The sequence below is a fragment of the Larus michahellis genome, chromosome W (genome assembly GCF_964199755.1).
Source record: "Larus michahellis chromosome W, bLarMic1.1, whole genome shotgun sequence".
Lineage (NCBI taxonomy): Eukaryota > Metazoa > Chordata > Aves > Charadriiformes > Laridae > Larus > Larus michahellis.
In genome coordinates, this window is record NC_133929.1 from 16,234,252 (window position 1) to 16,470,154 (window position 235,903).

The window sequence follows — 235,903 nt, forward strand, 5'->3', positions numbered from 1 at the left end:
TTGGGCCAAAGAACATGGCACTGAGGGGGTCTATCATATCCCCTACCATGCACCAGCTTCTAGGAAAGTTGAGCGATACAATGGACTATTAAAAACCACCCTGAAAGCAATGGGTGGTGAACTTTCAAAAGTTGGGCCAAGCATTTAGCATAAACTACCTAGTTAGTTAACACCAGGGGATCCATCAGTCAAGCTGGTCCTGCTCAGTCAGACCTTTTACATACAGTAGAAGGGGATAAAGTCCCTGTGGTGCATGAAAGGAATATGCTGGGGAAAACTGGGTTTTTCCTGCCTCAGGCAAAGGCAAACCCATTCGTGGGACTGTTTTTGCTCAAGGACGTGGACGTAGTTGGTGGGTGATGCTGAAGAATGGAGAAGCTCAATGTGTACCCCAAGGAAATTTGACCCTTGGCAAGAATACTTAATTCTGAGTTGTATGACATTAATTGTAATATGATACTAACAGTGTTCTATAAGTGTTTTTCAGGATAACATAGTGGTGATGAAACCTGAGCTATCTTCTTCAAGTGGCATCCAGCAAACTCTTCGAGATGGACATGCTACCCATGGGCACGAACCACAATGAATTTCATCCATCTTTCCTGCCCTGAGATCCTGCTATGAAAGATGAAATCCTGCAGTTATGAACTAAATGGACTTAGTGAACTTGTGTGTATTAAGATAAATCATGAGTGACCTGCATGTATCTATGTGTGTGTGTATATATATGTCTGTGTCTGTACTGATTTGATAAATAAAATACTAGTGATCTGAGCACAATGCAAATGGTATGGAATAAGGGGTGGAATGTCCTGGTTTGAGGTAAAACAGAACTAACTTTCTGTTCAGTAATTTTACTTCTTAGCTAGGCCTCTTCTAACTCTCTGAAATTAACAGCACATTGTACAGACAACTGTCCCTTCTCAGAGTGATAAGACCGGTGTTTACAGTTTGTGCCAAGGAATGGTATGCAGAGAGGCTCTTGCTTATACTTACTGCTCTAACAACCAAGGTCAGCTAACCTTGTCATATGCCCTGTTGGAGGGTCAGAAGCGGAAACGCATAGAGAGGTCACACCTGCGGGGAGGAGCGGACAGGACAGGTGACCCAAAACTGGCCAACAGGGTATTCCATCCCATCTGCCCCATGCTCAGTATAAAAGCTAAAGGATCAAAGGGTCATCCCTCTTTCTTCAGTGGCCAGGGTCCAAAGAGGACTCTCTCTGTTCCCTTGCCTTTGATCCCGATCTGTGCGTTCCTGACTCCATCTCTGGAATCCAGTTCCCCTCCATTGCTGAGTCTTCCCCAGTGCCTGCTGGTGACATGATCGTCATCCTGGGAGCTTTATATGGTTTTGTATCTATTGTATCTATTTCATTATTTTCATTTTATTTTATTATTATTTCATTAAAGTAGTTTAGTTCCTTCTAAACTCATAAATCTCTTTATCTCTACTCCTCCTCAGCCTGAAGGGAGAGGTGGGAGAGAGCATCTGTTGTCTCATCATTGGCCAATGCGGCCCAAACAACGTCACTCATTTTAACAGATTTTCAAAAAGATTTCAAAAGAATTCCAACCCTGGACTTCAGGAGAGCTGACTTTGGCCTCTTCAAGGACCTACTTGGAGGAATCCCATGGGCTAAGGCTCTAGAAGGAAGGGGGGTCCAAGAGAGATGGTTAATATCCAAGCACCACTTCCTCCAAGCTCAAGATTGGTGCATCCCTAGGAGTAAGAAATCAGGCAAAGGGGGCAGGAAACCTGCATGGATGAGCAAGGAGCTTCTGGGAAAACTCAGAAGGAAGAAGGAAGTTTACAGAACATGGAAAAAGGGACTGGACACTTGGGAGAAGTATAGGAGCGCTGTCAGAGTATGCAGGGATGCAACAAGGAAGGCTAGGGCTCACTTGGAATTAAACCTGGCAAGGGATGTCAAGGACAATAAAAAGGGCTTCTTCAAGTACAGTAGCAAAAGGAAGACTAGGGAAAATGTGGGCTCACTGTTGAATGAGGTAGTTGCCCTGGTGACGGAGGATGCAGAGAAGGCATGCCTTCTTTGCTTCAGTCTTTATTACTAAGGCCGGCCCCCAGGAATCCCAGACCCTGGAGGTAAGAGAGAGAGACTGAAGTAAGGCAGACTTTCCCTTGGTTGAGGAGGATTGGGTTAGAGATCATTTAGGCAAACTTGACACCCACAGGCCCTGATGGGATGCACCCATGAGTGCTGAGGGATCTGTCAGATGTTATTGCAAAGCCACTCTCTATCATCTTTGAAAGGTCATGGAGAACAGGAGAGGCGCCGGAGGACTGGAGGAAAGCTAATGTCACTCCAGTCCTCAAAAAGGGCAAGAATCATAGAATTGCCTAGGTTGGAAGGGACCTTTCAGATCATCTAGTCCAACCATCAACCTAACTCTGACAAAAACCATCACTAAATCATATCTCTAAGCACTATGTCTACCCATCTTTTAAATACCTCCAGGGATGGTGACTCAAAAACTTCCCTGGGCAGCCTGTTCCAATGCTTCATAACCCTTTCAGTGTAAAAAAAGTTTCCTAATATCCAATCTAAACCTCCCCTGGCGCAACTTGAGGCCATTTCCTCTTGTCCTATCACCTGTTACTTGGGAGAAGAGAACAACACCCACCTCTCTACGATCTCCTTTCAGGTAGTTGTAGAGAGCGATAAGGTCTCCCCTCAGCCTCCTTTTCTCCAGACTAAACAACCCCAGTTCCCTTAGCCACTCTTCATAAGACTTATTCTCCAGACCCCTCACCAGCTTCGTTGCCCTTCTCTGGACTCACTCCAGAATCTCAATGTCTTTTTTTAGTGAGGGGCTGTGTTAAGGATAATAGAGGATGGTCTGAGTGAGACACGATGGAAAATTACTAGTTGAACCAAACCCCATATACGTGCCGAGAAAAAGGGACTCAGTACTGTTGCTGCAAAAACTATGCGTGTATCCATGAGAACCCGACCTTCAAAGAAGAAGACAACAAGAAGGGAGTGCAACAATGTAGTCAGGTATCAGACAGCTGCTGTTAGCAAAGCTGGATCATGAGTCTGGTAAGGCTCGCTGCATGCACTAGCTACACGTGCAGCGACTCTAGCCTGTACTTTTCCACTCAGTCCGGTGCAGGATATAAGGAGGCTGTCTCGGGCCAGAGAGGGGGAGAGAGACATGAGCGCACTTTGAAGATACAGGGGATGCCCTGAACAAGCGCTGTGCCTGCCTTCCCTCTGCCATACCGATGTGGCTCCTTGTTATCCTGCTGCTCAGCGGTACTACTACGATCTATGGGGTGGTAAGACTCTCTTAAGTAACTTTTGGGACATTTGGGAACTGCTTAGCAAGGCTTCGCAATAAAGATGAATTCACTGCTTTTCTCTGTAGCAAGGCTTCACAATAAAGCAGAGTTAACCCTTTTTTTTTTTTTTTCCTTTGTGTGGGCTCTGGTTTGTACATTGGAATCTTTAAAAAAGAACCGGTTACAGGGGCCCAAAACTGGACACAGTACTCGAGGTGGGGCCTCACCAGTGCCGAGTACAGGGGGACAATCACTTCCCTAGTCCTACTCACCACACTGTTCCTGATACAGGCCAGGATGTGCCCTTGTGGACAAGAAGGCCAATGGAATCCTGGGGTGCATCAAGAGGAGGGTGGCCAGCAGGTCAAGGGAGGTCATCCTCCCCCTCTACTCTGCACTGGTGAGGCTGCATCTGGAGTACTGTGTCCAGTTTCTGGGCTCCCCAGTTCAAGAAGGACAGGGAACTGCTGGAGAGAGTCCAGTGGAGGGCTACAAAGATGATCAAGGGAATGGAGCATCTCTCTCATGAGGAAAGGCTGAGAGTCCTGGGTCTGTTTAGCCTGGAGAACAGAAGGCTGAGAGGGGATCCCATCAATGCTTATAAATATCTAAAGGGCGGATGTCAAGACTCTTTTCAGTGGTGCCCAGTGACAGGACAAGGGGCAAGGGGCACCAACTGGAACATAGGAAATTCCATCTCAACATGAGGAGGAACTTCTTTACTTTGAGGGTGACAGAGCACTGGAACAGGCTGCCCAGAGAGGTGGTGGAGTCTCTTTCTCTGGAGATATTCAAAACTCTCCTGGATGCATTCCTGTCCAACCTAGGTGAACCTGCTTTGGCAGGGGGGTTGGACTAGATGATCTCTGAAGGTCCCTTCCAACCCCTACGATTCCTTAATTCTGTGAAGATAGGACAGAACACTTTATAACAAATTATTGTGCAATAGCTGAAATAGAAATTCAAGTTTCAGTCTGCCCTCATGCTCTGAAACTGCTTTAAACCATTTTAGTTTTACCACAGTTAAAACCTGTTTCTGATGATACAGTTTTAAAGTTTTATATGTAAAGCTTGTGCAACAAAAACCTCTATTATGTCATTTTTATATATGGTACTAAATGCCCTTCTGCAAAATGGTACAATGAAAGAATGAGAGAAGAAAAGCAGACAGCGATGAAAAAGCCTAGTGTTAAAATGGAGTTTCGAGAAGTCAAAATCCTAAGATCCATGCTATTTTCAAAGACTAAGGTAGTTCTCCCATATTATAAATGCTTGTGACTAGTACTCCCTGCTCCCAACCCTTGGTAATATGGTTAGTGTAACTAACACTATTTTATGAGGCAAGCAGCCATTCTCTGTGACTGAGCAGGTCACGTATTTGTTCCCTTTCCCTCATTATCAGGCTCTGAAGGTCCTGTGAACCAAGTAGACAAACCAAACAGATTTCTTCTTCCCCTCCCTACCGGCCTCAAGATTCCTGGGTGTCAGGCTGATTACTCCCTTTCTTACCAGCCTTGAAGGTCCCAGGCACTCAGCCAACCAGGTGTTTTTGATGACCCTGCCACAGAACAGGGAAGTGTAACAGCACACAGAGCACTGTCTATAAAATCAAGCAGTTACAAGTCCTAAGTAGGGAACTTGGACCGGAGCTGCTGCTGGACAGTGAGACCCATGACCTCCCCCCCACAGCCAGGGATGCCTCCACCATCATCTGCTTGCTCCAAAGACTGAGGGAGTGATTCATATTCTTTTATATGATTGTTACATTGATACAAAAAAACACGTATTAAGATTTGACCTGATCTGCAGAGGATCCAGGTGATTAGAAATCATTAATTAAGTTGTATTATAAATTATGTATTATGCTACTTATAGATTGTACTATATTGATTCTGCTTGTAGAAATCCTGTGCCATTCTAATCATAAATTCTGAGCTATACTAATCATAATATCCTGTTAAAAAAAATAAAGCTTTAATTGTAACTGCAATTTAGCACCATCATCATTCTGCCAAGGATCCCTAAAAGAACCTGTTTGTCCCCTTAGTGTTGGGTGACAATGCCAATTTGAAAGCCACAGCCTGAGCTGTACCTTGCTCCAAGCCAAACCCATTTTTCCCTCTGTGAAAAACAGCGAAGGTATTGTTGGCTTTCGCCATAATAACAAGGCTATAAATCTTTGACTTATAAGGATAACTAACCTTTAGTAAATTAGGAAACATGAGAAACCTCAAAGATAACAACTAACAGCAACTATGAAGAAAAACATCCGAGAGAAACAAAAGAGAACTTCTCCAAAAGACTCCACAAGTGATTAACAGAAGGAAACAGATGCATAGGAGAAGGGAGTTGATGATAATCGATCCTACCAGAAGGAAACACATGCATGGGAAAAGGGAACTGAAGATCATCGATCCTCAGAAACAATTCACAGAATCACAGAAACTTCAGAGTTGGAAGGGACCTCTAGAGATCATCTAGTCCAACTCCCCTGCTAAAGCAGGATTGCCTAGAGCACATTACTCAGGACTGCATCCAGACGGGTCTTGAAAGTCTCCAGAGAAGGGGACTCCACAACCTCCCTGGGCAGCCTGTTCCAGTGCTCTGTCACCCTCACTGTAAAGAAGTTTTTCCGTGTATTTGAACGGAACTTCCTATGTTCTAACTTGTGCCCGTTGCCCCTCGTCCTGTCACTGGGAACCACTGAAAAGAGTCTGGCTCCGTCCTCCTTAAACCCACCCTTTAGATACTTGTATGCCATAATAAGGTCTCCCCTCAGCCTTCTCTTCTCCAGGCTAAAGAGTCCCAGCTCTCTCAGCCTTTCCTCATAAGGGACATGCTCCAGTCCCTCAATCATCTTAGTTGCCCTACGCTGGACTCTCTCCAGTAGTTCCCTGTCCCTCTTGAACTGGGGAGCCCAGAGCTGGACACAGTATTCCAGTTGTGGCCTCACCAGTGCAGAGTAGAGGGGGAGAATGACCTCCTGCGACCTACTGGCCACACTCTTCCCTATGCAGCCCAGGATTCCATTGGCCTTTTTGACAACAAGGGCACATTGTTGGCTCATGGATAATTTACTGTCTACCAGGACCCCCAGGTCCTTCTCCTCAGAACTACTTCCCAGCAGGTCCACCCCTAACCTATACTGGTGCTTAGCATTCTTCCTCCCCAGGTGCAGGACCTTGCACTTGCTTTTGTTGAACCTCATTAGGTTCTTCTCTGCCCAGCTCTCCAGCCTGTCCAGGTCACGCTGGATGGCAGCACGGCCCTCTGGAGTGTCAGCCACCCCTCCCAGTTTGGTATCATCAGCGAACTTGCTGAGGATACACACTGTCCCATCATCCAGGTCATTAATGAATATACTGAACAAAATTGGACCGAGTATTGACCCCTGGGGGACACCACTGGTTACAGGCCTCCAACTAGACTCTGTGCTGCTGATCACAACCCTCTGAGTTCTGTCACACAGCCAGCTCTCAATCCACCTCACCATCACCTCATCTAGTCCATACTTCCTCAGCTTCCTAATGAGGATGTTATGGGAGACAGTGTCAAAAGCCTTGCTAAAGTCAAGGTAGATGACATCTACGGCTCTCCCCTCATCCAGCCAACCAGTTATAACATCATAGAAAGCTATCAGATTGGTCAAGCATGATTTACCCTTGGTAAGTCCATGTTGACCACTTCCAATGACTTCCTGTTCCTCAACGTGTTTGGAGATGACATCCAGGATGAGTCGCTCCATTACCTTCCCAGGGACAGAGGTGAGACTAACCAATTGTCAGAAGGAAACACACAAATAGAAGAGAAAAGGGACTAATGATAATCAATCATCATAAACAATTACTCTGCCTAAAATAGTGAATACGTATGCAATATTGAATGTATATAAGACGTGGGTGAAGTGTTAGCTGGCGTGCCTCTGACTTGAGTCATGCACCCAGAGCTGTGCTTTTGCTTTATTGACTTTGTCCCTATAATAAAATAAGCGCCATTTCTGTTTAAGGGATCTGGCTGTTTATTACACCCTCCCTTTCCTTCTCCCCGGCCTACCGCCCGCCTACACGGCGCGGCGCCCGCCCGAACCCAGCAGCGACCGGCTCCGCGTCGCGCCGCCGCCCACTATGCCAAGGGACACGTCGCCCGCCCGCCACGCCAGGGCGGCAACTCGTAGCCGCCCAGTCCTGGGCCCGTACCGCCGCTACCCCCTCAGACCTAAAAGGGTGTCCCGCGATGGTAGGGAAGACCCCGGACGGCGGCAGCCCTGCGAGCACGGATCACCGTGGCGGCTGGCGGCACTGCACGCGGAGCAGGCCTAGCGCGCAGCCCCATCCGTTCCGAAGCTCGCACCACCACCACCATCACCAGCTGCTGCTGCTGCTGCTGCTGCTGCAACACCCCACGTCCCTCGGCGCGCCGTTATTAACGTCATCATCCAGCGACACGCGGACAGTTTTCCCCACAGTGCTTGTGGACGCTATCGGACGGCGGGGGTGGGGGGAATGACGTATCTTCTGGTGTGCGCTTCTCACTGCTGGAGGCGGACACTTGAGGTGGTGGTGATGGTGGGGTGCCTTGCGCGCGGCGCCCCCTAACGTCAGTGTCTTCGACGGATGGAAAGGTGGGGGAGGGATTCTTCATAAGGAGTGGTGGAGGCGCTACTGGCCCTGGTATCTCTTTATCTGCACCTGGTGTCTATCTCCGCCAGGGCCGTCCCTGCTATTGAGCCGTCCCGGAGGAGCGAGCTTAAACCTGTGGTACAGTGGGCTGGAGTTCACAGCCGCCGAATAACGGCCCATGGGGTACGCCGGTACCACTCGTCTCAGGTCCGCTAGGGGATGTTACTGGCGTGCGGCCTTCTCGCGGGGAAATGGCTTGCAAACCTGGGTTGCTGCCGCATCGCTTTGGTGCGGCGCGGCTTGTGAAACCGTGGCTGAATTAATTGCAATTCCCTGTTTTAAAATAATAGGAGTACTGGGCTTCCCTCACAACCGTTTGCTGCTTCATCAGTCAGGATAATGGCTTTCTCCTGGTGAGTTTGGTGTGTAAATGATTGAAAATAATTGAAGAAAAAATGTTGACAGTTTTAGTTATGTATTTTATGATTATTCTGAATGATGGGGAAGAACAGTGTGAAGGGGCTGTAGTGGACAGTATTTACATTCACATATAACTTTACACTGATTCATGTGTTTAATGTTTTGATTTTTGTTTGTTTATTTTGGGGAATACCAAATATTGAAAAAGTACCTGATGAAATCCATTGGCTGGACTCTCAGATATCCCTGAATAACTGGATAAAGAGTTACTATGTGCAAGCGTAGCCTCCCCAACTTAGTCTGTTTCCTCCTGTGTAACAGCACTTGGACTCCCTAACAGCAACAAAGAAGTGCCCACCCATACTGTGTACCAACAATAGAGGATTTTTTAAATTATAAATCACAGTTTCAGATTATAAACTGATGGACCATTTATGTCATATGGAGTTAGTGAGTTAAAGCATCTCGTTGCTTTATCACCAGGAACTGTCAGAATCACCTTTTAAATAATTTTTTTCAAGGTTGAAACATAAGGTTTGCATTAGATAGTAGGTACTGGAACAAGGGAGATCCCTCCAGGATTGATGAAATAAGAAATAATTCTAGCCGTTTATATACAACAGCATAACACTGAATATTACGACCCAGAGAAATTTAAAAAACATTTTTCTTTCCCCTTTTTATCTGTTCTTCCTCATGTTTTTTCTGCCTTCTACTCATCCACAGTTACCTGGAATAGGTATTATTCTGGGTTACTTACCTCTCTCAGTATCACCTCTCACGATATGGCAATAAAATGAAGCCTAAATAGCCAATGCAATTGACTTCCCACTTATTGTTTATTAAATAACATGTATTTAGCTAGGAAAATATACTGTTATTCTTTATGACATTAGGGCTGCATATATTTCCACATTTAGGTGCTCTTCCTAGTAACTCCTAAAGAGTCTATTCTCCAGACAACTTAGAATAAAAGAGATCTCATGCTATGTTTGTAGCCCTGCAGCTGAGCATTTTTTTAACTGAATGGGGTAACACTGCTGCAAAGCACACTTGCAGCTTCAGCGGAAGCTTCTTTTGGGCGCAGAGGCCTTGCTTTTGTAGGGAAGATCATGCTCTGCTCATAAAAACAGCGATTCTTAAGCTAGATTTACCAGCAGAACCCGAAGCAGCAGCGAGAGAGCCCGGCGCAGCTGCCGCGCGGTCTCGCCGTGAGCGACCTGCCTGGGGGGGGAGGGAGGAACTTAACCGCAGCTAGGAGCGGCGGAGGCAGCCCCGACACCCCTCCGGACCGGGTGGGCGATGTTCTCCGCGGCGCCCCACCCGCCTTCCGTGATGCGCACCGGTGCAGCCGCGGTGCTCGGCGTTACTTGTAGTCTCCGCGCGGCGCCAAGCTGTGCCGAATGCCACCACGCCCAAAGTGCGGGTGGGAAAGCGGCTGCAGCAGGAGTGCAGGGAGGGCTACATTTATCGGTGAGCGTGGGCTGGGCTGGGCTGAGCAGTGACGGGGCCGGGGCCTACTGCCCGGGCGTGGTCTGCGCTCTTCCCCCTCCTCCAGCTGCCGCCCTTGGTCAGGAGGCGCCTCGGTGCTGGAAGCGGCCCTGTAGGAGGCTCAGTGGAGGGGTGCTCTCGGCAGGGAATGTGGTTTGATCTGAAAGAAGTGTGAATGCCTGCTGCAGATAAAGGCCTTCTTAGGTAAAGGTTTTTTGTCGTGTTTCTACGGGATACATTTTCATTTTGAGTAACTTTGTTGCTCTGGCTGCACTGTACTGTAGGCATCCTGTTCAACACTGGAGCTAGCTAATACATCTTGAAAAAACTTGTTGTCAATAGCATCATCGAGAAGGTGGGTGATGGTTGCCCAATGGACTGTGGCCACAGAGCAGGATGGTTCTGCACTTCGGTTTTAAACACTCCTCTGTGGTCTCAACTGTGACTTAAAGCTTTAGGAACAGCTCATTTCATATACTTGCTAGGTGGGTTTACAGTAAAGTGTCCAGCATTTGTGCTGAAGAACCCAAACAGTCTTTTCAGTCTGTGTTGTCTGATAGCAGACTTTGGATGCCGTGAAATGCCGAAGTTAAGACTCAATAGCCTTGGTGACTATTAAGCAGGTATTCTTTATTGCAGCACTGGGTGCACAGGGGATGTTAAAATTTATTTATTTTTTAAATTATAATTTCCCAGAAGTTATACTAATGTTATTATTCTTTTCCTCAGATTACCTGATAGAAAAAAAATAGTTTAAAAAATATTCCCAAATACTTTTTTTTTTTTTTTTTTAGTTCTTAAAATATCAGTTTGGTGGATCAGAGCTACACCAACATTTTTTTATAATATGAAAACTGTCAGTGCCTGGAAATTAGTTTATGTCCACGTATTAAGTATAAGGAGAAAATTTAGTTTTGGCATCAGTGATTGTCCAGCTGATAAAAACAGGAGTTGTACCTGTTTGCAGTAGTATTGTAGCTAATTGTTATTCCAAAGATAAGCAGGGCATCGTAACATTTCAAATGCCTTTCTACCTTAGGAAGGAAGAGTGGTAAGGGTAGGACTGAAGCCAAGCCATTTCCTGTTGTCTGGCCTAAAAATATAACTGCCTTAGGTACTTCTGTGTGTCATTCAATATGTCAGCGGTTTTTGATTCCTCTCACCAAAGCGCTAATGTTGGTGACATTACTGGTCAATTTTTGGAGATAGAGAATTTGGGTTTGTTACAGTCATGCACAAAACTCTGAGACTAGCCCCAGCCTCTCTGATCTTGATCCATTTAGCAGTATACAGACTCAAATTCTATTGTAGCTTTAAGGAGATTTAGATGGTTTCACCAAGTTTTGTGGTGTTTTTTTAGCGCACTCTGAGATAATTAAGGCAGAGTGTGTTTATGACAGACTTCTATTGTTTCTAAGTGCTGAGGGAAAGCCTGTGTTTTCCAAGTCTGTTAGTTGGCTTTTGACTTAAAAGGTGATTAGACTTCAAATTCCTTTTCTCATTTCTGTTATTCTCCCGTGTGCAATACTTACGTTTCAAAGGGAATTTACACTTCGTTTGGTTGCAAAACCGGGAACTAAACTATACTGTAGACTATTAATACTCAGTTATTAGTTCAAGTGGACCTTCTGATGCAGGTATGTCATTCTGTGTTAGCAAACAAAGCTATCAAAGAGAGAAGAACGTTTCTAGGAATGTGAGGATTTGATGCTTATTCATACAGCTGCCTGACTTCTGACTAACAGGTCAGAAAGAACAACTTCAGGCCTCCTCCCAAAGTTGAATCCAGTGTTGTCAGAATAGAGCCAAAGAAACCACCACCACCTATCAACTTCCATGTGAGCGTCCTATACTCTAATAACAATGAAACATACTAGTCATAATACTTAATTTCATTTTTCTTTTCACTTGTTACTCAGTTATATATGCTGTTTTCACTACTAAGTACCAGCTATTCATTGGCATTTACAGAATTCCAAAAATGCATATTCCTCTATTGATCAGGGTTGCATTAGGACACTACCTGAACGTGCTATCATCAATTTGGGTGCTGCTTTGTTTACAGTATTTCTGACAAGACTGAAGTACCATCTCCATTCTAGTTGGAGATTTGCTAGTAATAATGTCCCTTTCACAGTACTTCATATCTCCCAGAGACCTTTCTGGCTGATCACTTTGATGCCTATGATCAAAGGAGTATCTATGAGAACTCCTATCTTCAGATGAGTGTGTATAATCTCAGAAGACACGTTACAGGATAGGATTCTTAAAGTTATTTTTTAAAATGCTTTGATCTTCAAGACCATTTCAGCCTTGCCCAAGGTTAGCTGGATTTTTCTTCAGGTATCTGCCTTCTCAGTACATAAGATCTGTCCAATAGTGTCTGGGCACAAAAAAGAACAATTCAAACATTTTTGTGGGTGAAGTATTTTCTCTTCTGTTTGTATTACTTTGTCCAAGACAGAACTGGTTTTGTATTGTTTAGAAAGACATTTTCCTGAAAGATTTTTTTTTTTGTGTGTTCAGTATTGTGAAATTGACAATAGTATTTGTTCTTGTTTGTAGCAACTGTATGTTCCTCTCTGTAAATACTGTACAATTTTTAGTTTCAGGAGTGGGATGGTCTGGTAAGGATAGCCTTTGTTAGGAAAAACAACACACTCTGCAGCATTTAAGTAAGTAACTTCTATAGGAGGAAATATTTTCAAAGTTTGAAAGTCCATCCAGTTAACCATTTCTTTTGTGCAAATGCATAGCAGTGTTATATGCATGCCAGCACAGTCTGGGTTAAACCATGATGGAGAATTGATGCTGAGGTCACAAGCTCTTCTGAAGTGAAACTTTTTAGAAGAAAACTAGGCAGCTGTTTAAAAAGAACAGCTCCGTGTAGTCATTACAGGTTGGGGGGGGTGTTCTTTGTTTTTTTTAGTAAAGATTAACAGCCACTTGAGTAAAACAAAACAAAACTAAAACTAGTTAAAGCTCAATTTTCATTCTAAACTTTTTTTTTTCTTTGGGTCAAGTGCTGTAGAGCAGTTGCTGGATCATAATTACTGAATTCACTGTTCCTTACATAATATAGTAAGTTCCTTTTTAATATATTACATTCTTCTTCTGTGTACTGTGATCTAAATACTAACGTTTATAAGAGTAAAAAATTAGCGTTAAAAAGCTTAACATGTCAAAGTTTTTCCAAGAGAGTTTGAGGGAGGAGGAACTGAACTCTTTTCTTAAAGAAAAATACAAAAGGGTCACTAAATTACAGTGAAAAAAAATGAAAACTGAATATATTGTTAATATACTGGCTGTACATGTCTCAAGGACTGGCTTTTACCAAAATCTAGTAAGAAAACTTTTTGTGTCTGCTTAGCAATACCGTTGGTGATTCATTTCTACTGAATGAGCTGAGGTATAAAAATTCAGACACAAGAATACAATAATCCATACAAGAAAAAAATACAACTTGCTTACATCACTTGAAACAAGAATCATTCTAAAAGCAGGAAAAGAATATATTATTTAAATGAACCTTTTTTCTGTGCTATGAATAGAAAGCAAATTTTTATCCTATTTTCCATTGACATGAAATACCCAAAAACTTCAAAATTGCAGACAATATACAGACAGTCCTAAAAAAATACAGGTTACTTGGAAAAACAAGCCCGTTCAATGGACATAAATTATTTTATTAGGTATTTTTTTTCTCTATATGCCTTCCTTTTAAGCTTCTTCAAATTCTATCTGCGTCTGTACCTATGTAGCACAGATTAGTATTGGGTTACGTAGGAATGGTACTAACCCTGTTTTCCTTTCAGTACCAGACACTCCATGCTTCCAGTCATGAACGTGATGAAATGCTTAAACCCTATATATATTTTAACTGCTGCTTACAGTATTGAGAATTGTAGAATTGTCTAGGTTGGAAGGGACCTTTCAGATCAAGTCCAACCATCGACCTAACACTGACAAAAACCATCACTAAACCATATCTCTAAGCACTACCTCTACCCGTCTTTTAAATGCCTCCAGGGATGATGATTCTACCACTTCCCTGGGCAACTAGCTAAAGATCCCTACTTCTGGTATTTGTGTACTAGATCTTTCTATGTCTCCTCTAAAAATGTCTCTAATAACATAATTGGATATTATAATTTCCCTGGAGACTTACACAGCCCTTCCCTGTCTGTCTGTCTTGAGGATTAGGTCTTAATCTTAGGCATAATTTGGAAATTTTAGTAATTAACTTCTATATTCTGCTCTTCTGGTCAGTTAATTTAAGTGGCAAGAGGAATCCTCTCCTAATTTAAGATAAAATTTCCTAGCTGCTTCTCAGAGTAACAATTGACACAGCTACTGCTCTTTAAAGAAACGTAGTAAACCTCGTTGGATGCAATATAAATAACTGCACTGGAAATATACCTGCGTCTCTATACCAGCAAATTTGCTAATAACTTCTAGTGTAAAATTTGTAACAATTCTTTATGGCAGTTGAACAATGATGGCTGCTTTCATGCTATTTTCATATGTTCTTTGACAGCCAGCATGTCTTGGAAATTACTTAATCTGAAATATAAATTAGTAGAAATTGTAACATGAATATTTCACTTTTTCAGACTGGTGCATGGCTTCAATTCAGAAGGCATCCATTTCTCATAGACTCTACTGGAAGAACGAAAGTTGTTCTGTATTTTGTCACCGAAGTCCTACCTAAGCCAGAGTGACTGCAATGGGACAAGCTCTTCTCACAAAAGCAATGAATGGAATACAGCGTACACACTCTGGTTCTTATGGAGAACAAGCAATTTTATCACAGATAATAGGTAAGAAGCTGCTGCTCTGTATTTTAAAAGCATTAATTTTTGGGGGGACTGAAGTGAGGTGCTGGACTTTCATATGACAGCATATTTTTAAAAATACCAAATGACATATGGATTGATGCTGCCATAATTGAAATCTGTATTCTCTGATCGTGGACTTCATCTCAGTATATTCTTGCATAATACTCAACAGTACAACCCATAAGTCTGGTCTGGGCAACAGAAACAGATGTGTAGTCATTCCATTTGTTTGGGGTGGGTTTTTTCTTTGTTTATTTTAAAGTATATTTAAACACTTTTTTGTTGTTGTTGTTTTTTTGGGGAGTTTTGTTTTTTGCCAACTGTAAATTCAGGAAGCTATTTTTATAAGAAAACTACTTTGCCCTTCCAGGCAACAAGGAGTTTTAGCATAGATCGAGGCTTTCAGGTGAGTCTTAGAGCAATTCATGCCTGTGTCCTGACATAAAGATGGTGTCATTTAACCCCAGACAGCGATTACGACCATACAGCTGTTCGCTCACTTCCCTCCCCCCCCCCCCCCAGGATAGAAAAAAAAAAAATAAAAGCAACCCTCATGGTTTGAGATACAGACAGTTTAACAGAACACTAATGATGTACTTTAAAAAGGTAGAATGTATTTTAGAAGGTAGAATCTCTCACTGAGCAAGAGCAAAGAGCTGTAGAAAGGTTACAAGGCCTTGTGAAACTAGATACTCTGTATAAACAATAAATGCCTTGCTAATGAATATACCCTTCAGGAACAGAAGGCTGATAACAGGGGAACATCCCTCTGCAGGAGGCGCCTGCAGACAGCTGATGGGTAAAGTATAAAGTCAACAAAGATTTGCAGTAATTGAGGGAAAGGTAAAGGCGGTAGTGGGAGATTGCGACCACCAACTCAATTAGAGACTAAACAGGACTACTCCCCCATGGTACTGGAGCACGCACACATCAATTAAAGGACCTTGTAACTTTAAATGAAAGTAAGAGACTGTACTAACCAATAGAAATTGTTAAGATAAGGTACTAACCAATAATTATAATTAAGGGTGTGTATTTCTGGTTTTGAACTGTATAAATATTCTGAAGAGTTTGTAGGCCGGTGTGCTAGCTTTGTGGATTACCACCTAGCACCCATCTCTGCAGAAATGAAATAAACAAATAATACCTCTACTCTGTGTGTATATTGGCATCTTGCACACCAGGTAAATGACCCTGCTTTGGGACAACAACAGACAAGAGAAAATAATAAATAAGAAAATAAATAAACAAGAGAAAATAGTAATAACAGTAAAAGAATATACATAAAAAGTGATGCAATGCAATTGCTCACCACCCGATGATCGATTGCCCAGCCCCTCCCAAGCGGCAATCATGGATTCCTGCCCCCTGGACAACCCTCATTTATATACTGAGCATGATGTCTATGGTATGGAATATTCCTTTGGCCAACTTGTCCTGTCTACGCTCCCTCTCAGCTTCTATGGGAAGCTGAAAAAGTCCTTGACTTAAGATAAGCATTACTTAGCAACAACTAAAACAACATGTGTTATCAACATTATTCTCATACTAAATCCAAAACACAGCAGAAGAAGAGCAGAGGAAGAAAATTAATTCTATCCCAGCTGAAACCAGAACAAAAGACTTACTGAAGTGTCTTAATATAGTTTGGATTATATATATTTGTTATTAAGGACAAGGCAGAGTTTTTTCTCAAGTTTGCATTAACTCTGCATAGCAGCTGTCAAAAGAAAAATCCATTTTGGTCTGTCTTATGATTCAGGAAAACAGTAACTGTTAACTCTGTAGCATAGTGTAGGGGTGAAGGAAGGCCTGACTCTATGTATTAACTACCATAAGTCATTTTTTCATGTATAGCATGCCTCTTTCCATCAGACCACAGTAAGTGAAGAAGAGGCAAATTAGTAAAAACTCCTCTAAGATATAACTTAATTTTATACACGTCCAATGTCAATATTTGAAAAGTCATTGGAAAAAAACCCCAAAAATGTACAGAAACATGTACTTGAATTTGCAGGCATCCTGAGAAATTGTCTTGGAAAACTGAATTGCTCATTTATTTTAAAATTTAATGATTCTAGGGCTGCTTCACTGCATATAGAACCAATTTATGAGTGAGTATAAGTAGCAACAGCAATATGCACAGAACAATACTGAAGGAACAAGAGTTGGAGATTTGTATCACACATCTTAAATGCTTTTGTTTTACAGAACAGGAATCAAGATAAGCTTGTCTGAGTCCTATTCAAGTAATTCCAGTCCATCATAGCAATGGGTTACAGGAATTCAAGCGCTGTAACCAGCTGTATCAGTTTTTTTAATCTCGATTCTCACTGATTCAGTATCAGTGTAGATCTGATCTTTACAGCAGGGTCTATCGCGAAGGCTGTTTCTTAACATTCTCTCACACACACACACACAATTGATGAAATTTCAACTTGCATCTGCTACCTGACAGGACACATAATTTACAAGGCTTATTAAAAGGTGCTGAAATCTGCCTCTGTCTTTCCTGTCCTGTTTGGTACCCCTATAAACCCCATCCTGCTTGTGGCTCTAGGCTTGCATGGAGAAATAGTAGGGAAGCCACTGTTTCTCATGTAGGATGTCTCAATATTCAGAGGCTTTTTAGAAAGTAAGATTTCTGTAGAGCAACTTCAAAGAAACCCTCTGGTATTATACAAGAACCTGTACTATTGGCTACTAACAAAAGCCGCTGCCTTCTATTTCATTGTTGTTTTTTTTTTTCTTTTAACTGTGATCAAAGACATTCTTAAATATTCAGAAAGACATGTGATGTTTCTTTTAAGACCTGTTGCAAAACTTGTCAGGACAGTCCTCTAGGGAACTTCTTCCTATATGACAAATTTGTACAGAATAGTCAGTTCCAGAAGTAAATATTCATTCTGAAATCAGAGGCCTTTTGAAAAGTGTAACTCAGACGTGTTTACAAAATGAAACCCGTCCCAAAGCAGAACAGACCCTTCATAGAAGTAAATTCTCATCTGTAATTTATTTAATAGCTTAATTTATTAAACACAGTATGTAAAATCTATATTATTGTTTCAGTTTTCATGTTTACACACAGGAGGATTTTTTTATTTTTTAACCATGATGTGACAAGAGCTTCCCATAGCCTACCTTCCTATGAGAGATACAAATATTAAACACTATGAGAATTCCTGGCTCATTTAACTCTCTTTTCGTTGCCTTCCCTTTATTTCCCTCCAGGCCTGGCACAAACAAACAAGCTTGTATTACAAAAGTAATTTTAAAACAGTTCCAAGGGAAAGGCTGCTGATATGAACTCCTGGAAACAGGGAGAACTCCTGGAGAGGTCTACAGTTCTTCATTTGACAAGAAGTTCTTGCATGAAAGGTCAATCTTTTTTGGATACCAACTTGCAAAAATAACTTAAGTGCCACCACCTAAAAAATGCTGATATACATGGTGCCATCTGTGAGAATTCAGGTACTTGTGGGATTTCTATTAGCGCTAGGTAGAGGTATTGTGCAAATCCTCAAATGATGCAATTTCACCTCACTTCAGCTGCTGGCACTACACAAAGGGAAAAATAGGTATTAGCTACTTTTTTGAAAGCATCAGAGTTATTTAAACTATCTGCAAAGTACAGTTAATGAACATGTAAGCTTGTCATGCATCAAAAGCCAAATTTTAACAATATGTGAAAGGCCAATATGTATTTCTTTAGCTGGATCCCTGAATTTTGACAGTTAGCCTATCCATATGCAGAGGTTGGATTGTACCTTTATTCTGACACTGTACCACATACTGTATATCTGCATTATCCTAAGATACAACTCTCCTCAGTACTTAAACGTTACCCTTTATTATACATCAACTACTTTATATTTTTTGGGGTTTGGTTGTGGTTTTTTTATTACAGAGAAAGTGATAGAATTATATAACTATTCTTTATGGTATTCAAATAAACCTAGATTCCAGATTTCTTACAAGGAGGATGGAATGTCCAGCTGTTTGTCCACTCTAACAGCTCTTGCAGTTCCTGTTCAAAGGATATGGCATATGCTGTGAAATACACTAGCTACCAAAAAAAACCAAAGTCTCAAAATGCATTAAAAACGTACACACACTAAAAGTAATTTATATTGACAAATAAGGAATGTTGTTTATTAAGGCTGTGCTTCAGAAAGAGGATGTTAAGAGGGTTAAGTAGCCTTCATCAAGGCACAGAATGAGAAGAGGTAAGCACAGCTGTCTGTAGAAGATAAGTTATGTAAAGCCACTAGTGAGGTATGCATGCAAGCAAACAATTTAAAACTGCACAGCTGGTCTTTGTAACAAAACTGAACATAGTTAAAAGGAAATACTGTGACTTTTTAATGGCAATAGTTTTACTTCATTATTTAAAACATGGCAAATATTTCCAAACATAACATTCACAATTTGAATAAATGAAATATTTTAAACAAAGTGCTTCACAGATCTGAACCCTGCATGGTCGTGCTGTCTGTTCTAGAAGCATTTAGTAGACATCATAGGAGCATTTCACACAAAACTGAAAATGTCATTCAGGTGAATAAGAAACAGGACATTTCCACAGACATTTCTAATGTTTTTACACTTTCAGGTAGTTGAGTTCTTACGGCCACTGGGTTTTGTAACAAATGTGTGCTATGGCAGTATGGGTACATGGATTCCTTTAGCAGCAGAGGCCCATTTCAAAGGGCACGTGGTCTTTTCGAGTTGATCTGTTTACTGGCTTGTTCCTCCTCTTGTAGAGCTGCCCGGAAAGATTTCACTTTATCTTTAATGAAAAAGAGAGAATGAGTACTGATATGCCTGTGCTCAACACAGATCTTGAAACTAATCCCTGATGCTCCACATCCTGGCCCTAATGCACAACAAAGAACATTCCTCCACAAAAATAGCTGATGCTACAAACTACAAGAGGATGGAGATAAGCTTAAATTCAATACTCACCATACAAACAAGTTGCTTAGCAACTTAGTCTCTTCTTAGATGCTACCCCTGTCTCTAGGCAGGATAGGTTAGGAAACTGCACAATTGCATTGTGCAGCTCAAGAGGAAAAAGAAATTGTATGATCTCTGGAGGTGAGGTCAAGCTTCGCAGAAAGATTACAGAGCTGTGGTTCGTATATGCAGGGAGAAGACACGAAAGACCAAAGCTCAGAGTTGAAACTGGCCGGTGTTGTGTCAGATAACAAGAAGGGCTTTTTTAAGTTAATAGCAAGAGGAGGTCTAAGGAAAACATTAGACCGATACTTGTTGAAGATGGTCATCTGACTAATAGGGATGAAGGAAAAAGTAGAGGCATTCAATGTGGTTTTTGCCTCACTCTTTAATAATACTGATAGACCTCAGGCTGCCTGGTCCCCTGAGTTGGAGGACCATGGGTGTGGGAACAGTGACTTTCTATTTGTGGACAGTGAAATTGTAAGGGACCAGCTGTATCAGCTGAATGTTCACAAATCCATTGGGCCTGATGGGATTCATCCCAAAGTACTGAAGGAGCTACCGGATGTTATGGCAGGACCCCTCTCGATCATCTACCAAAGGTCTTGGGAGTCTGGGGAGGTGGCTGCTGACTGGAAGCTAGCCAATGTTACTCCAGTCTACAAGAAGGGTGTGAGGGAAGACCCAGGAAACTACAGACCTGTTAGTCTAACCTCAGTTCCTGGAAAAATTATGGGGAAGATTATACTGGGTGCTATTGAAAGGCATTTAAAGAATAATGCAATCATCAGGCACAGTCAACATGGGTTCACAAAGGGAAAGTCCTTTTTAATGAATTTGATATCCTTCTCTGATAAGGTCAGCCACCTAATGGATGAAGGGAAGGTGGTGGATGTAGTTTTTCTGGATTTTAGTAAGGCTTTTGATACTGTCTCTCACAGCATCCTTCTGGACAAGTTGTCCAACTGTGAGATCACAGAACAGAATCATAGAATCATTAAGGTTGGAAAAGACATTTAAGATCAAGTCCAACCATTAACCTAACACTGCCAAAACCACCACTAAACCATGTCCCTAAGTGCCATGCCTACGCTTCTTTTAAATACTTCCAGGGATGGTGACTCAAAAACTTCCCTGGGCAGCCTGTTCCAATGCTTGACAACCCTTTCGGTGAAGAAATTTTTCCTAATACCCAATCTAAACCTCCCCTGGTGCAACTTGAGGCCATTTCCTCTTTTTCTATCACATCATACTTGGGAAAAGAGAGCGACACCCACCTCTCTACACCCTCCTTTCAGGTAGTTGTAGAGAGCAATAAGGTCTCCCCTCAGCCTCCTTTTCTCCAGGCTAAACAACCCCAGTTCCCTCAGCCGCTCTTCATAAGACTTGTTCTCCAGACCCCTCATCAGCTTCGTTGCTCTTCTCTGGACCCGCTCCAGCATCTCAATGTCTTTCTTGTAGTGAGGGGCCCAAAACTGGACACAGTACTCGAGGTGGGGCCTCACCAGTGCCAAGTACAGGGGGACAATCACTTCTCTAGTCCTACTCACCACACTGTTCCTGATACAGGCCAGGATGCTGTTGGCCTTCTTGGCCACCTGGGCACACTGCTGGCTCATATTCAGATGGCAGTCAACCAACACCCCCAGGTCCTTTTCTGCCAGGCAGCTCTCTAGCCACTCTTCCCCAAGCTTGTAATGCTGCATGGGGTTGTTGTGACCCAAGTGCAGGACCCAGCACTTGGCCTTGTGGAACCTCATACCATTGGCCTCTCCACGAGAATGCTGTGGGAAACTGTATCCAAGGCCTTACTAAAATCCAGGTAAACAACATCCACAGCCTTTTCCTCATCCACCAAGCGGGTCGCCTTGTCATAGAAGGAGATCAGGTTTGTCAAGGAGGACCTGCCTTTCATGAACCCGTGCTGACTGGGCCTGATCACCTGGTTGTCCTTCATGTGCCACATAATGGCACTCAGGATGATCTGTTCCATGACCTTCCCAAGCACCGAGGTCAGGCTGACAGGCCTGTAGTTCCCTGGATCCTCCTTCCTGCCCTTCTTGTGGATGGGCATCACATTTGCTAGATGCCAGTCAACTGGGTCCTCCCCGGTTTGCCAGGACTGCTGGTAAATGATGGAAAGTGGCTCGGTGAGCACTTCCGCCAGCTCCCTCAGTACCCTTGGGTGCATCCCATCCAGCCCCATAGACTTGTGTACATCCAGGTGTTGGAGAAGTTCCCTCACTATCTCCCTTTGGATTACAGAGGCTTCATTCTGCTCCCTGCCCCTATCTGCTAGCTCAGGGGTCTGGGTACTCAGGGAACAACCAACTCTACTATTAAAGACTGAGGCAAAGGCGGCATTAAGTACCTCAGCCTTCTTTCATCCTTCACCACTATATTACCGCCTTCAACTGATAAAGGATGGAGATTCTCTTTAACCCTCCTTTTGTTACTAATGTATTTAGAATCATAGATTCTAATTTATAGAAACTTTTCTTATTGTTCTTAACATCCAAAGCCAGGTTAAGTTCTAGTTGGGCTTTGGCCTTTCTAATTTTCTCTGTACATAGCCTCACAACATCTTTGTAGCCTTTCTGAGTGGCCTGCCCCTTCTTCCAAAGGCCATAAACTCTCCTTTTTTTTCCCCTGAGTTGCAACTATATCTCTCTATTCAGCCAGGCCAGTCTTTTTCCCCCAACAGCTCATTTTTCAGCACATGGGGATGGCCTGCTCCTGTGCCTTTAAGACTTCCTTCTTGAAAAACATCCAGCCTTCCTGGACTCCTTTGCCCTTCAGGACTGCCTCCCAAGGGACTCTGTCAACCAGGCTCCTGAAAAGACCAAAGTCTGCCCTCCAGAAGACCATGGTGTCAGTTCTGCTGACCCCCCTCCTTGCTTCTCTGAGAATCAAAAACTCTGTCCTTTCATGATCACTATGCCCAAGATGGCCTCCAACTGTCACATCCCCCACAAGTCCTTCTCTGTTTACAAACAACAGGTCCAGCAGGGCTCCTTCCCTAGTTGGCTCTCTCACCAGCTGTGTCAGGAAGTTATCCCCAACACACTCCAGGAACCTCTTAGACTTTTCCCTCTCAGCTGTGTTGTGTTCCCAGCTGATATCTGGTAGGTTGAAGTCTCCCACCAGGACAAGGGCTAGTGATCTTGAGACTTCTCCCAGCTGCTTGTAGAATATTTCATCTGCCTCTGCATCCTGGTTGGGTGGTCTATAACAGACTCCCACCATGAGATCTGCCTTGTTGGCCCTCCCCCTGATTCTTACCCATAAACACTCAACCCTATTGTCACCATCATTAAGTTCTTGACATTCATAACACTCCCTAACATACAGAGCCACCCCACCTCCTCTCCTTCCTTGCCTGTCCCTCCTGGAGAGTTTGTAGCCATCTAATGCAGCACTCCAGTCGTGCAAGTCATCCCACCATGTTTCCATGATGGCAACTACATCATAGTTTTCCTGCTGCACAATGGCTTCCAGCTCCTCTTGTTTGTTGTCCATGCTGCATGCATTAGTGTAAAAGCACTTCAGCTGGGCTACTGGTCCTGCCACCTTTTTGTCAGAAGGTGGCTTAACTTCTACCTGACCATTCCCAGGCACAGCCATAGTTTGTAACCCGTCAACGACCCTTGCATCTCTGCTGCTGGATTCATCCCCTTCCCCCTTCAAATCTAATTTAAAGACCGTTTGATGAAGCCTGCAACTCCTTTTCCCCTTTGGAGACAGGTGTACCCCATCTGTCTCCAGTAGGCCTGGTGTCATGTAAACCATCCTGTGATCAAAAAAAACCAAAGTCCTGCCGCTGAAAGCAGGCTCAGAGCCAGGTATTGATCTACTGGCTCTTCTTGTTGCTTCCCTCATCCTTCCCTGTGACTGGAATGACAGAGGAGAACACTACTTGCGCTCCTGACCCCTTAACCAGTCATCCCGAGGCCTGTAAATCTCTCTTGATCACCCTTGGGTTTCTTTTTAACAGATCATCTCTGCCTGTCTGAAAAAGTAGTAGTGGGTAATAATCTGAGAGGCTTACCAGGGAGGGAAGTTTTCTTTTTATACCTTTAACCTGGGCCCCAGGGAGGCAGCAGACTTCCCTGAGAAGTAGGTCTGGTCTGCATATCGGGCCTTATGCTCCCTTCAGGATGGAGTCACCTACAACAATGACCCATCTTTTTTTCTTAACTGAAGATGTTTTGATGCAGGGGTGTAGTTTGACTTAACCTTGGCAACACCTCCGTGAACATTGAATCATCTTTCTTGTCATGATTGGGTTCCCCTTGCAGAGCCTCATACCTATTTTCTAAGGGTACCTGGGAAGGTGGGGGAGTTACTGGGGAGACACACCTGCTTCGCTGGGCAGGAACATGTTCCCACAGCCCCCTATCCTCTAACTTACCTTGTTTGGCTAGGCAGAGAGAGGACAGGGAATCCTCTGTATCATGTGGCCTTTCTGCCTGTTGGGCCTGGTTCAGGGGAGATAGATAGGCTGTGACTCCAGCAGACTGTTCCTCTCTCACACTTCCTGATGGTTCTCAATCTACTTACCTCCTCCCAGAGCTCCATCTCTAAGCAGAGGAGTTCCTCTACCTGCGCACACCTCCTACAGACATGCTCACTGCTGCCATCTGATACTGGCATAAGGGTAGGGCACACCCTGCAGCCCGACACTTGGGTAGCAACGTGCTCCCATGAGAGCTCTGTCTGGGAAGCTGCCTCAGTCACTTTTGTACATTCTAAAATCCAGCAGAGTAAATTCTACTCCCCTGCAATTTTTCATAGAATCATAGACTGGTTCGGGTTGGAAGGGACATTAAAGATCATCTAGTTCCAACACCCTGCCATGGGCAGGGACACCTCCCACTAGACCAGGTTGCTCAAAGCCCCATCCAACCTGGTCTTGAACAATTCCAAGGATGGGGCATATGCAACTTATCTGGGAAACCTGTTCAAGTGTCTCACCACCCTCACAGTAAAGAATTTCTTCCTAATATGTAATCTAAATTTCCCGTCTTTCAGTTTGAAACCGTTACCCCTCGTCCCATCATTACACTCCCTCACAAAGAGTCCCTCCCCATCTCTCCTATAGGCCCCCTTTAGGTACTGGAAGGCTGCTATAAGGTCTCCCTGGAGCCTTCTCTTCTCCAGGCTGAATGACCCCAACTCTCTCAGCCTGTCCTCATAGCACAGGTGCTCCAGCCCTCTCATCATCTTCATGGCTCTCCTCTGGACTCACTCCAACAGGTCCATGTCCTTCTTATGTTGGGGGCTCCAGAGCTGGACTCAGTACTCCAGGTGGGGTCTCACGAGAGCAGAGTAGAGGGGCAGAATCACCTCCCTCGACCCGCTGGCCATGCTTCTTTTGATGCAGCCCAGGATGCAGTTGGCTTTCTGGGCTGTGAGCACACATTGCTGACTCATATTCAGTTTTTCATCTGCCAATACCCCCAAGTCTTTCTCTGCAGGACTGCTCTCAACCACTCATCGCCCAGCAGCCTGTATCCCCATGTATGGGATTGCCCCAACCCAGGTGCAGGACCTTGCACTTGGCCTTGTTGAACTTCATGAACTTCATTAACTTCTCTCTAGCCTGTCAAGGTCCCTCTGGATGGTATTCCTTCCCTCTAGAGTATCAACCACACCACTCAGCTTGGTTTTATCTGCAAACTTGCTGAGGGTGCCCTCAATCCCACTGTCCATGTCCCCGACAAAGATGTTAAATAATACTGATCCCAGTATGGACCCCTGAGGGGCACCACTCATCACTGGTCTCCACCTGGACATCGAGCTGTTGATCACAACTCTCTGAGTGCGACCATCGACCCTATTCTTTATCCACTGAGAGGTCCACCCGTCAAATCCATGTCTCTCCATTTTAGAGGCAAGGATGTTGTGCAGGACAACTTTTCTATGAATATGAAAAGTCTTTGTGATTAAATTTTGTAAGTATATAGCTAAATGCATCATCCATTTGTTTCATCATAACTAGCACAAGAATGAGAGAAACCTGAGAAAGGAAGTATGGCATTCTTTCATATTTCTATTCCTCCCCCCTCCTCCCCGTTCCCCAGTAATATGCCCAAGAATGGGAAGAAGGAAACCAAAATGGCAGCCTAAAAATGTCAGTCCTAAAGTGACAGGAATAAAAGCTGAAATATTCAGTGACCATTATGTGTCATAAGCATAACACAGAAGTTACTGGGAGAAAGAATCTTTGACTTAACAGTTCTTCCCTCCTGTAAAGCTGTAAATGTATCATTCTGCCTTGTAAAGATGCAAGGATCTCTTAGATATCCTTTACCTCCAGTATCTTGTTTCAAAAGCAGTATCTAATAAGTTTTGGAAGAACAGGGAGTCACCGAAACTGTTTTTTCACTGCTGGTGTCTCAAATTGTCTTTTTCTGAAGAGGAAGCCATCATCCATAAGAAGCAAAGGAATGTATATCTAATTCTTTGCAAAAGTATATTGGTGCCAATACATGCTTACAAGGCAAGCAGGCCACATCCGATTTGCTTGATGTATTCTTCTAACTTACAGCAGATACTCAGACTGAGTAAAAAGTAAGATTTTATCTTATAAGGAGTTTTCTAACACAGATTAAAAAAAAAACAACCCACCTTTGAATTTTTACCAGTATAGCATGTCTGCTGTAATACAAATAGATACAGAAACTGAAATGAAAAATTCATCTCCATGAATTTTTCATTCAATATATATATTGAATGAATATATATATATATTCAATATATATATTGAATACCAAGCTGACATGCTGATTTTAGAAGACAAGTGGAAGAGTCAATTTTGGGAATTAAGAATTATCTGCAGTTTGTTTTTCAAAAAAGAGAGGCTGACAAAATTACAACAGAAAGGCCGCTGAGGAAAAAAGTAGGCTAACAGCCAAGCTATTCAGAGCTTGATGCTACTCTTAAGCACAGACTGAAAAACAGCAGAAGGCTCCCTGCTACGCTACAGAGTGTAATAGAGCAGGAACTGGGAGTTCCTACTACTTTTTCCTCATTGCATTACCTTATTTTTTCGTACAGTTCTTTTGGATTTTCTTTTTCCTTCCTTTATTGTTTTGGAACAAATTAAAAAAAAACGAACAAAGTTGCAGGATGAAATTTATACCTTCTGGAGGTAAAGCAGAGACTCTTCCTTTAAACTAGGATGAGCTGAACACAGATGTTATCTTGTTCTTAGGCAACAGAATAAACGTTCCTTCCACAGAACATTACAGGACAGCATAAGGTGAAAAAAGACCCTAAACATAACCACACACTTTTTTTTCTCCTCATTATTACTGCAAGTCTCCATGGCATATGAAAATGCACACAAAAGTGATTAAAAGCAATCTACCTCTAAGTTCGGTCAGAATATCAATTTTTTGCTCTAGAATTGCTTCAAGTTGGGTAGCGTAAGAATCCACATCATAGTCTACTTCTTCTGTCATCTCAAGAAGAGCTTTTTCATCTTCCAGCCATCTAATAGATTCCTAGATAAAAGTTAAAAAAACCCCAACAATTAAATACATTAGCAAAGTTTCAAGACAAAGAGCTGAATTACTCCTTTTCTCAAGATGACCACACTTTTACTGTCTAGTCACCTCACTATAACAGATTTCAATCCTAAAATGAATCCTTATTCCAAATTCAGCAAAATTGTGTGTTTTCTACATAGTTTCTTAACTCCGATGGTCATACCAGCAACAGATAAACCCCAGCAACCCCAGTTTTCTTCAAATTCAGAACATTAGGTGGTTGTAAAGCTAAGAAACTCGTAACTTTACGTCATGGTTATGTCCCCTTAGGCAGGTATCAAACTTTGAAGCCAGGCTTCAATTTTAAGTATGGGCTGGTTGGCACTGACTATAATCACAGTGTCATTACTACAGTCAAGGAGCCAAGATAATTTTGTCCATACTCAAAACCAGTTTTGAGAGAAGCTGTATAAAAGAAGAGTTATTTTAAGCTCTCTATTGCATGAGCTAACTCCCCAGACAGATAAGAGTACTGTAAAAGTTGGTTAAAGTGGTTAAAGCAGCTCTTGGGCATCTTTGCACTCCAAATATTACCAAAAAAAAAGAGGGGGGGGGAGGAAGAAAAAAGTCTTGCAGCAAAGAAGAATGCAACTAGGAGCTTAAAGCTTACAGAACCATGCAAAGCTGTGATCAGGAGAACTGATCCCATTGAAAATGCTTTGATTTAAAAAAAAAAAATGCAAGCAGCTGACAGTTCTAGGCGTGCTGTGCCTGAAATACTAAAATTAAATCTTTTCCTCTGTGCTCAGTAGTCCAAATAATATTGAAAGCATAGTCCAAACCCCATGTATGTTTTGTTGGCTTTCAGGACAGATGGAGCTCACATTGGGATAGGATTCATCTCATCTAATGTAAACTCATATATCCAAGAAATAAAGGAAGACCAACACCTCTAGAGCATGATTCCTCAGTTGATCTATTTTAGACGTTTTTGTTAGGATAGAATGTTTTGTATCCCAGAATCAACAGCTTCCAGGAGAAAGCTGACAGAAGACAACTTCTGCATGTTACAGCTTGTAGATTTTGTATTGGTGCAGCCCATCTCCACCCATGGCATAAACTAACAAGCCATGCTGCGAACAAAGGGAGCTGAGGCTTGGACACATTTCCTTCTAATGACTGCTGTAAGGAGCAGTAATCTCCAGCATAAGGCCAGATGGACACACAGAGGCAGTAACATCTTAAACTAATGCAGCTTGTCTCTCCAGAAGTCGCAAGCATTAGGACACAGCTATGGCATATGGCATAAGACTTTCACACTTCTGCATGTTTTCCTTCAGGGCTAATGTTTCATAACAACTAAATCTCTACATCTGTTGTAAAATGTGTTATTTAGCATCCTATTGTATTACATGAACACACATTAATGTTCCACTAAGTTAGCCTGCCTAAAGGCTCTAAGGTTATGAACAGAAGCAACTCATATTTCCTTCTGAAAACTAGTAACTCATACTTATTATTACAATTTATTTTGTGAATGTAAAAGGCTCTGTGGCGCTGTTCCAGCATTACAATGTGTGGGCAGTATTCCTCCCAAAGACCCTGACTAATAGCAAGTGAAAATCTTTATGTATCTGTAAAAAGGAAGCAAACAGGCAGTTAGAAATATATTTGTTTCTTCTGGATCTCAGTATCTCAGATGAAGATGTCACAGAAGGATATTTAGAGGAGATACTTGAGCGAAGTATCACAGTATCTTAGAGGGAGATGACCAAACAGAAATGGTGCTGATAGAGACATAATTATATAGAGACATTACTATTAATTGCCAGCTTTGTCATAGGAATATTGGCATAGATTAGACAGTGAAATTGAAAATTTCAAGACCAATCCGAGTAAGCTCCCTGCAACTAGAAAAAAGCCACTAATGCTGTAAAAGGACTAACACAGAAAATATAGTAAATAGTTAAAACAGTAAAAAGAAAATAGCAATTTTTCTTACAATGAACACAGTCTATTTGTTGGGAAGAAAAGTAAAATTTTGCTAAATTTCTGGGAAATTTCTAGAAAAATATGCTTCTCTCATCATGGGGACAAAGATTAATGGTTATGGGATCTAAACATCTGTTCCTACTTGTTTGCTACAATGGGCTTAGCATAATAAAACAATTTAGAAATCTCTGACAGCAGCAGAATGACTAGATGACATCCTACATCTTCCAAGAGTATGCACTTTCATTGAGAAAACCTAAATTCCTGGATTAGGATAAAACAAAGTAGAGCTCCATCTTTTACCTGGAAGACAGCCCTGTGGTCTTCTACTACTTGCTCTTCCATTTCTACCATTTGTGACACAGCTTCATGGAAAGTAAACAACTGTGGAGAAACTTCCTCTTCCTAGAAACAATAGTTAAGCTTGTTAGTCTGGAAAGAACTGTGGCTACAGGAAATATATTGAATGTGATCCATCCCATCACAGAATATGAAAAGAAATATGCAGAAAGCAGAACCTATCAAAAATAGAACTTAATACTTCTAACAAGGAAAATCTCCAAAAATGAGCGGAGAGGGCAATAAATTAAAAATGTTCACAGAGTTAAATTTAATTCATATTCATTAAAAATTTCCAGCCACTAATCCTAGTGAATACTGGAAACCAGAATATTCTGCATGAAAAAAAAAGGAAGTTAAAATAGTGGGAGGAGTAAGTCACGAGGGAAGAATGCTAATTTCTAGTAGGTTTTAACACCTACAGAAAGCTCATTTTCCATCAGGGCTTTTTGTTGTGCATACTGCAATAGACAGACAACAATTTTCAAAAAAGAGAACAGCAATTACATTCAATACATCTCAGGAAATCAAAATTAATACTTTGGAAAAAAAAGTGGAAGAAATGTAAAGTGAAAAATCTAAAAAGTATGTAGTGATTAATACATTACAAGAATGCACAACATGGATTTACAAACTGGGACAAACAGGAATTCTTCAGACATAAATAGTTAACAATCAAAGGAGAAAGCGCTAGGTAGTCTGCAATTAATGTTTTAGCAAAACAGTATGGTTCCTTATACCATGCCTTTAAAATCTTTTTAAAAACACATTGTAAAACTTAATTGAATTCCACATGAACATTGAAAAAGTATGATATGAAAGGATATCTGGCTGGAAGGACTGGTCAGTGGGAAGCTCTAGGAATCACTAGAATGTTCTTATAAAATAGAGTCCTGGAAGAAGAGTCAGTTATTAAAATGAGAAATACAGCAAATACCATGAAGAGGTGTTTGAGAAGGCAGAGTCTTGAGAAAAATAAGTTAGGGTAGTAAGGATTTTTCTTTTCTATCTTTCATCAGCATTTTCACAAACCAAGTTTTAATCCCTGTTGAACATTTAAAGAACCAGAACTAGAACTGATAATCAGCAATGAGGGAAAAATGCCCTTTAGATGCCTCTCAGTCCTAGCTCTCCACTCATGCAGCCCAGGGAGACATCCTGGGAACATGATGTGGCGCTCTCCGAAACATTGCTCTGGGGTTTCACTCCATGAAAATCAAGATGTTGGGAAGAGGAATGATGGGTAGCCAGATTTCTAAACACAGAGAAAGGCAAACTCGCTTGAAACAGGTGTTGCATGCAGGGAAAGTAATGGTCAAAAACAGAGGAGTGTTAAATAAAATGGATGCATTTCCCAGGCTAGTAAGAGATGAAGCTATACTGGAAAAAATGCATACTAAAAACCATGAGAGCCTAGAGCAGACCCTGCCTAGACATTAAAAGCCCTAATCAGCAAGGAACCTTTTTTTGTGTGTATGGGAATGAACATAATACCATAAAGTGAAAAGGTGAAGGGGCATGCTCTATCTACTTAATGATATTGCTAATAGGCTATAAATACACATTACTCTGTATTTGTTCTGCCACTGTATTTATCATCATCTCTTTCCATGTAATGCTGTAAACCACTCACGTTTTGTTCACAAAGCAGTTTGAGATCATCTCTCTGAGGAGAGCTCCCCACACCCCACTGTGTCTCTAAGTCATCAATCTGATTAGGAGCATGGTGTATAATGGGACGGATACCTCCTGCAGCGCTAGGATCAACCGTCAGCTCCTTCACCCTACAGTCAGAAAATATTTAATTTGTAAATTAGTAACTTCCTGTGCAAAAGAGTCACAACCAAAAATAAAGCTCTATGGGTTTATGCACAATTTAATTACTTTAATAAGGATGATGATGTCAGCTTCACAAATTTAATGTACTTTCAGTGACAAAAAGATGTTAGTCCAACTCCTAAAAAGCATGAACCATTGAATTTCAACTACTTGCAGGTGGATTACAGTCCATCTTCAAGCAAGAGGCAATTTTTGATTGAAATATTACTACTCATTAACTGTTAAGAGGGCAAAAATCTCCAAACCCTCAATATTAACTCCTTAACAATGAATAATATTTGAAAGAAAGCTCATTCAGCACTCTAAACCTGACCATCTTTCTTTTTCTGTGCACACAATTGTGCTTTAAAAAAATTAGTTAATCAGTACCCCACTAGCTGTTATAAGCAAATCCACCAAGAATTCTGAAGAAAATAATAATATGCAACCAAGTATCCCAGAGAATTAATAGATACTTTAATTAAAATAATTTCAAAGGTGAAAATATCTTATTAAAATGTTAGGCTCTTGCAGCATGTAAATAGTTTAAAAGACTGATAATGATTCTGTCCAAAAAAAGCCCATTTAAAAGAACATTTATGAAACAGACACATTGAAGTCTGCAACTATGCAAGTTTTAGAACAAATTTTTCATTTTTTAAAGGGAATTTTTTTTTCAAGTAGCACATATTTACTACAATGGAAACTATTTCATTCATCTTCAGAGTGATTAAAAGTTTTAAAAAAGATATATGTATTAAAATTGTTTTCTTTTTTAATCAGACATATTCAAATTATCCTAAACACAAACTTGTCAGATTTGGTCCACTAAGTGTACAAAGGTGACATCACCATTTTTTTAAAAATGTATGAAGGAAACTAGCAAGCCTGGATACAGTGTGGAGTGTGGATGTTTAAGGAGGGTGAACAAAATAGTGGCAAGATGATTGCAGATCATGCAGAACCATCACCTGCCAAACAAAATAAAAACAAAGTATGCGTGACTCAAGGCAAGGGGACTAATGAAAAGTTGGTCTGTAAAATTACATTGCCAAAAAGAAAACTTAAAAGTAAAGATTCCATGTATAGAATGAAGTAGACCTGGTCACTGAAGGAGAAAAGTTGTCATACTCATAGGAAGGAGAGAGATCAGAGCGACTGCCACTACCCTGTGAGAAGGGAATGTCTGAAGGACTAATTCCAAATTCCTTTACTCTGCAGCAGCAAAATACAGCAGCAAATTAAAAGAAAATGTTTTCGTAAACACAGTTAAAACGACAACTCTTTGTTTAGCATTCTTCTTTAATAGTTTAACAATAAAATTACTTTTATATTAAAAGACAAGTAAGAGTGTTGATATATTTAAACCTTCTGCAAATAGAGTTACAGATCACTAACAAAATTGAACAAAATCAGTGCTGCTAATTTGCAGGAGACTATAATAGCAATGTTTTCAGAAGAGTAATTCCAGATTTCAGTTTGCGCAGTTAATAAAATTTGCTCTACGTTCAATATTCCATTAAACTGCTCCTTTTAACTTATCAAACCACTACAATACTTTAAATTCTATACTGCCCCCGTCTTACGCTGCACAGACACTGGTATTCAGCACCTAAAAACTAATCGTACTATGAAAATGATATATTGCTAGAAAAAATTAAAACACTACACAAAACACATGAAGCTACTTTACAGTGATAGTCATTTACTCCATAACAACATACAAATTTAACACCAAGGGGAAGAAACAGTTTCAGCACAATAATTTAGTATAGTAGAAATAGGTATTTAATTTGTTTTGCAGTGTCTTTTTCTGGAGTCACTTCAGCAATGCATATTCTATAAGGGATAGAAAGATCCAATGAGTCTTGATCCAATGAGTGTAACATCCTTCATTATGTTACTGTAAGCAGGGGAGCAGATGGGGAATAGTAGGGGACCAGGAAGGAAATCACATAGACTGGTCCAAGCCAGGCAGATTTGCTACTAACTCCCTTGATCCAAACACAAAGACATTCCTATACCAATCGGTAAGCTTCCCTAGCAGCCCTTTGTGCCCAATTAGCGACTGGCCGGGGGGAGGTGCCCAGCCAAGCAGGAGAAACGTGGTTCTGCCCTATCTTTCACTGGGGCAAGCAGGCCACTAGGTGGTAGCCTCTTCTGGCAAAACCAGGATTTCTGATGGCACAGAAGCTTGTTTGTTCTTTGGAGCAAAGCCGGGGGGAGGGCGGGGCGGGTGTCTGGGTCGCAGGTCTGACTACAGACACATGCAGGACGCCATCTCCACAGACATTAAACTAAGGAGAACTGCAGCTGGGGAAGGCTCCTTTCTCACTCACTGAAGAGACGAACACTTTTAGAGCAGTACAAGTCTCAGAGGTGCTGCATCAACCTCTGGAGGCACTAATTTCTCTACGCTGATTATAACGTCACTGTTGGATTAACTGACTCTTTACTTAGGGGTCTCAGATATTTGCCTGAAGTTGGGAAGTATAAAATTTGGGCCAGAGCAACCGCAGAATTTTCATAAGAATAAACCAGTTGAGATAGATCTATATATGATACGATATGCTTTATCATATATATAAAAGAAACAGGCTGGCAACTGAATGCAATTCCACCAAGGTGATGAAAAATCCCATTGCAGAAAGGTATTTAAGCTAACACTCCAGGGAATCATCATGAAAACCGACTACCCCTAATGCAAGAGGTGATGCCTCCAGAGCAGGGACAAAACTAATAGGGGCATCTCCCAGATTCCTTGCAATCCACACTATATCCATCTCTGGATAATGTCTTAAATGCAGTTTCTATTGATTCTCTCGTAATGGTTTTAAAAAGTAACAAGTTAAATTAAATGTGAGCCTGAATCAGTAATCAGTATTTTAGTTTTAATCTTATTAAGAAATGCAAGTATGCTAAAATTATTCAAGTAGTTAAAATAATTATACATCATGGAACAACAGTATTCCAAACATCAGTGATCAAAAGCCAGTATAGCTATAAGCAATAACATTTTCCATACCTATTTGCATATCTCAATGTATTTAGACTGTTTTCACATGATGCCATCCCTGGAGAAATTGTAGCGATCTGGAGAAAACAAGCCATGCATTAATAAATCACTTTGTACAGATGAAAGGGTAGATGAATTCAAATTAACTTTATTTCTTTTTATCTCCACTTTAATTTGAGATGTTCTACAAAAACTGTCTACTATGTACAGCTGTCCTAATACAGTGACATCTCAAGAAGAGAGATGTCAAGTCAAAGCTTCAATTTAATTTTTTCAACCATACCTGAAACATTAAGAATTCATAGAAATTTCAATTTCCTCCATCTCACACTCTTCATAACATAATATGTAAATACAAAACTCTAATTGAAAAAATAAGACTCCTCAAAAAGGGAAATATGCAACTCAGTAGAAAGTAAAGTCTAATGTATCCTGCAAACAATTATCAGATTATTTTTATATATATACATATCTTTGTAGGCTGTTCTCCATTCAAGCAGACTGTATAATTATTTGAGAGATCTATTTTGGCCACAGCCCAAAACTGTACTTTTTATTAAAGATAAGCATGTGTTTAACTATTTTCCTAAGTAAAGATTTATATTTTTTTTCTGAACTGGACGTTATCTGTAAATACTGCTTGATAGCTAACTTATTATCAAACATATCTGGAATCTATAAATGTTTCCTTTTCCAGTTAAATAAAATACCCTGAAGATCTCACCTTCTTTTCAGCACTCAGCAAAAATAATAACTGTGATTGGGCAACAGTGGCATCATTATTTGTCCTAGCTTCTCTCAGTAGTCCAATTTTTTCATTTGTGCTCCTTTCAGGAGAGCCATAAAGGCACTACCCAGGACAAACACCTCTATGATCCTAACAAACACATTTTTTCTGGCAGCACAGCATCAGGAGACTGAAACTGATGAAGATTAGATAATTCTGGTCTTCTCTTTCATCCTGCTGATGACATTACTGCACGAAAGCACAGGTAGTCATCCTGAGAGGAATTTCTCCTACTGGGAAGAAAGGAAAAATATGCAGTGGGAGGGGGTTAGAAAGTCTAAAGAGCCTGCTACCACATAGACTTAAATTTAAACCTCTAATACTGGTACGCATCAGTTACTAATGGAAACAAGCGTAGATTTTAAAAGATTGTATGATTCCATGTCTCTCTATAAAGCATTCTGGGTGCTAATTAACAAAAAACTACAAGTTCCTAAAATCCGGCCAGTCATTTAACGTGAAAGATGCATGTATCTCTTTCATCAGTTTAATGTTCAGAGTACACCACACACGACACATGTCATAATGCCAGAGGACTGCTCTAACTTTTTGAAGCATATAGGGAAGTGCCACTGTAGGTGCTGTCAGCCGTGCCGATGCCCCCTTCAGGGCACAAGAACCCATGCATAAGACTCAGTCTGTTGAATAGAAACGTGCACTACATCATATGCCCTCGTGCCTCAACAAGTCCAGTCCAGGCAGGACAGGAGGACTCCGACCTCTCTGTCATTCACTTCCTCATTCGTAATTCTAAATGAGGATGGAAAAAGCAGCACTATTTATGGATAGGAATATCCTTAAGGCCTGTAATTATCATTCTTCCTATTTTGAACGTGTCTACATCACTTATAAGCCATCACAGTGGGATCAATGTCCCTTTTGGGACATTGAAGTCACCAAATTCCTACTCCCTCCCTGGAGAGCTGAGGGGTCTGGCACTTCAGCTATGACTGCAGCATGTCAAAGATGCAGCATGTCAAAGATACAGTACTGGTTAAAAAATTAGACTATTCTATGTAGCTACTTTGCAAATTTCAAATTATGATATGTTATCCTACTATGTAACTTTTCAAAAACAACTTGAAATACTGTGTTCAGTTTTGGGCCCCTCACTACAAGAAAGACATTGAGATGCTGGAGCAGGTCCAGAGAAGGGCAACAAAGCTGGTGAGGGGTCTGGAGAACAAGTCTTATGAGGAGTGGTTGAGGGAACTGGGGTTGTTCAGTCTGGAGAAAAGGAGTCTGAGGGGAGACCTTATTGCTCTCTACAACTACCTGAAAGGAGGTCGTAGAGAGGTGGGGGTCAGTGATAGGACAAGAGGAAATGGCCTCAAGTTGCACAAGGGGAGGTTTAGATTGGATGTTAGGAAAAATTTATTCACTGAAAGGGTTGTCAAGCATTGAAACAGGCTGCCCAGGGAAGTGGTTGTCACCATCCCTGGAGGTATTTAAAAGATGTGTAGATGTGGTGCTTAGGGACATGGTTTAGTGGTGGTTTTGGCAGTGTTAGGTTGATGATTAGACTTGATGCTTTTAAGGGTCTTTTCCAACATAAATGATTCTATGAAATGGTTTTGGAAACTATTTAAGGACAAGAACTTCATTAAAATTGAAACAACTAATAAAGTTTAGAAAAAAATTTATGCTAATTGCACATCTCTGGATTTCTTTAGAATGACACAGATCCTAGTCATAACTGTCCACGGGAAAGTTATTTTCAAAATATTTTTTTGAAATTTGACAAGAATAAGTTTCTGAAACATATTTTAAACATATATACAGATGAGGTGCTCCATCCCTAAAGACGTAACTTTTAAAATTGTAACAAGAAATTCCATAAATTATAAAAGGCAAAGTCAAATAAAAATTAAGTACAGAAATTTCCAAAAATATTTGACTCAAACATACCATTTAAAGGAAGTGGAAAAAGCCCAGTAGGTATTTTATATCAGGACATTTCACAAAACTCTCAGAAAGTTAAAATCACAAATTTTTAATACATTTTATATGTTTTCCATATTAAAAAATATCACGTATTTGCAAAATGTCTTATTCTCTAATAGCACATTAGAACATTGGATCAAATCTTTGTATTGTTGAGGAATCCTTTTGCAATAAATGCCTCCTCACTGACAAGTAAAACTAGCATCTTAAGAGGTTGAATTTTGATGAATTATCTTACATGTTCAAGAAAAAATATTCTCAAAATGAATAATACTTCTATGTTGCAATCTCTTTAATTTATTCTGTCTGTAACAGAATAAAATATTTTGTAGGAAATGCTATAATCATCTACATGTTAACTTGTTATAACAGTATTGTACAGCTGTATTGGGTTTGCGTGGCAAGGTTTTGGTAGTGGGGGGGCTACAGGGGTGGCTTCTGTGAGAAGCTGCTAGAAGCTTCCCCCATGTCCATAAGAGCCAAGGCCAGATGGCTCCAAGACGGACCTGTCGCTGGCCAAGGCTGAGCCGATCAGCGACAGTGGTAGTGCCTCTGTGATAACATATTTAAGAAGGGGGAAAAAACAAAATGGGGAACCAACATAAGCGGAGAGAGGAGTGAGAATATGTGAGAGAAACAACCCTGCAGACATCAAGGTCAGTGAAGAAGGAGGGGGATGAGGTGCTCCAGGCACTGGAGCAGAGATTCCCCTGCAGCCCACGGTGAAGACAATGGTGAGGCAGGCTGTGCCCCTGCAGCCCATGGAGGTCCACGGTGGAGCAGATATCCACATGCAGCCCATGGAGGACCCCACGCTGGAGCAGATATCCACATGCAGCCCATGGAGGACCCCACGCTGGAGAAGATATCCACATGCAGCCCATGGAGGACCCCACGCTGGAGCAGATATCCACATGCAGCCCATGGAGGACCCCACGCTGGAGCAGATATCCACATGCAGCCCATGGAGGACCCCACGCTGGAGCAGGTGGATACACCCAAAGGATGCTGTGACCCCGTGAGAAGCCCGTGCTGGCAGGACCTTTGGCTCTGCGGAGAGGAACCCAAGCTGGAGCAGGTTTGCTGACAGGACCTGTGACCCCATGGGTGACCCACACTGGAGCAGTCTGTTCATGAAGGACTGCACCCTGTGGAAAGGACCCATGCTGGAGCAGTTCGTGAAGAACTGCAGTGCATGGGAAGGACTCACTTTGGAGAAGTTCGTGGAGGACTGTCTCCCGTGGGAGGGACCCTATGCTGGAGCAGGGGAAGAGTGTGAGGAGTCCTCCCCCTGAGGAGGAAGGAGTGGCAGAAACGATGAGCGATGAACTGACCACAACCCCCATTCCTGTCCCCCTGTGCCGCTCGGGTGGAGGAGGTAGAGAATGTAGGAGTGAAGTTGAGCCCGGGAAAAAAGGAGGGGTGGGGGGAAGTTGTTTTAAGATTTGGTTTTTATTTTCTCATTACCCTACTCTCATTTGATTGGTAATAAATTAATTTCCCCAAGTCGAGTCTGTTTTGCCCATAGCGTTAATTGCTGAGTGATCTCCCTGTCCTTATCTCGACCCACGAGCCTTTCGTCATATTTTCTCTCTCCTGTCCAGCTGAGGAGGGGAGTGATAGAGCAGCTTGGTGGGCACCTGGCGTTCAGCCAGGGTCAACCCACCACAACAGTATATAACAGTATTGAACATAAAAATTTCTTCTATGGTTTAATTTACTTCGCATAAAGTAGACACTCTTCTAGAGAACATAGCAGTGATCTCTGCAGTCAGCTGCAGAAATCTGAAATGAAAGTACCCATTATTAAACTATTTTTGCATTAATTTTTAGAAGTTCAAAGCACCACAGTTAATTACATGGCTCTGCTGCAAACAAGCAGTCAGTGTACCTGGAGAATAAGTACTCTTTTAATTTAATAAAATACTGTTCAACTTGAGTTATTATAAAACCATAATGACTTGCCCTTCTCTTTCCCTGTATATTTCCAGTGCAGGTAAGTCCGCACTGGGGAAGGGAATCGCAGCAAAAAAGGGTCGGCTAGGGGCTCGTTTTCGAGGGTTTTCGAAGCTAGGAAAAGCGGCAAGTACGGGCCGGTACCCGGCACTTCCAAGGGGCGGAGGCAGCTGAGGAGCCAAGGGCAGAGCCAGCACTCCCGGCGGCAGATCTAAACGAGGCGGGGGTGGGACCACTCCCCCCCCCACTCATAAAAGAAGCCCTTCGGGAGAACAGTGACTAGGTCGCTGCGCACTGAGCAAGCAAATAGCAAGTGGGCGTTGCCTGGGTGTCACCCAGGGAATCACCCAGGAGCCCCACGACAAGGGTGTATGTCCTGGGCTGGCAAAGAGGGCAGCCAAACAGGGAGTGACACACCAGTCTGGTCACAGCAGTTTGCACGGCAGTTCGTGCGGGACAGGGCTGAGAGACTGCTAACCCAGCTAGGAAGCAATGGTATCTACTTGTAAGAAGACCATGGCATCCATGAGCTCCACAACCACCAGCTCTGATGCAGCCTCTCAGAGGGAGCTCCTGTGGGAACATGCTGCCACACAGACATCAGGCTGCAGGGTGTGCCCTGCTCTTCTGCAGGTGTCAGATGGCAGTGGTGGGCACACCTGTGGGAGATGTGCTCAGGTAGAGGATCTCCCCTGCTTAGTGATGGAGCTCAGGGAGGAGGTAAGCATGTTGAGGAGCATCAGAGAATGCGAGAGGGAAATAGATGCTTGGAGTAGAATCCTGCATCCCACAACAGAAACCCAGCAGTCAGACAGAACCCCTGCAACAGAGAACTCCCTATCCTCTCTCACCTCAACTGAAGGCGGTAACCTGGAGGACAGGGGGCAATGTCAGGAAGCTTCTGCCTGGCGCAACAGGCGCTGCACTCAGGACTGCCTGGCAACTACCCCATCTTCCCAGGTGCCATTATTTAACAGGTACAGTGCTCTGCAAGGGAACCTGGATGATGACAAGCGTGATAGTTCTCCTACCTTGGAGGTGTCAGCGAGGTCTAGTCAGACCTCCCCTTGCATCAAAACCTCTGTGGTAAAGAAGAAAAGATGGGTCATTGTCATAGGTGACTCCCTACTGAAGGGAGCGGAAGGCCCAATATGCAGGCTGGACCTGGTACATAGGGAGGTCTGCTGCCTCCCTGGGGCCTGGGTCAAGGACGTGAAGAGGATGCTTCCTTCCCTGGTATGGCCCTCAGACTATTACCCCCTTTCGATCTTTCCGGTAGGCAGCAACGAGGTAGCGAAAAAAAGGGGACTTCAAATCAAAGGGGACTTCAGGGCCTTGGGAAGGTTGGTAAAGGAGTCTGGGGCGCGGGTTATTTTCTCCTCACTCCTGACACAGCACTGGGCTTATTGGCATCTGATGGGAGACACCTTTCTCAAAGGGGGAAGAGGGTCTTTGCCCAAGAGATTGCGGGGCTGATTGACAGGGCTTTAAACTAGATGTGAAGGGGGAGGGGGATGATAATATCAGGCTTGTCTGTGACAAGCTGTAGGACACCACATCAGGGTTAGAGGGATGGGGCACTAGTAAAGACCTTCGCCCTGTTGCCCCGAGGCATGCTGGGGATGCTACTTCACAGCCAAAGTCTTACGGAGACGAGACAGGGGCTCCTGAGGTAGTCAGAGTCAGCACGGAAATACCCCAAGGGGTGCTTCTCTAAGAAGGCATCACAGCCAACAGCCAGGCTGAAGTGCCTCTACAAGAACATACACAGCACGGGCAACAAACAGGAGGAGTTGGAAGCTACTGTGCTGCTGGAAAGATACAACATAGTGGCCATTACTGAATCCTGGTGGGACGAATCCTATGACCGGAACGCGGCTATCGATGGCTACGGGCTGTTCAGAAGGGACAGGCGAGGAAGGAGGGGCGGAGGTGTTGCCCTCTTTGTTGCTTAACAAAGCAAGGGATAGAGTGTGAAGAGATGTCCCTAAAGAAAAGCCAAGAGGAAGTCAAAAGCTTATGGGTAGGCATTAGAGACCAAGGCAACATGGGGAACCTTGTGGTTGGTGTCTACTACAGGCCGCCTGATCAAGGGGAGCCTACTGATGAAGCCTTCTTCCTCCAGCTTCAGGAGGCATTGCACTCGAAGGCTCTCGCCCTGCTGGGGGATTTCAACCACCCCGACATCTGCTGGAAAAGTAACATGGCGAGCTGTAGACAATCCAGGAGGTTCCTGGAGTGCCTCGACGATAACTTCCTAAGACAGGAAATAGACAGCCCTACCCGAGGGGATGCCATACTGGACCTCATAGTCACCAATGCCAGTGAGCTCATTGGGGATGTCAAGACTGGAGGCAGCCTGGGCTGCAGTGACCACACGTTGGTGGAGTTCACAGTCCTGAGGGATATGTGTCAGACGAGGAGCGTAGTCAGGACTCTGAATTTTAGGAAAGCAAACCTCCAGCTCTTCAAGGAGTTAGTCAACAGGACCCCCTGGGAAACAGTCCTCAGGGACGAGGGGGCAGAACAGAGCTGGCAGCTCTTCAAGGATGCTTTCCATAGAGCACAAGAGCTCTCGATCCCCAGGTGTAAGAAATCAAGCAAGAAAGGGAGGAGACCAGCATGGCTGAGCTGGGACCTGCTGGTCAAACTAAAAGGCAAGAAGGAACTGCACAGGCAGTTCAAGCAGCATCAGGTGTCCTGGGAAGAGCATAGGGATGCTGCCCGGTTATGTAGGGATGAGGTCAGGAAGGCCAAGGTGTGGCTGGAGCTGAACTTGGCAAGGGATGCTAAGAATAACAAGAAGGGCTTCTACAAGTACGTCAACCAGAAAAGGAAGGTCAAAGAAAGCATACCCTCCCTGATGACCAAGAATGGCAAACTGGTAACAACAGACGAGGAGAAGGCTGAGGTTCTCAACAATTTTTTGCCTCGGTCTTTACTGCCAGCCTCTCCCCTCTCACCTCCCGGGTTGAAGGACCGCAAGAGGGGGACCTGGGGGACAAAGTCCCTCCCACTGTAAGTGAAGACAAGGTTCGTGACCACCTGAGGAACCTGAATGTATACAAGTCCATGGGACCTGATGAGATGCACCCCAGAGTCCTGAGGGAAATGGCTGATGCAGTTGCCAAGACACTCTCCGTGATATTTGAAAAGTCATGGCAGTCAGGTGAAGTCCCTGGTGACTGGAAAAAGGGAAACATCGCACCCATTTTTTAAAAAGGGGAGAAAGGAGGACCCTGGGAACTACCGCCCTGTCAGCCTCACCTCTGTGCCTGGGAAGATCGTGGAACAGATCCTCCTAGAAGCTATGCTAAGGCACATGGAGGACAGGGAGGTGATTCAGGACAGACAGCGTGGCTTTACTAAGGACAAGCCCTGCCTGACCAACCTGGTGGCTTTCTGCGATGGAGTGACTGCATCAGTGGACAAGGGGAGAGCAAGGGATATCATCTATCTGGACTTCTGCAAGGCCTTTGACATGGTCCCCCACAACATCCTTCTCTCTAAGTTGGAGAGATATGGATTTGATGGGTGGACTGTTCGGTGGATAAGGAACTGGCTGAATGGTCACATCCAGAGGGTGGTGGTCAATGGCTCGATGTCCAGATGGAGAGGGGTGACAAGTGGTGGCCCTCAGGGATCCATACTGGGACCGGTGCTGTTCAACATCTTCGTCAATGACACAGACAGTGGGATCAAGTGCACCCTCAGCAAGTTTGCCGATGACACCTAGCAGAGTGGTGCGGTCAACGTGCCAGAGGGACGGGATGTCATCCAGAGGGACCTGGATGAGCTAGAGAGGTGGGCCCCTGCAAACCTCGTGAAGTTCAACCAGGCCAAGTGCAAGGTCCTGCACTTGGGTCAGGACAATCCTCATTATCAATTCAGGCTGGGGCATGAATGGATTGAGAGCAGCCCTGTGGAAAAGGACTTGGGGGTACTGGTGGATGAAAAGCTGGACATGAGCCAACAATGTGCACTTGCAGCCCAGAAGGCCGATTGCATCCTGGGCTGCATCAAAAGAAGCATGGCCAGCAGATCCAGAGAGGTGATTCTGCCCCTCTACTCTGCTCTGGTGAGACCCCACCTGGAGTACTGAGTCCAGCTCTGGAACCCTCAGCACAAGAAGGACATGGACCTGTTGGAGTGGGTCCAGAGGAGAGCCATGAAGATGATCAGAGGGCTGGAGCACCTCTCCTATGAAGACAGGCTGAGAGAGCTGGGGTTGTTCAGCCTGGAGAAGAGAAGGATCCGGGGAGACCTTATAGCAGCCTTCCGGTACCTGAAGGGGGCCTACAGGAAAGCTGGGGAGGGGCTGCTTGCAAGGCCATGTAGTGATAGGACAAGGGACAATGGTTTTAAACTAGAGCAGGGTAGGTTTAGATGAGACATTAGGAAGACGTTCTTTACAATGAGGGTGGTGAGACACTGGAACAGGTTGCCCAGAGAGGTGGTGGAGGCCCCATCCCTGGAGACATTCAAGGCCAGGCTTGATGAGGCTCTGTGCAACCTGATCTAATTGTAGTCCCTGCTTACTGCAGGGGGGTTGGACTAGGTGACTTTCAAAAGTCCCTTCCAACCTAACAGATTCTATGATATTTATTGAGTAAAACTTTGCCAGTGTATGATATAAAACCTAAACATGAACATGCTTGCAAACCAGGCACACCCTGCCAAAGAGTAACATGTAAATTCCACACTGGAAGTCTGATTACATTTTCTTGATAAAAGTAGCAAAGGAAGACCCAGAAGAGTGGTTAAGTTGCAGATCATTATCCACTCTTCTCACTACTTGGCCACCAGAGTGGAAATCATTTCTTTCCAGGGAATCGGGGAGAACTGGAGGTAATGTATCTCCTACACCTCCCTCAATTCAATATATGCTGTTCAGAAACCTGTCGGATCTCTAGACAGGCACCTTTTTTCTGCATCCAGCTAGTTCTCACAGTAACAAGCACTGCAAATGTGAGAGCTCAATTCAAACAATCATAAACATGCACTCTAGGTTTCTTTTCTTTCCCTCCTTCCTTTCATCTAATGCAGAGTAAGTCATAACCACCCAAGCACTCTTCTTCCCACATCAGTATCTTAAGAAAAAACATTGCTGATTAAATTATTGATAAAAATTACATGCAAACAAACACTAGAGTGTCACAAATGGTCCTAGTACTGAGAGACTGTGAAAAAGTATCAGGAAGAACGAGTTTGAAAGCAGTATCTCATCATGAAAGGGTTTTCTTATTCTTAATTATAAAGTGACTGTAGTTATGTGAATATGAAAATAAAAAATAATTCAAGCATATTTCCACTCACTTTCAGAGGGGATTTTTTCCTTAATTTAGAACTATATTGAATAGAAAAGGAAGGAATGCAAGCTTTATCAGAAATTAAACAAATTAAACACCTATAGATCACGGATTATTCTTGATGGCATTCTCACACGTTTAAACAGGAAAAAATGTTACATCAACTCTATGAGAAGAGTAATAATTAAATAAAAAAGCTTCACCAAAATGAAGACAGCTTGTTAGCACTTTATGGAGTGGTAAGGGTGATGGTGGGAACTTCATGAAACGTTCACAAATGATAATCCTTCTATGTACAGAGAGCAATTCCCAACAGGCTAACTTTCCAAGCCTTCTTCAGTAGTATGGATACGTTGGCTAGAGATGCACAGTTTAGCTTTCTGATCCTGAATAGGATTTATGAAGTTATGTCTCAGTGGAAAAAACCAATCCTATGTTTTCATTAGAAAACTGAAGAAGAATAAAAGATTAATAAAAAATGCTATTTTACCACCATTTTCAAATTAGAACCATACCTAACATCTAAAGAGAAGACTAGGCTGCCCTAACACCATGGTTTTCATGTTGTGGTCTGCAGACTTCTGTGGCCTCTAGACTTAATTCCAAGGAGCCATTGAAAAGTAACCAAAGCAAATGTATTTGGTCTGTCTGGGATGGAGTTAATTTTCCCCATAGCAGCCCTCATAGTGCTATGCTTAGTATTGGTAGCTAGAAAGGTGTTGATATTTATAGGCTGCCGAGAGGTTGTGGAGTCTCCTCCTCTGGAGATATTCAAAACCTGCCTGGATGCATTCCTGTCCAACCTGCTCTAGGTGAACCTGCTTTGGCAGGGGGGTTGGACTAGATGATTTCCAAAGGTCCCTTCCAAACCCTACCATTCTGTGATAACACACCAGTGTTTTGGCTACTGCTGAGCAGCACTCCCACAGCATCAAGGCTGTCTCTCCAGCATTCCCTCCATCACTAGGAGGCTAGGAGTGGGCAAGACCTTGGGAAGGGACATAGCCAAGACAGCTGACCCAAATTGACCAAAAGGATATTCCATACCATATGACATCTGCTCAGCAATAAAAGCTAAGAGAAAGGCAGGGGGCAAGCATTCGTTTTTATGACATTTGTCTTCCGGAACAACTGCTACACGTACTGAAGCCCTACTTCCTGGGAAGTGGCTAGACATCGCCTACTGATGGGAAGTAGAGAATAAATCTTTTGTTTTCCTTTGCTTCCACGTGTGCCTTTGCTTTTGCTTTATTAAGCTGCCTTTATCTTGACCCATGAGTTCTTTTCCATCTTATTTTCTCCTCCCCCCGTCCTGCTGAGGAGGGGAGTGATAGAGTGGCTTGGTGGGCACCTGGCATCCAGCCAAGGTCAACCCACCACAGCAAACAAGCCTAACAGTCGGTGTCCACTGCAGAGAGTTTGCATTTCCATAAGGAGAAACATTAAGGATGCACAAATAAAACCACTGGACATCCATACTTTTATCTGTCCTTTCCACCATTTGCCAGAAGAATTCTGTTTTTCAGGTTGATGCAAATGCACATTTATACAGTACACAACTATTCATCCCATCTATCCCAACTACTTCTCCCCTCAACAGCCTAGAGCATATCCTGATGCCTTTGATACCAATTCTAAATTTGCCTTTGTCATTTAAAGATCATAACTCACCACTATACTTCCAGTCTACACCACCTTTTCCAAAATTCTGATTCAACAAACAATACTCTCATACTGGGCAGTGTGCCCAGGTGGCCAAGAAGGCCAACAGCATCCTAGCCTGTATCAGGAATAGTGTGGTGAGCCGGACTAGGGAAGTGATCATCCCCCTGTACTCGGCACTGGTGAGGCCCCACCTCGAGTACTGCGTTCAGTTTTGGGCCCCTCGCTACAAGAGGGACATTGAGGTGTTGGAGCGTGTCCAGAGAAGGGCTACAAAGCTGGTGAGGGGTCTGGAGGACAAACCTTATGAAGAATGACTGAGGGAGCTGGGGTTATTTAGCCTGGAGAAGAGGAGGCTGAGGGGAGACCTTATCACCCTCTACAACTACCTGAAAGGAGGTTGTAGAGAGATGGGGGCTGACCTCTTCTCCCTGGTGACAAGTGATAGGACGAGGGGAAACGGGTTCAAGTTACGTCAGGGGAGGTTTAGATTAGATATTAGGAAACATTTTTTCACTGAAAGGGTTATTAAACATTGGAATAGGCTGCCCAGGGAGGTGGTGGATTCACCATCCCTGGAGGTGTTTAAAAAAAGGGTAGATGGGGCACTTAGGGACATGGTTTAGAAGTGGCTCTTGTCAGGGTAGGCTAAAGGTTGGACTCGATGATCTTAAAGGTCCCTTCCAACCTCAACAATTCTATGATTCTATGATTCTATAATTAAACATTATTAAAAACAAACAATCAAACAAAAAAACCCCTCAAGCTAGAAGCGCTTCTGGCTATGAGCCTAGCTAGAAAACTAGAACAAGCAATAAAAAAGGCCAATAAAAAGTGAGAAGGGAGCAAGTTATATGAAATGTCTCTGCTGAAAGACTCACTCCAAATATAGTGTCATTTAATGTATAAACTTAAGGCTAACACATTGACAGTAGCAAGTGACTAGTTCTAAACATCCTAAATTTCCAGCTTCTTTTCTCTTTGTAATTGTTAAAACATACAGTTAACTAAACAAACTTACCATACAGGTACGGGAGTTTTCTCCTATGAATGAATCTCTTAGCACTTGAGTAAGTTTACTTGCTCTGAATGGTGTATGAGGTTGATTTCGGCCTAAGGCTCTAATGCACTCCTGAAAGAACAAACAGGTTTATATTTATTCAATCCATGTTAAAGAAAAATACATAATAGAAGTACAATTCAAAATCAGAAAATATATGCCTTAGTTATGTTGCTGTCCTCTAATTTACTATTAAAACCTGAATTCAAGAAGTGTTAGGCTTTTACCTCTCATTAAGTTCAGCAGAGAGGTAGGAACTTAAAAAAGACTTAGGAGCCTAAAAACTTTCTGAATCTTATCCAAAATGTTTACATATATTGTATCCAACAACAGCAACAAAAAATTCAATGTTGATGTTAAATCTCCAGACTATTTCTGATTATGAGCTGCAAAAGCCTGAATGATCTACAGCCTCTGCCAGCAGAAGCGTGGACAGTGACTTGCATTAACTCTATCAGTTAAAAGCAGTAGCTTTGATTCTGGCTTAACCACTGACTTTCTTTACAGCTCAAAAGAAAACACTGGTGCCCAAACTTTCTGAAAGCTTCCACAGGTCACAAACCTAGTAACTATAGCTCTGTACTGATGTACTCAATATTGGAAGACACTTAAAAATGTAAGTCATTCCCTGTTTTAAAATATTCTTCATGTGAAAAAACAGGGATAACGTCTCCCCTTTCACTCACAAGAAGCGTATGGGTCTAAACTAATATTCACAATTGGTTGGAGAATTCCAGAGAAAAATACTGTACAGAAATAAATATTAAGAAATTACTATAGAAGTTACAGCAGCAACTAAGTACAACAGTGCAAACCAAGATCGCACTAATATAAACATCACTTCTGCCCACTTAGAGTTCAAACATCAGCTAATAAATTACTTCTTACAGAAAGAAATTTAAAATTTAAATTTCTGGTTTGTTGTTGTTGTCATATTTTGATCATTAATTCCAGTTTCTGGCTTTGCCTTAATACTTTGTGTACAGACATCTCTTCAGATTCAGGGCTTCCTTGGTACAGTTTTAACATGTTTACACACAGAACTTCTTCAAACAACCACACATCAAAATCTTTTCATCTTATAGCTTTACTTTTAGCAGGACTAACAGATGGAATGGCCTTTGTGTTACATGAACTACTACAGTAGTTCAGCTAATCCTCTAGCTGCAGCCATATCCTCGTGGTCTTTTGAAATTTCCTAGAAACAGCTTCTTCCAAAAGCCAGGCTAGAAACTGCAGGATGATAATCCAAGAAAGCATTGCAACTATGAAACAGCACAAAACAGAACTAAACGGGCTCAGAATAAAACTGCCATGATACAGAACAGAACAAACACAAGGGCAAGTTGGCTTTAACTGAAGTGATTTAAAACTTACCAGCTGAATTTTATAGAATGGACACAGTTCAGATAAACAGAAAGACTGAAGCTTGTTGAATGTGAAATTCACGTGCAAATGCTAAAAAGGACTCAATACTTATAGGTGAGTAAGGCAGTGCATTCCTTGAAATTTTTTTAATTTGTTTGTACATTAACAAAAAGAGAAAAGCAGATTAGACAGAAAGAAGAGCAACAGATTTTAAACAAGTGACATAACAGGGTCACAAGTGGTGTCCCTCAGGGATCCGTACTGGGACCAGTGCTGTTCAACATCTTCATCAATGACATAGACAGTGGGATCAAGTGCACCCTCAGCAAGTTTGACAACGACACCAAGCTGAGTGGTGCGGTCAATGTGCCAGAGGGATGAGATGTCATCCAGAAGGACCTGGACGAGCTAGAGAGGTAGGCCCGAGCAAACCTTATGAAGTTCAACAAGGCCAAGTGCAAGGTCCCACACCTGGGTTGGGGCAACCCTCAGTATCAATACAGTCTGGGGCATGAAGGAATTGAGAGCAGCCTTGCTGAGAAGGACTTGGGGGTGCTGGTGGATGAAAAACTGGACATGAGCTGACATTGTGCGCTCACAGCCCAGAAGGCCAATCACATCCTGGGCTGCATCAAAAGAACTGTGGCCAGCAGGTTGAGGGAGGTGATTCTCCCCCTCTACTCTGCTCTCATGAGACCCCACCTGGAGTATTGTGTCCAGCTCTGGAGCCCTCAGCACAGGAAAGACATGGACCTGTTGGAACGGGTCCAGCAGAGGGCCACAAAAATGATCAGAGGGCTGGATCACCTCTCCTATGAGGAAAGGCTGAGAGAGTTGGGGTTGTTCAGCCTGGAGAAGAGAAGGCCTTATTGCGGCCTTCCAGTACTTAAAGGGGGCCTACAGGAAAGATGGAGACAAACTTTTTAGCAGGGCCTGTGGTGATAGGACAAGGGGTAATGGCTTTAAACTAAAAGAGGGAAGATTTAGACTAGATACAAGGAAGAAATTCTTTACTCTAAGGGTGGTGAAACACTGGCACAGGTTGCCCAGAGAGGTTGTAGATGCACCATCCCTGGAAACATTCAAGGCCAGGTTGGACGGGGCTCTGAGCAACCTGATCTAGTGAAAGATGTCCCTGCTCATTGCAGGGGGGTTGGACTAGATGACCTTTAAAGGTCCCTTCTAACCCAACACATTCTATGATTCTATGATTTTAATTTACTATAATGATTTTTAGTTTGCTCACTCTTGAAACATTAGAATTGGATTGTCTCCTTAATAGTAAAAGGATTATAGGACGACACTGCCAGCTTCTAAATTAATGGAGTTTTTAACTACTTTTGCTTTTCACCAAAAATCTGAACAGGTTAAGACAGGACAAATTGCAAGTCTTGGATTAGCACCAAAAACCACTTCTCAGAACATACTAGTTTAATTCGAACTTGACAATAACTTCAAGGGTCTTGAATACAAATGGAAAAAGCTGTGTGATGTTATTTGGGATAGATGAAAAATGGAAAACTAACATATCATTGAGAAACATTTATATCTTCTTGTACCACTGTTTAGACCTCTCAAGACCACTTATTTTTATTTCCCATTTCCCATATAATTTAGATCACAACCACCAGTACAGCAGCAGCAGAGCCTTTCACTATAATTAAAAAAGCAAGCTGTATGAAAATGAACTAAGTATGTTGTATGGGTATTGCACTGAAGGCACTAATCAGCATAAAATCAGCAAGTAAACTAAAAAAATAAAACCAGAACAGCTTTATACGATTGCATTTGGAAATAAGTGATAACGTTAACACAATGTTGTTTGCATTATTTATTTTGATACTAAATCAAAACAGGTCACAGTTTTGGAACTGCTGCTTCCAATTTTTCAACATGGCATACAATTTTGTAATAACATAACATGTTACAATTTCGTGGTGTTTTGTGAGATCTGCTTAGAGTCTGATACAAGTCTTCTCCCAAGTTTATACTGGGCTAAAAAAGTAAACACAGTGATTTTGGGGTTTAGATTCTTTATATAAAACCACGGTGCTGGTGCAGAGAGTAGTAAATGTAAGCAAAGCTAACCAACAACAGAGATAAGTTCTGGGCTGTTCAAAACTACTGTTTCCCCAACTGAGACCAAAAAAATTACTTTCCCTATTTAGGCTGAACCTCTTTCAGGCATTATAAAACAAACAAAAAAAGCATTTGAATATTTAAATAATATTTCTTAACTCTCTTGATGTATTCTGGATTAATGGATGAAAATGTGAAAATTAATTGTATCAGACGATTTGCTATAAAGTCATCAAAAATGGATTCCAACTTTCAAGGGTTATTTTAATTGATTTGTTAATTCTTTCTGGGTATAGTGCTGTTGTGTTGTTTTCTTCTTTAGTTAATTAATTAACAGTGGTAAACAAATCTGCCATAAAGGTAACTTAATTTTTTATCTTTTCTTAAAAAAAATATATATATACTGAGATCAGTAAGAATATTTCCAGTTAGTATTTCAGACCTTGAGTACCAAAGTATGTCATCTCTCCTCCCATTTTAGGTGTATATCAGAAAAGTGTTCAAATTCAACTACTGGGAATTTTGGGTTTGTTTTTTTTTAACTACAAGAAAGTTGATAGCACGATGTTTCTGCAATGTTTCTACTTGGTAATTACCAAGTGTTTCTTCAGGCATTTAAAGGAAAAATCAATACGTTATTTTACCTGTCACAGCAGTAGACAATGTAGACAAGCAAAGCCTGCAAAAACACTCATTTTAATAGTCATTGCTATTATATGTAGAAGGCTTCCATCTACTCAAAGGCAATGGAAACATTTCAGTTACCTTGAGTGCTAAAAGGCTCTTGTTAATTTCCGCACCTTCCAGTCGAGTCTGCCTATCTGCACTGGAAGTATCTGCTCCTCTTTCATTGCCAGCCAAATCAATCAGAGAAAATTTACCATGCAATTTCCCTTTCCTTCTGAGAATAATCTGAAACACTGCATGGCTTCGAGATGAGTGTGCATTTGCAGATGTCTGACCAGATGTCCTTTAACAAAAGGAAAGAAAGGAAGGACATATGAACAGGCAAAGGACCATACATGTTAAACACACTACCGTCAGAATTTTAATTTTTTCAGGGCAGAGTCCTGTATTTATCCTAATAATTTGATATATATAGTATAATTATACCTATTTTTCCAATTCTTCAAACAAAAATGGAAGATTAGTAACATTTTACTTCCCTCTTAAAAGCAAGAATAATCAGATCTCCAAAGATTTCAGACTATCAGAGAGCTTACATGTAAAATGCCGCATGTGGCATTTTTATCTGATCAGGCAACAGTCTATTCACAAGGCTAATTTTAAAAACAATAAAGCTGGATCTTAACAAAAAATAAAAATTTTATCCTTAAATTCTGTCACTACATATCAAGGCCTTTTAGAACTGAAGAATCTGGCAGTATTCCAGATTATAAATTATGCAAATTTAAGTCAGTAAACTGGTTATATAATACATGCAATTCACGTCCTGTAGAAAAATCAGTTTGTATTTCTCCCTAGGAGAGAAACTCTAAACTATCTTTATTCAAAAGATAGGCAGATTCCTTGCTTGCAGCCAACATTATCAAAAATACCACTGCATATTAAAAAGCCATTACTATGAAGAGACACACAAAAAATCTTGTTCCAATTCTTTAATTTACAATGAAAAATTGGTGGAAGCCATGGGAGATACCTGCAGCTGTTGCCTATTTCAATAAGCTTAAGAACATCTTCAACACATTTGACTTCCCGTTCCTGTAATCCCACCACCTGGACTTGCTGTTTACCATCTTCTAACACTCTTAATTTTGTCTTCCTGTTCAACAAGTCAAAAACCTGGGTGGGGGTGGGGGAACAGAACAGTTAAAGAGGAGATTTAAAAGACATTTTTGCTTAAAATCTCATATCAAAATATGCAAAGCATTCCACGCACAAACATGATTGAAAGGGAAGTGTAAAGAATTAATTGAAATAAAGCTTTCAGTACAAAAAGGAAAAAAATCTTTTATGTGACAAGCTCACAGTCTTGTTTTTGAAAGAGAAATTCCACCTTCCTCAGAAAAAGATCAGGTACTTACCTTACCACTGTAGATCTCAAAAAATGTTGCATATACTTGAAGTTCTAACTTCTTATAGTTTGGCTTCTTTAGCATTAAAAAGACATCTCGAGCTGTAAGTACATTTCCAAAATAAAAAGAAATCAAGTTATGTATTTTAATTTAGTCAAGACTCATTAATGCATAACAGTCTATTTTACAGCATTTCTCATATTTTGCAAGTGTAACGGATAGGGTCAGTCAATCAAGTAAAAAACACTGCAGTTTAAACTGCCACATTAAATTGGACGATGCAGAAGACCTCAAAATTGTAAACTCAAGTAATCATCAGTTATATTTATTACGTTTTTGAAGTTATCTATATGTATATATATATTTACTTTACTGTGTAAAGACTACACACCTAGGAACTATTTTTTATGTTACCAAAGATCCACTGTAATCCAAAATATGTAGACCCTTATGTTTGTATGACAGGGAGTAGAAATGTATTGACCTCAACTAATTTGCAAAAAGCCAACAGAACAATAAAGTCTCACCTGTAAGTGCATATATTCCTTTAGAACAATCTTGGTTCTTTCCTGAAAAGTCACCACCCATAGTCTAAATTAATAAAAAAAACCAAAAAAGACCAAAAATACACTATAAAGATCACAGAACTGTAACTTACATATTTGTTACTTATTAGAATTTATTGAAGTGTATCGTACATAAAAAGAAGTGTATTGCTGACATGTAGAAGAAACACTTACATGGGTTTTTCCACTGCCTGTTTGTCCATATGCAAAACAAGTGGCCATTCCCCTTTCAAATATGGTCTCCACTAATGGTCGAGCTGTAAACCTTAAATGCAAAAAACAACAGTACTTAAGAAACATAATTACTTTAAGATGTCACACTACCACAAGGACACTATAAATTTTAAGGCCAGAAGTAACAAAACTGGTTCTGTACTTTGAGAGGCCAAAGGACATCTCCACGTTAATTCCTGAAATAAAGAGGCTACCAGTTCTAGGCATTAAAATATCCTAAACAATTAAACAAAAGCTACAAGGTGTCTCCCATATACTTTACAACAATATTATCCTCCTTCAAACACTGAGAAAAAAAAAATTCCTTGTTTTAATGATGCAACACAGCACAGCTTACTACACGGAGTTTGGAGCTCCCTAAAGAAGACAGCATTAGAAGATACGGAAGTAGGATAGTGCAGCAGATAAACACTTAGATTTTGCCAATACAAAAATTCCGCTACAGTTTTGGTTTTGGGTTTTTTTTCCCCTAAATCATTTTCCAAGATTAAGTTTAGAAGACAGGTGACCAAAACAACATTGCACGTCTTAATATTTTGAGAACATAGTTACACTGAGAAAAGGCTCAAGAAAACACGTACCCAAGCTCATCAGAATGGAAAAATCCAGTTATTCCTTTAAGTATTATTCGGTGCATCAAAATTATTTTCCAAAGTATCATTTTTTCTATTTTAGAGAATTAATTTTTACTTTAAAAAATGTAGTTATTGCTCCTACTTCAGCTACTTATCACCATTACTTCATTAAAAGCTCCAAAAGCAAAGGGTAACTTTACGAAGGGTTGCCTCCACTAGGTGATGGAGATAAGAGTCTCTCTGCAACAGTCTCTCTCTCTAAACTTTTACCAGGTGTTTACACATAAGATATGTTTAGTGATAGAAACAAGAACAATTGTTTACAGAAACACTGAGGTGTTACAACCTCCTTTCATTCCACTTTGGAACAAATACAAGATCACTTACGAAAATATGGGTAAGACTGAGCCATTCAGCAACCAAGGGTTATGCAAAAATCTAAGTTTAACTGTATCATCAATTTTTATCAAAAATATACCAGATGATTCCTGATCAGCCTTAGTCTTTCTTTTTTGCTTTCTCCAAACATATAATTCTTTTATCCTCAAGAAGATATTCACATATTTCGATGCTTGTTCTTTTTATATTTAAAATACAAATTTCAAGAAACCTATCCACCTAAGAAGCACGTTCCATTATCTCTGTTTAGTTGCATTTGAGATTATTTATTTGGCTGATTTATAAAAAAGGGACTTAATTATATGTTTTTTAAAATAAGGCAAAATACAAACATATCTAGAAAAGTTTTTGTAAAGCATTATACAACTCCAAATGGTACCATGCCAAAACAGTCCAACTTTCCTTCTAGTAGAACCTTTATTTGCAATCTTGATCCTTCAGAAATATAAAGTGATTCTCCTTTAAAATTCAAAAAGCATACCCATTCACACTAGTGTATGTTTTTTAATACAAAAGAAAACTTGCAACTCAGTGTCTCATGGACTCAAAAATACTTAAAATATAGCTTAAGCAAAATAATAATAAAAGAAATGAGTCATATATTTGTCAAGAATGTTTTTCAATATAGAAATATAGTGAGCAATTTTAGCATACTGAAGAAAACTGGAGTAACTTGTCATACTTTTTTTTTCACCACTGTGACCCTGATAGTTCTGGTGAGAGCAGACAATGATACCTATCTTCCTCTTAATTGTGCTATTACAGGAGGCCTTGAAGCAGATTATCCTTCACGTAATAATCATTATTGTGCCATATGAGGGAGAAGGAAAAAGCCTGTACTGCTACACAGACTAGAGATTTACTATTTCAGTATGAATACAAGCATCTTTCAGTATTTTCCCATATTACTATTAATTTATTGTGTAACTAATAAAAATTGTCCAGAAGAAACTCAGACCAAAATCAATAACATTCTATGTCCAAACCAGTCCTCACATTTAAACACTATGCTCACAAATACAAATAACAGGAAGGAGGGAGATTAAAAGAAATTGTTGTTAAGCAGGAGGAAAACTATTCCAAGAGGCACATCTCACTATCTAGATCACTCTCCCACAGCTCTTCAGTATCAAGAAAAAAAAGATATTACCAGTAGACTATCATTACAGACAGAAATTTCCAAGGGCACAGCTTTGCTGTTTAGAAGTATTTCATTAGCGTAAACTAACAGACCAAAAGATTTTACTTTTGCTACCCTTCTCCTCTTACTTATATGAAGCATAAGACATAAGTTTTCATTTTCAAGGCCTTTTAATAATTCTTTTACTATGAATTTTCTCTTATCCACCGAGAGGATGTTAGCATCTAACATCAATCAGGATACAATGCCAATTTTCACTTCCTAGTTGTTTGATTAAAAACAAGAATTAAGATATTTCTCCGTCACTACTCCTTAAGGCTATGTGAAGCACTTTCTAAGCATAAGGAAAATTATCTTCATCAAATTCCTTTCTAATATCACAGAATCACAGAATGGTTTGGGTTGGAAGGGACCTTAAAGATCATCTAGTTCCAACCCTCCCTGCCCTGGGCAGGGACACCTCCCACTAGACCAGGTTGCTCAAAGCCCCATCCAGCCTGGCCTTGAACACCTCCAGGGATGGGGCATTGACAACTTCCCTGAGCAACCTGTTCCAGTGCCTCACTACCCTTACAGTGAAGAATTCTTTCCTGATGCGATATATCAATATTCCTTGCAAAAATCTTCACAATATTTAGACTGCATACCAAAATTATGACCTGTCATAGTGTCTAACTTTGCCTGCTACTGTATCTAATCCATTTAGCGATTCGTACAAGGTAAACAGCTACTTCTAAACAAGTTTTTAAAAGCGCTGTGTGCATTATTCTGTTCTAACTGTGGAAATGAAACAGAAAAATAAAGGAGAAAATGGAGATCCAAATACCTTGGGACTGAGGGTGTGTGTCCTTGTTGCTGTTGCTTTTTAAATCAGAAAGATTCAGCATTTTGAGCAAGATAAATTATCTCTATGTACTTCCATGTTACATCAGCTAGATTGCTTCCAACAGCCAAACTTGCTTAGGTATTTCAGCAATAGAGCGAATATAACCTCAGCCGCTCCACCCCCCTGCCCCCCTCTTTGTACTCTTTCCCCACTCTCTCCTGATTTGTTTGCCTCCTGAGGAGGCAATACACACTAGAGCCTGGAAAGGCAGGGCTTGGAGGAGGACTGAGAGCAGGACTGAGGTAAACAGAAGTGGAAATATTGCAGATGAAAAATTCAGGATAAACAGAGCTAAAACACAAGTAAACAGGCAAAAGAATGGAGGTAGCAATATACATATATGATACCACAGAGAAAAGAAGTAAAGTCCATGATCAAGGTAAGCTCACAGTTATTGACATGGGAGATACATGAGAAAAAAGATTCACAAAAAAAGAGCATATACACATACCTGTAAACCATTTCATTAGGAGCCATGTCATCAAAGGCATAATCAAAACGAAAAGTTTGGTTTTCTAGGTACTTTGTTAAATCCACCTTTTGTTTTGGTTCATGTACCATCACAACATCTTTACTAGGAATTGTTATTACATCAAGGTCTTTCATTAAAGTTTCTATAAAATAAATGAAATATATATTTAAGTAGCAACGCATCACTATTTTTTACATTCTTTCATTGTTTACACTCTTATAACATCTCAGATAACACAGCTCCTCCAAGTAACAACACTGGGCTTGGGCTTCTGATACTTAGATAGTAATCTGCTAAGTAAGAGATTTCATTTTGGAAGTCTAGTCATCCTATCCTACCAAGTGCTAGAAAGTGAAGAGTAGTTGTACAAAGTTGATTAGAAAAACTAAGCTCATTAATGATAGCCCTATCTTTATAACTTCATTTTAAAATTTTGTCTTTTTATGTTCCCTGAATCCTTAAAGTTATAGTCATATGTTCACAGCTTTCAAGAAGAAAAAAAAATATTTTCATTCTACACAGACATTTTCATTTGTGTATTCCTCCTGGAATCTAAAGTATACATCTTTAATATAGAATTTCTCTAAAGTAAAATCCTTTCTAAAATTATCTTGTAAGCAGAAAAAGCTGAAAATGCTAATGATGCTTCCTATCCCTGGGAATGAACAAAAGCCATCTAGGTGCGATTTCAATAGTGAGTTCCCAGGTTATAATTACTACACAGCACTACGATTTATTGTTAATTGTTGTATGAAATATGACTTGGCAAAACAGAGAACCCAGTGATCCATGAAATGCACAAAAATAAAGATCATTTCTGTGTACAGTCAGGATCACTAATGTGTCCTACTTCCATTTCTATGTAAAATATCTTAAGGCATGCAGTTCAAGAATTTGATGTGGCTTTATACAAACAGATAGAAATCTTTTCATCAGTTAACATACTGATCAAACAGTACAATGGTTACCATTGCATGACATTACACACCAACAGAAATATGCATTCAAGTCACTACATAATGAATTTTTCAACTGCACTGCAATACAATAAAATGCAATTATTCTGCAGTAATCACAGAGAAGAAATAAGGAATAGTGGTGAAAAGATATATATAAAGGTAAATTCTTTGCAGCAAAAGCTTTTTAGTTAAAGCAGTCAAAAGCTGTTTTTTCTTGAAGGATTGTTTGGAGTAAGACATTTACCTGTTCCCAGCTATTTGTTATGACATTCTGTATTCCTTGCTGATAAAAATTTGAAATAGTGTCTGTGAAACCCACCACACAATTATATATATATAATTTCTCAATTATAAATATATGCCACTGAAATAAAATCTTAAAATGTCAATCTGAAGACCTACTTCCTGCAAAGTCAATACGCAGAACGATTGGTGCTGAGAACACCTAAAGACTTTAGTGAAAATTGTGTTTGAGACTGACAGAAATTGATTTGTACACTTGATTTCTATTAAATTATTTGAACATCTTACAGAATTTCAAAACACAGAGCATGAAAGGGAAAGTAATATTTTTGACGTATTGTTATTGCAATAATAAAGGAAAAACTATTTATATTTTTTCTCTTCAGGGTATTACACACTAATATCTTTGATTTCTTTATACTTTATATAATTTTATATAATTTTAAAATGTGGCATGAGAAATACTGTTTCTTATGAACTTCCAAAATTGAAGTGCATGTTTTCAGAAGACTGTATATATCTCTATGGTTCCTCCCAAGCATAGATTATTTCATTAATACCTTTTTATTATAGCTTATTCTTAAAATTGCAAAATAACTTTTGTGCCAACCTCATTTTTACTTAGACACTCATCTTCCTACCAACACCTCAGAACTACTTTTTAATCACTCCAAACCACTAATACCCAAGATATGCAACTTGCACAGAAACAAATCCCACTTCTGAATCCCAACTCATGCCTCATGACAACTTGCTGTCATTTACTGTAATTTCACTTTGTCCACCTTCAGTGCAGGTAGAATGTAACATTCCCCCCAAATGTATCACATTTCTAAGTTATATTTTATTAAAGATAACCTCCAATGCTAAAACAGAAACTGAACTGCTACCAGACTTGTATATTGAATGCCCTTATTACATAGGTTGTGCAAAATAGTTTCAATCAACCATTTTTGAGATTATGCATTCCTTTACGATCAATAAAAGAAAAAAATACAGGGAATGAGAAAATAGTAAAAGTAAAAATAAAGAAAGAAAAAGGTAGGGGAAGCAGCAACATGGAGGGAAAAAATAAAAGAAAACTAACTATATACTGACATCAACATATGTTTTCCCTTTCCCTTTCCCATACAATTCTCCCATTTTCCTCTGTATATGCTCCAGATAGTCCTCAACATGTAGTTCTGATAGTACAAAAATAATAAATGCATCCCATGTTGTTTCAGAGTCAGAGCGATGTTCTTTGAGTCCTTTAGCTAAACAAGATATAACAAAAAGAGAAGGAAAGAAACATCTTTCAAAATGAAAGTCAGCTTTAGTACTGGATTCAGACAGGCCGCAATCAAGAAGCATTTGCGGTTCTTAATTTCCTGCAGAAAGTAAAGAACTACATAGAAAGACTGGGATTTAACTGGAGCTGAAAACCTAAATGGGTTTTTTTTGGAATACGGACTCCAGTCTGATCAGCAGGCAGTAAGAAAAAAAGTTGTAATACTAATCGTACATAAAAAGAAGTCACTAGGGAGTGATTCCAGTACCTAAAAATAGTTGTTTAGTGACATTTCATATGCCCTAGGGTATCCTGGCCGGCCCTGAGCAGCAACTCCAGGAGATAGAAGTCTCCAATTTGTCTGTAACCCACTAGCCCTGCGAGGATGTCTTGGACACCCTTGGGCACCTTACATGTCATAAGACACCAACATTCAGGCACCTGAATTGTTCCCTTGATGTCTGATTCAAGACCACTTGAAAGTATAAATATACATGTATTTAAAAAAAGTGTAGAAAAGTTTTCATTGGGTAGCTCACTGATCAGGAGATCACTTAAAGGATAGTTTAAAAGAATGGTGATCCTAACACAATGTAAGAATACTGAAGAAATTACAGTAGAAATAATTCCCAGATCAACTAAATACATCCTGGATGACCTTGGGAAAAAAATTACAGTCTCTCTGTGCCTCAGCTCCCAGTCCATAAAATGGTGACAGTTAAACTACTTTCCTCCCCATCTTTACCCAGGTTATGATAAGTTTATGAATTTTCTGGGTCCCTCACACATATTGTCTAGTACAACAGTTTCACCTTTGATCAGTATTTCTAGATCTCTTTAATACAAATAATATTACTATCATAAGCAGCTTTTCAGAGAAAAAATTCTGCAAAATCTTAAATGGCCATACCTTTTTTATTGAGTGGTCGTTTTCGTACACAAACACATATCCTGTGCTCATCAATCTACAAAGGAAACAATCTTTCAGTGAACTATACCCCAATTCCAGTTATATATTTTACTTCTATTCTTGACTTAATTAACCAATCATTCAAAGACAACTTTCCAAGACAGTGAGTCATCTGAACGTGTAAATGCCCCTTGTGTCTGTACAATAACCAAGAACCCAAAAGGGAGAACCATACATTAATAAAACTCCCTGCAGACAGTGATCTGATCCTGCAGAGTACCAGGTACATCTTGGAACGCTGCAAGCAAATTCAGCTGTAACAGGGTAGATACACTATTGACAGAAATTGTCACAATCTCTTTGATCATGTCATGGTAGAATTCTCAATCTTGAGGGGTACAGGATGGATAAAAACTAGAGTGAGGATCCTAAACCTCAGAAAGGCAAACTTTCAGCTGTTTAGGGCACTAGTGCATGGGATCCCTTGGGAAACTGCCCTCAGAGATAAAGGTGCGAATGAGAGGTGGAAGATATTTAAAATACATTTTTCTTAGGGAGCAAGAGCTCTCGATCCCGATGTGCAAGAAGTCAGGCAGGGGAGGCAGGAGGCCAGCTTGGCTAAATCAAGATTACTTAGCTAAACTAAAACACAAAACCAAAATGCATAGGCAGTGGAGGCAGGAATACACATCCTGGGGAGATTATAGGGACATGTCCCAGGAATGCAGGGAGGGGATCAGGAAAGCCAAGGTACAGCTGGAGCTGAACTTTGTTAGAGATGTGAAAAATAACAAGAAGAGTTTCTTCAGGTACATAGGACAACAAAGGAAGATGAAAGAAACTGTATTCCCACCCCTCAATGAGCAAAACAGGAAACACTGTTACAACCAACATGGAGAAGGCTGAGGTACTCAACAAGTCCTTGGGACCTGATGAGATTCATCCGAGAGTCTTGAGGGAACTGGCGGATGAAGTTGCCAAGCTACTATCCATCATATTTGAGAAGCTGTCACAATCTGGTGAAGTTCCTGCTGACTGGAAAAGGGGAAACATAACCCCCATTTTCAAAAAGGGAAAAATGGAAACCTGGGGAACTACAGGCTAGACAGTCTCACCTCTGTGCCCAGCAAGATCATGGAGCAGATCCTCCTGGAAACCATGCTAAGGCATATGGAAAATAAGGAGGTCATTGGTGACAGCCAACATGGCTTCACTAAGGGCAAATCATGCCTGACACACTTGGTGGCCTTCTATGGTGGGGTTACAGTACTGGTGGATAAGGGAAGAGCAACTGATGTCATCTACCTGGACTTGTGCAGAGCGTTTGATACTGTCCCACACAACATCCTTGTCTCTAAAATGGAGAGACGTGGATTTGACAGGTAGACCACTCGGTGGATAAGGAATTGTCTGGATGGTCACACTCAAAGAGTTGCGGTCAACAGCTCGAGGTCCAGGTGGAGACCAGTGATGAGTGGTGCCCCTCAGGGGTCCATACTGGGATCAGTATTATTTAACATCTTTGTCAGAGACATGGACAGTGGGATTGAGTGCACCCTCAGCAAGTTTGTGGATGAAACCAAGCTGAGTAGTGCGGTTGATACTCTAGAGGGAAGAGATGCCATCCAGAGGGACCTTGACAGGCTAGAGAGGTGGGCCCGTGTGAACTTCATGAAGTTCAACAAGGCCAAGTGCAAGGTCCTGCACCTGGGTTGGGGCAATCCCATACACAGGGATACAGGCTGGGCAATGAATGGATTGAGAGCAGTCCTGCAGAGAAGGACTTGGGGGTGCTGGTGGATGAAAAACTGAATATGAGCCAGCAATGTGTGCTCACAGCCCAGAAAGCCAACTGCATCCTGGGATGCATCAAAAGAAGCATGGCCAGCAGGTTGAGGGAGGTGATTCTGCCCCTCTACTCTGCTCTCGTGAGACCCCACCTGGAGTACTGTGTCCAGCTCTGGAGCCCCCAACATAAGAAGGACATGGACCTGTTGGAGCGAGTCCAAATGAGGGCCATGAAGATGATGAGAGGGCTGGAGCACCTGTGCTATGAGGACAGGCTGAGAGAGTTGGGGCTGTTCAGCCTGGAGAAGAGAAGGCTCCAGGGAGACCTCATAGCAGCCTTCCAGTACCTAAAGGGGGCCTATAGGAGAGATGGGGAGGGACTCTTTGTGAGGGAGTGTAATGATGGGACGAGGGGTAACGGTTTTAAACTGAAAGAGGGGAAATTTAGATTGGATATTAGGAGGAAATTCTTTACTGTGAGGGTGGTGAGGCACTGGAGCAGGTTGCCCAGGGAGGTTGTCAATGCCCCATCCCTGGAGGTGTTCAAGGCCAGGTTGGATGGGGCTTTGAACAGCCTGGTCTAGTGGGTGGTGTCCCTGCCCGTGTCACAGGGGTTGGAACAAGATGATCTTTAAGGTTTCTTCCAACCAAAACCATTCTATGATTCTATGATTTCCACAGAGATCTGATAACCTTTATCATTTAAGGATTCTGCTCCTCTGTCTTCTCTTCAAATCAAAAGCCCTCATCACCTCCAAAGATCAAATATTAATCTTTATACTCAACAGGGTTTTTCAGAGAAGCTTACTGGTTTTGTTTGCACATCCCTTAGCATCCCAGGAAAATATACAATATAGAGGCTGACTGACTACTTAGTACATGTTGTTATTATTTTATAGTCAAAAGATATTTAAATGATGTAAAAAATTGACCGAAAAAAATCTCATGTTATAAAGAATAGTAATATATATTAAATTACTTAATTTTGGTGTTTACAGACAGAAGTATATTCATACACTGAAAAAATTGGAAACAGAGCAAAATTCAGAAGGATAAAAAATTTCCACATCACTGGGGTACTTACAGGATCTGCAGTTGTCAGTGGTCTATAATCCAAACTTCCCCTGAAATCTCTGATCATACACATAATTTCATAATTTGGGTTTGTAGCATCAACATCCTAGGGAAGTAAGCAACAGAGTTTCTAATATGCTTTTTTTTTTCCTGAAATGAACTAATTTCAATATCTTCTAAATTTTCTTGTAAAAAAAATACATATTAACTGCAATGTTATTTTTTTCCAAATTACCATACATGTCTTGACTGCAAGTTTAATGCCATTTTCCGTTCTGATGTAGCTAATTTACTGATTATAAAGTAAAACAATTATATGCCTTCTATTTTATATTTTTGGTTGGCATGTAATAGAAAATACTTTTTAGTTGAGAACTCATTAAAAGTCTCAATAAAGAAATGACTCCTGCCTTTTGCCAGAATTGTCGCATTAAAGAAACACATCTGAACAATTGCACAACAGATAACACATACAGTCAACGCTTCTTAATCTGAGATAAATCAGTCCAACAGACAAATGGATACACTCTATTATACAGGTACAAAACACGCTGCAGAGGACAGTGCAGGTGCCCCAGCTGCTCTAAACACAACCCTGCTGGATCTGAGTTGGTTAAAGGAGGTTGATCCTACTTTCCGGTCCTGAGTTAACTCCTAGTTACTTGTATGCATTGGAAACTCTTCTAACACTCCTAGACCCCCCAAAAAGCAGAGGCAATCCCAATGATACACAATAGGCTACATCCAGGCTCACAAGATCTCCTGTCCCTAAACCTGGAACCATCAGTATGAGAGTGAATGGACATGTAAGAGGCCATGAACAGAGCCCCTCTAAACCCCATGAAGCCTGAGCTACTGAACCTACTGTGAGCTGAGTTGGTTCTCTGCAGAATTGCTCAAATGTCCTTCCTGTCTTCCTGTGACTGTCAGTTTTTACCCCATTTCAGGACATGCTGCTGATGCCATGCATAGCCAGCTCTGGTGCTCAGACCTTATTAAGCTTTTGGCTTCCCACAAATGAGCTAAAACTCCTTCTGGATCACATCTGGCTGTGGAAATAGCATAGGCACTTTCAGAAATCACTGCATTGGAGTTAATAAGCTGAAATGGAGCCAGCTCATGTTTACACCTGTGACACAGCTGATCCACACCTCAGACAAAACTGTGCCCTGGTAATCAGAAGTTGACTGTACCTTTAAGTTAAGTTGCTCACCCTGACTACAGTGAATTAAAACCTACTTACAAGTCCATACAAAATGTATTCCTGCTGAAACATTCAGAAAGGGGTATTGCTTATTATGGAAAAGGCATTTGCCTAATATTCTTCAAACCCTGTTTAAAGGTCTTGCTCACCAGAAGCCAGTGCTTGGCTAATTATTGCTGCATTTCACAACAACAGAATACACAAAGCAACACAAAGGATAGATACATACAAGCCACCAAGAAAAACAGAAATTTCTCATAAGTTTAATACTTGGATGCAAAGGGAATTGTCACAAAAGTGATAAGAAAATTTTAGGAGTACCACCACATCAAAGAATTTTAATATATAAACCAAAAATTATTTGCTCCTCCCACATAAAGCCATAGAAATGTTTTGCATTTGTTTAAGTGGATGGAAATTAGAGAACATGAATTCAACATAAGTGTTTTTAGGTCAATTTAGAAACATCATTAAACCATAAAGTAAATTGCCTGAATTATTTACTTGGTGGTGGTACTTTTCATGTCCGTAGCAGATTGGTAGTATCTCTTTAGAGAGACTAACACACACAGGCCTGCCAACAAGATTACGCTACTAGTTTTGCTAAAGCTTTTACACTACTGTGACAGAAAGTCATTTGATATTAAGAGATTTTCTCAAAGGATTAACAACTTCATTTCTTTCACACAAGTTTCTAACAACTTGCTGCCAAGCTGTTTGCATGATGCAAAGCTAAATTATAAATGCATAGACAGGTGTAAAGGAAAAAAAATCACTGTTCAAACTTGAGCCTCAAATAGATCTCCTACGAAACATCAAAGATCATAAAGAACAATTTATCATAATGTTGTAATACCTCCTGTAGAATAACAGCCCTATCTAAAAGCCAAAGATTTAATTATTTTCATCAATATATTTTCCCTAAGAAATAGCTATCATCAGTACTTGATTTTTAAATAACACACAGAAAGATAAGCAATTGTAAGCAATTATTTCTGTAGGAAGAAAAAGAGGGGGAAAACTGTCTAAAGAAATAGTTATCAGAGCAATGCAACCATGCACCATTTATCAAATTATCAAAACAGAGGATGAAAACATTTAATTTCAAAACTATTACAGTTCATAAAAATTATTGAAGACTGAAAAAAGCATGATAATTTTGCAAACATCTTTTCTTCCTGACATACATTTTCCATCTGAGCTAAAAATACTAACCTGAGCTCTTTTTTCTCTAAGTTCCTGCTGCTGTAACCTTCTTTTTTCACGTTTCTCTTGCAATTTTTCAACCTCTTTTACACAATTAGATTTTCTACGTGCTTAAAGAAAATGATATAATTTTAAAATATTTTGTGTTGCATGCATTTAGTATTTACACTATAACATTTCAATTCTACTATTTTATGAATAATTAGAATGCATTTATTTATATCAACTATCCTTTCAAGCAAATCAGTATTAGTACAGAATAATTACAGCAATTTAATTTCTAAAATTTCTAGAACAAATGAATTAGAAAAAATCATGGGAATGGGACAATAACTACACAACTGAAAATATAAGGACAATGACCCTCAAAAAATATTTGGACATGTGATGATATTTGGATACATGTGATCTCTTGGTTTGAATTAAAAGAAAGCCCAGGCAAATTTAAAAAAAAAACACCATCATGGTTAAAAAAAAGATAAAGGAAAAACAAATTCCAACTATGACAAAAGTGAACATTTGTTTAGCCACAGCACACTAAAAAAGCTTCTTGAGGAAGCCTACAGGCAACTGCATATATAGACCATTTGTCATTTATGGACAACAACATAATCCAAGAGAATGTACATGTAATGACCAGAATTAATGAATCCTTGATACATGGTTTACATACAAGGGGGTCCAAATTCCTTTTTTGCAGCTTGAACTGGAGATATATCTGAAACACTACCATTCTGTTGTGAGGAGGAAGACTGTTCAGGAAGCTGAGTAGGCCGTGTGCGTGCAGAACCAACCACTGCAAAAGAAAAGCACAAAGCTCATCTAGATACAGAAGAGTAACGTTTCTATCTGATTCTGAAATACTTTATTATAACAAGATAAAACAAGTCCCCTTTCAAGACACAACAATTTAATTGGGGCAGGGGGGAGCCATACATGTAGAAAGTCTATTAATATAGACATTCGGTATGCAGCTTTTTTTATTCCTAGTGTTATACACCAACACAGCACAATTATTAAGTACCAATGCTGCACGTGCATATTTTTAAATACTCCACTACAGAATTAGTAGAACTTATTATGTGCATAGAATGAAGTATGTACATGGAGATATGCGGTTTTGAAGTTTAAAGTGTTGACATTTTATTTATATTGTAATTATACCGAAAACCCCAGTAAGAAAAAAGGACCATATTGTAATTATACTGAAAACCCCAGTAAGAAAAAAGGACCCACTGTTTCACATTCTCTAGGTGTTACGAAATGGTCCCACCCCATTGAACCTACAATCTGTGGACAAGTAGAGGGATACAAACGAAAGGCAGCAAAGTGCAGCTCAACCTGAGAGTGGAAGAAACAAACCTTTTTGACACTATACTGAAAGGGCTACGGATACAATCAATATGTCTACCTAAACTTATTGATTCGATATGTGATAAGAATGCCAATTTCTGAAGATGCAGAGTGATGTCTGTTCCCAGTGAATGTAGTGGGAGTGGCATGCACGCAAGCCTCTTTGGTAGCGCTGAGTGTTTTAAGTTGTTTTTCAAAGAGTTGCTTCAAGCAGCTCTGCTTCAGCTGGCCAGTTTCCTGTACATGTTCCTAACAAGGTCTGCCAGAAGAGTACAAAAGTGAAGGTAACAACTTTCATTAGTAGCCTAGAGGTGACATTCCAAATGAAGGCCAGCGCGCTTTGCAACATGGAGACAACTATGGAAATAGGTATCAAATGGGACAGACAAGACAAATCCTCAGACCATTCCAAATAGGATAGGAGATCTAGTTTATAGCATGAATTAACTACACTAAACAACACGGTGTGCTGAGAAAAGTTTAGTTACAAGGCCAACAAAGAACAAATATTTAGGCCGACTGAATAGTAAGATGCACAGGACCTATTAAAATACAAGCTATAGGGTTATTCCATACGAAACAGACCATTTACTACAAATGGCAATGTGTATGGATGTGAGGAGAGCCCATCAATAAGATGTCTCAAATTTAAACCATATTAGCTTGAAAAAAATTATCCCCTCCTCATGAGATTTCTGATTTAACACCCCCAGAGGCAAATGGCAGAAGGGAGAAAGTGATCCCAGTTGTCCAGCAGAAGAGTCTGAACACTTGCAAAGATATGCAAGCCCACTTGTTTTTCAAGTTTAAACAGATGGAATGGAATCTAGTCTGAATTAATGACAGTAGATTAATGTTTGGAAGAAGAATATTCACCATCATCAGTACAAGTTAACTTTAATGCAGGAGAGAAAATGAAAACAATAAGCAATAACTATTCTTTCTCATGTTATTAGATGCATTACATCTGTATTCATCCAATACACACTTTTCACCTATCCTCCTCTGATATTTCAGCACTTCTATATATTTTTTGCTCTTAACCATAGAGTGAGAAATAACCCGTAGCATTTAAGTACTCTTTGAATGAATGTTTACACACAGACTGTTAGAAAACTAAGCTAAAAAATTGAAAGTGTAAGAATTTTAAGCACACTACTTAATATATTTTGAAACACTCAATTAAGCTGAAGCAAACTGAGGATGCTGTAACTTGGAAAAGTCCACACATGATTTAATATAGCATAATTAATTAACTTCAAATTTTTGCACCTTCAGTTCATTCAGCTTAACTTTCCTAATGCTATATCGCTTAAACTTGCATATAAATAGTATTCATACAGCATGCATTCCTAAATATACATAGGAGTAATTCTAGGAATGATGTACCATCTCTTTTACATGTCCCATGCATACATACTGAATTAGAAATGCAGAAATATTAAGGAACATTAGATGAGCAGGAGATTAAAATGTTACCATATTTTTTACTTCCTTGAAATGGAAAGAGATAACATTTACCTCTGTTATCTCTGGCAGGAATGTCATTCTTAATAGGTGCCACAGTTCGTCGACTCTATAAAGAAAGAAATCTCTGGGTTTTGATCACCTTATTATTGAAAACGTAAACTGCAGCCCCACCTCTGCTTCTTTCCAATAAATAAAAATAACACAACATCAGCAAAACAGAGAGCTGATTGCTGCCAAATCCTTCCCTGAAGAGACTAGGGTGAAGACTGCTTGAACTATACATACTGTTTCAAAACAATCTCCAAAACCTTTTACATTTTTTTCCTTGAGATACATTGAGTTATATAAATATTAGTCCCCAACTCCCTCTCTGCCAAACCTGTTCTTAGAAAATTTTTAGAAACCCCTATTCACCATAGGAAAAAGAAAGGAACACGGTTATCAAGTAGCTCCACAGACACAAAAGTTAGATTTAAAAATTCAAACACAACAACATGTATAGGAGTACTGTAAGTTTAATATGAACATGTTGCACCAACCTTCACGATTTTGTTTACTTTGGCTGCTGGAGTAGGTGGTGGTGGTGTCTCTGGACTAGGTTCAATATCTTCATCAGGCGCAAGATCAGGATTGAGTGAAAATATGCTCTCCAAGTCAATCTGTGTAAAAGAATATAAAACACATTTATGAGTCTTAGAACAACTCTAATTTCTCCTGTTATGTTTGAGAATAAACAATAAATATATTTAGTGTTTTTAACCCCACAATTTGTTCATTTTATAACCTAAATTATCTTATTTTATGTTCACTAAAACCAATGTAAGCTTTGGTCTTCATATTAGTTGAAAACACACCCTTCAGAAAAGGGATTAATTAAAAATGACCAATAGATACTCATAATTTTGTAAAGTAATTAAATTAAAACAGAAGTAGCTAGTGTTACTGTGGTAATTTGACAATTACTGCAGAATATGAAAGACATTCTGTAACATAAAAAGAAAGAGATCTTAATTATTTGAAATTTCCCAGAGAGTGCAAAAGAAAAAGATTAATTACAACCACTCAAAAAATAAAAGCGCAGCTGAAACCATGTTTAAATTTATCATGCTATTTTTTTTCCTTGTAAGTGTTTCTCATTCAAAATTATGTAAAATGTAGAGGGAGAGGGGCAGGATCTTAAAAATAGCTGGCTTCAGATCTATTGAAAGTTGGTTTCCTAAAAATCCTCTGGCTGGGCCTTTCAAACTCCTCACTACTGTACAGATTCTGTGTGTCCAGAGGGATGAGCTCAGCTGATGAGACCACCAGGATAGTCTCACAACTTTTTCCTGTGTTTTCACAAAACTGATGAAGTGTAATTATTTCTGAGATGCTTCGCCAAATCTTAGCTGAAACTGGCTAATGTGGTCCAAAATTTACAAAAAGAGGGGATAGCAAAGCATAACTGGGACACACACAGACAGAGCTTCTTAAGGAAAGCAAGTCTGGAAAATTATTGCCAAAACCAAACAAAAAACCAAACAAATTAGCAGTTCAATCCCTCAATAATACAAACACAAAAAGATTTCTAATCCAGCTCTCCCACTTGTTTCCTGTCTGAAATGCAAGTGATTCTCCCTCTCAAAAATTTGATTTTCCTACTTTTAAAAAAGGGGTAACAAGGTCAGCCTTTGTAATCTAATTCAAAATCAAAAGATGAAAAGCACTATTTAAAAGCTATGGCACAGAGCTCAGGAAGTCAAATTTAATACAACAGAAACCAGCGTTTGCCCAATAATTACCATTCAAAACAGCCTGTAACCAAAGAATCATCAATCACATTAAGATTTATAGAATCATAGAATAGTTTTGATTGGAAGGGACCTTAAAGATCATCTAGTTCCAACCCTCCCTGCCCTGGGCAGGGACACCTCCCACTAGACCAGGCTGCTCAAAGCCCCATCCAACCTGGCCTTGAACACTTCCAGGGATGGGGCCTCCACCACCTCTCTGGGCAACCTGTTCCTGTGCCTCACCACCCTCACAGTAAAGAATTTCTTCCTAATATCTGTAATAAATAGCCAGATCCCTTAAACAGAAATGGCACTTATTTTATTATAGGGACAAAGTCAATAAAGCAAAAGCACAGTGCTGGGTGCATGACTCAAGTCAGAGGCACACTAGCTAACACTTCAACCATGTCTTATATACATTCAATATTGCATACATATTCACTATTTTAGGCAGAGTAATTGTTGATAATGATTGATTATTATTAGTCCCTTTTCTCTTCTATTTGTGTGTTTCCTTCTGAATTGTTTCTGAGGATCGATGATCTTCAGTTCCCTTTTCCCATGCATCTGTTTCCTTCTGGTAGGATCAGCTCCCTTTTCCCATGCATGTGTTTCCTTCTGGTAGGATCGATTATCATCAACTCCCTTCTCCTATGCATCTGTTTCCTTCTGTTAATCACTTGTGGAGTCTTTTGGAGAAGTTCTCTTTTATTTCTCTCGGATGTTTTTCTTCATAGTTGCTGTTAGTTGTTATCTTTGAGGTTTCTCATGTTTCCTAATTTACTAAAGGTTAGTTATCCTTATAAGTCAAAGATTTATAGCCTTGTTATTATGGCGAAAGCCAACAATACCTTCACTATTTTTCACATATCTAATATAAATCTCCCCTTGTCCTGGTTCTGGCAGGGATAGGGTTAATTTTCACCAGGATCTGTCAGAGGACACAGGTATTTCATAACACGTGAGCCATGCCCAGTCTATAGCTGGGAGCTGGCCGGGGCGGGGGGGGAGCAGGAAGTCACAGCTTGGAGCGGGCTGGGGCTTCCGGGGTCTGGTCGGTGAGCGGTGGTACCGTAAATCATGTTTCTACATTCCTCTATTAGTATTGTTGTTGTTCTTGTTTTCCTGTTCCCTTTGCTGTTTTGTTAAACTGCCTTTGTCTCAACCAACGAGGTTTGCATTTTTCTTCCGATTCTCCCCCACCGGTGGGGGGGGAGCAAGAGAATGGCCTCGTGGTTCTGTGTTGCCAGATAAACCACTGACACCCCTCTTTCAGATTAAAACCATTACCCCTGTGAAATGTGCTTAACTGATTCGTGTCAGTGTGGAACAGTGTTAGGGCCACAGGGTGAAGTGTGACCTTTGATTGTTTTGTCTGTCTGGCCGCAGACGAGATGGTGTGTCTATCATGTCTGTGTTTTGCAGGAGCCACCTGGCGAACATTCTAGAATACCAACTTAAACCAGTCCTGTTGTTATCTGCATAGTGACCTGTAAGAGGGGGGATACACCCATTTTTGGCAAGGGCCAACCATTTTAGAGGCAGTTATGAATATGTATTAGTATAGGAGATATAAACCAAAAATGGGGTCTGTAAGGTGTGTGTCTTGGTTGGGCAGAGACTCCCGGCACACCCAGCGCTGTTTGCTTGCCTTTATTCCTTTAATAAATTATAAATTCTAATTGGAATCCTGTTTGCGATTAAATCATTTATCACAATTTGGGGGCTCGTCTGGGATGGTCTTAGTTCCTGAATTCTGACTTGATCTAGGAGGGGCGCCCCACCATTAGGTGGCTCCTGATCAGGCCAGGTCGGGACTAACGCCATCCTGAACCTGAGCAAAGGCAAGCAAAGAAAAGATTTTGATTTTTATTTTTATGAGCTCCCTTGCCGGCTGCAGCAGTTTATTTTACCCGTAATTCTGCGCGCGAAGATCCGAACGAAGACGACGGAGTCGTAAGTATTTAAAGTGTATACCGTTCGGTTGGGTGGGATTCGGTTGCCTGTGTGTAAGAGTGTGATTGAGACGGAACCTGGTTCCGAAGTGATTGTGGAGGTCTTCTAACCGCGGTTCCAATCTCCTGCGAGGGACTTGGCCGGTGAAGGACCGAAGCGATTCCTATAGGATTCGTGGGTGGGTGATAGGTCCTAAACCCCCTGCAAGACACTCTTACTGGTAACCAAGGGCTGTAGGAATTGCCACAGTAAAATTCCTAGATGGGTCAGACAAAATCGAAGACCCAGGACCAGAGGAAAGGGAGCAAATTACCAGATATACCATTGGAAAGTCCATTAGGAATAATGATTAGGAATTGGAATGAAAGGGGCCCCAGAAAAGGAAAAAGTAAATTAAAATTAGTTCACTATTGTATGATTGAATGGCCGAAGAAACCTTTAAAACCACATGTCTTTTGGCCTGGTTTTGGATCCTTAGAAGACTGGATTTGCCAGGCCTTAAATCTATATGTTAATTCAAAGGAACCTTTTAGTCAGGAGGAAAGTGATTATGCAGGATTATGGATCAGGACTTCACGTCCTTTTCCGGCTTCAATACTTACATTAAAAACGGATGAAAAGTCTGAGAAAGAAGAAGGAAACAAAGACGAAAAAGGGAAGGAAAAAGATGATAAAGGGGAACCACTGGATAACTTACCATCTCCATATCCTAACAATCCTCCTCCAACGGCGGCTCTCCCTCCAGGGGCCGTAGTACCCCCACCAGTGCCACCGTTACCCCTGCCTCCACCACCGACAGCACCGGAATTAGATCGACCTCCGGCTGCATGTACGAGAAGTAGAACTGCCACATTTGGGGGAGCTTCTCTATATCCCTTAGGAGAAGTACCCCTCGGAGGCAATCAGGGAGGCATCGGGTTTGTGGCAGTTCCATTAAATACCACAGATGTAAGGAATTTCAAGAAAGGAATGGGGACCCTATTAGATGATCCCCTTGGAGTAGCAGAAAAACTAGACCAATTTTTAGGACCTAATACTTATACCTAGGAAGAAATACAATCCATTTTAGGGATCTTATTTACTGCTGAGGAAAAGGGACAAAAATTTTTGTAGCAGCAGTAAAAGAAAGTCAGAAAAATCAGAATCCGTTTAGAGAGAAAAGGGAAAAAAGAATAGAGCAGACACCCAGAGGACAGCCTCATAGGGAGAGATTCACAATTCCTGTCTGTTACTACTGTAACAAGAGGGGACATGTTCAGAGGAACTGTCGTAAGCGAGAACAAGATGAGAAAATGTTCAAAGAAGAATAGGGGTGTCAGGGGCTATATCTTTTGGGGACTTAAACATCAACAGAGCCCTTGATAAAATTATTAATAGGTCCCCATAAGGAGGAGGTTTTATTTTTAGTGGATACAGAAGCTGAAAAATCAACCATTCAGAAACTTCCAAAAGGAATAGAGATAGGGAAGAATTACATGTCAGTAGTCGGGGCAAAAGGAGAACCTTTTAAAGTCCCTATCTTGAAAGATGTAGAAGTAGAAACAGAAAAGAAAATTTGTCTTAATGATTTACTTTTGCTCCCTGAAGCGGAATACAAATCACTAGGAAGGGATCTGATTTTGAAGTTAAACTTGAGCATTCAGAGTCAGGGGAACAAACTGCAGATCAAATTATATACTTTAACACAGGAGGATGAAGAAGCTATTAACCCCTCGGTGTGGTATAAAGAAGGGGAAACTGGAAAAATAAAAATGGACCCCATAAGCGTTCAAATAATAGACCCACATCGTTCGATTAGAATCAAGCAATACCCTATACCCATGGAGGGTCGAAAAGGATTAAAACCTGTAGTTGACAGACTTTTGGAAAAAGGAACCTTGGAACCATGTATGTCACCTCATAATACACCCATCCTCCCTGTAAAGAAACCGGACGGGTCATACAGAATGGTACAGGATTTAAGAGCTGTAAATCAGCGAACGATTACTAAATTCCCTGTAGTGGCAAATCCCTATACTTTATTAAGTCATATTTCTCCCAGACATATTTGGTATAGTGTGATAGATTTGAAAGATGCTTTTTGGGCCTGTCCTCTGGACGAGGGATCTAGAGATTATTTTGCTTTCGAGTGGGAGGACCCCGAAACGGGACGGAAACAGCAATTAAGATGGACGGTATTACCACAGGGGTTTACGGAGTCACCAAATTTATTTGGGCAAACTTTAGAGAAAATCTCGCAGGATTTTACATTACCCCAGGAGATAAAATTATTGCAATATGTAGATGATTTATTAGTAGCAGGAGAAACTGAAGAGGGGACCCGAGAAGCTACTATTAAATTGTTAAATTTTGTAGGGGAGAAGGGATTGAAAGTGTCCCGATCAAAACTACAGTTTGTAGAACAGGAAGTAAAATACTTAGGACATTGGCTAAGTAAGGGAAAGAAGAAACTAGATTCTGATAGGATATCTGGGATTCTATCTTTAAGACCCCCACAAACTAAAAAGGAGGTTCGGCAAATATCCTAATAATGGATATTGTAGATCATGGCTTGAAAATTATAGTGACAAGGTAAAATTTCTATATGAAAAATTAACTAGTAACCAACTTAAGTGGTTTACAGAAGATGACCAGAAATTCGAGGAAATAAAAAAAAGGCATTAATACAAGCACCTGTATTGAGCCTCCCAGATTTAGAAAAACCTTTCCATCTTTTTGTGAATACATCAAATCAGACAGCATATGGAGTTCTTACTCAAGACTGGGCAGGAATAAAAAAACCTGTGGGGTACTGTTCTAAATTACTTGATCCAGTAAGTAGAGGATGGCCTGCTTGTCTCCAAGCTTTGGTAGCTACCGCATTATTAATAGAGGAAGTTCGGAAAATTACCTTTAGTGCTCCTTTAAAAGTGTATACCCCACACAATGTCAGGAGTGTTTTACAACAAAAGGCAGAAAAATGGTTAACGGACAGCCGGATCTTGAAATATGAAGCAATATTAATAGACTCCCCCGATTTAGAACCGAGGGTGACTTCTGCTCAGAGTCCAGCACAGTTTTTGTTTGGAGAGCCATCAAAGGAAGTACAACATAATTGTTTAGAGGTAATTGAGACCCAGACTAAGGTGAGGCCAGACTTAAGAGATACTGAGTTAGAAAATGCAGAAGTGTTATTTGTAGATGGCTCCCCCCCGTGTGGTGGAAGGGAGGAGAAAATCAGGATATGCCATAATTAATAAAAATTTAGAACTTATAGAATCAGGACCTCTGAGTCCATCATGGTCAGCTCAAGCTTGTGAGCTGTATGCCCTTTGTAGAGCCCTGGAATTATTAAAAGGAAAAAGCAGGACCATATTTACGGATTCTAAATATGCGTATGGAGTAGTCCACACTTTTGGAAAAATTTGGGAGGAAAGAGGTTTAATTAATACCCAAGGAAGGAATCTAATACATCAAGAATTAGAGGAGAAAGAAAAGAAATTTACCCCTGAGGAACAGGCAAAATTAGAGAAAATAGGAGCTAAGTTAGAACAGGGAAAATGGATGCTGCCCGACGGGCGAGAGATGTTGCGAAAAGCTTATGCCAGGGAAATATTAGAACGATTACACACACAAACACATTGGGGTACAAAGGCGATAAGTGATCATTTCCTTAAACAATTTGGCTGTATTGGGATTTTTTGAAATAGCAAAGCAAATCACGCGAGGATGTTTAACTTGTCAAAAATAAACAAGGAAGTGTTTCGACAAGCAGCCACGGGAGGAAGGAAAACAGCTTATAGACCTTTTGAAAGAATACAAGTCGATTTTACTGAATTGCCTAAGGTAGGGAGAATAAAATATTTACTAGTAATACTAGATCATTTAACACAATGGGTAGAAGCTTACCCTGTAGCACGAGCTACGGCACAGATGGTAGTAAAAATCTTATTAGAACACCTAATACCTAGATATGGGATAATCCAGTATATTGATTCTGATCAGGGCACACATTTTACTTCTAAAATAATAAAATTATTATGTCAATCATTAGGTATTCAATGGGAATACCACACTCCGTGGCACCCACAAAGCTCAGGGAAAGTAGAAAGAATGAATCAAACAATAAAACAGCAATTGGCTAAATTAATGATTGAGACATAGATGTCCTGGACGAAATGCCTACCATTGGCACTATTAAACATAAGAACTAAGCCACACAGTGAGACTGGATTATCGCCATATGAAATGTTATATGGAATGCCTTACTCCCAAGGGATGCCCCTGGGGAATAATGTAGTTGAAGATTATAGTATCCAAAAATATATAATATCCATTGGAAAAAGGTTAAAAGAACTACGAGAGATTGGGATGATGGCTCAAACACCACCATTAGGATTTGACACATGTGTCGCGAGTGAAAGGTCCATTGAAGGAGTGGAGAGTCACATCTGAGCCCGGAGAAGCCAAGCTAACCATCAGACGAACTTAAAGAGACCTTCATCAAGAAGCATAAGCTAAGTTGCTGTGGGAATTTCATTGTAACTACTCCTGTAGAATTAGTGGACAGGGATAAATACCTATTAGGAAAGGTAATTTAGTCCATTGTGTAAACGGTGTTGTTTATTTTTAAGGGCAAAGTGTTCTACATGTTTTAAAATATATCATTTTCCAAAAAAGAAGTCAAGGATCTAGGAAACAGTTTAGAATTTTTGTGCATTCGCTGTGGGGCCACCACTCCCCTATATAACCTACCATGGGTTAGGCTTTATTGTTGTCAATTTAATCAAAGAGTGTTTCTTGATTGAAGGTTACCCCTTAAAAGATTAAGGAAGAGGGCAAGACCGGAGGGGAACGAGTGGTGCGGCTTGAAAGGTCTGCCAAGGGCTGCAACCCCTTCGGGCTGTGACCGCCGATCACTATGGCCCTGACCGGACCTCTTCTGGTCCTATTTGGGGTTTGCAGATAGCAGATAGCTACAGTACCTGTTGATTCAGAACCAGGGAAAGAGAAAACTCTTTCCCTGATGATACTAAAGACAAAAGAAGATTCAAAACTAATACCCATTCGGCAAGTATTAACTCGGTTGGAAACAAAAACACGAATCAATTCCAATAGAAAAAGAAAATGGGGGATTGTGAAATGCGCTTAACTGATTCGTGTCAGTGTGGACAGTGTTAAGGCCACAGGGTGAAGTGTGACCTTTGATTGTTTTGTCTGTCTGGCCGCAGACGAGACGGTGTGTCTATCATGTCTGTGTTTTGCAGGAGCCACCTGGCGAACATTCTAGAATACCAACTTAAACCAGTCCTGTTGTTATCTGCATAGTGACCTGTAAGAGGGGGGATACACCCATTTTTGGCAAGGGCCAACCATTTTAGAGGCAGTTATGAATATGTATTAGTATAGGAGATATAAACCAAAAATGGGGTCTGTAAGGTGTGTGTCTTGGTTGGGCAGAGACTCCCGGCGCACCCAGCGCTGTTTGCTTGCCTTTATTCCTTTAATAAATTATAAATTCTAATTGGAATCCTGTTTCCGATTAAATCATTTATCACATGAATCAACAGGTACTGTAGCTATCTGCATTCCTTGTATAACTGAGTGTATTAGTCTAATAAAACAAGGTATAAAACATGGAATTATTAACAATCCTGCAAATGCCCCCAATATAACAATCCCGATTTTAGTAAGCCAATCACCTCCCGTAAAGTTTTCCCAGAATCCTTCTAGGTCGACTCCAGTCCAAGTCTGAACTGGGACATGTCCAATTTTCTTCATTTCTTTTACAAGTTCATTTACAGCTTCCCCTTCATCATCAATTTCTAAACAACAATTACTAAGGTTAAACTTCCCACAAACACCTCCCTCTTGTGCTAGCAAATAATCCAAGGCTAAGCGATTTTGTTACAAAGCAGTTCTCATCTTGGTATTTTGTCTCGCAATTCGTCCAAGGGCATCTCCAGTTGTATTTACAATTATTTCTAATACAGCTTGTAATCTAATTATTCTATTTAGCATATATATTGGAGTTCTATAGCCCCAGGATCCATCTTCTGCCCATGTGGCTGGACCATAGTAGGCAATGACTGTTTTGGGAGGCCAATCTTTATCTTTCCAATGTCCAATTTGTAGACTCTGTTTATAGTGCCTTTTTCTTAATTCACCAGCTTCAGCATACACTTGGACTCCCAATCGCTCTCCTTAATTTATAGGTAACAGGAAAAAACTGGGCCTTATAATTCCCAATACACAGGATCCCGTCCAATTTTGTGGCAAAAACACATAAGCTAGTTTACCACAAATCCAATAATGTCCTTCAGGAGTGGGCCATCCATTTGGTATGTTTGTTCCATTGGTCCAATTTTTAAATTGATCACTCATTTCCCATGGACTCCCCCACTTATCCCATTTATTCTGAGTTTCGTTCCATAGGTAACCTCCTTCACACTCTAGATTACCTACTTGTTTTCCATTCTCTCTTAAATTTTGCCAACAACTCCTTCCAATTATACTCGTTTGAAGTACCCACTGTTGTTTCCTGTTACCCTTTCCCATTGTTTTCCATATTTGAGGATTACTAATGTTGCTCTCCATAGCCTCCCATGGCCATCGATCACCTTGGTTTGTTCCACCACAAACATAACAATTAGTTACATTTAATGACTTAGCAATGTTTTCAGCAAGATTTACAAATAGATTTTTAGCAACTGTGGGAATTTCATATTCCACTCCTGTTTCTATTTCATGATAAAATGAGTTAAATAGTAGTCTGTGCTGTACCGATTCCCTTATTCTTTCTTTTATTTCGATATTATAAACCAAAGTCTGGGAACTTACCCGTCCCCTCCTAGTAGTTACTATGCACTGGCTGCAGTTGTTTGCCATAACCAGAGTCAAGGAGCTTACCCCAAATAGGACCAGAAGAGGTCCGGTCAGGGCCATAGTGATCGGCAGTCACAGCCCGAAGGGGTTGCAGCCCTTGGCAGACCTTTCAAGCCGCACCACTCGTTCCCCTCCGGTCTTGCCCTCTTCCTTAATCTTTTAAGGGGTAACCTTCAATCAAGAAACACTCTTTGATTAAATTGACAACAATAAAGCCTAACCCATGGTAGGTTATATAGGGGAGTGGTGGCCCCACAGCGAATGCACAAAAATTCTAAACTGTTTCCTAGATCCTTGACTTCTTTTTTGGAAAATGATATATTTTAAAACATGTAGAACACTTTGCCCTTAAAAATAAACAACACCGTTTACACAATGGACTAAATTACCTTTCCTAATAGGTATTTATCCCTGTCCACTAATTCTACAGGAGTAGTTACAATGAAATTCCCACAGCAACTTAGCTTATGCTTCTTGATGAAGGTCTCTTTAAGTTCGTCTGATGGTTAGCTTGGCTTCTCCGGGCTCAGATGTGACTCTCCACTCCTTCAATGGACCTTTCACTCGCGACACATGTGTCAAATCCTAATGGTGGTGTTTGAGCCATCATCCCAATCTCTCGTAGTTCTTTTAACCTTTTTCCAATGGATATTATATATTTTTGGATACTATAATCTTCAACTACATTATTCCCCAGGGGCATCCCTTGGGAGTAAGGCATTCCATATAACATTTCATATGGCGATAATCCAGTCTCACTGTGTGGCTTAGTTCTTATGTTTAATAGTGCCAATGGTAGGCATTTCGTCCAGGACATCTATGTCTCAATCATTAATTTAGCCAATTGCTGTTTTATTGTTTGATTCATTCTTTCTACTTTCCCTGAGCTTTGTGGGTGCCACGGAGTGTGGTATTCCCATTGAATACCTAATGATTGACATAATAATTTTATTATTTTAGAAGTAAAATGTGTGCCCTGATCAGAATCAATATACTGGATTATCCCATATCTAGGTATTAGGTGTTCTAATAAGATTTTTACTACCATCTGTGCCGTAGCTCGTGCTACAGGGTAAGCTTCTACCCATTGTGTTAAATGATCTAGTATTACTAGTAAATATTTTATTCTCCCTACCTTAGGCAATTCAGTAAAATTGACTTGTATTCTTTCAAAAGGTCTATAAGCTGTTTTCCTTCCTCCCGTGGCTGCTTGTCGAAACACTTCCTTGTTTACTTTTTGACAAGTTAAACATCCTCGCGTGATTTGCTTTGCTATTTCAAAAAATCCCAATACAGCCAAATTGTTTAAGGAAATGATCACTTATCGCCTTTGTACCCCAATGTGTTTGTGTGTGTAATCGTTCTAATATTTCCCTGGCATAAGCTTTTCGCAACATCTCTCGCCCGTCGGGCAGCATCCATTTTCCCTGTTCTAACTTAGCTCCTATTTTCTCTAATTTTGCCTGTTCCTCAGGGGTAAATTTCTTTTCTTTCTCCTCTAATTCTTGATGTATTAGATTCCTTCCTTGGGTATTAATTAAACCTCTTTCCTCCCAAATTTTTCCAAAAGTGTGGACTACTCCATACGCATATTTAGAATCCGTAAATATGGTCCTGCTTTTTCCTTTTAATAATTCCAGGGCTCTACAAAGGGCATACAGCTCACAAGCTTGAGCTGACCATGATGGACTCAGAGGTCCTGATTCTATAAGTTCTAAATTTTTATTAATTATGGCATATCCTGATTTTCTCCTCCCTTCCACCACACGGGGGGGAGCCATCTACAAATAACACTTCTGCATTTTCTAACTCAGTATCTCTTAAGTCTGGCCTCACCTTAGTCTGGGTCTCAATTACCTCTAAACAATTATGTTGTACTTCCTTTGATGGCTCTCCAAACAAAAACTGTGCTGGACTCTGAGCAGAAGTCACCCTTGGTTCTAAATCGGGGGAGTCTATTAATATTGCTTCATATTTCAAGATCCGGCTGTCCGTTAACCATTTTTCTGCCTTTTGTTGTAAAACACTCCTGACATTGTGTGGGGTATACACTTTTAAAGGAGCACTAAAGGTAATTTTCCGAACTTCCTCTATTAATAATGCGGTAGCTACCAAAGCTTGGAGACAAGCAGGCCATCCTCTACTTACTGGATCAAGTAATTTAGAACAGTACCCCACAGGTTTTTTTATTCCTGCCCAGTCTTGAGTAAGAACTCCATATGCTGTCTGATTTGATGTATTCACAAAAAGATGGAAAGGTTTTTCTAAATCTGGGAGGCTCAATACAGGTGCTTGTATTAATGCCTTTTTTTTATTTCCTCGAATTTCTGGTCATCTTCTGTAAACCACTTAAGTTGGTTACTAGTTAATTTTTCATATAGAAATTTTACCTTGTCACTATAATTTTCAAGCCATGATCTACAATATCCATTATTAGGATATTTGCCGAACCTCCTTTTTAGTTTGTGGGGGTCTTAAAGATAGAATCCCAGATATCCTATCAGAATCTAGTTTCTTCTTTCCCTTACTTAGCCAATGTCCTAAGTATTTTACTTCCTGTTCTACAAACTGTAGTTTTGATCGGGACACTTTCAATCCCTTCTCCCCTACAAAATTTAACAATTTAATAGTAGCTTCTCGGGTCCCCTCTTCAGTTTCTCCTGCTACTAATAAATCATCTACATATTGCAATAATTTTATCTCCTGGGGTAATGTAAAATCCTGCGAGATTTTCTCTAAAGTTTGCCCAAATAAATTTGGTGACTCCGTAAACCCCTGTGGTAATACCGTCCATCTTAATTGCTGTTTCCGTCCCGTTTCGGGGTCCTCCCACTCGAAAGCAAAATAATCTCTAGATCCCTCGTCCAGAGGACAGGCCCAAAAAGCATCTTTCAAATCTATCACACTATACCAAATATGTCTGGGAGAAATATGACTTAATAAAGTATAGGGATTTGCCACTACAGGGAATTTAGTAATCGTTCGCTGATTTACAGCTCTTAAATCCTGTACCATTCTGTATGACCCGTCCGGTTTCTTTACAGGGAGGATGGGTGTATTATGAGGTGACATACATGGTTCCAAGGTTCCTTTTTCCAAAAGTCTGTCAACTACAGGTTTTAATCCTTTTCGACCCTCCATGGGTATAGGGTATTGCTTGATTCTAATCGAACGATGTGGGTCTATTATTTGAACGCTTATGGGGTCCATTTTTATTTTTCCAGTTTCCCCTTCTTTATACCACACCGAGGGGTTAATAGCTTCTTCATCCTCCTGTGTTAAAGTATATAATTTGATCTGCAGTTTGTTCCCCTGACTCTGAATGCTCAAGTTTAACTTCAAAATCAGATCCCTTCCTAGTGATTTGTATTCCGCTTCAGGGAGCAAAAGTAAATCATTAAGACAAATTTTCTTTTCTGTTTCTACTTCTACATCTTTCAAGATAGGGACTTTAAAAGGTTCTCCTTTTGCCCCGACTACTGACATGTAATTCTTCCCTATCTCTATTCCTTTTGGAAGTTTCTGAATGGTTGATTTTTCAGCTTCTGTATCCACTAAAAATAAAACCTCCTCCTTATGGGGACCTATTAATAATTTTATCAAGGGCTCTGTTGATGTTTAAGTCCCCAAAAGATATAGCCCCTGACACCCCTATTCTTCTTTGAACATTTTCTCATCTTGTTCTCGCTTACGACAGTTCCTCTGAACATGTCCCCTCTTGTTACAGTAGTAACAGACAGGAATTGTGAATCTCTCCCTATGAGGCTGTCCTCTGGGTGTCTGCTCTATTCTTTTTTCCCTTTTCTCTCTAAACGGATTCTGATTTTTCTGACTTTCTTTTACTGCTGCTACAAAAATTTTTGTCCCTTTTCCTCAGCAGTAAATAAGATCCCTAAAATGGATTGTATTTCTTCCTAGGTATAAGTATTAGGTCCTAAAAATTGGTCTAGTTTTTCTGCTACTCCAAGGGGATCATCTAATAGGGTCCCCATTCCTTTCTTGAAATTCCTTACATCTGTGGTATTTAATGGAACTGCCACAAACCCGATGCCTCCCTGATTGCCTCCGAGGGGTACTTCTCCTAAGGGATATAGAGAAGCTCCCCCAAATGTGGCAGTTCTACTTCTCGTACATGCAGCCGGAGGTCGATCTAATTCCGGTGCTGTCGGTGGTGGAGGCAGGGGTAACGGTGGCACTGGTGGGGGTACTACGGCCCCTGGAGGGAGAGCCGCCGTTGGAGGAGGATTGTTAGGATATGGAGATGGTAAGTTATCCAGTGGTTCCCCTTTATCATCTTTTTCCTTCCCTTTTTCGTCTTTGTTTCCTTCTTCTTTCTCAGACTTTTCATCCGTTTTTAATGTAAGTATTGAAGCCGGAAAAGGACGTGAAGTCCTGATCCATAATCCTGCATAATCACTTTTCTCCTGACTAAAAGGTTCCTTTGAATTTCACAATTCAGAACCAGGGAAAGAGAAAACTCTTTCTCTGATGATACTAAAGACAAAAGAAGATTCAAAACTAATACCCATTCGGCAAGTATTCGGTTGGAAACAAAAACACGAATCAATGCCATAGAAAAAGAAAATGGGGGTTTGTGAAATGTGCTTAAATGATTCGTGTCAGTGTGGACAGTGTTAAGGCCACAGGGTGAAGTGTGACCTTTGATTGTTTTGTCTGTCTGGCCGCAGACGAGACGGTGTGTCTGTCGTGTCTGTGTTTTGCAGGAGCCACCTGGCGAACATTCTAGAATACCAACTTAAACCGGTCCTGTTGTTATCTGCATAGTGACCTGTAAGAGGGGGGATACACCCATTTTTGGCAAGGGCCAACCATTTTAGAGGCAGTTATGAATATGTATTAGTATAGGAGATATAAACCAAAAATGGGGTCTGTAAGGTGTGTGTCTTGGTTGGGCAGAGACTCCCGGCACACCCAGCGCTGTTTGCTTGCCTTTATTCCTTTAATAAATTAATAAATTCTAATTGGAATCCTGTTTGCGATTAAATCATTTATCACACCCCTCATCCTATCACTACACTCCCTCACAAAGAGTCCCTCCCCATCTCTCCTATAGGCCCCCTTTAGGTACTGGAAGGCTGCTATGAGGTCTCCCTGGAGCCTTCTCTTCTCCAGGCTGAACAGCCCCAACTCTCTCAGCCTGTCCTCATAGCATAGGTGCTCCAGCCCTCTCATCATCTTCATGGCCCTCATTTGGACTCGCTCCAACAGGTCCATGTCCTTCTTATGTTGGGGGCTCCAGAGCTGGACACAGTACTCCAGGTGGGGTCTCACGAGAGCAGAGTAGAGGGGCAGAATCACCTCCCTCAACCTGCTGGCCATGCTTCTTTTGATGCAGCCCAGGATGCAGTTGGCTTTCTGGGCTGCGAGCGCACATTGCCTGCTCACGTTGAGCTTCTCATCCACCAACACCCCCAAGTCCTTCTCCTCAGGGCTGTTCTCAAGCCATTCTCTGCGCAGCCTGTATTTGTGCCTGGGATTGCCGTGACCCAGGTGCAGGACCTTGCACTTGGCCTTGTTGAACTTCATGAGGTTGGCACAGGCCCACCTCTCAAGCCTGTCCAGGTCCCTCTGGATGGCATCCCTTCCCTCCAGTGTGTTGACTGTGCCACACAGCTTGGTGTCATCGGCAAACTTGCTGAGAGTGCGCTCAGTCCTGCTGTCCATGTCACCGACAAAGATGTTAAACAGCACTGGTCCCAGTACTGACCCCTGAGGAATGCCACTCGTCACTGGTTTCCACTTGGACCAGGATGAGACCAGGATGTCATGCAGGACAGTGTCAAACACTTTGCATAAGTCCAAGTAAATGACCTCTGTTGCTCTTCCCTTATCCACCAACACTGTAACACCATTGTAGAAGGGCACCAGGTTTGTCAGGCATGACTTGCCCTTAGTGAAGCCATGTTGGCTGTCACTGATCACCTCCTTATTTTCCATGTGCCTTAGCAGAGTTTCTAGTAGGATCTGCTCCATGATCTTGCTGGGCATAGAGATGAGACTGAGCAGTCTGTAGTTCCCCGGGTCTTACTTTTTTCCCTTTTTGAAACTGGGGGTTATCTTTCACCTTTTACAGTCAGTGGGAACTTCACTGGACTGCCACGACTTTTCAAATATAATAGAAAGTGGCTTAGCAACTTCATCTGCCAGTTCCCTCAGGACCCGTGGATGGATTTCATCAGGTCCCATGGGACCTGATATTTTCTCTTTGTTTCCAGTGCAAATTCCAAAGTAGTATTAATGTGGAATACACATTTTTTAAAAGAGAAAAGTTCTAAAATAACTAGGTTTACCTCTTTTCCTTTAGTATCTCCATTTTCAATCCATTCAACGGTTACGCTTTCATTATCTGCATTTTGGGATGTTACCATAGCTTGGTGAATTCGGCCTAGAAAGGAAACACAAGTGACCCATTAGCAGATGGAAAAATTTTCCAGAAGTTATTTTAATCCCTGCATGGAGAAATGCAGATAGAGGTAGGAAGAAGAGGGTTTAAAAAAAAAAGTGATAAATAGAAGATGATTCCTGACCACATACTGTAAACTGTCTCAGGTTTGATACACTAGCAGATGCTATAACGGGACAGTCAGTGTACAAGTGAAAAACTCAATGAACAGAAAACTGAGTGGTGAGTAAATAAAATACCATGTGAAAGCCACACTACTTAGACTCTTCTGAGAGTCTCCCATGGGTGGGAATGTTTCCTGAGGTGCATTCCACAAAGGCTTGTCTGTCTCCCTTCTAGGCTGATACAACATTAAATGTCCCGACATAGGAGGGAAGAACCCTGAAATTGTATTCTGATATCCATTTATTGTGGGCATTCAATAAGTTGGTAATTCAACTAAAATTAAATGGCCTGCAATTTAACACAAATCATCATTTTACAGGCCACCTGATCAGGAAGAAGTCATCAGTGAGGCCTTCTACAGAGAGATGGAAATAGCCTCACGATCACAGGCCCTGGTTCTCATGGGGACTTCAACCACCCTGACATTTGCTGGAAAGGCAACACAGTCAGGCACACACAGTCCCAGAGGTTTCTGCAGAGCATTGACAATAACTTTTTGACACAGGTGGTAGAAGAACCAATGAGGAGAGGTACACTGCTGGACCTCGTACTAACAAACAAAGAAGGACTAGTTGGGGATGTGAAGGTTGGGGGCAACCTCAGTTGCAGTGACCACGAGATGGTGGAGTTCAGGATCCTGCGTGGAAGAAGCAGGGCAAAAAGTAGAATTCCAACCCTGGACTTCAGGAGAGCTGACTTTGGCCTCTTCAAGGGCCTACTTGGAGGAATCCCATGGGCTAAGGCTCTAGAAGGAAGGGGGGTCCAAGAGAGATGGTTAATATTCAAGCATCACTTCCTCCAAGCTCAAGATCGGTGCATCCCTAGGAGTAAGAAATCAGGCAAAGGGGGCAGGAAACCTGCATGGATGAGCAAGGAGCTTCTGGGAAAACTCAGAAGGAAGAAGGAAGTTTATAGAATGTGGAAAAAGGGACTGGCCACTTGGGAGAAGTATAAGAATGTTGTCTGAGTATGCAGGGATGCAATGAGGAAGGCTAGGGCTCACTTGGAATTAAACCTGGCAAGGGATGTCAAGGACAATAAGAAGGGCTTCTTCAAGTACATCAGCAGTGAAAGGAAGACTAGGGAAAATGTGGGCCCACTGCTGAATGAGGTGGGTGCCCTGGTGACGGAGGATGCAGAAAAGGCAGAGTTACTGAATGCCTTCTTTGCTTCAGTCTTTACTGCTAAGGCCGGCCCTCAGGAATCCCAGACCCTGGAGGTAAGAGAGAGAGCGCCTGGAGAAAGGAAGACTTTTCCTCGATTGAGGAGGATTGGGTTAGAGATCATTTAGGCAAACTCAACACCCTCAAATCCATGGGCCCTGATGGGATGCACCCATGAGTGCTGAGGGAACTGGCAGATGTTATTGAGAAGCTGCTCTCCATCATCTCTGAAAGGTCATGGAGAACAGGAGAGGTGCCTGAGGACTGGAGGAAAGCCAACGTCACTCCAGTCTTCAAAAAAGGCAAGGAGGACCCGGGAAAACTGCAGCCCAGTCAGCCTCACCTCCATCCCTGGAAAGGTGATGGAACAGCTCATTCTGGATGTCATCTCTAAGCATGTGGAGGAAAAGAAGGTTATCTGGAGTGGCCAACATGGATTGACCAAGGGGAAATCATGCTTGACCAATCTGATAGCCTTCTACGATGGAACAACTGGCTGGGTGGATGAGGGGAGAGCAGTGGGCGTTGTCTACCTCGACTTCAGCAAGGCTTTTGACACGGTCTCCCGCAGCATCCTCATAGGGAAGCTTCGGAAGAGTGGGTTAGATGAATGGACAGTCGGGTGGATTGAGAACTGGATGAATGGCAGAGCTCAGAGGGTTGTGATCAGCAGCACAGAGTCTAGTTGGAGGCCTGTAACTAGCAGTGATCCCCAGGGGGTCAGTACTGGGCCCAGTCTTGTTCAATATATTCATCAATGACCTGGAGGAAGGGATAGAGTGCACCCTCAGTATGTTTGCTGATGATACAAAACTAGGAGGAGTGGCTGACACACCAGAAGGCTGTGCCGCCATTCAGTGAGACCTGGACAGGCTGGAAAGTTGGGCGGAGAGGAACCTAATGAAATTCAACAAGGGCAAGCGTAGGGTCCTGCACCTGGGGAGGAATAACCCCATGCACCAGTACAGGTTAGGGGCTGACCTGCTGGAAAGCATCTCTGCAGAAGAGGGACCTGGGAGTCCTGGTGGACAACAAGTTGACCATGAGCCAGCAATGTGCCCTTGTGGACAAGAAGGCCAACAGTATCCTGGGATGCATTAAAAACAATGTAGCCAGCAAGTCGAGGGAGGTCATCTTCCCCCTCTACTCTGCCCTGGTGAGGCTGCATCTGGAGTACTGTGTCCAGTTCTGGGCTCCCCAGTTCAAGAAAGACAGGGAACTGCTGGAGAGAGTCCAGCAGAAGGCTACAAAGATGATCAAGGGACTGGAACACCTCTCTTATGAGGAAAGGCTGAGAGTCCTGGGTCTGTTTAGCCTGGAGAAGAGAAGACTGAGAGGGGATCTCATCAGTTTATAATAATATCTAAAGGGTGGATGTCAAGAGGATGGAGCCAGACTCTTTTCAGTGGTGCACAGCAACAGAACAAGGGGCAATGGGTACAAACTGCAACACAGGAAGTTCCATCTGAACATGAGGAAAAACTTCTTTACTTTGAGTGTGACAGAGCACTGGAACAGGCTGCCCAGAGAGGTTGAGTCTCCTTCTCTGGCGATATTCAAAAGCCGCCTGGATGCATTCCTGTCCAACCTAGGTGACCCTGCTCTGGCAGTGGGGTTGGACTAGATGATCTCTAGAGGTCCCTTCCAACCCCTAACATTCTGTGATTCTGTTATTTTAAAAACAATTGCTAACACAGACTGTTGAGCTGGAGTTAAGGTGCCATTGCTATGACTTCTTCAGCAAAAGATCCAAAGCCAGCAAGCCCTCATAAAGTATAATACAACCAGTAAACTTTCAGTAGGAATAAGGATTTTCCTTCTGAAATATGTAGCGTACTACATTTTTTAATGTAATCTGTCATACTTTATCCTATTTCCTACACGTGGTAGTGAGGAGCAATTGGAAGAGCAGAGCAGCCATACACTGACACAAAAGTGCATGTCACATTGATTTCACATCTGTGCTTTGCCCTAAGAGTACCAAGAATTGAGGTTTCTAAAGAACACGAGTCCGATGTGACTGATCTAACACCCTCCTTTAATGAGCTATAGCATGAACAAGCAACCCCTTACTCCATTGCATTTGAGAGGGAAACACAAGCGATACAGTATAAAAGGAAACCTAAATAATGTTTTGTTAACTCCCCAAAGGAAAAAATGGAAATTTAAAGCTTTATACACCCAGCAAGAAGCATTTTCATTGCAACTGTACTTAATCCTTCCATGAACTCCCTGAAAAACCACACAATTTTAACTTGTTTGTAGCTTGCAGCCTGCAGCCCACGCAGACCGACAGCGGCCCCCGCAGGTGTCTCTACCAGGCCACCCTCAGTCCCGCCAAGCTCACCTGGGCGCACGCCCATGCACCAACACAGCTTCTCAGCAGCTCTGCAGGACGAGTGCAGTCTGGTAATTCTCACATCCACACACCTCAGTGTGCACCTCCTCCCGCAGCACCATCAGACAAATCCACTCCTCCAATGCCAGCATGTCCCATGTTCCACCTGCCTGCTGCCCCTGAGACCACACTTCAGCACCTACCCTGAGCCACCGCTCAGGAGCCCAAGGGCCATGTGCAGCTCCAAAAGCACAAGCCAATTGCCCTGGAGCAGTCCGTGCATACACTGCTGCTGTTGGGCACCTGCTTAGGGGCGAAACACATATATAACATGCAGAGGAAGAGACTAACTGAAACTCAGGCACAGCATAGCACATGGGGGAACTCGCAGAGCTGTTGACACCCCTGGGCAGCACTGCTTTCGCATCTGTGGTTTTTACCTCACCGGCAACAGTACATTACATACACATTTCTAACCTCCACACTTCTCCTTGCCTAAAGCATAAGATTCAGTCCACCACTAAAGTCTTTTTACTTAAAAAAAAAAAACCAACCAACCAACCAACCAAAAAAACCCCAAAAAAACAAAACCAAACTTCCCCCTTTGCTTCATTTGGTTCCTTTCTTCTAGCATTTGCTAGTTTTTATTTCCCCATTCTGTATTTTGTCTGAATAAACCCTTCCATTTGTGCCTCCTGAACATCATTCTCAGACGCCCCAGCTGTGTGTACTGCAGGGACAGCCTAGATTCCTCACTGAGGCACTGCCAAGCAGGAGATGTAAAGGCAGGGATCACAGCCATGTCCTCCCCTCTGCACACAAGCGTTCCTCCATTTCCCCTCATACAAACAACATTGTGCAGGCATACATCCTGCCCTTGGGACCATGCCCAAATTCTGCTGGTGGCTGGGCTGAAGCAGACTGAGCATGATGTTCCCACATCTAATTTCCTTGGACAAGCATTTTTGTGTAAGTTTTCTTTGTGCAAGGTCCTCAATACACCTCTCCATTAATTTTTCTGCATTCAATAACCTCTAGTGATGTAATTTGGTGCAAGAACACTCTGTCGTAGAACTGTTTCATTTAGCTATCTGGTCTGTTAGCAAAGTAGCAACAGAAGCCACTTTCTTCCTATAGCAGTGCCACTTCTGCCACTTCTACAAACAGCATGCTGGGATGCAAGGATACAAGCTTTTCAGCACTGTGGGAAGTGGAAGACTCTTCAAGCTTACATTGGTATAATCTTCTCCTACTGTTTTGAGACTTGGTCCAGCTGTCAATCCGGAATCAAGAGAAAATTGATATATGAAAAATGTAACTTTAGAGAAACATGCGTTATACAATACTATAATAATCTTTTGCATGTTAACAGATTTTATAAATTTTGAAGAAAAGCACTATTCACAGCCTGTGACACTGTATTAGTCGCAGAGCCAATCATTTAAGTCCTATTACCTGCTGCTGTGCTCTATTACTTTTGACAGAGAATGAATAATTTAAAAAAGGTTTAATCTTTGCCATAACAAGTGAAAGGAGATCAAAACAGGCTGATGAATGAATAGAAAATACTGAATCCTCTCACAAACACAGTAAGCCAGCATGCTGTAACAAAAGAATCACAATAAACCTTCCATCTCTGTGCCAGACCTTTATCCACTCCCTGGCCAAGAAAGTCAGGATTGAATAAAAACAACACTAACAAAAATAAAAGTTATGTCCATCTTCCAAATATTCCCAGTTTAAATAGAAAATTTATACTATGTTTAAACTGGCAATATACTCATGCTATTTGTTCCTCAAAATTCTTTATGTGTTACTAAAAGTTTACATGTTATTGAACTGCCAGAAAGCACATATACATCTTTATAATTGCCTCTTGCTCTCCACAAACAGTATCCCATTATATTTTTCTAGTACATAGCTGTACAGCAGTTGTGAAATTCAGGAATGCCAGTGACCAATTAGGCTGGCGTAAACCTTGTCTAGCATATAAAGCAAGACCAAGCTGCAAATGCTAAAGCATAAGAGCCAAATCAATCTGCAGAGAGTGGTTGAAGGCAATGTCCCTGATTTTCGGTGCGTTTTCTGGAGTTGGTATCAAAATCTGAAATATAAACATGTTCATGTAAACATAAACATGCATTATGACAAACTGAAAAGGACCAAGTGATTCGAGAAAGACTATCTTCACACACATCTCAAAAACAAAAGAAGAAAACAGAGTCATAATGCTGATACACTAATTCTTCACTTGGCATTTCCTTAATTTTTATTGCCTCTCCTCACATGATTAGAATTCACACCACAGGCAAAACTTTTTCTGGGAAGTTGGTCCGTTGCTATAGAACTCAAAACTAATGGAGAAGTTTGAAAAGGCTATTATTTGTGTAAATAAGTTCTGTCAAACAGTGCATGGCATCTGGCTTATTTCCTACTGACTAGAGCATGCAGGAAACATTGCTGCAAATACAGCAGTAAGACAACACAAACGTATGTGAAGCCATCACTTTACAATTACCTTAAATACACATACATTATGATATTCTCACCCCTATCAATACAAATGAAGAACAGAAACTCTCCACTCCCTCTCTTCCTAGTCATCTTATGAAAATTTGACAAACAGAAGAAAGCAAGCATAAATATCTGCAGAAATAGCAGATAAATCCCCTCTATTGTAAAAATTCCTAAGCCAGCTATTGGTACAGAAAAAATGTTTAGGAAGCAGTAGCAAAAGCAAATAACCAGGGCTAAATCAAACATTTTGACTAACCCTCAACCTAGGTAGCAATGACAACTGATAGAAATACCAAGCTGTACTTAGATCCTTGCCTCTAAGCAAACTGAACGTTTTCTACCTGCAAAACTTCTCAAAACTACCACAATTTTGTAGCAGTGATCAATGACAGTACTAAAACCATGGCCTTTTCATCTTCCTAATACTTTTCAGTGGTAAATATGGGTTGGTGGTTTTTAAATTACAGACTACATTAGCTTACATGATTAAAACCACTTTTCACTCTCCTAAGTGAAAAGGCTGGAAAAAGACCACAACCTTCCCTGCCCTTCCAAATAATTAAAGTGCACTAGCCCCAAAAGACACTGTACTCGCACTTCTCATGCAAAAGTTTTGTGAAGTCTTAGAAATATCTTTGAGCCATAATAATTCAAAATTTACACACAGGCTCTGGATCAGGCTATAGAAAATAAAGGTTCATAATTTCTACTACGACACTCTCATTCCTCCCCAAAAAACAGCAGCAGGACTCTGCCCGGCAGTGTTAACCTATCACCATCATACAGTTGATGGTGATCAACTCATCATATAGTTGAATCTTGTCAGCTCAAACCCAGGCAATTATTTTTAGCAGGACCAGGCTATGGCAATGTTAATGGACCCAACATTCAGTAAAGGAAACTCATAGCTTAGGATAAATCCTCTGAACTTGCCACTTCTTTACGAGCACAAATGTGTTATATAAGCTCAGGCAGTGGTCTGGTCAGCCGAGCACTTAGTTTTTCTAAGTGCATCAACAGTAGATGTTTCACAGATGAATACAAAAATATAGTACAAGTTAACATCTGCTACAGAGCCTCACCAAGGATGACCACTGCAACAGAAGCTACCCATCCCTTAAAGGATTATAATGGGCATTTGTGAAATAGCCATGATTTTCCTAATCACATTCATGAGGAACTAACATAAATGTTATCTCATCTAGAGACACCTGGACATGCTTGACCTTCACGCTCTGCCACTTGATATTAAAAAAATTGAAATTGCAAAAAGTAGAAATTTCTTCACTCTCTTTTAAACAGAATACAAACCCCCCCAAAAAAACCCCCAAAAAACCCCAAACAACTATGTTTAGGAGAGACGTGAGAAGAAGCAGCATTTACCAGAATTACCATGGTCCAGAAAATCATCTCCTGAGCCACAGGCTCCAATCCTGGCAATTCTGGTGGAAGGACTTTCCTGCTCTCACAGAGCTCAGGGAGGCAAAAAATAAACCTTTACTCACCAAAAAATGTCTAGAGCAAACTTTCAGGAAAAAATCCCAAGGAAAAAAGAATTCTAGGCTCCGTGTCTCCAACAATGTTACCTGTTGTGACATCCCTATTCAAACAATCAGCGCTTGTTACGGTTCTCCCTGAACTAATGTCCTGGTTTGAGGTAAAACAGAACCAATTTTCTTTTCAGTAATTTTACTTTTCACCTAAGCCTCTTCTAACTAACTAACTCTCTGAAATTAATGGCATATTTTTCAGACAGTGTCGGCTTCTAGCAGATAAGGTCTGATGTTTAAAGTGAATACCAAGGAATGGTATGCAGAGAGGCTCCTGCTTATACTTATTGCTATAACAACCAAGGTCAGCTAACACTGTTGTGTGCCCCCTTGGAGGATCAGAAGTGGAAAAGTGTAAAGGGGTTGCATCTGTAGGGAGAAGCAGGCAGGACAGGTGACCCAAAACGGACCAATGGGGTATTCCATCCCATCTGCATCATGCTCAGTATAAAAGCTGAGGGATCAAAGGGGTCAGTCTCTTTCTTCAATGGCCAGCATCCAAGGAGGACTCTTTCTGTTCATCTGCCTTTGATCTGGATCCATGCGTTCCTGAATCCAGTTCCAGAATCTAGTTCCCATCCATCGTTGAGTCCAGTCTGGGACTTTCCAAGTGCTTGCCGGTAACGTGATCATCATCCTGGGAGCTAAATATGGGTTGTATATATTTCATTATTTTCTTATAAATATTACTATCTTTTCTTCGACTCGTTCTGGATGTCATATCCAAGCACGTTCAGGAGCAGGAAGTTATTGGAAGTGGTCAACATGGATTTACCAAGGGTAAATCATGCTTGACCAATCTCATAGCCTTCTATGATGTTATAACTGGTTGGCTGGATGAGGGCAGAGCAGCAGATGTCATCTACCTTGACTTCAGCAAGGCTTTTGACACTGTCTCTCATAACATCCTCCTTAGGAAACTGAGGATGTGTGGACTAGACGAGGGGACAGTGAGGTGGACTGAGAGCTGGCTGTGTGACAGGACTCAGAGGGTTGTGATTAATGGAGCAGGGTCGAGTTGGAGGCCTGTAACCAGTGGTGTCCCCCAGGGGTCAATACTTGTACCAGTATTGTTTAACATATTCATCAATGACGTGGACGAGGGGACAGAGTGTATCCTCAGCAAGTTCGCTGATGATACCAAACTGGGAGGGGTGGCTGACACTCCAGAGGGCCGTGCTGCCATCCAGCGTGACCTGGACAGGCTGGAGAGCTGGGCAGGGAAGAACCTAATGAGGTTCAACAAGGACAAGTGTAGGGTCCTGCACCTGGGGAGGAAGAATGTCAGGCACCAGTATAGGTTAGGGGTGGACCTGCTGGGAAGCAGTTCTGAAGAAAAGGATCTGGGGGTCTTGGTAGACAGTAAATTATCCATGAGCCAACAATGTGCCCTTGTCGCCAAGAAGGCCAACGGAATCCTGGGCTGCATAGGGAAGAGTGTGGCCAGCAGGTCGAAGGAGGTCATTTTCCCCCTCTACTCTGCGCTGGTGAGGCCACGACTGGAATACTGTGTCCAGTTCTGGGCTCCCCAGTTCAAGAGAGACAGGGAACTACTGGAGAGAGTCCAGCGTAGGGCAACTAAGATGATTGAGGGACTGGAGCATGTCCCTTGTGAGGAAAGGCTGAGAGAGCTGGGACTCTTTAGCCTGGAGAAGAGAAGGCTGAGGGGAGACCTTATTAACGTTTACAAGTATCTCAAGGGTGGGTTTAAGGAGGATGGAGCCAGACTCTTTTCAGTGGTTCCCAGTAACAGGACGAGGGGTAACGGGCACAAGCCGGAACATAGGAAGTTCCGATCAAATATGAGATAAAACTTCTTTACGGTGAGGGTGACAGAGCACTGGAACAGGCTGCCCAGGGAGGTTGTGGAGTCCCCTTCTGTGGAGACTTTCAAGACCCGTCTGGATGCAGTCCTGAGTAATGTGCTCCAGGCAATCCTGCTTTAGCAGGGGAGTTGGACTAGATGATCTCTAGAGGTCCCTTCCAACTCTGAAATTCCGTGATTACGTGATTCTTTTTATTATTTTATTAATAATATCTCATTAGTTTAGTTTATTTTTCAATCCATAAGTCTCTTTCTCTCTCATTCTTCTCTCCCTGAAGGGAAAGGTTGGGGAGAGCATCTGTCGTTCGTTCAGTGGCCAGTCCAGCCCAAACCAAACCACAACAACAATACAGACAGTCCTGCTGCTAATCCCCCAAGGAAAAACTGTAAGTTACTAGTGACTGATGTTTCTTTCTCCACAACACTAAAGATGCTTAATTTTCTTTTGTTTCAAAGTTTCTTTTATTCATAAACAACTAGACTTTTATTTTCTCTGTATCTACCACAGTTATGCTTTAGTTTTGTTTTACTTTATCATACAGATTTGTTTCTTTATTTCATTTTTGCCATGCCACCCTTCCTTATTGTCTTGTCTCTTGCCTTAGTTATTGTGTTATCACACTGTCAAATGGGTCATTAAACATACACAGTACCTGCCATATTTCTAAAGCAAGTTCTTAAATATTTTTTTAAATTCCATATAATTTTAATTAAAGATATATTTTAATATTTATTTTTGTGAATGATCCCTAGCTACCAACTCATTTTGTCTTATTCTCTAAATTATCACAGCAACACCCAAGTCCTTCAAAGGACAAGCTTGTTACAACTGCATTTTATGATCTCCATAAACCTCTACAATGTAACAGACAGGAATTTTGAGAACAGAAACTAACATTAACCAAATCGAGTTTCCCATATCTGCCTGTATATTTCAGTTTTGAACTAAAATCCAACTTAATCTACTCTTGCCCCCATCTAGAAAGCTACCAAACTCAGAACACTCCCCATCCAAGATATGTATCTAACTTCTGTGCAAAAACCAATCAAATATAGTGCTTTAGAAAAACAAAGTTCACAGATCTTACTGACAATCCACTAACAAATTGGGGCAGGGGGGAAGCTCACACATGCCACTGAACTGTGTATAATATTTAGCTTCAAAATACAAAGAGAATGTTTAATGTCCTTCATACAGCAAACAGGACGCAAGCAATTTTTTGGTCCTCCTTGCATTCAACACCAATAACATCCTCCACCTCCCGCCCCAAACCACTAAATTATAATTCAACATGCTCAGCCTAGCTGAACTTGTTAGCTGTCTATACTGATGCACCGTCTCTGAAGAAGTTACCTAGAGATGCATCCCAGTGCTGCTGTCAGTATTTGCTTCTCTAATAATTGTTAAATCTCCAATATTTTCACATTTCAATTCACTGGTTTTTTTTCTGTTGACCTTTCATTTTCCAAGCTGATCTCTAAAATTTCCCTTTATATTCAAAACAAGTTTCCTGTGGTTTCACCAGTCAGAAAAACACTTTTTTTAATTCCCTTCAAGGTAGGTCCAGTTTCTTTTGGTGGTAGGGAGATAATACTCTTTTAAGCGCATTTCAAAGTGCATTATTTCATATTAGTGAGTTCCTCCTAAAACATCTTCCCTTTATTTGGTTTCAGAAGCTTCAATTGCCAGTGAAATCAATGGCAATCACTGGCTTCACAAAACGTTAAGAGTATCTCACCGCTGTAGCATTCGGAAGCTACAGCTACATATTGCTTCTGTAGGTGTCAGTGTCAGAGCGAGAGAGGAGACTTGTTTCTAAAGCAGCTCAATTCATAAAGAAGTATCACATTACAACGGCCAACAGATGCACTGATATTTAGATATTTATCAGCAAGTTATTTCATCTGTACCATGCCAGTGAACCTATCATTTTTAAGAGCAGAGAAGTTCTCCACATATAATTTAGCCACAGAAAAAGATATTTGGAAGGAAGCACCTGTCCAGTCATATCTAATACATACTACCATAAGTCCCCTATAAACTGAACACATTTCACCTTTTTGTTATTAAGTGGTCTGCCTCTGCTATTCACCCCAAAAAGTTGCACTAGCACCTCACTGTCAACATATACAAACTTTTTTCCAGATTACATGTGTTCACAGTCATTTAGTACTCTGTGCTTTCTTTTATGGCTTATATAAAGACACCTGTACAAGAACGGTGAGCCTATCTGTACCTGTTTCAGTCAGAGTATCTTGTTTTCCAACACTGGCAATGAGGATGAGGTGCAATATCCCACATGGGCTCCAGACTGCTTTCCACAGGAACACTCACTGCCAAATTACAGTAATTCTAAAATTGTACTCACTTCACCCTGGTAGTCCACACTTATTTTGTGGTTAACTAGAATATCAAGAATTTTCTCCTGTCATTTACAGTTTATGATCTCCCAATTTATAGCAAAAGCACATTTACTTTGTGCCATGTTTTATCCCAGTTGTTTCATTCCATATTTCCTAATCTTCCTGCATGATATAAATCTCCACAGAGATGATACTTCCACTCTGGCATAGTAATGAAGTTTCCTGAGAACAACGTTACCTTCTGTGTTATGACCAGGAATGAATAACTATAATGGATGGAAAAAGACAGCCAACCAGCCAGTCCCAAAACTGATCCCAGAAGGCACACTATTAGGTAGAAATTATTAGGTACACTATCATCACCTGTCTTAAATACATTACCGTTCTTGTATTAAACTTCATCTGAATAATTTTTAATGCTCTACAAAACATTTTACTGAAATTCAGAGAAACTTATGACTGACCTTCATAATGGGTTGATATCAGTAATGCTGCGCAAAGCCTCTCCCATATTGATGCACTGGCGGGGCTAAGCTCAGGTTATGTCATTCTGCACTCAGTTCCAGGATTCAGCACTACATTTACCCGTTCCACCTCTAGGACGCTAGTTTGGGACACAGAGACTAGAAGCACTTTAGCATCTGTCCTCCACTTTGCTACTACTTTTAGTTGAGGCACTTAAGTTCCTAGAATGCTTCAATTAGATTTGTTATTTCCCCCACCCCCCCGTTTTACTGCAAAATCAAGCAGGATGAACTAAAATTACCAAACCAAAAGTGATGTTAATGTGATGGCTGATTGCTCCATTACCTAAAATTCTTTTATTCAGTTATGTTGGTTTTGTCATTGGGGTACCGCAACAGTCTTTTTTTATTTTTGATGGGGAGGGGAGGCAACTCATACGAGGATCTATCATTTGCTGTCAAGTTAGATTGTGTCATGCTCTTACTGAAACGTGGCATAACTCACGACCAACCTTCTCATTCTCAAGCAGCAGGCAGTACTAGGTTGTAATAGAAAAACTCAAGTACTGGAGATCACGTCTGTGCCTTTTTTCCAGACCATACCAGGGACAGAACCCCTAGGACAACTGGTACAGGCTGTCTCATGTCCCCAACACCCCTAGGACAGCACCTTTCACGACACATTGCTCACAACTACAGCAACTTGGTGCTCACAGACCAGGTCCCTCAGCTGTGCCTACGGTAGCAAGTAGCATACTGCAACAGGAGCAGATTTGCAGAGCAAAGCAGGTGGTGCTGAGGATCCGACATTCATACTGCATGTTTTGGAGGGGACTGGGGGGATCTAGTGCCACAAACTGAACACCCCTTGTTGGAGTGCATCACATAGATTTCTGGAGTGCACCCTCCAGCTAAATTTCATCCAAAAGGAATTTAGCATGCTCCGAAGCCACTTTCAAAGCGAACTAAAGCATAACATGAGGACGTAAGGGATGATCAGAAGACACATGTCCAAAGCCCATTCTTGATCTGAACTGAAATGCTTGTACAGGTGCACCCCTGTGGTCCCAAGAAGCATGCTTAGAGCAGTAAGACCTATGCAAAAGTGAGAAAACTACATATGCAGCCTATGATGCTTTTAGAGCACAAACACGAGCATGTGCTGCACGTCCTGGGATGTGCAAGAGAATTTGAAAGCGCGATGCCTACTAAAATGCAGGACCGTCCAAGAAGCGATAGCCAAAACAATGCAGTTCAGGTCTCTTCTCATCAACCAGTCAAGGAAGTTTAGGTTTCCTATAGAAGGTAGGTCATCTGGTTCACTCTAGATGGGAGCCTGGAAGTGAACTAGCACGTGTGCGATGAGAATGATCATGATACCAGGACGCTAGACTAAAATGAGGTACAAGATAAATTCACAATCAGAACAGTCCAAACCATGAAATACTTGAATTCTCTCTAACAAGAGATTACATGCAAACAAGTGCTAATGAAGGAGGGGATTGGGAAAGTGAAACACTGTTTTCTTTTATGATGTAGGCCTTTCAAAACATTAGCTAGAAACTTATGCATCATCTTCCAGCCTGATGTTCAGTTATACTCTGAATAACACCAGGTTTGGGGGCTGATCCTTTGGCAAGACAGCTTTTTGGGTAGTCAGATGCCATGACAATTGTGAAGAACTTCAAAAGGGCCTCTTAAAAATAAGGGAGTACACAAAAAGGTGGCAGATGAGCTTCAACATAGACAAAAGAAAGATAAGGCAACCAGAGAAAAATAATCTAATTTATGGGTACACAATGCTGAAACTGGAACTAGAAGTTACAACTCAAGTAACAGATCCTTAAGTTAATGCTTACAGTTCTCTAGAATCACCGACTCAATATGCAGCTACAACAAAACAAGAGCCAATGAAACACTGGCCATCATCAGGAACCTAGAGAATAAAAGCGTCATTTTTAAACTATAAATAAAACTTTGGTGCCCTCACATTTCAAGTACTGTGTGCACTAGTCTTCACACCTCAAAAAAGATGTAGCAGAATTAGAGGAGGTAAAGAGAAGGACAATGAAGAAGACAAAGAGAATGAAGCAAGTAGAGATTAAGGCGGGTGAAATTACTCACTTTTGAAGAAAAGGCTGCAGATGGATTTGGTTGAGCTTTACAACCATAAAAGACAAAATGAGTGAAAACTGTTATTCACCAAATCCTGGAGATATTCAAGGTCAGGCTTGATGAGGCTCTGAGCAACCTGATCTAGTTAAATATGTCCCTGCTTACTGCAGGGGGGTTGGACTGGATGACCTTTAAAGGTCCCTTCCAACCCAACACATTCTATGATTCTATGAAATCCTGCAACACTAAAACTAGGAGCAGTGTTTTAAGGCAGACTGGTTTCAGGCAGATAAAAGTAGTAATGTACTTCTCTATGCAGCAAGCAGGGAACTTCCTGATCTTGCTTCCACAAGAGGTTTTGGAGGCAGACAGTGTAAGTTGGGTCAGTGTGTGAGCCAGCATAGGCAGGATTCAGGAACAACCACAAAACCATGGATGAAATGCAAAGAGTAAATTTAATCTCAGTACCTCACGAACCGGGGGATCCTTGAAGCAGCACTCAGGCAGAGGCACACAAGTGGGGATGCAGGCACCACAGAACTTGGTCCATGCTAGAGGATCACTGAACCTGCTGTTTTCACCTGTATGTCAGGGATTCACACAGGCGTATTTTACCACTGTGCTCTGATCTTTCCAACAGCAGGGCAGGAATCTCAAGCATGTTTGATAGGGTGCCTCTAAGTCTATCACAGGCCTATGTTATCTAAACACAGATGTTCTACTTGTCAAACACACTACATGTACTTGACTAAACAACAAATAGTGTGATATACGTTTTTGACACCCCAGCTGCAAATCATTTGATTGTGTTCACAATCCTCACGAATCTTCCGTTATTTTACCACAGTCAGAAAGGTATTCAATAAACTCACAGACAACAGGTCTATAAATGAATATTTCATAGGACTAGGCAGTTATACTTCTAAAATCCCAAATATAATTCTGGATACCAGAGGAAGACAAAGGCATGAGACTGCAGACACTGACAAGGCTGACCTGCTTTCCCTAAAAAGCCTCTCCTACTGCCGTTGGGCTAGATGAATGGTCTGATCCACTGAGGCACTTCTAATGGTAGGGTGAGCATACTTTAAGGAGAGGGAGGAACCTCCAAAAAGGCAGAAACACTTCAAAAGCTTTATAAAAAATTTCACATTCTCCATTTTCAGTAAAAGTCTTACAGAGAGAAAAACAAAAGTTTTCATTCACTTTTCATAAAGTAATCTTCATTTTGTCATATATTCACAAGGCAATCTCCCTTCCAAAGTGTAAAGAAAGCCCAAACAAAAAAAAAAAAAAAAACAAAAATCTGCCCATTTTCAACATTCCCAAAAGGTTTTCCAACACCCACAGGTCCCTTTCATGGCCTATATGAACCCCTGCAGTTCTCAGGTTTGATGCAAACCCATTTGAATAAGGTTTGCATCTCTAATTGCTTAATCTTCACAGAATCACAGAATGGTTCTGTGAAGAAATGGTTCTGTGATTCTGTGAAGATTAAGCAATTAGAGATGCAAACCTTATTCAAATGAGAATAAGATGTTAATGTATGCCATGATAGTATTTTCTATCCTCTATCACATTTTTCTTTTACTGCTGCTGCATAAGTGAAGGTTTTCATTCAGTTGCTGGTACTGACATTCACATCTTTCCTATGGGTTGACAGCTTGTAAACAAGTTATAAGAACAGTTCAATGTCTTCTTATACATATTTTTTAATTTCATAAAACCGAACATAATTTGACATCTTGCAAATTTAGTCAGCAGTTCCTTGGAGTCCTTTGAAATAATTTTGTAGGCAGCTTCTTTAAAATCTTTTAAATCTGTTTCTGAAAGTTCCTCTCCAGAATCCTTTGTTATATATTTTTACAGCTCAAAGTCCTCTGTGTTCAGTATAAATTTCAATACAGTTATGGTATGTAGGAGCAAAGGGAGATTCAGTCAACTGTCTCTTTCAAAGAGCACTGGGGTTTAGTGGTTGTTGAAATATTTTTAACTTTTCTACAACGTGATTTAAGATTGTGGTGGATTCTCTGCTAAAAGACTGAGATGATTTGGCCTGTCTTCTCCCTCCCTTCCCCCTTTCTCATTTTGTTTGTTGCTTGAATAAATGTCAGAGACCTCCTTTTCATGATTTTCTCTGCTTTCTCTGAAACTGACGGTAGCTGTCTAGAAACTGTCTTGCATCACATACATAGAAAATTTCTACTATCCCCTTTTAAAGATGTTTTCGACTGGTACCTTTTGTATTTTATGACCCATCCTGTCAAAGATGGGGGTTTTTTTGTTTGGTTGCTTTTTAGATTTCCCTTACTTTACAATATTACATTTAGTAAGAATATTTACTATTACTTACTTTATTACAGAGCTGCCAGATGTTGTTCCTGGTTAAAAGTCATAAGCCTTTAGTTTCATACAAGTTTAAAGCCAGTATTTTTCCCTAATCTTAAAAAGGTTCTAAAAGCTCAAGCTCAAATGAATAAGTAAACTTTGAGTAATATTTTAGTTAGAATCAAAGAATATCTCGAGTTGGAAGGGACCCATAAGGATCATTGAGTCCAACTCCCTGATCCTTGCAAGACTACCTAAAACTAAACCATATGACTAAGAGCGTCATCCAGATGCTCCTTGAACTCGACAGGCTTGGTGCCGTGATCATTTCCCTGGGGAGCCTGTTGAGTAACCAACCACCTTCTCAGTGAAAAACCTTCTTCTAATGTCCAATCTGAACTTCCCCTGATGCAGCTTCATACCATTTCCTCGTGTCCTATGGTTGGTCACCAGAAAGAGGAGATCAGAACTTGACCCTCCACTGCCCCCCTTGAGGAAGTTGTAGACTGCGATGAGGGCACCCCTCAGCCTTCTCTTCTCCAAGCTGAACAAGCCAAGTGATTTCAGCTGCTCCTCATAAAGTCTTGCCCTCAAGACCTTTCACCATCTGTGTCACCCTCCTCTGGACACACTCTAATAGTTTGATGTCCTTCTTATACTGAGGTGCCCAAAACTGCACACACTACTCAAGGTGGGGCTGCACCAGTGCAGTGCAGAGTGGGACAATCACCTTCCTCGACTGGCCGGCTATGCTGTGCTTGATGCACCCCAGAACCCGGTTGGCTCTTTTGGCTGCCAGGTCATACTGTTGACTCACATTCAACTTGCCATCAACCCAAACCCCTAGATCTCTTTCCGCAGGGCTGCTCTCCAGCCTCTCGTCTCCCATTTTGTATGCATAACCAGGATCTAGTTCCAAACCCCCCTGCCATGGGCAGGGACACCTCCCACTAGACCAGGCTGCTCAAAATCCAATCCAGCCTGGCCTTGAACACTTCCACTGAGGGGGCATTGACAACTTCCCTGGGCAACCTGTTTCAGTGCCTCACCACCCTCACAGTAAAGAATTTCTTCCTAATATCCAATCTAAATCTCCCCTCTTTCAGTTTGAAACCATTACCCCTCATCCTATCACTACACTCCCTCACAAAGAGTCCCTCCCCATCTCTCCTATAGGCCCCCTTTAGGTACTGGAAGGCTGCTATGAGGTCTCCCTGGAGCCTTCTTTTCTCCAGGCTGAACAACCCCAACTCTCTCAGCCTGTCCTCATAGCACAGGTGCTCCAGCCCTCTCATCATCTTCATGACCCTCATTTGGACTCGCTCCAAAAGGTCCATGTCCTTCTTATGTTGGGGGCTCCAGAGCTGGACTCAGTACTCCAGGTGGGGTCTCACCAGAGCAGAGGGGCAGAATCACCTCCCTCGACCTGCTGGCCATGCTTCTTTTGATGCAGCCCAGGATATGGTTGGCTTTCTGGGCTGCGAGCGCACATTGCCTGCTCATGTTGAGCTTCTCGTCCACCAGCACCCCCAAGTCCTTCTCCTCAGGGCTGCTCTCAAGCCATTCTCTGCCCAGTCTGTATTTGTGCCTGGGATTGCCATGACCCAGGTGCAGGACCCTGTACTTGGCCTGGTTGACCTTCATGAGGTTTGCACAGGCCCACCTCTCAAGCCTGTCCAGGTCCCTCTGGATGGCATCCCTTCCCTCCAGTGTGTTGACTGTGCCACACAGCTTGGTGTCATCGGCAAACTTGCTGAGGGTGCACTCAGTCCCACTGTCCATGTCTCTGACAAAGATGTTAAACAGCACTGGTCCCAGTACTGACCCCTGAGGAACGCCACTCGTCACTGGTTTCCACTTGGACATTGAGCCATTGACTGCAACCATTTTGAGTGCGGCCATCTAGCCAGTTCCTTATCCACCAAGTGGTCCATCCATCAAATCCATGCTTTTCCAATTTAGAGACCAGGATGTCATGCAGGACAGTGTCAAGTGCTTTGCATAGGTCCAGGTAGATGATGTCGGTTGCTCTCCCCTTATCTACCAATGCTGTGGCACCATCATAGAAGGCCACGAGATTTGTCAGGCATGACTTGCCTTTGGTGGAGCCATGTTGGCTGTCACCAATCACCTCCTTATTTTCCATGTGCCTTAGCAGAGTTTCTAGTAGGATCTGCTCCATGATCTTGCTGGGCACAGAGGTGAGACTGACCGGCCTGTAGTTCCCCTGGGTCTTCCTTTTTTCCCTTTTTGAAAATGCGGGTTATGTTTCCCCTTTTCCAATCAGCGGGAACTTCACCAGACTGCCACGACTTCTCAAATATAATGGAAAGCATCTTAGCAACTTCATCTGCCAGTTCCCTCAGGACCCATGGATGGATTTCATCTTGTCCCATGGACTTAGAATTGTTAGGGTCGGAAGGGACCTTAAAGATCATCTAGTTCCAACCCCCCTGCCATGGGCAGGGACACCTCCCACTAGACCAGGTTGCTCAGAGCCCCATCCAGCCTGGCCTTGAACACTTCCAGGGATGGGGCATCCACCACCTCTCTAGGCAACCTGTTCCAGTGTCTCACCACCCTCATGGTGAAGAACTGCTTCCTAACGTCCAGTCTGAATCGACCCATCTCTAGTTTTAATCCATTCCCTCTAGTCCTACCACTACCCGACATCCTAAAAAGTCCCTCACCAGCTTTCTTGTAGGCCCCCTTAAGATACTGGTAGGCCACTATAAGGTCTCCTCAGAGCCTTCTTTTCTCCAGGCTGAACAACCCCAGCTCTCTCAGTCTGTCCTCATAGGAGGGGTGCTCTAGCCCTCTGATCATCCTCGTGGCCCTTCTCTGGACACGTTCCAGCACGTCCATATCTCTCTTGTAGTAGGGACTCCAGAATTGGATGCAGTACTCCAGATGGGGTCTTACGAGAGTGGAGTAGAGGGGGAGAATCACCTCCCTCAACCTGCTGGCCACGCTCCTCCCGATGCGGCCCAGGATACAATTGGCTTTCTGGGCTGCTAGTGCACACTGACAGCTCATGTTGAGCTTCTCGTCCACCAGCACCCCCAAGCCCTTTTCTTCACGGCTGCTCTCAAGCCAGTCGCTGCCCAGCCTATATCGGTGCTTGGGATTGCCCCGACCCAGATGGAGGACCTTGCACTTGGCCTTGTTGAACTTCATGAGGTTTGCACAGGCCCACCTCTCCAGCCTGCCAAGGTCCCTCTGGATGGCATCCCTTCCCTCCAGCGTGTCAGCTGCCCCACACAGCTTGGTGTTGTTGGCAAACTTGCTGAGGGTGCACTCTATGCCACTGTCCATGTCGCTGACGAAGATGTTAAACAAGACTGGTCCCAGTGCTGATCCTTGAGGGACTCCACTCGTCACTGGCCTCCACTTGGACATGGACCCATTGACAGCCACTCTTTGGGTGCGGCCGTCAAGCCAGTTCTTTATCCACTAAATTGTCAGTCCATCAAAGCCATATTTTATCAGCTTGGAGACCAGGATGTCATGCGGGACAGTGTCAAAGGCTTTGCTCAGGTCCAGGTAAATGACGTCAGTTGCTCTCCCCTTGTCTATTGATGCTGTGACCTTCTCATAGAAGGCCACCGGGTTTGTCAGGCATGATTTGCCCTTGGTGAAGCCGTGCTGATTGTACCCAATCACCTCTTTGTTATTCTTCTGCCTCAGCAGTGCCTCCAGGAGGATCTGCTCCATAATCTTACCAGGCACGGAGGTGAGACTGACTGGCCTATAGTTCCCTGGTTCCTCCTTCTTTCCCTTTTTGAAAATGGGGATTATGTTTCCCCTTTCCCAGTCAGTGGGGACCTCACCAGACTGCCAGGACTTTTGGAATATAATAGAGAGCGGTTTAGCAACCTCATCCACCAGTTCCTTCAGTACCCGTGGGTGTATCTCATCGGGTCCCATGGACTTGTTCACTTTCAGGTTCATCAGATGGTCACGAACCTGATCTTCACTTACAATGGACAGTTCTTTCCAACCCCTGCCATTGTCTTCTGTGACTCCGGGAGTGTGGCTGGAGCCCTTGCCAGTGAAGACTGAGGAAAAGAAGTCGTTGAGAACCTCAGCCTTCTCCATATCACTTGTCACCAGCTCCCCCGTTTCCTTTCTGAGAGGGCCCGCGCCCTCCCTAGTCGTCTTCTTACCATTAATGTACCTATAGAAATTTTTGCTGTTTCCCTTGATCTCCTTGGCTAGATTTAATTCTAACTGAGCTTTAGCTTTTCTCACCAGGTCTCTTGCTGTTCAGACAGCTTCCTTATATGCCCCCCATTCTAGCTGTCCTTTCTTCCACTCCTTATAAAGTTTCTTTTTGTGTGACAGTGTGTCCAGGAGCTCCCTGTTCATCCAGGCAGGTCTCCTAGCATTCTTTCCTGCCTTCCTCTTTGTCGGTATACTTTGCTCCTGGACACGGAGAAGGTGATCCTTGAATACTGACCAGCTGTCCTGGGCCCCCCTTCCCTCTAGAGCTTTGTCCCACAGCACTTTGGCCAGCAGATCCCTGAAGCGATCAAAGTCTGCGTGCCTAATGTCCAGGGTCGTAAGCTTGGAATATATCCTCCTAGTTGCCCTGAGGATCTTAAATTCTATTGCTTCGTGGTCACTGCAGCCAAGGTTATCCCTGAGCCTCGTGTCGGTCACCAGCCCTTCCCTGTTGGTGAGAACGAGGTCCAGCATAGCACCTTTTCTTGTTGGTTCCTCTACCATTTGGAGGAGGAAGTTGTCATCTATGCATTCCAGGAACATCCTGGATTGCTGGTGCCTTGCTGTGTTGTCCCTCCAGCAGATGTCAGGGTGGTTGAAATCCCCCACGAGGACCAGGGCCTGTGAATGTAAAGCCACTTCTATCTGCCTATGGAGGGCCTCATCTGCTTGGCTCTGCTGGTCAGGTGGCCTGTAGCAGACCCCTACTGTGACATTGCCTTCCCCTATCTTCCCTTTAATCTTAACCCATACACTCTCAACCAGCTCCTCGTCCTTCCCCATGTGGAGCTCCATCGATTCTAGCTGGTCACTGATGTAGAGGGCAACACCTCTTCCCCTCCTACCCTGCCTGTCCTTCCTAAAGAGCTTGTATCCATCTATCCCTATATTCCAGTCATGGGAATCATCCCACCAAGTTTCAGTAATAGCCACTATGTCATGGCTTTCCGGCAGCACAGTGGCCCTTAACTCATCCTGTTTATTGCCCAAGCTGCATGCATTCGCGTAGAGGCATCCCCCTTGATTCCCTTGGGGTGTCCCGGTGCATTGTCTTCGGCTTGCCTTAGGGCAACAAGTTCAGAGCCCTTACTAGGACTCCATCCCTCTGCCCCTGATGTGCTGCCCCACTGTTTGTCACAGACAAGCATGAAATTATTGACCCCTTCCCCCTTCAAATCTAGTTTAAAGCCCTGTCAATGAGCCCTGCCAACTCCTGCCCCAGAATCCTTTTCCCCCTCTGGGATAAGTGCATCCCATTAGCTGCTCGCAGCTCTGGTGCCTCATATACCAAGCTGTGATCGTAAAACCCAAAGCCCTGTCTACAACACCAATCCCGGAGCCATGAATTGACCTGTTGACTCCTCCTATGTATTCCCTCATCCATCGTTGATGTCAGAGGGATGGAGGAAAACACAACCTGAGCTCCTGATCCCTTTACCAGTTGCCCTAAGGCCCTGAAATCTCTTTTAAATGATTGTGAGCCTCTCATTGCTACCTCATCACTTCCCACCTGAAAGACCAGAAGTGGGTAATAATCTGAAGGGCTCACAAGGGTGGGGAGTTTACCTATGATGTCCTTTACCCGGGCACCAGGGAGACAGCAGACCTCTCTATGAAGCGGGTTCGGTCTGCATATTGGGCCCTCCGCTCCCCTCAGCGGGGAGTCACCTACAACAATGACCCTTAGATTTTTCTTTTCGGCCTCAGTTTTGATGGCCGGCCTGAGGCAAGTTGGCCTTGGTGGCTTTTCAGGCCTTCAAGAGCCCTCTTCCTTGCTTGCAACCAGTTCCTCCTGCAGAGCCCCATACCTGTTCTGCAAGGGCACTATAGGTGGTGCACTTCTTAAAGGAACCCGATTGCTCCATTTGTTTCTTTTGTTCCATCGGACAGAGACCTGTTCCCATTGACCCTGCTCATGCGGGTTACTACGGGAGGGCTGGGGGGCTTGCTGGTGAAAGGATACGGAATCCTCTGGTCCACTAAGAGTTACCTCCCGTTCCATTTTTGTAGAGAGCCATTTGTGGAAATGGTCAATTTCCCTCTCACTCTCTCTGATGTTCCTCAATCTACTCACCTCTTATCTGAGCTCCATCACTTCATCCTGGAGCTGTGCCACCCAGCTGAGCAGGTCATCAACCTGCTCACACCGCATGCAGCCATGGTCACAGCACTGTCACCTGCTGCCAGTGAAAGGCTGTGGCATTGATCACAGCTTCTGGCCTGGATACCAATATCCATTCGGGTGGGTGCTGAGAACACAGTCTTCCTCCTCCGAGTGGCCACCATCACTCCTTGAGTGAAGTGCAGCACCTCCTCCCCTCCCCTCCCCTCCCCTCCCCTGCAAACAGCTCCAGCACCCCACCCAAGGCACCCACAATCAGTTGACTTGCCCTGTGCCCCATAGGCAGCAACTAGCCTCCTGGAGGCTTCTTATAGTCTGATAAATGGTGGGTGTTGCTGGGTCCGCCCACACTAGCTCAGCAGGTCCGCCCACAAGCTGCCAGCCCCCAGCACAGGCACACCGCTTTTCCCGGCTTCTAAGAAGCCCCAAACAGAGCTTTTTGCTGGCCCTTTTGGCTTCAGATCACTTCCCCACAGCAGACTTACCCGCCCTGAAGCTCGTCTCCGCAGAAAAAAAAACCACCAAAAATAAACCCAAAAAACCGTATGCACCTTCAAGTTCCTCAGATGGTCTCGAACCTGACCTTCTCCTACAGTGGGTGGTTCTTCATTCTCATAGCCCCTGTTTTTGCCCTCTGCCACAAAAATTCATTCAGCACCTCAGCCTTCTCCATATCCTAGGTGAGCAGGTCGCCTGTCTCCTTCCTGAGAGGGCCCACATCTTCCCTAGTCTTGCCTTTATCCCCGACCTACTTACAGAAGTTTTTCTTGTTGTCCTAGATGTCCCTGGCCACATTTAATTCTATCTAGGCTTTAGCTCGCCTAATCTGGTTCCTGGCCACTCGGACAGTTTGTCTGTATTTCACCCGGTCAACCCGTCCTTGCTTCCACCCTCTGTAGGCCTCCTTTTTGCTTTTGAGCTTGTCCAGGAGCTCTTTGTTAATCCACGCAGGCCTCCTGGCTTTTTAGCCTGACTTCCTCTTTGTTGGGATGGACTGTTCCTGAGCTTGGAGGAGGTGATCCTTGAATACTAACCAGCTTCCTTGGGCCCCTCTCCCCTCCAGTGCTTTATCCCATGTTACCCTGCCAAGCAGGTCCCTCAAGAGGCCAAAGTCTGCTCTCTTGAAGTCCAGGGTAGTGAGCTTGCTGTGCACCCTCCTCGCTGCCTGAAGCATCTTGAATTCTACCATTTCATGACTACTGCAAGCAAGGCTCCCCTTGAGCTTGACATTCCCCACCAGCCCCTCCTTGTTGGTAAGGGCAAGGTCCAGCAAGGCTCCTCTCCTCATTGCCTCTTCTACCATTTGAAGAGGAAAGTTGTCATCAATGCATTCCAAGAACTTCCTGGACTTCTTGTGCCCCGCTGTGTTGTCCTTCCAACAGATATAGGGTAGCCTCAAGGGCAGCCTCGGGGTGGATGACACAGGGAACTACAGACTGGTCAGCCTCACCTCTGTGCCCAGCAAGATCATGGAGCAGATCCTACTAGAAACTCTGCTAAGGCACATGGAAAATAAGGAGGTGATTGGTGACAGCCAACATGGCTTCACCAAAGGCAAGTCATGCCTGACAAATCTCGTGGCCTTCTATGATGGTGCCACAGCATTGGTAGATAAGGGGAGAGCAACCGACATCATCTACCTGGACCTATGCAAAGCACTTGACACTGTCCTGCATGACATCCTGGTCTCTAAATTGGAAAAGCATGGATTTGATGGATGGACCACTTGGTGGATAAGGAACTGGCTGGATGGCCGCACTCAAAATGGTTGCAGTCAATGGCTCAATGTCCAAGTGGAAACCAGTGACGAGTGGCGTTCCTCAGGGGTCAGTACTGGGACCAGTGCTGTTTAACATCTTTGTCAGAGACATGGACAGTGGGACTGAGTGCACCCTCAGCAAGTTTGCCAATGACACCAAGCTGTGTGTTGCGGTCGACACGCTGGAGGGAAGGGATGCCATCCAGAGGGACCTGGACAGGCTTGAGAGGTGGGCCTGTGCAAACCTCATGAAGTTCAACCAGGCCAAGTGCAAGGCTCTGCACCTGGGTCATGGCAATCCCAGGCACAAATACAGGCTGGGCGGAGAATGGCTTGAGAGCAGCCCTGAGGAGAAGGACTTGGGGGTGCTGGTGGACGAGAAGCTCAACATGAGCAGGCAATGCGTGCTCGCAGCCCAGAAAGCCAACTGCATCCTGGGCTGCATCAAAAGAAGCATGGCCAGCGGGTCGAGGGAGGTGACTCTGCCCCTCTGCTCTGCTCTGGTGAGACCCCACCTGGAGTACTGAGTCCAGCTCTGGAGCCCTCAGCACAAGAAGGACATGGACCTGTTGGAGCGAGTCCAAATGAGGGCCATGAAGATGATGAGAGGGCTGGAGCACCTGTGCTATGAGGACAGGCTGAGAGAGCTGGGGCTGTTCAGCCTGGAGAAGAGAAGGCTCCAGGGAGACCTTATAGCAGCCTTCCAGTACCTGAAGGGGGCCTACAGGAAGGACGGGGAAGGACTCTTTATCAGGGAGTGTAATGATAGGACACGGGGCAACGGTTTCAAACTGAAAGAGGGGAGATTTAGATTGGATATTAGGAAGAAATTCTTTACTGTGAGGGTGGTGAGGCACTGGAACAGGTTGCCCAGGGAGGTTGTCAATGCCCCATCCCTGGAAGTGTTCAAGGCCAGGCTGGATGAGGCTTTGAGCAGCCTGGTCTAGTGGGAGGTGTCCCCGCCCATGGCAGGGGGGTTGGAACTAGATGATCTTTAAGGTCCCTTCCAACCCAAACCATTCTATGATTCTATATTGTGGTGGTTGAAGTCCCCCATGAGGACCAGGGTCTGTGAATGCAATGCTGCTCCTATCTGTCTATGGAGGGCCTCATCCGCTCTGTCTTCCTGGTCAGGTGGCCTGTAGGAGACCCCCACCGTAATGTCACCTGCCCCTGCATTCCCTTTAATCTTGACCCATAAGCTCTCTGTTGGCTCTTCATCCATCCCCAGCTGGAGCTCCATGCACTCCAGCTGGTCATTGACATGGAGGGCAACACCCCTCCTCTTCTCCCCAGCCTGTCCTTCCTGAAGAGTCTGTATCCCTCCATTCCAACACTCCAGTCATAGGACTCGTCCCACCACATCTCCATGATGCCAATGAGATCACAGTCCTGGAGGCATGCGCACGTTTCTAACTCCTCTTGCTTGTTTCCCATGCTACCTGTGTTTGCATAGAGGCACTTCAGCTGGGCGCCCGATGAAGCTGACTTACTGGCTGGAATGGCTGCATTTCCTTCATGCTGCTTTTCAGGTGGTCTTCCCTTGAGGTGTTTTATCTGTGATCCTCCAGTTCCTATTGCCTCAGGAGCCCCTGACTTGTCTCCATGAGACTTCGAATGTGCTGCAGCATACCCAGCACATCTCGGAGCAACAGGTTGAGGGCCTTCTCTGGCGACCCATTCCTCAGACCTTGGAGTGTCATCCACTGGCTTGTCACGAGCAAGCCTGATAATATCCCCCTCCCCCAACAAGTCTAGTTTAAAGCTCGGTCAATGAGCCCCACTAGCTCATGAGCGAACACCCTCTTCCCCCTTGCAGAAAGATGAACCCCATCTGACGCCAGCAAGCCTGGTGCTGTATAGGCCATCCCATTGTCAAAAAACCCAAAGTTGTTGCGGTGACACCAGCCACGGAGCCATGTATTGACAGAATGAGCCCATCTGTTTCTTTCAGAGTCCCTGCCTATAACTGGGAGAAGAGAAGAAAAAATAACCTGCACCCCAGATTCTCTTATTAACCTTCCCAAGGCCCTGAAGTCTCTTTTGATTACCCTTGGGCTATGTGTTGTCACTTCATCACCACCCACATGAAAGAGCAACAGTGGGTAATAGTCTGAGGGCCAAACGGGCTAGGAAGTTTCCTAGTGATGTCCCTGACCCGAGCCCCAGGGAGGCAGCATACTTCCCTAAGAAGAGGGTCTGCCCAGCATATCGGGCCTCCTGCTCCTCTCAGAATGGAGTCACCTACAACTACTACCCACCTCTTCTTCCTCATGGAGGTGGTTGTCAAACAGGGGGTAGGCCTTTCCGGTCCTGGCAACTCTTCTGGTGTGGTTGGACCATCTTCCACATCATCCATGGGTTGGCCTACCTCCTTGAGAGCCTCATACCTATTGTACAGAGGCACCCGGTATGGGGAGGTGGGCAAGGAGGGGATTCGTTTGCCACCCATAGCACGGACTAGTCTCCATTCACAGCTCTCATTATGGCCACTGCCTTCAGCCTGTCAGGGGGAGGGTACTGGATCTCCTTTAGCTTGGGGTTTTGTCAGTGGCTGTTCTGGTTTCTCTCTCAGGGAAGTCAGAGCCTGATTCCACCAATCAATTTCTTTCTCACGCTCCCTGATGCTCCATAGCCTTTCTACTTTCTCTTTTAGCTCTGCCACCAGGCTGAGTAGATCATCCACCTGGTCGTACCTCACACAGCATCATCCCTTCTACCATCCATTAGCTGTGAGAGGTTAAAGCACTCCATGCAGCCTGAGACCTGGGTGGCTGCATGCTTTCACAGGAGCTCTGTCTGTGTGGCTACATCCGCTCTGCCTAGTGCAGAGGATGCAGCTTTCTGCCAGGTAGAGATCATGGCTGAACTCCCCTCTTGAGCTTTCCACACCCTTCTCGTGAACTGCTGTGCCACACCCTGACTGACGTGCCACGCCCTGTTTGCCCATCCTGGTCATCTCACTCCCTGGGGCCACCTTTTAAGGGGGTGGGGCTGGCCGCTGCTGCTGCTGGCCGTACCACTGCCTCGTCAGCCACCCTTGCGCGAACTGCCGGGTCCCTGCAGTTCCCTGTGGTGCCCTGGCCTTTCCCCACCTCAGAAAAGATCGAGAAAAGCCCCTTTTCGCCACGATCGCCCAACTTCGCTGCAGACATGTCAGCACCGGAGCTGTTTGTCTCAGTGAGTCTCTTTCGAGATCTCTCTGTAAGACCTCTCTACCCTTGAGGGAGTCCACAGCTCCTCCTAGTTTAGTATCGTTGGCAAACTTACTTAGTGTACATTCAACTCCTGCATCCAGATCATTTATAAAAACATTAAAGGGCACTGGCCCTAAAATTGAGCCCTGCGGAACCCCACTGGTGACTGGCCGCCAGCCTGATGTAACCCCATTTGCTATCACTGAGCCTGACCCATCAGCCAATTGCTAACCCAACGTATTATGGACTTGTCTAGCTGTATGCTGGACATTTTGTCCCGAAGGATACTGTGAGAGACAGTGTCAAAAGCTTTGCTAAAATAAAAAAAACCAACCACATCTACTGGCTTCCCTTGGTCAAGTAGATGGGTGACCTTGTCATAAAAGGAAATTAAGGTGGTTAAGCAGGACTTTCCCCTTGTGAACCCATGCTGGTTATGACCAATGGCTGCATTGTCTCTCAAGTGTTTTTCAATAACTCTCAGAATAACCTTCTCCATAATTTTACCAGGCACTAAAGCGAGACTGACAGGCCTGTAATTACCAGGGTTTTCCTTCTTACCCTGCTTGAAAATTGGGATAACATTTGCCAGCTTCCAGTCAACTGGGACCTCTCCAGACTCCCAAGATCATTGAAAAATAATGGAGAGAGGTCCCATTGGCCAGCTCTTTCAGTACCCTGGGATGAATCCCATTGGGCCCCATAGACTTATGTGCATCCAGCTGGAGCAGCAAGTCTCAAAGAAGTTCAGAGTCATATGGGAGTTTATCATCCCCTCAGTCATGGTCTTCTAACACAGCGCTCTAGGGGTCCCAGGGCCCATCACCGCTGTTAAAGACAGAGGTGAAGAAGGGATTAAATGTCTCTGCTTTGCCTACATCCCTATTTGAGAGGTGACCGACCTCAACAAGTAACAGTTCAATGTTATCTTTGATCCTGCTTTTGCTGTTAACATATTTTTAAAAGCCCTTTTTGTTGTCCTTCACAGTGCTGGCCAGCTTGAACTCTAATCAAGCTTTGGCCATACAAATTTTTTGCCTAAAATGGTGAACAGCATCTCTCTAGTCCTCCCGTGGTGACTGTCCTTGCTTCCAATGTCCATATACCTTCCTTTTCCACCTAACTCCTAGAAGAAGATCCCTGCTCAGTCAAGCTGGCCTTCTGCCCTGTTTGCTTGACTGCTGATACTTTGGAATTGCATGCTCCTGCAGTCTTAAAAAGTGACCCAGGGGACCTTACTAACTAGAATCATAGAATTATAGAATCATTTAGGTTGGAAAAGACCCTTAAGATCATCGAGTACAACCATTAACCTAACACTGCCAAAACCACCACTAAGCCATGTCCCTATACGTCACCTATACGTCTTTTAAATACCTCCAGGGATGGTGACTCAACCACTTCCCTGGGCACCCTGTTCCAATGCTTGATTGTAGGAATGTGTCTGAGAGAAAATGGCCATGTGAGCCAGCCTCCCTACTATGAGAGATTAGATTAAGGGCAAAACAGGTGGTAGAAGATGGAATTAGTACATGGGAAAAATAAGAACTGAGAAGGTAGAAAACATGTTGTGCTAATGACTAAGCAATTTACTATGTGAATTCTTGTAACCAATCTGATGTGTGAACGAACTGCACGCACAGCGCGTGGACAGTGTAACTAGCTAATCAGAAATAAGCAAGTGGCATGTACGGCTACAACACGGGGTATAAAAGATGATGATCTGTGCTTAATAAACGGCTTCTGTTGATTCACATTGGGCCGTCTGGAGTCCAGTTATTTCTCCTCACTTGATAACCCTTTCGGTGACGAAATTGTTTCCTAATATCCAATCTAAACCTCCCCTGGTGCATTTAATATGGCAGGTTACTTCACCATCTTCTATTAAATCAATGGTTTATGGATGTTCTAAGCCACAACATACCTGTTTATCATTATATTTTCTGGGGATATGCACAAAACGCATTTCCAGGGTATCGGACACAGTCGGTACTGTCTCATAGCTAAACACTTACTACAGAATTCCAAGTGTCCCTTTACAGAGGTCAAAGTTGTAGGAAAATCATGTCAACCACCCATCTATCTCTCTATTGGGAACATTATAGAGAGCTATAGGCTTTTAAATTCTTCAAGTGGAAATAGAAAATAGTACTCAAACAGCAGTATAACAACTGTGAACATTTTAAGGAGAGAAATGAGGACAGAAAAAGAAGAAACAGTGCGTGTGCCTGTACATATACAATGTGAACAGCTTCATGGATATAACTAATAGCAGTTTAAGACAATCTACATCTGGATAACCATAGTTTTAGTTCCCTACCCTCCCTCCCTCCCTTACCTCCAACATATTTAACTAAAAACTAACACTGATGCAGTGGACAGACAAAAGCAGCCCAGAGTCAGACATCTTAAACAGATGTAGAATCACAACAATATTTAAATTAACTTTAGCTAACTTAATTACGATGAGTTTCTAACAGTCTTAAGAAAGTATCAAAATCTCTACCAAAACCCAGGAAAAACTGGTCCAAACACTGTAGCTAGGAACATTTTTTTAGTGTCTGTGTTCAGTTCAGTATTGAGAATAATTTAAATAAAACCCCAAATACCATGTGTCCTGGTTCCAATGGGGATAGGGTTAATTTCACCAGGATCTGGCACAGGACACAGGTATTCCATACCACCATGCCCAGTCTATAGCCTGGGAGCTGGCGAGGCAGGGGGGGTGGGGGTGGTGGTGGGAATAGAGGGAGCAGGAAGTCCCCACTTGGAGCGGGCTAGGGCTTCCTAGGTCCAGGTCAGTGAGCGATGGTACCATAATCGTGTTTATACATTCCTCTATCAGTATTATTGTTGTTGTTTTACTCTTCTCTTTGCCGTTCTGTTAAACTGCCGTTGTCTCAACCCACGAGTTTTGGCTTTTTCTTCCAATTCTCCCCCACCGGTGGGGGGGTGTGAGAGAGCGGCCACGTGGTTCTTCGTTGCCGGCTGAGGCTAAACCACAACACCATGTCACAATAAAACCCGAAGGTGTGGAATTGTCCTGGTTTGAGCGACACAGGACTAACTTCTCTTCTAATGCTGGGAAAAACTGTACTTTTAGAAGACTCTAGTGTCTGAATTTGTGAAAATATTTACTTTATAGCCAGACAGGCTATGTGGCATTCAAGGTCTCAGTGTTTTCAAGCCTTGCCAGGCGCAGGAATGAGGAGAAGCGAGGCCTGGGCGTTTGACCCAGGCTGGCCAACAGGATTATTTCATACCATGAATGTCACATTCAATATAAATTAGAAAGTTTGCCGTGTAGCGCTCTCTCTCCTTTGATGGCGGGGGTCCAGAGAACTTCTTGGCCTGGTGCCGGACCCCTGAGACCTTCCCTTCCTCCCGAAGCCATTGCACTCATAGTGTCTGACATTTACTGTCCACTGCTGGGAGTGCACAGCTTCCTACTGATATAATTGGCTGAGTGTAATTCTTGTATATTTTATATTAGTATCGGGATCAATACTGGTTCTTCAGTATTATCCCAGCGGTGCCTCCTGGGCAACAAACAGGAGGAGTTGGAAGCTACTGTGCTGCTGGAAAGATACAACATAGTGGCCATTACTGAATCCTGGTGGGATGACTCCTATCACTAGAACGTGGCTATCGATGGCTACAGGCTGTTCAGAAGGGACAGGCAAGGAAGGAGGGGCGGAGGTGTTGCCCTCTATGTTAAGCAAGGGATAGAGTGTGAAGAGATGTCCCTAAAGAATAGCCAAGAGGAAGTCGAAAGCTTATGGGTAGGAATTAGAGGCCGAGGCAACATGGGGAACCTTGTGGTTGGTGTCTACTACAGGCCGCCTGATCAAGGGGAAACCTACTGATGAAGCCTTCTTCCTCCAGCTACAGGAAGCATCGCGCTCGAAGGCTCTCGCCCTGCTGGGGGATTTCAACCACCCCGACATCTGCTGGAAAAGTAACATGGCGAGCTGTAGACAATCCAGGAGGTTCCTGGAGTGCCTCGACGATAACTTCCTAAGACAGGAAATAGACAGCCCTACCCGAGGGGATGCCATACTGGACCTCATAGTCACCAATGCCAGTGAGCTCATTGGGGATGTCAAGACTGGAGGCAGCCTGGGCTGCAGTGACCACACGTTGGTGGAGTTCACAGTCCTGAGGGATATGTGTCAGACGAGGAGCGTAGTCAGGACTCTGAATTTTAGGAAAGCAAACCTCCAGCTCTTCAAGGAGTTAGTCAACAGGACCCCCTGGGAAACAGTCCTCAGGGACGAGGGGGCAGAACACAGCTGGCAGCTCTTCAAGGATGCTTTCCATAGAGCACAAGAGCTCTCGATCCCCAGGTGTAAGAAATCAAGCAAGAAAGGGAGGAGACCAGCATGGCTGAGCTGGGACCTGCTGGTCAAACTAAAAGGCAAGAAGGAACTGCACAGGCAGTTCAAGCAGCATCAGGTGTCCTGGGAAGAGCATAGGGATGCTGCCCGGTTATGTAGGGATGAGGTCAGGAAGGCCAAGGTGTGGCTGGAGCTGAACTTGGCAAGGGATGCTAAGAATAACAAGAAGGGCTTCTACAGGTACATCAACCAGAAAAGGAAGGTCAAAGAAAGCGTACCCTCCCTGATGACCAAGAATGGCAAACTGGTAACAACAGACGAGGAGAAGGCTGAGGTTCTCAACAACATTTTGCCTCGGTCTTTACTGCCAGCCTCTCTCCTCATGCCTCCCAAGCTGAAGGACCGCAAGAGGGGGACCTGGGGGACAAAGTCCCTCCCACTGTAAGTGAAGACAAGGTTCGTGACCACCTGAGGAACTTGAATGTATACAAGTCCATGGGACCTGATGAGATGCACCCCAGAGTCCTGAGGGAAATGGCTGATGCAGTTGCCAAGACACTCTCCGTGATATTTGAAAAGTCATGGCAGTCAGGTGAAGTCCCTGGTGACTGGAAAAAGGGAAACATCGCACCCATTTTTTAAAAAGGGGAGAAAGGAGGACCCTGGGAACTACCGCCCTGTCAGCCTCACCTCTGTGCCTGGGAAGATCGTGGAACAGATCCTCCTAGAAGCTATGCTAAGGCACATGGAGGACAGGGAGGTGATTCAGGACAGACAGCGTGGCTTTACTAAGGACAAGCCCTGCCTGACCAACCTGGTGGCTTTCTGCGATGGAGTGACTGCATCAGTGGACAAGGGGAGAGCAAGGGATATCATCTATCTGGACTTCTGCAAGGCCTTTGACATGGTCCCCCACAACATCCTTCTCTCTAAGTTGGAGAGATATGGATTTGATGGGTGGACTGTTCGGTGGATAAGGAACTGGCTGAATGGTCACATCCAGAGGGTGGTGGTCAATGGCTCGATGTCCAGATGGAGAGGGGTGACAAGTGGTGGCCCTCAGGGATCCGTACTGGGACCGGTGCTGTTCAACACCTTCATCAATGACATAGACAGTGGGATCGAGTGCACCCTCAGCAAGTTTGCAGGTGACACCTAGCAGAGTGGTGCGGTCGACGTGCCAGAGGGACGGGATGTCATCCAGAGGGACCTGGACGAGCTAGAGAGGTGGGCCCGAGCAAACCTCATGAAGTTCAACCAGGCCAAGTGCAAGGTCCTGCACTTGGGTCGGGAGAATCCTCGTTATCAATACAGGCTGGGGGATGATGTGATAGAGAGCAGCCCTGTGGAAAAGGACTTGGGGGTACTGGTGGATGAAAAGCTGGACGTGAGCCAACAATGTGCGCTTGCAGCCCAGAAGGCCAATCACATCCTGGGCTGCATCAAAAGAACCGTGGCCAGCAGATCCAGAGAGGTGATTCTCCCCCTCTACTCTGCTCTCGTGAGCAATCAAAACTTCCACATACCGTAGAAGGGGATAAAGTCCCCATAGTGCACATGAAGAATATGCTAGGGAAGACAGTCTGGGTTCGTCCTGCCTCCGGCAAAGGCAAACCCATCCGTGGGATTGCTTTTGCTCAAGGACCTGGGTGCACTTGGTGGGTGATGCGGAAGGATGGGGAAGTCCGATGTGTACCTCATGGGGATCTGATTTTGGGTGAGAATAGCCAATGAATCAAATTGTGTGTTGTTGATTGCTAAGTAACCCTGTCACTGTATGTCCTCGTTACTATAATTGCTATCAGTTGTACTACGAGTAAGGCACAGGGGTGACGGGATCAGAACTGACCTCAGCAGCTGGCGCCCAGCAACTTCCTCAAGATCTACATCTTCAGCCCACGGACTGTGTGCATGAGCCACACCGGGTGCACCAGTCACAAGCTCCGAAAATACAGCATGGAACAGGCCAGCACCACCCAGCATCTCACCTGCCCTGAGAGACTGTTCTAACAGATGGAGCCCAAAGCCATGGATTACAAGAACTCAACGGACACTTTGGAGGGATGGCCCATAGACAAAGGGCATTATATCTGCATGAATATATATGTATATATATATACATGACAGGGGAAAGTGGTGGCAATTCATTGGAACCTGTAAGATCTGGGCATGGCATAGATGGTATGGAATAAGGGGTGGATAATGTCCTGGTTCCGTCGGGGATAGGGTTAATTTTTCCTGGTATTCCATGCCATGTGAGCCATGCCCACCCTGAGCTGCTGGGGGAGGGGGCAGGAAGTCGGGGGAGGGGGCAGGAAGTCTCCGCTGGGGCTTGGAGCGGGCTGGGGTGTTCCGTAATAGTGTTTGTATATTCCTCTATCCGTGTTATTGTTGTTGTTTGCCTGTTCCCTTTGCTGTTCTGTTAAACTGCCTTTGTCTCAACCCAAGAGTCTTGCCTTTTTTTTCTTCTGATTCTTCCTGTATTGGGAAGGCCCGAGCGAGCGGCACATGGTTCTTTGTTGCTGTCTGAGGCTAAACCACGACAGGGACTCCAGAGCTGGATGCAGTACTCCAGGTGGGGTCTCATGAGAGCAGAGTAGAGGGGCAGAATCACCTCCCTCAACCTGCTGGCCATGCTTCTCTTAATGCAGCCCAGGATGCAGTTGGCTTTCTGGGCTGCGAGCGCACATTGCCTGCTCATGTTGAGCTTCTCATCCACCAACACCCCCAAGTCCTTCTCCTCAGGGCTGCTCTCAATCCATTCTCCGCCCAGCCTGTATTTGTGCTTGGGATTGCTGTGACCCAGATGCAGGTCCTTGCACTTGACCTTGTTGAACTTCATGAGTTTCTTGTTTATTTTGCAATCTTTGTTTAAATCAAAAGGCAAATGAATTCAGGATTTTTAGACAGCAGCAGCCACCACTATAGGTGCCATCAAAACACCTTAAAAAGCAACAGAGAATAACAGGGATGACAGCTGTATTAACAGCTCGGTGAAATTATTAATGTTTCCTTCTGAGAAGGAATACAAACCGGGTAAGAGAATTGGTTATTTCTTGGAAGTACGCTTGTCCAAAAAACGGTAGCCTGAATGTATCACTGAAAACAGAAACTGCTACTGGAGTGATGGTCTCCTTCACCAAGCTAATTTTACAGAAGTGACTATCAGTTTGAACTAACCGAGCTACCTATACCTGGACCCAAGAAGAGCAGAAGGTCTTAGGTTCTAGATTTTGCTGGTTTTAAATCCTTCAGATCAGTGATTTCCAATCTCTCTCAAGCTGTGGAGCACTGCCAAAACTCTACATTTCTCAGAGAGCTTCAAGATAGTCACAGGAGTCTGCTGAACTTGAAAAACTGAACTTTTAAACATGATTTAAGAGATCATTTGTAGACCATTTTCTATGGCCTCCTGCCTGTCACCCTGTAGCCACCACTCTGAACTCCTGATATCTGTTATAAAAGTGGCAGAGAACTGTTGGTTTTCTGTCATGCTAGCCAAGATGACATCTATCTTTATAAGGGTTCACAAATGAACAAAGCATGAAGCTAAACAATAAAAAGGTCTTCTCACAGATGTATGAAAGGATAATGTATGCTGGCTGAGACTGAAGTCCTGAGTCCAATCTGGGACTCATATTGGCAAGATGTAGCAGAAAATTTAATTCATTTAAAAAAATGAGTTTAATTACAAAAAAGAATGATATGGATCTATATTTGCCCCAGTGAGTGCATGAGAAAAATGATGGGCATGTTTAAAAGCAATGAAGAGGAAACCAATCCCATGATGTTTCCAGGTGTTTGTCTGAGTTGTTTGCTTGGTCATACAGATGCCTAACTTATGTCAAGCAACCTGATTATTCCATTTCACAGGTGGCAAACTTTCTTCTTCCGAAGAATACCTGTTAAGTTTTTATCAAGGGACCAGACCCCTCTCAAAGGAATGGACAATCTCTGAAGTACACAGCACACCAGAAAGGCTAGGGCCTGACATCAGTACAGAGGAGTAAAAGGAGACTGATTCCTGTTGCTGGCTCCTCAAGCCTTACATCTTACAGTATGACAATTTACCACTTGCAAAATAACAGAGGACCTCATTATGGCTTTTCATATGGAGTCAACATCGGGGAGTGATGTAGGGGAACAGCCTTCTCACTCAGCCAGTCTTTCTCCACTGATGACAATTCAAGGAAAGCATGTGTGGTCTATCCTACAGCTACTGAACTCCAGTGATGACCAGTAGTGATAAAGTATGGCCCTCCTCTTGCATCTTTCTTTATTAGGAAGTAGACAGGAGCACTAATAGGCAATGCTGTCCTGCTGTTTCATGTAACTGTTTTTGGACCCTCGCAAGAAGGCATAACCAAACAGGCAGAGCTTTCCTCCCCAGATCCCCCTGACCCAAAGACCGCTTCAGTTAGGGAAAAGACTTAAACTGACTACAGTGAGTGTTGAATCACAGGCAGGTGTGCTCAGACCCTAGAATTTCATCTATTCTGGTTAGGGCTGAGGGGAAGGGATGAATCTGGGAAAGGTAAGCTGGAAGTCAGCCTTTCTTAATGACTGATTCTCTCCCAACTGACTTACAGAATGACCTAGCACCCTTACACTGTTACTGCCAACAGAGGGAATACAACAATAAATTGGGGAGGAATTAATTGAATCTTTTTTCCACATAGGACTAAAAAGCCAAGCGGTAAACTCTTAGCTTAATCCTCTCTCTACCACAAAACTAGTCTGTCAGCCACTGTTTTGGAGTCCTTTTACCTTTGTGATTAAATGGCAGTTGCTTTTATTGCCTTTTGCCTTTGCCAAAAAGATATTGCTATCCTCTACCCCCTCTTCAGAAATGAAGTCTTCATTTACAGCAAAAAGACTCTGACTATGCTTGTGGTAATTAAATGGGGTTTTCTGTGTCACGGCATCACGTAATCACGGAATTTCAGAGTTGGAAGGGACCTCTAGAGATCATCTAGTCCAACTCCCCTGCTAAAGCAGGATTGCCTGGAGCACATTACTCAGGACTGCATCCAGACGGGTCTTGAAAGTCTCCACAGAAGGGGACTCCACAACCTCCCTGGGCAGCCTGTTCCAGTGCTCTGTCACCCTCACCGTAAAGAAGTTTTATCTCATATTTGATCGGAACTTCCTATGTTCCGGCTTGTGCCCGTTACCCCTCGTCCTGTTACTGGGAACCACTGAAAAGAGTCTGGCTCCATCCTCCTTAAACCCACCCTTGAGATACTTGTAAACGTTAATAAGGTCTCCCCTCAGCCTTCTCTTCTCCAGGCTAAAGAGTCCCAGCTCTCTCAGCCTTTCCTCATAAGGGACATGCTCCAGTCCCTCAATCATCTTAGTTGCCCTACGCTGGACTCTCTCCAGTAGTTCCCTGTCTCTCTTGAACTGGGGAGCCCAGAACTGGACACAGTATTCCAGTCGTGGCCTCACCAGTGCAGAGTAGAGGGGGAGAATGACCTCCTTCGACCTGCTGGCCACACTCTTCCCTATGCAGCCCAGGATTCCGTTGGCCTTCTTGGCGACAAGGGCACATTGTTGGCTCGTGGATAATTTACTGTCTACCAAGACCCCCAGATCCTTTTCTTCAGAACTGCTTCCCAGCAGGTCCACCCCTAACCTATACTGGTGCCTGACATTCTTCCTCCCCAGGTGCAGGACCCTACACTTGTCCTTGTTGAACCTCATTAGGTTCTTCCCTGCCCAGCTCTCCAGCCTGTCCAGGTCACGCTGGATGGCAGCACGGCCCTCTGGAGTGTCAGCCACCCCTCCCAGTTTGGTATCATCAGCGAACTTGCTGAGGATACACTCTGTCCCCTCGTCCACGTCATTGATGAATATGTTAAACAATACTGGTACAAGTATTGACCCCTGGGGGACACCACTGGTTACAGGCCTCCAACTCGACCCTGCTCCATTAATCACAACCCTCTGAGTCCTGTCACACAGCCAGCTCTCAGTCCACCTCACTGTCCCCTCGTCTAGTCCACACATCCTCAGTTTCCTAAGGAGGATGTTATGAGAGACAGTGTCAAAAGCCTTGCTGAAGTCAAGGTAGATGACATCTGCTGCTCTGCCCTCATCCAGCCAACCAGTTATAACATCATAGAAGGCTATGAGATTGGTCAAGCATGATTTACCCTTGGTAAATCCATGTTGACCACTTCCAATAACTTCCTGCTCCTGAACGTGCTTGGATATGACATCCAGAACGAGTCACTCCATTATTAAAAGATACGTGGTCAACAAAGATCCACTGAGATATGGATGGTGGGTGAAAAGCTGGACATGAGCTGACATTGTGCGCTCACAGCCCAGAAGGCCAATCACATCCTGGGCTGCACCAAAAGAACTGTGGCCAGCAGATCCAGAGAGGTGATTCTGCCCCTCTACTCTGCTCTCGTGAGACCCCACCTGGAGTACTGTGTCCAGCTCTGGAGCCCTCAGCACAAGAAGGACATGGACCTGTTGGAGGGGGTCCAGAGGAGGGCCACAAAGATGATGAGAGGGCTGGAGCACCTCTCCTATGAAGACAGGCTGAGAGAGCTGGGGTTGTTCAGCCTGGAGAAGAGAAGGATCCGGGGAGACCTTATAGCGGCCTTCCAGTACCTGAAGGGGGCCTACAAGAAAGCTGGGGAGGGGCTGTTTGCAAGGGCATGTAGTGATAGGACGAGGGGCAATGGGGTTTTAAACTAGAGCAGGGTAAGTTTAGATTAGACATTAGGAAGAAGTTCTTTACAATGAGGGTGGTGAGGCACTGGCACAGGTCGCCCAGAGAGGTGGTGGAGGCCCCATCCCTGGAGACATTCAAGGCCAGGCTTGATGAGGCTCTGAGCAACCTGATCTAGTGAAAGATGTCCCTGCTTACTGCAGGGGGGTTGGACTAGATGACCTTTAAAGGTCCCTTCCGACCCAACACATCCTATGATTCTATGATCTCGATACCTTTAATATCGTAATTCCAGCATGACCATATTAAGGAATGCCTTCATGAATAATGTGATTCAGACATAAATTTCTCATGTAAAAAATGAAGCTGGGCAAGGATAAGAGAGTAAGACCCAGTTTTTAAAGCTAAAAAAGTGTTAACCTTTCATTCTTCTTTTAATTTTTCCTACATCTGGAAATACACACTGAAAGCATCTAGCCTTCCAAATAACTCTAACTATGATATAGAAGCATTATGAGAAATTGATTATTAAAAGCCAATGTCTTCTTAAAAACTCTTTAATTTTAAATTACAAACACCATCATACTTAACCATTATTTTTTTTTACTGTACATTCTCACTACTGGACAAAGTTAAGACTGCTTGTAAGTCCTTACTGTGGACTTACATATCTTACATTTTGCATTACGTTAGAAATTTAACTTAACTCAACTCTGAAAAGTTAACATAAACCTTTAATTTATCATAAATCATAGAATTCTTTTCCTCTATGAATAAACACATTGTGAATACTTATAGTGAACACCATATTTTAGTGTTCCCAATGGGTTGACCACAGCATTCTCTTCCTGATCCCAAGAGTCCAGCCATACAGTATGGTAAGGAAGACAAGATAACCCAACAAACAATAAGATGGAAAAAAAACCTTTAGAAAGAAAAATCAAACTTTATAAGCAGTAAATGTTTACAAAGGAAGAGCTTAAACAAGAACAGTGTAATGAAGCAAATTTACTCATGTTACTTATTTCTCAAGCACAAAAAAACATCACAGTGGCGCATTCCACAGGTCAAGCTAACAAAAATGCTACAGAGTTTGTGCTCCAGGAAAGGAGCTCACCTGCTAAATACTTCATACTGTTCACTCATATCTCTACATTGTCCTACACTAAGTGGATGTATTAAAAGAACTCAAAAGGCTAATTTATCTTCTAGAGCACATAGAAAGAGATACTTTTGCAATGACATTACTCTTCAGTCAGGCATGACATCTTCCCAATGATTTATTGGCTCTTCCCACCTCAGCAAGGTGGGAAGCCATGCTTGGTGCCATAAGAAGAAAACACGAGTAAAACTGAGCCTAGGCAACAGGCCATTATAGAGAGTGGGTGGAAAGAGCAATAACTTTACCTACCGAACAGAAATAAAGGATAGATTTCCCCATAACATGATGAGAGAGGAAAAAACATGCAATAAAAGCTGTGTAATCCTAGTAGCCATATGCAGCTCTAAAGACATTATTGCCAGTATGTAATGCTGTATTAAACAAGCTTATGGAACAAAGATGAGAAGATTCTCTGAAGATCAGGACTTCAACTCTTTTCATTCAAAAGCTATTTATACAAAATACAGAAGGCCTACATAAATATCTGAGAATCTGCAAGTTACAGTGAAAATACACTTACTGTATAACAAAAGCTGAACACTTAAAAAGTGATTTGAAAAAGGACACAGAAAATTTAACACATCCTCCTGGTCAACACTTCTGCTTTGACCAACAATCCCCAGAAACTCTGTATGTAACAATATGAGAACTTACACTGGATAAGTAAACCTAAATGTTGGACCCATTAGCTTGACCAGCAATAGCAGACTTGAAACCCTGCTGTGATCTGGCCACTATGGAAGGACAAAGACACATTGTGTTTGTATGGCTTACATAGTAATTGACTCAAATAATTTAAATGTGGTAACAAAAAAAAGTCTTAATCACAGGGAAGGAATAGATGTATGTCACAAAAGGAAAGAGTAAAAGCACATTACCATTTAAATCTACCCTCAAGAGCTTATAAAATAGGGTGACTACCCAAACCAGAACAGAATTTTTATAGTGTCATTATACCTTCTACCTTGCTATAAAATCATTGTTGCTATTGGGAGTTGTACATAAAGATCATCATCATACAGGATTACCCAGAAGACAGAAGATGGTACAGACCTCTCAACTCTGAGAAACACCAATTTCACGGAAGTTGGGCTTTAAAGAAAAAAATTACAGCCCTTATCTTTACAAAAATTTAGTCTCGTTTGTGTTTGAAGGCGAAACAGTTATAATGATGTTTTGGCAAGCCTAAGGAGAGAGGAGTTGCCAGTAGGTTTTTGGACTAGATGGATTATCTTTAACCTTGACCGGTTCCAGCTGCTTCAGAGACAAATGAAGAAAATTCTGTAAGAAAGGCAGGTATTGCTTTTGCAGAGGATAAAAGCCGTTTCCATCAGAGGTGGCATGATAAGGGAATGACTAAGACAAAGAGGCTCCAGCAAAGGCTTGTAGAACATCTCTTATCACACAGACAAAAGGACAAACTGATTCCTACTGGATTAGTGTCTAGAAGGGTAGTCAAACATTTAACCAGGGCTAATGACATTGAGCAATCTTTTACCAAAAAGGAAAGAAATAAACTAGTCAGATAATCCCTTTAGGTGTAGCATAAAGAGAAGTAAACAGAGGCAGGACATGTGGGAAGAATTTTAGGCACCTCGGACAGACTGTGAACCCTGGAGTACCTAACCAATGGGAAACAGGGGAGGGAAAAATTCGGCCGGGATTAGGGAATAAAAAGGTGTGTTTCAAGAACTGGAGGGGTGCCTACTTGCTAGGTCACCTGCTCTTGCAAGAACGTGAATAAAAATGTGCTTCACAGAGGATTCTGCCTGAGCCTATTTCATTCGGACCGGAACTTATTTCTCACAGTTCTTAAGTAGGCAGTTACAAAATAACACAGACACAGGCAAGATTTCTTCCTACCTCCCGTCAATTAGAGGTTATTTAAACTACACACTCAGGTAGAACAGAAAGTATCTTTTACAGTTGCTGATGTATTTTTTTAGTTTTTAGTGTAAAATTGGATATTCCCACCATCCACATCAACATCCTTCTTAAAATTCTGCTATGCTTCTAGCCTCCATCTCCTCTGGTAACAAGCTCCACGTGATAACTGTACCTAGTTTATTCTCCTTTATCAGCTTTAAGTTTTCTCTTTCAAACGCTGACAGCTATCCTGTTCTTGTATTATGAAAAAAATAAATGGGCACAATCTTTCTTTTTTTACACTATTTGATCATTAATCCCTAAAAATTCACCATTTTTCCCTTCCTGGAAGTTCTGTCAAATCTTCAGTCACTCTTCCAATTACAAGAACATCCCTTCTCCTCATGCCTGTTACATTATTTCTGACACAGTGAGACCAGAACTGTATTCCCTGCCCCACTTTCCAAATGAGCAAATATATAATTAATTTCTGTCCTTCTAGGTAGTATTTCAGATCTGCAAAGACAGAGAGAATAAGAACAGCCTGAGGGCTGAAAAAGTAAAGGAAAAACACTAATCACCCTACTAAAGGGCTGCAGGGCATAAGAGATTTATCCTATTTCAGAAAAAAAAAAAAAAAAAAAAAAACAACCTACAATCTCTGCCCTTCAGAGCATGCCCTGAAGTGCCAAATCTACATGTTTCTTAAATACCTCTAGGGATGGTGACTCAACCACCGCCCTGGGCAGGCCGTTCCAGTGCCTGACCACTCTTTCAGTAAAGTAATTCTTCCTAATATCTAACCTAAACCTCCCCTGTCGCAGCTTCAGACCATTTCCTCTGGTCCTGTCATTATTCACCTGGGAGAAGAGGCCAACACCCACCTCTCTCCAACCTCCTTTCAGGTAGTTGTAGAGGGCAATGAGGTCTCCCCTCAGCCTCCTCTTCTCCAAGCTAAACATGCCCAGCTCCCTCAGCCTCTCCTCATAAGACTTATTCTCCAGACCCCTCACCAGCCTGGTAGCTCTCCTCTGGACCTGCTCCAGCACTTCAATGTCCCTCCTGTACAGAGGGGCCCAGAAGTGAACACAGTACTCGAGGTGAGGCCTCACCAGTGCCGAGTACAGAGGCACGATCACTTCCCTACTCCTGCTGGCCACGTTATTCCTGATACAAGCCAGAATGCTGTTGGCCTTCTTGGCCACCTGGGCACACTGCTGGCTCATGTTAAGCTGGCCATCCACCAGCACCCCCAGGTCCTTTTCTGCTGGGCAGCTCTCCAGCCACTCTTCCCCAAGCCTGTAGCGTTGCTTGGGATTGTTGGGACCGAAATGCAGGACCCGGCACTTGGCCTTATTAAACCTCATACAGTTGGCCTTGGTCCATCGATCCAGCCTGTCCAGGTCCCTCTGTAGAGCCTCCCTACCCTCAAGCAGATCAACACTCCCACCTAGCTTGGTGTCCTCTGCAAACTTACTGAGGGTGCACTCAATCCCCTCATCCAGATCATTGATAAAGATATTAAACAAAACCGGCCCCAAAACCGAGCCCTGAGGGACACCACTGGTGACCGGCCACCAAGAGGATTTCACCCCATTAATCACAACTCTCTGGGCACAGCCATCCAGCCAGTTTTTAACATAGGTCTTTGTTATCATTAGTTAGTGATTAGTTATCATAGTTACATAGGTCTTTGTCATCATTAAATGGATAATGCACAAGAAGCGGAGATACAGGTGTAAATTCACTCGTAAAGCAGTGGGCTATTATTATTTGAGTAAAGGGAATTCATCAAGAGACAAATGCCCATATTTAGATCTCAACAAGGAGCATCTTCTGGACAGGAGGAAACACCATTACAGCAGGTCTCGCAGGTACCTTCTGGACACCTCTCTACTTCCCTAAGCTTCCATGTGATAAGGCACATTTTTTAAGACTGGACTTAGCAATTCACAACCTAAAATGAACAAGTTCTTTCCCATTTCCAAGATAGATTACCAAGACATATTTCAAGCAACATACATAAATTATACTGAAATAAGTAGTAAATGTCAGTATCAGAAATGATTATAAAAAGCCAAACTATCTGACTTAATATGCTCTTACATTACATGAACATAACTAGTTATTCCAATTATAACTGGAAATATTATCACAGAATCACAGAATCGTATTATCTGCAACTCTAGACAACATTTATACCAATGTTTACCCACTGAGAAAAAACAGATACACAGCAAGCAACTCTGCAGCATCAGTCTTTGAAAATGCTGGGTTTTATCCAAACACTGGTTTTCGTGTGGTTTTGGCCATGAGTTCTAATAATACCTTTCATTTGTACAATGTCTATTTTCTATTTAGTCCTATAAGAAATCTCTCATGAAACACTTAATCCTAATTAGAACTTGTAAAATGTAACTTCTTTCCAGAATGTTCTGGTCACATTCTCACATTTATTGTGTTCTACATATCTTTGCAATTTTGTTGTAATGAACAAGTATGACTGATGTTTCACCAAAAAAAAATGCTATTCTGTTAGTTTTTCTTTTTATTTAAAGAAAAATAGAGTTACCTGTGATTAATAAAGCTCCATTTTCAGAAAAGTGTTTAACATAACTGGTGGACAGATGGGAAAAAATGCATAATTTTTCAAATGACCTGATTAACAAACTAAAACTTTATTCTTCTCTGGATTCAGCAAATAAGCAGATAAATAAGGAAATTTTAAAGAATTATTATACTTACCTCTCAAAACAATATTTAGTTTTAAAAAAGGACTTACTACAGACAAGACAACATGTGAAAAAAGCCCAGACCAACACACCACTTTCTCCAAAAGTTTCTTAAACAGTTTTAATCATGCTTTCCAGCCTAGGGTAGCTGGTATGATACACAGACGATTCTACCTAGGATATAGTTCTGGGTAGAGCAGATCCAGGTAGCTCACTGTTACTGAACCAGAAGATCATACTTCTCACCTCCACTTCATCCTGGCCATGCATTTCCTATACACTGATACTGTTGGGGTCACAGACCCCTCTGAGTCATTTGAACTCACTAATCCTGCAGAAAACTAGCACATCCAAAAGTTTTCTACTGTGATTAGTGAATCAATTAATGTATTAAATCAACAGAGAAAAAAAAATCATTGGCCACACTGGATGGGAGAGATTTCGTAGGAACAACACAGCTGACGGACACAGGCAGCAAGACCTCCCCTTGTTAGATAGAAGCAGCTAGATCAATCTCGATTGCCTGTGCAACCACAGCTCAGGTTGGAAACCTACCTTCTGAAAGGCAACGCAATCTAAATGCAATCTAGCACTGGCTGTCCTTCCATATCTTTCTCAAAATGCTGCCTTCCACATACCTAGGACAGTTCCCTCTACAGTTTACTGGGAAGAGAATGACAGAACACTGCAGTAGCCTGAGCCATAATGGGGTATCTCCTCCTCCAGTCACAATGAAAAACAAGCAAACCTCACAATAATCAGGACCCACTAACTCTGGTATGACACTGCAGTGTGGTTGCTCACACAAGGATCAAGCTAATACAAATTCTCAAAACCCTATAGCTTGAGCAACTGCTGTGAAGGCATCCCCCTAGTATATTACTGATGTGCAATATATTTAATGTGCTGCATCACATATGTAAGTGACACAGAAAAATATGTAAACCATTAACAGTAATGAAAATAAGTATTGTTATGTTCAAGAGTTACTGTCCTCACTTCTGAAATTAGAAGTGAACAGAACCCGGGGGAGGGGAAGAAGCAAAGCATTCTCATGCCTTATTTTCCAAAGACATACAAAACAAACAGTAACATTTATTAGAAGTTCACACAGGCCTCAGAAAAAACAGTTTTACAAGCTGCTACGGTGAGGTTTTCTGAAACCTCAGAGATCTGCAGGAGTTATACAAATAATTGCCAGACCTATCAGATTCTTCACGTGACACACAAGCTATTAAGCACAAATTGAGGTGTTAGGTTTAATAAAGTGTCCAGTCAACACCCACCATTATTTTATTGTAGGGTTGAACTGCAGTATGGGACATGAGAAGACAAGCTCCATAAAGCTTGTTGGCCACTTGTTTCCTGCCTCATGATAAAACCAAGCTAACTTCAGTGCCTTTGACCTCCAGGTCTTTCTTCCCTTAAAAACATCTGCTTATTCTTTAGCAAGCTCCTGAACCCTGGAGAAAAAACAAATAAAAGACTTTCCAAAAAATCACAGCAGAACCCCACCCCTGTTTAGTAGGCTTCATAGATCATAGAATCATAGAATTGCCTAGGTTGGAAGGGACCTTTCTGATCATCTAGTCCGACCATCAACCTAACTGACAAAAACCATCACTAAACTATATCTCTAAGCACTATGTCTACCCGTCTTTTAAAAACCTCTATGCTGAGAAGAGATGACATATTCCCACTTCAATCATGAAGTCATGAGTGACTTGCCATTGATTCAGTCAGTGAACTTCCCATTTCAGTTCTCTCCTTCCAGACAAATATGAAGAGTTAGTACCCTAAACCTAACACACACGCTTCCTTTATTCATGTGTATTTCTAGACAGCACCATACATCCTCGCATCAAGAGATGCTGGGCAAGATGAGAAACACTAGACCCCCAATGGAGAAATAACAACTCATGGGCATAAATAGCAAGTACTCTTCTTATATTTTAATCATAAGGAACATCTGAAATAATAACATCAAGCTTTTTTGTCAAATGATGGAAGTGTCCAAAGGCACTTCTGTCAGAGCATACTGTTGTGTCATTTTTTCAGAACATGGCTCATACGCCAGAGCAAACAAGAAGTTATTACTTTGCATTGAAGGCTTTTCCTCCTTCCATCACCTCATCCCCTCCCCTAAGGCCCTCCCACCTCCCCGCCAAAACCTCCACAGGCTTTCCTCCCCACCCATGCCCCTCTCCCCCATATCACCTCATCAACCCCATCCACAGCCACCCCGCACGTCTCATTGCTCACCCCACACTTGTCCCGTTTTCCCCTCCCCCATGAACCCATCCCATCCTTGCTTTATCCACCTCGCACCCACCTCGTCCTTCTCCCCCCATTTCAGCCCTCCACCCCGCCGCCGCCCCTCCCCTCCGCCTCACCGCCCTGCCGCAGCCTCCCCGTCCCCAGCGGCGGCCGCCACCGCCGCCTCCGCACGCACCCCGCGCAACCGCCCTCCGCCGCCAAGCGCGAGCGCTCCCCTGACAACCGCAGTGCGCGCCAGGCCCGGCCACTCCCAGACCCCGCGCACACAATGGGCCCCGCGCACACAATGGGCCCCGCGCGCAGCCCCCTCCCCGCTCCCCCGCGCCGCGCACCGGGGAGGCGGCGGCGCCCGGCCAGGGGCTGCGGCCGCTTCGCCGGGCCGGGCCCTCCCGCCGCCTCTGCTCCACTGACCATCGCTGCGCTCGATCTCCACGTAGATCCCTATCTGGATCTTGCCGAAGTTGGCTACTGCCATCGCTTCATGGGGCAGCCGGGGAGATCGGAGGCGCTGCCGGCTGGGCGCACAGGGGGCAAGGAGGGCGGGCGCAGCAGCAGCTAAGGAAGGAAGGAAGGAAGGAAGGAAGGAAGGAAGGAAGGAAGGAAGGAAGGAAGGAAGGAAGGAAGGAAGGAAGGAAGGAAGGACAGACAGGGAGAGGAAGGAGGGAGGAAGAGAAAAAAGGCGCCGGCCGGATACTACAGGCGCTGGGAGCTGCTGCGCCTGTGCGGCTCGCCGCGGCGTGACGGCAGGACTGGCTCACGGGGGAGGCGGGGGCAGAAGCGCTGCCGCGGGCGTCCTCGTCCTCCGCCCACCTCCGCGGCACCTCGGCGGGGCTGGCACAAGATGGTACCCTGGGGCCGCCTCCCCGCTCGCTCGGGCCTGGGCTCGGGAGAGGCTCATCCCAGCTGTGGGCCGCCTGTGCGAGCCTCTCCTCTTGGCCCTGTCCCCGAGTTACAAAAAAACACATGCGCCTATTTGGCACCAGATGGTGACTGAGCTGCCTTGAAATTTTAATGTAATAGCTTTATCTCCCTAATATCTGCTCATAAGGCTCCTGTGTGCCAAGTAGAGCAGCTTAGAAGCAAGCATGCTTTGTACTCGCTCCCCAACCTGGCAGCATCTCTCTCCAAGTAAGGCCACACTGTCAACAGCATCCATCCATCCATCCTCACCTCATGACTGCTTTTATACAACTTAAATAAAAACTAAAACACACTTCATGTTCCTCATTTCCCTATAATGATACCTGTACCTCAGGCAAGCCACTTAGTTAAAAATTGTCCCTTGGGTTTCTCCTTTGAGGACAGTTCCTGACATGATGAAGCCACCACAGGTTTAAAATTGTCCTTCCTGTACAGTTTCCTAGTCATCTTGAGCAGCATCACAATACACCTAAACACACAACCTCTTCTTACCCAGCAAAGCCAGTCTTATTAAAAATATTCCCCCAATCCACGCTTCAACAGGTAATACATAATGACAATTGACACTGCGCCACCATCCCTAAGAGCTGCACGCTCCCACCCACCCTGTCACTCTCCTTACCTCACATCTCCTTGCCTCCATTTTCAGTTTCATACTGAAATCAGTGTCATACACAGCAAGTCAGAGTCAAGAAATTACAGCTCCCAATTCCTACAGGCTTTCTCTATCTATATATATGGAGAGAGAGAGCAGCCCTGCAGAAAAGGACTTGGGGATACTGGTGGATTAAAACTTTGGACATGAGCTGGCAATGTCCACTTGCAGCCCAGAAAGCCAACTGCATCCTGGGCTGCATCAAAAGAAGCGGGTCGAGGCAGGTGATTCTGCCTGCCCCTCTACTCCGCTCTGGTGAGACACCACAGAGAGTATTGCGTCCAGCTGTGGGGCCCCCAGCATAAGAAGGACATGGACCTGCTCAAGCAGGTCCACAGGAGGGCCACAAAGATCATCAATCAGGGGGCTGGAACACCTCTCCTATGAGGACAGGCTGAGAGAGTTGGGGTTGTTCAGCCTGGAGAAGGGAAGGCTCCAGGGAGACCTTATAGCAGCCTTCCAGTACCTAAAGGGGGCCTACAGGAAGGATGGGGAGGGACTCTTTATCAGGGAGTGTAATGATAGGACACGGGGTAATAGTTTTAAACTGAAAGAGGGGAGATTTAGATTGGATATTGCGAAGAAATTGTTTACTCTGAGGGTGGTTAAACACTGGCACAGGTTGCCCAGAGGATGCCCCATTCCCTGGAAGTGTTGAAGGCCAGGCTGCATGAGGCTTTGAGCAGCCTGGTCTAGTGGGAGGTGTCCCTGCTCAGGGCAGGTGAGTTGGAACTAGATGATCTTTAAGGTCCCCTCCAACCCAAACCATTCTATAATTCTGTACACACGCATGCACAAAAGAGCCGGAAGAGGAACTGACAAAAAGTTAAAACAAACAGTAACAACTATCTTCCACAACTTGGTTGGTACTTATATTAGCGCAAAGTGATGTAAATCAACCTTTTGATGAACTGCTAAGAGAAAATTAAAAGAAGAATGAAAGGTTAACACTTTTTTAGCTTTAAAAACTGGGTCTTACTCTCTTATCCTTGCCCAGCTTCATTTTTTACATGAGAAATTTATGTCTGAATCACATTATTCATGAAGGCATTCCTTAATATGGTCATGCTGGAATTACGATATTAAAGGTATCGAGATCATAGAATCATAGGATGTGTTGGGTCGGAAGGGACCTTTAAAGGTCATCTAGTCCAACCCCCCTGCAGTAAGCAGGGACATCTTTCACTAGATCAGGTTGCTCAGAGCCTCATCAAGCCTGGCCTTGAATGTCTCCAGGGATGGGGCCTCCACCACCTCTCTGGGCGACCTGTGCCAGTGCCTCACCACCCTCATTGTAAAGAACTTCTTCCTAATGTCTAATCTAAACTTACCCTGCTCTAGTTTAAAACCCCATTGCCCCTCGTCCTATCACTACATGCCCTTGCAAACAGCCCCTCCCCAGCTTTCTTGTAGGCCCCCTTCAGGTACTGGAAGGCCGCTATAAGGTCTCCCCGGATCCTTCTCTTCTCCAGGCTGAACAACCCCAGCTCTCTCAGCCTGTCTTCATAGGAGAGGTGCTCCAGCCCTCTCATCATCTTTGTGGCCCTCCTCTGGACCCCCTCCAACAGGTCCATGTCCTTGTGCTGAGGGCTCCAGAGCTGGACACAGTACTCCAGGTGGGGTCTCACGAGAGCAGAGTAGAGGGGGAGAATCACCTCTCTGGATCTGCTGGCCACAGTTCTTTTGGTGCAGCCCAGGATGTGATTGGCCTTCTGGGCTGTGAGCGCACAATGTCAGCTCATGTCCAGCTTTTCACCCACCATCCATATCTCAGTGGATCTTTGTTGACCACGTATCTTTTAATAATGGAGTGACTCGTTCTGGATGTCATATCCAAGCACGTTCAGGAGCAGGAAGTTATTGGAAGTGGTCAACATGGATTTACCAAGGGTAAATCATGCTTGACCAATCTCATAGCCTTCTATGATGTTATAACTGGTTGGCTGGATGAGGGCAGAGCAGCAGATGTCATCTACCTTGACTTCAGCAAGGCTTTTGACACTGTCTCTCATAACATCCTCCTTAGGAAACTGAGGATGTGTGGACTAGACGAGGGGACAGTGAGGTGGACTGAGAGCTGGCTGTGTGACAGGACTCAGAGGGTTGTGATTAATGGAGCAGGGTCGAGTTGGAGGCCTGTAACCAGTGGTGTCCCCCAGGGGTCAATACTTGTACCAGTATTGTTTAACATATTCATCAATGACGTGGACGAGGGGACAGAGTGTATCCTCAGCAAGTTCGCTGATGATACCAAACTGGGAGGGGTGGCTGACACTCCAGAGGGCCGTGCTGCCATCCAGCGTGACCTGGACAGGCTGGAGAGCTGGGCAGGGAAGAACCTAATGAGGTTCAACAAGGACAAGTGTAGGGTCCTGCACCTGGGGAGGAAGAATGTCAGGCACCAGTATAGGTTAGGGGTGGACCTGCTGGGAAGCAGTTCTGAAGAAAAGGATCTGGGGGTCTTGGTAGACAGTAAATTATCCACGAGCCAACAATGTGCCCTTGTCGCCAAGAAGGCCAACGGAATCCTGGGCTGCATAGGGAAGAGTGTGGCCAGCAGGTCGAAGGAGGTCATTCTCCCCCTCTACTCTGCACTGGTGAGGCCACGACTGGAATACTGTGTCCAGTTCTGGGCTCCCCAGTTCAAGAGAGACAGGGAACTACTGGAGAGAGTCCAGCGTAGGGCAACTAAGATGATTGAGGGACTGGAGCATGTCCCTTATGAGGAAAGGCTGAGAGAGCTGGGACTCTTTAGCCTGGAGAAGAGAAGGCTGAGGGGAGACCTTATTAACGTTTACAAGTATCTCAAGGGTGGGTTTAAGGAGGATGGAGCCAGACTCTTTTCAGTGGTTCCCAGTAACAGGACGAGGGGTAACGGGCACAAGCCGGAACATAGGAAGTTCCGATCAAATATGAGATAAAACTTCTTTACGGTGAGGGTGACAGAGCACTGGAACAGGCTGCCCAGGGAGGTTGTGGAGTCCCCTTCTGTGGAGACTTTCAAGACCCGTCTGGATGCAGTCCTGAGTAATGTGCTCCAGGCAATCCTGCTTTAGCAGGGGAGTTGGACTAGATGATCTCTAGAGGTCCCTTCCAACTCTGAAATTCCGTGATTACGTGATGCCGTGACACAGAAAACCCCATTTAATTACCACAAGCATAGTCAGAGTCTTTTTGCTGTAAATGAAGACTTCATTTCTGAAGAGGGGGTAGAGGATAGCAATATCTTTTTGGCAAAGGCAAAAGGCAATAAAAGCAACTGCCATTTAATCACAAAGGTAAAAGGACTCCAAAACAGTGGCTGACAGACTAGTTTTGTGGTAGAGAGAGGATTAAGCTAAGAGTTTACCGCTTGGCTTTTTAGTCCTATGTGGAAAAAAGATTCAATTAATTCCTCCCCAATTTATTGTTGTATTCCCTCTGTTGGCAGTAACAGTGTAAGGGTGCTAGGTCATTCTGTAAGTCAGTTGGGAGAGAATCAGTCATTAAGAAAGGCTGACTTCCAGCTTACCTTTCCCAGATTCATCCCTTCCCCTCAGCCCTAACCAGAATAGATGAAATTCTAGGGTCTGAGCACACCTGCCTGTGATTCAACACTCACTGTAGTCAGTTTAAGTCTTTTCCCTAACTGAAGCGGTCTTTGGGTCAGGGGGATCTGGGGAGGAAAGCTCTGCCTGTTTGGTTATGCCTTCTTGCGAGGGTCCAAAAACAGTTACATGAAACAGCAGGACAGCATTGCCTATTAGTGCTCCTGTCTACTTCCTAATAAAGAAAGATGCAAGAGGAGGGCCATACTTTATCACTACTGGTCATCACTGGAGTTCAGTAGCTGTAGGATAGACCACACATGCTTTCCTTGAATTGTCATCAGTGGAGAAAGACTGGCTGAGTGAGAAGGCTGTTCCCCTACATCACTCCCCGATGTTGACTCCATATGAAAAGCCATAATGAGGTCCTCTGTTATTTTGCAAGTGGTAAATTGTCATACTGTAAGATGTAAGGCTTGAGGAGCCAGCAACAGGAATCAGTCTCCTTTTACTCCTCTGTACTGATGTCAGGCCCTAGCCTTTCTGGTGTGCTGTGTACTTCAGAGATTGTCCATTCCTTTGAGAGGGGTCTGGTCCCTTGATAAAAACTTAACAGGTATTCTTCGGAAGAAGAAAGTTTGCCACCTGTGAAATGGAATAATCAGGTTGCTTGACATAAGTTAGGCATCTGTATGACCAAGCAAACAACTCAGACAAACACCTGGAAACATCATGGGATTGGTTTCCTCTTCATTGCTTTTAAACATGCCCATCATTTTTCTCATGCACTCACTGGGGCAAATATAGATCCATATCATTCTTTTTTGTAATTAAACTCATTTTTTTAAATGAATTAAATTTTCTGCTACATCTTGCCAATATGAGTCCCAGATTGGACTCAGGACTTCAGTCTCAGCCAGCATACATTATCCTTTCATACATCTGTGAGAAGACCTTTTTATTGTTTAGCTTCATGCTTTGTTCATTTGTGAACCCTTATAAAGATAGATGTCATCTTGGCTAGCATGACAGAAAACCAACAGTTCTCTGCCACTTTTATAACAGATATCAGGAGTTCAGAGTGGTGGCTACAGGGTGACAGGCAGGAGGCCATAGAAAATGGTCTACAAATGATCTCTTAAATCATGTTTAAAAGTTCAGTTTTTCAAGTTCAGCAGACTCCTGTGACTATCTTGAAGCTCTCTGAGAAATGTAGAGTTTTGGCAGTGCTCCACAGCTTGAGAGAGATTGGAAATCACTGATCTGAAGGATTTAAAACCAGCAAAATCTAGAACCTAAGACCTTCTGCTCTTCTTGGGTCCAGGTATAGGTAGCTCGGTTAGTTCAAACTGATAGTCACTTCTGTAAAATTAGCTTGGTGAAGGAGACCATCACTCCAGTAGCAGTTTCTGTTTTCAGTGATACATTCAGGCTACCGTTTTTTGGACAAGCGTACTTCCAAGAAATAACCAATTCTCTTACCCGGTTTGTATTCCTTCTCAGAAGGAAACATTAATAATTTCACCGAGCTGTTAATACAGCTGTCATCCCTGTTATTCTCTGTTGCTTTTTAAGGTGTTTTGATGGCACCTATAGTGGTGGCTGCTGCTGTCTAAAAATCCTGAATTCATTTGCCTTTTGATTTAAACAAAGATTGCAAAATAAACAAGAAACTCATGAAGTTCAACAAGGTCAAGTGCAAGGACCTGCATCTGGGTCACAGCAATCCCAAGCACAAATACAGGCTGGGCGGAGAATGGATTGAGAGCAGCCCTGAGGAGAAGGACTTGGGGGTGTTGGTGGATGAGAAGCTCAACATGAGCAGGCAATGTGCGCTCGCAGCCCAGAAAGCCAACTGCATCCTGGGCTGCATTAAGAGAAGCATGGCCAGCAGGTTGAGGGAGGTGATTCTGCCCCTCTACTCTGCTCTCATGAGACCCCACCTGGAGTACTGCATCCAGCTCTGGAGTCCCTGTCGTGGTTTAGCCTCAGACAGCAACAAAGAACCATGTGCCGCTCGCTCGGGCCTTCCCAATACAGGAAGAATCAGAAGAAAAAAAAGGCAAGACTCTTGGGTTGAGACAAAGGCAGTTTAACAGAACAGCAAAGGGAACAGGCAAACAACAACAATAACACGGATAGAGGAATATACAAACACTATTACGGAACACCCCAGCCCGCTCCAAGCCCCAGCGGAGACTTCCTGCCCCCTCCCCCGACTTCCTGCCCCCTCCCCCAGCAGCTCAGGGTGGGCATGGCTCACATGGCATGGAATACCAGGAAAAATTAACCCTATCCCCGACGGAACCAGGACATTATCCACCCCTTATTCCATACCATCTATGCCATGCCCAGATCTTACAGGTTCCAATGAATTGCCACCACTTTCCCCTGTCATGTATATATATATACATATATATTCATGCAGATATAATGCCCTTTGTCTATGGGCCATCCCTCCAAAGTGTCCGTTGAGTTCTTGTAATCCATGGCTTTGGGCTCCATCTGTTAGAACAGTCTCTCAGGGCAGGTGAGATGCTGGGTGGTGCTGGCCTGTTCCATGCTGTATTTTCGGAGCTTGTGACTGGTGCACCCGGTGTGGCTCATGCACACAGTCCGTGGGCTGAAGATGTAGATCTTGAGGAAGTTGCTGGGCGCCAGCTGCTGAGGTCAGTTCTGATCCCGTCACCCCTGTGCCTTACTCGTAGTACAACTGATAGCAATTATAGTAACGAGGACATACAGTGACAGGGTTACTTAGCAATCAACAACACACAATTTGATTCATTGGCTATTCTCACCCAAAATCAGATCCCCATGAGGTACACATCGGACTTCCCCATCCTTCCGCATCACCCACCAAGTGCACCCAGGTCCTTGAGCAAAAGCAATCCCACGGATGGGTTTGCCTTTGCCTGAGGCAGGACGAACCCAGACTGTCTTCCCTAGCATATTCTTCATGTGCACTATGGGGACTTTATCCCCTTCTACGGTATGTGGAAGTTTTGATTGCTCACGAGAGCAGAGTAGAGGGGGAGAATCACCTCTCTGGATCTGCTGGCCACGGTTCTTTTGATGCAGCCCAGGATGTGATTGGCCTTCTGGGCTGCAAGCGCACATTGTTGGCTCACGTCCAGCTTTTCATCCACCAGTACCCCCAAGTCCTTTTCCACAGGGCTGCTCTCTATCACATCATCCCCCAGCCTGTATTGATAACGAGGATTCTCCCGACCCAAGTGCAGGACCTTGCACTTGGCCTGGTTGAACTTCATGAGGTTTGCTCGGGCCCACCTCTCTAGCTCGTCCAGGTCCCTCTGGATGACATCCCGTCCCTCTGGCACGTCGACCGCACCACTCTGCTAGGTGTCACCTGCAAACTTGCTGAGGGTGCACTCGATCCCACTGTCTATGTCATTGATGAAGGTGTTGAACAGCACCGGTCCCAGTACGGATCCCTGAGGGCCACCACTTGTCACCCCTCTCCATCTGGACATCGAGCCATTGACCACCACCCTCTGGATGTGACCATTCAGCCAGTTCCTTATCCACCGAACAGTCCACCCATCAAATCCATATCTCTCCAACTTAGAGAGAAGGATGTTGTGGGGGACCATGTCAAAGGCCTTGCAGAAGTCCAGATAGATGATATCCCTTGCTCTCCCCTTGTCCACTGATGCAGTCACTCCATCGCAGAAAGCCACCAGGTTGGTCAGGCAGGGCTTGTCCTTAGTAAAGCCACGCTGTCTGTCCTGAATCACCTCCCTGTCCTCCATGTGCCTTAGCATAGCTTCTAGGAGGATCTGTTCCACGATCTTCCCAGGCACAGAGGTGAGGCTGACAGGGCGGTAGTTCCCAGGGTCCTCCTTTCTCCCCTTTTTAAAAAATGGGTGCGATGTTTCCCTTTTTCCAGTCACCAGGGACTTCACCTGACTGCCATGACTTTTCAAATATCACGGAGAGTGTCTTGGCAACTGCATCAGCCATTTCCCTCAGGACTCTGGGGTGCATCTCATCAGGTCCCATGGACTTGTATACATTCAGGTTCCTCAGGTGGTCACGAACCTTGTCTTCACTTACAGTGGGAGGGACTTTGTCCCCCAGGTCCCCCTCTTGCGGTCCTTCAGCTTGGGAGGCATGAGGAGAGAGGCTGGCAGTAAAGACCGAGGCAAAATGTTGTTGAGAACCTCAGCCTTCTCCTCGTCTGTTGTTACCAGTTTGCCATTCTTGGTCATCAGGGAGGGTACGCTTTCTTTGACCTTCCTTTTCTGGTTGATGTACCTGTAGAAGCCCTTCTTGTTATTCTTAGCATCCCTTGCCAAGTTCAGCTCCAGCCACACCTTGGCCTTCCTGACCTCATCCCTACATAACCGGGCAGCATCCCTATGCTCTTCCCAGGACACCTGATGCTGCTTGAACTGCCTGTGCAGTTCCTTCTTGCCTTTTAGTTTGACCAGCAGGTCCCAGCTCAGCCATGCTGGTCTCCTCCCTTTCTTGCTTGATTTCTTACACCTGGGGATCGAGAGCTCTTGTGCTCTATGGAAAGCATCCTTGAAGAGCTGCCAGCTGTGTTCTGCCCCCTCGTCCCTGAGGACTGTTTCCCAGGGGGTCCTGTTGACTAACTCCTTGAAGAGCTGGAGGTTTGCTTTCCTAAAATTCAGAGTCCTGACTACGCTCCTCGTCTGACACATATCCCTCAGGACTGTGAACTCCACCAACGTGTGGTCACTGCAGCCCAGGCTGCCTCCAGTCTTGACATCCCCAATGAGCTCACTGGCATTGGTGACTATGAGGTCCAGTATGGCATCCCCTCGGGTAGGGCTGTCTATTTCCTGTCTTAGGAAGTTATCGTCGAGGCACTCCAGGAACCTCCTGGATTGTCTACAGCTCGCCATGTTACTTTTCCAGCAGATGTCGGGGTGGTTGAAATCCCCCAGCAGGGCGAGAGCCTTCGAGCGCGATGCTTCCTGTAGCTGGAGGAAGAAGGCTTCATCAGTAGGTTTCCCCTTGATCAGGCGGCCTGTAGTAGACACCAACCACAAGGTTCCCCATGTTGCCTCGGCCTCTAATTCCTACCCATAAGCTTTCGACTTCCTCTTGGCTATTCTTTAGGGACATCTCTTCACACTCTATCCCTTGCTTAACATAGAGGGCAACACCTCCGCCCCTCCTTCCTTGCCTGTCCCTTCTGAACAGCCTGTAGCCATCGATAGCCACGTTCTAGTGATAGGAGTCATCCCACCAGGATTCAGTAATGGCCACTATGTTGTATCTTTCCAGCAGCACAGTAGCTTCCAACTCCTCCTGTTTGTTGCCCAGGAGGCACCGCTGGGATAATACTGAAGAACCAGTATTGATCCCGATACTAATATAAAATATACAAGAATTACACTCAGCCAATTATATCAGTAGGAAGCTGTGCACTCCCAGCAGTGGACAGTAAATGTCAGACACTATGAGTGCAATGGCTTCGGGAGGAAGGGAAGGTCTCAGGGGTCCGGCACCAGGCCAAGAAGTTCTCTGGACCCCCGCCATCAAAGGAGAGAGAGCGCTACACGGCAAACTTTCTAATTTATATTGAATGTGACATTCATGGTATGAAATAATCCTGTTGGCCAGCCTGGGTCAAACGCCCAGGCCTCGCTTCTCCTCATTCCTGCGCCTGGCAAGGCTTGAAAACACTGAGACCTTGAATGCCACATAGCCTGTCTGGCTATAAAGTAAATATTTTCACAAATTCAGACACTAGAGTCTTCTAAAAGTACAGTTTTTCCCAGCATTAGAAGAGAAGTTAGTCCTGTGTCGCTCAAACCAGGACAATTCCACACCTTCGGGTTTTATTGTGACATGGTGTTGTGGTTTAGCCTCAGCCGGCAACGAAGAACCACGTGGCCGCTCTCTCACACCCCCCCACCGGTGGGGGAGAATTGGAAGAAAAAGCCAAAACTCGTGGGTTGAGACAACGGCAGTTTAACAGAACGGCAAAGAGAAGAGTAAAACAACAACAATAATACTGATAGAGGAATGTATAAACACGATTATGGTACCATCGCTCACTGACCTGGACCTAGGAAGCCCTAGCCCGCTCCAAGTGGGGACTTCCTGCTCCCTCTATTCCCACCACCACCCCCACCCCCCCTGCCTCGCCAGCTCCCAGGCTATAGACTGGGCATGGTGGTATGGAATACCTGTGTCCTGTGCCAGATCCTGGTGAAATTAACCCTATCCCCATTGGAACCAGGACACATGGTATTTGGGGTTTTATTTAAATTATTCTCAATACTGAACTGAACACAGACACTAAAAAAATGTTCCTAGCTACAGTGTTTGGACCAGTTTTTCCTGGGTTTTGGTAGAGATTTTGATACTTTCTTAAGACTGTTAGAAACTCATCGTAATTAAGTTAGCTAAAGTTAATTTAAATATTGTTGTGATTCTACATCTGTTTAAGATGTCTGACTCTGGGCTGCTTTTGTCTGTCCACTGCATCAGTGTTAGTTTTTAGTTAAATATGTTGGAGGTAAGGGAGGGAGGGAGGGTAGGGAACTAAAACTATGGTTATCCAGATGTAGATTGTCTTAAACTGCTATTAGTTATATCCATGAAGCTGTTCACATTGTATATGTACAGGCACACGCACTGTTTCTTCTTTTTCTGTCCTCATTTCTCTCCTTAAAATGTTCACAGTTGTTATACTGCTGTTTGAGTACTATTTTCTATTTCCACTTGAAGAATTTAAAAGCCTATAGCTCTCTATAATGTTCCCAATAGAGAGATAGATGGGTGGTTGACATGATTTTCCTACAACTTTGACCTCTGTAAAGGGACACTTGGAATTCTGTAGTAAGTGTTTAGCTATGAGACAGTACCGACTGTGTCCGATACCCTGGAAATGCGTTTTGTGCATATCCCCAGAAAATATAATGATAAACAGGTATGTTGTGGCTTAGAACATCCATAAACCATTGATTTAATAGAAGATGGTGAAGTAACCTGCCATATTAAATGCACCAGGGGAGGTTTAGATTGGATATTAGGAAACAATTTCGTCACCGAAAGGGTTATCAAGTGAGGAGAAATAACTGGACTCCAGACGGCCCAATGTGAATCAACAGAAGCCGTTTATTAAGCACAGATCATCATCTTTTATACACCGTGTTGTAGCCGTACATGCCACTTGCTTATTTCTGATTAGCTAGTTACACTGTCCACGCGCTGTGCGTGCAGTTCGTTCACACATCAGATTGGTTACAAGAATTCACATAGTAAATTGCTTAGTCATTAGCACAACATGTTTTCTACCTTCTCAGTTCTTATTTTTCCCATGTACTAATTCCATCTTCTACCACCTGTTTTGCCCTTAATCTAATCTCTCATAGTAGGGAGGCTGGCTCACATGGCCATTTTCTCTCAGACACATTCCTACAATACCCCCTTTTTCTTCTTGAGCCAGCCAGACCTTATGCATGGCATTTTCTATCATGTCAGTCACTTTGCGGAGAACACACAAGGCTACCATAATCAATAATAATATAACCAACAATAGCATGAGCCCTTGCTTTAGGAAGTCTGATAACCATCCCGTTATACCCCATGAGTTTAACCAACCATCGAAACCATTTTTGACCACTTTTAATTTGGACATGTTATCCTTCAGATCCCGTAACTGCTTATGAATGGATGATGAGTGGTCAGAAAGGTTCATACAACACATACCTTCAAAATCTTCACATCCATGACCCTGAGCTAACAGCAAAAAGTCAATAGCCGCTCAATTTTGCAATGTGGCATGCTGAATGCTGTCAACATCAGTAAGCAAGCTAGATATGATTTCAGTTGTGAGGTTTATCTGTTTACTTGCCCAACACCCTATCTTATTCAACATATTTAATGCTGTTGCTGTTCCTAGCGAAGGAAGAATACTTAGCCCTATTCTTTGTCCGAGATTCGAAAATGTTATATGGTCGTCACAGGATGAAGGTATGAACTGTCCTCTTGGCTCTGTGTTTCCTGTGTGCTCTGCTCACTGTGTCTTTGGCTGTATGCAGGCCTCTGCTCGTAGATCTGCCACATCTCCCTCTTTTTTGTTTAACACCAGACCATTTATTAACAAGGTCACCATGACTTGTGCTTCTACTCGTCGTGACGCTCTTAGCGGGTTATATACTAAACACAATTAAAAACAGAATCAAAAAGAACCCTGCTAAGGCAATAAATACCCAGATTCCTAAATTTAGCCCAGAAAGCCAATTTCTTTGGATTTACCCACGAGAAATCCTTTTGTAATATTTCAAATCCATTGTGGTTCATTAAGTCTTGAATCTTTAGTATTTGAGCTTTTAGCTGATCATGTAAAGGACGAATATTTTGTTGCAACGACATGTCAAATTGTGATAACCAAGGGTCAAGGTCATCCTTTTTGATGGGGACATGTATGTGGCTTGGATCCATTCCAGAAAGCTGGTGACAGCACAAACGACCCTGGAAAAACAATCGCGGTAACATTTCAATCATCATAGTTCCTGGTTTCGAAAAGGTATGTGGCAAAAATACCCACTCTAATGCAGTCAGGCTCTTTGCGAGTGCATCATCCCACTGTCCTATCAGGGCATAAAGTTGAAATTCTTGTAGGAAGGTGTTCAATGCGTCTTGCAGCAGTAGTAGACTATATCTTATCTTGCAACATGCTGTGATGCCTTCTGAGCTGTTGGGGTTAATGAACATAGAACTTATGGGGGGGGTGGGCGGGGGGCAGACACAGTGCTTCAGGGCATCCCCTGTATCTTCAAAGTGTGCTCATGTCTCTCTCCCCCTCTCTGACCCGAGACAGCCCCCTTATATCCTGCACTGGATTGACTGGAGAAGTACAGGCTAGAGTCGCTGCATGCATGGCCAGTGCACGCAGCGAGTCCCACCAGACTCTCCTGCACTGGATCGAGTAGAAAAGTACAGGCTAGAGTCGCTGCACATGTGGCCAGCGTATGCAGCGAGTCTCACCAAACTCATGATCCAGCTTTGCTAACAGCGGCTGTCTGATACGTGACTACGTTGTTGTAATCCCTTCTTGTTATCTTCTTCTGTGAAGGTCAGGTTCTCATGGATACACACATAGTTTTTAGAGCAACATATTCTACAACTCGTACAAGGGTACGATGCAAAGCGGCATCTACAACTGATCGTATAATGCTTATTAAACACGGCAAACAGCATACTCAACATAACAGACAAATTCCTTCCACACAGGCGATGAGTATAATTTGCTTCAACCAACTCCACCCCCAAGTCCATCCAGCAAAGAGATTTTCAAAAGTGGTCTCCACAAGTTGCTGGTTCGGTCGGTGCAGTTCCTGCAACTGGGCGTGGATGGATTTGGAGTGGTCACTTAGATTCATACAGTACAGTCCTTTAAAATCTTGACAACCATGTCCGTGAGCTGAAAGCAAAAAATCAGTAGCAGCTCTGTTTTGCAACATCGCATATCGAATACTATCTACATCTAGCAATAACTCAGAAATAGCTGTACTAGTAGCATTGTTAAACTTATCCTTGGCAGCAAGAGAGTCCTTGTTATCAAGAATCCTTGGCAGCAAAAGAGTCCTTGTTAGCAAGAGCGCATGCGGACTCCCTGTTCTTGCTGGTGCTGTGCTTTGATCTTCTTCCACAACAGGCCAAGATTCTCAAGCAGCTGGATAAGGTGTCTGTGAGTCCATTACAGGCTTATGTCATCCAAATGTTTTTCTTGCCAGCACCCGAGACTGAATAACAATTGGTGTGATATATGTGTTTTCCAGCACCCAGGTGCGAGTCCCTTGCGTGTATTTACAGTCCTCCTCGCCGATCTTCCGTTGCTTTCCCATATTCCACCCCCTTGCTCAAGAGACCGCTTCTGCTGGGTTCATTTTAGTCTCGCAGGGTATAACACAGAGCAATCTACTAAGGCATGCAATAACATAGACACATATAGGAAAAAAACCAAAACCATATCTCTATGGTACTGCTTTGAATCAGGTGTCCTATTTCTCTTTTTCTGATGCTTTCTCATAATGCTTATGGCATACTTTTGTGCGAACGTGGCACATTTCCCATCTAATTGTTCCGGTTTGGTTTCTCTTTTCTTTTTTTTCTTTTTTTTTTCTTTTTTCTTTTTTTTTCTTCCATCACTTACGACTGACATAAAAGTCTGCCTTTGCAACAAGAGCTCAGTTTCTCATTTTTCCTTAAGTTTCTCATTTTCCTACAGAGCATCCTATAGATTTTGGCTCAACTCCTTTTCCCAATCAACCATGACCTTATAGACAAACAACAAACAACCAGCGATATGCCCTGCACGGACGAGCCGTTCCCGAGACCATAAACGTGTTGACTGGTGAAAACTCCACCAATATTTCAGGACTTCCATCGGTTCTACAGCCCATCCTGGTGTATCTACCTGGGGCGCGCTCGCCTTATGTCTAAACACTGTGTATATACAAACTTGTTCACTTGACGGAGTGTCAGCCCTAGTTGCATACGAGAACAGTACCACACCGGGCAGAACACCTGCTCAAGTGGAGTCACCTAACGACACTGGAGTCACCTAACGACACTGCACACAACAAAAAGCAAACAGTAGCACACATGCTGATCAGCAGGTATAAGCTGGCGCCCACACACACTTACACAGCAGACGTACAAAAACCAGCACTTTTGTCTCAGGGAGACGACTGGGGAGGGGAGGGGGTGAGGCGGGCAATGGCAGGAGCAAACAGCTCCGGCTCTGTCCTTCTCTGCTGACATTCTGCCTCCTCCCTCGGCCTCAGGTGGAGCAGAGGGGATCAGCAGGGGATCGTCCCAGACCTTCGGACCTGGCCTGTTCAATCCCCCTCCCATGGGTTGTAATGCTGCAAAAGCCCCGGCCGCCGTGGCTCGCTCCGCCTTCATGTCTTATAAGGTCGATAACACCAACCACCATGTCGTCGCTAACGGTGATGCCTCTTTGTCTCCTTTACTTATCACTTCCCACAGTTTTTCCCCAACAGCCTCCCATATTTCTGGTTTAAAAGCTGTCTGGGGCTCTGGTGCGAATCCGTTCTCTCTGCACCAGGTTAACAACCTTCGGAGCATACGCTCATCGTATTTCACCCCTCTCTTAGAGAGGATATGCAGGAGAAGTTTTAATACAGCCCCTTCTTCTTTTGTTACTTGTTGCCCCATCTCCTGCCCCGGCTGCTCACCTCTCTCTGGGTGTCCGTGACCACGTCGTCTGTTTCCTCTATTCCGGATTGCCGCCCAATCCGCCCGGTCTCAGTCCAGCTGAGCCGTCCTCCAGCCGGTGGGTCTCCTTCTGGGTCTTCCGCCCCTCGCGTTCCATTGCTCAAGCCAAGCACCGATCGGTATCACGTCGGGGTCACCATCTGAGGAGAAACAACTGGACTCCAGACGGTCCAATGTGTCTCAGTTCTTATTTTTCCCATGTACTAATTCCATCTTCTACCACCTGTTTTGCCCTTAATCTAATCTCTCATAGTAGGGAGGCTGGCTCACATGGCCGTTTTCTCTCAGATACATTCCTACAATCAAGCATTGGAACAGGGTGCCCAGGGAAGTGGTTGAGTCACCATCCCTGGAGGTATTTAAAAGACGTATAGGTGACGTATAGGGACATGGCTTAGTGGTGGTTTTGGCAGTGTTAGGTTAATGGTTGTACTCGATGATCTTAAGGGTCTTTTCCAACCTAAATGATTCTATAATTCTATGATTCTAGTTAGTAAGGTCCCCTGGGTCACTTTTTAAGACTGCAGGAGCATGCAATTCCAAAGTATCAGCAGTCAAGCAAACAGGGCAGAAGGCCAGCTTGACTGAGCAGGGATCTTCTTCTAGGAGTTAGGTGGAAAAGGAAGGTATATGGACATTGGAAGCAAGGACAGTCACCACGGGAGGACTAGAGAGATGCTGTTCACCATTTTAGGCAAAAAATTTGTATGGCCAAAGCTTGATTAGAGTTCAAGCTGGCCAGCACTGTGAAGGACAACAAAAAGGGCTTTTAAAAATATGTTAACAGCAAAAGCAGGATCAAAGATAACATTGAACTGTTACTTGTTGAGGTCGGTCACCTCTCAAATAGGGATGTAGGCAAAGCAGAGACATTTAATCCCTTCTTCACCTCTGTCTTTAACAGCGGTGATGGGCCCTGGGACCCCTAGAGCGCTGTGTTAGAAGACCATGACTGAGGGGATGATAAACTCCCATATGACTCTGAACTTCTTTGAGACTTGCTGCTCCAGCTGGATGCACATAAGTCTATGGGGCCCAATGGGATTCATCCCAGGGTACTGAAAGAGCTGGCCAATGGGACCTCTCTCCATTATTTTTCAATGATCTTGGGAGTCTGGAGAGGTCCCAGTTGACTGGAAGCTGGCAAATGTTATCCCAATTTTCAAGCAGGGTAAGAAGGAAAACCCTGGTAATTACAGGCCTGTCAGTCTCGCTTTAGTGCCTGGTAAAATTATGGAGAAGGTTATTCTGAGAGTTATTGAAAAACACTTGAGAGACAATGCAGCCATTGGTCATAACCAGCATGGGTTCACAAGGGGAAAGTCCTGCTTAACCACCTTAATTTCCTTTTATGACAAGGTCACCCATCTACTTGACCAAGGGAAGCCAGTAGATGTGGTTGGTTTTTTTTATTTTAGCAAAGCTTTTGACACTGTCTCTCACAGTATCCTTCGGGACAAAATGTCCAGCATACAGCTAGACAAGTCCATAATACGTTGGGTTAGCAATTGGCTGATGGGTCAGGCTCAGTGATAGCAAATGGGGTTACATCAGGCTGGCGGCCAGTCACCAGTGGGGTTCCGCAGGGCTCAATTTTAGGGCCAGTGCCCTTTAATGTTTTTATAAATGATCTGGATGCAGGAGTTGAATGTACACTAAGTAAGTTTGCCAACGATACTAAACTAGGAGGAGCTGTGGACTCCCTCAAGGGTAGAGAGGTCTTACAGAGAGATCTCGAAAGAGACTCACTGAGACAAACAGCTCCGGTGCTGACATGTCTGCAGCGAAGTTGGGCGATCGTGGCGAAAAGGGGCTTTTCTCGATCTTTTCTGAGGTGGGGAAAGGCCAGGGCACCACAGGGAACTGCAGGGACCCGGCAGTTCGCGCAAGGGTGGCTGACGAGGCAGTGGTACGGCCAGCAGCAGCAGCGGCCAGCCCCACCCCCTTAAAAGGTGGCCCCAGGGAGTGAGATGACCAGGATGGGCAAACAGGGCGTGGCACGTCAGTCAGGGTGTGGCACAGCAGTTCACGAGAAGGGTGTGGAAAGCTCAAGAGGGGAGTTCAGCCATGATCTCTACCTGGCAGAAAGCTGCATCCTCTGCACTAGGCAGAGCGGATGTAGCCACACAGACAGAGCTCCTGTGAAAGCATGCAGCCACCCAGGTCTCAGGCTGCATGGAGTGCTTTAACCTCTCACAGCTAATGGATGGTAGAAGGGATGATGCTGTGTGAGGTACGACCAGGTGGATGATCTACTCAGCCTGGTGGCAGAGCTAAAAGAGAAAGTAGAAAGGCTATGGAGCATCAGGGAGCGTGAGAAAGAAATTGATTGGTGGAATCAGGCTCTGACTTCCCTGAGAGAGAAACCAGAACAGCCACTGACAAAACCCCAAGCTAAAGGAGATCCAGTACCCTCCCCCTGACAGGCTGAAGGCAGTGGCCATAATGAGAGCTGTGAATGGAGACTAGTCCGTGCTATGGGTGGCAAACGAATCCCCTCCTTGCCCACCTCCCCATACCGGGTGCCTCTGTACAATAGGTATGAGGCTCTCAAGGAGGTAGGCCAACCCATGGATGATGTGGAAGATGGTCCAACCACACCAGAAGAGTTGCCAGGACCGGAAAGGCCTACCCCCTGTTTGACAACCACCTCCATGAGGAAGAAGAGGTGGGTAGTAGTTGTAGGTGACTCCATTCTGAGAGGAGCAGGAGGCCCGATATGCTGGGCAGACCCTCTTCTTAGGGAAGTATGCTGCCTCCCTGGGGCTCGGGTCAGGGACATCACTAGGAAACTTCCTAGCCCGTTTGGCCCTCAGACTATTACCCACTGTTGCTCTTTCATGTGGGTGGTGATGAAGTGACAACACATAGCCCAAGGGTAATCAAAAGAGACTTCAGGGCCTTGGGAAGGTTAATAAGAGAATCTGGGGTGCAGGTTATTTTTTCTTCTCTTCTCCCAGTTATAGGCAGGGACTCTGAAAGAAACAGATGGGCTCATTCTGTCAATACATGGCTCCGTGGCTGGTGTCACCGCAACAACTTTGGGTTTTTTGACAATGGGATGGCCTATACAGCACCAGGCTTGCTGGCGTCAGATGGGGTTCATCTTTCTGCAAGGGGGAAGAGGGTGTTCGCTCATGAGCTAGTGGGGCTCATTGACCGAGCTTTAAACTAGACTTGTTGGGGGAGGGGGATATTATCAGGCTTGCTCGTGACAAGCCAGTGGATGACACTCCAAGGTCTGAGGAATGGGTCGCCAGAGAAGGCCCTCAACCTGTTGCTCCGAGATGTGCTGGGTATGCTGCAGCACATTCGAAGTCTCATGGAGACAAGTCAGGGGCTCCTGAGGCAATAGGAACTGGAGGATCACAGATAAAACACCTCAAGGGAAGACCACCTGAAAAGCAGCATGAAGGAAATGCAGCCATTCCAGCCAGTAAGTCAGCTTCATCGGGCGCCCAGCTGAAGTGCCTCTATGCAAACACAGGTAGCATGGGAAACAAGCAAGAGGAGTTAGAAACGTGCGCATGCCTCCAGGACTGTGATCTCATTGGCATCATGGAGATGTGGTGGGACGAGTCCTATGACTGGAGTGTTGGAATGGAGGGATACAGACTCTTCAGGAAGGACAGGCTGGGGAGAAGAGGAGGGGTGTTGCCCTCCATGTCAATGACCAGCTGGAGTGCATGGAGCTCCAGCTGGGGATGGATGAAGAGCCAACAGAGAGCTTATGGGTCAAGATTAAAGGGAATGCAGGGGCAGGTGACATTACGGTGGGGGTCTCCTACAGGCCACCTGACCAGGAAGACAGAGCGGATGAGGCCCTCCATAGACAGATAGGAGCAGCATTGCATTCACAGACCCTGGTCCTCATGGGGGACTTCAACCACCACAATATAGAATCATAGAATGGTTTGGGTTGGAAGGGACCTTAAAGATCATCTAGTTCCAACCCCCCTGCCATGGGCGGGGACACCTCCCACTAGACCAGGCTGCTCAAAGCCTCATCCAGCCTGGCCTTGAACACTTCCAGGGATGGGGCATTGACAACCTCCCTGGGCAACCTGTTCCAGTGCCTCACCACCCTCACAGTAAAGAATTTCTTCCTAATATCCAATCTAAATCTCCCCTCTTTCAGTTTGAAACCGTTGCCCCGTGTCCTATCATTACACTCCCTGATAAAGAGTCCTTCCCCGTCCTTCCTGTAGGCCCCCTTCAGGTACTGGAAGGCTGCTATAAGGTCTCCCTGGAGCCTTCTCTTCTCCAGGCTGAACAGCCCCAGCTCTCTCAGCCTGTCCTCATAGCACAGGTGCTCCAGCCCTCTCATCATCTTCATGGCCCTCATTTGGACTCGCTCCAACAGGTCCATGTCCTTCTTGTGCTGAGGGCTCCAGAGCTGGACTCAGTACTCCAGGTGGGGTCTCACCAGAGCAGAGCAGAGGGGCAGAGTCACCTCCCTCGACCCGCTGGCCATGCTTCTTTTGATGCAGCCCAGGATGCAGTTGGCTTTCTGGGCTGCGAGCACGCATTGCCTGCTCATGTTGAGCTTCTCGTCCACCAGCACCCCCAAGTCCTTCTCCTCAGGGCTGCTCTCAAGCCATTCTCCGCCCAGCCTGTATTTGTGCCTGGGATTGCCATGACCCAGGTGCAGAGCCTTGCACTTGGCCTGGTTGAACTTCATGAGGTTTGCACAGGCCCACCTCTCAAGCCTGTCCAGGTCCCTCTGGATGGCATCCCTTCCCTCCAGCGTGTCGACCGCAACACACAGCTTGGTGTCATTGGCAAACTTGCTGAGGGTGCACTCAGTCCCACTGTCCATGTCTCTGACAAAGATGTTAAACAGCACTGGTCCCAGTACTGACCCCTGAGGAACGCCACTCGTCACTGGTTTCCACTTGGACATTGAGCCATTGACTGCAACCATTTTGAGTGCGGCCATCCAGCCAGTTCCTTATCCACCAAGTGGTCCATCCATCAAATCCATGCTTTTCCAATTTAGAGACCAGGATGTCATGCAGGACAGTGTCAAGTGCTTTGCATAGGTCCAGGTAGATGATGTCGGTTGCTCTCCCCTTATCTACCAATGCTGTGGCACCATCATAGAAGGCCACGAGATTTGTCAGGCATGACTTGCCTTTGGTGAAGCCATGTTGGCTGTCACCAATCACCTCCTTATTTTCCATGTGCCTTAGCAGAGTTTCTAGTAGGATCTGCTCCATGATCTTGCTGGGCACAGAGGTGAGGCTGACCAGTCTGTAGTTCCCTGTGTCATCCACCCCGAGGCTGCCCTTGAGGCTACCCTATATCTGTTGGAAGGACAACACAGCGGGGCACAAGAAGTCCAGGAAGTTCTTGGAATGCATTGATGACAACTTTCCTCTTCAAATGGTAGAAGAGGCAATGAGGAGAGGAGCCTTGCTGGACCTTGCCCTTACCAACAAGGAGGGGCTGGTGGGGAATGTCAAGCTCAAGGGGAGCCTTGCTTGCAGTAGTCATGAAATGGTAGAATTCAAGATGCTTCAGGCAGCGAGGAGGGTGCACAGCAAGCTCACTACCCTGGACTTCAAGAGAGCAGACTTTGGCCTCTTGAGGGACCTGCTTGGCAGGGTAACATGGGATAAAGCACTGGAGGGGAGAGGGGCCCAAGGAAGCTGGTTAGTATTCAAGGATCACCTCCTCCAAGCTCAGGAACAGTCCATCCCAACAAAGAGGAAGTCAGGCTAAAAAGCCAGGAGGCCTGCGTGGATTAACAAAGAGCTCCTGGACAAGCTCAAAAGCAAAAAGGAGGCCTACAGAGGGTGGAAGCAAGGACGGGTTGACCGGGTGAAATACAGACAAACTGTCCGAGTGGCCAGGAACCAGATTAGGCGAGCTAAAGCCTAGATAGAATTAAATGTGGCCAGGGACATCTAGGACAACAAGAAAAACTTCTGTAAGTAGGTCGGGGATAAAGGCAAGACTAGGGAAGATGTGGGCCCTCTCAGGAAGGAGACAGGCGACCTGCTCACCTAGGATATGGAGAAGGCTGAGGTGCTGAATGAATTTTTGTGGCAGAGGGCAAAAACAGGGGCTATGAGAATGAAGAACCACCCACTGTAGGAGAAGGTCAGGTTCGAGACCATCTGAGGAACTTGAAGGTGCATACGGTTTTTTGGGTTTATTTTTGGTGGTTTTTTTTTCTGCGGAGACGAGCTTCAGGGCGGGTAAGTCTGCTGTGGGGAAGCGATCTGAAGCCAAAAGGGCCAGCAAAAAGCTCTGTTTGGGGCTTCTTAGAAGCCGGGAAAAGCGGTGTGCCTGTGCTGGGGGCTGGCAGCTTGTGGGCGGACCCAGCAACACCCACCATTTATCAGACTATAAGAAGCCTCCAGGAGGCTAGTTGCTGCCTATGGGGCACAGGGCAAGTCAACTGATTGTGGGTGCCTTGGGTGGGGTGCTGGAGCTGTTTGCAGCGGGCAGGGCAGGGCAGGGCAGGGCAGGGCAGGGCAGGAGAGGAGAGGAGAGGAGAGGAGAGGAGAGGAGAGGAGAGGAGAGGAGAGGAGAGGAGAGGAGAGGAGAGGAGAGGAGAGGAGGTGCTGCACTTCACTCAAGGAGTGATGGTGGCCACTCGGAGGAGGAAGACTGTGTTCTCAGCACCCACCCGAATGGATATTGGTATCCAGGCCAGAAGCTGTGAGCAATGCCACAGCCTTTCACTGGCAGCAGGTGACAGTGCTGTGACCATGGCTGCATGCGGTGTGAGCAGGTTGATGACCTGCTCAGCTGGGTGGCACAGCTCCAGGATGAAGTGATGGAGCTCAGATAAGAGGTGAGTAGATTGAGGAACATCAGAGAGAGTGAGAGGGAAATTGACCATTTCCACAAATGGCTCTACAAAAATGGAACGGGAGGTAACTCTTAGTGGACCAGAGGATTCCGTATCCTTTCACCAGCAAGCCCCCCAGCCCTCCCGTAGTAACCCGCATGAGCAGGGTCAATGGGAACAGGTCTCTGTCCGATGGAACAAAACCAAATGGAGCAATCGGGTTCCTTTAAGAAGTGCACCACCTATAGTGCCCTTGCAGAACAGGTATGGGGCTCTGCAGGAGGAACTGGTTGCAAGCAAGGAAGAGGGCTCTTGAAGGCCTGAAAAGCCACCAAGGCCAACTCGCCTCAGGCCAGCCATCAAAACTGAGGCCGAAAAGAAAAATCTAAGGGTCATTGTTGTAGGTGACTCCCCGCTGAGGGGAGCGGAGGGCCCAATATGCAGACCGAACCCGCTTCATAGAGAGGTCTGCTGTCTCCCTGGTGATCCACCTGAGCCACTTCAATCCTAGCAGCCCGATCCACCTGCTGGTTGTTCTGATGTTCCTCTGTGGCCAGATTCTTCGGTACATGGGCATCTACATGGTGTACTTTCACAACCACATTCTCTATCCGGGCAGCAATATCTTGCCATAGGTCAGCAGCCCAGATGGGTTTGCCTCTGCGCTGCCAGTTGCCCTGCTTCCACTGCTGTAGCCACCCCCACAGAGCATTTGCCACCATCCATGAGTCAGTGTAGAGATAAAGTACTGGCCATTTTTCTCATTCAGCAATGTCCAAAGCCAGCTGAATGGCTTTCACCTCTGCAAACTGGCTCGATTCACCTTGTCCTTCAGCAGCTTCTGCAACTTGTCCTGTAGGACTCCACACAGCAGCCTTCCACTTTGAATGCTTTCCCGCAATCCGGCAGGACCCATCAGTGAACAGGGCATATTTCTTCTCATTTTCTGACAGTTTATTATATGGTGGGGCCTCTTCTGCACGCGTCACCACCTCTTCTGGTGACATTCCGAAATCCTTGCCTTCTGGCCAGTCCATGATCACTTCCAGAATTCCTGGGCGACTGGGGTTTCCTATTCGAGTTCGCTGCGTGATCAGTGCAATCCACTTACTCCATGTGGCATCAGTTGCATGATGTGTGGTGGGGACCCTTTCTTTGAACATCCAGCCCAGCACCGGCAGTCGAGGTGCTAAGAGGAGCTGTGCTTCTGTGCCAACCACTTCCGAAGCAGCTCGAACCCCTTCATATGCTGCCAATATCTCTTTCTCTGTTGGAGTGTAGCGGGCTTCGGATCCTCTGTATCCCCGACTCCAAAACCCTAGGGGTCGGCCTCGGGTCTCCCCTGGTGCTTTCTGCCAGAAGCTCCAGGTGGGACCGTTCTCCCCGGCTGCGGTGTAGAGCACATTTTTAACATCTTGTCCTGCCCGGACTGGCCCCAGGGCCACTGCATGGACTATTTCCTGTTTGATTTGTTCAAAAGCTTGTCGTTGCTCAGGACCCCATTTAGAGTCATTCTTCTTCCATGTTCCTTGATACAGAGGGCTCGCAATTTGACTGTAATCTGGGATATGCATCCTCCAAAAACCCACAATACCTAAGAAAGCCTGTGTTTCCTTTTTACTAGTTGGTGGAGACATAGCTGCTATTTTGTTGATCACATCCATTGGAATCTAATGGCGTCCATCTTGCCATTTTATTCCTAAAAACTGGATCTCCTGTGCAGGTCCCTTGACCTTACTCGGTTTTATGGCAAAACCGGCTTTCAGAAGGATTCTGACTATTTTACTCCCTTTCTCAAAAACAACTTCTGCTGTGTTGCCCCATACGATGATGTCATCAATGTATTGCAGATGTTCTGGAGCTTCACCCTGTTCCAGTGCAGTCTGGATCAGTCCATGGCAAATGGTGGGGCTGTGTTTCCACCCCTGGGGCAGTCGATTCCAGGTGTATTGGATGCCCCTCCAAGTGAAAGCAAACTGTGGCCTGCACTCTGCTGCCAAAGGGATTGAGAAGAATGCATTCGCTATATCAATCGTGGCATACCACTTGGCTGCCTTGGACTCCAGTTCATACTGGAGTTCTAGCATGTCCAGCACAGCAGCACTCAGGGGTGGCGTGACTTCATTGAGGCCACGATAGTCTACAGTTAGCCTCCACTCTCCATTAGATTTTCGCACCGGCCATATGGGACCGTTAAAGGGTGAGCGAGTCTTGCTGATCACTCCTTGGGTCTCTGGTTGACGAATCAGCTTATGGATGGGAACCAAGAGAGTCTCGGTTAGTGCGATATTGCTGCCGATGCACCATTGTGGTAGCAATTGGCACCTGCTGTTCTTCGACCCTCAACAACCCCACAACAGAAGGGTCCTCTGAGAGACCAGGCAAGGTAGACAACTGCTTAACTTCCTCCGTCTCCAAGGCAGCTATGCCAAAGGCCCAACGGTACCCTTTTGGGTCCTTAAAATACCCTCTCCTGAGGTAGTCTATGCCAAGGATGCATGGAGCCTCTGGGCCAGTCACAATGGGATGCTTTTGCCACTTGTTCCCAGTTAGGCTCACTTCCGCCTCCAGTACAGTCAACTCTTGGGATCCCCCTGTCACCCCAGAAATACAAATGGGTTCTGCCCCTCTATAGCTTGATGGTATTAGGGTGCACTGTGCACCCGTGTCCACTAGAGCCTTATACTCCTGTGGGTCTGATGTGCCAGGCCATCGAATCCACACCATCCAATAAACCCGGTTGTCCCTTTCCTCCACCTGGCTGGAGGCAGGGCCCCTCTAATACCGGTCATAGTATCCATTACTCACTTCTTGCAGAAATGACTTGGAAGTTCCTTCAAGAGGATCAGAAGCAAGATCAGGCCTTCTGCTCTGTCTGGGGAACTGCCTGCTGGAAACTGGGGCAGCACTTTTCCTGGAGGGATCCCCTTTTGTGGTTGTCCTTCCTTGCAACTCCTGTACCCGTGTCCGCAGGATCCAAGTAGGTTGTCCATCCCACTTCCTCATGTCCTCCCCGTGGTCACGCAGGCAGAACCACAGGGTGCCTCGTGGTGTGTACCCTCTGTACTCTCTCTCTTGAGTGGGGAAATGCCTGCTCCTAATAGCTGAGATGCTGGCCCATACAGGTGGGGAGTAGGACATTTTCTCCTCAAGTTGCTGGACCTTCCGGGACAGTTTCTCCACAGCTGAGACAAGGGGGGAAGAGAGACTTTCTTCATATTGCCGGAGCCGGTCAACCACCTCATCCACCGTTGGTCCCTCTTCACCTTTCCATTCCATTACTGCCAGGGAGTTGGCATATGACGATGGTGCGCTCCATACAAACTTCCGCCACATGGGCCTTGTGCATTGGACCTCATCGGGGTCTGTGGGTAAGTCTGCATTGTCCAAGTCATAATAAATCATCTCCCGCACGGCTAATTCTCTCAGGTACTGGATACCTCTTTCCATGGTAGTCCACTTGCTTGGGTGACATACAACATCCTCACTGAAGGGGTACCTCTCCCTCACGCCTGACAGGAGTCGTTTCCAGAGGCTGAGGGCTTGGGTCTTCTTCCCAGTTGCAGTGTCAATGCCGCCTTCCCTAGACAGGGATCCCAGCTGCCTGGCTTCCCTACGCTCTAATTCCAGGCTACTGGCCCCATTATCCCAGCACCGGAGCAGCCAGATGACAATGTGCTCGCCTGAAAGTCAGCTAAGATCTTTTCGCATATCCTGCAACTCGCTCAAGGATAGGGATCGAGTAATTATCTCTGGTTCTGCCTCTTCCTCCTGCTCTCATGATGGCCCTGGTTCATCATCATCCCTTACTAAGCAAACTGATTTCTTCGTGTACTTCTTCTTCTGTATGGGGGCAATTGATACTGGCATGGGTTGGTTCCCTGGTTCAGCGGCAGTGGCTGCCACTGGGGTGTGAGTAGCTGCAGTGGCTGGTGCAAGGGCTGGAGTAGCTGCAGTGGCTGCCGCGGGCGTTGCAGTAGCTGCAGTGGCTGCCGCAGGGGTTGGAGTAGTTGCAGTGTCTGTCACAGGGGTTGCATTAGCCGCAGTGGCTGTCACAGGGGTTGGAGTAGCTGCAGTGGCTGCCGCAGGGGTTGCAGTAGCCGCATTGTCCGTCACAGGGGTTGCAGCAGCCGCAGTGGCTGCCGGTCTGGTTTCCATCTCTTCCCCCTGAGGGTGCTGCATAATACTGAGCAGTGCCTGGTAGATACTGGCCAGGGCCCAGCACAGTGTGGTGAGTTGTGCCTCTCTAGAATAGCCACAGCATTTTCCCTTCAAATATTCTACCACTTTATCAGGGTCCTGTAATTGTTCAGGGGTGAAGTCCCAGACCATTGGAGGTGAGAAGTTCTCTAGGTACCTGCCCATGTTCTCCCACATGCCATGCCACCCCTGACTATCCAGCCTCGGGGCAGATCTCTGGGTGGTAGTCTTAAATATTTGTTTAACCCTAAACAAGACCTGGAGCATATTCAGGAGACATAACACTAGGAACATGCTGGTCTGAGTATCCCAAGGATATTCAAAATTCTCAAAAGCTGTCATACCTGACCCGAAGGAGAAAAGGGAGGCAAAAGAGCTGGGGAAAGTATCCCCCTGTTTCCCCCACAGACTGGGTGTAATTATTAATAAATTCTGAGAGACGGTGCCCAAGGTACGGACAGGACAGCAATACCACATAAACACCCCAAAAATAGCTGTCTGAACAGTGATGTTATCCTATCATAAACAGATATCACACAGGTCAGCAAAATGATAATCCTCATCCCTCTCCCAGAGGTGATAAACAGCATTGCAGGGAGTACATAAGCCATATAGGAATTCACATAACACAGCCATGAGAACAAACCAAGCAACACGGTGAACAGGGCCTATTTGCCTAATACAATAAATGCATACAACAAATTCATTTTTCCAAGCTCTAGTTGGATTCTGTCGTTATCTCAACCCTTCGAGCCCCACGTTGGGTGCCAAAAAGCACTGTCGTGGTTTAGCCTCAGACAGCAACAAGGAACCACGTGCGGCTCGCTCGGGCCTTCCCAATACAGGAAGAATCAGAAGAAAAAAAAGGCAAGACTCTTGGGTTGAGACAAAGGCAGTTTAACAGAACAGCAAAGGGAACAAGCAAACAACAACAATAACACGGATAGAGGAATATACAAACATGATTATGGAACCGCTGCTCCCCGACCAGACCCGGGATGCCCCAGCTCCAAGCGGCGACTTCCTGCCCCCTCCCCCGGCAGCTCAGGGTGGGCATGGCTCACATGGCATGGAATACCAGCAAAAATTAACCCTATCCCCGCCGGAACCAGGACAGTCCCCAACATAAGAAGGAAATGGACCTGTTGGAGTGGGTCCAGATGAGGGCCATGAAGATGATGAGAGGGCTGGAGCACCTGTGCTATGAGGACAGGCTGAGTTGGGGTTGTTCAGCCTGGAGAGGAGAAGGCTCCCGGGAGACCTTATAGCAGCTTTCCAGTACCTAAAGGGGGCCTACGGGAAAGATGGGGAGGGACTTTTCATCAGGGAGTGTGGTGATAGGACGAGGGTTTTAAACAGAAAGAGGGGAGATGTAGATTGGATATTGCGAAGAAATTTTTTACTCTGAGGGTGGTTAAACACTGGCACAGGTTGCCCAGGGAAGCTGTGGATGCCCCATCCCTGGAGGTGTTCAAGGCCAGGTTGGATGGGGCTTTGAGCAGCCTGGTCTAGTGGGAGGTGTCCCTGCCCATGGCAGGGGGGTTGGAACTAGATGATCTTTAAGGTCCCTTCCAACCCGAACCATTCTATGATTCTACTTTAATTAAATATTAATAATAAAATAACAAGGAAATAATGAAATAGATACAGTATATACAAAACCGTATCAAGCTCACAGGACGACGTCATTGGCAGGTATTGGGGAAGTCCCAGACTGGAGTCAGCAATGGGTGGGAACTGGATTCCACAGATGGAGTCAGGAACACACGGATCGGGATCAAAGGCAGATGAACAGACAGGGTCCTCCTCAGATGTCAGCCATTGAAGAAAGAGGGATGACCCTTTGATCCCTCAGCTTTTATACTGAGCATGGGTCAGATGGTATGGAATACCCCTGTTGGTCAATTTTGGGTCACCTGTCCTGTCCGCTCCTCCCTGCAGGTGCGACCCCTCTACACTTTTCCATTTCTGACCCTCCAATGGGGCAAATAACGAAATTATCTGACCTTGGTTGTTATAGCAATAAGTATAAGCAAGAGCTTCTCTGCATACCATTCCTTGGCATTCACTATAAACATTGGTCTTTTCACTCTGAGAATGAACAGTTTCTGCACAATATGCTGTTAATTTCAGAGGGTTAGGAGAGGCTTAGCTAAGTAAAATTACTGAACAGAAAGTTGGTTCTGTTTTACCTCAAACCAGGACACAGAAACAGATACTTGACTTAACTCTTTTCTTACTGAAGCTGAGGTTTCCACGCTCCAAAGTCCCCATTAGGAATTTTACTGTTTAAAATTTTATTTGGAAGGCACTGGGAGACAATAGCGATGGGTGACAATGTAAAGCCTTCAGGCAGCTAAACACATGCATACCAAGGAGAAGAGCTGAGTGAATGTCCAGTGCTTTTGAAAATTCACTTGAATGCTTCCTATGCCTTCTACAGAAAAAGGATTTTTCCCTTCCTCACAGCATGACATAATATCTTAGTAGCAGAAAAATAAATGGTTATTTGTGAGCATGGTATGATTTTGATATTGCATGAAAGCTTGGACGTTAGGCATTTTCTTTCTTTTAAAATACTCGTGTTTTGAAATGAAGTGCACGTTACTATAGAAGAGAATCGTGTTAATAAGTTATGGTGTTTGCAAGCATGTTTCAAAATATGATCAAGAAGTCAGCAAAACACAGCATTGTGCTTCGAGTGACCTTTAGTCAGTGGCAAAAATGGTAGACACTGCTACATAACCATGTTGGGCAATGGAGGACCCGTCAGGTGATGAGGGCTCTGGACAACAGTTCTGACAGCAGGAACAAGAACATGGAAAGTAGAGGTAGCAGATACATCTAGAAATGCATTTATAAAGGTACTTTGAAAGTACAAATACATCACCCGTGTACAGTACTTTATGCTTAAAATGGAGAAGCATAAAGGGTAGGACTTGAGCAGAAGGCTAGCTCTAGAAAGTGCTCATTTAGTACTCAGTCTCCCTGCCACTGGCTGCCACCTCACTGAAGATGCGATTTCTGCTGGGGTTGTGAAGTTTTCTCCTCCAGATGCCTTAGATTCTCCTTGAACCCTCATTCTGCCCTTCCTGCCTCTGACTGAGGTCTGTAACGACCACATCACAGAGATAAACACCTCGTCCCCTACCTGTATCTCTTTGTTCCTTTTGATGTTGAATATGCTCCACATCTGAAGTTCTCGCTGACCCTCCTTTCTGTGGTGCTGTCTTCTCTTGTGTCTATTCCTCTTCCCTAGCACGACATTAAGATTTCTTTTAGGTATTCCCTCTTTTCCCCTCTGGGGGATGGTCCTTGGCCCCCAACTGCTCTTACTCTATGACCTTTCTTTGGATGATATCATCTGCCTAATATGCTTCAACTGCTTTATTTAACGTGAAACCCCCATTCTTTTAAACTGTTCTGTTCCCAACGAATAGTCTCCATTGATCAAATATTTCTGACTTATCTTCTTTGGATATCTGATCATCAGCTTAAACTTAACTTGGCCAAAACTGAGCTCCTTTCAATCCCTCACCAACTCCTTTGCTTTTCTCAGTCACTGATGTTTGTCCCCTAATTGGGGTTTCAGGTTTGTGCCCGGTGTACAGGAGCCAATGAGCACACAGAATCAAGATCCACCTTCTAACCTCTAATGCAGTTCTGTACAGAAAGGGGTGCCAGGCAACAGTTCGCAAAGCTAGCACACTCCTTCAGAGGGGTTCGCAGGTTTTTATACAGTTTAGCAAAGCACTTGATGATACTATTTATCATGACATCTGCACCGAAGTGTGTTCCTTCATGCAGATCTCTCATCAGTCATCATTCAGTCATTGATTTTGTTATTAGAATTTGTTCGTTGGGTGTTTTCCACCATCTGTCTTCCTGCTTTTTACACTTTAACTTTTCTGCCAGTTGGACTTCCTTTGCAGTATAACTTGTCGACTCAAGTGGAACTGTTGCTTGGGGAATTAATGCTCCCTGAAAGTTCTTCAGTGTTCTCTTTGCTGCTTCTTTTGCTGTCAAATCTGCTCTTCTGTTGCCTTTAGCTATATCTTGGTCACCACTTTGGTGGGCCTTGCATTGCCTTACGGCTGCAGCTTTAGGCTTCTGTACCACCTCCAACAATCGTAAGATTTCCAGGCCATGTTTGATTTGACCCCCACTTGTTGTCGACAGTCCTTGCTCTTTCCAGGTAGTTCCATGAGCATGTAGGACTCCGAAGGCATACTTAGAGTCTGTATAGACATTAAGCATTTTTCCTTCCGCCAGTTCTAGGGCTCTGGTTAATGCAATAAATTCAGCTTTCTGTGCCAAGGTATTGGGGGACAATGGTTTTGCTTCCACTCTCCCCTGAAGTGTTACCACAGCACATCTGGCCCTGCGCTGTCCATTATCCATAAAGATGCTGCCATCAGTGAAATATTCAAGGTCTGCATTAGATATTGGCTCGTCCTTTAAATCGGCTCAGCTGGCATATCATAGAATCTGTCCTAGTTTGAGGTAAACAGAACCAACTTTCTGTCCAGTAATTTTACATCTTAGCTAGGCCTCTTCTAACTCTCTGAAATTAACAGCATATTGTGCAGAAAACTGTTCGTTCTCAGAGTGATAAGACCAATGTTTACAATTAGTGCCAAGGAATGGTATGCAGAGAGGCTCTTGCTTATACTTATTGCTATAACAACAAAGGTCACCTAATTTCATTTTTTGCCCTGTTGGAGCATCAGAAATGGAAAAGCATAGAGGGGTCTCTCTGTGGCCAATGTCGATGAGTTGTACCAGGCAAGGCTTTTTGTGTGTCCCATCTGGGGTGCCAGAAATTGTTGTCCCCTAATCGGGGTTTCAGATTCATGCCCAGTGCACAGGAGCCAATGAGCACACAGAATCAAGATCCACCTTCTAACCTTTAATGCAGTTCTGTACAGAAAGAGGTGCCAGGCAATAGTTTGCAAAGCTAGCACACCACTGCAGACGGGTTGTAGGTTTTTATACAGTGTACAATAAAGAAAAAGTTACACAATACTTGTTCATTGGTCACCTTTCGATTATATAACTAATGCCCTTCTGCGCACACTGGTGAGGCCCCACCTCGAGTACTGGGAGAGGATCGAGCGCACCCTCAGTAAGTTTGCAGATGACACCAAGTTGGGCAGGAGTGTTGATCTGCTTGAGGGTAGAAAGGCTTTACAGAGGGATCTGGGCAGGCTGGATCGATAGGCCAAAGCCAATGGTATGAGGTTCAACAAGGCCAAGTGCTGGGTCCTGCACTTGGGTCACAACAACCCCATGCAGCATTACAAGCTAGAAAGCTGCCTGGCAGAAAAGGACCTGGGGGTGTTGGTTGACTGCCAGATGAATATGAGCCAGCAGTGTGCCCAGGAGGCCAAGGCAGCCAATAGCATCCTGGCCTGTATCAGGAACAGTGTGGTGAGTAGGACTAGGGAAGTGATCATCCCTCTGTACTCAGCACTGGTGAGGCCCCACCCTGAGTACTGTGTTCAGTTTTGAGTTCCTCACTATAGAAAGACATTGAGGTGCTGGACCATGTCCAAAGAAGAGCAACGAAGCTGGTGAAAGGTCTAGAGCACGTGTCTTATGAGGAGCGGCTGAGGGAACTGGGGTTGTTTAGCCTAGAGAAAAGGAGGCTGAGGGGAGACGTTATCACTCTCTATAACTACCTGAAAGGAGGGTGTAGAGAGGTGGGTGTCAGTCTCTTCTCCCAAGCAACAAGCGATAGGATGAGAGGAAGCGGCCTCAAGTTGCGCCAGGGGAGGTTTAGGATGGATATTAGGAAAAATTTCTTCACCGAAAGGGTTGTCAAGCATTGGAACAGGCTGCCCAGGGAAGTGGTTGAGGCACCATCCCTGGAGGTATTTAGAAGACAGGTAGACATAGTGTTTAGAGATATAGTTTAGTGATGGTTTTTGTCAGTGTTGGGTTGATGGTTGGACTAGATGATCTGAAAGGTCCCTTCCAACCTAGGCAATTCTATGATTCTATGCTCCGATTGGTGGCTAGTTCATTATACAAAGGCAGTCTGACATTAGCATGTAAGGTCTCCTTTCAGGGGTGTGATTTTTACCATGCTAATTATTCTTAGGTTATCTCAGGTTACCCTCCACCATCCCCACTTCCCCCTGAACCCATCCCCCTAGGAGGTGATTCATCCTTGTTGTCATCAGCACATTCCTGTGTTGTCTTGTTCTGATTCTTTACATTGAGGACCACACTGATCACACCAGCACTTTATTTTCTGTCACTCTGGTTCAGTCTGCAAGTTTTAACTCTTCTTTCTCCCTTGCTCCATATATCTACCTTTTGCCATGTTTCTTTCCTCAGTACTTTCTAGACTGTAGTCCTTCCTAATTGGTCTTCTTATTTAACAGTTCCAGCCAGATCATCACGTGCATGCATCTTGGATACATTACCCTCCTCCTGGACTTTCCAAACTTATTGCATCATCCTTCAGCATTCAAAGAACAGATTAACTCATTTTCCTCACCTTCCATGAATCTCTTCCTCATCTTCCTAGTCACCATCACATGAAAGTTCTTGTCTTGCATCTCCCTTGTGTCGGTGATGATTGCTTTGAAAGTCCAATTTCCCGCTAATTCACAAGAACCTTTACTTTCTTCCCCCCTGCTGCTCCTTGCACTCAAACTGCTACCTTAGATTAAAGGGGAAAGCATAGCAGATATATGGATCAAGATCTAGTGCAGTCACATTAAACAAGAACAAAAAACCCAACAAAACAACAAAGTCACCCGTAATGGCTGCGTGGGAAGCAGTAGGAGTGAGATATAAGGTTTATTTACTTAAGAGTTTTCAAATGATTCTGAATTATGAGGTTGGAGCCCAGGTCCAACCTCATAACATGTCACAACATGTCCTTTTAACAGCTGTGCCTTCTCCCACTGTCTGATGTGCCACAAATTTTCTAACTTCCAAACATTTTGCAACACCCAGCTGTGTGACTGTCTATTGATGAAGTTAAAATTCTTGAAAGTGGTATTTTAAGTTAAAATTAAAACAGGGTGGCACTATTTGTTGCTGACTTTTAAAGCTTATAATAATCAAGCGGTGGGGGCTGAGGATAAATGTGTTACTGCTTTAGTTAACTTTTATTTTGTATCTCTCTTGTTCATGTACAGTTAAAAGTATGTCAAGGATATTATAGCTCAGTGATGAGTATTTTTTGAATAAATAAATAAGCATTCTCATTTGCATTAATACAGTGTCTTCAAGTTTCTAGCAGAGGGAGGCAACATGCAGACATAAAATGAAAGACAGCCCCTTCTCCAAAGAGTTTATAACCTTAACCTAAGGCAAGATGTGGTAGTTGAAACAAACAAAAGGAAGCTCAGCAAGTAATGGGTAGACAAAGATCTCCAACAGTCACACAACCAGTTTTTGGGAAGGCTGGTGATGTAGCCAGATAAGAGGGTTTTATTATGGTGTTAGCAGAGAGGAAGGAACACAAGCACAGGTATTTTAGTTTATCACTGCCCAACTCAGAATAAGCACTTGTCCACTTCAGTTTATAAATGATTCCTATCATAAAGGATTTGGGGATATTCTGCATAGCAGAAGGTTTATAAATATTAATGGTATCATACCCTGCACAATGTAAGACCCAAGCCAGGTAGTCTGTTTAAAAAGAGCTCATTTATCCTCTGCGGGCAACACAAGCATGGCCAATCTGAGACACTTGAATTTATGAGGTGCAGAGATTTTAGGGGAAGGGAACACCAGGTATTAACTTCTTCCTGTAAATCTAAAACTGTCCTGCTGCAACACAGGGTTTGTTCTCACAGGTTAAATTCACACTCTCTTCAAGGAAATATGTTTTCCAGAATTTTTAAAGATGGAGGAAAATGTGCCTTCCCTCTCACTTCTTTTCCTCCCCTTTCCTGTTCGGGTCCTTCCTGATCTGCATTTTCCCCTTCTGGTCTTTGCTTCTCCTCCCTGTATCGCTCCTCTTCCTATTCTCCTAATTTATCTAGGAGTCTTCTGCACTCCATCCTCTTCATTTCTTTGCCTGCTAGAGAAGGCCCATGTCCTATACGTGTTTTCAGGTTGTGAAAAGGAGAAATTTAGCTTAGATGCTTGTGTGATTACTTCACCTTTTTAGGAAGCACAGCTTGGAAAAATTGCTCTGATTTGTAATTTTTCTGGAATCACGCTGTTATAGTTGAATTTAAAATAAATCGAGTCCAACTTAGATTCAATAAATATTTATTGAGGTAGGAAGGCAAAAGCAGCGCTGGGCGGCCGGGGAGTCGCAGCTCCACCAAAGGCTCGCAAATTCAAGCAAGCTGAGCAGCTCTTTTTATCTTCACGGAGGTCGGTTTCGACATCTTCGGTACGCCCCTCTGTAGCTTCTTGCTTGAGGTAGTTTAGATAAAATGTTGGTCACAGAATCAGCTTAAAACAATACATTCTGATAACATTGTGGTTAAGCTTTTTGTCAAACAGGAGATCCCATGTTGGTGTAGCAAGATAACATTGTGGACATGTCTCTTCTGGTTAAACAGGGAGTTCTCAAGACTGCCACAATGGGTTCGTTCCTCTTGCTTAACTTGTTCGATCAGCAAATCACCTTTAGTTACTTATTACAATCCCCCCCTTCTTTTATTTATAAGTGATTTGCTGATCAAACCTAGACAATACCTCACAAGCTGCATCTAATTCAGGATTTTCGTTCGGTATAATTTTCATTTCCAGTTCTGATTGCTTCATCACCATTAGCTGCACTTTTTCTAACCTGCTTTCAACAAAGGTTACAAATTTATTAATGACACAGGGTCCAAAAGTCAGAGCCAATAGCAACATCATGAGGGGTCCCGCCAAAGTAGAAATTAAGGTAGTCAGCCATGGTGACTGATTAAACCAAGATTCATTTTCTAAAGTCATGGTAATCAATACCATTAATAGGATACCAGCTTTCATTTCCCCACTGTTTAGTACCTCTCTGCCTTCCTCGTCTACTCCTTTGCAGAGAGCAACGGGATATCAAGATCTTCTCGGCAGCAGCAGATAGTCTTCAGGGGAATTTTGCTGTTATCCTGTCAATAATTTCCAACGTCTAAAGAGTTAGTTATCTCTCAAATCTATTTCCACCTATGTGGTTGTTGTGCCCGTTTCCAGGCGAATCTTATAGCACACTGTCTTAAAACTCTATACCAGTCTGTTTCATGTACTTCCCAAAGTTCAGGTACTGACAGTTCCCACCCACAAAATAATTTACGAATTTCCACTGGATCCTCTGGTCCCCTGGCACGTATCAAATCATTGCGACATTTCATACACTAGGGTTGTCTCTTAAATGAAACACAGGACCAATCTCTATTACAATTTAGACATCGGCAAACAACCCAACATAAATGTCCAGAAGTAGGGTGTTTTAAGCAGGGTATTCCCCAGAGATCTCCTATTCTGGGCGATTCGGGTATCTCCGTCTCTGTTTCGCAACAAAATGGAAAAACCTGGGGAGTTCCTGTTAGTTTGTATAATCCACCCCCCCCCCCCCGTTTGGTCCGGTATCCTTTCTTCACTCCAAGGTGCAAAATATACCTTTCGTAGAGTATTTCCTGGTGGTATTTGGAACCATCGATATAAACTATCTCTTACTTCCCTTCTGGAGTGGTTCATTTACCGGTCTCGCTTTTCCTTATCTTTATTCGAAGATCTCCTGGTTCCGACGTCACAGTCCACTTCTCTGGGAAGATAGGTCCCTTAATTCTACTAGCGTGAGTCCATCCTTTTTCTGCTGTCCGTACAGCCGTATCTGTGGTGAGTAAAACAACAAAGGGTCCTTCCCAACGGGGTGTTAGGGAGGTTTCTTTCCAGGTTTTGATTAGTACCTGGTCTCCGGGCTGGATTCGGTGTATGGAAATGTCCAAGGGAGGTCTTTGTACTACAAGCCCTTCTTTCTTAGTTCCTGTCTTCTTTTTGTAAGTTCTAAAATATATTCTGTTAAAAGTTTATCCTTGACTTTTGGGTGTTCCACTAATAACCCAAAGTCATAAGGCATTCCATACAACATTTCAAAGGGGGATATACCAGTATCTGTTCTTGGCTGAGTTCTAATGTAAAGCAAAGCCAATGGGAAACATTTAACCCAATTCATTTTTGTTTCCACCATAAGTTTGGTTAGGTGTTTCTTTATCTCCCCATTCATTCTTTCTACTTTCCCAGAATTCTGTGGGTGCCAGGGAGTATGGTATTCCCATTTTGTGCCGAACAATTCAGTTGTCTCTTTAATTACTTTGGATGTGAAATGTGGACCTCGGTCTGAGTCAATTACCATAACAGTCCCATATCTTGGAATAATTTCTTCCAAGAGAATCTTAATAACTGTCTTTGCAGTAGCTCTTACCACTGGAAAGGCTTCTACAAAGTGCGTAAGGTGATCAACCAAGACCAATAAATACTGATATCTCCCCACCTTTGGCAATTCGGTAAAATCCACCTGTATTTTCTCAAAGGGTCTTTTAGCCAATTCACGACCTCCTTGAACCTTTTCCCTAAGTTGTCGTTTATTCACTTTGTGACAGGTGAAACATCCCTCTAAAATCCTTTTAGCTAGATCGTATATTCCGACACAGGCATAGTTTGTCTCAAACTGATCCACTAAAGCTTGAATTCCCCAATGAGTTTTATGGTGTAATTTATTCAGTATTCCCCGAGCTAATCCTTTTGGAAGAATTTCCCTGCCGTCTGGTAGCAGCCATTTATCACCATCTCTTTTTGCTCCAATTTGTTTTAGCTTCTCCAATTCTTGGAGAGTGAAAGTTTTATCTAATTTTAGCCTTTCAGGTTCCTCTCTCAAGGTCTGAACCATTAATAATGCAGCCCGTTTTGCCTCCGCGTCGGCTAGATTGTTTCCTCTTACAGTATGGGTTAGTCCCTTCTGATGTCCTTTTACATGGACTATGGCTATCTTTAGTGGACCTCTTAATGCCTTTAAAACTTCTAAGATTAGCTTTTCATGGACTAATCCTTTTCCCTGGGTGTTAATTAAGCCTCTCTCTTCCCAAATTTTTCCAAAAGTATGTACCACCCCAAAGGTATACTTTGAATCTGTATAAATAGTTCCAACTTTATTTTCTAAGAGCTTTAATGCCCTTAGCATAGCATATAACTCACACGCTTGTGCGGACCAGGCTTTACTTAATGGTCCCGATTCTTTTATCTTAAAAGTATACCCATCCACAATAGCATAACCTGATTTCCGTTGTCCTTCAACCACTCGTGAGGAGCCGTCCACAAATAATTTTTCTCCTTCGTCTAATTCATTGTCTTCTAAGTCCTCCCTTATTTTAGTCTGCAAATTTATTAGTTGGAGGCAGTCATGTGTCAAATCTTCTTTAGGTTCTCCGTATAAAAATTGGGCAGGATTCTGAATAGAAGTGGTTTCCATTTCTAGTCGAGGGGAGTTAATTAAAATTCCCTCATATTTTAGCAGTCGACTATCTGTAAGCCACTTATCAGCCCGTTGTTGCAATACTCCTCGAATGTTATGGGGGGTGTATACTTTTAGTTCACCTCCTAAGGTGACTTTTCCAACTTCTTCTTCTACTAATGCAGTGGCCACTATTGCTTGCAAGCAGGTGGGCCTCCCGCGGCTTACAGGATCCAGTATTTTAGAATAATATCCTACAGGCTTTCTCTGCCCTGCCCATCCTTGGGTCAGAACCCCATAAGCTGTCCCGTTATCTACATTGATAAAGAGTTGAAAGGGTTTACGGATATCGGGTAAACTGAGGACAGGTGCTTCTACCAGATCTCTTTTTATATTTTCCCAACGATTCTCATCTTCAGGGGACCATTTTACCAACCCGTTTTTAGTTAATTTTTCATACAAGAATTTTACTTTACTGCTGTAATTTTCTATCCACTGTCGACAAAACCCTAATAATCCCAATAACTGTCTTATCTGTCTTTTATTAGTGGGCGCTGTTAGAGACAAAATTCCTTTTACTCTTTCAGGATCTAATTTCTTGTGTCCCTTTATGAGCCAATGCCCCAGATATTTTACCTCTTCTTCAGTAAACTGTAATTTGGACTTAGAAACCTTTAATCCCTTGAGGCCTAAAAAGTTCAATAATTTGATGCTTTCATTTCTGACTCCTTCTTGAGTTCTTCCAGCGATCAATAAATCATCCACGTATTGTATTAGAATTAGTCCCTGACTTAATTCATAAGATTCCAGTAACTGTTCCAGAGCTTGTCCAAACAAGTTCGGAGACTCTGTAAATCCCTGGGGCAAAACGGTCCACCATAATTGTTGTTTTCTATGGGTCTTGGGGTTCTCCCACTCGAAAGCAAAATAGTCCCTACATTTTCCTTCTAAGGAACAAGCCCAAAAAGCATCTTTTAAATCTATAACACTATACCATTTATAATCTGGATTTAACTGATTAAGTATAGTGTGCGGGTTAGCCACCACAGGGAACTGGGTAATGGTTCGTTCATTTACGGCTCTCGGATCTTGTACTAAACGATAGGACCCATCCGTCTTCTTTACGGGCAATATGGGAGTATTGTGGGGAGACATACAGGGTTCCAAAAGCCCTTGGGCCAAAAGTCTCTCAATTACTGGCTGCAACCCTTCTCTCCCCTCTCTAGAGATGGGATACTGTTTTATCCTAATTGGCTGGTCTGGGTCTCTTATGGAGACTGCGATCGGTTTGATATTTAATTTTCCCACCGACCCTGGGCTATACCAAGTTTCTGGATTAATCTTGGCTTCATCTTCCGCAGTTAATAAGCATAATCTTACTTTTAATTTCTCTTGCTCTACTTCCAAATTGATTCCTAATTCCACCATCAGGTCTCGTCCCAAGAGGTTATACTCAGCTTCTGGGACCAATAAAAATGTTCCCACTCCATATTTATTTGGGGCTTCTATTGTTACATTCCTTATCAGGGGCACCTTAAAGGTTCCCCCTTTGCACCAACTACTTGGAGTTTATCCTTTGATTCAACACATCCAGATGGTAACTTTTGGACTGTTGATCTTTTGGCACCCGAGTCCACAAGGAACTCGAATACTTCATGCTGAGGACCCAATTTCAATTTTATCAAGGGCTCGGTAACCTTAGGGGTCCCCAGCAAATAGAGCCCCTGACCCCCCTAATCTTCCTTAAAAATCTCCTCATCCTGCATTCTTTTCCGACAATTTCTCTGTAGATGTCCCTTCTTGCGACAATAAAAACATTCTATGTCCTGCGAACTAAATCTTCTTCTTCTCGGTTCTACTGGGCCCTCCCGGGGACTTTCTCCTCTCCTGCCCTGATTTTGTCCTTCCCTTACAGCTGCCATCAGGATTCTGGCTTGTTTCTTCTGATTTTCTTCTTCCCTTCTCACATACACCTTCTGAGCTTCTCGTAATAATTCATCTAACCCCCTTCCCTGCCAGTCTTCTACTTTCTCTAACTTTCTCCTTATATCTGTCCAAGATTTTAGCTACAAATTGAGTTTTCAGCAGGGCTTGACCCACTTGGCTATCGGGGTCTAACCCAGAATATAGCTGTAAACTTTTTCTCAATCTTTCCAGCCATTCGGTGGGGGTTTCATCTTTCTTTTGTTGTTCATTAAAGGCCTTATTAATATTTTGCCCTCTGGGTACAGAATCTCTAATCCCCTGAATTATCATATCCCGGAGATCAATCATGTTATTTCTATGTGCGGGGTCTTGATTGTCCCAATTGGGCCGCTGTAAGGGCCATTTTACATCTCCGGCGGGACCATGCTGATGCCTCTGATCCCAATGCCTCATGCCTGCCGTTCTGATCATTCCTCATTCTTCGTTTGTGAACAAGATCTTTAAAATAGACTCCATCTCGTCCCAAGTATAAATGTTAGGCCCGAGGAATTGATCAAAACGTTCTGCTACCCCTGATGGGTCCTCTAACAAGTGTCCCATTTCTTTCTTAAATTCCCTCACATCCCCGGAGCTGAGGGGTACAGATACAAATCCAACTCCGGGTTGTGGTCCCCCCATAGCAGTCTCCCTTAAGGGATACAACAAGTTTTCCTCCCTCCTTTCTCTAGTTTGACTTCTAGTTATTCTTCGATTAGAAGGAGGAGCCTCTTCCCCAGGTTCTGTGGGGGCTGTTGGAGGGAGATCTTGCTCAGGACCTTGCGGAGGGGGGACATAGGGTGGGGGAGACGCTGGAGGTTCGTCTACATCCCACCTTTTCTTTCTATCATTTTTCTTTTCTTTTAATGGAAACAAATTAGCAGCCTGAGCCGTGCCCAGGATCCATAAAAAGGCGTATTCACTCTCCTCCTTATTAAATGGTCATTTGTTGTTAACATATATGTTTAATTGTTGGCATATCCAATCCTCTAAGGATCCATGAATTGGCCAATATAAATCTTTTCTTATCTGTTTTCTTCCCCATACCTCCATACAATAATAGACCAATTTCTCCTTGGACTTCCCTTTTCGAGAAGGGGAACTATCCCAATATCTAATCATTAGGCCTAACGGGCTATCTTGGGGTATATCGGGGAGCCCACCCCCACCCCGTATCTCCTGCATGGAACCAGAAGTCCTACTTTTCTTCTGTCCCATCTTCCGAAAGTGCCTTCTTTCACTCAAAATTCACTCACTTCCCTCCGTTCGTGGCCCACGCCCTCGCGGACAATGGGAACCGCACTATTAGGAGGTCCACACTCACTTCGTCCGGTGGGCTACTAAGCCCAGTGGACGTCTCAGTCACTCGCACCCGGGTACCCAATCCCCGACCGAACGGAACCGCAATATACTTACTCACTCCCGAGTCTTCGTCCGGATCTTCGTGCACAAAAATTACGGGGAACTGCAGTATCTCCTTTCTCTTTTCTTTTTGCTTTCCTATCTCAGTTCGGAAAATCCAGGTGAGCTAAGTCGGAATCTCCTCTGGGACCATCCGAAGATGGGGCGCCCTCCCAGAGTTGAATTCCGAGTCGGCTGTCTGGATCCGAGTCACGGCACCAAATTTGTTATAGTTGAATTTAAAATAAATCGAGTCCAACTTAGATTCAATAAATATTTATTGAGGTAGGAAGGCAAAAGCAGCGCTGGGTGGCCGGGGAGTCGCAGCTCCACCAAAGGCTCGCAAATTCAAGCAAGCTGAGCAGCTCTTTTTATCTTCACGGAGGTCGGTTTCGACATCTTCGGTACGCCCCTCTGTAGCTTCTTGCTTGAGGTAGTTTAGATAAAATGTTGGTCACAGAATCAGCTTAAAACAATACATTCTGATAACATTGTGGTTAAGCTTTTTGTCAAACAGGAGTTCCCATGTTGATGTAGCAAGATAACGTGGACATGTCTCTTCTGGTTAAACAGGGAGTTCTCAAGACTGCCACAATGGGTTCGTTCCTCTTGCTTAACTTGTTCGATCAGCAAATCACCTTTAGTTACTTATTACAACGCTAGCATAAAATTTAGGTAATTGGAATATGTTTTTAAACTAAAAAGCTACCACGCCAGATACTGCTTTAACAGTTTCTGTTTGTAGTTGGATAATTACCATTATCGTTATAGTCTCCTTAGTTCTGCCATAGAGTGTTTTTGAGTAAAATTTCTGTGGAAACTCTGTTTGAATGGGACAGTAACTGAAGGGTTCTGCCTGGATGCTCTGTGCCTGCGACAGGGCCACCGGTGGGGTTCCCATTAGCTGAATTGCTGCCCCATGGGAGCTGCCTCCGGTGTGGTGATGACCTGCGACAAACATTGCCGTAGAGAGAACTGAATGTGCATCTATAATCAGTACCTTTAGTCTTCAGCAGAGTTGATCCTGAATGGGAAGAGCAGGAAGTTATCACCTGTCCTGTAAAAAACAACCTCAAGCACAAAGATGCTGGAACCTCATCCCACGGCTTTGGCGGGATGGCTCCTCCATGCAGGTCAGCCGAGGGGGTGTTGAGCACAAAAGCCCATGAACTTCTGACAGCTGAAGTGGCTGGTGGCCACCGTAAGGGCCTCCAAGGGGGGAGCCTGAGGATGTACAGAGGTGTTCCCAAAGGAGACTGGTCAAACCACGCCAAATCATTTTTATTGTGATGGTCTATGCCCCATGAATGCACAACAATAAAGATATTTGTTTCTAAGGCTTTTTTTTTTTCTCAAAAGGAAAGCTCTGCCCTCAATCTGTACATCATTTTCTTCCATATTTTGTCTTTTCCAATGTTAGTCGAGTCACGAAGTGTCACTTGTGTGTAGAGATCCAGCCATGGTTGCTACCTGGTTGAAGGCTGCTGTTAAAAAAACTGTGGGCACCCAGATAGAGGCCCCGTGCAAACATATGGGCGTCCAGGCCTCTGGCTGCAGAGAGCGACGGAGCCTGGCACTTGCGATGGAGGGCAGCGGAGACAACACCTGTGTAAGATGTGACCAGGTAAATGATCTGCTCATTCTGGTGGCTGAGCTGAAGGAAGAAGTGGAGAGGTTGAGGAGTATCGGAGAACGTGAGAGGGAGAGTGACTGGTGGACCCACTCCCTGAGAGAAAGGGAACAGGTTGAGGCCCCACACAAATCAGAGGACCCCCTCCCCTCTCGTCATCAGGCATTAGGAGGGGATCGCAGAGAAGAGGGGGAATGGAAACAGGTCCCTGCTTGGGGAAGCAGGCGAATCCCCTCCCAGCCCCTCCCACCTTCCCAGTTACTCTTGCAGAACAGATATGAAGTCCTGCAGGAGGAACTGGCTGTTGGAGAAGAGGATGATACCCCCAGGCCAGAAATGTCAGAAAAACCAAGTCGCCATGGACCCAGCATCACAACCGGCTCCAAAAGGAAAAGCAGATGGGTCATTGTTGTGAGTGACTCTCTATTGAGGGGGGCGGAGGGGCCAATATGCCGTCCTGACCCACTTCACAGGGAAGTCTGCTGCCTCCCTGGGGCACAGGTCAGGGATGTGTTGGACAAACTTCCAGCCCTAGTAAACTCCTCTGACTATTACCCCCTCTTAGTATTTCAGGTGGGTAGTGATGAAGTGGGTAGAAGGAGCCCAAAATCAATTAAAAGAGATTTTAGAGCCTTGGGGCGGTGGCTTGAGGGATCAGGAATGCAAGTTGTATTCTCCTCTATCCCTTCAGTGGCAATCACGAATGAGGAAATTAACAGGAAGAGACAACAGGTCAACTCGTGGCTCTGGGACTGGTGTTATCGGCAGGGCTTTGGGTTTTTTGATCACAGGCTGCTATATGAGTCACCTGACCTGCTGGTGGCAGGTGGGATGCACCTGTCCCAGAAGGGGAAAAGAATTTTGGGGCAGGAGTTAGCAAGGCTCATTGACAGGGCTTTAAACTAGATATGAGGGGGGGAAGGGGAGATAACTGGGCCTGTCAGGAATAAACCCAAGGGAGGCATGCCAGGGCTTGAAGGATGGTTGACTAGCGAGGACTCTCACTCTGCCATTTCATTTGAGAGAAGGGACAGACATTTAGAAATCATGGAAGCACCTGGGAGGGGTCTGGTGGGAAATGGGGCCCACACTCACAAAAAGGTGCTGGAGTCATTGGCACATCTGAAGTGCATCTATACCAATGCATGCAGGATGTGCAACAAACAGGGGGAGCTTGAAGCCATGATGCACCAGGAAAACTATGACATAGTGGCTATCACAGAAACATGGTGGGATGCCTCACACGACTGGAGTGCCACAATCAATGGCTACAAGCTCTTCAGGAGGGACAGACAGGAAAGGAGAGGTGGAGGAGTGGCCCTGTATGTTAGAGAATGCTGTGAGAGCTCGGAAATCAAGTATACTGATGATGGGGTGGAGAGTGTTTGGATCAGGTTAAGGGCCGATAAAGCTGATATTGCTGTGGGAGTCTGCTATAGACCTCCCAACCAAAGCAGTGAGGCGGATGAAGCTTTCTATAAGCAGCTGGGGGAAATCTCATGGTCACTTGCCATTGTTCTTGCGGGGGACTTTAACCTCCCGGATATCTGCTGGGAATACAACACAGCAGAGAGGGAACAATCCAGGAGGTTCCTGGAATGTGTGGAGGATAACTTCCTCACACAGCTGGTAAGTGAGCCGACCAGGGAAGGTGCCCTTCTGGACCTGCTTCTTGTGAACAGGGAAGAACTTGTGGGGGAAGTAAAGGTTGGAGGCTATCTAGGGCACAGCGATCATGAGATGATCGAATTTCTGATTCTTGGGGAAACAAGGAGAGGGGTTAGTAAAACTGCCACCTTAGACTTCCGGAGGGAAAACTTTGACCTGTTCAGAAGACTGCTGGACAAAGTCCCTTGGGAGGCTGCCCTGAAGGATATAGGAGCCCAGGAAGGCTGGGCATACTTCAAGAGAGAAGTCTTAAAGGCACAGGAGGAGGCTGTCCCCGTGTGCCGAAAAACAAGTAGGCAGGGAAGGAGACCGGCCTAGCTAAATAGGGACCTTTGGCTGGACCTCAAGAACAAAAGGAGAGCCTATGACCTCTGGAAGAGGAGGCAGGTCTCTCATGAAGACTATAAGGATATAGCGAAGCTATGCAGGGAGAAAATTAGGAGAGCCAAAGTGCAGCTAGAGCTCAACCTAGCTACAGCTGTTAAGGGTAACAAAAAATGTTTCTATAAATTCATTAACAACAAAAGGAGGATTAGGGAAAATCTCCCTCCCTTATTGGATGCAGAGGGAAACATAGTCACAAAGGATGAGGAAAAGGCTGAGGTGCTCAATGCCTACTTTGCCTCAGTCTTTAGCAGTGGAACTAGCTGTTCCCTGGGCACCCAGCCTCATGAGCTGGGAGACAGGGAGGGGAAGCTGAATGGGGTCATCACAACTAAAGAGGAAGTGATCTGTGACCTGCTACACCGCTTGGATGCGCACAAGTCTATGGGACCGGATGGGTTACATCCAAGAGTGCTGAAGGAGTTGGCAGCCGTGCTCGCCAAGCCACTTTCCATGATCTACCTGAAGTCATGGCTAACTGGGGAGGTCCCAATGGACTGGAGGGTAGCAAATGTAGCACCCATCTACAAAAAAGGCAGAAAGGAGGATCCGGGAAACTATAGGCCTGTCAGTCTGACCTTGGTAGCAGGGAAGGTCATGGAGCAGATCATCTTGAGTGCCATTACAACTCATATAATGGACAAGCAGGGGATCAGGCCAAGTCAGCATGGGTTTATGAAAGGCAGGTCCTGCCTGACGAACCTGATCTCCTTCTATGACAAGATGACCCGATTATTGGATGAGGGAAAGGCTGTGGACATTGTCTACCTAGACTTTCGAAAAGCATTTGACACTGTCCCCCATAGAATTCTCATGGAAAAACTGGCGGCTCATGGCCTGGATGAGCATACGATCTGCTGGATCAAGCACTGGCAGGATGGGCGGTCCCAAAGAGTGGTGGTCAATGGAGTTAAATCCAGCTGGTGGCCGGTCACAAGTGGTGTCCCTCAGGGCTCCGTGTTGGGACCATTTCTGTTTAACATCTTTATTGATGACCTTGATAAGGACATAGAGTGTATCATCAGCAAGTTTGCAGATGACACAAAGCTAAGCGGGAGTGTTGATCTACATGAGGATAGGGAGGCTCTACAGAGAGACTTGGATAGATTGGACCGATGGGCCAATGCTAATGGAATGTGCTTCAACAAGGCCAAGTGCCGGGCCCTGCACTTGGGCCACAACAACCCCATGCATCGCTACAGGCTTGGGGCAGTGTGGCTGGAGAGCTGCCTGGCAGAAAAGGACCTGGGGGTTCTAATTGACAAGCGGCTGAACATGAGCCAGCAGTGTGCCCAGGTGGCCAAGAAAGCCAATGGCATCCTGGCTAGTATTAGAAATAGTGTGACCAGCAGAAGGAGGGACGTGATTGTCCCCCTGTACTCAGCACTGGTGAGGCCACACCTTGAGTATTGTGTCCAGTTCTGGGCACCTCAACACGAGAGAGATCTCGAGGTGCTGGAGCGAGTGCAGAGGAGGGTAACGAAGCTGGTGAAGGGCCTGCAGAATAAATCTTATGAGGAGCGATTGAAGGAGCTGGGACTGTTTAGTTTGAGGAAGAGGAGGCCGAGGGGAGATCTCATCACTCTCTACAACTACTTGAAAGGCCATTGTAGAGAGGTTGGTGCTGGTCTCTTCTCACAGGTAATTAGCGACAGAACAAGAGGGAATGGGTTCAAGCTGCAGCAGGGTAGGTTTAGGCTGGACATTAGGAAAAAATTCTTCACAGAAAGAGTGGTTAGACACTGGAATAGGCTGCCCAGGGAGGTGGTGGAGTCACCATCCCTGGATGTGTTTAAGACTCGTTTAGATGTGGTGTTAAGGGATATGGTGTAAGGGAGAACTTTGTAGAGTGGGGTTGATGGTTGGACTCGATGATCCCAAGGGTCTTTTCCAACCTAAATGATTCTATGATTCTATGTGGAAACCAAGTTCAAAGCAACTCGGAGGATTTTCCTGCACTGGATGAGGGACCTCCTCCTGGCACTGATCACAGCTGCCTCTTCCCTGAGTACCACATTCTTTCAGACTCTGCCTCAGGTCCTGATGGAGATTTGCTCTTTTTTGGAATCAGTGTATTGGTATGGCTGAAGTTTAACAGGAGAATGGAGTTTGAAGGCTTCCTAACAGATGAAACAGGTGCTATGGATACCCTAATGGGTTGGGAGACTTCAGAGAAAACTCACATTATCATCATTAAAAAGCTGAGCAAGCGTGTTGCACCTCTGCCGTCCTCTCCTTTCTCAGTAGTGTGATCAGTAACTCCAGCTCCTCAGTGCTAGGTAAGAGACAAAATTAAGAAAAATTCCTTTATATCAGGTGAAGAGACTGAAAATATTTTAAAATGGGGCTTTAAGTTCCTTTCCTAATATTGTAGATCAGCAATAATTCAGCTAATCCTTATTCTAGGTCCATGATTGTAAAAAGAGTAATTTCCTCCCCCATAATATAAGGAAAGATGAATTATATTATATCATACTTCAGCAACTGCTGTGTTGGTGGTGGGTATCTGATGGTCCTCCTCTGTCTGTGGAGCTATTCTCTACATCCCACTTTTTAAATCTTTTTTAAATTTTGAGTATATTCTCATAGCACACAGCTATCCAAAGCGTATGTTATTGCATGCTACAACATAGCCTTCATCTCTGTCTTTTCTTGACACATGTTGTCTACTACAAGTGCAAGTTAGTTTCTACCTTACCTACAGGAGGAGTAAGTGAAGAATAGTTGCCACATTGTTCCCAAGATGAAACTGGATAAGTTTTGGTGCTTTGGATTTTGGGAATGACTTTGGAAATGAGTTCTGCTCAAAACTCCAACTCAGATATGGATGACCTCAAGAGCAAGGGGAATTTTTTGCTGCCTGCAGACTGCTTCTTTTGATCTGCTGTATTAAATAAACTTGTGATCCTGACTCTGACTAGATATACATGGTTGGCATCTTTTTAGTAGCCTATTATTGAACTAAAAATTAACTTCTTCTCATGTACTCCTCCAAGCATCCCCTGTGCACCAAGTGAGAGACCTTTGTTTGGACAGACCAGATTTTCAGTGCTCACTGAAAAAAAGGGAGAGCAGAGAGGGGGAACTACCAGAGAAAAATAACCAGGCACTGTCAGGGCCAGCAGTGTACTGCCAGCCCTTATTGTATCTGCCAATTCCCATCCCCAGTCCATTCCAATCCCCAGGGAGGTGCTTGATGCCTGGGGCTGGTAAGGCATCCCCGGGCCCAACTCCAGCACCACAAGAGACACCCAGAGCAGTCAGAGATGTCCAGTGCACCCCTTTTGCCCCCAGCATTCAGTATGCTTTCTGTGCTGGGCCAAGAGCTAAACATGTGCCAAAGGCTTTACCAGAACAGGACTCTGTCATTGCCAATGGATGGGAAAATGTTTTAAATGAGCAAACAAGCTCCATTTGATTTTGCATGCTTGCTTGCTTTGATGGAAATCTTAATTTTTCTTAGATTTCTTCTATAGACATTCACAGAAGGCACTTTGGGTCAGCACGTAATTTATAAAGAACAGATATGGCATAAAAATACAAGGGATGCTATTGGATGTGATCCCATTTAATCTTCAAGCATAAATAACAGTCCAGCTTGGTACCACAGGGTCTCATCTCTTGTACAGGCTGCTGCACCCAGGGACTCTCCATCCTGTGACTCCATATGTGAGCATGGGGAGTTTGTCACGAACAGTCACATCCTCACCACTTGGTCTTGCTGCACAACTTTCCCCCTGTGTTCTCTTCAGCTGACTCCTAGTTTTGGTTTGTTTTTTTAATAAATTTTGATAATTAAAAATATATATTAGATTTTGTCAAAGGTGGCACTGATAGAAGCTATGAGAAAATCAAACGTATCTCCAAACCACTCGTGAAACTATTACGATCCTAAGACAGAGCTAAAGCTATGACTCAAAGCAAGAAATGTGAAAGTTTAGTTCGTTAGGTGTCATGGTTTAACCTAACCTGGCAACAAAGAACTGCGCTCTCACTCCCCCACCACCACCGCGGGATAGGGGTAGAATCATAATCACAGAATCACAGAATCACAGAATGGTAGGGTTGGAAAAAGGCAAAACTCGTGGGTTGAGATAAAGGCAGTTTAAGAGAACAGCGAAGGAAAGAGGAAAATGACAACAATAATACTGATAGAGAAATATACAAAACATGATTAATGTACTACCGCACACCGATGGAACCTGGGAAACCCCCAGCCTGCTCCCAAGCGGGGATTTCCTGCCCCCTTCCCTGGCCAGCTCCCCCAGCTAAATATACTGGACATGGCCTTATCAAATACCTGTGTTCCGCTCCAGCTCCTTGTGAAAATTAACCCTGTACCTGCTGGAACCAGGATATTACCCACCCCTTATTCTATACCCTCTACATCATGCCCAGATCTTACACTTTCCAATTAATTACCACCACTTTTCCTTGTCTTTGATATATATATACACACACATATGTATACATGCAGATATCATTCCCTTAGTCTATGGACCATCCCTCTAAAATGTCCATTGAGTTCATTTAATCCATGACTTCGGGCTCCAGCTGTTAGACCAGCCTCTCAGGGCAGGAGAGATGGTGTGTGGTGCTGGACTCTTACTTGCTTTATTTGGAGTTAATGGCAGGTGTATCTGGTGTGGCCCATGTCCATAGTCTGCGGGCTGAAGAAGTCGATCTTGAGGAAGTTGCTGGGCACCAGTTGCTGAGGTCAGTTCTGATCCCATGACTGCTGCACTTTACTCGGGTTCATCAAAGTCCATCTGTCATTAGTTTGGGTGATTCTTACTGTAGTACCATTGATATGGCATATATCAATTATAGTAATGATGACATACAGTGGCAGGGGTATTTTAGCAATTAACATAATACAATTTGATTCATTGGCTATTCTTGCCCAGAATCATATCCCCATGAGGTACACATTGGCCTTCCCCATCGTTCCACCTCACCCATCAGGTGCACCCAGGTCCTTGAGTGAAAGCAATCCCATAGATGTGTTTGCATTTGCCCGAAGTAGGGAAAACCCAAACAGTTTTCCCCAACATATTCCTTTCATGCACCACAGGGCCTTTATCCCCTTCTACAGTATGTAAAGAGTCTGATTCAGTACAACTAGCTCGATTGATGGATCCCCTGGTGTTAACTAATCAAGTGGCTTGTGCTAAATGCTTTTCCTAATTTTAAAGGTTCCACCACCCATTGCTTTCAGGGTAGTTCTTAACAATCCATTGTATCACTCGATTTTCCCAGAGGCTGGTGCATGATAGCGGATGTGATACTCAACGCCATGCTCTATGGCCCAGGTCTCTATGAGGTTGTTTCAGAAATGAGTCCTATTGTCCGACTTAATTCTCTCTGGGATGCCATGTTGAAATAAGACTTGCTTTTCAAGGCCCAGCATAGTGTTCTGGGCGGTGGCATGGGGCACAGGGTATGTTTCCAGCCATGCAGCGGCTGCATCCACCATTGTGAACACATGGCGCTTGCCTTGATGGGTTTGTGGCAGTGTGATATAATCAATCAGCCCAGGACTCCCCATATTTATATTTCAGCCATCATCCTCCATACCACAAAGGTTTTAACAACTGCTTGGCTTGCTTGATTGCAGCACATGTTTCACATTCATGGATAACCTGTGCAATAGTGTCCATGGTCAAGTCCACCCCTCGGTCACGAGCCCATCTATATGTCGCAACTCTCCCTTGATGGCCTGAGGTGTCATGGGCCCATCGAGCTATGAATAGTTCACCCCTATGTTGCCAGTCCAGATCCACCTGAGCCACTTCAATCCTAGCAGCCCGATCCACTTGCTGGTTGTTCTGATGTTCCTCAGTGGCCTGACTCATGGGTACGTGGGCATCTATGTGACCTACTTTCACAACCAGATTCTCTACCCGAGCAGCAATATCTTAGCACAGTGGTACAGCCCAGATGGGTTTGCCTTCGTGCTGCCAGTTGCCCTGCTTCCACTGCTGTAGCCACCCCCACAGAGCATTTGCCACCATCCGTGAATCAGTATAGAGATAGAGTACTGGCCATTTTTCTCGCTCGGCAATGTCCAAAGCCAGCTGAATGGCTTTCACCTCTGCAAACTGGCTCGATTCACCTTGTCCTTCTGCAATTCGTCGTGTAGGACTCCACACAGCAGCCTTCCACTTTGAATGCTTTCCCGCAATCCGGCCGGACCCATCAGTGAACAGGGCATATTTCTCCTCATTTTCTGGCAGTTTATTATATGGTGGGGCCTCTTCCGCACGCGTCACCACCTCCTCTGGTGACATTCCGAAATCCTTGCCTTCTGGCCAGTCCATGATCACTTCCAGAATTCCTGGGCGACTGGGGTTTCCCATTTGAGTTCGCTGTGTGATCAGTGCAATCCACTTACTCCATGTGGCATCAGTTGCATGATGTGTGGTGGGGACCCTTTCTTTGAACATCCAGCCCAGCACCAGCAGTCGAGGTGCTAAGAGGAGCTGTGCTTCTGTACCAACCACTTCCGAAGCAGCTCGAACCCCTTCATATGCTGCCAATATCTCTTTTTCTGTTGGAGTATAGTAGTCTTCGAATCCTCTGTATCCCCGACTCCAAAACCCTAGGGGTCGACCTCGAGTCTCCCCTGCTGCTTTCTGCCAGAGGCTCCAGGTGGGACCGTTCTCCCCGGCTGCGGTGTAGAGCACATTTTTAACATCTTGTCCTGCCCGGACTGGCCCCAGGGCCACTGCATGGACTATTTCCTGTTTGATTTGTTCAAAAGCTTGTCGTTGCTCAGGACCCCATTTAAAATTGTTCTTCTTCCAGGTTACTTGATACAGAGGGCTTACAATTAGACTGTAATCTGGGACATGCATCCTCCAAAACCCCACAATGCCTAAGAAAGCTTGTGTTTCCTTTTTACTAGTTGGTGGAGACATAGCTGCTATTTTGTTGATCACATCCATTGGGATCTGATGGCATCCATCTTGCCATTTTACTCCTAAAAACTGGATCTCCTGCGCAGGTCCCTTGACCTTGCTTTGTTTTATGGCAAAACCAGCTTTCAGAAGGATTTGGACTATTTTACTCCCTTTCTCAAAAACTTCTACTCTGTCTGGGGAACTGCGCACTGGTGCCTCACCACCCTTACAGTAAAGAATTTCTTCCTGATATCCAGTCTAAATCATAGAATCATAGAACCATAGAATCTTCATGGTTGGAAAGGACCTTTGAGATCATTGAGTCCAACCATACACACACACACACAAAAACCCCAAAAAACAACAAAAAGAAAAAAAACAAACACAAAAAAAACCCCAATCCCCCCCAACAACCTACAATCTCTGCCCTTCAGAGCATGCCCTGAAGTGCCAAATCTACATGTTTCTTAAATACCTCTAGGGATGGTGACTCCACCACCTCCCTGGGCAGGCTGTTCCAGTGCCTGACCACTCTTTCAGTAAAGGAATTCTTCCTAATATCTAATCTAAACCTCCCCCGCCGCAGCTTCAGACCATTTCCTCTGGTCCTGTCATTATTCACCTGGGAGAAGAGGCCAACACCCACCTCTCTCCAACCTCCTTTCAGGTAGTTGTAGAGGGCAATGAGGTCTCCCCTCAGCCTCCTCTTCTCCAAGCTAAGCATGCCCAGCTCCCTCAGCCTCTCCTCATATGACCTGGTCTCCAGACCCCTCACCAGCCTGGTAGCTCTCCTCTGGACCCGCTCCAGCACTTCAATGTCCCTCTTGTACAGAGGGGCCCAGAAGTGAACACAGTACTCGAGGTGAGGCCTCACCAGTGCCGAGTACAGAGGCACGATCGCTTCCCTACTCCTGCTGGCCACGTTATTCCTGATACAGGCCAGGATGCTGTTGGCCTTCTTGGCCACCTGGGCACACTGCTGGCTCATGTTAAGCTGGCCGTCCACCAGCACCCCCAGGTCCTTTTTCTGCTGGGCAGCTCTCCAGCCACACTTCCCCAAGCCTGTAGCGTTGCTTGGGATTGTTGTGACCGAAATGCCCGAAATCTACCCTCTTTCAGTTTGAAACCGTTACCCCGTGTCCTATCATTACACTCCCTGATAAAGAGTCCCTCCCCATCCTTCCTGTAGGCCCCCTTCAGGTACTGGAAGGCTGCTGTAAGGTCTCCCTGGAGCCTTCTCTTCTCCAGGCTGGACAACCCCAGCTCTCTCAGCCTGTCCTCATAGCACAGGTGCTCCAGCCCTCTCATCATCTTTGTGGCCCTCTGCTGGACTCATTCCAACAGGTCCATGTCCTTCTTATGTTGGGGGCTCCAGAGCTGGACTCAGTACTCCAGGTGGGGTCTCACGAGAGCAGAGTAGAGGGGCAGAATCACCTCCCTCAACCTGCTGGCCACAGTTCTTTTGATGCAGCCCAGGATTTGGTTGGCTTTCTGGGCTGCAAGTGCGCATTGCCAGCTCATGTTGAGCTTCTCATCCACCAACACCCCCAAGTCCTTCTCCTCAGGGCTGCTCTCAAGTAATTCTCCATGCAGCCTGTATTTGTGCCTGGGATTGCCATGACCCAGGTGCAGGACCTTGCACTTGGCCTGGTTGAACTTCATGAGGTTGGCACGGGCCCACCTCTCAAGCCTGTCAAGGTCCCTCTGGATGGCATCCCTTCCCTCCAGCGTGTCGACTGCAACACTCAGCTTGGTGTTATCAACAAACTTGCTGAGGGTGCACTCAATCCCACTGTCCATGTCACCGACAGAGATGTTAAGCTTCCGCCACATGGGCCTTGTGCATTGGACCTCATCAGGATCTGTGGGTAACTGTGCGTTGTCTGGGTCATAATAAATCATCTCCTGCACAGCCTATTCCCTCAGGTACTGGATACCTCTTTCCATGGTGGTCCACTTGCTTGGATGACATACAACATCTTCACTGAAGGGGTACCTCTCCCTCATGCCTGACAGGAGTCGCCTCCAGAGGCTGAGGGCTTGGGTCTTCTTCCCAATTGCCTTGTCAATGCCGCCTTCCCTAGACAGGGATCCCAGCTGCCTGGCTTCCCTACCCTCTAATTCCAGGCTACTGGCCCCGTTATCCCAGCACCAGAGCAGCCAGGTGACAATGTGCTCGCCTGGATGTAGGCTGAAATCTTTTCTCATATCTCGCAGCCCACTCAGGGATAGGGATCGGGATCGGATGATTATCTCTGGTTCTGCCTCTTCCTCCTGCTCTCGTGATGACCCTGGTTCATCATCATCCCTTACTAAGCAAAATGATTTCTTTGTGTATTTCTTCTTCTCTGTAGGGGCGACTGATACTGGTACGGGCTGGTTTTCTGGTTCAGCTGCAGTGCCTGTCACTGGGGTTTGAGTAGACGCAGGGGCTGACACCGGGATTGGAGGAGCTGCAGTGCCTGTCAATCTGGTTTCCCTCTCTTTCCTCTCAGAGTGCTGCATAATATCAAGCAGTGTTTGGTAGATACTGGCCAGGACCCAGCACAGTGCGGTGAGTTGTGCCTCTCTAGAATAGCCACAGCATTTTCCTTTCAAATATTCTGTCACTTTATCAGGGTCCTGTAGTTGTTCAGGGGTGAAGTCCCAGACCATTGGAGGTGAGTAGTTCTCTAAATACCTGCCCATGCTCTCCCACATGCCATGCCACCCCTGACTATCCAGCCTCGGGGCAGAGCTCTGGGTGGTAGTCTTAAATAGTCATTTAACCCTAAACAAGGCCTGAAACACATTCAGGAGACATAGCAACAGGGCCAGGCTGGTTTGAGCATCCCAAGGATATTAAAAATTCTCAAAAGCTGTCGTACCTGGCCCAAAGGAGAAAAGGGAGGCGAGAGAGCTGGGGAAAGTGTCCCCCCCTGTTTCCCCCATAGACTGAGTTTGATTATTAATAAATTCTGAGAGACGGTGCCCGAAGTATGGGCAGGACAGCAATGCTGCATAAACACCCCAACATAACCGCCTGGACAGTGATGTTATCATATCATAAATTGATATTACACAGGACAGCAAAATAATAATCCTGATCCTTCTCTCAGAGGTGATAAAAATCATCGTGGGGAGTACATAGAGCATATAAGAATTTACATAACACAGCCATGAGAACAAACAAAGCAACATGGTGACCAGCGACTATTTAACTAATATAATAAATGTGTATAACAAATTCATTTTAACACGCTCTGGGCAGACCTGTCATTATATCAACCCTTTGTGCCCCACGTTGGGCGCCACAAAGTAATGTTGTGGTTTAGCCTCAGATGGCAACAAAGAACCACGTGCCACCGCGGTGCTCTCAACCCCATGGGGAGAATCGGAAGAAAAAGGCAAAACTCGTGGGTTGAGACAAAGGCAGTTTAACAGAACAGCAAAGGGAACAGGAAAAACAACAACAATAACACGGATAGAGGAATGTACAAACACGATTAATGTACCACCGCACACCGATGGAACCCGGGACGCCCCAGCCCTCTCCGAAGCGGCAACTTCCTGGCCCCTCTCTTGGCCAGCTCCCGGCTATGGACTGGGCATGGCTCAGGTGGGATGGAATGCCTGTGTCCCTGCCAGAGTCTGGGGAAAATTAACCCTATCCCAGCCGGAACCAAGACAGCCTTTATATTGGACTCTTAGGTGAGGTGATAGGAGAACATCACTCAGTCCCTTGCACAGCTAGAGAAGCTCACGCAGCTTTATACCAATATAATGTTACATGATTGTAATGGCCTTTTCTTCTATTCTGGTAATTTCTGTAATCCCTTTCTGGACTATAAACATAATAATCATAATATAATATATTGATACATATTACAAACCAGTATATAGCATATTCACCACTTAGAAAAAACCTTCACCTCTTCTAACTCTCTGAAATTAACAGCATGTTGTGTCTGAAACAGTTCATTCAGAGTGATAAAACAGTTTGTGCCAAGGAATGGTATGCAGAGAGGCTCTTGCTTATACTTATTGCTATAACAACCAAGGTCAGCTAACTTTGTTATTTGCCCCATTGGAGGGTCGGAAGCGGAAAAGCGTAGAGGGGTCCCACCTGCAGGGAGGAGCGGACAGGACAGGTGACCCAAAATTGACCAACAGGGGTATTCCATCCCATCTGCCCCATGCTCAGTATAAAAGCTGAGGGATCAAAGGGTCAATTCTCTTCCTTCAATGGCTGATGTCCGAGGAGGACCCTGCCTATTCATCTGTCTTTGATCCCGATCCATGGGTTCCTGACTCCATCTGTGGAATCCAGTTCCCACCCGTTGCTGAGTCCAGTCTGGGACTTCCCCAGTGCCTGCCGGTGACGTCATCCTGGGAGCTTAATATGGTTTTGTATATACTGTATCTATTTCATTATTTTCCTTTTTATTTTATTATTAATATTTCATTGAAGTAGTTTAGTTCCTTCTAAACTCATAAATCTCTTTATCTCTCCTCCTCCTCTCCACGTATGAGAGGCTGGGGGGGAGCATCTGTCGCTGGCCATTGGCCAATTTGGCCAAAACCATGACAATGTTATACAGTAAGGCACTTAAAAGGGTCATCATGATGATATATGAATGGCAGCACGGACAAGACTAAAGGGCAAGATATTCCATTAGAGTTGTTTTTTATTGCATAAAAAAATTACCTTATTGCATAAAAAAATATTTTGTATAATCTGCCTCTTCTCTTCCTCCAGGCTTTATTAAATACTAGAAGAGGATTCTCTGCTTACATCAATTTTGTCTTTATGAGTTGCCTAATCTTTTCAAAAAAAATATGTGTTCATATATAACTTTTGAGCACAGCCCCTTAATTAACAGCAGGAATGCTTGTGCACTGAAAACAAAGCCAGGTAGTGAGTCTTGAAATTACATTCAGAGCCAATTGCATTGGTATTAGCATTCCTGAACTGAAGTCAATATCTAGTTCCTGAATTATGTGCAGTGCCCCATGTAGCAGGAAGTCAAACATGGAATAAAAAGCTTGGGGTATTGCATTATCCAGGAGTACACTCTGCACTGTCGCAGGGTGAGCCTCACCTCCGTGGCACAGTACCTCTCCTCCCTCTCCTTTTCTTCCCACAGGGCCAAGGAGAAGATCACGGGGAGAGGGGAGAAGGTAGCCTGAGGATGAGGACACACACATTTGCACAACCTTGCAAATGTGCTTTCAAGAATCAGAGGTGGGGGCAGTAATCCTTCAACTAACCCTCAAAAATATCCACAAGGCTTTAAAAAAAAAAACAAAAACAAAAAAACAAAACAAACAAAAACACCCACAACGACAAAAAAAACCCAACAAAACCCGGTGGGCTCATTTCAGTTTTTGCATTTTTAGGGTCACTTACGTCTCAGTGTCAAGTGCTAAAAGTTAAATATCGAATTTGCTTCTTTCTTAAAGATTTTTTAAATGAACACTGAGCTTTTCACCTGCTCTTAAGAGGCAGAGTTTAGGAAACATTTCAGACATCCCATGATACATGATAAACCTCAGACCAGTTGACATCACTGCTATCACCGGCACTACTTCCAAGACCAGCCTTGCCAGTCCATCCCTGGGCCAAAAGCTGGGTTGGGAGCAAGAAGCCACACAACTACAGACTGCACACAGCCTCGGCATCCACAGGTCTTCCAGGAGACTCCCTGCCATCTATTCTGAGCTTCTCACTGGAGACCCAGGGGGCTTGCTGACGCTCTCCTGGCTGTCCAAAATAAACTGGCCCAAGAAACTCCGGACTATAACCTTGGTTAGGTCTATAGTTTTTGCCTTGAGAAGGCGCGATCTCCACCACTGAATGCATTTGAAATTATCCATGCATTTCTGTTCAAAGGAATCTGTCTCTTTCTCTCTTTCTGTACATAAACAGAGAACAAGGGTGGCAATGGATCCACACTTCAGAGTTTCTGTTCTGAATGAAGATATGATGTTTTAATGAGAAGGCTCAAAGCCTCCTGAAGGAAATAAAACACAGTGTAAAAAAATATAAATCAAGTCCATCCACAAAGATCCAACTCCCGCAGATCCAATACAAGTAAATTTTCTGATGGAGGCAGTCAGGGCACGTAGCTCTGTTTTGCACAAGGTAACAGTGGAGACTCCCACTGCGGTGGCTGGGAAGGGACAGGGCACTGCACTCCCGAGGGCACCTGGCACCTCCTGGGGTCACCACCTTTGTCTTGGAGAAAGACAAGTGGCCAGGCACCTCCTTGCTTGTCTTCCACTTCCCCATTATCTCTTATAGCCTTTCAGGACTACGCACAAACGAGTCCCCCCTGGTCTGGGTCAACAGTATCTCTGCACTCTCTCTATTCTTTTTCTAAAGAGCAAGTTTCTTCCTCACAAAAGGACAATGATTATTCTTTGTTCCAGAAACAATTTTATACTTGTTTCTTTCAAGTGGTTATTAAAACCTCATATTATTTTCACACCATTTATTTAGCAAGATTTAACATACAGCCCTTCCTGGAGAGGGTAGTCAGCTTTGGCTGCTTTTACTAGCTACTTTTCTAGAGAAACTCTGGCCAACTAATTTCAGATTCATGTATTTCCTCTTTCATTTGTCCTCTGTACTCCACCTCCAGGTTTCTAAGCTACAACCTTTATATTTTTCCCTTTTCTTCGAAAGGGCAAGATACCAAATTCACTGCTGACATAAGTAGGTGCAGCTCTACTTAAGTCAACAGGGTTACACCTGCCTATGTCAGCAGTGAATTTGGCTCAACATCCCCAGTGAGCAAAATGTCACATTACCTTTGCTGAGCAGGACATTTCAAATAAAACATTATCAAAAACAATTAACTTGAAGCCATTAATCCCACTAAAGCTATTTTCAGCCTCCTAAGTATTGAAGTCAATTCCTAGTAAATGTCTGTGACTTCATAGATTGTGATGCTTCGGTATGAAATATAGCATTGAATGACATTGAATTAAGCAACATCACATTGTATTTCTATATATAAATTATATTTTAGCACACATCTGAAAACTTTTAAATATAATACTTAAACTATTAGTAATGGAGGAGATCATACAGAACATTGGATTATATAATACCTATGAATTTTGCAAATGTATTATGTATAGCTCCGATATTACACTAAAATATAATATACTTTTGTATTTCACTAGCATCCCATTTTACATCAACAAAGACGGAAGATTTAGAAATAGCATGGTTCCCTTTGGCACAAAACAGGTGGTAACAAATCTGGATGAGTGTAAGGTAAGAATGCAGTCTTGCTCCCAACACCTTCTTTACAGCTACAGAAAGAAAGGTGTCAACATATTATCTAAAGAATTTGAAAGCCCAAGTTCAGCTTCTTGCTAGATGTCCCTGAACAGTATGTGGCAGCTCACATCCAGGTGCATGTGGACCAGCAACTCCACTATTACACTCTTGGGTGCCCTGTTTCTTTGTAGTGTTCATAAGACCCAGGTGGGGTGCACAGGCTCCCATTTCAGAAAAAGGATAGAATTACTGGATTCTCATAGGTCAAGTCCCACTGTAGGCAGCCAGAAGGAAATGCTGGAGAGAGAGATGGGTGTTGAACCCTGTCCCCGTCACTTTCTTTGCCTTGCATGGAGTGATTCCTCCCATTCGGTATTTGCAGTACCTTAACCCTTTTTTCTGAAGTCCAAGGAAGTGACAATCTTTCTCTCAATCAGAAAACCAGAAGAGAAGGAGGGGAGGCATGAACCCTGTCTTCCAGTTCCTCTCTGGATGCTCCACAAGGGAGAGAGCTGAAGTTGAGTTCCTACATCCGTCCTGTAGGACATTTGCCTTCCATCACCCAATACTAAGGGGACAGACAGGTTCTTTTAGGGATCCTTGGTAGAATGATGACGGCACTAAATTGCAGTTATAATTAAAGCTTTATTTTCTTAACAGGATATTATGATATTTCTTATTATGATATTTTCTTAACAGGATATATACGCAAGTCTATGGGATCTGATGAGATGCACCCCAGAGTCCTGAGGGAATTGGCTGATGTAGTGGCCAAGCCACTCTCCATGATATTTGAAAAGTCATGGCAGTCAGGTGAAGTCCCTGGCGACTGGAAAAAGGGACACATCGCATCCATTTTTAAAAAGGGTAGAAAGGAGGACCCTGGGAAATAACAACCTGTCAGCCTGTGTTAAGGATAATAGAGGATGGTCCGAGTGAGACACGACGTAAAATTACTAGTTGAACCAAACCCCGTATACGTGCCGAGAAAAAGGGACTCAGTACTGTTGCTGCAAAAACTATGTGTGTATCCATGAGAACCTGACCTTCAAAGAAGAAGATAACAAGAAGGGAGTGCAACAATGTAGTCAGGTATCAGACAGCCGCTGTTAGCAAAGCTGGATCACGAGTCTGGTGAGGCTCACTGCATGCACTGGCCACGCATGCAGCGACTCTAGCCTGTACTTTTCCACTCAATCCAGTGCGGGATATAAGGGGGGCTGTCTCGGGCCGAAGAGGGAGACATGAGCGCACTTTGAAGATACAGGGGACGCCCTGAACAAGCACTGTACCTTGCCTTCCTCTGCTGTACCGATGCAGCTCCTCATTATCCTGCTGCTCAGTGATGCTACTACGGTCTATGGGGTTGGTAAGACTCTCTTAAGTAACTTTTGGGACATTTGGTAACTGCTTAGCAAGGCTTCGCAATAAAGCTGAATTCACTGCTGTTTTTTTTTTCTCTGTAGCAAGGCTTCACAATAAAGCAGAGTTAACCCTTTTTTTTCCTTTGTGTGGGCTCTGGTTTGTATGTTGGAATCTCTCCAAAAAAGAACTGGTTACACAGACTCACCTCTGTGCCTGGGAAGATCATGGAACAGATCCTCCTAGAAGCTATGCTAAGGCACATGGAGGACAGGGAGGTGATTCAGGACAGACAGCGTGGCTTCACCAGGAGCAAGTCCTGCCTGACCAACCTAGTGGCTTTCTACGATGGAGTGACTGCATCAGTGGACAAGGGAAGAGCAACGGATATCATCTATCTGGACTTCTGCAAGGCCTTTGACACTGTCCCCCACAACATCCTTCTCTCTAAGTTGGAGAGATACGGATTTGATGGGTGGACTGTTCGGTGGATAAGGAGCTGTCTGGATGGTCGCATCCAGAGGGTGGTGGTCAATGGCTCGATGTCCAGATGGAGAGGGGTCACCCTCGTTATCAATACAGGCTGGGGGATAATGTGATAGAGAGCAGCCCTGTGGAAAAGGACTTGGGGGTACTGGTGGATGAAAAGCTGGACATGAGCCAACAACGTACACTTGCAGCCCAGAAGGCCAATCGCATCCTGGGCTGCATCAAAAGAACTGTGGCCAGCAGATCGAGAGAGGTGATTCTGCCCCTCTACTCTGCTCTGGTGAGTCCCCACCTGGAGTACTGTGTCCAGCTCTGGAGCCCTCAACAGAACAAGGACATGGACCTGTTGGAACGAGTCCAGAGGAGGGCCACGAAGATGATCCGAGGGCTGGAGCACCTGTGCTATGAGGACAGGCTGAGAGAGTTGGGGTTGTTCAGCCTGGAGAAGAGAAGGCTCCGGGGAGACTTTATAGCAGCCTTCCAGTACCTGAAGGGGGCCTACAGGAAAGATGAGGACACACTATTTAGCAGGGCCTGTTGCAATAGGACAAGGGGTAATGGCTTTAAACTAAAAGAGGGAAGATTTAGACTAGGTATAAGGAAAATATTTTTTACAATGAGGGTGGTAAAACACTGGAACAGGTTGCCCAGAGAGGTGGCAGATACCCCATCCCTGGAAACATTCAAGGTCAGGTTGGATGGGGCTCTGAGCAACCTGATCTAGTTGAAGATGACAGCTGCCTGGCTTCCCTACTCTCTAATTACAGGATACTGGCCCTGTTATCCCAGCACCGGAGCAGCCAGGTGACAATGTGCTCACTCGGATTTATAGCCAGGCTGTATCGTTTATAACTTGGTCGCGCGTTTTGTATATGTAACAATACTTTCATTTGCACGTGCTTTGCAGACAGTGTATTTATCACCAGCAATCCTAAGAACCTGTATATCTGTTGTTTAAATAAACTGCACTGTTTAAGTAGCTAGTCGTTTCGGTTTCTCACTGAACACGACCAAAGACTCGAGAGTGGCCGTGCTAGTTCAGGAGCACGACTAGACTGAAGGTGCAGTCCACTATTAGTGTATCCAAATCGTAATAGTTTAATACATATTTAATGCGATTGGACTGATAGTGCTGAATTGGGCATCACTCAGAATTTAAACCTAGCCGTACCTAGCCTCCCACCTCGGTGAGGAGTGTTAGAATGCAAGGGGGTTTATCTTCTGCCAAAACCACTTTGCCCCCTTTCACGCAACACAAATTCGTTTTAACACGCTCTGGTCGTATCTGTCGTTATCTCAACCCTTTTTGCCCCACGTTGGGTGCCACAAAGGACTGTCGCAGTTTAGTCTCAGCCAGCAACAAAGAACCATGCAGCCACTCTCTCACTCCCCCCCCCACCATGGGATAGGGGTAGAATTGGAAGAAAAAGGCAAAACTCGTGGGCTGAGATAAAGGCAGTTTAAGAGAACGGCGAAGGAAAGAGGAAAACAACAACAATAATACTGATAGAGGAATATACAAAACACGATTAATGTACCACCACACACCGATGGAACCCGGGAAGCCCCCAGCCTGCTCCCAAGCGGGGATTTCCTGCCCCCTCCCCCGGCCAGCTCCCTGGGTTATATACTGGGCATGGCCATCACATGGTATCGCCCCAGCTCCTGTGTTCCGCCCCAGCTCCTTGTCCTGCCGGAACCAGGACATCAGATTAAAAACGTAATACAGCTTTGGCCATCTGTCTATTGCGTAGATTTGTTGACAGGAAGAAAGCAGCTCTGTCAACCGTTATTACATTCATATTCCGTACTGGGTTTGGCCTGACACTGGTACTATTTTCTGTCAATGTATGTGATTACGGTTGCCAAAGTGCTTATTCACATGTAGGCTAGACTGATGTCTGCATTAAGTCCTACTTTTAATTGATTTTTCAAACCAAAAATCTTACTTGATCAGGAAAATGGGCATGGAAAAAGAGATTTCAATGCATAATTTTCATTCATATTTGGCATCATGTTACTTTTACTTATATCTTCAACCTCTCCAAAACCTCTGTAGTTGTTTTCCTAGTCCAAAAATCTTGCCTAAGATGAAACCTGGGAAATCAACTTGGTTTAATTACAGAAGCCTGGTACGCTCACAATTAGGTCCTCTCATAAGTCCCTTTATATTCTGTCTATACATATTTTAATGAAGTGAAAGGATCTCTCTCTGTCTTCAGCTTAAACTTTAGCAGATCCTTTGGGGGTCCATAAAAAGGAAAGAGACGTTCCCGGAGCATGAGGTAGAGTTTTCATAATCCTCCTCTATCCCCAGTGCATCGGATCCACTTATATCTGCCACATCACAATTCAGTTGTGCAAACAGTCACACAGTATGATTGACAAACTGGATCAGCCACACTCCTCATCATCACAAGGTGATGGAGTCACCCAAGATGGCTGAAAAGATGCCGGTGCCTGGGAGAAAATGATTTTAAAATGAGTGGCTCTGCACGTCTTTGGGAGGATGGGCCTCGCCTCAAAGGGGCTGTCTGGCACATCCAACATGAGAGTTTTGTTACAGGGCCTGTAAGCAGCAACTAATAAAATCACCACCCCATCCCCAGCCTCCCTGCAGGACAGCAGCAGGTGCTCCTATTTTCAGACGTATGCGAAATATCTGCCAAATCATTCAGCCCATTTCAACTAGAAATGTGCCAAATTACCTGTCATAGCTAAACCGCCTTTTAAAAAGAAAGATAAATGATCCTGCTGCTCAATTTGTGTGGAACAAGAACAAGAGTGCCCTCCCGTGGACCCGGGCTGCTGGCAGGACCCCACACCAGCCTCTGCCGCCCCTCCCGGGGGGCCGTGGGCACCGAGCACTGCTGTGTGTCCGCTCGGTGGGAAGGAGCTACAGCTCGGGCAGACCTGGGAGGTTCCTCCGTGAGCACTGCTCTGTGCTTTTGATGCTAGCAAAATCTTTTGACGCTAGCAAAATCTTTTGACACCAGGTCAAAACATCTGGGTTTCACTTATGGTTCCAGCTAAAGAAATAAATCAGCCTTAGAAACCGCTGGTGCTACTGGAGATACCAGTGAGTCACTACTGGGAAAATGGGCTTTGCCTTCCAATCCTGTGCAGCAGCAAGGACCGCCAGTGAGCACCAGAGGCGAATCCATGGCACAGCATCACAAGGAGAGCAGTAGCATGTGTCTGCTCTACATGGCCAGAGCTCAGAAAGGACACCACTATGGGAGGAAAACTAAAGAAATCTAAGGACTAGAAACATGCCCAATCTCAGCACAAAGCCTCTGGGAGCGGAATTAACATTCTGGAGGACAGAAGAAGGGGGAAGTGTTTTATTGTTGGGGACAATGGTCCTAACTGGAGCCTATGGCAGAAGGCACCAGGGGAGACTCGAAGTTGACCCCTAGGATTCTGGAGTCGGGGATACAAAGGCTCAGAGGCCAACTATACCCCAACTGAGAAAGAAATCTTGGCAGCATATGAAGGAGTTAGAGCTGCTTCAGAGGTAATTGGTACCGAAGCACAGCTCCTCCTGGCGCCCCGATTACCAGTACTGGGCTGGATGTTCAAGGGTGAAGTTCCTTCTACTCATCATGCCACCGATGCTACTTGGAATAAATGGGTTGCCTCAATCACACAGCAGGCTCGAATAAGAAATCCCGATCATCCAGGAATCGTAGAATTGATCACAAACTGGCCAGAATGGCACCAGAAGAGGTGGTGACACGTGCTGAAGAAGCCCCACCATATAATGAACTGCCAGATGATGACAAACAGTATGCTCTGTTCACTGATGGATCTTGTCATATTGTAGGAAAATGTTGAAGGTAGAAAGCTGCTGTGTGGAGTCCTACACGGCGAGTCACAGAAGCAGCTGAAGCAGAAGGTGAATCAAGTCAATTTGCAGAGGTAAAAGCCATCCAGCTGGAGCTGGCTTTAGACATTGCTGAAGGGGAAAAGTGGCCAATACTCTATCTCTATACTGACTCATGGATGGTGGCAAATGCTCTGTGGGGTTGGTTAAAACAGTGGAAGCAGAGCAACCAGCAGCACAAAGGTAAACCCATCTGGGCTGCTGAATTGTGGCAAGATATTGCTGACTGGCTAGGGAAACTAGTCATGAAGGTACGTCACGTAGATGCCCACATACCCAGAAATTGGGCCACTGAGGAACATCGAAACAATCAGCAAGTGGATAAGACTGCTAAAATGTTCCAGACAGATTTGGACTGGGAACATAAGGGCGAACTATTTTTAGCTTGGTGGGCTCATGACCCTTCAGGTCATCAAGGAAGGGATGCAACATATAAATGGGCCCGTGACCGAGGGGTGGACTTAACTATGGATGCTATTGCGCAGGTTATCCACGACTGTGAAACATGTGCCAAAATCAAGCAAGCTAAACGGTTAAAACCTTTGTGGTATGGGGAACAATGGCTGAAATATAAGTATGGGAAGGCTTGGCAAATTGACTACATCACACTCCCTCAAACCCTCCAGGGCAAGCGCTACGTGCTTACAATGGTGGAAGGAAGCACCGGATGGTTGGAAACCTATGTCGTGCCCCATGCCACCACCCGGAATGCTAGCCTGGGCCTTGAGAAGCAAGTCTTGTGGCGACATGGCACTCCAGAGAGAACTGAGTCGGACAATGGGACTCATTTTGAAAACAATCTTAAAAGTAATTGGTCAAAAGAACATGGTATTGAGTGGGTATATCATGTCCACCTATCATGCACCAGCTTCTGGGAAAACTGAGCGATACAATGGATTGTTAAAAACTACCCTGAAGGCAATGGGAGGTGGATCCTTTAAAAACTGGGACAAGCATTTAGCGCAAGCCAACTGGTTAGTTAACACCAGGGGCTCCATCAATTGAGCTGGTCCTGCTCAATCAATCAGACCTTTTACATACAGTAGAAGGGGATAAAGTCCCTGTGGTGCATGAAAGGAATATGTTGGGGAAACCTGTTTGGCTTTTTCCTACTTTGGGCAAAGGCAAACCCATTTGTGGGACTGTTTTTGCTCAAGGACCTGGATGTACTTGGTGGGTGATGCTGGAGAAGTCCAGTGTGTACCTCAAGGAAATTTGACCCTGGGTGAGAATACTCAATTCTGAGCTGTATGATGTTGATTGATACCTAATACTAGCAGTGTGCAATAAGTGTTTTTTCAGGATAACATAGTGGTGATGAAACTGGATGAACTAAATGAACTTAATGAACTTTTGTGTATAAAGATAAATCATAAATTAGTGATCTGTATATATTTTAAGACAACAAGCAGTAGTGACCTGAGCATGACGTAAATGGTATGAAATAAGGGGTGGAATGTCCTGGTTTGAGGTAAAACAGAACCAATTTTCAGTAATTTTACTTTTCTGTTACATCTCTTCTAACTGACTGTACTTTCTGAAATTAACGCCATATTTTTCAGACAGTGTCCCCTTCCAGAGTGATAACGTCTGATGTTTATAGTTAATACCAAGGAATGGTATGCGGAGAGGCTCTTGCTCATACTTATTCTCATAACAAACAAGGTCAGCTAACTTTGTTATGTACCAAGTTGGAGGGTTGGAAGCGGAAAAGCATAGAGGGGTCGCACCTGTGGGGATGAGCGGACAGGACAGGTGACCCAAAACTGACCAACAGGGGTATTCCATCCCATCTGCATCATGCTCAGTATAAAAGCTGAGGGATCAAGGGGTCAGCCCTCTTTCTTCAATGGCCGGCGTCCGAGGAGGACTCTCTCTGTTCATCTGTCTTTGATCCCGATCCGTGCATTCCTGAATCCAGATTCGGAATCCAGTTCCCATCCGTTGCTGAGTCCAGTCTGGGACTTTCCCAGTGCCTGCCGGTGATGTGATCGTCATCCTGGGAGCTCGATGTTGGTTTTGTATATATTGTATATATTTCATTACTTCCTTATTGATATTATTATCTTTTCTTTTTATTATTAATATTTTATTAAACTAGTTTAAGTTTTCTTTTCAACCCATAACTCTCTCTCCCTTATTCCCTCTTCCTTCTCTTGGGAAGTGAGAGAGGTTAAAGAGAGCATCTGTCGTTTGTTTAGTGGCCAGCCCAGCCTAAACCATGACAATTGTTAATAACAGCTGATGATGACTGATGAAATGAACAATGTATGCAGCCTGGGGAACAAACAGGAGGAACTGGAGCTCCGCACCCAATCAGAAAGTTATGATATCATAGGAATAACTGAAACATAGTGGGACAACTCACATGACTGGAGGATCGCGATGTATGGCTATAGGCTGTTTCGTAAAGACAGGCAGGGAAGAAGAGGAGGAGTCGTCGTGCTCTATGGTAAGGAGAACCTTGAATGTATACAAGTCAACTACGGTGATTGTGGAAGCCCTATCGAATGCCTCTGGGTCAAGATCAGAGGGGTCGTCTCCAAGGGGGATCTTACAGTAGGTGTCTCCTACCGACCTCCAAATCAAGACGACAAGGCCAACAAAACACTATTTGGGTCACTTAAGCAAGCTTCAGGTCAACAGAACCTGGTTCTTATGGGTGACTTCAACTACCCAGACATTTATCCATGACAGTAAATTATCCATGAGCCAACAATGTGCCCTTGTTGCCAAAAAGGCCAACGGAATCCTGGGCTGCATAGGGAAGAGTGTGGCCAGTAGGTCAAGGGGGGGCATTCTGCCCCTCTACTCTGCACTGGTGAGGCCACAACTGGAATACTGCATCCAGTTTTGGGCTCCCCAGTTCAAGAGGGACAGGGAACTGCTGGAGCGGGTCCAGCGTAGGGCAACTAAGATGATTGAGGGACTGGAGCATCTCCCTTATGAGGAAAGGCTGAGAGAGCTGGGACTCTTTAGCCTGGAGAAGAGAAGGCTGAGGGGAGACCTTATTATGGCATACAAGTATCTCAAGGGTGGGTTTAAGGAGGACGGAGACAGACTCTTTTCAGTGGTTCCCAGTGACAGGACAAGGGGCAACGGGCACAAGTTAGAACACAGGAAGTTCCATTCAAATACACGGAAAAACTTCTTTACAGTGAGGGTGACAGAGCACTGGAACAGGCTGCCCAGGGAGGTTGTGGAGTCCCCTTCTGTGGAGACTTTCAAGACTCGCCTGGATGCAGTCCTGAGTAATGTGCTCTAGGCAATCCTGCTTTAGCAGGGGAGTTGGACTAGATGATCTCTAGAGGTCCCTTCCAACTCTGAAGTTTCTGTGGTTCTGTGGTTCTGTGATTTGTTGGAAGAACAGTACAGCAGCTCACATGTCATCCATGAAGTTCCTGGAATGCGTAGAGGACTGCTTCCTCATACAGATGTTAGATGTGCCAACCAGGAACGAGGCGCTGCTGGACTTGCTACTCACAAACCAAGAAAACCTGCTTTGTAATATCTCAGTTAGTGATAGCCTTGGCTGCAATGATCACAATATTGTGGAGTTTGGGATCCTGCTGAGCACGCTGAAGGTTAGTGCTAAGACAAGGGGTTTAGGTTTTTAGAAGAGCAAACTTCAGCTCGCTCAGAGCTCAGTTGGGAGGGATTCCGTGGGAAGCTCCCATGGAGGATAAAGGAGTTAGCGAGTACTGGGAGTTTTTCAAGAACACTCTCCTGGAAGCACAAAAACAGTTCATCCCCTTTAAAGGTAAGGGAAGTAGGCGGAGCAAGAGACCCCCTTGGCTTAACCGTGAGCTTCTGAGTCTGCTCAAAGCCAAGAGAGAAGCCTACCAGAGATGGAAAAGCAGACAAATACCCATTGAGAACTACACGGGCATTGCCAGGGCGTGCAGAGATGCAGTTACAAAAGCAAAAGCTGAGCTCAGACTGAAATTGGCCAGAGATGTCAAAAACTGCAAGAAAGGGTTCTTCAGGTACGTAAACAACAAGCAGAAACAGAAGGAAAATATCGGCCCGCTGTTAAACAGATGTGAATTAGTCACCAACAACGCTGAAAAGGCAGAGGTTCTCAACATTTTCTTCACCTCTCTCTTTATCAGCACTGTTGGGCCCCGGGCCTTGGGAACAAAAATCCAGGTTGATGCAAACACAGACCCACCATCAGTGAAGGAAGAGTTGGTATGTGAACTATTAGAGGAGCTTGACCCCTACAAATCGATGGGCCCTGACGTTATCCACCCGAGGGTGTTAAGAGAGCTGACTGATGTCGTTGCGAAGCCGCTCTCCATAATGTTTGAGAAGTTGTGGAGATCGAGGGATGTCTCAGAAGACTGGAAGAAGGCTAATGTCACCCCCATCTGCAAGAAGGGCTTAAAGGAGGATCCAGGAAATTATAGGCTCATCAGTCTTACTTCAGTCCCTGGGAAAGTTATGGAACAAATCCTCCTGGAGGCTATCACAAGTCAAATGAAGCACATGATTGGGAAAAGCCAGCATGGGTTCACCAAGGGAAAATCGTGCTTGACAAACCTGATCGCCTTCTACCACAAAGTAACCTGCTCGGTTGATGTGGGGCGAGCGGTGGACGTTGTCTACCTGGATTTCTCCAAGGCTTTCGACACAGTTCCCCACAGCCTCCTCCTAGAGAAACTGATGTCTTACAGTCTAGACAAGTGGTCTGTGCAGTGGGTGGGGAACTGGTTGACAGGCCACACCCAGAAGGTGGTGGTAAATAGCTTTTTCAAACTGGCAACCTGTCACAAGTAAGGTCCCCCAGGGATCGATATTGGGCCCAACACTGTTTAATATCTTCATAAGTGATATGGATGATGGGATCAAGTATAACCTGATGAAGTTTGCTGATGATACCAAACTGAGTGGGGAAGTGGACACTTGGGAAGGGAGAGCCACCCTGCAGGAAGACCTGGACAGGCTGGAAGAGTGGGCTAACAAGAACCTTATGAAGTTCAGCAAGGACAAGTGTAAGGTCTTGCACCTGGGAAAACATAATCCAGGAGTGCAGCACAGGCTGGGACCTACCCAGCTGGGGAGCAGCTCTGTGGAAAGGGACCTGGGGGTCCTGGTGGACAACAAGCTCGATATGAGTGAACAGTGTGCTGCTGCAGCAAAGCAAGTCAACAGGATGCTGGGTTGCATCAACAAGGGCATCAGCAGCAGAGATAAAGAAGTCATTATCCTACTCTACTCAGCACTTGTCAGGCCACACCTGGAATACTGTGTTCAGTTTTGATCTCCACTATACAAAAAAGATGTGGACAGGCTGGAGAGGGTCCAGAGAAGGGCTACAAAGATGATCAAAGGACTGGGAAGCCTGCCATATGAGGAAAGGCTGAGAGAACTGGGTTTGTTTAGCGTTGAGAAAAGAAGGCTTAGGGGAGACCTTACCATCATCTTCCAGTATTTAAAGGGTGGCTACCAAGAAGATGGAGACTCCCTTTTTACAAGGAGTCACATGGAAAAGATGAGGGGTAATGGGTACAAGCTGGACACTTTTAAGATTCAACTGGACGGGGTGCTGGGTCATCAACAGCCCAAGTTGCTACCTCATGGCAACCTCTACAAGAGCACGCTCCTAGGTAAAAATGGAAGCTGAATTGCATTGCTGGGACACTATGTCCTTCCTCTTTAGAAGCAGGAGGCACCTCCACATAGCGCAGCTATGGAACCCCCAGCCAGCTTTGCTCAAGGCACTGCCGGCAGCGTGGCTGGGACAGCGGAGGAGTTGGGGTGGCTTGCAAGACTCATGCAGGAGATGAGAATATCTGTGGGATTAATCTGTGTCAAGCTGCATCCGCCCACAACTGCAATGTTTGCAATAGCCAAGCTGGCTATTCTAAAGCTAGCTCAGGCCTGTCTGTATGAACTGCAGAACAGAAATAGCCTGCAGGCAGCTCTACTTTAAAGTATTTATCTGTCAGTGTTTTCCAGCTCATAATCATATTGCAGAATGAATAGGAGGTCTGCTGGGTTGTCTGAATGGTCCTCCACATCACTGTCCCCCATTTCAATGTATGTGCGTTACAACTTGGCACTACTTCATATTGTAGACTGAAGAGACCAACTTTGACACGAAGACCAAACAGAGGTACAAGTCACTAATAGTTTTATTTAAGAGAGAGAATTTCTGTCATTTGAATGGACAGACAAAGCAGCTCAGTAACCCTTACCGTCTAGGGGCAAACAGTGTCAGTCTTTTTCTTGGGACATAAGTCCCTCTCACAGAAGAGCACCACTACCATCACACTACACTGCTTTCATGGAAGTCTCAGCAGAAAATTCAGTAAGGCTGAATGCAAAACCCAACCTTGGCTCACAACAAGAAAGACTGTGCAGAAGGTGAGAGCTGGGTGAGAGCAGGAGGGGAACAGGGAAATGAAGGACTGTGTTTGGTAAACCCCAAGGGGTTGCTGGAGGGGCACCACAAGCTCCTCCAGAGGAACCTCAGTCTTTTGAAATGATACCCCCAGTTGCAGACCCTCAGCCTGAATATGCTAAAATTCCCAATCCTGAAGAACATTACCAAAAGCAGAATTCAGGAGGCAAAGAGCCAGAAGATCCCTTTGATCCTGATCCAATAAATCCAGAGACTGAACCTGATTTATATCCACCTTTAACCCCAATTAAAACTATGCCTGCATCTGCTCCAACTGCAGAGGAGATTTTACAGCAACATCGACGAAAGTCGTTATCACGCTCCTCCATTCTTAACCCTCCTCCATTTGTGCCAGGTATCGCATCTGTTCCTCCTTATCAACTGCTTATACGTGCGCAGCCGGAATCGGGGTATTGCAGTGTATTGTCAGAATGTCAGCAGAGAAGGATGGAGCCGGAGCCGCTTCGCTCCTGCCATTGCCCGCCTCAGCCCCTCCCCTCCCCAGCCGTCTCTCTGAGATAGAAGTGGTGTTTTTGTATGTCTGCTCTGTAAGTGTGTGTGGGCGCCAGCTTATACCTGCTGATCAGCATGTGTGCTGCTGTTTGTTTTTTGTTGTGTGCAGTGTCGTTAGGTGACTCCCCTTGAGCAGGTGTTCTGCCCGGTGTGGTACTGTTCTTGTATGCAACTAGGGCTGACACTCCGTCAAGTGAAGAAGTTTGTATATACACAATGTTTAGACACAAGGACAAGGAGGAGGCAAGTGCACTCCAGGTAGATAGACCAGGGTGGACCGTGGAGCCATGGTGTACCTTGTGGGATAAGTGGGAAACCCGCACTCGTGTGGGGCTGGAACCCTGGGGGGCTGTATAACCGATGGAAGTCCTGAAATATTGGGGGGGGGGTTCACCAGCCGACATGCTTACGCTCTTGGGAACGGCTCGTCCATGCAGGGCATATGGCTGATTGTTTGTTGTTTGCCTATAAGATCATGGTTGATCGGGAAAAGGAGTTGAGCCAAAATCTATAGGATGCTCTGCAGGAAAATGAGAAACTTAAGGGTGAGCTCTTGTTGCAAAGGCAGACTTTTATGTCAGCTGTAAGTGATGAAAAAAAAAGAAAAAAAAAAGAAAAAAAAGAAAAAAAAACAAACAAAAAACCCAAACAGGAATAATTTGAAGGGAAATGTGCCACGTTAGCACAAAAGTATGCCATACGCGCTATGAGAAAGCATCAGAAAAAGAGAAATAGGACACCTGATTGAAAGCAGTACTATAGAGATATGTTTTGGGGGTTTTTTTTCCTATATGTATATGTGTTATTGCACACCTTTGTAAATTATTCTGTGTTATACCCTGCGAGACTAAATGAACCCCAGCAGAAGCGGTCTCTTGAGCAAGGGGGTGGAATATGGGAAAGCAACGGAAGATCAGCGAGGGGGATTGTGAATAGGGGGGGGTGCTGGAAAACACATATATCACACCAATTGTTATTCAGTCTCGGGTGCTGGCAAGGAAAACACTTGCACTTAGATAACATAAGTCTGTGATGGGCTCAGGGACACCTTATCTAGCTGCTTGAGAATCCTGGCCTGTTGTGGAAGAAGATCAAAGCACAGCGGGAAAACTATACCAGCAAGAGCAGGGAGTCCGCATGCGCTCTTGCTAACAAGGACTCTTTTGCTGCCAAGGATTCGTGATAACAAGGACTCTCTTGCTGCCAAGGATAAGTTTAACAATGCTACTAGTCCAGCTATTTCTGAGTTCTTGCTAGATGTAGATAGTATTCGATATGCGATGTTGCAAAACAGAGCTGCTACTGATTTTTTGCTTTCAGCTCACGGACATGGTTGTCAAGATTTTAAAGGACTGTGTTGTATGGATCTAAGTGACCACTCCAAATCCATCCACGCCCAGTTGCAGGAACTGCACCGACCGAACCAGCAACTTGTGGAGACCACTGGGTGAAATCTCTTTGCTGGATGGACTTGGGGGTGGGGTTGGTTGAAGCAAATTATACTCATTGCCTGTGTGGAAGGAATTTGTCTGTTATGTTTAGTATGCTGTTTGCCGTGTTTAATAAGCATTATATGATCAGTTGTAAATGCCGCTTTGCATCGTACCCTTGTACGAGTTGTAGAATATCATCGTGCCCCAACTACGGACCACGGGGTGGCATGTGTAAGGGATAATAGAGGATGGTCCAAGTGAGACAAGATGGAAAATTACTAGTTGAACCAAACCCAGTATACATGTTGGGAAAAAGGGACTCAGTACTGTTGCTGCAAAAACTATGTGCGTATCCATGAGAACCTGACCTTCACAGAAGAAAATAACAAGAAGGGAGTACAACAATGTAGTCAGGTATGAGAAAGCCGCTGTTACCAAAGCTGGATCATGAGTTTGGTGAGACTCGCTACATGCACTGGCCACGCATGCAGCGACTAGCCTGTACGGTGCAGGATATAAGGGGGCTGTCTTGGGACGAGAGACATGAGCGCACTTTGAAGATACAGGGGACGCCCTGAAGCACTGTGTCTGCTCCCCGCCCCCCCCCCCATAGGTTCCACGTTCATTAACCCCAACAGCTCAGAAGGCATTACAGCACATTGCAGATAAGACGCATTGAACACCTTCCTATCTGACTGTTTCTGATATATCAAGAATTTCAACCTTATGCCCTGATAGGACAGTGGGATGATGCACTCGCAAAGAGCCTGACTGCGTTAGAGTGGGTATTTTTGCCACATACCTTTTCAAAACCAGTAACTATGATGACTGAAATGTTACCACGATTGTTTTCCCAGGGTCGTTTGTGCTGTCACCAGCTTTTTGGAATGGATCCAAGCCACATACATGTCCCCATCAAAAAGGATGACCTTGACCTTTGGTTATCACAAAGTCTTAACCTATTAATTGCCTTAGTACATTATATTGGGCAAATAAATTATTCTTTGCCCTGGCACAGACTATTACAGTCACTTTCACAAATTCCTTTACAGCCACGCATCCTACTAGCACCAAAGCCTCTTGCTGGTGCCCGTAAGGTGTTTGTAGATGGTTCAGGTAAAGGCTTTTGACTTATTTCAACAGGAACTGTTAAATGTAGTGGCAGACTCTCAATATGTTACTGGTATTGTTCAAAGACTTGAAGGAGCATTTATAAAACAAGTAGAGAACCAATTGTTATTTAAGCTATTACTGCAATTAATGTTGCTTTTACGAAAAAGACAGTTTCCTTATTTTATTGTCCACATACGCTCTCATAGCTGTTTACTTGGTCCTTTAACTGAGGGAAACACAGTTGCAGATTATCACACTCTGTCAGTAACAACTCCAAATGATTTTTTCATCAAAATGCAAAGGCATTGAGGAAGCAATTTTCTTTAACACAACAACAAGCACATGATATTGTGTGAACTTGTGCCAATTGTCAGCAGCTGGCTCCTCTGCCATCATTTGTGGGGGTTAACCCACGAGGGCTTACACCTGATGAACTTTGGCAATCTGATGTTACTCACATTATGGAATTTGGATGTTTGTGCTATGTACATGTTTCAGTTGATTTGTTTTCTCACCTTGTTGTAGCTACTGCTCATACAGGAGAGAAGGCTTGTGATGTTATTCGACATTCCTGAGAGTGGGACGTGACAGCCTTTCCCTGCCTGTTGCAGCCTTCCAAGATGCTGTGCTGCTTCAGACACTAGAATGAGAGGAGGACGAATTATTTGGTTTTGGTTTTGCCTTCTGGAGCTGATGAAATGGTAAGTGACTAGGCAGACATTACAAAATCCAGCAGTGAGAGAGTGAGCAATCTCAAATCCTACTTGGAATAGTTACAGAGGGAAAATCTCCATTTTATTGCCCTGCAGGAATAGCTGCCTGAATCATACCTAAGAGGAGCTTCCCAAGAAAGCAATCTGTGGATCATGTGTTTCTTTAGATGGGACATCTTTGACACACTATGCAATTGTCACTGAACCATGGAATTAGGGGCCTGGTTTTCCCTCATATGGAATAAAAACTCGTCAGTTTTAATTGAGTGTGGCCTATAGGCAAAGTAAGGAAATCTGAGTAATGCTCTTTATTTGGTAACTCACTGATTGATGTCAGGCAGTCAAAGATCATTAGAGCCAACTGCAGCTGGCTCAGTTTTATAATCAACCAAAAGCTTTTCAGCTCACGAAAGTCAGAGATGAGTCTTTGGTGGGGAGAGTTTAAGCCTAGCTCCCTTCAGAGGGAACTCTGACTGCTTCTGGACTAGTCAAGCTCCTTGGGAGTAAGGTGAAATGCATCCTCTGCTGGGGTAGAACAGTGCTGCCCTTTCTGTCTAGACACAGGAAATTGGGCTGGGAGCGGAGAGCTTACTTTGTGGTGAGGGCTTCCTGGCAGACCTGTGGGGTGCTGAGCTGCTCCTGCAGCTGGCGTCAGCGTAAGGGTTCGCTCCCTCTCTAGCAGAGCTTGCACTCCCTCCCCAGCCAGCGAGACTTGCTTTCTGATGCTGCAGTCCTCTGCTACATTCCTGATCTGGATTTAGGCATCACATGCTGCCAGTCTGACTGAATGAGGGGCTGTATCACATGTACCCAGCAATAGCTGCTTCCTTCTTGCAGGTGGGTATTCTGATGCTTCCTCATCTGACCTCCCTTGCACCATGACACAAGGGCATAAGAAATGTCCTCCTAGATCCAAGAGACAATTAATCCCTCCCCGTATTCTTTCTTTTGTGATGCAAACAGTAGATGGGGAGAGCTTGTGAGCCTGGCCATGACCTGTCTGGCCAACACCTATATCTGTGTGCACGTTTTCACGCACTGCCCCAGCAGCCAGAGCTATGGTGGTAAGGACACCAGAGGGCACCTCCCTGCACAGTTCTTTTAGCACCTCTTTAAGGATTTGTCTACAAATTTGATCTAGTGAAAGATGTCCCTGCTTACTGCAAGGGGGTTGGACTAGATGACCTTTAAAGGTCCCTTCCGACCCAGCACATTCTATGATTCTATGAATTTGCCCAACCCCACGTGGGGCCTGCCAGCACTGTCCACCTCTGTCAATTCTTGTAGCAACAGCTCCCAGATGTTCACTGCTGACTGTGTAGAGAAATATTTTCTTTCATCTGCTTTAAACTGATCTTTGTCTAGTGCTCACTGGTTCGAGCGTTATGGGATTTAGTGAATAGCAGTTCTGAAATCACCTTATTACTGCCTGCACGATTTTGTAAATTACATTGCTTCTTTCCATGGCTGGAAAGTAAACATCCTGAAGCAATACTAGAGATTTCCATTTCCTTTGTTGCTTAGGGGAGCTGGAAGTCACAGACTCCACTGCTCTTTTAAGAGAGTAGTGCGTGTTTTAGACCTGGCTTTTGATGATGAGTGGTATTTTCAGAAGGTTAGCTGCTGAGCTTCTCACAGGTACTTTCCACAATTAACAGCTGTGCCTAAGGGATAGGAATTAGCTACTTTCCTAGTTTATATGCTTGTGAAAATATGGCCAGGTACACACCTGCAATTTTTAGTACCCAAATGTCCTTGAAAATTCATAGGTCAGTTTTGAAAGCTACCCATGGTTGCTTTAAGCTGCATAAATGCTTTTCTTCTAGTAACCAATGTCTCATTGTGGTTTTGAGTGAACCATATAGAGACTATTCTCATTAGAGCTCCCCTGTCATTTAGCCCTGAAATGTGTGGCACAACTTGCCGAAAAGTACAAAACATTTTGATGTTGATCTTCAGAAAGTCTGGCCATGGATACAATGGCATTGCTATCTAGTCTATACTAACACACTCTAAAGCAGAGTGGAAATCTTTAGCAATCTGCCCCAAAAATTTGCGTACCAGTTTCTCCCTCTGGAAACCAGAGCCAACAAAGCAGGCTGATGTCAAAGGGACTGCATGCATATTAATTGGCCCAAGTTTGTAAGGTGCTTGGAATAAAAAGTGTTATGAGGACGCTAGGAACAGAGACAAAACATGGCTCCCTGCTGGAGCCCAGAGTATTTCTGTGTTGCTCTAACACAGGAATGAACTTAATAGTCTCTTAAATCTGCTGACTGCCTGTGTTGCTTTATTTCATCTTAGTTGTTGGAAAACAACTTGCTCAAGGCCTTGAGTCAGCAACAAATTAACTTTTTTAAACAAAAAACCATGGCACACCCAGTAGATCAACTGACCTTTAGCCCTGAACATAAAATTGAGAAGTGCATTACTATTTGCTTTGTGAGGCAACAGGCAGCTCTCTGCTCCTTTGCATCCTCATGTTGTGCTGCTGGTGTTACTCTTGGCTAAGCTATTACAATGCAGCAGTGATTCAGGCTCTAAATAACTTGTAGGTTTCTTCTCCTGAAGTATGTTAATAGGTTAAGTTCACTTCACAATTGCTAATTTTATATTAATTCAAAGGATGATTACATATTAATGTATTATTTATTACACAAATTTAGCATAATACATTATTTACCGCATTATTAACAGTATTTATTATGCTACTGTATATTATTTCAAGCAAGACTTTTTCCACTGTTGTTTGTTGATTCCAGTTATTGGACTTAATATTCTGCAGAGTAGACAGTACTGTCCTGTGAGCTGAGGCTGCTGAAATCTAATTACATTGGCCAAGAAATGCCATTCACTTTTGCCTTAGTAATACTTTATAACTTGGGGATGGACTGTGGTTAGCTCTGCCTGGGTATAAACAAACAGAAAGAGGGATGTGAGATATCTGCTGTTCCCATCTATATGCTGCACTCTTGCAGAGTCCACAATCCCGATTTTCTTTTTCTCTGCCTGCAAGCCTGGACAGACCCACAGACTGCTACAGCTGCTACAGATATCCAGGGAGATAGGGACACGACTGTCACCTTCCTTTTGTTCCCTCTGAGGAAAGCCAGAATTGTGACAAACATTGCACAGGCCTCGGCCAACCCTAGACGCTGGCTGGTATCAAGGTGTGGGTTAGGGAGGTGATTTCTTGAAATGACATTGCTGTGGCAGCAAAAGCTCTAGCTAAGAGGTGGTTAGACCTTCACAAAAAGGCCCTTGATGGAATAAATTATTTTGCTGGGGAACAGAGCTATGCCAACAAAGGCACTTCCAGTCCTCTGTGGCTTAACCTCACCAACAGACCTCTTTTCTCTTGGAGGAACAGAGTCTGAGCAGTCTGTCTCTGAGAAGATCTGCTCTCGGGTAGATCAGAAATAAACCATGAGTGATTGTGAAGGGCTGGAAGGTACCTTGTAGCAGAAATAGGAACCCAGCCTGAGCATAAGTTTCAAAACAGTGGTGGCTTTAACTGCAGTCCCATCCCTTCTCAGGAGCACTGGCAAGCTTCTCCCTTCAAGCATGAGGTGGAGGCTCCTTCTGAACAGTGTCCAGCTTTGAGTTGTCTTCAAGTCCCATCTTCTGTTCCTACCCTGACAAAGGCACTGCCAGTCTGCCTCTTCATACATAAGGCCATGCCCAGGGGTCTGGTTTGCTTACATGTAGGTGGGCTAATTCAAGAAGTAAGCCTCTTTACAAGAGGTAAGCTGTAAGCCTCTTTCCTTCCAGCTACTCCACTCTGGCCTCCGTTTCTCCGGGACAGCGTGCTTGGCCTTCACCTTTTCCCACAAACTTTTGTTGAAGAAGCTCTGGAGTTCACTCTGAGACGTCCTTCACTCAGTGCTCACTATTTAGCATCCATTTCTCACTACTGGTAAGTGCTGAGGCCGTGTAAATCTGTCCTGGTTTGAGGTAAAACAGAACCAATTTTCTTTTCAGTAATTTTACTTTTCAGCTAAGCCTCTCCTACCTAACTAACTCTCTGAAATTAACGGCATATTTTTCAGACAGTGTCAGCTTCTAGCAGATAAGGTCTAATGTTTATAGTTAACGCCAAGGAATGGTATGCAGAGAGGCTCCTGCTTACACTTATTGCTATAACAACCAAGGTCAGGTAACTTTGTTGTGTGCCACGTTGGAGGGTTGGAAGCGGAAAAGCATAGAGGGGTTGCACCTGCAAGGAGGAGCGGACAGGACAGGTGACCCAAAACTGACCAACAGGGTATTCCATCCCATCTGCCCCATGCTCAGTATAAAAGCTGAGGGATCAAAGGGGTCAGTCTCTTTCTTCAGTGGCCAGTGTCCAAGGAGGACTCTTTCTGTTCATCTGCCTTTGATCCTGATCCATGTATTCCCGAATCCAGTTCCTGAGTTCAGCTCCCGTCCATCTCTGAGTCCAGTCTGGGACTTTCCCAGTGCCTGCTGCTGATGTGATCGTCGTCCTGGGAGCTCAATACAGTTTTGTATATATTGTATATATTTCATTATTTTCTTATTAATATTATTCTCTTTTCTTTTTATTATTAGTAATAATTCATTAAAGTAGTTTAGTTTCTTTTCAACTTATAAGTCTGTCTCTCATTTTCTCTCCTCTCCTCTGAAGGGAGGTGTTCTCCCTTCTCTGAAGGGGAGAGAGGTTAAAGAGAGCATCTGTGGTTCGATTTAGTGGCCAGCCCAGCCCAAACCACGACAAAATCTTAAAGAGATTTAAAGGTCAGGAAATCTTAAAGGTCAGGGCTCCTTACCCTAACTAATCTTTAATGGAAGCACTGTTCCAGGCAGGTTTCAGATCTCGTCTCAGGCTCTGAAGGTCTTTAGTGGCCTAAGCTGGTTTACTCATCGCTGTATCGAACCTTACTGCACAGCCCAGCTCCCTTTATGTCTGTGGAGTGTATTATTTTTATGCTGTTCTCTCCAGCTACTCTGTCTTTTTGTGGGAAAGTGTCCTGGTTTGAGGTAAAACAGAACCAATTTTCTTTTCAGTAATTTTACTTTTCAGCTAAGCCTCTTCTAACTAAAACTGAACTCTCTGAAATTAACAGCATATTGCTCAGACACTGTTCACTCCCAGAGTGATGAGACCTGATTGTTTCTAATTTATACCAACGAATGGTATGCAGAGAGGCTCCTGCTTATACTTATTGCTATAACAGCCAAGGTCAGCTAACTTTGTTATATGCCTCGTTGGAGGGTCGGAAGCGGAAAAGCATAGAGGGGTTGCACCTGCAGGGAGGAGCGGACAGGACAGGTGACCCAAAACTGACCAACATGGGTATTCCATCCCATCTGCCCCATGCTCAGTATAAAAACTGAGAGATCAAAGGGGTCAGCCCTCTTCCTTCAATGGCTGGCATCCGAGGAGGACTCTCTCTGTTCATCTGCCTTTGATTCTGATCCATGCATTCCTGAATCCAGATCCGGAATCCAGTTCCCAACCATCACTGAGTCCAGTCTGGGACTTTCCCAGTGCCTGCTGCTGATGTGATTGTCATCCTGGGAGCTCTATACGGTTTTATATATATTGTATACATTTCATTATTTTCTTTTAATTATTTTATTAATATTTTCATTAAAGTAGTTTAGTTTCTTTTAAACTCATAAAGTCTCTTTCTCTCTCGCTTCTCTCCCTGAAGGGAGAGGTGTGGGAGAGCATCTGTCATTCATTTCAGTGTCCAGTGTGACCCAAACTACAACAGAAAGTAATGGAAGATCGGCAAGGAGGATTGCAAACACGCTCAAGTGACTTGCACTTGGGGTATCAAAAAACACATATATGTGATGGACTCAGAGTCACATGCTTGAGAGTCCTGTCCTGCTGTGGGAAAGATCAAAGCATAGTGGAAAACTACACCTGCTTGTATCCCTGATATACAGGCGAGAACAGCAGGTTTGGACTCTCTCTCTCGCTCGCTAGCAAGGAATCTCTCGCTAACAAAGACTCTCTCTCTAGCCAGGACCAAGCTCCGCAGTGCCTGCGTTCCCAGTTGCGTGCCTTTGCCCGGGTGCTGCTTCGGAGATCCCCTGGTTCATGAGGTATTGAGATTAAATTTACTCTCTGCATTTCATCTGTGGTTTTGTGGTTGTCTCTGCATCCTGCCTGTGTCGGCTCACACACTTTTTGTCTTTGGTCCCCCATATTCTCCGCAGTTGACTCTCTGTACCCAGACCTCTGCAGCGTGCCAGCTTGCCTCCCCATTACTGGTCTTCCCAACTTGCTTGACTACTCAGTCTCTTTCTGTTGTGCTGTCTGCACCTGGTGCACTAACACTGTCTCACTTTGCCTCTGTCAGAAAAGCTGTTGTGCATCCTGACTCATTCCTAGTAACTGTGGTAGAAAAACAGCTGTTTATATCAATTAAATTTTGATTGATACCTGGCACTATTATTCAGTTTCCTCCAATGTCCCCTTCAGCTATTTTCTATGATATTTTTTTCACCTGGTTTCCATGAGAACCATCTCACTACACGTCTGTCCAGCCAGCCCTGTCATGTATTTGGTTGCTGTCAGGAAAGAACAAATAGAGAGCTTTTTACTCTCAGGTAACACTTGAATTTTGGGCTTCAACTGTTCCAGCAATGCTCAGTATATGGTGAGAGTCACCTCCTCAAAATATATCTGGGACTTTCCACATGTCGATATCCTTCTATACCATAATAAATGGAAGCCTATCCCATAGCACACTGTCAGTCTACACTCAGCCTCTCCAGCTGAACAAAAGCTTTACAGATGTACCTCAAATCGCCAACTGTAGCAGAGACCAAGGACAGAGAGGATGCTCTGGTATCCCTTTCCTTGGGACAACAGCTAGCTTCCTTGCAAATCCCACCAAACATTCTGTGTAGTGGGCAGCTGGACTTCAGACATGACTCCTTCCTTCTGTTTTGCAGGCTGGACTTGTGAGAGCTCTTTCTGGAGGTTCACTGCGCCATTTGCTTGCAGTTTCCCTGAGACAGCGAGACAGAAGAGGAGAAGCTGCTCCTCTCTGAGGGGGTATGTAGCTCCCTGGCATAGAGGAGCTATGGGCCAGACTTCATGGAGGTCCCGGCTGGGGCAGCCAGGTGACTGGCAGCCCCTTAGGAGCCAGGGCAGGAGCGTGATCCCTCAAGGTTTTTGAGTGGCAATAAAGCATAACACAGGGATCTCCCAGTACCCACAGGGCAAAGAAGGTACAATAAATTAAAGACGATGTAATTTGTGTGAAAGACAGTATGGAATAACACCAAGTTACATACAGCCTCTGAGAAAAACAATACGAAAGGACTTTTCAATTCTCAAAGCTATCCCTCACCACCCAGCAAGTACAAATGTAACACATTTATATACCATTATCTGGACTTGGCATACATGGAGACTTTCTAAATGTTAATAGTTCAGATTTTGCCAATGCATGCATCGAGTCTTGTCTACCTAGAGCCTCACAACAACATCAATAATAATGTCTTTTAAACACTGTTGTTCAGCTGATGGAATGTCTCTGTACGGAGGTGCTTGTTTCAGTTCAGCACCTACTTCAGCTTAGGGATGTAGGATGCATCCCTGTAGGATGCAGGGGAATAACAAACAGCTGGAGGGCAATACTTAAAACTATTCTGTGCAGGTTTGTGAGAATATGTCCTAATTTCATCTTCTATGTAGCCTAAACTGGGGCATGTGATCTGAGGTGCTGTGCCTGTGCAGAGGTTTGCACCAGTTAGGAAAAGTCAGTTCAGTGTAACTGGGGCAAATTCCATTTAAGAAAAGTCCAAGATACAGCCAGAAAGCCTTTGACATGCTCAGTCAAAGGCTCATGTAGCACTGCTTGTTATTAGTTATTACATATATGAGAGCAGCGTAAAAAAGGAAGAGGCAAACTTCAGTGCTTCAGCTCTGCTACAAGAATTACCATGAATGCTAGACAAGATGTATACAAAGTACTTGATAAGAAAGAAAATCAAGCAATGCATTTTTTTAGCAAGGTTTCCTAAGGAACTAAGTCTTGTGTGAATTAGGGGCCTGCTCTGGGTGTGTCTGTCTCTCCTTCTCAGTAACTTCTCAACTTATTGACCATCTCACCTGGCTGGAGGGAGAAGGCCTCAGAGATGAAGTTTTGTGAAGGGCTTGAAGGCTTTGTGAAAATAAGCAATGGGATCATAGAATCATAGAATGTGTTGGGTTGGAAGGGACCTTTAAAGGTCATCTAGTCCAACCCCCCTGCAGTAAGCAGGGACATCTTTCACTAGATCAGGTTGCTCAGAGCCTCATCAAGCTTGGCCTTGAATGTCTCCAGGGATGGGGCCTCCACCACCTCTCTGGGCGACCTGTGCCAGTGCCTCACCACCCTCGTTGTAAAGAACTTCTTCCTAATGTCTAATCTAAACTTACCCTGCTCTAGTTTAAAACCATTGCCCCTCATCCTATCACTACATGCCCTTGCAAACAGCCCCTCCCCAGCTTTCTTATAGGCCCCCTTCAGGTACTGGAAGGATGCTATAAGGTCTCCCCGGTTGTTAGGTTGAGGTAGTTGAGGTGAAAAAATGATCACTCCAGTTTACAGTAGTGTCTGCAAATGTGAGTCACCACTTTTGCCTGGATTTTGCAACTGAGTTGCAAAATCTGATCATTTCATGTTTGGTTGATATAGTGTAATTATAATCTTATTTATTTTTACTTTTCCTGATTCTTTCTAATCATTCAGAGTTTCACTAGCAGCTACTGCAATGTCTACTGTAGCACTGATGGTTTTTAAACATAACTGGGTGAGCTTCTTTTCTTGACAGGTTTTAACCAGCATCAAAGCTGGTTCGCTTTTTAGCCTCTCTCTAACTTGCTTGGATTAAAATGCTGGCATGGCGTGTGCGTAGGTGATGCTTTTGCAGAGACTCACAGCCAGGCAGGTGAGGGCCTGGGCTGGGAGAGGAGGGGGCTGCTGCAGGAAAGGCTGTGACACAGTCACATCCAGCTGAGCTTCAGGTGTAAAAGCGATCCCATCTAAGCCACTGGCACGACTCGTATATTTAAAGATATGTATGGCAGAGGAGTTTCCTAGGGGTTAGGACTTTGTGGTTTTAGTCTGATACTGGCTACGCAGACCACCAGAGTCAATTAAAAGATCCCTGCTGCCTCCCACTTTGCAAATATATTCAGATGTGTGCTTTTCAACCATTAGCATTTTTTATAAGAAATGGAGAAGTAATTTAAATTTTTCTTGGGGTTTTTTTTTGTTGTTTTTTTTTCTGTTGAGAACTAGATCATTAAAGGTTTAGCATGAGCAGATTAAGGTATTTGAGTGCAAATAAACAAAATCTTTATATACAGAATCTTTCTTAGTGGTAAAGGTAAAATTACTAGATTTTGTGTTTCAGTGTTTTTCTTCCATTGAAGACAACGGAACACATTTCCATTAATTTTGTGTGAGCATGATTTGGCCCCTACAGACTTTATTTCTCTCTTTTCTCACCTTTCTCTTGCACAGCAGGCAGCATTATAGCTTCCATACAAAGGATGCAGCCTGGAAAATAGCACCTTGACTAAGGAAGGAGAATGATTTAAAAATTAATGGAGAGAATTATTACTTTTCTGTACATACTGTACTGTATACAGCTCTAAAAATTATAGTTCCCATTATTTTAACACACCAAAGATTTTTTTTCTTAAAGGTGCTGCTTTCCAATTTCTGTTCTTGTTCTCATAGAATCTGTCTTAAGAATTTATGGCTGAAAATACTGAAACATGTCACTTAGGGAATATATAATGGAGGAAAAAGAAGGATCAGAGGATCAGAGAACATACCCCAGAAATGCACTTCCTGAAATTCTTTCCTGTTCCTCTGTGTCAACCTGGAGAGGCTGTAAGATGAGGGAATGACATCCTGGTTTACCAATGCCATGTTAATTTGCCTCTGCATTTGCTGCTAAGGGGCATTTCAAATGAAGTTATTTGGCCTGAAGAGGAATCTGATAGTAAAAAGACCTTTTTTCCATAGTACAAACATATGTCCAAGTAACTAACCGCGGTTGATACTGTACCCTCCCTTGGGGCTGACTGACTAGCTGCAGCACTCACCAGATCCCTGCTTTGTCTCCATAGGGTTTTAAATAGCAGTTCTGTGTAAAATTATATTGTTTCTGGGAAAACAACATGATCTATGTCTCTTTCAGCCACCGCCCCATGTTTTTAAGGAATAGGGTCATTTTTCCTGCTGCTGAAGCTCTCTTTTGCTGTCTCCTCTCTACACTCTCTTTTTTTAATTCCCAGATTTCTCCTTCTCCCATCCTGGACGCCTTAACCTTTTGTCTGCTCCCCACGGTGCCACGCATCATTTTAATTCAGAAGTTAATGGCTTTGCACCTGCCTGCAGGGTCATAGCCTAACCCTGCCTCAGGTCCTCCCAGAAAGCTGGCCATGGGGTGCTGGAGCATTACTTCTCTCCATGTCATTGGTCCCCCCTGCAAAACTCAGGAATTAGGCTCCTGTTGTCACTGAACTTGCTGCTGCTCTGACTTCAAAACTCAGTATGAGGCTGCAAGATTTTTCATGTTGTACCATTGCTGTCAATGCATTGATTGAAAATATGAAAACTCTCAGGCCAGTATGTTCAACCCAGACAGCCTGAACCTGTATTGCACCGTCTCAGGAAAAGCTTCATTCCAGCTGATTGGCTAACTGAGACTTCAGCTGAAATCACGTCTCTTTCCACTTGTGGTTTGGGCTGGGCTGGCCACTAAATCGAACCACAGATGCTCTCTTTAACCTCTCTCCCCTTCAGAGAAGGGAGAACACCTCCCTTCAGAGGAGAGGAGAGAAAATGAGAGACAGACTTATAAGTTGAAAAGAAACTAAACTACTTTAATGAATTATTACTAATAAAATAATAAAAAGAAAAGAGAATAATATTAATAAGAAAATAATGAAATATATACAATATATACAAAACTGTATTGAGCTCCCAGGACGACGATCACATCAGCAGCAGGCACTAGGAAAGTCCCAGACTGGACTCAGAGATGGACGGGAGCTGAACTCAGGAACTGGATTCGGGAATACATGGATCAGGATCAAAGGCAGATGAACAGAAAGAGTCCTCCTTGGACACTGGCCACTGAAGAAAGAGACTGACCCCTTTGATCCCTCAGCTTTTATACTGAGCATGAGGCAGATGGGATGGAATACCCCTTTTGGTCAGTGACAAATTAAAGCTGATGGAAATTTTTTGATCCTCCCAAGAGGTATCTCATCTAAATGATTGCTGTCTTTCTCCACATCAGAAAAGGTTGTGACTCATATCCATTTCCATTCTTATCTCATACATACACTTCAATTGTTGGCTTCATAGTTCATAAATAGTTGGTAATGTGAAGCTATTTCATGAAATATTTAGAAAATGCTTCAGCTTGTAAAAACTTTATACAAATCCCTTCACATACTGTAATACCCTAAGGAAATCTGTGACTATAAGAAGTTCTTAAATTTATTCTTGGATGGGATATTCCAAAACATCTAAGTTGTCAGGGAACGCATATTCCATTGACTCTGAAATAATGAGCAGTGTGTTAGAAAATTCCATTTCTTGCCAAGAAAAGTTTAAATGGCAGTCTAAAAGCTATCTACATGCCCAAAGAAATGCAACCCAAAATTTCTCTACTCTGGTATCTGTAATTTATCAGTGAAATCACAGAAATTTAATTATTGCAATGATGCATTTAGAGTAAATATGGAAAATAAGCATATTTCTCGCGGAGTGAATGCGGTAATTTGAAAAATAATCGTAAATTACTTGTCCTACAGGAATAAAATGTTCAGTTTATTAGCAAACTTTTCAGTTCTGACAAAGTGCTGATTTCTCATTTGTTTCTAATAATATTTTTCCTCTATGTTTAAAATGGGGGGAGGTGTTCGGGTTCTTTTGTTCTTTGACTTGTCAGCGCATACCTAGTAAAAAAAAATCTACGAAAATTCAAATTAACATCCCTTAAATAGTTTTTATTTATAAATATAAATTGAGATAATATAAATAGAAATGAATAATATACATATACATATACATATACATACTGGCTGACCCCAGGCTGGCCGGAATCAGAGATTAACATCACAGCATTGGTGAAGAGCAGCAATGAGGTGGTTCCAAGAAATATGGAAGAAATGAGGGGCAAAATCATTTCTCACCCACTTTTTCACCTGCCGTGATTTCTGTGGTGGCTGGGAACTCATGAGAGCCTACAGGGACTGTTACAGTTCCCTGAACAGTATTTGCAATAATGCAGTTGACACAGGGCCACATTTTGTGTAACATCTATATGAAATGCTGATTTGTGTACAACACTGAATGCCACCAATGAGCAACGAATTGTGTTCAGGTTTCATTTTCTTTCCACTCTTTCCCATTGTAAGAGGCTGTTAGCGATAGGTGTACACCAGCTCCTGCATCAAAATGATGCATATGCAAAAGATATTGCTTGTAGTACTCAGGTGTGCAGGGTCACATCAAAACAAGCTGTCGTGGTTCCGGTGGGGATAGGGTTAATTTTCCCTGGTATTCCATGCCATGTGAGCCACGCCCACCCTGAGCTGCCGGGGGAGGGGGCAGGAAGTTGCTGCTTAAAAGCGGGCTGGGGCGTCCTGGGTCCGGCCAGCGAGCGGCGGGGAGCGGCGGTTCCGTAATCGTGTTTGTATATTCCCCTATCGGTGGTGGTGGTGGTGGTGGTGTTTGCCTGTTCCCTTTACTGTCCTGTTAAACTGCCTTTGTCTCAACCCAAGAGTCTTGCCTTTTCTTATGATTCTTCCTGTATTAGGAAGGCGCGAGCGAGCGGCACGTGGTTCTTTGTTGCCGTCTGAGGCTAAACCACGACAGTCCTTTTGGCGCCCAACGTGGGGCTCGAAGGGTTGAGATAACGACAGAATCCAACTAGAATGTGGAAAAAAACGGTTTTGGTTTGTTTTTTTTTTTTGTATGCATTTATTTTATTAGGTAAGTAGTCACTGGTCATCATGTTGCTTGGTTTGTTCTCATGGCTGTGTTACATAAATTCCTATATGGCTTATGTACTCCCTGCGATGCTGTTTACCATGTCTGGAAGAGGGATGAGGATTGTCATTCTGCTGTCCTGTGCGATATCTGTTTATGATATGATAACATCACTGTTCAGACGGCTATTTTGGGGTGTTTATGTGGTTTTGTTGTCCTGTCCGTACATTGGACACCGTCTCTCAGAATTTGTTAATAATTTCCCCAGCCCTTTTGCCTCCCTTTTCTCCTTCGGGTCAGGTATGACAGCTTTTGAGAATTTTGAATATCCTTGGGATACTCAAACCAGCGTGTTCCTAGTGCTATGTCTCCTGAATACGTTCCAGGTCTTGTTTAGGGTTAAGCGACTATTTAAGACTACCACCCGGAGATCTGCTCCGAGGTTGGATAGTCAGGGGTGGCACGGCATGTGGGAGAGCATGGACAGGTACCTAGAGAACTACTCACCTCCAATGGTCTGGGACTTCACCCCTGAACAATTACAGGACCCTGATAAAGTGGTAGAATATTTGAAGGGAAAATGCTGTGGCTATTCTAGAGAGGCACAACTCACCGCGCTGTGCTGGGCCCTGGCCAGTATCTACCAGGCACTGCTCAGAATTATGCAGCACCCTCAAGGGGAAGAGATGGAAACCAGACCGGCAGCCCCTGCGGCTGCTGCGGCCCCTGCGGCTGCTGCAGCCCCTGTGGCAGCCCCTGCGGCTACTGCAACCCCTGCGGCAGCCCCTGCAGCTACTGCAACCCCTGTGACGGACACTGCGGCTACTGCAACCCCTGCGTCAGCCACTGTAGCTACTGCAATCCTTGCGACAGACGCTGCGGCTACTGCAACCCCTGTGGTAGACACTGCAGTTACTCCAGCCCCCGCAGCAGCCACTGCCACTGAACCAGGGAACCAACCCGTGCCGGTATCAGTTGCCCCCATACAGAAGAAGAAGTACACAAAGAAATCAGTTCGCTTAGTAAGAGATGATGATGAACCAGGGCCATCACGAGAGCAGGAGGAAGAGGCAGAACCAGAGATAATTACTCGATCCCTATCCTTGAGTGAGCTGCGGGATATGCGAAAAGATTTCAGCCGACTTTCAGGCGAGCACATTGTCACCTGGCTGCTCCGGTGCTGGGATAATGGGGCCAGTAGCCTGGAATTAGAGGGTAGGGAGGCCAGGCAGCTGGGATCCCTGTCTAGGGAAGGCGGCATTGACAAGGCGATTGGGAAAAAGACCCAAGCCCTCAGCCTCTGGAAACGACTCCTGTCAGGCGTGAGGGAGAGGTACCCCTTCAGTGAGGATGTTGTATGTCAGCCAAGCAAGTGGACTACCATGGAAAGAGGTATCCAGTACCTGAGAGAATTAGCCGTGTGGGAGATGATTTATTATGACCTGGACAATGCCGACTTACCCACAGACCCTGATGAGGTGCGATGCACAAGGCCCATGTGGTGGAAGTTTGTACGGAGCGCACCATCGTCATATGCCAACTCCCTGGCAGTAATGGAATGGAAAGGTGAAGAGGGACCAACGGTGGATGAGGTAGCTGGCCGGCTCCGGCGATATGAAGAAAGTCTCTCTTCCCCCCTTGTCTCAGCTGTGGAGAAACTGTCGCGGAAGGTCCAGCAACTTGAAGAGAATATGTCCTACTCCCCACCTGTACGGGCCAGCATCTCAGCTATTAGAAGCAGGCATTTCCCCACTCAAGAGAGAGACTACAGAGGGTACACACCACGAGGCACCCTGTGGTTCTACCTGCGGGACCACGGAGAGGACATGAGGAAGTGGGATGGACAACCTACTTCGATCCTGCGGACACGGGTACAGGAGTTGCAAGGAAGGACAACCACAAAAGGGGATCCCTCCAGGAAAAGTGCCGCCCCAGTTTCCAGCGGGCAGTTGCCCAGACAAAGCAGAAGGCCTGATCTTGCTTCTGATCCTCTTGAAGGAACTTCCAAGTCATTTATGCAAGAAGTGAGTAACAGATACTATGACCAGTATTAGGGGGGCCCTGCCTCCGGCCAGGTGGAGGAAAGGGACAACCGGGTTTATTGGACGGTGTGGATTCGATGGCCTGGCACATCAGACCCACAGGAGTATAAGGCTCTAGTGGACACGGGTGCGCAGTGTACTTTAATACCATCAAGCTATAGAGGGGCAGAACCCATTTGTATTTCTGGGGTGACAGGGGGATCCCAAGAGTTGACTGTACTGGAGGCGGAAGTGAGCCTAACTGGGAATGAGTGGCAAAAGCATCCCATTGTGACTGGCCCAGAGGCTCCATGCATCCTTGGTATAGATTACCTCAGGAGAGGGTATTTTAAGGACCCAAAAGGGTACCGCTGGGCCTTTGGCATAGCTGCTTTGGAGACAGAGGAAGTTAAACAGTTGTCTGCCTTGCCTGGTCTCTCGGAGGACCCTTCTGTTGTGGGGTTGTTGAGGGTCAAAGAACAACAGGTGCCGATTGCTGCCACAACGGTGCATCGGCGGCAGTATCGCACTAACCGAGACTCCCTGATTCCCATCCATGAGCTGATTCGTCAACTAGAGGTTCAAGGAGTGATCAGCAAGACTCGCTCACCCTTTAACAGTCCCATATGGCCGGTGCGAAAATCTAATGGAGAGTGGAGGCTAACTGTAGACTATCGTGGTCTGAATGAAGTCACACCACCGCTGAGTGCTGCCGTGCCGGACATGCTAGAACTCCAGTATGAACTGGAGTCCAAGGCAGCCAAGTGGTATGCCACGATTGATATAGCGAATGCATTCTTCTCAATCCCTTTGGCAGCAGAGTGCAGGCCACAGTTTGCTTTCACTTGGAGGGGGTCCAGTACACCTGGAATCGACTGCCCCAGGGGTGGAAACACAGCCCCACCATTTGCCATGGACTGATCCAGACTGCACTGGAACAGGGTGAAGCTCCAGAACATCTGCAGTACATTGATGACATCATTGTATGGGGAAACACAGCAGAAGAAGTTTTTGAGAAAGGGAGTAAAATAGTCCAAATCCTTCTGAAAGCTGGTTTTGCCATAAAACGAAGTAAGGTCAAGGGACCTGCGCAGGAGATCCAGTTTTTAGGAATAAAATGGCAAGATGGACGCCGTCAGATCCCAATGGATGTGATCAACAAAATAGCAGCTATGTCTCCACCAACTAGTAAAAAGGAAACACAGGCTTTCTTAGGTATTGTGGGTTTTTGGAGAATGCATATCCCAGATTACAGTCAAATTGCAAGCCCTCTGTATCAAGTAACCCGGAAGAAGAATGATTTTAAATGGGGTCCTGAGCAACAACAAGCTTTTGAACAAATCAAACAGGAAATAGTCCATGCAGTGGCCCTGGGGCCAGTCCGGGCAGGACAAGATGTTAAGAATGTGCTCTACACCGCAGCCGGGGAGAACGGCCCTACCTGGAGCCTCTGGCAGAAAGCAGCAGGGGAGACTCGAGGTCGACCCCTAGGGTTTTGGAGTCGTGGATACAGAGGATCCGAAGCCCGCTACACTCCAACAGAAAAAGAGATATTGGCAGCATATGAAGGGGTTCGAGCTGCTTCGGAAGTGGTTGGCACAGAAGCACAGCTCCTCTTAGCACCTCGACTGCCGGTGCTGGGCTGGATGTTCAAAGAAAGGGTCCCCACCACACATCATGCAACTGATGGTACATGGAGTAAGTGGATTGCACTGATCACACAGCGAACTCGAATGGGAAACCCCAGTCGCCCAGGAATTCTGGAAGTGATCATGGACTGGCCAGAAGGCAAGGATTTCGGAATGTCACCAGAAGAGGTGGTGACGCGTGCAGAAGAGGCCCCACCATATAATAAACTGTCAGAAAATGAGAAGAAATATGCCCTGTTCACTGATGGGTCCTGCCGTATTGTGGGAAAGCATCGAAAGTGGAAGGCTGCTGTGTGGAGTCCTACACGACGGGTTGCAGAAGCCAGTGAGGGACAGGGTGAATCGAGCCAGTTTGCAGAGGTGAAGGCTATTCAGCTGGCTTTGGACATTGCTGAGCGAGAAAAATGGCCAGTACTTTATCTCTACACTGACTCATGGATGGTGGCAAATGATCTGTGGGGGTGGTTACAGCAGTGGAAGCAGGGCAACTGGCAGCGCAGAGGCAAACCCATCTGGGCTGCTGAACTATGGAAAGATATTGCTGCCCGGATAGAGAATCTGGTTGTGAAAGTACGCCATGTAGATGCCCACGTACCGAAGAATCGGGCCACGGAGGAACATCAGAACAGCCAGCAGGTGGATCGGGCCGCTAGGATTGAAGTGGCTCGGGTGGATCTGGACTGGCAACATAAGGGTGAACTATTCATAGCTCGGTGGGCCCATGACTCCTCAGGCCATCAAGGGAGAGATGCGACATACAGATGGGCTCGTGACCGAGGGGTGGACTTGACCATGGACACTATTGCACAGGTCATCCATGAATGTGAGACATGCGCTGCGATCAAGCAAGCCAAGCGTTTGAAGCCTCTTTGGTATGGAGGGCGATGGCTGAAATATAAATATGGGGAGGCCTGGCAGATTGATTATATCACACCGCCACAAACCCGTCAAGGCAAGCGCTATGTGCTCACAATGGTGGAAGCAACCACTGGATGGCTGGAAACATACCCTGTGCCCCATGCCACTGCCCGGAACACTATCCTGGGCCTTGAAAAGCAAGCCCTGTGGCGACATGGTACCCCAGAGAGAATTGAGTCGGACAACGGGACTCATTTCCGAAACAGCCTCATAGACACCTGGGCCAAAGAGCATGGTATCGAGTGGGTGTATCACATCCCCTATCACGCACCAGCCTCTGGGAAGATAGAACGATACAATGGACTGTTAAAAACTACACTGAGAGCAATGGGTGGTGGGACTTTCAAACACTGGGATACACATTTAGCAAAAGCTACCTGGCTAGTTAACACCAGGGGATCTACCAATCGGGCTGGCCCTGCCCAATCAAAACTTCCACGTACTGTAGAAGGGGATAAAGTCCCCGTAGTGCACATGAAGAATACGCTAGGGAAGACAGTCTGGGTTAGTCCTGCCTCAGGCAAAGGCAAACCCATCCGTGGGATTGCTTTTGCCCAAGGACCTGGGTGCACTTGGTGGGTGATGCGGAAGGATGGGGAAGTCCGATGTGTACCTCATGGGGATCTGATTTTGGGCGAGAATAGCCAATGAATCAGATTGTGTGCTGTTAATTGCTAAGTAACACTGTCACTGGATGTCCTCATTGCTATAATTGCTATCAGTTGTACTACAAGTAAGGCACAGGGATGATGGGATAAGAACTGATCTCAGCAGCTGGCGCCCAGCAACTTCCTCAAGATCTACATCTTCAGCCCATGGACTGTGGGCATGATCCACACCAGGTGCACCAGTCACAAGCTCCGAAAAATACAGCATGCAACAGACCAGCACCACCCAGCATCTCACCTGCCCTGAGAGACTGTTCTAACAGATGGAGCCCAAAGCCGTGGATTAAAAGAACTCAACGGACACTTTGGAGGGATGGCCCATAAACTAAGGGCATTATATGTGTGTGTGTATATATATATATATATATAACAGGGGAAAGTGGTGGCAATTCATTGGAACCTGCTGGGCATGGCATAGATGGTATGGAATAAGGGGTGGATAATGTCCTGGTTCCGGTGGGGATAGGGTTAATTTTCCCTGGTATTCCATGCCATGTGAGCCACGCCCACCCTGAGCTGCCGGGGGAGGGGGCAGGAAGTTGCTGCTTAAAAGCGGGACGGGGTGTCCCAGGTCCGGCCGGTCGGCGAGCGGCGGGGAGCGGCGGTTCCGTAATCTCGTTTGTATATTCCCCTATCCGTGGTGTTGTTGTTGTTGTTGTTGTTGTTTGCCTGTTCCCTTTGCTGTCCTGTTAAACTGCCTTTGTCTCAACCCAAGAGTCTTGCCTTTTCTTACGATTCTTCCTGTATTAGGAAGGCGTGAGCGAGGGGCACGTGGTTCTTTGTTGCCGTCTGAGGCTAAACCACAACACAAGCAAATGCTGGAGTGCTCTATGGAGCACATGGGAACATCTAGGACCTGGAGCAAAGCAGGCCAGGACTCTCTTCCTTCGCATCTTCATGTCTGTCGTGTAGGACTATGCTTCAGTATTTCTGCATATTGTCCCAGAAATGACCAGGAAAAATTCAGGAAGGACCCCACTGAAATTAACTTCTAAATCATACTGACTTCAGTGGGAGTCAAGTTAGACCTAAATGCAAAGAGGCAAAAAAGCACACAGTGGTGATTTCTCATGTTTCTATAAAGCGTTGGACCCAAAGCTTGGGGAAGTCAGTACTTTGGGCTGGGCTGAGCTGAGCACTCCCAATTCCCACTCCCAGTTTGGAGCTGGGAGGGGGTCTCTCCAGAGCAGGTCCTCTCTCGCCGGGCAATTACAGACTATCAAAACTTCAACGTAGGTCCCGAAAAAAGATGTTCAGGGTCTGTTATAACAATCTGCATCTATAGAAATTGAAAGGAAATGTGAAATGGAAAGGAAATTAGTTTGGGTGGAAGCAGCCACTGACGGACTATTGTAAGAGACCTGTAATTTCCCCTAAACAAAGACTGAGAGAAGCAGCCTGAGGGAAGCATGAAACAAATGGTGGGAGACAAGGGGGAATGAGACCCTCCAAGCCTTCCTGAGGAATGTCTCAAACACAGGCAAGTATCAGGCCTTCTGCTCAAGGAACTGATAAGGCTAACACCTGCTTATCTCTTGTGTGATTCATGCGAGGAGCTGAGACAATGAGTCTTAAAGAAACAGAACAGCCATGCTTTTCTTCAGCAAGGACAAGATAACAGGAATCTGTGTAGTTCGTAGTTCTCTGTGCCCAATGAAAGACCTTTGCCTCATTACCTGTGAAATGCATATTAAAGTTGACACCCCTGTATATGCTAATGAAGATTATCGAGATCATGCTAAACATATATGACTATAGCTCTCGTCTCCCCACCCAAATCATGCTACACATTACCTGGGGGTGGGGGTGGGGAGAAACCTGAGACGAAACTGCCCCTAGCAGTGGGGTGGGCCATACTGATGCGGCAAACATAAAAGAGGGAAATAAGTGCCCCTGGGGAGAAGATTTTCCCTGAAGAAATTTTTCCCTGGGGGATATACAGAAGAGCGCTCCTACAAATCAGACACATCCCCCCTCCGCATTGGCTGACCGACCCTGGAACCAGGACCGGTGATCACTTTCTCTCTCTCTCTCTCTCTGTCTTTCCTTTTCTATCTCTCTGTTCCTTTTCCTTTTTCTTTTCTTTTTCCCTTTTCTTTTACAGTTAAGTAACACAAGGCATAGCATACTGCTTGCCATAATTCATTGTATAACTGTTAAGTATCGCTTGCCATAATTTGTTGTATATCTGTTGCTAAGTAACGCAATGTGTACCTTACCACTCACCATAATTTGCTTTATACCTAACTAATTATTGTGGGCCTAGTTAAGACCTATACTAATCACTGTGGGAATCTAATAAATGTTTGTATACGGACCTTGAGAGTTGTCTCACCTTAGTCCACGCTGCTGGGGATTTGCGAATCTGAGTCATTTGCCCCCAGCTTTTTTCTGAGTGACAACTATACTGAAAATGCATTGCTGGTTCCTGTGAACAGAACCAAAGCTAACAAAGTTCAGATGTGTTAACTGAGATGGCCCTTGTACCCCTCTTATGGGAATGGTACTGGTTCATTTCCAGGACTTTCTTTTTCATTCTTGGAACTACTTCCTAGCATTCTTCCTAACTTCTTTTGCATTCATGCACCAAACATAGGTAAAAAAGAATCATTACAGTCTATTGAGTGCATTATATGAGTTCTAAGAATTATCTACTGTATTTACACAGTTGACCTGTGTGAATACAAAAGCATGGCTCTGGCTATGGTCCACTGGATAAATAAATCTCAATGTTTGTATGTTTTTGAAAGAGATTTATTCTGGCCCTCTGCAAAATTTTATGCCAGTTAAGAGGAATATTATACAAGAAAAATCTTCCATATCTTTAAAGAGCATAAATGATGTTTAAAAAAACATTTCTGCCATTAAACTAGGAAACCTGAAGATGATATTGTAGCTCGGTGGGCTAAGCAAACTTCTGTGAGTTGGGCATCTCTGAAGTTTCTGCTTTTGGATGTGGCCAGGATGCTTTTGTGATCCTCGGTTTTAGCTACCCCAAAAATCCTTCACTGGTTTCACTACACTGCAATTAGGCCCCTAGTGCAACTGTGCTGCACCTGTGTAAGATTGACCACTTTTTACACAGGATAGCACATTTAGAGGAAAACTCATGCTTTTTTATTTTGATAACTGGCTTTCCACTCAGTCAGCAGACTGGTCTGACACACTTCTCAATAATTTGATTGCGAAATCTGATAAGAGAGGCAGTGGGGACATGTGTCAGAGGCAGGGAAGGCAAGAGGGACTAGACTACCTCCTCCACTTACTACATGCATTTAGATCACCAGAGCACTTTTAAGGTGTCCCAATCTCCTGCTTTTAGATTTGTCACATTTGTTGACAGAAGGAATAGCTTGATTTTAACTAGTCATGTAAAAGTCATGCTAACTCAACTGATGTAAAATTCAAATAAAAGGTTTATTTCCAATTTTCAAAATAGTCAGCATGGGTTTTAAAAAAGGTAATGCTGGAGAAATGAAAGAAAACTACCCCTAGTTTGCATACCCCCATGATCAAATCTTAGAGGTCTCCCTTATTCTAACTATTCCTCCTGATGACAGTCCTTAGAGCATCTTAGAATGAGGGATGAATCTCCCCTCAACACTGGTGATTCACCATCTGTGTTTCACTGTCAACTATCCACTGAAACTTTAATTCAATATCATTTTGTAGATTAACAGCCTGACATATACGTCTAGATAGAGCGTGTTCATTTTACTCATTACTGGCTTTTGATTGAAGCCAGACATGATGTTGGTCCACAATTCTGTGTGATAATAGGCTTAGGGTGATCAGTTGGACTCGATGATCTTAAAGGTCTTTTCCAACCTAAATGATTCTATGATTCTAAATGATTCTATGGAGCAGAAGGGAAATGGCAGATTTGGGGCTGAGAGAGAAACAGCCTGAGGGAAGCAGGACTGTGTGGTTAACACAGTGACTCAAATGAGCCTGCTTTAACTAGGCAGACTCATTCTCTCCAGCTCACCCTGCACGCTGATTTTGGGGCACATGACGAAGCTGAGAGGTGGTGTGGTTTGGGAAGCTGGCTCAGGGGCCCTTTATTGCCCGGGTGCCAGATTGCTTCCATTTTCAGCATCTAGATGCTGACAATTAAGTACTGCTGCTGCAAAAGGTTTCTGTGTTAGGTCTGCAAGAGCCCTTTCCTTGAAATCACTTCCTACTGGTGTTCTCATTGGGATTATCCCTGTTTCCAGCAGCTCTCTGCAAGAACATAAGAGCTGATGCTCTGTGACAAGCATCTGACCAGAAATATGGGACCTCATAGAAAATCCTCCCAGCCTTGTTTTGTAGAAACCAGTGAGGAAGGTAAACATTCAGCCCCTCTAAAACCTCTTCATGGGCCTGAGCATGGGCTTTGCTGCTTCATCCCAGGCACCACACCATGCAAAATGTTGGCCAAAGTGATGTGAATGCTTTAAGAGGGTCTAAAATCCATAAAATGACAATCTCACCTCAAGACAGTGGGCTAAATTTTACATTTTATCTCCTACAGTGGAAGTCCTTAACTTCATGGATAACCAAATGTCACACCTCATCCAAATCTCCCATGTCTGTTGCAGATAAGGTGAAATGCAAGAAGAAAACTTCCCTGTTTAAGACACCTTGTAACCTAAGGAAAGTTTTATTGGGCTGAAAGACAGAATTTCTAAGAGTATCTCTTCCAAAGACTATTACTAATATTTCCACGAGGCACCATTGTCATTAGTGAGCTAGGCTTTACATTCTTCTGCCAAGGAAGAGAACCCAGGTCTCTAAAGTGACATATCTAAGTCAATTCCCTTTGCATGCCAAATTGAAATCCCTGATTACACGATCTGCAACCCCAACTCTAATCCCTAGACTGGGAAAATAACCAAGGTATCCTGACACCCAACATTACACATCTCCCCCATAGCTGGATTACCTCCAGGATGCAGCATATGTTCTGTGGGTCTCTAAGGACTGCTCTGTGTGCTGCATAACTACCTAGGTGTTCCTCTGTGTGTTCCTCTGTGTGGTATCTATGGCGTTTCTGAAAGCTCCAAGTCCAAACCATTACTCTCATCAGATGGAGCAGAACTGCATGAGCCTTGGAAATTAAGCTATTGCTTTTTTCCTCAGAAGAATTGTTCCTAACCTGGGGTAAAACCTCTTCTTCTCCATCTCTGTATTTAGACTGAGAACTTCATTCAGCAGGGCTGTTACACGAACGTCTTTAATCCAGTTCTTGGCCTGTCACATCTACAAGGCCCACCTGCACTCATTGGATGTTTACCAACTTCCTCTGCATCTTCTTAGTATGAGGGTGGCTAAGCAGAGCACTCTGCTGAGCCCTCCTGCTGGCACTGGGGTCACAGAGGTTCATGTCTTTCACTGTTCTTCAGCTGGCACCAATTGTTTTTTAAAGTTGAAGGTAAAAAAAAATACAGCAGATGTAACTGTGGTGCAAAGTTTCTGCAAATACACAAATTAGCTTCTTGAATCATTTGCACCAGACATCACACATGGAGCTGCACAAAGATTGGCAGATCTCCCTTCAGATTACTGAATGCAGCACGCAGCTGCTTGTTTGGGCCTGAGCACCGTAAGGCACTGACAGAAGGGCCTGAATTTATATATCCCCTACTCCTCAGTGATGAAGAAGTCCGGAGTTAAACACAGAGTGTCAGCCAAGAGACTCAGCTTTGACAATAAATTTCCTTGCTTTCATGGATCTAAAGCCCAAGCACAAATACAGGCTGGGCAGAGAATGGATTGATTGATAGCAGCCCTAAGGAGAAGGACTTGGGGGTGTTGGTTGATGAGAAGCTCAACATGAGCTTAGGATTTCTTAGAAGAGAACTTTGCCAGCTGAGGAAAATGTTTGAATTGCCTTGGTGTTGCCAAGCAGTTTTGTTTGCATTTTCCAAGGATATTTTAACAAAGAAAAGTATATCTCTGAAAATTTAATTTTATAGCCAGTGTCTCTGCTTGCAGTCTTGTACTGTATCCATTAGTTTAAATGACTGTAATTAAAAATTGCAGGGAATATGTGCAGGATTAATAGCTCCTAATTTTCATTGATCATTTCTACATGCTTATCAGTAAAGGGTTCACAGAACTGGCTTTCCCTATACTTTGTTTTGCGTAGTGTCAGATTTTGTCTGAGAACCTTGTTCAGCTTATCATACACATTGGAATTTATAACAGCTATATTGGCACAGACTGGATACAGGCAGCATTTAAAAATCCTGCGTCTGTGCTGGTTCTCACAAATTCATAGTCTGGGCTCCTGGGAACTGCTTAAAGGAGAAGATTAAAAAGGCTGTCTTCTATACACATATTCAGAAGCAATGGATGGCATCTGCAAAACTGAACCAGCACACATCTGCTCAGAAAGGAGAAAAATATCTCCCATTTAGAAGGACACCATCATTGGTTACAAGGGAAAAACATTGGAAATGCTATGTATGACCACATTCACACATATATATGTTTATATGCATGCGTGTACATGTGTTAATATATTGAGACATATTTAAATATATCACCAGGGGCAAGTCCTGCCTGACCAACCTAGTGGCTTTCTACAATGGAGTGACTGCATCAGTGGACAAGGGAAGAGCAATGGATATCATCTATCTGGACTTCTGCAAGGCCTTTGACACAGTCCCCCACAACATCCTTCTCTCTAAGTTGGAGAGATATGGATTTGGTGGGTGGACTGCTTGGTGGATAAGGAACTGGCTGGATGGTCGCATCCAGAGGGTGGTGGTCAATGACTCGATGTCCAGATGGAGAGGGGTGACAAGTGGTGGCCCTCAGGGATCCGTACTGGGACCCGTGCTGTTCAACATCTTCGTCAATGACATAGACAGTGGGATCAAGTGCACCCTCAGCAAGTTTGCCAATGACACCAAGCTGAGTGGTGCGGTTGACAGGCCAGAGGGACGGGATGTCATCCAGAGGGACCTGGATGAGCTAGAGAGGTGGGCCCCTGCAAACCTTATGAAGTTCAACCAGGCTAAGTGCAAGGTCCTGCACTTGGGTTAGGACAGTCCTCAGAGGGGCCCAAGAAATCTGGTTAGTATTCAAGGATCACCTCCTCCAAGCTCAGGAGTGCTGCATCCCAAGAAAAAAAGAAGTCAGGCAAAAATGCCAGGAGGCCTGCATGGATTAATAAATAGCTCCTGGACAAGCTCAAAAGCAAAAAGGAGGCCTACAGAGGGTAGAAGCAAGGATGGGTTGACTGGGTGGAATACAGACAAACTGTCCGAGTGGCCAGGAACCAGATTAGGCAAACCAAAGCCCAGATAGAATTAAATCTGGCTAGGGACATCAAGGATAACAAGAAAAACTTCTATAAGTACGTCAGGGGTAAAGGCAAGACTAGGGAAGATGTGGGGCCCCTCTGGAAGAAGACAGGAGACCTGGTCACCCAGGATATGGAGAAGGCTGAGGTACTGAATGACTTTTTTGCCTCGGTCTTCACCAGCAAGGGCTCCAACCACACCACCCAAGTTGCAGGATGCAAAGGCAGGGTCTATGAGAATGAAGAACCACCCACTGTAGGAGAAGATCAGGTTCAAGACCATCTGAGGAACCTGAAGGTGCATAAGTCCATGGGACCTGATGAAATCCATCCATGGGTCTTGAGGGAGCTGGCAGATGAAGTCGCCAAGCTGCTTTCCATTATATTTGAAAAGTCGTGGCAGTCTGGTGAAGTTCCTGCTGATTGGAAAAGGGGAAACATAACCCCCATTTTCAAAAAGGGAAAAAAGGATGACCCGGGGAACTACAGACCAGTCAGTCTCACCTCTGTGCCCAGCAAGATCATGGAGCAGATCCTCCTGGAAACTCTGCTAAGGCACATGGAAAAATAAGAACATGATTGGTGACAGCCAACATGGCTTCACCAAAGGCAAGTCATGCCTGACAAATCTCGTGGCCTTCTATGATGGTGCCACAGCATTGGTAGATAAGGGGAGAGCAACCGACATCATCTACCTGGACCTATGCAAAGCACTTGACACTGTCCTGCATGACATCCTGGTCTCTAAATTGGAAAAGCATGGATTTGATGGATGGACCACTCATTGGATAAGGTACTGGCTAGATGGCTGCACTCAGAGGGTTGCGGTTAATGACTCAATGTCCATGTGGAAACCGGTGACGAGTGGCATTCCTCAGGGGTCAGTACTGGGACCGGTGCTGTTTAATATCTTTGTCAGCGACATGGACAGTGGGATTGAGGGCACTCTCAGCAAATTTGCCGATGACACCAAGCTGTGTGTTGCGGTCGACACGCTGGAGGGAAGGGATGCCATCCAGAGGGACCTTGACAGGCTTGAGAGGTGGGCCTGTGCAAACCTCATGAAGTTCAACCAGGCCAAGTGCAAGGCTCTGCACCTGGGTCATGGCAATCCCAGGCACAAATACAGGTTGGGAGGAGAATTACTTGAGAGCAGCCCTGAGGAGAAGGACTTGGGGGTGTTGGTGGATGAGAAGCTCAACATGAGCTGGCAATGTGTGCTTACAGCCCAGAAAGCCAACTGCATCCTGGGCTGCATCAAAAGAAGTGTGGCCAGCAGGTCAAGGGAGGTGATTCCGCCCCTCTATTCCACTCTCGTGAGACTGCACCTGGAGTATTGCGTGCAGCTCTGGAGTCCTCAGCACAAGAAGGAAATGGACCTGTTGGAACGAGTCCAGCAGAGGGCCACGAAGGTGATGAGAGGGCTGGAGCACCTCTGCTATGAGGACAGGCTGAGAGAGCTGGGGCTGTTCAGCCTGGAGAAGAGAAGGCTCCAGGGAGACCTTATAGCAGCCTTCCAGTACCTGAAGGGGGCCTAAAAGAAAGCTGGGGAGGGGATGTTTGCAAGGGCATGTAGCGATAGGACAAGGGGCAATGGTTTTAAACTAGAGCAGGGTAGGTTTAGACTAGACATTAGGAAGAAGTTCTTTACAGTGAGGGTGGTGAGGCACTGGAACAGGTCGCCCAGAGAGGTGGTGGAGGCCCCATCCCTGGAGACATTCAAGGCCAGGCTTGATAAGGCTCTGAGCAACCTGATCTAGTGAAAGATGTCCCTGCTTACTGCAGGGGGGTTGGACTAGATGACCTTTAAAGGTCCCTTCCAACCCAACATGTTCTATGATTCTATGATATAAAGTTCTATGTTTAGGAAATACTTTGTTGTCACAGAAAGGTGAGGCACCTTCTTTGGTTTTAGGCATCCAGCAGCTGGAAGAGGTACCCAACCTGTCTACATCAGGTCACGGGGAGAACCAGGCATCCCTGGTGAGACTCGATATGCCTGGCAGGATAAGGGGAGCAGTCATG

General features: G+C 44.4%; 1 protein-coding gene and 1 pseudogene across 6 annotated transcripts; one reads left to right on the forward strand and one right to left on the reverse strand.

Annotated features, from left to right (window-relative positions):
- The first annotated feature begins 9,680 nt into the window (after positions 1-9,680).
- LOC141735669 (dimethyladenosine transferase-like) lies at positions 9,681-18,543 on the forward strand (annotated as a pseudogene).
- Positions 16,909-133,257, reverse strand: LOC141735510 (kinesin-like protein KIF2A). Of its 6 annotated transcripts, none has more exons than XM_074568416.1 (21): positions 132,860-133,257; positions 85,146-85,240; positions 68,782-68,901; positions 68,294-68,348; positions 66,093-66,215; positions 65,429-65,529; positions 63,020-63,115; positions 60,148-60,202; positions 56,745-56,907; positions 53,233-53,323; positions 53,020-53,083; positions 52,502-52,593; positions 52,117-52,259; positions 51,222-51,426; positions 46,971-47,081; positions 34,301-34,368; positions 32,407-32,490; positions 31,091-31,241; positions 29,422-29,523; positions 27,006-27,141; positions 16,909-19,463 (listed from the first exon to the last, which is right to left on the reverse strand). In XM_074568416.1, the coding sequence occupies exons 1-21, from the start codon at positions 132,921-132,923 to the stop codon at positions 19,378-19,380; spliced, it is 2,205 nt and encodes a 734-aa protein (XP_074424517.1). In that variant the 5' UTR covers positions 132,924-133,257; the 3' UTR covers positions 16,909-19,377. The 6 variants fall into 6 exon arrangements, with proteins under 6 accessions (XP_074424517.1, XP_074424516.1, XP_074424518.1 ...); XM_074568415.1 differs by having other exon boundaries at positions 32,377-32,490; XM_074568417.1 differs by having other exon boundaries at positions 32,377-32,490; positions 66,150-66,215; positions 132,860-133,251.
- Between the last annotated feature and the right edge of the window lie 102,646 nt (positions 133,258-235,903).

Bases quoted from the DNA above. Each gene is read 5' to 3' on its own strand.
- LOC141735510 (XM_074568415.1), bottom strand. From the start codon at position 132,923: ATGGCAGTAGCCAACTTCGGCAAGATCCAGATAGGGATCTACGTGGAG. The intron at 53,324-56,744 runs GTATGTGTATAT...TTTGCATTTAAG, and splicing joins CCTAATGAAATGGTTTACAG to GTTTACAGCTCGACCATTAG. The intron at 34,369-46,970 runs GTAAGTTTGTTT...TGTTTTCTCCAG, and splicing joins AAAACTCCCGTACCTGTATG to ATCGCTACAATTTCTCCAGG.